General features: G+C 37.1%; 1 protein-coding gene and 1 pseudogene across 6 annotated transcripts; both read right to left on the reverse strand.

Moving 5' to 3' along the window:
• Positions 1–1676: 1676 nt before the first annotated feature.
• NYAP2 (neuronal tyrosine-phosphorylated phosphoinositide-3-kinase adaptor 2) lies at positions 1677–235197 on the reverse strand. 6 transcript variants are annotated; one of them, XM_016118879.2, is made up of 9 exons: positions 234754–235197; positions 233924–234412; positions 225691–225928; positions 137740–138041; positions 120378–120410; positions 98400–99494; positions 68249–68455; positions 45777–45880; positions 1677–6998 (listed from the first exon to the last, which is right to left on the reverse strand). In XM_016118879.2, the coding sequence occupies exons 3-9, from the start codon at positions 225909–225911 to the stop codon at positions 6771–6773; spliced, it is 2190 nt and encodes a 729-aa protein (XP_015974365.1). In that variant the 5' UTR covers positions 225912–225928; positions 233924–234412; positions 234754–235197; the 3' UTR covers positions 1677–6770. The 6 variants fall into 6 exon arrangements, with proteins under 6 accessions (XP_015974365.1, XP_015974364.1, XP_015974367.1 ...); XM_016118878.2 differs by lacking the exon at positions 234754–235197 and having other exon boundaries at positions 233924–234524; XM_016118881.2 differs by lacking the exons at positions 120378–120410; positions 234754–235197 and having other exon boundaries at positions 233924–234522.
• LOC118614025 lies at positions 220862–220977 on the reverse strand (annotated as a pseudogene).
• Positions 235198–243793: the final 8596 nt, after the last annotated feature.

The following is a 243793-nucleotide window of genomic DNA, read 5'->3' on the forward strand; positions in this document are numbered from 1 at the left end:
ATATAAACTAGATGCTTTTGTTCTGTTCATGCTACATGAATATAGAGTTTTCAAAGTGTTCAAAATATCTTTGAAAGTCTATATTTCATGAATAGCAAACTGACGAATATTAATTTAAATGAGAGGCTATGTTGCATTGCTTTTGTTTCAGAGTCAAATAAGCTTGGCTTGAGTTCCCAGGATCTATAACTATCATCTGAATAAGTTTGGGCAAGTTCTGTAAACTTCAACTACTTTACCTAGAAGATAAAGATAATCATAGAGCTGGGGTAAGAATTAAGTAATATATAGTTTTTAAAAGTACAGTATCACTGAGTAAGCAATAAAGAATATCAGTCATTATTATCGTTATTGGTGATGTTGTTGTGATGAATTATGAATCTATATTAATGATTACATAGTGTATTGTGGTATGCTTTTTGTGAACTAAAATCATCTAAGCTGGTTTTATCTCATGCATTAATCATTTCCCTCTTCTTCTTATAGTTCTCACACATTTCTAACATGTTATCATATATTTTATGCATTAATATAAACTGCTTTAAGTAGTTTCATAAGTAAAGTGGAGTTTCAATGAATGTGTAAATGGTTGAATATAAATACATAACTATGTGAAGATACATGGACATACAGTAATATTGGGCTGTAAATTATAAAATGTCACAAGATCTCACATAAATTTTGTTTTATGTCATCAAAGAGAGAAAATAGGAGATACAACCTCAAAAGAATAGGTAAATCAACTAGAATTTAAACTTTACCAGTGCACGATCTTTGGCCTATAACTGTCTAGAACAGTGCTTGCTATATAGGAAAACTTCAGTAAATATTAGTTGAATAAATACATAAATAAAGTCAATGAATATTATTTAATATTTTCATACAGGAGAGCAATGGGCCAGTCACTGTGGGGAATAAAAGATTTATAAAAGCAAACTTAACTCCTCTTTCTGGAATTTACCTTATAGTATTAGAAGACGAACTCCCAAGTAATAACTATTTTAAGGAAGATGGCATTGTAATAGAGACTCCAGCACAATACTCTGTGTGTGTGTGTGTGTGTGTGTGTGTGTGTGTGTGTGTGTATCTGAGGGTGTACGTCAATCCCAGCTGGGAAGAAATCTGACATAACCTTAATATTTATTACAGATGCACTTCTTTTATAAATATTTCAGGTGCTTGACAATGTTTTAGTTTTCGACACCTCAGTAACATGCTATTTTTTTTTTTTTGCTCTCTATTTAAACTATCTAAGTATAAATGAATAAATTAGCATGCTTGGTACCCTACAATAAATATCTTGTCTGCATCTGAAGGTCAAGGATTGCTAGATCTTTTTTTCTTTAACACTCCAGTACACTTTGTATATATGCCGAGTCATTTCATTGGAATTAGGTACATACAGAAGAAACAGCAATGTTAAACTTACTTTTATTTAGTGGATCACCTGTTTGAGGCAGAAATCAGGTAGAGATTGAGGACAACAGGGGGGGTCACATGAATAAATTGAATACCAGGCCCAGGCCCTCACTATTTACTCACACCCATCTTTCACAATACATGCGATCTCATGGACAACGTTAGAAGTTGGAAAATGTGTGTTTTTTTTTCCCCTTGAAAGAGTTTTCACTAATCTTGTTCCTTGATGAATAAAAACCAACAATGACAAAGTTAACTAATTTAAACTATTGCTTTTATTATAATTACACGGGAGCACAAATAAATAAGCACAAAAGTATTGTAAAATATTGCCAATGCACTAAAGAAAACAATTTATTTTCCAACAACATCTGGTTACTTCAGTAGTATCAAAGTACATTTATAATTACATGTTACCTAAAAAAATCAAGTACAAAAATGAAGAGAAATTAAAACATCAGTGTTTATATTATTATGTATATAGAAATGGCTAACAACACATGAGTAGAGAAACCTGTTAGCTAATGCTTATTTGCACAAATTTTCAGGCACATACCTGACATTTTTAATGAGTTATGAAAAATGCAATACAACATTCAGATTTTTAGATACGGTAAACATGTTATGTTGGAATGGATGGTATATGGTTTCTGTTAAAAACCCTGTCTTTTAAAAACATAGTGCCATTATTCACTAAAAAACATATTATTTTATATTATTTCCTCAATAGCTATTTGTTTCAATTTCTTAAAAAGAGCAAGAAAGTAAACATACAATTGCTAAATACGTAAACACATTTTTAGTGCAAGATAACAAGACCTGTGACTTTACTGTGCTTTGTTTTTATAATCACAGTGCACTTTACACAAATTGCTACACTACGAATGTCAACATAAAGAGTTCCAAACAAAAGAAGTGCATACTAAACATTTTCATATATATTATATACAGTATGTATACTGTATGTGGGTGTACACGTGTGTAAATGCAGATGCTTTTAGGGTGGGCAAACCCCGTCATATTTGGGAACAACTGAACACTTCAAAAAGATTTGCCTACATATTTGGTTGAGATAAATCCAAAAACATTTCTGTAAAGATGTTTCCCTTAAATTTGAATCTTGATGATATTAAAAGGGAAACATCCAGACATTATTTTTTCCAGATTACACACATTTTACGATATAATTGACCCAAATATCAAAGGGTTTTAAATGAATTCAAACCCCAAGCCATAGTGTTCAAGTCCAACATGGTAAAATGTGTTATCCTCTTACCAATTTACATAGACAGCAGTATATATCCTATGTGTACATATAGAGGCTTACACATATTTTATACTTAGACATTAAGTTTAATATGTTTTAGTATTTATTTTGACTGTACACTTGATCAAAAAAAAGAGAATACCATATATATAAAGACACAGGAGATGTCAAACATATGTGACATTGTATATCTTCTTAAAAACAATTGGCTTTGTTTTGAAAATATTAATGATTGCATAATTAAGGTTTTTAAAGGCAGGGACCACATCTTTTTGAATGTTTAATGCCAAAAGCTTCAGAATTTTTAAAAAATAACTGATATATAAGTTGGTCAATAGTGAACTGTTGAATAATGGATTTATAACAAATGGTCCACATTCTACAGTTAGTATCGATTTTTCCATGTAGGGAAGATGTAACGAGTTATCTTAAATACTATAGGTACCATTTTTCTTTCACTTCTTTTTAAGTTTGGGACACAGTGAATTATGAATTGCTATTCTAGCCTACTTCTATTCCTTTACAAGGGTGAATTAACGCTCAACTCAGATTACTTACTGTTCAAATCGAAGTCATTTTTTCTTAATTTCATAGGTAGCCACAATTAGCCTACAGGCTCTTTTCTATTTTAGGCAAATGACTCACCTTAAGATATAAATGTTATTAGAACTACATCATATGTACAGTTTTTTAATGTTTTATTTAACTGGTTAAAACTATATCCCAACAAGGTTGTTTAGTTTTCTTCTCTTGATCACTAAACTCGTTCAAGAGTCCAACCAAAATGTGTGTGAGGATGAGGTCTAAGCCAAAATGTAGCAAGAAAAATGTTTCTCTACTCTCCAGAAACATTAAAAAATAAACAAAAACTATTTGGAACTTCAGAGTCTCTGAGTCCCAGTATCACAATTTTGATAAGTGAAGTCTTATCTAGTTGCATCCAGACAATTGCTGTGTATTTGAAGGTGTATATTTCTTAAAACTGCAGATTTAACCTCTTAAATGTTTTGTTTTGCTTTCCCAGCTATTTTATATGGGTGGTCATTAACCTTCATTTACACAATTCAACAACTTTTCACTCCTAACTTGCTTCAATGTCATAAACACGGGGAAAAGGGTGGCAGCGTTTAAGTAAAGAACAACTGTTATACCTCAGAATATGCTGGCTCCTTGGATGGGGCAGAAATGCAGGATTTGATTTTTCCCTTCTATCAACTCTAAAGATATTTGTCTCTTCTGTGCTGAGAATTTTTTCAATATAAAAGCATCTTGCTGACAGCCAATAAAGTTCGGTTTCTATAAACTGCTGTGAAAAGACCATTTTTCATAGGTATGAGCTCTTTCAATCTGATAACCATGCCATGATAAAATTTCTTCTTTGGCACTGCTAAAAAATATGAACTGTGTCATTCCATAGTGTTCTGGCTGTAGGTGGAGTTTTTTCATCTGACAAAATTCGTAGATTGAAATGTCCTTGATTGATTGCTATCAGAGAGTAAGATTCTTTTTCTCTCTATTCTAATCACCCCCTTTCCTCCACATAATGAAACACTAGGCAAAGAGGATATTAATTACAGAATGGCTATTGCCGCATAGGCTGAGACACGATGGACAGTTGTACAGGCACATTAAAAGTTCTCGAGTCATAGATCAGTGAAGCCACTTATCCAGATATTTCAGTTATGGCCCATTAAAAGCAAGACTGGGAGAAGTTAAATGCAAACAGTTGCCTAAGGTCAGATTTTCAAACAAGTCACTTTTCTAGAAAAAAAACTTACTTAAAAAAGGGGTGTATGAAACCATGAGAATGGCTGAATCCAACACAAATCATTCTCGTACCTCTATTCCCTTCTTGACAATTGGCCAGCATTAAAAAACTATCTTCTGCCTAATTCAGAAAGATATCGAAAAGATTGGCATCTGAAAACACACTTGCATAAGTTACCTAAATGTAAATGTCATGGGCATTATCCAATCATTACTCTACTGAGCATAATATATGTATATTCTGAGAATATATAAAGACAATTTCATGTCTGTTTGGCTTGAGTGCATGAGATCATAACTCAAATTAGTACAGCAACTTGGGTCATAAACACATTTCATTTAATTCTGACTTTATCTTAACACATTTTTATCACTCTTAGATTTGTGCTCCTTTGATTCTTGGGTTTGAAACATAATCCATAACTGGTGAAACATGACAACAGGATTTATCTGAACTATTTAAGACCTCTCCATGATTTCTTGTACTTGTGATTCTGCGTTTGTTACCACCTCGGTTATACCAGCAAAACCTAAATCTTCAGAAAGCATTTTATGTATACGATTCTCCCACTGAGTCCTCATTCACACATACATGTGCACACACAACAGATACACATGCTCCCACTTACCTTTTTTCCTTATTCTTTCAGAATTCTAATTGGACATCAAAATATACATTAATTATAAAATATTAAAAAATTATCTTATAAGATTTCAAAGGCTTGAAAGGAACTATTACTGATAAAGCATTACTAGGCTTTTAGCAATATAGATTACAAAAATTCCCTAACTCCTGTTATATTTGGTTTTATTGAGCAACACTGTACTATTGCTGTCAAAACCTTTACAAGAAAAACCACTATGACAATAACTTCAAACACATACCTTTTCTCTCAGAAATATAATACTAAATTGATAAAGAAGAACCATACTGTCGGTTTTAGGAAGCATAAATAGTAATTTAAATATACAAAATATATGTGATAGTTTCCTTTTTATTCATCGTGGCAATATTTATATTCAACTAACAAGTTACTCTTAAAAGATATATATGATTTGTTTAACTTAAATTTCACCACCACATAAAATCGAATCCACCCCATCCCTAATCCCCTGCATTTCCTGTTTCTTCCTCGAAAGAAAATAAACAAGTGGTCATAATTCTTTGGTCATGGTGCCATAATCAGTAAAAATGGGTGTGATGGTCATACACAGAAGATCACGACCCCAAATGTGGTGACAGCTAGTTTGAAAAAATTAACGAGAAATACTATTCCATTAATGGACCTAAATTTAGAGAAAGATTGGCATTTAGTGTACTAACATATGTAAACTCATCTGCTTGAATGTTTCTTTCTCATTCCTTAGGGGAAACAAACATACACGTGAAAAGTTACTTTAAAATAGTGATTGCAGTGGTTTTAATGCCGCTGGCTCCACCTTCTTGAAAGTAGTCATGCTGTTTAGCTTTTGATTTCTTGTTCCTTCCATTGTCACAGTGAACCCTGGTCTCCTCCAATCAGATCAATGATGCAAGGACACATGTCCCTAAAGTTATTTCTGAAGGAAATGTTTTCTGCTGGGATGTCCAAATATATCCTAATAACTTTTCTCTGGAGTCTGACTAAACATTGCTTAGTATCAAGATGATATTGAAGAGAAATTCTTATAAAGCCAATGTAGCAAAAGTATTGGTGTTGATGTAACGTGGACATCCAAATTACGCATCACATTCGCATTCATTCCTGTCAAACCCTAAAAAACTTACGAAGCAACAGGTGTTCTTAATGAATATGATATTCAACTTCTACATTACTAGCACCAGATCATATATTATGTGATTGAACATGATTTATATCTGTGAGCCATAGAAGCCAAATGTGGGCAGGAAAAAACCAAAAAACATGTTAACTGCAAAAAACAATAGTAAAAGGCATCAAGGGATTACATATAAAAGAGATAACAAACCAGTTAATACCGAAATTATATCATATAGTAAAACTCTTGATATTTCTGTCATTTATATACGTATAATGTGTATTATTTCAGGTGTCACCCATAGACTAGTAAAATATTTACATCTTAATCTCTTCTGGATTCAAAATAATCCGTGATAAATAAGTACGCCTTAATTGCAAGGAAATATACATTTTATCTTGAACTTGCCATGAGTAGGCACAGCTTCCCGTAGGTTGTCCAGGGAAGCGCTGGCATTCCATTCCAACGGAGAAGCTATGTAACAGTTACTTATCACGTGACCAAGTCCACCTCCCTCTTCACGTGATGGAATGTGGAGCTCCGTCCATCCCGCACACCGTCATATGGCCGTATCCCAGAACACCGTTTGCTGTTTAGAATAGGGTGGAGGGCTGTACTTCTTTGCCCCCGCATTCTTCTTCCAGCTGGGCAGGATAGGCATGCTATCTTGTTTGCAAAGGCCCTTTTCCGTTTTCTGTCTAGCTTTTATTTCCTTGCACAAGCAACGCTTTTTCTCAATCATCTCAAGCATTGTATGGTCTCCATGAAACCACGGCATGCATGCCACCTAGCAAAAAAGAAAGAGTGAATACAGAGGAAAAAAATGGAATGAAAGCAGGTTTCTTTTTTTTTTTTTTTTTGGACTGTGCTAGTAGTTGTTTTGAAAAATGTCAGCTGTTTCTGTATCTTTGAAATTCTTACAAAGGAAAATTAAAGTATGAAGACTATTAAGTATAAGTTTCTACTTAAATTAGTAAACACTGTGATGTTATTAAACAGTAATTTAAGCATGAATATTTTTCCGATATGTTGTAAAAGTCCACAATACAGAAATAAAACCTTTTTTTTTTTTTACCATTTTAAAGTAATTTCCCAAATATTTTGCTATTACTTGTGTATTGACTCCATTGTCTTTTAGGTCCCAATATGTCTAAGTTCAATTATTGGAATTTCTTTTCTATAATGAATGTGATATCTTCTAAAGATTTTAAGCAACATTTATTTTCATTCTTGAAATAAAACATGGGCTAGTTTATAATTAGCATATAGAATTAAGACTTTTAATAACTCTGCTACCAAAATGACTTGCAGTGTGACTCTCATGCTTGAAATTTACATGCTTAAATAATTCTTCTGCAAAGAAGTTTTTGCTATACTTTTTGATGCTTCAGCAAATGTCTAATTTAGAATCATTAGCCTTTGCAATCATACTGGCTCAGACCCCGATTAGTTCTAGAAGTTGAAAGAACAGATTCATAAGGCCAGTTGGGTATCAAGAGAGGATTCAGTGCTGACCAATACACATACAGATATTTTTGGAAAGACAGACTGTGCTCTCAGGCCTAGTATGTGGCCTAGTCCGCCAGTCTTTAAGAGGTTGACCCCGTCACGCAAGGACTGTGATGCGATTAGGCCATAAATGTAGGATGGGGAGGCTTCCAGTAGTTTAAGCAAATCTACTCTATGATTTGAAAGGTTAAATAGTTCACGTGAAGGCTATGAATTTGATGTTACAACTTTAGAAAAATAATCAGAACAAAGACTTATCTAATACTTAACTATGCCAGATCTCATTCTAAGTACTTTGCATAGTTTTTAGTTCATTTATTCCTTACCAGGATGATTCTCTGAAGTAAATATTATTTATTAACCCACAGTGATGAGTAGAATGAGACTTAGAAAAATTTGGTAACCTGCCTAGGGTTACAGAACTGATGAATGGCAGTTGGGAGTTGAACCCAAGAGTTCATTTCCAACACCTGTGCCTTTAACAACTCCATTATACTGACTCTCGATGTCTGCAGAACTGGAAAGGTTTGGGGAGATGAATTAGTGCGATGCCCTCAGTGTACAGATGAGGATGTTAAGACTTCAAGAAATCATATCTTTCCCAAAGCCAGGCAAGTAGGTTTTGGTATAAACAAGGCAATATCAAATTCTCACAATTCTTAAACCTTAATGGAGAGAGAGGGGCCTAAAGCTAGAAGACAAGGACCCAGACCCTGAATGTGTCCGATTTCCCCTCATCACTCCACTTCTTGGCTTCTTTATCTAAATAACTGAATTGATAATATCTCAATTCCAGAAGCTGCTGTAAGGATTAAATTGGATAATGAAGCAAAGTCATTTTTAAAAACAGTAAAGGATTGCCCAAGAATTACCCTTCTAATACTGACAAATTCCTAGCAGTTTTCTACTCCTACTTTCTGCAAGCAGGGCAAACGGCTCCATATGTGTTACATTAAATTCTCCCAGATGCACTGAAAGTGAGGACTTACCTACATACTGCAAGTGAGAAAACTGACTCTTAGGAAGTTTAAGGTACTAGATCAAGATCACAGCTTATTAGCTGTGATGTAGACTTATACCAAACTCCAATGTGTTTGACTGCGAAGTGAATATTCTTTCTACTACAGCATGCTCAATTTCCTGGATATTATTTAGAAATTATAATAATGTTGTATAGCCTACTGTTTCCAGATGCTACTCAAAAATGCAAATATAATTATGGTTTTATGAGTCAATAAAAAGTGATTATCAAATGAAACAAAACCAAGGAGGTTGGAGTCCTGAAGATGATACTCTTAGATAAAATTCCTGTATGTGCCTAACTTGATATAAATATCCTTGAAAGGATGAGCTGTGTTCGATGCCTTTTGAAGTCCTCTATTCACTAGCCCAGGGCCTTGGCCATGGATGTACACATTTTAAATGAAATTCTAGGTGCTTTTTGGGTTAATCTAACCAACAGGTTTGTGTCCCAACAGGAGACTGCCAAAGTGGCTCAGAAAATTTCCAAAAGATTTATAATATTTTGTAAATTAATAATCTATGCAATAAAAATACAGTAACTCTAATTTGGTGGCAATACAAGCAAAATTTATTGAGTGACTATAAACTGTTATAAATGGAATTAATAACACAGAATTCCCAGAGGATAGGCTGCAAATCTCATCCATCTCAGTAGCCCCGACATGCAGAACAGTCATTAAGCTCTTGATAAAAGTTTTATGAATGAATAGAAAGCACCGTCATTGAACAGTTGTTTTTTTGTCTCTCAGAAAACTCTCCAGATCAGATATTTACAGCATTACTTCAATATTTGCATTGTATTTACTGGTCTACACAAATATTAAATCCTTTATTACTTAATATATTTTAATACCGTCGGTTGTGAATCAGTATATGTGATGGCAAAATAATAATTTCCTGGATTGGCTCTGACAACAGTGTCATCAATAGCTTTTATAATTGTCAATACATTTCACATGTATGCATAACTGCACTGTTTTATCTATAATAAGTATGCATTTTATGCTACGTAAGGATGTCGGTTTAAGAATAATCTAGTCTTTAAAAACCTTTAAAAATATAAATTTAAGCATAAAGATATAAAGCATAGTTGTTGATATTCTTTACATTTTTATTTCAGAATTGTTATGTGTCAACTTGATTGATCATTTAAAATGTTAATAGAAGAAAATTAACTCTTTTTTAAAAACTGACCCCATAATATGAACCTAGCTGTCTTTTTTTGGTGGCCAGATATCAATATAAATTCCATGAGAAAGCGTTGCCCAATATATGAAAGAGGGCTAGGTATTCTAAGAGAATATAAATAAATATAGGTTGTTAGAAAAAAGCCAATTAAGTTTTATTTTCAAATTTTAAATACTTTTTACAAATCTGTCAAGTGTGGTATAGAAGAATCCTCTCATGTAAAACCTATTAAACTTTTTTTCCTCATTTAAAATATTCAAGAAAATAATTACTATGCTACAATGAGATGAAAAATGTGATTAGTTGTTGGAAAGACAAATCTGTTTCTCATCTTTACTTTTCAATAGCATGTATTTTTTAATATTTCATTCTGGAGGATACACATTCTTTTCAATTCCTCAAGTCAAACCCTAATGATACTACTATGGCTGTGTACATGGCCCAATCTCCCTCCTTGAAAGTGTGTCTAAACATCATATTTTGTTCTGATAGTAAGATGTTATGCTTCAGTTCATTAGTTTAGACAAAATGAATAGCATATTTAGCAATTATATGAAGTGTGTTAAGGATGTCACCCATGAAAGATTTCACACTTCACTATTTTTTGTTTTATCATCAAATTCTTCATATCCAATTTAAATTTAGCTATAAAATCCCATTCCACTTTGCCTTTGAGTTGAAAAAACTCCAGGAGTCGATTTACAACTAATTTGAAACGAAGCCCAGTAAATAAACTCTTCTAGTTTAGCTGTTTAATCAAGTGGCTTTGTTTCTTGTCTTTAATCTAAATGTGTTTATTATATACACCATGAAGAAAAGAAAAAAGATGCACAGGCGAGTAAGTATACATAGAGAGACAATTGCAAACAGTCGATCAGTTAATACGAACACAATTACACCTTTTAACATGATTCTGTATAGGCAATATTCTTGATAAGTCCATGGACATAAAATCAAGTGAAGCTCTCCTACGGGGAGGTGAAACGTAAATCCCCACCCCTTACGTGTGGGCTACACACAGTGACTTCTTTCCGAAGAGACAGTATAGGGAGGGAGAGGAGAGTGATTTTACAGGTGGCGAATATCAAGTGTAGTACATCGGTTGACCAACACTGATAAGTGGTGTTGACAGAATGAACCCTTATTATGATGCGATAAGCAAGGCATGTTACTCTGCGGCCTTCCTCGCCAAAACTACGAGTCCAACCTAAGTCTAAGAAAAATACCAGACAAACCTAAACAGAAGGATAGTCTGCAAAATATCAGTCCTGTAATCCTCGAAACTCTCAAGGTCATACAAAATATGGAAAGTCTGGGAAGCTGTCATAGTCTAGAGAAAGAAAGGAGACATGATGATTAAAATGAATTAATGTGGTATCCTGAAAGAGATCCTAAAAAAAGACAGACAAAAACTAAGGAAACCTAAGTAAAGTACAACAGGCTTTAATAATAATGTATCAATATCGATCCATTGGTTGTGATGAATGCATCATGGTAGCATAAGATATTAACACTAGGGGAAACTAGCTGTGGGGTGTACAGAAACACTATGCGTTCTTTTTAGCCTTTTTTGTCAATCTAAAACTATTCTAAAATTCAAGAAAGTATAATTTCAAAAAGTCACATGACAGGACTCTATTCTTTCCAAAGAACAGGTTACTTTGTTTTTCATTCTTTATACAAAAGTAACATGGCATAATAGAATTAAGCGACCTAATTAAGATCCTAACTGTTGTGTGGCATTGAAGAGTCATGTCTCTCTCTGAACTTGTATTTACTTTCTATATATATTGTTTGTATATGTGTGTATGTATCTATAATATATATTATATATACATAGTATGTATACTTGAATATATTCCATATATATGTTTTCTGTATACTGTACATACTTTATATATACATTATGTATACTGGTCACAGCATACTCCACATGGCTGTTGGAGTCAGTGAGGTAAAGCATGCAAAGGGACGGGGAAACTATAAAGTCCCATATATCATTAATAATCTCATCCACCAATCCTTCAATGCATCAAGAATAACGTAAATGAGAAGGATTCTTTAAATCACTTCAATAATTACCTCCTTTAGAAAATAAACAATACATCCTGATATTGAGTATATTTTATCCAAAGAACAAAAGAATAGTAATACTGTCCAAACATCAATCTCTATAACATTTCTTTAAAATGTTCAATTTTCCAAAATATGTAAATCATAAAGAAAAAAATATTCTGAAACGAGGACTTGGGAGTATTTCAGTATTAAAAATGATACCATAATAAAACTGACACAAGCTCGCACGTCTCTGCCAGTTTTTCTTGTCGTGACTCGTGAGTTAGCATGTAGACAATTATTATCCACTAGAGATGTTAGAAGAGAGCACAATGTCAAGTGGTGACATGTTGGTCTTGGAAGTAAGTTCAGCTGTGAGCCTTGAGATTCGTGAATAAAATTTAATTTCTTAAACAATAGACACGACACCAGTACTAATTTTCAGATCTCTCAGGGGAAAAAACAAATCTGTCAGTTGATGTTGCCCTCTGTCAACTTCTCCCATGCAGATAGCCCATTTTAAGAGACCTCATCATTTCCTGTAAGCTTAGTCTGGCTTAAAAGGAAGCTGGAGTTAACAAACTTCTCTATATGTTCCCCTTGCCCTGCAGAAAACTTCTCCAGGAGAGCATGGGTGGTGCTTGTGAGGCAGCAAGGAAAAGTAGGCATGAAGTTGGAGTGACTCAAGAAGGAGAAGAAACTTCTGCAGGAATTAAAGGAGGTCACGAGTCCCCTGCATCTGCACCGTCCCTACTCTTAGGAGTCATGAGGAGGTGTCAGTCCTCTCACTAAAAATGTCCTTCCTTTCCCATTCACTGGGCAGAGAGATTGATTCTTCATTAATAAAAGGTACACAAAGAATAAATATGTAAGTAGCATGGCTTTGGATATAGCTCTCCAAGGTAATGGACAGTAGTTGGCGAACTACAACTCAATTCCCAAATCCAGCCCACTGATGTTTCCACACAGTCCATGAGTAAGAATTTATGTTTTATGTTTTTAATAAGTTGAAAAAAATATTTCACGACACATAAAAATTCTATGAAATTCAAATGTCAGTGTCTAAAGTTTTTACTAGTACAGACATGTCCATTTGTTGATTTTATTGTCTGTAGCTCTTTCATGCTATATAGTAGAGTTGAGTAGTTGGGACATAGACCATATGGCCCACAAAGCTTAAAATATTTACTGTCTGGCCCTTCACTAGAAAAGTTTGCTAGCCTACTGAGTAAATAACCGATTAACACTTACAATATGTATCTATTAAAACTGCCTGATTGAAGACCAAAAAATAACAATAATATCAATATTGGAGCTATTAAAAGGACTACAAAACAAAATCAAGAGCATTGATTTATACATGTTTATAATATGTCAAGTTTAGCCTATTAGCTAAACCATAAATGATGAGACTAGATTTTAAAGCAACTCTGACAGTTAGTTTAGAGAAATTATTTGGCACGTTGACTATATATTTTATAATGTCATCATTACATGGAAAAAGAGGGATGTTGGAATTAAAAAAATAAAATGAGGAACCTGATCTAAATTCTCTAGATGAGAGATTTAATACGAGGTTAGCCCCTTGCTTTAATTTCCTTGCAGTGGTTATTTGCTCATCTGTGATGTGTCACTGGTGAATCAACCTCAATACAAACATCGTTTTGAAAATATTTTTAAAAATAATTTTAGTAAATTAGTTTTCTTTTTTTCTAACAATATTTTGGAAAGATGAGGTCAACTTTACGTAGCATAGGCAATAAAATAGGTCCTCAAAAAATTGAAACTGATATACAGATGAAAGAGTTATTATTATCTGAAGTTGTCAGCAAATTCGCAAATAAATTTGCTTTATTATTTAGTTGTCAAATTGCAAGTGATCAAATTCATGTTACTTGATTCTTACACAGAAAAAAGAAGTCTTTAAATTTGAATGAGTAAGGCTTGCTCCATGTAGCTGTTATAAAATAATTGCTATTTTGAAAGCCTAAAGAGACAACTTAACATCGTAATATTTTCTATGATAAGTGTTTAAAAGGTAGTCAGATAATCTATATGATTATGTAATTATTATAAACATCATTTATTGAACATTAAAACATGTAAAGCCAAGGTCAGAAAAATGACTGGAGACTTAAAGATTTTTTCCTCTTTTTTTTTTTTAATGAATGCCATAAGGAAGCTATTTGAATAGATAACATAACGTGCGCGATAGCAAAAAAAAAAAAAAAAAAAGCAGAGACTTTTCAGTTTCATGCTCCTGAATTGAGTCTGGCTTTTAATCTTACTTTGGTGATGCTGTACGAGTTATTTATCTTGTTTTCTCGACTGAGATATTATGAGACTTAAAGAAATGAAACGTCCCTAGCTTTTAGACATTGATGATATTGTTTGAAATAATAACACCCTTGGTGTAACTTTAGCTTTTAGCATAGTTTTGGGTATATTTTGTTTTCATCTTTAAGTCTGATCTATTGATTGTTTTTTTTTTAATTATTCTCTTATAATCCTTGCTCATTTGTCAGCAATGTGACTCAGAACTTACATTTTATGAAAGAATTATTAGACAAGTTTACACTCGAGGCATGTACTGGAATTGTAGTGTTTATTTCTTATGTCTAAATTTAGTTTTGTGATACAGATAAATTGATGAAATGGGAACCACGTCTTGATTTCAGAGTTGCTTTTAAATGCAGCATCATGGGTATACATTAACTCCTGCCCTTCTTTTTCTAGGTCTTAAGATTCTCCTCAGTGTACAATCTCAGATCAATTACTAGACATGTAGTGAAAAACATCATATGTGGATATTTTAAGCCACATGTGCTGTTTGTTTTTACGCCTCTGTGATTGCATACATGATCGATTATGCAAAACTCACCCATCAAAAAGATATAAAAATTATAAGTTAGTGACTCTTTTCACTGTAGGGCTATAAAGACAAAATAGAGTTTCAAGTTCACATAGAGTGCTCGCTTCCTCTGCCTGCAAAATGAGGAAGATACCTAACTCTTAAGTTTTCTAATGATATCTTTTAATCAAGACTTAGGTCACAAATCCCTTTCAAGAACAGAGGTTGGTTTCAACTTCTGCGCTAAACTGTGACAATTACAGCTGATTCCAACTCCTCCAATATGTTGTGCATCCATCTTTAATAACAATTCTGTTTTTGTGGGCACGTTTGATTTCCTTGTTTCTTAAGAGACAGTATAGGTGGATAAAATAAATAACGTGACCTGGTTTTGCCACTTATTGGTTGTGAGATCTGGGACAAGTCACTTAACCTTCCTGAAACCTTGTTTCTTTATCTGTAAAATGAAAATCATAAGAGCTTAGAGTGGTTGGGAGAATTGGATGTAATAATTTAGCATCAACTACAAGTGGACACACAAAAATATAACTCCTCTATCCCATGTGGCTTGTGAGTTTTTTGAAGACAGGGCCTCTTGTCAATCCTCACTTCCTTAGCCTTTGGCACATGGAAGTATGGAATAAATATTCATGAAATGAATGAATGAATAAACAAACGGAAGATTAGAAGCGTAATGCTCTCCGGGTGTTTTCAGGAAAAAAGCTTTTGAAATTTTCGATTTAATGACTGATTTGTTTCTACTTTGACTCAATTGAATCTAAAAATATCCTAAATTGTACAAGGTTAAAAATATACATTTCCTGGAATTTTTGAACCCCGGGAAGCATATAACCTTAAACTCAGCCCTCAATGCCACGTGAGACATAATCTGGTTGTTTTACAGCTGAAACATCTGTCTCAGACTTTGAGGTCTTTGAGTCCTTGAGGTCTCAAGGTTTCAGATCCTTTGAATTTTAGGATGTCAGAATCCTCAGCCCTTTGGCTCAGGTTAAATGACAAAGCGATGCTCCCTGGACCTTAGTATTCATTCAGCCTCCCTTGGGAGTTTGCTAAAATGCAAATTCTTGGACACTATCCCTAGAGAACCTGACTCCAGGTTCTGGATAAAATGGATCTCAGACAACTGCATTCAAATGGTTCAAAAAGCAGCTAATTTCAGAAATGTTTCTCAAATCTGTCAGCATCCGGTACACTGCCAAGGTCATTTTCTTGGTTCAGCTGCAGGACTATCGAGACTGCCTCCATCTCAACATACCACTTCCAATCTGCCATCCATACTACTGCCCAAGTGCTCTCTGCGAAGCCCCCATAAAGTCATATTAATTCAATGGTTTTTCTTTGCCTAAAGAAAAAAATCATAGTAATGGTCTCTCACAACGAGTTTTCACACTGTCTTTTCTGGCAAATTTATTTTACTCCAGCCATTTACATCTCTCTACAGTCATAACTCTCCCAAAACTAGTCATTCTCATTTTTTAGCTCAAGTTGTTTCTTTCTAGAACTCTCTTCCTCCCCGCAGCCTTGTCTTTCACGTGAAATCCCACATATGCTTTTAAAGTTGAGTTAAATGCAGCAAGAATCCATTCTGCGATCCTCTGACTCAGAGAGCCATGCTTGCTTGTTGCTGACATAGCATTTTTTCACTCATTCATTACTTCCTGAAGTCAACAGACCTCTTACGCCATGCTATGCACGTTGTGTTTATTAGGGGTTTTGCACAAGATTCTGAACTTCTGGAAAGCAGAGATCTTGTTTCAATAATTTTTGTAGCCCTAGAATTCTAAGTTGCCACTCTCAAAGATGTCCCACAGTGTTTTAAATAGTTAAAACTTCACTGAAATAAAATTTCCGAGTGACTAGTTTGAGAGAGATTTTTTTCACATTTTTCTGATTATAAAAGCCATATATACCTATTCTATAAAACATAGATAATAGTAATATAATAAGTAAAAATTGCCTATGAACCCACCATACAGTGCAGTATATTGCCTTGCATAAAAATCACATATATATAGCATCTTATGTATATGTGCGTATATACACATAATTGTATCTTTTTTACTATTTGGAATTATACTATATATAAAATCCCATATTATCACATTTTTCTCATTATTATAGTTAGTCTTAACTTTTCTTAAGACATGATAATAAAAACAAATTTTAATTACAAGTCTATTTAGCCATTTTATAATTGCTCACATTAAGTTGACTTTTATTTATTTTTTTGACTTTTATTTTTTAAGTGCTATAAATATTATTTTAATATTTTGTTATTTATTTTCTCCAAAAAGCCACTCAAACGGTAATTGGTATGTAAAATGGGACAGAACGCTTTGAGGCTCTTGATGCAGATACAGTCCATTTGCCTTCCAGAAAAGTTAAACTATTTTCCATGCCCATAAGCAGTCGGGGAATGTCTTATCACATCTTTATTAGAACTGAGTGATGTTACCAAAAGAAACGACAAGCGAACAAACAACAACAACAACAAAAAACAACCAAACAACAACAACTTGTGTAAATCGTATGTGTCTAAAAGAATCCTTGGATCTCAACACTTAGTCTTACTATTGGTGAGTTGAATGTGTTTGAATATTTTGCCAATGTTTCATACAGGAAGAGTTGACCCATGGCCTTAATCTGTTTAATTTTGAATGAGTTCATAATTTTACTTGCTCATGAACAATTTTTATATAAATTTTGGATATTTGTATTTTGATTTAACAATAATTTTTAATGTTTGGCACATTTATAATTAGTCGTTTATGTTACTTATGTTAATTTTTATGTAATCAAATCAATTGATTTTTTCAACATTTCCCTGGTTTTATTCTTTAAAGTTCTTACATTTTTGATAACTTATTAATATAATTCTTTATATTTTTTAAGATTTAGGGGGTTTCAGATACTTTAATTCATATTTTGTTTATTTGTATATACTCTTCCTAAAAGTTATGTTGTAAGAAAAGGAAATATATTTAATAAGAAAAATGAGAAGTTAAAAGAATGAAAGGAAAATTTTTACCTTTTAATTCTTTATGAGGTGAGAATCTACTTTTAGTCATTTTAAATATTTAATCAATTGTTCAAGCACAAATTTATCAATCATTATAGTTGTCACATTTCAAATTCTATAATTATAGCATAATTATAATTACATATTTTTATTATTTTAATACAAAATTTCTAAAATAAGTTAGCAAGTTATATTCATATACGTGGTGAGATGATTGATAGTGTCTCTTGATTACAGTAATTTTGTGCTAGATTAAGTAAGGGTGGTATAGTTTGCTGCTGAAAAATGAAAAGATTAGAGGATTTATGAACTATCAAAACTTTGGTGGAGAGGTGAAACTTTGACCTTATTATTTCTTATATTTGTCATCACCACCAAACTCTCATCTTCATTTTTGTCAAGACCATGGGCACGACAATCGTAGCGTGTCCTCTCAGTGTGCAAGGCACTGTGTGAACACTCCACCTGCCTTTTGGCTTCATCATAGCCCTGTGACCACCATGTTCTAGATGAGAAAATCAAGTTGAGAAGTGATTAAAGATCATTTAGCAGCCTCTGGAGAGATTCCACATTGGGTGTGAGAGGGAATTATCAAGAGAGCAAAAACAGTTTCCTTCCCTCTATCAACAGTTCCAGTTCTTGGCTTCTAACCCACAAGAATTCATTCAGGAATCCCCCGAATATTTTCCCCCGATTATCTTCCATATCCCAGAGTTAAACTGCAAAGGTAATTCTGCACTTTGCCTTCTGCCTGGCTTCCTCCTTAAAGCAGTTATTAGTAAAGCGTTTAATGGATGGAGCATCCCGATAGAGGATGCGTCCAGGTTCCAAACAGTACCTTCGTTACAATGAAGACAATAATTTCTTTCTTGTTGTATAAGAATAGCTCTCTCTCATCCCACTTCCCTGCTTCTGCACTGGTTGCACCTCTACAGAACACACGTGCTGAGAATACATGGCCTGCCCTGCGCACTGCACCGAGAGGGGTCCCTCGGAAGGTACTTTCTTTTTTATTTCATTAACCACAACTGACATTCATTTCGATAAACACTTTTTTCCTGTTTCACGATAGCGAACAATGTAGCAATCCCCATACATACTGATGCTTCTCCAAGTATATTCACAAGTGGTAAGATGTTAGTGTCAGCTGATTTAATGAATTGCATTAGGAGAGAAAGCCCAAGAGAAAGGCTGTGTAAGGGAAAAGGTTAGGGATGGATTTTTGTTCCACCATGAAAGAAGATGCTAATTACATCAAGCCATCATTTTTACAAATTCCTCGCGGTAGCAGAACTTTAGGGAAGAGTAAAATTTCAACGTCTAGAAAAAGGAAGGTTTTAAACATATAAAATGAATCACATTTGCATATTACAAGATGACAACGAAATGCAAAAAAGCAAGTTGTCAAAATAAGATGTTAAGTCTGTATGGCTGGTGAATAAATGCAAATTGGCAATTGTATGAGATTTAGCACGTGTTCTCTGGTGAAAGCCTATGATCAAACATACAATGGAAACCTATCTCCCCAATCACACATCATCCATCCAGGTGTGAGTGACACGGTCCTTGCATCTTTACACATGTACACAAGCGCATATGTACAGATGTAATAGGATTCTTCTGTGTAAAGATCACAGAAAAACACAATGACTAAGAAATAATGACAACAATTTGCATGAGAAAGAGTTTGGTTCGTGATAGAATTCTCAAGTGTCTTAAATTGCATTAAAGTGTTGCTGCATTAAAATTTGTATGAAGTCGTGAAGGACATCTTAATATAAGCATAAATGATATGATATGATCTATGGCACTCATATATCGAAATACAACATGAGGCTTTTCAGAGGAAAGCTGTTTCATGTCCAAATATAAAAAACATTATCACAAAATATGTCCATGTCCATAGTCATGGCCATGTATAATCTTTAAAAAATTATATATGTGTATATATATAATTTTTGATTTAGCTTTGTACCATTTTATGATTATAAAGTGTTTGCCCTTAGGAAGTAAAAAGGCTATAGAAGAACGATGATACTTTTTTCCCCCAATAAAAAAGACATGACATATTTCTCAGCAATTAAACCTAATGACTACAGATAAAATTTCAGCTGTTAATTGATTAAGCTAATTGTTTGTAATAAAGAAAAAAAAATCTCTGAGCAGGTTTCAGAATTAATTTATGTTTTTAAATGAGCAAGAAGTTTATAAGTAGAATGTCTTAAAGAGACATTCCCTGAAGGAGCAAACAGTATTACAAGATAAAATTCAATTACAACACATGTATTGATGTTTTCCACTAAGTGTATTCTCTTAATCGTTTCCATTAGCATTAATTTAATTTCGAGTTTAATTTCATTATAAAATATTGGCTTTTAATGGTGCATATGGACTTGACCACAGATAAATTAGGAAGAGATACATTTCAGTAAACATTTGTTTTATCCAGCAAAAGAGAGGGAGATTTCTAGGCAAGCAGAATATGTTAATCCTCAAAGAACAGACTTTAATAATAATCTCTGGAACAGCTAACAATCATTTTTAACTTGGAATGGAGCTGGGAAAGTAAAGCGAATACATTTTTTCCTCCACTAGCACGCATTTTCCAATGTGAGCATCGTTTTGTTATGAAAGAGAAACACATTGGCAACCAGAATAATTCAGTTCCGAAGCCAGCTTTGATACTGACTTGCTCTGTGCAAGCATCTTCACTTATTTGGGCCTCAGGTTAGAAGGACCAGAAGGTACAAACTGTGACATGCAGGGCTGCTTCAGGACCACCGTTGTATTTTATATAAAATGCACAATATTTATGTAATAACTATGCGCGGTGCCAGGCGGGTACTAGACTAATCAGGGGATTGCTTTGTAAATTATGTAAATATCTAACCACTATGATGTACAGATGAAAATATTAAAATTAAAAAAAAAGACTGCACTATATTTAAATTTTTTGAGCCCATGTTGAGAGAGCAAATCAGTAAAGTAAATGGTGTGAGAAAGAAACAGAGACGGAGAGGAGAGAGAAAGAGGAGAGAGAAAGAAATGGAGGCGGGAGTGAGAGGAAGAAGCAAGAGCACGTAGACCTTGACTTTCCTTAAGAAATCAGAAAGGCACGGCAACCATTATCTGGAGCCGAGCTTTCTCTACCATCATTAAATAGGCTCGTCTTTTCGTTTGAACCTGGTCTCCATTGTAATTCATCACGGCGGCAAAGTGCCAGCTGCCATTTTTCATTTTGCTAGTAATGAAACTTTTCATACACTAGAAAAATACGTTCTGGACTGGGGATTCTACCAGAGTGAGAAAATACTCATTTCTAATGCCTCCTAGGCAGTGGCAGGCATTGGGGTCTGCGTCTCCATAATTGTACCATCTAAATAAATTTCCTTTCATTCTGTGATTCCAACTCGAGCCACATTGACCTCAAGCTTTCATCCTAACTCAAAACCAGCACTTACCCCACAGTAATCAAAATAATCCTTGCAAGGTTGACCAGAAATCAATTACACTTCTATTATAATTGCATTTTGTCAAAAGAAGTTGAACGTTTTCTTTTTAGATAAATTCATGCAGATTTTCATGGGGTCAGTAAAGAAAGCGGAAAGAAAATAAACATGTTGTATAAGAAACCCAAACTCAGCTCAAGAGCAGGCAGTTTCATTGTAGTCCATGACCTACCAAGTCAAGAGCTAACAGTCAGGCCCCTTACTGGATGTCTCATGTCTTCGACCATACGTGCTTCTCTCCTGCTTCCCAGGCTGTTTACTTACTGCCGAAGAAGTCATCCCTTAGAGCAGCAAAAAATGAGGTGCCACACGCTCAACTAAGTGTTGGCTGGGAGACACGGGCTCTGTATGAGAAGTCCTGTGCTCGACAGAGAAAAACCATGCAAAGCCTTTCATGCGAGTCTCACACGGAAAGTCACGAAATCTAATTTCCGGAATTAAAGGCTCTTATTTGCTGTTAACGCGCTTCTCATGAGGGCAATTTGACGCAGTTTGCTCAAGTTTAAAAACGAGAATGGATTTTTTTTATTAAATGATAATTAATGTTATAACCATGGAGGATGACAGCTACTTTAAAAACATGCTTTCTAAATCGATACTCACAAAGCTTCTGTAGTTAAGACAAGCAGACACTCTTTCAGCCTGAAAGTGATTAAGGTTATTACCTAAAAAACGGCTCTGCCATCTCGGCACCTACCTCCCCAAGAACGACCTATGGGCCACTCTACACGTAAGGACCAACTTATGCTCAGAAGGAGAATCAAAGATAAGACTTAAAGCTATAAAGTCCTTGCTCAAAATGATTCCAGAATTGTCCCCATGCCTCAGCCATATCCTGTGTCTCTAGTACACAAGTCACTGTATCATTTCCCATCATGATGACTTTCATTTGGGTGCCTCAGAGGGAGAGGGTCAGCAGAGGAATGACGAGGAAGAGCAGAAAGCAGGGAATGACTAGGACAACAAGACTTCTCTTCCTAGAGAACAGCTTTCATCATGTCATTTACCTGCCTAGTAATGTCAAAGCGCCCCTATTGTCAAGAGCATGCGACTACATAGCTTAGGTTGCTATGGAAACATGTGGACCTTATGGCCACGTTTGCTGTCATGATCTCATTGTCTAAAACTCCTTCATTAAAACCCCAACTCCCTCCAGCCTGTGGCAGCCCACTCCATTCCTGACTCAGATCCAAAGATGGTTTCTCTCGATCAAGAATGCAAGATGTCCAAAGATGGGACATGCCTATTACTTTTGAAGATTTGAGTGATCCTTTTCGATATGCTATTCTGGGCTCAGTTTCTAAGAGCCTGAAGCAGTAATCAACACAACTTGAGAAATCCATGCTTTCATAAAAACAATCACGACAAACTTTTTCTGCCCGCCCCCCGCCTCCAGCCCCACCAATTACCAAAATCAGACCGATAAACCACTTGGAAACAAAATATGAGTAAGAAATAAACGTCAAAAAGACAAGGGAGAAACAGGAGGATATGGATGTTTTGTACTAGTTTAGCTACTAGAAAGGTTCACATGAAATTGAGGTGGCCAAAAAAATCTTACTATTACCTTCATCTCTTCTTCCCATTTCAACTGCTTTTCCCATGGCTCTCCACGCTTGCCAGTAAAAAGATAATTCTAAATGTATTGGCTACATTCTAGTAGGATAATTCATACATTACTCATGAAAGACCTTACAGTTTTCCACGGCTATCCTCGGGGCAACAGTGGAAAATAATAAAGAGACTATATTTTTCAATATTCTATTTTTCTTGGACTATCTTCCTCAAGGCCAGTATTTCATGAACATTTGCTGATGACATCGACATAAATGTTTGTCTAAGTGGGTTCAGAAAGGAGACTTCTCACGCTCAAGGCCATACCTGCTATAAACGGATGGTTTGCCTCTTTCAACAAGCTTCCAGAGAACAAAGAGGAATAGAGGGGATGCTTCTGATGGTAATTGGGGTGCTAAAAATACTATTAACAATGACAGACATATATAGTGAATACATATAATGCTCAGGGCACTCTTCCAAAGTGTTGAGATATGCTAACTTCTTTCTTCCTCGTAGCAGTCTTGTAAGGTCAACAGTATGATGCCCATTGTATAGATGAACAACTGAGGCTCTGCAAGGAACATGCCCAGAGTCACTGAGCAAAGAAGTAGAGCCAACGTGAACCTGAACTCAGGTGAACTAACTCCATAGCCCCCATTTTTAAGTCTTATGCTAGGTGGCTCTCTGTTCTCGGGGAAGCGGTGTGAATGCAAGGAGATCCCAGATAGTTCATATTATGTATATGTTACTGTTCCTGAAAAATAGCAGGAGACCAAGAAATGTTCATTTTCCTTTTCAGACTATTTTACGAATTAAACCACTGAGGCTCAGAGGAATTAAATAACCGACCCAGAGACACAGTCCCTGGGGATGGAATAGCCACATCTAACCGCTGGGTCCACACTGTTGCACAGCTCATCTCCGAATGCAGTAAGCCATCGGCGAGTCCTAAGGTGTGGACAATTCAGAGGTCTTTTGCAATCTCACAGCTACCATGATTTATGCATTTATGTCTACAATAATCATTTATTGAGGACCTACTACTCTCCAGTTACACAGGGCTAAATTCGAACTGTGTCTCTCTCAGGACAGACAAAATCTTTCAGATGTGATGCTCTCTCTTTTCCCCCACCCCCCACTTGTCAGCCTGAGATAGCAGATTCAACAGAAAGCTCAGATGTTCTCAAGAATGACAGAGCCACAGGCTGGGAGGGGACCAGGAACAGCCATCACCTAGGAACACCCCTGTTAGAGCTGTGTGACTAAGAAACATTTTTTTAAGGGGAAAAAAAAACACTAAAATTTTGGGTTGTATCTATTACAGTAGCTCTGTTATACACTTAATATACAATCACAAATGTAAAAAGCAAATACAGGAAGTATACGGCTATTGGACAACCTATGTTTTAACTAATTTTTCTTTTGTCTAGAGCCAGACCTAGGATGGGGTGGATTAGAATATTTCCCAATAACTTACTTACATCTTATCTTTAAAAAGACGTCTATGGAGGGATACATATCTAATTATGGTTGCCACATGATGTCAGTGGTTAGATGATCTCTTTACATCATGTTATGAATATGTGGTTTCAGAATTACAAAACAAACCCAGCCTTCTAACAGCCACTAGTCCATTTCCAATTGTCAGGGAATATAACTGCAGTGGAAGGGACATCGGGGGAGTTATGGCTATTTCAGCATTTCATTTTATAAAATAGAAATACTAGTCTCTATCGAAATATGATCGTGTGACATTAATGACATATAGTATGTCCTTATAATAGTTATATAAATATAAGATGCTGTCTTTTTTAAAAATTTATGTTCACCGTAAAATTCCTTGAATTAAAAAAAAAAAAGAACTTCTTGAGAAAACTGAGTACGAAACTCTAGAAAAAAAGTGCAAATTATTGTCAGTAGAATTGTGTAAGAAACAATGCCATAGTCGACATGTATATTAAGGCGAAGGCTAAGAATTAATGGCGAACACTTCTTGCAGATGCGATGAAGCCCAAGCATGAACTCTACACTCATCTACTCGTATTGAACTCTCTTCCAAGGCAGGATCTAGACTTCCTTCCACAGACCAGGACTTGAGCAACACTTTATTCTCTGCCAGACATGTCTTTAGTTAACAAGGAAAAGACCTCTTGGGTCAGACTTCATCCAGACGACGTTTAAGAGGTTTCCACCGACATTCTGGCGGGAAGTGTCAGAGCACGCGAGGGGCTGCAGTGAGGAACCCAGACGCTCACTGCGTGTGCAGGGATTTGCACGAGGAGCGGGGAGGCCGAGGGCTGAACCGCACAGCGCGGTGCGTTAATACTGTCCTCACTACCCTACAAATCGTCTCGTCTCATGTCTCGGTTTATATTTATGAGGGTAGTTGCGAATGTGTCTATATTACAGGTGAGGAAACTGGGGCATCAGAGCCAGGCGGTGAAGGGACAGGAAGTTTGAAGCCAACGCTGGTTGATTTGACAACCTGCCATCTTCCATTTCGCCAAAGGATTCTCTCAAATTAGAAGATGAAAGTAAATAATAAAATTGATTTGGAAAAGACATTACAACCATTAAAAACCTCACTCTGAAAATGAAAATGTTACTAACAACGTGTTTGCATTATCTAAATATCGTTTGAAGTTATATTTATGGCAAATAGAATTACTTTCATTCAAAATAATTACCAAACTCTCCAATGAACATTGTAAACAAAACTGCAAGAAAACGCTAAGGCACTCTCTGTAACACATAACTAGCAAAAACATCTCACTTACCAGTTTTATTTTTTCTAAGATCATGATTTCAAATCATACAGTGTTATTCATATTTTCTTTTCCACCCTTTTTCCCCCTGAAATAAAGTGCTTGCTTTTTTAAAGCATTCCTCCAAAATGAGAACATGCCTCTTAAAGCAATTTGTAATTATGTCCATACTTGTTAAGCTACATTTTTTCCCTGAACATACTTGCCAAGTTTCTCATACAATATATTTAAGATCTTTCCCTTAGCTAGAATAGGAATAAAATAATTTATTCATTGTCCTTCGAGGATTGAAAAATGATAACAAAACTGACGATGTTGTCAAACCCATTTTATCATAAATTACCATTATCCTATACTCTTCAGGACTCTAATTACAGCTCATCTTAATTACTACTATTTTTCAGATAAGGCACCTGAGTCAGAGAGGTTAAATAATTTGTCCATGGAACTCAGCAGGGAGAGCTAGGACTGAACCCAGAGTTTCTGCACATCTGCACATCTCACCATGGTCACGAGTGATGCATTTCATAAATGAGTGTGCTCCCACTGGATTTCTCTGGGCCCCCCAAACTTACATCACACACCTTACCTTGCAAGTCAAAAAATATACTATTCTCTTAAAACAAATAGGCTTTATTTTTACCCTCTTTCATAAAATCCTACAAACCGAAGGAAAGGTTGCTTCTTTCCCATGAAATTTTAGAAAAAGTTCCAAAAGAACTTGGCCTTCGAAGATGGAAGCCATTAACTTGTTCTAAGTTCTTGAGAATTTATTAGTACAAGAAGAGCAACTGAAACCCTTTCATCATTAGTAAACAAGAGTAATGAAAATCATTAATGTAATCTATGGGGTTTTGAAAAAAATCGTACCTTATCAAATGATTTGAGAAGCTAGTAACAGATCATCATTTGTTTTACTGTAGAAATTAAGAATCTCATCATTTCTCTCCTTTTAATACTTAAGACTAGAGTTTCGCTCCTCACTTTGCTGAAACATAACCTACATACATAATCAGTATGTTATTAGAAATACAACTCCCAGATTATACCCCCTGTTCTTGTTCTCTGAACCCCAGTGAACCCGTGACCTTGGCAAACATCAAAAACTCTTCAGGGTACTCCCACTCGGACTAAATACCACCTCTGATTTTTCTCAACATATTGCTCCTGGGAGAATCCGCAAAGAGATCAGATTTGGAATACAGGAGACACCACCTGTTCCACTTTTTAACTGATGAAAATCCACTATGGAGGGATCACCTGACCTCAAATAAAGAAAGAAAATTCAACAGAGCAATGACAAGTCAGGTGTCACGGTCCCAGGACAGGGCTCCCGGACTGAGGGTGGCTTTCCATTCCACCCCTGTTCTGATTCACGCTGATGCACATCCCTAGTTTCTCCAAGAATCACGATCACATCTTAACTCACGGCGGCCCTCTGCATGCTCAGCAGTAACAGCCCCAAGGAGCCGACGTGAACACAGATAACTTTCTGCCAATTGCTACAAATGGACTAACCTTCTTCACCTTCCACCAAAGCTTTTAGATAAAGGAAAATAAATTTCTTGAGAGGTACTAATAAACTCTCAAGACTATTTTTGTGTTAACTTCACAAAGCATCTCATTTGCAAACACCAGAAAATATAGCCCTTCTTAACGCGACATGTCAGATGCTTTTTAAACTCCCAAATCCATACACCGCAACCTAATACATATTCAAAGCCCCAAACTCTGTGCAAGTTACACTTCCCTCAAGACACAGCTCCTCATCAAAGTCTTGCTAGGAAAGATGGAAGTTTTTTCATTTACTTTTATGTCTCTCTACCCAGGCGCTCTCAGAGCACAAAGCTCGATGCCGAAACTCTACTGGTCGCAATTCAGGAAAACTAAGACCCTGAGCTTTGCGGCTTCTCCCGACTTCCTCAGCCTTGAGCGGGCCCTCTACTCATCACACGGCAATGGGCGACTTTGTGCACTTCAGTTCAGTTCAGGAAGAGAGCTTCTGCTTTGTCATAATGTCCAAGATGAAGGGGGAAAGAGAGGATTGTGGGTAGTAAGTACTCACTACCCTGTCCTCTGTTTGGGGGACTGGAGATGGCTGGAGATTCCTTTGGCACTTTCACCCTCCCTGACAAGGAAAAATAAATAGGAGGTTATATTGCTGGTGTCCCAAACTGTCCTTGTCTCTCCATGTAGCATTTCTCAAAGGAAACTGAGCTTCCTAACTACCCTTCATGTCTACTAATTGCTCACAAGAACCAGAATTCTATTACCAAAAGGCTTACATGGCCATTGCATAAGACATTAATTTGATTCACAAATGCATCTATCTCCTATCAGTGCCTGGAGAAAAAGGAGTTTGCTATTGATTCGTAGCAGTAATCCAAAGCTCCTATTTATTTTTCTAAAGAAATGATTGTCAGTAGTGCAAATGCATTTTAGGAAAATTGACTTTTATCCAGATCTCTGCCATTCCAAAACATAGTCAAAAAATTTTTTGAATTATTATTTGCTGTTCCCAAAATGACTGCTGAAAGCCTATAGTAAGATTTTTAGAGAATACTGAAAAATACTGAATACTGAAAAATACTGAAAGCACTTTCCCAGGATGGGCTAAACTAAGTCGATAGCTCCCCCTAGTGGTAATAGGAGGCCTTACATACTACAGTTAAGACGATTAATTTATAAGGATCTTTTAAACAATTCCTATAGAACTATTTATAAAGACTTTTAAGACTCACCGACGGCCCTTCCCTGGCCTCAGGCAGAGCCACACTGATATCACCTCCCCAAATTTGGAAATCTACTGTGGTTTTAAAAGTCTCCAAAGGAAAGGTTTCATGACCCTCCCCAGTGAAGCATTCCAGGATTTCACTCTCAGGTCTAATAAAAATACCTTATAGAGCAGCGTGCACCCATTTCCTCCAGTGAAACCTGCCTCTTCCCCTGAGATGAGAACCAGATGGTCTCTAGCCTTTATTCCTTGGCGCCTGTGTACCTCAGTAAAGTCACAAAGAGGGAACGATAGCAAGATCAAATGAAATGGTTTTGGTCAGAAGAATCCATCATGGCCCATCCATAAATCTTTCCACAAATCTTTAGCCCACTGCTCAGAGCAAAGGCTGTGTTTAATGGGCCGAAGTGTGCAAAGCGAAGATGGTCATTCAAAGAATGCTTCAGCTTCGCCTCACGCAGGTGAATCCCTGCGCCCTTCGACCTCCGTACATTTTCACACTAGCCCAACCCTCCTCACAGATGATGCTCAAACTGGTTTTAACAAGAAGAGATTTTTTTTTTTTAATAATAGTGTCTAGTAATTTACCCTTTGCACGTCATCAGACTATGGGACAGAACTAAAGTTAATTTTTTATTTTTTATTTACATAACTACACTGACTCCCTGGTACATCCTGGATATCTGTTTTGGTAAGGTTGATGTGAGAAGTCTGTGAAGGTTGTGCTGTTTTTTGTTTGTTTGTTTGTTTGTTTTTAACTAAATATGGAATTTCCCCTAAATGAATAGTAGAATAATAATCAATCATACTGTTTTATTATTGTTGTTACTTTGGGTAATTAAGAATGTAGGCTTCTAATTATGTCTTTAGATGAGGTTTGCTTTTATATTCAGTTAGTGTAAAGGTTAACTTTTTTTTGCCCCATATTTTTGGGGGGGAGGAGTGAGGTTTTAAAGGATGAATTAAATGTAATGATATCATACTTGTGGTAGATAAATATGGAATAAGCAGAGACTTATTTGTGGAGCCTTAATTTTACAACAACATAGTACAATAAATGCCAAATTCACATCTCATAATGACTTTCAGTCTCTTCTCTAAAAAGGAAAAGAGATTCGTGGACAGTGGTAATAATTAACACCCATTCCATAAGTGCGTGTACCATGTTTTATGTTTGCAGGTAGATAATACATATTATAAACGAACAACCAACTGCATGTTCTTGCCTAAAACCTCACTATAAATTAAATAGGGACCATATACTCATTTGTGGTTTGTTGGTATTTATATTTGTCGATCTTATTCTATAATGTCTGCAGTCAGTGCATATTTAACCCATTTCTATTTAAATCTATAATTAACAAACAAAAGGGGGGCACTAGTTGGGACACAATGGCTTTTTATTTTCCCTTGTTCATTCATGGGTAAGCGTCACCCAGCATTGCACTTGGTAAACTGTCAGAAGATTTCTAGTTCTCTTCTCCCCTCTAGTGGTGATGAGCAGTATACACATTTGCAGTAGGTATTTGCCTTAAAATACCCAGAGGATTGCAGCTGACTTACACAGGAAAGGACATTGTATCTAGAGTGACTAGAGAAAAAGGGTTCAAGTCCCAGACACGCCACTTCTAACTTGAGACTTCACTTGACCTTTTTCAGTTTTCTCATCAAGAATAGAATAATGATTATAATTTGAAAGATTACAGGTCTCAAGAGAAAATGTCATGCCAAATCTATTTAGAAATTGATAAAACAAAATTAGATTTTTTTTTTTTTTTTTTTTTAAGGAAAATACAAGAGACATAATATGTTTACTGACTTGGTTTGATCCTGTGGTGGACAGACTTTAAGACAGCCCTCCCTCTCCATACAAAGAGTCCTTATAGTGGAGAAATAGCCTTTAGCAAGTGATCAAACATCATCCTCCAGGGGTAAAACAGACACTATGGACCATGTGAATTGAATTGAAAGCTTCTGCACATAATCTTCTTGCTCAAAATATTTAACTCGAATACAACCACAAAGGAACTGTCGGACAAATCAAACTAAGGGTTAATCTGAAAACAAACCCAGGTTGTTCTGGACTCTGAAAATTTCAGCATCCTGAAAAATCAATGAGGCTGAGAAATACATATGCTGGAAAGAGATTAAAACTGTAAGAACTAAATGTAATATATGGTCTTTAATCGAAGAGGCACTTGTTGAGATTTGTAGAGATTTGAAAATGGGCATTATAAGAGACAGTATTATTGGATCATTATAATTTGATTGGCTGCTTTTTGAGTGCAGTCGTTTAGAAGGATGCCCTTGGTCTTAGGAAGTACAGGTTTAAATATTTAGAGATGAAGTGCCATGATTAAAACATATTTGTCTGTGCACACACGCAGTTGTGCTAGATCTCCAACTTTCCTGTCATTGGAAAATTTTCAAAATAAAAAAAATCAAACAAGCAAATAGAAGCTCTTAGATATTCTACCAACTAAAGATTTATTCGGGATTATCTTTTTTTTTTTTTGTAATGCTAACTATCCAGGCCCCTCAGGTCAGTAATTCCCATTTTCACCTGAGGTTTAAATGAGATGACCCTGGGCAGGTAATTAGTGTTTGAATCATAAAGAAACAACTCCTCAGCCGATTCCTGCTGGATATTTCAGTTGGGTCAATTTTCCTATTTGTAAAATGGGGATAGCAATGATCATGGTCATGGTACCTAATTCTCCAGGAGCTCTACCATTTGCTTTGCATCCCCTTATGATTTTCTTTCAATTTTTCTAACCTCAACATTTGTTACTGCTACTGCAATGCTAAATTGCTTGCATTTCTGCCTAAATTGTATGGTTTCAGACTCCCTACTCCCTTGTAAGTCTTCTTACATCTTTCTCTGATGACCTTTCGCCCTCTCGTTAAAACATTGGTCAAATGTCGCTTCCTCTTCTATAAAATCCTGTTTGACCACCTTCAATGAAGTCCCTCAAAACTTACCAAGTTACTTTCTCTCTTCTGTGTACTCTCCTCTTAAATTACACTAACTGCAAGCGTGTGTGTGCTTCTGAGTGCATGTGTGTGTCCTTTACTAGGCTGAAATTTCTCTGTACTTAAGGAGTTTGTATAAAACATTGAGCATCTATCAGGAATCTGGTGCTTATCGGGGAGACATGGAGTTTGTCGAGTGCATATAAGAAGCAACTTGCAAACTCTGAAGTGCTAATGCTAAATACTGCAAAGTGTAGACAATGGTTGCACATGTTAGTTATTAGTATTTGGTTGGTGGTGCAAGAGGTGTTGATCTACACAGGGGCATGGGGAACAAAGGTTGGATAATTTTATGTGAGGCAAGTGATTTTACAGCAGAGAGGAAAAAGAAGGATACACTAAAATAGTCAAAATCCATTTTATCCACCCTATCTTTTTGCCAAGATTCTAGATGACTGTTTGCAGAGCTGTGGCATGCGAGGTTATCAAATCACCAATCAAAAGTTTGCACCTAGCCATATATTCCAGTGAATCGTATAGCCATATATTTCAATTTCCTCAGGTCTAGCCACACCAACCCGGAGTCCCAAGGAGCAGACAGCAGGGAGGGGAAAGATGATGGACAGGAAGAGGAGGAAAGAGAAGGCATGGTATGGTCTACTCCAGCCCAGACGATAACTTGGCCTGACTCCTCCCCCTTATTTCTTTCCATCTCCTTGATGAATATTGAACGATATGACTGCTGCTGAGATCTATATTACCTCTCCCTGCTTTTAAAGAAGGTGGGACAAGGTGAGACGCTGCCCTCACTGTCAGCTGTGGCAAATCTTCACTCATCATATAGTTGACGAGTTGTTTTAGAATAGTGTCCCTTCTGTAACTCATTTTGAGACCACAGGCAGCTTAGCGTGGAAGCACTTTCTTTAAATACAATATATTGTAGTAGCAAAAAGCTCTCTTTGTCACTGAGACTTTTCACACCTCTTTTTTTTTTTTAAATAATGTTTAGCTTTTCGCCTTTGCATTTAAATTTGGCTATAGGAATTGTTTTAGAAATCCTGTGGGTGTGTAACCAGTGCTGAGTTACCCAAGGGACAAGTTCTTCTGTGTTTGGGGGAACTGCCCAACAAATCTGGGACAAAACAGTTAAAAAAAAAAGAAAGAAAGAAAGAAAGAGAAAGCAAGAGAGAAAAATGAAGTGTTTCGTGTTCATAACCTTATGCAAAATTTTGTAAAGAGAAAATCTAAATGAAGTTAAGTAGAATACGTATAGACTGTGATATTACGATTTATAAGAAGAAAAATGTACTTGGTCCTCTTCACTTCTTGCACGGGGCCCCTAAAACCCTCAGAATTTTCTGTGAGGAAAGTTATAAAAAGTGTCTTTTGTTATGTTAATGAGCGACCCTTGGAAGGTGCCTAGGGGTGGGGCTGGTTGCCCAAGGAGCCAAGCAAGTGACCGGAAGGTTGAAACTTTCAGTCCCTCCCACCCTGACCTCAGGGGAGGGGAGGGGAGGGGCATTGAGTTTAGTCACCCAGAGCCAATAATCTGGTGGGTCCTGATTCTGTAGTGGAACCTCCATTGAAACCCGCTTCCTTCAGGGTGAACAGGTGGAGACCCTGGGAGAGTGGGTGCCTCGAGGGCAGGGCCCCAGGCCCCCCACCCACACCTCGCCCTGTGCAACTCTTCCATCGGGCTGCTCCTGAGTTACAACACACCCGTGGTCTAGGAGGTAAAACACTCTCAAGCTCCAGGAGCCTCCCTAGCAAATAACCGAACCCAAGGAAAGGCGAGTCCTGGGAACCACGGATGGGTAGGCATTTGGTCAGAAGCCCAGGTGACAGCCTGGACATTAGATTCTCATCTGAAGTGGGGACAGTCTCACGAATGGAGCCCCTAACCCGTGGGGTCTGTCGCGGGCTCCGGGAAGAGTGTGGGAACTGAGTGATGTGGTCGGACAGCCGGCTGGAGAATCGCTGGGGGGTGTGAGGCAAAACCCCACACAGGTCGGAATCCCAAACGATGAGCCCACACTAAGGCTGGCGTCCAGCGATGAGCGACTGGACGTCTTACATAAGCTCCACGTTATTTTTAAAGATGCAGTGAGATGTCGACCTGTTTATGGGGAGAGGGCTGCGTTGTCCTCTTCGGGACTGGAAAGGGCTTAGTTTCCTCCAGTCTCAGTTTACGTTTTGTCCTAAATATAGAACTGCATCATCAAAGTTTATCTTTCTAAAGTGGTCTCTCCATGATACCCTATTCCTCCTCCTTTTAATAAAGCTTTTCTTTTTCTTTTAAAAAAATCGATTATTATTATTATATTCATTCCTCTTTTTTATTAAACTCATTTCCCTTTCGGCGTGAATCATGAATCGCTGTCACTGTGTACCTTTCTCGGTGGCACCTGCATTTCAATTCTCTTAACATTTGCCTCTCACCTCTCCCCTCAGCTGGCAAAACTAGTTAATTAACTAGCTAGGTAGCATATGTGATGACTATGTGCAGAGCCACCTGTCAGGGGCCCAAAAGCTTCTGCAAATGATTATAACAGTTTTACAATGAGATGCTTATCTGTTTCCACCTTGAGCATTAATTAAATTATTCACTCAATCTGCACAAAGACGGCCAGAGATCTCCAAGGTGAAAATACACAACCCAGCCCTCAAAGAGCCGACGATCTGATGCAAACATTTATAGTGTGCACCGCTGAAGTCGAAAGAGACGCTCCTTGAAAGAATGAAAGAAGGAATTCTGTGGTCAAACACATTAGAGAAGCATGACATGTCACAGCCTCCTCTTTGCAATTTTCAATACACATCTGCAAATTAAAAACTCTGACGGTAAAGGAATTTATCTAACCTGACCTTTTCCCAGGCTGCGTTTCTGAATAACAGAAAACCAGGTCACATCCCTCAGATGATAATCTCCTTCGATACAAAAATAAGATTATTTACGGCTATGTTCAGGAAGTACAAAATGCAGAGGCGGTGGGCAGAAGGGAGACGTGCTCGGGAGGCTTGGGATGGCCTCGCCAATGGGGAGAACACCCTTGAACCCTGACTTGAAAGGTTAGTAAGAGTTTATCAGGGTCCCAGAGCCAGGAAGGTGTTCCAAGAAGAAGTGACTGTTACGGAAATTCTGGTGGCATCCCTGGGGGATTTGAATGAGGGAAAGAACCACAGAGGGTCTGTGGGTGCTCAGACGTGCAGTAGATGGGGTGCTGGATAGTAAAGCTGAGCGGGAAGGCCAGGCCAGCTCATGTGGCCTTGAAATCCGAGCGAAGCAGTCTCTTTCTCACCTGTATACTATGCACATACCCATGGGATTTTAAATGGAGGAGTCAACACTTAGCACTGTCCTGTTGGCATGGAGGATGACTGGGGGATGGAGTGGGAGGCTGTAGATTGGATTGGGAAAAGGGCGAGAGACTCTGAGCTTATCATAAAGCTTTATGCTCACCTTGCTAGACACATTTGGATCCAAGAGAAGCCATACCCTAAAGCTGCAGGAGTGTCCCTGGTGGCCCTCTCTTCTGCCCTCCTGTCCTGGGTTTGTTTTATGTCCTTGATGTACCTTGATTCTTAGAGGTGTGACACAGTGCCTTATTATACGTCCTTGCTCAAAACGTTTACACGTTAAATAAATAAATCACCGAAAAAAAAAGCATTTAAACATTCTATTTAAAATATGCTTTCATAGTCATGATCTCGTTTCATACGGATGTAGAAATCGAAATGCCTGGAAATGGCAGGAGGCCTGGGGAAGGGGACCATAAATGCAAGACTTCTCCACGGGGTCCCTGTTCATTCTTTAGGTTTTCATCAGACAAGTGACAGCTTGGTTTGGGTTCCTTCCTAGGTTGTATCCTGAATGATAAGTGACTTTGACCCTTTTGGCTTCTCTAGAAGCCTCTACCCCTTTCAATTGCAAAGTCGTCTGGTCTGGGTAAGATAACTCTCGACACTTTTTGGTCCTTCCAATAACTTTCTAATTTTCCGGGAAGAAAATAATTGAATGCACCATTCCAAAGTCCAAATGCCATCCCTGTCAAAGTCACTGACAACCAGAGATTATTAACTGGCTCTCATGCAGCATTTACTTTAGAAAACAAAGGTTTGGAAGTGACAGCATGGTTTTTTTTGTTTTTTGTTTTTTTCCTTTAGAGTTTCTGTTCATAGGGTTGCTGCGGATTCCCAGAAGTTGGATAAATCTTGGTGAATTCATTATTTGTGTTTCGTGTATCGTTGGTTAAATCTTCACCAGTCCTCTAGAGGCTGATATGAATGTGTGTGTGTGTGTGTGTGTGTGTGTGTGTGTGTGTGTGTGTGTGTGTAGGTGTAGGTGTCTTTTCTTTTCAGAACATGGAAGGAGTTAGATATGCTGAAATGTTTATGTTCTCACACATGTACACATACTCACGTGTATGTGCCTGTGTGCATGTGTGTGCGCGCACACACACACGGCTCCTTGGCTGACTTCTCACAACCCTAGAATGGTCCACAAGAGAATGACGCACCCAGCGAATGACATCTGCCTTCCTTCCAGGAGTTACCTTCCCAACCTCTCTCACCCTTGGAGAGTCTGATCTTAGGTGACACCTTGCTCAGCTGAAGTCTTAGCTGAACTTGACCCTCTGCTGTGTAGCTTTGAATCTAGAAAAGTTAAAAGGCAAGACCTAGAAAATCAAAGACTAGTAAAATGAATGGAGGAATGAAAGTGAAGGGAGGTGAATTCTATGGAGAAACCAAATTCAGAGATAGAGCTATTTCAGGTAGAAAATAAACCAGAGGTGGACAGGACGACGGGGCTTACACCTCACATCCAGAGAGCCACTTTCTAGTTATCAGACAAGTAACACACCCTCTGGCCTTAGTTTTCTCATCAGTGAAATTGGGGGAATATTCCTGCATATGTAGACTATGAGGAAAAAATAGATAACATAGAGTTCTAAACACTACGCCAAGCATATCATAACCCCTGGACAAAATCCATGTTAGAAATCTGCTTTATCTGAGGATGCTACTTTCAACCTGAAGACTAATGCTTACTTGCAACATGGAGTAGAGAGCAAGGATTTGTCCAGCAGGTAAGCTGGGTGGAGAAACTAAAGGTCTCTAGGACTTCTCGAGTAAGGCACTCACAGTGTCAATGTATTTTTTATTCTGAGGGGAGTGGAGTGTTACTCTGAGCCAATAATATACTGTAAGCGTTTCTTCCCGACCCACGTGTAACTGAAGCTGAGGGTAAATTTATCCACTAGTTAGGGGGACAGCTCTTTTCAGGAAAAAATCTTAAGTGATATGTTTCAAGCATGTTAACAGCAAACAAAAGCGATAAAGAAGGAAATTTTCCATTCAGCAGTCAAGGTTTCTCTGCTAGTTTTCTTTTCAGTCTGTAAAATAGGGATAATGGTCTCCTTTTCTGAAGGCTCAGGTTGGATTTAGGGAATCACAAGGCAGAGGAGATGTCATAAATCCTAAAGAAAATAGTTGTATCGAATCATAAATAATGCATAACCTTCCGAGATCACTGGCCGTGACTTATTTCCCCACTCCCCAAAGTATAGAAAGATATATTCAAAAGTTAGACAATCTAAAATTGCAAGAATAATAAAGTAATGAAAAAGATTCAAAACAAATGTTATAAAACACATTTTCCCTCGGTTTCTATAAGCATTATTCTTATTATCCCAAGCAGCATTCCTTTTCTGTCATAAAGCAGTTTTGTTAGATTTAATTATTTTGAAAATCCAAGTACAGATGGCAAAGTGCACTTCAGACACTAGATGGTGCTATGTGTCCGCCTAATGTTACGCTACCTTCCCCAAGTGAGAGTTCAGCATTGATTTCGATGGGCACAGCCTGTGATGGAGAAGGATTCATGGGCTTCCTCTGAGCAGAACAAGACCGTGGCATTCAACTCTCAAACGGTGTGATCACCTTTAATGCTTCCATAATAGGGATCCGGGTACCACTCAAACAAGATCTACAGCAATCGACTGATACCTTGACCTCTCGACTTCGAGGCGGAGCTTCATTCTCGACTATACTGACATCTGGAATGAATCCAGCTGCTAAATATTTCCACCGCCTCCCAAAGTCTCTATTTTCTAATCGTTTAATAAAAATCGACATGGAATTGGCAACTTTAAAGAATCTGCTAGAAAACACATGGAATAAACTGCGGCAGTAAGTGGAGTTCAAATCTGTAGCTTCTCTTTCCCAGAAGCATTTGTGTCATTGTTAGTTCAGTAAACTAGACTCCTCCTGGCATTTAAAGAGGACTAAATGAGGGCTCGGAAGATTTTTGAAAATATATGTTCCATTGACTGCGACTGCTTAAGACATACAAAGCAGCGCCAATTGATATCCATATATTGTCATGCATTCCCTCGGCAGACTTAATGTTGTTAAAATTCAGGCCTCGACTTTACATAACAATTTAGAATGCATTATCCTCAACGCCGTCTTTGTTAAAAGGAAAAAGAGAAATGAAAAACGAAACCAAAAAAGTTAAATCAATATGACGGGATATAAAGTTATCGTGGACGTGCTTGTGGGTTACGCGTGCATAATGGAATGCAAGGTATTTAAAATGGTGACTCGAGGAAGCTTGAGGTAAATGCTGAAGCTGTTAAAAACTTGCCCCGGGTCTCCCCCATCTTCTGCCCTGAGCATAGCAGGTAACAGCCTCCTGTGTAGCCTTAACGTTTTTGTTGTGTTTGTTCATACTCTGACTCAAATAGGAGAGTCAGCAGCGTTAGGCAGCAGGTGGCATTGTTGAAATGATACCCTTAGGTTATTTCTACTTGCTTTTCTTCCAAGCCACACATGAGCCCTACAAGGTAAGAACACGTGCCAGATACAGGATCCCTATTATATGGTAAATAACTGAGCAGTTAATTTCCTATTTGGAGAAGAAGAAAAATTATCATCATATCAAGGGCGCCAAGGAGGAGGGAACCAATCTCTCTCAGATGATGGAAATAAGGAGATGCACTGTCTAGAGAATTTTAAGTCAGTAATAAATGGACTGAAAATCTGTCTGCTTTTTATTCATACTGAACACTAACAGTTCCACATGAGGTCAGTGATACAGGGTGGGCGGGCCCACCCTACTGTGCCCAACCCCTTTGGGGCACCACTGAGTAAATGATTCTCCCATTCAGGATTTTCTAGCAAGTAGGAAAGATGAATTTTTGGAAGAAGGAAAAGCTAGAAAGGAAAGGAGAGGAAATTATGACTTTTCTAGCAGGTAAGGTCTATCTAGGACTTCAGGTACACAGGTGATCTCATTCGTCCTCAGTGACAACCATGTGAGGCAGATGACACCGCCCCCATTTTACAGATAGGAAAACAGACTCTGAAAATTGAACAGGGTATTCAAGGTCACACATCTACTAACTGGTGAAGCAAGCATTCTAATAGGCGGCTGACTCCCTCTGAATCTCAGGTTGGTATTGACCATTTAACAGGCACATGACTTGGACAAGGCACGTCACCCCATTTCAGAATCTTGAGTTGTAATGTGGGACAATGACAGGGCCCACAGGGCAGGACCGTAGAGGGTCCACCTGCAACGATGTAGGGAAGCTATCGGCAGGCCTGGCACACAGTCAACACATCAGAGGTGACAATAAATGGCACGTGGTTTTCACTGTGCAGACTTCACCTAAGACCACTTGAGAACACTTTATCCCTTCCATACGTTAAAGAACGTTAGAGTTCATACATGAGCCACGTCACACTTTCATCTGTGGCCCTGGCGGGTTGACAGCTCTGATGCTGAGGAAAGGGACACATACAGGTTTGGGGATGATGGCAAAGTCAGAGGGAGGACACCCTCATGAACCATGTGCCCCCATCCCCACTTTTACCCGTCAATTGTCCAAGACTTCTTAGAGAGCATCCTTCTGTTTATTACATTCTGCCACCTACTCTAAGGGGACAGATGGCAAGGTGATTGGGTGTGGGGCTGGAATGCGGGCCAAGGGGTGGGTTTGGTTAGCTTATTTCCACTCAGTGTTGGAGTTATTAATACTGGTGATGAGACAACTGGTCTTTAAAAGGTGACCACAAATATTCTGCCACTTGAAATATACAAAAGCTAATTAGCTCACGATGCCTAAATAATATGTCAACATTTCCCAGCCCATACTGTCGTCAGTTGTAAGAGGCCATTTGAGATTCTGAATTCTTTATATGAAAGTACAAATCAAATAATACCCACATTTCATTACACATATTGCTGGACTAAGCTGTTATTTAAAGGTAGTAACAAAATCTCATTTCTTCTTTAATTGTAACACTAATTATAGAGAGTCCCGCAAAGTACTAAAGCCTCAATGTTTTGCAAACCAGCCAGACAGGTCTGTTGAGCGCACACATAAGACAATGCTTCGTTTATTTGTTTTTTCTTTTTCTTTTTGGCACTTGCAATATTTTAATGGGACTATGCCATAATACATGGCAATAAATCAATATAACCACTGACATTCCTATTTGTAACATGAATTTATTCCATATGGCACAGGGCTACGTCCAATCTCTTTGGTAAATATTATTTTAACAAGCAACTATAATTGTATTTGTAACAATCTTCATTAACATACCACTTTATTTTACAACTTGAAGGTAGTACAGGCACACCCTTCTCCAATGCGACGCTGACATCGTTGTGAATTTAGTGGGGTTCTCCATGACCCCCTTTGGGGTTTTACCAACTTAGAAATATATGTCAGGCTTAACTCGTATACAGAACAAAACAAACAGCAGTCATTTTAACATCAACTGCCAAGCTCGGAGAAAGCTCTGTGGTGGTGGGAAGCTACGTTTCCACAAAGTGAGTTCAGCTTTTGCTGATTTGGCTGCATGCTCTGTTTCTGCTTTTTCCCCCTCATTCTCATCATATGATGCCACCCTGAGTATATGATGAAATTGCTGTGTGAAGGTACAAATGCCTTCTCTCGCTTCAGGTCTGAGAGGAGGACCTGAACTATCCCGGGGTCTCGACAGCAAGGAAAACTCAGCTCTGCACTTGAACACGGGCCCCTTTACCATGTGAAGTCAGGGCACAGCAAGCTCCCCTCCTTCCTCTTCCTAGCCCTGTGTTCTCCCTCCACCACACAACGTTAACTTCTGGATGGGAAGCATTCATACAATGAATCAGATGAAACCCCAGAATACCTATGGTTCTAGAGCTACAGGATTTAGGGCTGGGTGAGCATGCAGAGTCTTGGCTAAGCAGGTCGTACCTACATTAATGGCAGTGTGAGAAATCTAAGGAGAACATACTGTTGAAATTTTTGTATTCTTAGGATTTGTTTTTATTTTTCTACTTGACTTTATGCATTGGAGGTGAAATTAAGGTTACATTATTCAGAGATGTGGCAGGCACTGAGTGGATGCAATTAGAAATCCCATCCATGACCTCGTTTGAGTATTTCTGTTAATATAGGTAGTCTCCCACGGTCTCCAGCCTTCCTACCACTCTCCAGGCTCCTCCAGGCTTTATGCACAATCGTCCTGACTACCTGGGAAGTGAAATGAGAGCCTGGAGCTCACACGGCCCCTGAGAAAAAGCAGTGGCCTTGGTGCTCCTCTTAGTGAAGCTGTGGATAAATCAAATCATCTCTCTGCTTTAGTGAAGTCCCGGACTGCGCGAAAATAAACATTTTTTTCAAAGCTATATAGAGAGGGACATTTACTGAGAGAGATATTTAGTAAGTCAGCAAGAGATTGCTGGGTGTCACATACTGTGCTGGGCATTGGACGTGAGCCTCTGCACCAGCCATGGTCCTTATCACAGAATCCACCTAAGACCTGTCTTAGCCCTTTGCATGTACTGATCCCTAAGCTCTATTTTTGGATGCTTTCTTGCTTGCGCACGCGCGCGCTCTCTCTCTCTCTCTCTCTCTCTCTCTCTCTCTCTCTCTCTTTCTGTATCCAGAAAACAATTTGGGCATCCAGGCATGACCAGAAACACACTCCAGACATGTGTCAGGCCATGGACACCCTAATACATTCTCTCGTTATCTAGGAAAGCTGGCTGGCTGCGGGCATGTGGACACAGCCACGGAGCCTACAGGAAGAGAGGCCAAGTTCTAGTCAGCAGGCAGCACGGGCAAGCCCTCATCACACCCCAGCAGGGGCTCCAAGCTGAAGGAGATGTTAGGAGCTTAGAGAGAGTCCACAGAGCTGCCATCAAAAGACATAATCATGTGAGACATAACCTGAAGGGCAAGTTGAAGGAACGTGGTGTTTGCACCAGGATAACAGCATGTTGGGCCTGGAAGGGACCAGCCTGGGTGAGGCTCGTCCCAGGTAGTGAGGAGGCAGTTCTCATGGCACATGGGGAGCATGGGACAAGAGATACTGGTTTCCACAGCAACTTTAAGATTTCTAAGGAGAGTTGGGTCTGTCAGACTTCGGAATGTGTATATGTATGTCCAGAAGAAGTTACACATGGCCTTCTTCTACCCCTTCTCAAAAATCAAGGATAAACAGAGATGATCCCATTTCAAATGATAAGCCCTAATGGGAAGGTGAGGGAGGTTTGGGTCCAACACAAGTCACTGTTAGCTGTGGGATTCCCAGATTCGACATGGGGAGCTGTTATTTGAAAAATGTTAAGTGTGTATGAGTATGGTCATGAGCATGTGTGTGTGAGTATGTGAGTTTGTGTGTATGAGTGGGCATAAGCATATTGTGTGAGAGTTTATGAGTGTGTGTGTGTGAGAGCGAGAGAGAGAGAGAGTGTGCGTGTGTGTATAGTAGACTAGATGGCTCTCATCTCCTTCCTTCCCAGACAAACAAATATAAACATGTCTTGGCAACATTTCTCCACAGAGAGCTGGTGCTTCTCTGTGTAGACATAGGCTCTAGCTGCTCCATTCTCGAAGGAAAGGAAGCATGCCTTTCACAAGGCCACGTGCATCAGCCACCAGTCTATCACCTGGTGCAGTGGGACCACAGATGGCACCACCCCCGATGGAAAGGGGGGGCAATGCAGAGGTAAGGGCTGGGGAGTCATGTGACTACCACCTGCTGTCTATAAAAAGAGTTCGCACCTCTTTCTTTACTACAGAAGAAAAAAGAGAAAGTGACATGTGTTCCAAGTTCAATATATGACTTCCATACAGTTTTACTTTTATAACCAAGAAAAGAAAATAGCTTTCTTGTGGCAGGCATAGACATTTAGTCTAATTTCCAAAGATTTGAATTATGACAAATGCCAAAATATGCAGCTACACTGCAATAAAATTCCAAGGAAATGTCACTTTCCCCTAATTGGCCCATGTCTACTTTGTTCAGGAGAGAATTAATAAAGAAAAAAAAACTTTTCCATCTCTTTGAGGTTCAGACAGTATTATGACTGTGGGGAAATTCCCAAATGTTTTAGAACTCATACTACTTTCCCATTTTCTCTTACATATTATGAAGTTCTAGTCAGGTGAGATTATAGATTTCTACAAGTCTCGTGCCTGCCGTAGTTACTCAAAGCCAAGCAAACATCACCTTCATCTTTCCTTATACACAAATGGTGACGGCCAGGAGCCATGAGCCCTGGGACTGCTGTGAGGGTCAGTCAGTAACTATTGTCTCTAGATTCCTTGGAAGAAGTCAATTGTTGTTGGCCTGGGCTCTCAAGGGCTAGGGTCAGTCACTTTCGGTCCCCTCTGTGCATCCTTGCTGAAATAATGTCACATCCTACCATTTACTCATCTCAAAAGAGCCAAGCATGATGCAAAGTGGTAAGTAAATAGCTTGAAGTAAAAAGAAATGGGATGTGAACAACCTGAACAAAAGCACAGGTCCTTCTCTGCCAGCAGTCATAGGTGACTGCAATGGCACCGCCTCCCCAAAGCCGGATTCTGCAGTAGACAGGCGCCGCTTGAATTATTTTAGGAGTTAGTTTTTACTTTTGTTTGTTTTAAGTAGATCATATGCTTGACTAGTGAGAAATCTATTAATCTGTTATTAAGCATTCTGTTTTAATAGTTATGGGGAATCCTGGTGTTGGAAAAACTGCTTAAAACGTGACCGAGGTGACCACTTGCTCGTTTGTCAGATAACACAAGGTGTCTCATATCCTCGTTGGTGTATGAACATTCACTTAGATTCGACATGTTTAAATATCTTTCACCATTGCCTTGGGTTATTGGGGTAAGAGCAGGGCTATCTTAGTAGTAACTTGAAGAAGACATCTCAGATAGAAGCATGGGAATTAGATGAGAAAAGGATCTTCTCATTGACTTTTGTTCAATGAGAAGTCATAGGTAGAGCAAGGTTTTTCTGAACCGCGTTTACACTTTAGCTCCCAGATACAGGGCTACAAGAATACTACAACCCGTTACAAGCCACAGGAAAGAGACTCAGAGGCCAGACTTCTAATCTGTAACCCTGACAGCCTGTCCTTCATATTATTGTGTGCCAGAATTTCTGCTGTTCAGAGAGGAAACAAACAATGTACAAGCAACATGAGGTGCTTCCTCATGTTACTGGGATTTGAAGAAGGAGGAATATCCAATCAGGGAAAAGGAGAGTTGATAATGAAAAGGCACAGAGGTCTACCTTATTTCTGTTCCAAAGTTTAGCCCAGTAACCTGCTTTTACTGAGAGTTAAAGAGGCTTAAGATGAAACAACTATAAGGATAATTAAGAAAAACAAAACAAAACCAAGAACACAAAACCTCTCTGTGCTACTGAGGGTAACGTAATAACAATGCACATAAACTTGTAATCCTCTTCCAGTTCGATAAAAGTCTCTCGTTTCTGTATCCAATGTTTTAAACATTGAAAATTAGTAAATGTGATATTTTTAGTATAGCTTTAATCAACTAAGATGGCAGTTAATCTTAGCAATGTTATTATTAATTCATTGTCTTATTTATTAATCCATTGTCTTATTGTTTCTACTTCTTTTATACCTAAAAAGTGTTTGAACTAGACACGTTTAGTTATGAAGTCATATAACATTAATTAAGACGCAAAAAATTCTAAATGACAGTTGAGGAGACTCTCATCTCATCGCACATATTCATAAATCAAATCCTGTGCATTTTTAAGCCAGACCGAATTACTAAAAAGCACTGTTTCTCCCATTAGAAAAAAAAATGCAATTATTCTGCTGAGTTATGCTTTTAAAATAGCTTGACATTTTAAATAATTGATGAATATGTAATTTGCTAATCAGTAATGGACAGTTCCCGTGGAGGTCTCCTCACTAGTTTTACTAATTTACTATTTCAGAAGAGTTTTACGAATGCAAAGATTAAAGCTAGGAAGCAGAGAGAAACCACTCCAGTATGATATCATCCGACTTCACACCCATAATACTTAACAGTAATAACAATTAAGTGTCACAACCTAAGTCAAGGTATTGAATTCCTGTTGGGCTGAGTTACCGATAGACATTTATATGGAGTGATGTTTTCTCATACTGAATTCCCCATACACACCCATGTACCCAAATGAATGTCAGAGGAACATACTGTTCTGTGAAGGAGTAGATGATATTTTAGTTTATACCTTTATTTTTTGCCTCTTTTCTCCACGTGATAATAGAGATCTCATTTATCATGCATGAACACTTATATCCTCCTTCTGAGAACATTTCTAATGTTGTTGGTATAAGAGAGAAAAGTCATTTATTTGAAGATTGCCTTATTAATCTACAGTTTTTGATAAATATCTCGATGGTCTGGTTGGTCAATTTGTCTTTATGACCTAAGTAAGAAAGAAGCCTAGCTGCCAAGTTCAATCCAAATGGGCTGGTATATGAATATTCACAAGGACATCGATACCCACAGTGTCTTACAATCATGCTCCCAGCGAAACAAAAATAAAAGTCGAATGGCCACGGATGTTACAGTATAATAGGAAAAGGGCTAAAAGATATGTACAAATTCATTGACGACATCTGTGCAGGTGTCGTGGACAAAACATTCAAAAGGAAATCTACAGAAAACAAAGTAGATAAATTTATCAAATGTTGATAAATTTTCAGAGACAGTATAAAAGTACACAAAACATGGAAGAGAGAAAGAATTTTAAAAAGCAACCACTAAGCCAATACATACAGTACAGGTTTGCTACATTTATATTACAGAAGGATGGAAATCAGAGACACAAACAATTTGGTAACAGCAAAGAAAGTTTCACCAATCACAGAGAAGAAAGACTTTCCTTTTTGGATGAAAACACAGACTGCCACAACTCATTCCCCCGACCCATACACACATAGAAAAGTAAAAGCAAATGCAAAACTTGTCTACAGCAACACACGACAGACAGAGGTGGGAAGCGTTTGGCATGTTGCATCACAGGAAGTCAATCACGATTGGCTAACGATGGTGGTACCTGGCTCTGTTGCAGGTCACTGGCTTGCCTGAGAGGAGTAACTGACGGAGGGGGCACACCTGACGTGGATGCAGACCGGCCTAGCTTGCAGCTGACTTTCGGTTCTGTGGACAAAGGAAAGAGAAACTATTAGTTGAGCCAAGTCAGCAGTGATTACCGTTGCTTACTTGCTTACAAACTATCGTTTTGTGTTTCGCTATGCTCTTTCCATACACAAATACTTGTGATGTTTGCTAATCATTGGCAGGTGATGAAACAATTTTATAACAATTGACTCTAAAATGGGGCTTTATTTGAAGATGAGCTCCTGGCAATAAAATACAAATTGAGGAAACAAGAAGCTTTGTTCCCTTGCAAATTTTACCCTGTTTAGGATCAGTTTCTAGAGACCGATTATTTTAGCAGCCACACCCCATCAGGAGAAAAAGCAAGTACATGATGATTTTCAGTACTTTATTTTCAGCTCTGGTCCATAGAACTCCTATCCCTTAAAAGGCCTCTTTCACCCTCTCCAATTTTTTTCTTTCCTTCCTTCCTTCCTTCCTTCCTTCCTTCCTTCCTTCCTTCCTTCCTTCCTTCCTTCCTCCCTCCCTCCCTCCCTCCCTCCCTCCTTCCCTTTTCTTCCTTCCTTCCTTCTTTTGTTTCTCTGTTTCTTCCTTCCACCCTTCCTTCCTTTTTACTTTCCTCCTCTTTTATTCTTTCATTCTTTCTTTCTCTTTCTAATGTTGAAGTGTTTGTGCTTACTACACTTTTTATGTTTTCAATATAATATTTCTCTAACTTATCTCAAGTTGTTTTTAATTTTATGAACATCTTCTAAGACTTTTGCACTTTTATAATAATCACATTTTTCAAAATTAAAAAACATTCCCTTAACTCTTCCTCTTTTTAAAGAGCCCAAATGAGCTGCCTAAGCCACTGACAAGATAATTTGGAGATTAGAATTTGAGATGAAAAGAGTTTCGTTTATTCAGGAAGTATACAATTTATGGTATATAGAGAATGTTGATTTTCAGATATGTTTGAAGATATTTGATAAAGAAGAGAAAAATAAGGGGTAAAAAGAAAAACCAAATTCTCTGATTTTATCACAAACTTTTCTATTAGCTGTTAGATATTGAATGACTGGTATATTTATATATATATATATCTCCCAGCTTTTGTTTGAGCTACATTTAAATGGTCTCTAACCCTAAGGACATTCTTCAGAGATACAAAGTTAGATCTAAATGCTCCCAGTTTACAAATTAGAAACCTAGGGCTCCGCACAGTTAATATTTGTATCGCTTTTCAAACCTCCTCTTTATATATGTGTGTGTGTGTGTGTGTGTGTGTGTGTGTGTGTGTGTGTGTGAATTTGACTTAAAAATGTAACTCATCGAACGACTAGCTTCCCATGGCATCACATCACTAAGCTACCGGCAGGTGACAGACACCCCGATGCAGAGCGGGAACGTGCCCAGCGCCATTGGAAAAAGAGAGACTGTGCTGCACACGCTGAGTTTAAACACCCGTCTTTTTGCCATTTCTATACGAATTGCACTTGAGAGGAAAGCTTCGCTACCTCTGCCTTTCATGGGTTTTTTACTGCCAACTTCAGCCACATCGACTGCCTTGCAGCCAATCCTTCGCCACCCCTCACAGGCAGCAGACACACAAAATAAGACACACCGTGCCCATGCACACATGACCCTCAAACACGACGCGCCCACAGACGCACCTCGTCTCCTGAGCCTGCTTCCGCCTGCTCGACAACGATTCGAGATATATTTTAAGAAAACAGAGATAAATGAAATACTCTAGTATTCAGAATAGTGGAGATGAGCTGCTGGTGGGTAAAGGTGGGGCAGAGTTACCTGTGCTGTTCTGAGAAACTCAGCACATGCTCAACGCTTTAAGGGAACGTTGACTCTCACGTTGCCCCCCCAGCCCACCCCGGTCCCCTTCCCCCCCCCACACCCACACTCACACTCACAAGTGCACAGATGTGTGTGTGGTCACCCTCACCTGACTCCCCCTGCCCCATTTAAGGAAATCGAATTCACCATTCTCCTCCTGGGAAAAAAAATATCCTCCTCTTTTCCATCTCGTTCGCATTTTAATCTCTCTTCTTGTTCTTTGTTTCGTCTCTTTGTCTCTTGTTTGCCTTTTCCCTTTGCACATTCTCCCTCGGACCTGCGTTCTCGTTCTCCTGGCTTCTTGCGGCATCTTTCCCTCTTTAGTCACCCGGGGGATTCTACAGCTCCGTCCTCTCCCCGCGTTCCGGTGTGATTTTGAGCCCCACTGCTTTCCAGACACTGTGCCATCTCATTGCCTCATGATGACAACCGAATTAGAGCTTTTTCTCAATATCTTGGAATGTCTCCCTGATTTTCCTTTTTATAGCAGGAATATCACCACCGTTTTTCCTGGAGGGTTAGAATCCAAATCTCACATTTTTACATTCGACGCTTTCTTTTCTTCTCTATATAAAGTTAATCCTCTTGGCATTTTTTTATTATTATTATTATTCTTTACAATGGCTTCTGTATCTGGAACCACTGATGCTATCATAATTTTGGTCTTCAACAACTATATATTATACATATCAGAATATATAAGATGATATATAATTATATACATATGTGTATATATGTATATTTTTATTAGGAACCTCCTTGCTGACCCCTATAATCTCTCCACACAAAACTAACTTGGACATGATGCTGGCCTGAGTCACCTAGGTTACTTTTAGGCCACCTACCTTATTAAAAAATGTCCAAATATTTAATATTTCATATGATAAAACCTCACATACCATGCACACACTGGCAGCCACAAACCTATACACATCTGTGTGTGTATATAAACTGAGACACACACACACACTCCACAACATTGCTGAATAATGGTGTCACGTCATAGGGCCATTTTCTTAAATTATACAGTTTTGTTTATCTTTGTCACACTCATGTTGATTTTTATTCTGGTTTCACATGGTCTTTAACATAAATGCGTCTGGAATCTGTCAGAGTGTTTGTGGGACCAGGTTATTGAAACCAATTCTTATAATGTTGGATCCACTAAGGTATTTTTGGCTTAAAGAATTGTCTGAAAAAGTCCCAAAATCCTAGAAAAGAGCCTGATATACAAAAGCCTCTTAGAGGCCTTCCAGGGCTGTGACATCAAACTTAAATTGTCAGACTTACTTACTTTGGACAGACACTGTGCTTTGAGTCTTAAACCATGAGGCCTAGGAGACTTGGCACTGAAAATGGTAAATTTTCATCCTGAGTTTTGCTAATATGAAAATGTCTAAGGCTATTGTAGGTCTAAAACAATGAACATATGCCTCAAAAGAGATCTACAATAGAGCTTTCTTTCCCCAAGAAAAATTCATTCCATTAAAAAATTAGCTGGAAGATATCTGTTCTTCCAACACTCGAGGAAAACCCCCTCCCTTTGTAAACTATCAGTACCATCCTAGAAATAAACGTTGATGTTATCAGTGCAATTTCAGTAAAGATCAAGAGTAAAGAGAACAAAAAAGAAAAAAAAAGTAGATTAAGAAAGAAAGACAGAATGGAAAGGAGGAACAAAAGAAAGGAAGAAGGAAAGGACGGAGGGTGAGAAGGAAGAAAGGAAGGAAGGAAGGAAGGAAGGAAGGAAGGAAGGAAGAAGGAAGGAAGGAAGGAGGAAGGAAGGAAGGAAGGAGGAAGGAAGGAAGGAAGAAGGAAGGAAAGAAGGAGGAAGAAAGGAAGGTAGGAAGGAAGGAAGGAAGGAAAGAGGAAGGAAGGAAGGAGGAAGGAAGGAAGGTAGGAAGGAAGGAAGGAAGGAAGGAAGGAAGGAAGGAAGGAAGGAAGGAAGGAGTAAGTAAGGGAAGACAAGATGAGAAGATAGGTGGGAGGGGAGGGGAAGAGACAGGACAGGAGGAAAGGGGAAAAGGAAGAAAGACACTCATTTTAATTTTTTGAAATAAAGTTATCAAGATATCATCATTCAAATTTCCAGGGTAGTAACTCACCCTCATACTAAAGTTTTTATTAAGTTAAGTACCCATTGGACTGTGTTACTCAATAGTTCTTTCTCTTTATTCTTACTGGCTACAACCTTTCATTACTTTGTGTGCTTTTTTGTTTTTTTTTTTTTAAGATAGCCATTTCTCAATCGCGTCCCTGTAGGGTGAATTAGATTTCTGTTCATGATTCTGTCCCATGGTGCTGTCACAGGATAATCTCCAAGGTGTCTGCTGCTATAATTGTGAGTATCAGAAGAGTTCTCTTTGCTTTCAGAAAGCAAAGACAAATAACTGTTCCCAACCTCTGCATCTGTACAACAATAAGAGATTAGCATATCTTCAATGGAGAGGACACTTTCATCTAGCATCAAAGAAACAAAATTAGTCAAATTCTGAGGAAACATTTCTTCTCCGCATCTTTTCTTTCTTTCTTTTCAAAATACAATATTTTTCTGTACTAGCAGAAACATATCATGATTTTCCTAAGTCAGTCACACTGCTGAAAGGTCCTAATCAATGACTCAGAGCTCCATAGGAGTCACAGAGAGGCCTTTAAAAAAAAAAATACCAAGTATGCTCATTGCAAACTTTCATTTTTGGGGAAGACTTTTTCTTTTCTTTCCTTTTTTTTTTTTTGAAATAAAACATATGATACTTGAGGTAAATTTGTGTCTCAGTAACTAGGGGCAGTTTTGCCAGGACTATGTTAAAATTGTCATGGATTTCAAACATTCGGTTTTAAAGCTTCTATCACACATCAGAACAAACATATAAGATGCTCTGATGTCCCACATTAAATGCCATTTGTCCTGTATATACTTTGAATGAGTTTTTATGAATTTGCTTTAAAATTATTGGACTGTGAATAATCCAATTAATTCATTATCGACTATGATTTTAGACAGTAATAGTTCACACTCAGGAATTCTAAAAGGATTAGACAATCTAATCTATAAATTGTTTTCAATTGTAATGAAATTGTATTAATACTAAGTTTAACAAGTAATTAAGTTGACCTGCGATCATAATTTGTACTGATTTAATTAAACTAGCATATCAATGTTATTAATGTTAAAGCGGCAGTTTTTTAAAAAAAGTGGTACTATTTTAAAAATAATTTTTAATTTTTCAAATACAACAGTAGAACTGTTGATGTTGGAGCAATTGGTAATTCTTCTTAGGAATACTAGAATTCTAATGATGACCTAAAACCCAGAGAAAAATGAGGCGGCACCATGGTGAGTAGAGTTTATGATCTGATGATGGACGTAGAGAATTACAAGACCCGTTGTATAGAGGAGAAGAGAGTCAAGAAAGTCTGTTGTATTCCTTCTGAATAACTGAAGAGCTGGGATTTCCTTTGCCTTCCACTGCCTTATATAGAGCGAACATAAATCACACCACTTACACCTAGGGATACCCTAGATGTTGCCTTGCATGGCTGGTTTCTCACATAGCTACATAGCATAGTGTAGCATTGACAGTCTTTTTTTTTTAATTTTACATCTTATTTTATTGTCATATAATTTCTAAAATGCTCTTGGCATCTTCACCACTTTAGCTGAATATGAAAATGTGCTTCTGTTTTTTAAAAAAGTTTGTATTTCACATTAAAAGAAAATTATATGTGTGTAAAGTAACATATTTTTTCTATTTAATGAGTAATATATGCTCCTTAATTATCTTTACAATCATTATATAAAAATATTCATCCGTAAAGATATAAATCCAAAAAGGCTTATCTTGATTTATAAGGCTCAAATGGTATGTTACCACGGGAATAGACTTTCACTTTGCATTATGGCATCAAAAATAGAATGAACAAACAAACAACAACAACAAACAGAATAAAATCCTTTCTTCATTAGATATTAGGAATGAACACATGACAAAAAGCTACTTTTAAAATATGTTACATTTTGCTTCTAAATAACAAAATAAAAAGAAGAAATTGCCAGGCTAAGTTTTGTATACCACCCACCTGATTAATGTGAAACTCTATACCTAATAAACGAAAATCGAAAGTATTTCCTCTTTATACCATTAAGTTTTTTTGGTTTATTAAAGAACAAACATCTTGAGACAAAATGTGACATCATATATTATAATTTTAATGGTCTCTATAGATGTTCTGTTTTAATGTCCACGTTCCTTATGCTTCTGCTTTGAATTACTGTCCATTATAGATATAAACTAAGCAATATGTGTCTTGGAACAAGAGTAATAATGTAAGACTATGTTGAGTTCACCATAACAGGGGACTTCAATTTGATCTACAGTAATGGTCATGTTTGTTCACTTTATCGCAGAAGTTCTGGAAGGTTCTAAGACCCTTTGGGGAGGTAGAGACATGAGGTCACAACTATTTTAATAAAAATATAAGTTAAGATGTCATTTCTTTTTCTACAGTGTTGACAAATGCACTGAAAGTTGAAAAACAATGCTTGATATATCTGAAGTTATTTTAACATACCAAAGTACTAGCACCAAATTGTACTAGTAGTTATGTATTTTTCACTGACACATAGACTCCAAGTTCATGTCTATTTTCTGCCTTTCTCCTGGAAGCCCCTAGTGGGCAAAGCTCAGGGCTATGGTGAGAAGAGAGAATGCCAGAGAAGCAAGGAAGGGCCAGCCCCCATGGCAAGCAGTGAACTTACACCTTGCTGTAGTGGGAATGAGATCTAAGGTGGGGAATCTCGAAAGGAGGCTATTGCCTTATGGTCCTGGAAAGGGTTAGGTCTGACTCCTTTACTGGGCACACATAAACCATTCAGTCACCTGCACCCCACAAACACTATATAGAGGATATCCATGGGAAGCAAGAGACCCATGTTGTCAGAAGGAACGAGCAAAGAAACGGTTGGGACAGAGAGTCAGGGGAAGAAACTTCAAGCTCTAGCTGTTAATGAGGATCATCATTTTTTTCAGAAAAAGGAGCTGAGTCTATTACTTTCAGGAAGACGACTGACAGATTTGTTGACAATGATAAATTTGAGCTTTCAAGCAAGAATTGAAATTTTGAAAAACTTGCATCCACCATTGTGATCTTGACAGCATCCTAATATTTAGACTTTTTTTTTTTATGAGATCAGTGGTGGTATTAATTAATACACTGTATTGATCTTTATAATGAAATATGTCAGCATATGGAAGATTTGCATGACATGGTGAACTGTTATTTTCTAAAAGCATGATGTTATAAATCATGTCTGGGCAAACGATCCATTTAAATTTCAAAAGAGACCAGTGGATTTTAATGTAGCAGAGCATGATGAGTTTATTGATCTATAACTAACTTTTATATGTCGAATTGTGGAAGGATATTAAGGAGAATATCCACAATTATATGACAAGGTTATTAAAATATCCCTCCCTTTTCAACCATATATCCGTAAAAGGTCAGGTTCCCTTCATACATTTTACCCAAAGCAACATATCACAACAGATTGAATTAATATGAGAATTTACATTCTATTGAGTTAGATATTAAAGAGATTTGCAAAAATGTAAAACAATGTCAATCTGTTCACCATTCATTATAGTTTCAGAAAAAATAGTTATTTATATTAATATGAAATGATTTTATTATTTTTAATGAATAGATAATTTTGTAATTCTCCATTTTAATTTCTAATATGATAAATATTGTTAGGCTTAACTCACATAAAAGAAAGCTTTTTGAGATTAAATCAATAAATCTATATGGAAAAGCTCCCAGAACCAGTCTCAATAATTTTTAAGAACATAAGGGGATCTAAGACTGAAGAGTTTGAGAACTGTTGATTTTATATAGACTTGGAGTCCCCAGAGAGTTCTCGTAAGATAAATTTTTATACAATTAATTTGCCAGTGGAATATTTAAAACAAACAAAACAAAAAACAAAAAAGAAAAAAAAAGAAAAGAAAAAGAAACAAAAATACTACATTGAAGCACAATAAACATGAGAAAATCTTTGAAAATTCCAAGGAATTTGGGAACCACCATTTGGGAAATCCTCCCCTAGAAAAATCTCTAGGGCAATGTCCCAAATAAAGCTATTACATGCCTGTGAAACCTGAGGGAAGCAGTCCAGATTCTCAGAGCACTTTTTCAGCATTTACAATAAGAGGCAAGCACCAAGGTTCATTCGTTGATTCTTTGATGTTTATAAACCAAATCTGTTAGAATAATTGAAACGACATCGAAAATACTCTTGATTGATCATAAGCTAGTTTACTAAAGTCACTACCCTTACACTACTTTTTGGTCTGCTTTTGTGCTTTGATTTTGTAACAATGCTAATAGGACTGTACATAAATTAAGTTTCCTATTTGCTAAAAGTTTCTAAAATTGTTGATAATGTTTTAGTTATAAAAGGTTTAAAAATATAAAAAAAATTTTTAAATAACATTTAGGAGGGGTAATGGTTATCTTTCATTTTTGCCTGTTCAGAATCCATCTAGTCTCTTTCTAAAATAATAGTTTGAATTTCCTTTGAAAACAATATCACCAGTAATCTTAGTTCTTATGGTTCCATAATAGGGGCTAACTCCACCTCCAGTCCAGAAGTGACCATGTGACTAAGATCTGCCCGATCAATCATTCTATCCTCTTGGCCTCACAGATTGGCTCGAGAATGAGCATGTAACCTAAGTCAGTCAATGAGAGCCACCTTCACAGTTTTTCTGGAACTCTTGGGAAAGGGGTACATCTTTTCACGAGAGCTGCTAAATCCTTATCACTTACCAGCTGTTTGACAAAATGGATAATTCTGCTTGATCTCGCTAAGCTTCAGTTGGTTCATAGGTAAAATGGGGGGAAATACGAGTATTACTTCAAAAATTATTGTAATTAAATAAGATAATAAATATAAAGATTTTACCGCAGTGACCAGCATGTAATAAGATCTCAAGAAACGTTAGCTATTTTTATAATTTACAGGCAAATCTGATCTTTCGATGCTTCTCATAATGAAGTCTAAACTTCTTCCTCACGATAGTACACATGGCTCACTTCCGTAACCAGCCTCGTGTGTAGTCTCGTCCCTGCCACACAGCACCGCATTCTCTTAAAGCTCCAAGCTTTCTCTTACTATAGGATTTTAATCATGATGCTACACTCTGTCTGGTGTACATATTCGTTTCCTCTTCTTTCCCTCCTCCTCTTTACTAAACAGCATGTTCTGTAAGATCAGGAATCATGTCTATCCTGTTCCTCTATTTCCCCCAATAACATGATAACTGACCCCTGAGAAGATCTCAAAAGTATTTATTGAACGAATTGTTTTAAACCTTATTTGAAAGACTAAAGCCAGAGTTAAAGGTAAATTATTTGTACATTGACCAGTCTTCAATTGAATATAAAGTTAAAAAAAAAAAAAAAATCAGGGAGGGAAAAATTGCAGTGCCTGTCGTGGACAGTAGATGGCAGTGCAAATATTGTTTGCTATGTATTCCGGTTGGCTTACAAAGCTCCCAGAACTAGTCTCAGAAAAAGCTTAGCATAAGTCAGAAAGAATGTTCTTTTTTGGTAATGTCTTCTATGGCTTTTCACAGAGACAGAAATGGCGCTCTTTTTGAATACGGTTGGTGTGCCATACCCACGGGGCTTTTCCAGAGAAAGCCAACCCCTGTCAATTAGGAGCAATGTCAGGAGAGCCAGCACCGCAGTCAAAATTCCGGCCAGCATTGTCATCGTGGTTCTCAAGCGGGATTCATTTGTTGAAAGGCAAGTAAGGTGAAGGCACCTTCTGCATTATCTAAATTTTTATGCCTGGTTAATTATTCTCCCCCCCCCCCCAAAAAAATGAGAGAATAATTGAACATTCAGAATTTTTCTAATAAGAATGAAATTACTATCATGTTGTATTTTTTCCCCAACAGTTTAGGTATTCGTATAGTATATAATGTCATGGTCTGTGTATAGGTTTAGTAGATATCAAGTTTAAGGGAATATATATATATATATGTATACACACACACATATACTTATACATAGTCTACTACAATAAGTTAGCTGACTCTACAGATCTGATCACATGAGATCCAAATTTAAAACCCATAAATAGTTTCATTTGCACATACACACCAACATACACATAGACACATGCGCGCGCGCACACACACACACACACACACACACACCAGTTAATATCACCAAATTCCTTGCCTCCAGATCTCTCTCGTAACTTTAACCAACCATCTTCCTAGGGAAAAAATGGGAATAGGAATATACGTCGTTTAGAGAAAACTCAAGTACTGCACAAGAGAGTCCATTCCTGTCTTACTGCATAAGGCGCAATAATGTCCTCTTGCTGCATGAGAGCGAGAGCCATCACAGGCAGGTCTACACTTCTTGACGGCAGAGGTCATAGGCATCGCCTCTCAGCTGTTCAAACAGGAGTTCTCACAGGTGGGCTGAATGAGTAACTAACTGAACCCAAAACAAAATGCGTATATAATGTTGCTCTGTTTTAGGAAACATCCCGCCTGTGTGACATGTTTGCCCAGGGGCTCGAGAATTAATTTTTAAATATACCAAACAACCAGTTATGAACATCCCTCAGTTAGTTATAGGAACAGAGAAATTTCATGGCTAGAGAGAAGAAAAAATATTTCTTCTTTGAGTTCATGAGGCAGGTTATATGGGGTAGCATTTTACCTTCCTAATTCTGTTCCCCTGGGTTTAGGATAATAAGACATTAACTGACTTTGTAAATCTGATTCCTGAGTTTAAAATCTTGGGAGTTTAAAATTCATAAGTGACTTCCTGTAATTTTTAGGGAAGACCAGAATCACTGATGCAGTCAGCTTGGCCTGTCCCTTGTCAGGCTCTCGGTCCCCTCCCCAGCCACAGTCCCTTGCCCTCTGCCCCCCTTTCAGCCACTCTACCATGCACTTGTGTCACAGTCCCTTGATTGTCCTTTTGCTTAATTTACCCGAAATTTCGTTTCCCATGTCATCAAGAGGCCCTGTAACAAATCCAAGAGGGAGGGAGTACAGTGCCATGTTCCTTGGTGGCTTTCGCCACCAATGAAAATTATATTTTTAACTTTAGTGATTAATAGCAATCTTTCCCACTGGCACACGCTCAATACTTTATAAATCTATATTGAATAAAAACAGGTGAATAAATGAATAGATGAATAAACAAATGAGCTTTGAGCATGGAGGTGGAAATAGGGAAACCCAGCCTAGTTAAATTATAAGAGAGCTGTAGTAAGGGTCAGAAAACCAAAATCCATTTCTTGATTTGAATCTACTACTTTACACTGAGACTGGGTAATTTACTGGACTACTCTTGAACTTCTGTTTGGTCACCTAAATCGATCATAACACCAGACGATAGATATACAGGTTTTTGTAAAATCCAAATGAGATAGCACTTACAAAAGTATATTAAAAGTTAACACATAGTATGTAAGTATAAGGCAATATTATAAATGGCTCACAAATAATCCACAGAGGTCATAAACTTAAATTTTGTAATTCAGGTTAAATATCATTTTCAATAATCTTAGAGAAAATTTTGGAATTTTATCAGGTTCTGTTTCCTTTAAATATGTGTATTTCACTGTTAATTTGAACAAAGAGAACCTTAGATACAATCAGAAAACAATGTGATTCTTTTCTCCCCACAAACCGGCTCCAGCCTGCTCTGGCAAAGAGAAGGGCAGTTATTTCTTGTCCTTTAAAAAAACACTGGGCCAGGTCTCAGAATTTTCCTTTTCATGTCGATAATGAAAAATTCTTCGTTTTCAATGTCGAGAAGATGTGGAGAAAAAGGAACCCTTATACACTGCTGGTGGGGCTGCAAATTGGTATAGCCACTATAGAAAACAGTGTGGAGGTTCCTCAAAAAACTAAGAATTGATCTACCATATGATCCAGTAATCCCTTGACTGGGTATTTACCCCAAAGACTTGAAAACCCATATCCAAAAGCTATTTGCACACTGATGCTCATAGCAACATTATTCACAGTGGCCAGGATATGGAAGCAACCGAAGTGTCTTATGATAGATGACTGGATAAAGCAACTGTGGTACATATACACAATGGAATATTACTCAGCCATAAGAAGAGATGAAATACTGCCATTTGTGATGACATGGATGGACCTTGAGATAATCATACTAAGTGAAAAAAGCCTGACAGAAAAAGTCGAAAATCACATGATATCACTTATATGTGGGATATAAACCTAAAAGCAACGAATGAGCAGGACAAACAAACGGAGACTTGTAGACGTGGACTATAGACTAGTGGTTGCCAGAGGGCTGTGGATTAGTGGTTATTAGTGGTGGGGGAGGGGGATGAGAGGGGTGGTAGGCAGGGTAAAGGGGTCAAATATAGGGTTTAGGGGGAGGGTGAAGTAGGTAAAGGGGATCCAATATACGGTAGCTAAAGGAAACTGGACTTTGGATGGTAAACGCACAATAGAATATATAGATCTCAAATGATAATGTACACCTGAAAATTATATAATTGTATTGACCAATGTTACTCCAACAAATGTAATTAAAAATTAAAAAAATAAAAAAAATCCTTCAGTTTCTTCAAGTCACAAAAATAGTCTTATTGAAGTAATCATTATAATATCTCATTCTTTACATTAATTACAGTTTTTAATTTATTTCAAGGAAACACTTCTCTCCGGGCTCGTTTAGGCTTGCTCCTGGCACACGGAGAGATGGCCTCTCTCTCTGTCTCATCTCCATGTTCTTACCTCTCTGCCTCAAACTTGGTCCCCACCATGTCTGGCCTCACAAAGGCAGAGAGAGGAGGAAAACAAAAGATGAGAGGGCAGAAACGGTTTTCCTGTGACTGGCCAGCTCTCGCCTGAAGATTTCCTGGCTGTCTGCCCACTGGGCATCTTATAATGAGCCTTGAGGCATGTCCAGCAGAGTGCCTGATGCCCTGGGCAGTCACATGACCCACACCAACTCCAGGGTTTTTCCTTGTGACCTAAGCTGTTACAGGAAAACCAATTTACACTCACTTTTAACCCACCATCAGTATCTGGAGAGTCACTTGCCATGCAACTTTCTGTTCTGTGATCATAAGCCATTCAACTAACTTTTTGTACATTTTTTTTTCACTGTGTCCCCTCAATGGCTAGACACAAATATCTAGCTTTTTGAGTGGTCCCATTAAAGTGTCTCTCACTGGATTTTCCACTGGAGGAGACACTACTCACTTTTCACCCCTCCTCTGTAGGAGATGGAGACTCATTCTACACACACTTACACACACACACGTGCTCACACACAAAAGTCCATCTCAAAGTCTCTCTAATATCTCGTTTCTAGCCTCTCAGCCTCCTCCCTGGCCAGTCTCACTTTCCCAGGCTAGAGATGAGAGCTCATTTAAGGAAAACAAAATTCATTTTGGTCGCTTCCTTTGCTAGTTCTGCTTCTGTGGTTTAGCTTTGGCTGCTGAGTGTGAGAAGAGTTACTTTCTATTATTTCATAACGGTCTTTATAAAGACATACTTGGGCTATTTTAAATGGCTAGCTTACTCCAAGTTCTCCTTTTCTGATTGTTTCTCAAAGCCCTACCACCATTATCAGGAGAATATAAATAGAACTATATCTCCGGTGAAGACATCTTGTAGCAGGCAGAAGTCACAGTTTCCCACAGAGAAATGAAAGCAAGCCTGTTGGGATTATGACTTACATTACTCTCCAAAGACTCGCCAAGTGAGAACTCTGTCCTGTGGTTACTAGAATGCAAAAAGGGAGAGTTAAACTCTGGAGTGTGAAAACAGTGAGCAGAACCTAGCAACAGGATCTGGCCAATGTTCCCCGAGGAAATAACCAGGCACCCAGTTAGAACTGGGAAGTGGAGCAGAACTGTCTTTGGTGCCTGAGCAGACTGTGCTCCATGCCAGCCTTGAGGGCAGTCAGCATGAAAGTCCACTGCTGCAGGGGGTTGACATGGAGCCAAGGAGGAAGTTAGTCAATTTCCTACAGCGAAGTTCAAATTACAGTGGAAGCCTGAACTCTGCCAGTTTGGTTTGTTGTTCCTGTTGCATGAGAAAAATGAACGTAACAAAGAACTCGCAGTCCCCATCAATATACAGCCCCGAGTGGTGAAAACATGACCACTCAAAATGATGCTCTGAGAAGTGGGATGGCGGAACAAAGATGGGAGGGCGGATCTTCACTTTTTACTTTGACCTTTTGTTTTTCCATGAGTGTGCTCTACTCATACAATAATAAAATATTTCCATCGGAAAGAAAACCAGCAATATTCCAACAGACCATGCATGGTGCCTGTATCAGTTATTTCATACTACACCCAAACTCGGTGACTTAAAACAACACTCATTTAGCTTTGCTCATGAGTCTATGGGTCAGCTGGGTGGTGGCTCTGATCTTAGCCGGGCTCGCTCATGCATCCATGGTCAGCTGTGGGTCAAGTCTCTGACTCTGGTATTTGGTACTGCGCTTTCTCACTTGTTGGGGCAGCCAAATTCTGAGGACTCTTGGCTTTGCTCCATATGTATGGCATTCTCCAACGGGCTGCCTTAAGCCTGTTTATTTAAATAGTGGTGAAAAAGAGAAAGTGGAAGCATTCGTGGCCTTTTGAAGCTGAGGTTCAGAATAGACCAGACTCACTTCCATCTCATTCTATTGGTTGTTGCAAGACACAAAGCCGACACAGAGTCAAGGGATAGGAAACAGATCTTACTTCTTGAGAAGGGGTTATGTGCAAGCTCATTGCAAAAGGAGTGGATGCAAGGACAGGGGAGTGATTGGGGACATGACTGCAACCACAGCACCCAAAGGAGCCAGGCCATGTGAAGAAACGAAAGGAAAAGCAGAGGAGATATTTGGGAATTATGCGGCCATGTTGAAACCTTTAATACCAATCAGATTCTAGAAGCAAATCTTTTCCGTCCACACTTCTATGAATGAGCTGCAGGGAACACTCTGTCCCCTTGTATTTGCCTGTTTCCTATTCATCATGTTAGTATCTAATTTAATGGTACTTTCTCCAAGAAAGTATATTGATGGGGACTGCGAGATCTTTGTTATCTTCCTTTTAGCTAGAGAGTAAATTATGTGATTGTGTCCAACATTTTCCTTTCACCACACATAAGGATCTGTCATTTTCGCTTCTAGACTATGAGCTCTGGGTCTATTCTACCATATTTACCTTGCACCCCCCCTTTGCCCCCACACCTACCCCCTGCATAGAGCGGAGTAGATGCTAAATACATTTCTGTTAGAAAGTAAACACAAAGGGAAAACTGAATTAACAGATGAATGAATGTCAACTCGGATATTTATCAAAGAAAATGTGTACATTTGCAGATATCAATATTTTCTTGTGATTCCCACATCTTGCCAACATGAGTTTAAATCTCACTCATTGCTACTAAGCAAAACTGAAACACCGTGAGAGGTTAAGATTACTTTTTGGTAGCTGTGTATAATGAAGCAACCAAGTATTTAAAGCTTGTGCTTGATCTTGTCTCCAAATTTTATAGATGCAGACTCAAGGGAATCCAAAAATGGCTGTCACACTGGCCTAAAATCTTTGTTTAAAAATGCACAAGTAAGTTAAGCACAGGCTGTTGCACTAATAGTAGTCACACAGTCAGGGATGGCTAAAGAAAACCTCATATCATATTTCGATGAGTTGAGCTTTCCAAAGGAAACATGCGTTCTTGGTCTTAGAAAAAGATCAGAGACTTTTCCAGTAAAATGAAATGGAAACAGAATACACTTTGCTCTGCTAGTTATTATAAACCAGCTTTGTACTAGGCGTTTTTATGCATTTTTAAATTCAATCCTCATAATGACCTACACAGTAAGATTTCCTTTATCTTTTCTATAAAGATAGAGAAACTGGGGCACAGCAGTGTTTTATAATTTCAAGTCATAACCATCAAAGTATTAATTTATTAACATCATTAAAAAGCGTGATTTACTTGCACTAAAAACAACAACAACAACAACAACAAAAATTAGATGGATTTATTATGGTTTGCCGGGAATTATTGTCATAAATACTGCTCCACAATTCCCAGCCCTCCTGCCGAATTCTATGCTGCTCTCCTGTTTTTACTCCTCTAAACTTATGCATATGGGGCTCTTTGTCTATGAAGGGCTGACTCATAAATTTTGAGTTATGGCTGCCAGGAGGCTTATCAGCAAAGTTAGCCAGTCATTCCAGTGTTATCGTATCAAGTACAGTAAATATGTTTCAGAATTTTTAAGAGGAATGCATCTTTCTTATAAATCACGTGAAGAAATTCAGTTCTCAAAGACGACACTCGTAGATTCCACTGCAGTCCCCTTTCCTGAATCCCAGTTCTCAGTTGCTTATATTAAGTGGCCCCCATTCAGCTAGATCTCTTTCCCAAGTGTCTACTTACGCCTTTGGCTAAACCCCCTACATTTCTGTAATCTTCCCAATCTTCAAAGATGTGATTAGAATACGAATTAGAGCTGCACACGTCTTAAGAACCATGGTTTGGGGCACGCGTCTACTACGTGTCATGTTGGAGCTAGAGCCCCACCAACCCCAGCAACACGACCCACAACTTCTTTTGCCGCGCTTGTCTTAAAAGCTTCTCTGCTTCAATTACTCTCAGTCCAAGCCTCAGCTTGAATGTCACTACGTATAGAAAACTCTTCTTCATTGCCCTAGACCAGTGATTCTCTTGGCCCTGCTGCAAAGATATCTGCAAAGGTATTTGGAATCATGGTGATGATGTGTTTATTGAGTATTGTATTCTGTGTTATGTATGTCCAGATGTTACCTCATTTAATTCTTACCTTGCATTCTCAGTGGTATCTGCGAGTTAGGTACTATTATCATTCACGCTTTATGGATGAAGCTCAGAGAGGTGAAGGAATATACTCGATGTTATCAGTAATAAAAACCAGAATCCAGATTAAAATCCAGATCTGCTGGATGCTCAAACCTCAGTAATCAATCATTCGATACATACATTTATCGTAATATTTACTCTACAAATGTATATGCAAGAAATGGCACATTTCTTCTGTTTTCTTTAAATAAAATTAAATCCATATCTGTTTTTCACTTCTCTGAACTTGTGAACAAAGGATTCTTCTTGGATATGAAGGGCTAACCCATGAATTGTGGTGGGGAGGCTTTCCTAAAATGGGTCATAGAAAAGCCCAGAACTTCTGAGAGCATAATATACAAGATGGCCTTTCTAGTCTTCAGCTCATACTGTTTATCATAGGGGAGTTTGTTTTTCAAGCATAAAAGGGCCCTTGAAGTAGAGAAGTCCATATTTCAGAAGCTAGAACCAGAAAGCATAAAACTCAGCTTCACTGACAGCCCCATGCAAACTCTACCTCACCTGACCTCTGTCCCCATTCAAAGGCCGGGCCACTTTGCCAGGATGCTGTGAAGCATTATTCTGCTGCTGGTCCTTACCATTATTCGTGGAATGCCAGATCACTGCGCCTCTTTCAGAGTTAAGAAATCCCCCTTCCTTCTTCACCATCAAAGGCCCTGTGCCTCTCTCTAATCCCCACTTCTACCCTTAGCATAGCCTTCTACAGGAGCTGCAGCCTCAAGAATATGACAGCCAGGAGGGCAGATGTCTGCTGGCACCTGCTGCTTCTGCTACAGCTCAACCTCTTGTGCTTTAAGATCAAATTCGTGCCTCTGCGGAATGGTCGTCACTTGATTTCACAAACCAGAAATTGTGAATTGACAGCCTTTACGTCTCACATGGCCAGAGAAAGCAAATTATTAGAATCAATGTTGTTTTGAAAGTTGAGCCACATTTAAAAATTGGGAGTTTTCACATAATAGAAATTAAATCTTGGAATTTTTATCATTTCTCGTGGTGAGCATCAGCTGACACTGAGCAGCTTCTGCCCCCTAGAGATGTCCTGTGCCTTCCAGGTCATGGGCACTTCCATCGTTCAGCCTCATTGTTTGGCAGTTTGCAATAGATTTTCTTTGTAATGGAGAAATATATCTCTATGTCTATGCTTCTAACAAATGTTGGAATACATCACTTAGGCCACAAGGGCTTCAGATTTCAAGAAAAATGGGGGGAAAATTTTCTTTTGTGAAAGCAAAGGACATTCCTAGCACGTAATGCGTAAGCACAGCATGTCCGTTTTGAAGGAGCCACCTCTTTGAGTCCCCTGCCTCATGTTACCTGTCTGTCCTCCAGGCACCTTGTTCATATCCCACAAGGGGCTCCTCGGAGCAGCAGAAACACATAAGGGTGAGCAGCAGAAGCTCAGGTCTTTCAAGATCCTTCTATAGAGATTAAGTCAAGGTCTGTGAGTTCACTTCCAAAAATGTGTCTTCCTTCTTTATCCTATTCTCGGTGTATTTCTACTCATGTAATAACAATAATTGTTATTTTTAAAAATATCTGGTATAACCTTGGTTTAAGACTCGAAGTCTCCCACTAAGCCCTCTATCTTTTTTTTTAAGTCCACATTAATTTTCGGTTATTTGAATAATATTAAATGTATAGTAAACAGTATATATCTAACATAGTATGTGAGTAATTGAAAGAAAAAAAACATTTAATTCTAATCTAATTTGTATTCGATAGTTTTGTGTCACAGAGAAGCACAGTACCATGTTTTAGTTAGCCTATGGTATGTGTGGTGGGGGTCATGGGGTTCGTTCCCCCAAAACCATTGCAGAACTGGATATAAGCTGCTTGGAAATTATTCTCTGATTGAATCAGTGATTGAATTCCAATTTTTGGTTAATACCGTACTTGTACAATCTCTACTTTTCCTCATTATTTTCATGAGCATTTAGGTCCCAGTCCTCCACTGTCTTCAAGAATCACCCTCTAGGGAATGTCTGTTTTACTAAACAACAGTGACTTTAATAAAGTACCACAGCAACCGGTGGCCATGTTAATTAGAACTGAGATCTGACACATGCATTTGCTTTACTTCAGCAATTTCTCCACTCCTCAAAAGAGCTGTTAAGAACAACTATTTCAAGTAGCTAAACCACTTTAGGTAAAGCAATAGTCTGTGACTGGTAGCAGTGCGTGTGTGTATGTGTGTGTGTGTGTGTGTGTGTGTGTGTGTCTAGAAGGAGGAGGGAGAGAGAGAGAGAGCAAGCCAGAGGCTAGTGGACTATGACATATTCTAGAATAGTAGTGACACATTTTAGCCTCTTTCTTTTCAGAAAAATAAAAACTGCCAATTTAACAGGCATTTTTCCTATTGTACTTTTTCCCTCAACACTGGTGTAAGGGTTGACTCGATAGATATAACTGTAGTGCTATGTTTGGGAGGCATTGACTTTTAAAAGTGTAAGAAATTGTAATGCTCTTTTGAACATTCATGAGAACACGTAAGAGACCCTAACTTGTGCTGAAGTTATATAAGTGACTATACATTCGCCCCTACTTCTCATATTTCTTTTAATGTAGATACAAAAGCATCTTTATCAAAAATGTAACAAAAAGCTTTTTTCCCTTCATCTTTGTTTACCACCTTCACAATCTAACATGGGGAATGCGAGGGACTATGGATATGTATGTCATTTCTTCTGGTCAGTAGGCAATTTACTGCTCTACAAACAGAGCTGAAAGACTCAGGAGAGCAGATTTAAATGCCGTCAAGCAGAAGAGACGCTTCAGGAGTTTGCTGTGGAAGAAAGTCCAAGTACGTTCCAAATTCTGTTCACACTCTGAAAACATTGGAAGAGTCATGTCAAAGTGTCAAAGACATAAATAAATATGACCCAATTTATTCAACTTACTAAGTGATCAGTAAGAGTTAATTGTGGACTGCCTCATTGTTTTGTCTTCATTTATATCATATTCTTCTTCCCTCGCCCACATTTTGAAATGATTGGATTCCCCAGGGCCCAATCTCAGTTTCCTTCTCATCACAGTTTCCTGTTCTCTTCATTCAGAATCTTCTAGTTTTAACCATTCCAATGGTCTTTAGTCTCAAGCTCCACTAAATCTCTTCACCTCCAGACTTGTTATTCCGACTCTTCACTACTTTCTCAGTTAGATGTCTCAGAGCACTTCCAATTTAAGTCAGAATTTGAGTCCTGACTGTCCCATCCACATTGACTGCCTCCTAGTCAATGGCCTCCCAGTCACCTACGCTTGGAGCCATGGAGTCAACATTAGACCTTTCATGATGGAACTGAATTACATTTTACTTATCTTTAAAAATTCTTTAGATGACTATAAAACATCCACCACATAATGTTCAAAAACGAACCATGATGTGGAAGATACTGTCCATTGCTTATGTAATATCATCCCCCCTTACCCCTGCAAACAGTCTATTGATCTCATTTCCAGGTATAAGGCAGAGGCCCCTTGATTTAAGGGAAAGAAGGACCTTCTATAAGCTCCTAAAAATCTCATTTCTCTTCATTCAGTGACTGGTCCAGAAGACATGTTCTCCTATTCTGACCAACTAAATGCAGGGAGAGTCCACTGGCGTATGACATGCCCAGAACTGTCACAGTATGCTCGTGATTATGAAAAAAAAAAAATCATCAGGGTAAGCAGAAAAGAAGAGGTAGAAAGAGAAAAAATTCCTGGGTTTTTAATGACTTTAATGATTTTAATGACTCACTTAATGGTTGCAAAATCCCAACAGTGCCTACCTATCTTCAGACTGGCTGCTATATGAGCTAACATTACATAAGCCACTGCTAATTAGTACTTGGTGGCTAAAAGCATTTCTGTCTACTACATGAGGCTCTTCAGGGTTCCCACAATCTGTCCCCACCTTACTTTGTAGCTTCTTCAGTCCACCTTCCCCCACCCTTCGCACCAAACACGCCAGGCTCCATCCACAGCACTTCAGGTTTTCACTCAGAAGGCAGACTTCCTTCTTCTCTGTCTTCTTGTGAGCAGCCTTAATAGTTCAAGCTCTAGGTCAAGTATTGCACCCTCAAGTCATTATTTTTTTAGCTACCAAAAGCCCCTGATTATTTTTGCCAAAATCATACCTTCTCACAAAAAAAGTAATCGAATTTCTGTTTTGCATATTATTTGTGTATAATGCATTACATTTTAACGATCCATCTGTCTGTCTTGCACTTGACTTCGATCACCGAAATGTGAAGATGCCTTATTCATCATTGTGCTCCTAGATCCTAGAACAGTGGCTGTTACATAATAAATACTCAGGAAATGCTTTGGTTTTTATAAAATATATCTTTGGTCACCATAGGAACAGACATTGTTTATGTTTTTTAGTTAGGACCAGAATAGGTTTTGATAGTTTTTTTTTTTTTAATACAAATAATGAACCTAAAACTAATCGTAATTCTCAATTAAATGGTGGTATCAACCATCTTTGGGAATTTTTTTCCTATAAAATACTATTGGTTCTATATGTTTCTTTTTCTTTTTTGACAAAATGAACAGATATCTTCTTCTCATGCACTTACAGCTATTTATACTTTACTATCAAAAATAGATTTTAAATTTCTGCTATATTCACATAATGTTCCTTCTGTCAGATTTAAGCTCAGGTTATTAAATTGGTTATCCACATCACACATGATATGGCTGCATCACCAAAACTTTAAAGTAAATTTTTGAATGTGGGGAAGTTATTGCTCTGCCTCTGCCTGGGGACTAGTATAGAAACATCTCTTCCCAAATACAAAAATGATTCATCTTATTTTGATTTTAACTTGTGCATGCCTATCAGAGAGACCACAGGCTAAATTCCGTAAACTGCTTTCCAAGATGAGTATTAGTGTTGAAAAGAACATTAAAGGATTGGTCTTTTCTTCAGAGCCCTATGCTCTTAAGGGGTAGATTATTTGTCATTTGTTTCAATTGACAGCTCTCTGTGAGTCCATCCTGTAGATAAATCAATTCAAAGCAAATATATGCTACTTTAAAAAGAAGTTTAATAATATTTATTTATTAAAGATGCAAAATTGCATTGCAGATTTGAACTTAATTCAAATTTAAAGGTGCATTGGATTAGAATTTTCTAAATCTTTTGACTTAGATTTGGAAACTCAGTACCATGACAGTTCCTGTCTTCAGCTCACCTCTTCAGATGCCTCATACTATATCTATTTTCTTGACTGCCTCCAGATTGTTTTTGTTACATTTTTATCTTCAATTTTACTTCTGCTAATTTTTTTCCAGTTGCCTAAAATCTTTTCTGAAGCAAAGGAGGCATAAACTTTAAATCACTTAAACTTCATGAATTAAGAATGCTTTAGGTGAGGACTCTGGATATAGATGAAATTTGGTACTGGATGTTTCGAGTTGTCAGGGCTACCACATTGCATAGCTCCAAGAAGCATTACTCACTTCTCTATCGTTCACGTGAATAATACTCCCTAGGGTGGTCCAACATACTGTTACATCCCTTTGTGTGGAGGGCTACTTATGCTGTCCCTATGAGCGTACAGAGATATCCCTTGGCTATGGTTCTCCAAGTAATAATTGCACAAAAGCAGTTTCTAGAGACACAAGGAATTCCCATCTGCAAAAACATTATCGGTCTTACCTGAGCTGTGGTTTCCTGCTAACAAAGTGGGGCTCACAGAGCATCTTCCTAGTCTACTGGTGACCATGGGTGGTCCCGGTGTTCCATCCCATTCCTGAGCTTTGACAGGCTCTCTGGAAGATGCCCCATGATGCCCTCTCTCCTTGCTGTCCAGCTTTGGTAGAGGTTCCGTGCTGTGGCTTCGTATTTTCAGCTCCTCTGTCGATTCTGTGTATTAATTAAAATTACATTTCATTAAACAAAAGTCAAACCTTTCCCAGGTTTTATTTTTAAAATTAAAGAACAATTTTCTAAAATGCTTTCAATCGATTTTGGGGAATTTAGATGTGCGTTGGTCCTTACAACACTTAAATAAAACAGGGTCAGAGATCACACTTTTTTTTTTTTTTTTTTTTTGAGGAGTGTGAGTTAACATCATTGGGAAATAGTTTTCTCTTTGGAAAAGGAGAAGCTCAATGACTCTTGACTCTTCTTTGTTAACTCTTCTCTGTGCTCATCTTCAAGAAAACTTCTTAAAGAGTACTTTAGACTCACTCTCTACTATCTCATCTTTCCTTCGCTCCGCTACCTGCTGTGACACTACCAGCTACTCTACTAAAACTGCTTTTGCTAAGATCACCTAGTGCCTTCAAGATAGGAAATTCAGAAGACATTATTAAGCCATTTGACAACTCCTTGATTACTCTCTTATTTACATCTTTAATTCTCTAGGCTTCAGTGATGGTCCATCGTCCTGTGTTGTGTTCGATGTCTGACAGTTTCTTTATCATCTATAACTTCTCTTGCTTCATGGTTGTTAGCCACTGTTCTTCCCATGCTATCTTTCTGTGATTTTATCGTCCAGGAGTCAACTAGCAACTGAATGGGGTTGGTAGTGATTTCTAAATATTTTATCATAAGCCTGGACCATTCTCCACAGCTTTAGACTAAAAAAAAAAAATCCAACTGCCTACCGGATGAGTCTATCAAGATGCCCCATAGAAAATACAAATTTAACATTTCAGATACTGAGCCAACACCATATTTCACTAAACTAATGCTTCCTCCTGTTCAACCAACCATCAAACTAAAAGCTTCCTCTCCCTTTCTTTAACTACGACTCTTCAAATCCATTAGTCGGTAGGTTCTGCAGATTTTATTTCTGAATTTCTTGCTCTCCCTTCTGTTCCATTTTGTATCGTATCTACCTCAACTTCTCTGGTTCAACCTGTAATTAGCACTCTTAAATTATTGCAACTTGTCTCCTGTATTGTGTCCTTGTCTCCCCAAAGTACAAGCTCCAAAGCATATGCTGCCAAAGTGAACTACTTAAAATGCAAATATGATTGAAGAACTTCAGAGATGCAGTCAAGATGGCAGAGTAGAAATTAAAAAAAAAATAGGTTGGCTTGCAAATATTAAGTAATTTCAACATAAAAAATGCAAATATGATGAATTATTATTTTAAGGGATGGATATAATAGCCTTTGTGTAATGCATGTACAGAAGTGTTCGGAAACACATGAAATAAAGATGGTTTATAAGAGTATTATCTTCTCGCTGCCATGAGAACAGTGTTATTTCAGGAAATAGCCATCCCGTAATACACATAGAGAGGAGTTTAAATACAAAAATGAACAAACAAAATGTAATTTTACTCATAATGTACTCCTGACTAAAATTCTTCTAGAAGCATCCTGTTATCCACAGAAATGTCTATGTGTCTTGTTATGAACCGCAAGATTCTCCACCATCTCCCTCTTCTCTTGCTTTTGAAATTTTTCACTTCCTGCCTGAACAATATATTCAAGAAACATCATCAAGGTGGTTGTACCTTCCTTCTCTCTCCTCCAGCTCTAGCAAAAACAGTGCTGTTTTGGACAGCTACTACCTCTTACCTCGTCTGCTTTGAATAGACTTATAGCTTGTTTTTGCTCAGCTAATCTACTCGGTCCCAGGGTAGATGGTCATCTCTGCACTGAGGTTGTCTTACATTATTTTTCTTTATATTTTCTCTTCTCAAAAGGCTCTGAGTTCTTTCAAGGCAGGCTCTGAATTTTGCTTTTTGCTTCCCTTCCCCACCCCTCCCAGTTTGGCGCCTCCAGAACCCTTAGCATATTGCTCGATAGGTAATTAATGAACTAATTAATTAATTAATTAGGTCTCTCAACTCCGCTGGCATCTTTCTGGTGTGTGTAGGAAATACAACATTCCTAACAGAACAAGAGAATTGAATATTATAAATTATGAAAGGAGCACAGAGCTAATACTATTTTTAAAACTCCGGTTACTTTACAATCACGAGTTATAAAATTCACCAGATTGAAATTTTAATTCAAGTAAGGAATCTTTGAGAAAAACTGTAGTGAAAAAAGAATCACAGAAATGATTCGCTAAACCTGGATTTTGTTTTCTTTGAATGTAGGTTCAAATACTCATCATATTGCAGAATGACAATGCAAACGTCACACTTTATTTCTCTATTTCCTGCATCTGTGGGGCAGAGACAACAGTTTGAAATACCATAAGCAGCCCTGTGTGAAGGAAGGATCTGAGAGTTTCAGCTTTGCAGCCTTAGCATCGTCTTGGGGTGGTGACCTATGTCACTGAACACTTCGTTTCTCCTCTTGGAGTCTTATTTTCCTTAACTGCAAAATGTAGATAACGCCAGCCTTGCCTAACTCCCCATTTTAATTTGAAGGCTCTAATAATATTCGACACTTGAAGATATTTTGAAAACTAAAAAGTGTCACACATGTAAAAAGCAGTATTAACTTAAATAAATTCTAGCAATTTTTCCTTTGTGGATTTATTTTAATCTTTCTACATTGGGACTAGATAATGACCAAGAGACTGAATATACACATGGAAAATTTCCAGACCACATATAAAAACAGAACTCTAAACCTTTATCTAAACTAACCAGCGCAGGAAGCATACCTACCACCTTTAAGTCTGACTTCAGGAATTCAGACCAGTCTCTCTAGCAACCAATCTGGGAAGTCAAACAATAGCCTGTGTAACAAATGACCCTAAACAGCCAGGACTTTGGGCCCAAGTTCCAAAATAGGGCCAAACAGAGAAAGTAGACTATATACCCCAAATTAATGGCAGAGGCTGCTCCGCTTCTAGTTAGCCTGCCTTCAGCTTTCCTAGGCCGATAGCCTCTATTTGGGGCACGTCCCAAGCTTTTTCCACCATAAGCTTCTCCACTCTTCTCCCTGCCTTTGAGTCTCTGTCAGATGTAAGTGGTAGCGGCCTACGGCCTTGCTATATAGCAAGCTCTGAATTAACAGCCTGTGCCTGTTCTCATTTGTTTGGTTTTCGTTTACTTCTACATTACAATGGCCTCTTCCAGCTCCAAGATGCTCTGCAGTTGTGTAAACACATGTCATGAGCCTCCTCCTGTGAAACAGAACTTAAACCAGGAGGTTAAGTTCATAACAACCACCTCAGAAAGGTTCCTGGTCTTTAAATGGCCCAGGATATAAGCCTAAGTCCCAGTTACACTGAAATCAAATATAAGAAGTCAAATATTTTACAAGAAATATACTCCAGCATAATGACTACAGCAAAACAATTTAACCAACTCTTGCTTTTCAGTGCCCTAAGTCAAACGAGATAAAACAAGTGTCAGAAAAGAACATCTTAGATTATTTCCAAGCTGTTTATTTACAGTTTCAAAGAAAATGTGCTCTGGCTTCCAACTGTCTCAGCCTCGAATCCTAATGACCCATCTGTTTCACCTCACCTTCTCCTCCAGAGTTTAAACAAACCATTGGGATCCTCGCTTTATTACTGACTTCTCTATTTCTTTCCTTTACCATCATTAAACATTTATCTTTTTTTTTTTTTCCTACACACACACACACACACACGTTTTCTACCATTGGAAATAAAACTAACCAAACTAAAAAAATGCTCAAGCTTAACCTTGGGTCCAATATTTTTGCAGATCAGGACAACATTTTAAATATAAAAAGCTGAGGGTCTGTGTCAAGGCACCTCCACCAACATCAGTTTCTTTGTTCTCATTCAAATTACTCGCATACACAGACCAGAGAAGTGTCACTTCAGTCTCAAACCTCAACTAAATAAAAGCCCCATACAGCTCTGAAAACAAAAAAAAAGGAGTCTTTTCTCTCTTCCTTCTTTGTTTTCAAATCCCAGAGGTTAGTCTTAGGTAAATTTTGGCAGATATATTTAGAAATACTTGAACAAAAGAATTGAAGAAATCGTGCTGCTTGGACTGGTACCTTAACATCAGCCTCTTAAATAAAATTCAGAGCTGAAAAATCTTTAAGAAAATCATTAATATATTTATTGAGCATTTTATTTGAGAATAAATTTGGTTTCCCACACGTATTCAAGAAAAGCTTCCTACACAATGCATTTTCTAATTAAAATAAATGTGAAAATCTTTAAAACAGCTATTGAAAAGAAACAAATGGAAAGTGGACAATTAGATAAGAAATATATACAGTAAGATACATTTAAAGCTCAAAGACATCTATTCAAAGGTATAAGGACACGTTTATCCGTGTCCATATATTTCAATGTTTCCTTAAAGCCTGTTGAAAAAAAAATTGATATTAGTAACATAAATTTTTTCAAACAAGATCAATCCTAAATAACTGAGGTCAAGTTCTATGTGGGATCTAAGTTCTTTCAGTGTTCAGTTACAGGCCCAGTGTGTAGCCCAAGGGTCGACTACATAGAATGTGGTCATCCTCTATTCATAGAATAAATGACTGGATGTTAACTAGTTACCTAAAATCTGATTCATTTTGAAATCTGATCTTGAATGAAAATCTTGCTGTAAAAAAGTGCATGTATTATTGCGTTGCATTTGTCATTAATCTCGTGTGTTTTGCATATTATTGTCTTAAACTTTTACAGCATTTAAATTGAAGAAGGATAAATAAGAATAAGCAACCAGGAGGAATCCTTTCATGATCAAAATAGTCTCTTCAGAATTCCAATCTGTCATACCCCATGCTAATGCTGAAGTTCCTTCTCGAAGTTTTCCCCTCTTTTTTTTTTTTTTTTTTTTTTGCCTCTTCATGCTGTTTCTGTGTCTACATTTATTTCTCTGGCTTCTATCTCATCCTTCTCCTTCTCCATTCCTGTCCTGGACCCTGAGGCATCTATCACTACTTGGCTCCTCAGGTCTATGGTTTTCATCATCAGGCCTGCCCCAAACACTGAGTTTTCTCAGAGTCTCATTCATTCTGCTTCATCAACATTCCTTCCATCAGCAACAAAATGGTATTGAGGATTCTTATAAATTTTCACAACCTCAAAATCCCTCTCAAGCTCTAGAGACAACGAAAGCAATATAATACTAATGGGCCTTTATATATGACTGTCTGGGGGACCCCAACATGTTAAAACTGACAGCATTATCCTTTCTACAAACTTTCGTTCTGTCTGGAAAGGTCATGTAAGCGTTGATTTATATGTCTGGTTCCACCACCAGATTTTAAGCTTCTAATGACTGAAGACTTAGTACCTGATAGAGACTACAATGAAAATAGATGGGATGAAGGAACTCATGCATGCTTCACCCAGGAAAGTTAGCTATTATCTTATCTCACCCCATCTTTGCCCATGACTCACAGCCTCTCCTTCCACCTTGCCAGTCTCCCAGCACATGGGCTATGGCCTGAACCAATAACAGTCCCTGACAAACATGAGTTAGTTACTACGGCCAACGTTATGTTCTTTGTTAACCTATTCATGTTTCTAATCGACTTACTAATGATAGATTAGAAAACAACAGATTTGCCAGGGAAAATGAGTATTATTTGGAAATACGTCCATTAACACGTTTTCTTAGAGAAACAGAATCTCCTTTTCTTTTCTTATTTTGCAATATTTAAAAGAATCTGCCACAATGTTTCACTGTTTCTATGAACATCTAGATGATTCAGATGATTTAGACAAGAGGCTTTTGTATTTGTGGCCTGTGACGGCTGTTGTTCTTGAAATTTCACACTCATATTGGGATCGTCTGGTTATGAAATATGTACTCTAATTGTGCTTGGAAATACAGGGACCAAAGTTTATGTTGCTGATGAGCATTGGAGTTTCCTATGGACAAGAAGAATGCTTCAGAACTATCCCCTCTTATTGGCATAATCAGCAAGATCAACATCTATCCATTCTATTCCAACTGTTGAAAGTGAAAATAATGAAAGGTAATCAAAACAGATTAATTAGGCAGAGACAACAACACATTTGAAGTGCTAAAGGAGACAATGAACTAAATTGCATTATTAGATGGGTATTTGATTCAGTCATCAAATTTTAAAGCTGAAAGGGACCTTGGAAATTACAATCGCAACACAAAAAGCTAGGTGTATATATGTCTTTGCTGAGACGGTGTCCTAGCTTTGGAATAACAGCTCTAGGAAGGGGAGTTCCCACCTCATGGGTAAGTCTGACTGTAAACATTTTTAATTGCTAGAAAGCTCTCATACAGAGCTGAAGTCGGCTTCTCTCCAAGAAACAACATTTGTTGGTTGTTGATAGTCCTGTTCCTGGAGCAACTCAGAACTAATGTGTTTCTTTCTTTCTCTCTCTTTCTTTCTTTCTTTCTTTCTTTCTTTCTTTCTTTCTTTCTTTCTTTCTTTCCTTTTTTTTTTCTTTTAAGTAAACACCCTTTAGAATCCAGAGTGACAAAATCTCTCCTTGGTCACAACTCCTTCAGATACAAATCTAGAACTCTCGCTCTCCTGGTTATCCTGGCCTGGACACTCAGAGCATGTCATGGTATCTTTTAAAACTGTGGCATTTGGAGCTGATCAGAGCCAGACAGCTTGAATGGTTTACCCATGAGTCCAGGGGAGCACCTGAGTCCTCCTGCAATTCTCTTATCTCTAGAGTCTCCTGGGAAAAATAGGGCAAAGGCTCTATGTCTCCACAATTAAAGGGCACCAGGGAGCAGGAATAATATTTTTTTTATTGCCTCTCTCTCATGTGAACTCTGTTGTTTGGGCTAGTTATGTCAATTCCAACATCTAAGGGATGCCTTCCCTTCAAATATAAATAGAGAAAGCGTAATAGCTCAGAGGTCTGGAGATATCTCGGTTTTAAATAAAATTGGAAAGAAAGTCAATGTTCGTGTTAAGAAGGCACATAGGATAAATCCTGGGTTTTAATAAAATAAATGAGGCATATTATTTAATAAAAAATAAAATAGATGCGGCACATTGAAGTAGAATAGACTACGCAAAGAATCCTCATGATTTTACAGGTGCAAAAAATAGCCGAAAGCCTTTACACAAGTTTTTCGAGGTCACACAAATGGCAATTAGCAGAGACCTGATAAAGAGACAGGTTTTCCGGCCATGCCTACCTGTCACCATAAGTCACTGGAACTCACGCGCTGACATATTCAACATTTCTTTTTCATGGTTGCAAGGAATAACACCTTTTCAAAGCATGGAACAATCAGTAGAATGTCAATGACCATGATTAGTGTTTAAAAGCTCTCAAAAAAACATCCAGGTGATTTAATTATTCACTTAAAAAAAAATCATCAAGGTGTGTGAAGATTGTACAGATATTGCCAAATTACCTTTACCTACAAAACCTTAACTGAAGTCATCAGGCATCCTCAAATGTTGACCTACTTTAGTAACATTGTCTTTAGGGAATTCTAGTATTGTAGGGCAATGAGAGACAATTTGCTCAGAGATTGCAATCTATATTTTCGTTTGTTCTAGCAATGTGGAAGCTAAGATAACATGTGGGCAGAGACTAGAAAGAAGCTGAACAAATCTGTTTGTTTCCTCTCGGCATCTGGTTAAACCATACTTCTCAGCATTGTTTGCAGTTAGAGAAAGCTATATGACTGAAGTCTGGCCATGAGAATGTGGGTGGAAGCAGTGTATGCTATTTCCAGGTCTGGTCACACAACTTGTCACAAAATCCTCATCCTCTTGTATCCCCTCTGCTGCTGGCTGTGATTTTTTGAGGTCCATCTTTGTTGGAAGAGCCACTAGATAGAAATGTCCCAGTAACAATAGAGAGAATTGCTCATCTTATAGTGAACCCACTAATTGATTATCACATGCCTGTGATATATCGTGGCCTACGACATGAACAAGAGATACCATATTATATTAAGCCACTGAGGTTTGCTATAGCAAATCTGCTAATACAGATCTGAACAGATATTATTTTACATTTTCCCTCCTATAATATATGGTCTAAATGTAAAATCCTTGAGTTTTTAATGAGGACAATATTTTTGTTGGCATACTGACAGAAAAATAAAGGGCAGAGAGATTAGTTAAATTGCCAAATACGGTATAAGAATTCAGCAAGCAATGCTTCTCTCTTAACTCTAGTAGTACTAAAAATACTTTACAAGGCTAATAATGTATTTTCATTAAATATTTAATAAATATTTTGAATACTATGCTTCAATAAGTATGTGCTGAATGTGTGAGTGAATGAGCCTCTGAACGATCATTCGAAAATCTTATACATTTTGTTTATATTTATTTGAATGAAGATGATGCCCTCTAATTTTTTTCCAAATATTTTTTTTCATCTAAAAAAGTGGCAAAGAGCAAAACTCTAAGAAAAAGTTTTAAATAAGATTTTTGAAAAAAAATTTACAAAGGAAATATTGACTATTTTTTTTAATATAAAAATAATTTAGGTTTAAATAAGATATACTTGGGGGAAATAAAATAAAATAAAATCATTACTTCTTAGAAATATCAAAATAGCAAACCATTACAGAAGGGGGCTGAGAAAATCTGGGATCAATTCTCAGGTCAGTTCAATAAAATATCTCTTCCTGAACTTTAGTTTTCTCAGATAAAAATATAGATTTGAAGTAAATTATTTCTAAGTATCCTATGTCTAAAATTTTATATCTCTATGATAAAAAGTTCCTATAAAAAGCAAAGCAGCTCATAAAGTTTCAATAATATCATAATGTCTGTTCCAAACTATACTTCCACTTTATATTTCAGGATGTTTTACATCTGTAAGGTGACTTTTTGTAGTTTAATTTCCATTTCAGTCAAATCCCAATGAACTATAACATAAATTGAGAAAGTGCACTCTTAAAAAATAGTCATGATTTGTTTAGGATCATTGACAAACCCAGGATCTAACTTTTTTCCTGCCCCCTGATTAGGAGACATGAATTAAATAGGGGTCCTGGTTTAAATAATACTCTCAATGTTTTTTCCTGTCTGTAATAAAAAAGTAAATGTTTCCTAGTTACTGTTGGAAAAGCAGAAATCCAGCTCAAATAATGTCATCACATCAGCAGCAGCAGTGATTAGAGTTTTAATGGAATCAGTGGCTACTATGGGTCAGATGTTGCACTAGACTCTTTACAAATAATATTTCCAATCTTTATGTAGTCTTCCAGGCATATGTATTCAGAAAAAGTGGGGGGTCTTGTTGGTTAATGAGTTCCTAAGGCCAATCAGACATGGCTAAGTGGAGGAACCAGGATTTGAACTCACATCTGTCTGAACAAATAGCCGTACCAGTGAGGCTTCATTTCGTTTTGTTTTCTTTGGGTTATTTTAAGGATTATTTACCTTATTTTAAAAGAATGAAAAAAAATCCTTTAAAAAAATTGAAGATCGTATAAACAGGGGGATTAATACGATGAGATTTGGGAGAAATCAGCTGTCAGTCTGCACAGATTACATACACCTCACTCTATAACACACTGTAACACACAAGTTACAAGGAAGTCACAGTTGTTTTCAGATGGGATGGAGATTGGATTAATATTCTTGTAGTACACTGTGTAATCTAAACCAGAGTTATCAAGTGATATTTATCTGTAAGTGTGAAAGAAGTCAGAAAACAAAGAACGCTTATTTTCTATGCCTGCCTTTAGCAGTTAAATCTGACATATTTTTTGATTGCTTTATTAGAAAAGTCATGTAAAGAAAAATATGCATTTTTCTAAATTGTTATTATTTTCAATCCATGATGAAATATATAGGCCTTGCTCCATCTGTGCAGATGTTTTGTGTACCAGGCACTGTGACACTGAGAAAATAGGTCAGGGAACTAAGACACTGTGACCTCTGCCTGCATGGAGCTCCTCCTTTGAGAGAGAAAACAATTGCAGCCGTGGTCCTCAACTTTTTGGCATCAGGGACTGGTGCTCCTGTGAGAATCTAATTCTTAATGATCTGAGGTGATGCTAGTGCTGGGGAGAGGCTGCAAATACAGATGAAGCTTCACATTCACTTGCTTGCCCGCTGCGAACCTTCTGCTGTGTGGTCCAGTTCCTAACGAACAGGCCACGAAGTGGTACCAGTCTATGACCCAGGCTTGGGGACCCCTGAATTACAGAAATTAATACTATATTAGAGCTCTGCTAAGGGCAACGAGGGGAGATGGTTGAGCACAATGAAAGTAGAATAGATCATTTTTCCTAATTGTGAGACCAAGAAATCTTGACTAAATAGTGATTTGAGGACTGGCAAGGGGAAAGTAGGGGCACGTCAGATGAGTTTAGCAGCCAGGGAAACGAACTGTTCAACACACTTGACTCTTTCCTTGGATCCATCCTCCCAAAAGCTGATCCCGCCTGACAACGAGCTTCCAGCTTAGCAAAATGGCACACATAAACACATTCAAAAGAAGGGCAGAAGGGAACAATGGTTTAGGCTCCATAATAAGTTTAACCTGTCTAGAAGAAAAGGTTTATATTAGAAATGACTGGGTCTCGAATTTACATAAAAAAGGAAAAAACAAATTAAGGAGGGTTTTGAGTGACAGGCTATAGAGTTCGCAATTATTTTTAAGGAGCAGAGATGCCATCACTGTTAAAGAAAGACTCTCCCAGGAAAAGTGTGCAAGATGAACTAGGAGGAAGATGCGTGAGGCATCACTTTGGGTTAGAGGCTCATCACTAGTATCATCTCATCTCTGGGCACATGAAATCCACGGATTTCCAGATGCCATCATCTCAACACCACCATGTTGTCAACTTCTTAAACATCCTTTTTAATGAAGTGTACCAGCATAGAGACAAAGATACAGAAATACAAAATATTTTGTAGCATATCTTTCATAAATAATTTTTAGTGTTTGCATCCAATGAAGATAAACTCGTGACTACCTACAAGTTAAAGATCACTTTTTAGAATTGGAAAATCTATCCTCTGTTCAATGATGAGATAATCATGTTTTATTAACCAACCTCACTGTTTGGTCTTAATCTGATATCAAGATTTAGAGAAAAAAAAAATACCAGACAAGGTTATATTGAGAATTCATTAAATAACTACCCTGAACTCACAGTCAATTCTCTGCATATTAAAAATGGAACATAAGTAGGGAAAGTGTCCTTATTGTTCAACAATCCTTTTAACTTGAAAATAGTGTATGAAAATGCAAATGTGTTCCTATAATTTACTACATTAAATATGCATGCCCTCACCTCTCCTTGGCTCCTATAATGCCAACAGCAGCCCTTTACTTCTTTTCCATTTAGGACCTGACATTACTGAAACTCATTGTCCTCTATACCAAACTCTTCACATAGTTGACAGAGAAATTGCTGATAAAAATCTTGGGAAGGGACAAATAGAATTCTAAAATAGTTGATGAATAGTTTTAGGGCTATGAAACTTTTATAACCTGGGTCAGTCACATGTTTGACTTCGGATGTTTTAAGATATCTATATCTTTTGACAAACTCCAAAATCGTATGCCAGAAGTTATAGGAGACCTGACAATAGTCATTCTTAAGTAGGACACGAGGCGGCAAATTAACATAAAGCCAACAATCTAAAAAAGAATCGTCTTAAAGAAAGGAGGCCACAGGGACTCAGGCATATGTGCTTTTTACATTTTCCCTTCTCCCTACAGCTGTAGTCCCGGCAATGTTGGATAAAGACTGGCAAAGTACAAAGATCCCGGATTTAATTATTGGGGAAAGTTGACCCTGGTACCAGTTCTGCCATCATCTGAGTGACATTGGGTGTGTTCTTACTTTCCATGCTTCCATGTACTCATCTCTCAAACAGGGGATTTAGACAATAGTATTTCTCAGATGCCTCCTGGATTTGAAAGTTTTCAGGGGGAAAAAAAGAAGCAGCTAACTCTTAAAAGTGTATACTTCATTTCCTTAGATTAAAGTGAAAAGAGATTCGTGAGCACCTAAAAACATTACAGAAACTGTATTTGGTGAAAATGTCCCCTACGGAAGCCTGACGTTCCTAAAACTACCACCTTGGCCTGTTTTAAGGAGATTTTCAGACTAATTAATGATACTATAGGACAGAAGAGGGGTGGTTTTACATACAAAACATCCTTAGGTACCGCCAACAGCACGAACAATCGCAAAGCCGAAATACAGAAGAAAAGATGTCAAGTTCAAGGAGAAGTAACAATGGTATGAAGAGAATAAAGAAACCATGGCTATAATTTGAGTTGCTCTTTTGTGATATGCTCAAGAAGATTTGGCTTTCTGAGCAGAATCACTACTTACTAAAGCCGTAAGGAGAAAGTAACAAATTATCTATCAGATGCAAAGAATTAAAATTAACTTTTTCTTCTATAGAAAAAAAAAATGTGGAATTCTACGGATGCCTCGACAGTATTTCTGTTTTCCTCTCTTTTTTTTAAGTGGTGATGTCAGAAGAATCCTTCGAACAATAGGAGAGAAAGAGAATGACTAGAAATATCAAAGCAATATTCTGTTACTAGACATTTTATAAATTGAGAAGACTTCAATGTAGAACATTTCTATATATCCTCAAGATTGAGTTAATGTGCATAGGAAATGACTATTAGGCATTTGGGATCATAATTGAAGTTCCTGTTGCATGGCTTATTGCCACATTTTTATAGAAATGGCTTAGATGTCATTTGAGGACATAAAACTGGCTCTAATAATGCAGTGCATGGATTCATTCCATCGATTTAGAAACCAAGTGCAGAGGGTTCATACCTCTGAACGCCGTGATCTGGGAAGTCCCAACCACAGCATTGTACAGTGTAAATAGAGTTGTTTTAGGGGTAGTGAGACCCTGGGTACCAGTTCAGACTTAGCCCCTAATTAGCTGTGAGGCTTTGGGCAAATCACTTTCCTCTTCTGAGTCTTCATTTGCTTACCTTTAAACACAGCATCTGGACTCAACAATTCTCAAGTTTAGGATTTTATTAATAAATACCAGAATACATTCTATACTAGAGGTCCTCAGTCCCACTTGATTATGAGAAACAACTGGGGAATCATCAAAAACCACAATTAAATCACTGAGGGTGGAGTGTTGACATTGGTAATTTTGAAAACCTCCCCAAGAGTTTTTAAAGTAAAGCCAGGGTTTGCAGCCACTGTTCCATACTTAATGGATCATTTTAAGCAATGTTTAATATACTTTTCAATATTCTTTTAGTAGACTGGCTGAGTCCTTTATTTCCCTAGCTTTCACTGTATTAGCTGGAAGTATTCTAATTATCCTTCCTTACTCAAGAGAAAGGAAAAAGAGTTTTGAAAGGGAAGGAGCTAATCTATTTTCTATTTGTTAGAATTCTTTGGAAAAAAATTTTGTAGGTGAAGTAGAAAAATGTTTGATCGCATCAAATTTAAAGATGATCACCATTATTTATTTATTTATTTGAATTATGATTATCTCCTATCTTTATAAATAAGGAGAGATTAAACTGTCAAAGCTAAGAACACATGAAGGCAATCAGTTAGTGGGTGGCTGAAAAACTACTGTCGAATTTTGATTCTTTTACTTGGCTTGTTCAGCTAGGACGCCTTATAAACAACAAGGAAACCAGCAGCTTAGAAAAGATAACTGACTTTTTTATAATCATTAGAAGATAAAAAGTCATTGATCTAAGGATAGACCCCCCTCCAAAAAAAAAAAATCATACTTACTTTTCAGTGTTATCTGTTTTCTATGCCTATGAGTTTTTTTTTTTTTTTTAAGGTCATAGTTCCTACTTTTAATTTTTGAAGGAAAGACAAGCTTTTTCCCAATAGGTGGGAGGTGTGTGGGTAGTTGAATATATGCACAGGTGCAATCAACTTTAATTAAGATTCAAATCATTTTAACAGGCAGATGGAAAAATGCTTTAATCTTCTTTAAAAGAAACAGAGACATTCAGGCACTGAAAATATTAATGCATGGGAAGAAAAATATCATTTCCATTCTTCCTGAAAGATGTAATTCTGAAAATACATTCATAAATGTTTTTGAAGCAAACACTAAATTCTAAGAAGACTAATTTCTTCATCACAAAGGGTTATAAGAATATTTAATTTCTATCAAAGTAAATGTAAAACTTAGATTGTTGTAATCACAGTTACTAAAAGCCGTATTTTGGTGTTTAAAAAGTCACATCTACTATAGTTTTATAAGAAAAGCAAGGCAGGAATACTTCTAGAGGAAATATAACTGATCATTACAGAACTGAATATATACAATACTGTATTTCTTGCTTTTAATCCATCAGTTCTCTAGATAAATGAATAGAGAGAGAAATGATGTTTGGGAATCATTGTTGACCAATCTAAAATTTTTAATAATATTCTTGAGAAAAAATGTACATACAAATTTAAAGAGGGATGAAAAAACACTTGTTTGGGTAACATGTCCAATGAACCAGATTTTATTTTTTTTCCCTAAATGATATTTTAAATGGTTAATCAAGAAGATTCAGTAAGCCTATAGGCAAAATCAATAGCAATATATTTAAATGTTTATAACTTAATATGTAGAGGACATTCAGGAGAACTAGAACTTTTTTCAGATTGTGCTTCTACTTAACATTGTATTTTTGCTTAAGTAATTGAAGCTCTTTGGATCTCAGTTCATTAATATGAAGAAGTTAAACAGGACTATTTTATAAGGCCCTGAAAATATTTATTGAGCTGCTATTGTGTAACTTATGGTCTAAGGACAGAGAGTAGAGAGTTGATCATCTTTTTCTCCACTTGTTCTCTTTGGAGCCGAGGAAGGCAAGATGCAAGAGTTCTTCTCTTGGAAATTTTACATGGCAATATCATTCACCTCTTCCTTCTTTCCTTCCTTCCTTCCTTCCTTCCTTCCTTCCTTCCTTCCTTCCTTCCTTCCTTCCTTCTTTTTCTTTTGTTTTGACTTTTTTTCAGCTTCTTTTCAGGTTAGGTGCATGCTACCTGTCCCCTTGTTTCAACTCATGCATTCCTCTTTTCTTCACATGCTTTCACATGCACACATGTAAAATGCATATATGAACTGTTTAATCACAAAGTGCCTCAGGAATACAGATGTTTCTTTTTCGTGTGTGTGTGTGTGTGTGCGCGCGTGTGAATTAAATGAAAAAAAGAAAAAAGAAAATAGGACCTGGATTAGATGTTATTTCTTATTTCTGATAGTATGTATACTCTTTAGTACTTGTTTCATAAGTTATCTGGTAACATACTTTTTGTGGCAAAATCAATCTGAATGATAAATAAGGCCACAGAGAATTCCAATATTCACTGTTCTGTGTTAAGCTCATGGGTTAAAGACTAAGGAAAAAATCAGGAAAGAAAAATACAACAGATGGAAGACAAGAAGAGAGCAGTACTATTATATGATACGAGATTCTGCAGATGAGGCTATGATTGCACCTCAAACAAAAAACAGTCATCTCCAGACCCTGGGCACCAGACCTAGGCCACGGGAGTGAATCCCAGAAGCTCAGGCCTCGTGAGCTTCAGAACCTAAGAGAATGCTGTGACACAAGCCAGGAGAGCCAGAACGGCACAATGTAGAAATGAGGGAGAAAGAAACAGAACGCCTTTCTAAAGTGCTCAGTTCTAAATCTTCTTGTCTTCATATCTGGCTACTGTTCATGTCTTTATAACAATGTTTTTGACAGCCAAGTCTTTCCTCAGAAGGTGTCTCCTCCATTAATACATATATCTCCCATCTTTATTTGAATTATCAGATTTTATTGACTGACATTCAGATTCTGGCACCTGGAATGGTGAAATGGTGCTTGGCCCACAGTAGGTATTTTATCAACATTTACTGAATAAATGAAAGACTAAATGAATGCATATACATGGTTATAATGCTTAGGTATTAATAGCATCAAAAAGAATAAAATACTTAGAAATAAACTTATTGAAGGAAGTAAAAGATATATACACCGAACATTACTTCTTCCATTACTTTTTTAGGGTCACCCATTCTAACTTAGTATTCTAGAATTTAGCATGAGGCTGACCCTCTATTCCCATCAGGTGTCACGCAGACCCCTTATGTGGCTGCACAGTGACACTCGAAAGGAACTTACTTTTCTTTAATAGAAACTTGTCACCGGATTGAGACGCAGTGTGCTCTTCCATGCCCTGGTCACCATAGCTCCTCTGTCTAGCTGGTTTTGTTTGTGTTCCTATTTCAGGTCCTACAATTCAGGTATCTGATGTATGAGTCTTCCCAAAGGTTTGCCATATACTGCATGTTCTTACTTTCAAAAGCCTTGGAACTTGGTGTCTGAAAACCTTATTCTGATAGATTCCCTTTTGCTTCCTTGTGGATTCTATTCGAATGCAAGTGGGTGCCTTGTAGGCCTTTCTTTCCCTTTCCCAGCTTCAGACCTGGGGGTTTCTGTTAATTTGAAGCCACTACAAATGTAGCTGACACATGAGCTCACAAATCCCCAGGGGCATAAAACTCAGGTATGGCTTCCCTCTTCTGGCTGAATAACATCCAATCTTCTCTATTCTTAGGAGAACTTTTAAAATTCATGGAGAAAGAAAGAATGCTGAAGCCCAGGGAAACACACATTACAGACTAACACAGATTACGAACTGGCATCCTTAAATGTCAGCTGCTTGTGAGTCTGGGGAAGTCTTCCATTGATTTCACAGGGAAGTAGGTCAGAACAGCTTTTAACAAGAGAAGCCTCATGCTGCAGGTTTCATTTAACGATGAGGAGTGAATATTAAAAATTGATGCACAAAGCAAACCTCTGCTTAATTAGCATCCGGATAAAGACTTTAGTAAGAAAGCCACAGAAGTTAATAAAAAATGAGAAAATTGACAATGAAGTATTTCAACAGCTGTTTCCGTGACTATAGCCTTTCATTTATGAGAAATATTATGGATGGTCACTTCATACATTGCCTATTATTCTAGTTAATCCGTGTTTAGGAGGTTAGCATTCTTTCTGTATCTCTGTTGCATACATGTTTTTATACAAAATCGGAGTGTTTGTTGTTGTTGCTTTGTGAGGTTGAATTTTTCAAATGCTAACCTTAAAATATTTTTGCATGTTGACCAAACACTCAAAAAGAAAAAGAGATTCTATGTGAATCTGCTCAGAAACAAAACTTCACAAATCATCCTTTTAACTGTCTCATCTATAAATGAAATACTTTTTTATAGTAAGCACTTTGGGTCGTCTTAGTTTCCATCTAATTCCTTGGTTAAAACTTATACTTTTTTTTTTTTTTTTGGAAGCAAAGCTTTTATTTTAAAAGATAAATCATTTGTAACCAGAAAGTTAAAAAAATATATATCTTTCACATTTGAAAAATACATCAACGATCTAGTTATATTGAATTTTTTCTGATTGCTGATGAATCATCTTTCACAATCATGTTGTCATGTTGCCTGACCCTTTGTACAATGAAGGCGATCTCTCTGTTCTCAGAGCTGTTCTTTATAGGATAAGGGCAACTGTGCTCCATTAGAGTGATGTGCCCCCTCCTTCAAAGCTTAGACATCATTCAGCAAACTCGAAACACCTGCCTCCTGTGGGAATGGAGAGTAGCTTACATTCTCCCCAATGCTTTATGCTTCTCACGTCAGGTACTGGATGATCCACTTAAGATGTCAGATCCTTTACCCGAGCCTAACTGAAGAGAGTTGTTCAAACAGTACGGAATCTCTGAAAATTTCATTCATTTTTGACCTTACTTCGTTTTCAATAAAATATTTATTCTTCCCATACATACCTAAAGTCAATCGCCCCTTATAGTTGCATAGTAATTTACATTTGACAAGGTCTTTTCCTATACACAATTTTCTTTAATTTTTTACAACAGTCCTGTGAGATAAATATAAAAATAAAACTGATACTCAGAGAGTTTGCCTTGCCCTAAAAGCACAGTTGTTTGGAGGCAAATCCATATTTGGACCCAAGGTCATTTGCTTCCCGTGTCTTTTTCCATGCATATATCTTAAGTAACTCTCTAATCTACCTTCTATTATGACGAGATTATTTTTTTAAGCTGCACAAACACAGGAATTTTTTAAAACAAAGGTACAGAGATGAGGATATATTTTTATTCTTGTCATATTATGGAAATTAAACAGTGAGTAGGCTATACTCGCTACCATGCACAATCTGATAGTTTTTCTATGTCATGATATCTTAATATTGCTTCCAGAACCATCAAGTGAAATTCTATGCTATGCTGTTTTTCATGGATGCCACTTTAATTCATTGATAAAATATTTAGATTAGATTATAAGTATTTGCTTTCATTTTCTTTGCTGAGTGGTGTCTGGTTTATTCACTCAGTAATAGGACTGATTTCTCTTCTGACTATTTTATATAAAAATCATCTAAAGTTGAGTTTCCACATCAATATTCCTTAGAGCAGTTGCTTCTGAAATATCTTAACTAGTGTTGATCTTGGTATATTGTACAAAATGGATTATTTTTAGTATTTAGAAATCATGGTAGTTCTTGGTTTTTTAAAAAAGTTAGTTTTGGAAAAATCCATAAATCCACAAATATGAATTAATTTTGCAAAATAGTCATAGAGATTATAAGCACTTAATAAAATAAAGTCTTTACTTTCAAAAACTTACTATTTAATTGTGGAGTTTACACATTTATTCATTTTAGTCAGTCTTTGATCATTCCAGGAATACATATTTAGTGGACTTTGAGCCAGAAAATGTGCTAATTGTTGCCGTATTGTGTCCTGACAATTTAGTTTGAGATGCAAACATTTAAACACTAATCACAGGTCTGTGTCAGTCATGTCTTAGAAAATGTTTTTTGTTTTGTTTTGTTTTGTTTTGTTTTATAAATGAAAGAGTAGAGCTCCCAAAAAAGGAAGCAAAAGAGACAGAGCCCAAAAAAAGGATTATAAATGAAGATGTCATATTGCATGAGAACCAAGAAAAATGTGTTCAGATGGAGTAACCATCAACGTCAGATGTTCTGTGATGTTTAAGAGAATCAAGAGAGGGAAAAGACCAGAGCCAGAAACCAATTAGGAATCTCTAAGTGACTTGGAGTGAGCAGAAGAGCAAATTAGGTTATAGGAAATTAAGGATGAAATGGGGGACAAGAAATGGAAGCAAAAAATTCAGGACATTCACTTGAGTGGTTTGGTCATGGAAGGAAAATGGAGACTCATGGCCAGATATAGAATCAAACCGTTTTTGCTGGAACATCAATGGATAATTTTATTATAATTTATAGTAAATGATCTTTTACATAGCTTGGTTTAGAAGGCAAAGTGAATTCTGCAGGCTTTAAGTGAGATTATCCATCAAGCAAAGAAGGACCACCAAGAGGCAATCTGTTCTGATTTTTCAGATTGGACATTTCTCTTGGACCAAACTGACAAAAAGCTTTCATCATTTTGACATATCTCTCTTGTCATTAATCATTGGTAAGTGGTTCAAAGAATGCGACTACTTTGTAGATGTAGAGGTAACTTTGATATTCAGAATGTGATATCTTAAGGAAAGAATTGCTTCATTTCAGCTGTGATCATTCTGTTGGGAGCTGCTAATTTCTAAATCCTTTCCCAGCCTTCTAGATCTTGAGAACTCAGATTTCTTATTTGTTTTATGGGAACAAAGCCACACTAAAACTACCACCCATGGTATTGTTGGTGGATCTGGAGTTGGACAATATGTGGATGCCCCCAATCTTTACTTTCTGACTCTTTCTACCTATTGTTTTTTAATTTGTTTCTCTCTTAATTATATTATTTTCATCTTTAACAAGGGAATTGATGCAAAAAATATAAAAATGCTATCTGATTGAATGTAATTGAAACCTGACCAGCAGAAAATGTAGGGGAAGTTTTCTCTTCATCACCTATTGTCAAAAGACTATTATAGACTTCTGGATTTTAAAATGTTTTCTTTAAGTTCAGCTGTGCTGGGTATACCTAGCAAGACAGGATATGCAGCTTCAAAATCCATGTTCCTAACACTCCCTCCTCCCCTCATTACATTCTCCTTAGTATTTTTACCCCTTTCATTTGGGAATGGCAATAGCCCAGATTCTGCAGTTGATTGGTTATTCCACCAGGAGTGGAACATTTAATTAACCTGGCTCCCATCAGCTAACAACAATAATGAGTTTGCTTCAACAGAGAAACAACATGCACCACTGCAGACATTTCATTAAATCTGGAATTGCCACCCATTTACTAAATTCTGAAAAACTGATTTTTTTTTAAATTAAAAAAAAATCTTTTCAAATGTTATGTAACTTAAATTCATTTTTACCTGGAACACGTACATTTAAACCCACCAGTCACACAATAAAAGCTTTCTGAATTTATGCAATGCTTTTCCATCAAAAAGGTTAAGTGACTTAGTTGAATGTGTTTTCATTCTCTTTACTTTTTGAGTTCAGTAATGAATAATGTTAATCAGCTTGGAATGCCTTCTTAAAATGTTGATTTCCACCATTTTCTTTTATAAATGCATCTTTCTATTTCCAAACTTTGAGAAGTGACCAATTTTCATAGCTCAATCATTTGTAAAGAAACTGATGACAATTTGACATCTACAAAATGGTCTACATTTAAATGCTTTATAGCTGTATTCTTTATATCTTTCCCCTAATAAATCTGCCTGGAATGAAATGGGCATTTTTTAAAAATAGGACACTTAAGAGCAATGAATTCAGCCTTTAGCATAGCTCCTTTTTGGCTGAATGACTATATTGATTTCAGTGTGGAATTTTCTAAGTCATAGAATCTATTTTTTTTTTTTTCATTTAATGGTCAAACATTTCTCATGTGGCTTTTCCTCAAGTTCAGTAGTCCTCTCAAGTCACTATGCCTATTAATTCGACAAGTTCAATAAATATTAATCATGTATCAACCTTAAGAAATCTTGCATTGGGCCAGGTGCTACATGAAATAAAATGATAGAAAGGTATGGCCTTTGTCTTCCCTGGCCATTTGTCTTAATGGTGAATAAGACAGAAAACACTTTTTAAGACATATATCATTATAGCAGTACAAAGTACTCAGAACTTGAAGAGATTATTTGTAGACAGTAGCATACTGTCTATAACTCTATAAACTCTATAAAGCAGTAGCTAGACTCTAAGTGGGGATGTAAGCATTAGATTTCATTTTGCGGAATTACTGGGGAAGTCCATTCAGCAAGAGAGAACACCATCAGAAAACCTCTGAGGCAGGAAAGGGGTCATTTATTTGGGGATCTACAGATCATCCAGTAATCCATAGATACATCACATAACAGAGTCAGAAGAGACTCACAGTTTTAGCATATCCTGTCTAGATTGAAGAGATGAGCTAACTTATCCAGTTCCAAAGCTTTTTAGTGGTTGAATCAAGATGGAAACTACCTCCTCTGACATCCCGCTCCTGTCCTAGCCTTCTAGATTATATTTAGTTAGAATGCAGGATAAATGTAGGGGCGTATGATATGGCTGATAGGAACTCTCCTACTTATACTTAGTACTTAATTACTTATAGGTGTCAGGGTGGAAAACATATATTAAACACAAATCAGAAATAGAATTTTCTGTTTGAGGTAATTCAACAGGAGGGAAAAAAATCTGTCCTAGTATATTTCATGTGTGTAAAATCAAATACTACCAAGGAAATCTTGATTTTAAAAGAAATAGGCTGTCGTAGCTTTGTTTCAGAATTGAAAATGTTTCTGCATTTTATAAATCTAAAGTAGAGAGACTTCTTAATGGAGAGGATTTCTGATTAAATTGCTGACAAGCGATTGCACTTAAAGATTCAGCAGCCAGAGAATATAAACACAAGGGATAAACACGTCTGCCTGCATCAATCAAAGACAGCTGCAGTCTACCCCCAGAAAGGTGAGCAATTATTTATGAAATTATGTCTACTTCAGTGATTCTACATTTCAATCCTAGGAGAAACTGAATGAGAAAAACAGACAATGTCATGGTCCCAATTAACCAACAAGTCAGATGTACTTTCAAAATCAAGAGATTTTACTTATTGTCTATTTAACCTCATCATCTTGGGGGAAAAAATTATTTAGCTTTAAAAAATAATAATAGGCCAATATGTTCTCAAAGAACTGCATTTTAAAAAAATTTTAGATAAGTACCTGACTCCATCAACTATACATGAACACAAATCTAAGGAGAAAAATGCTGATGCTGGGAAGCATTTTGCATAGGGTTTTCTTAGATTGTTTATTTTACTAGATCAGTTTCTAGGTTAGGGATGCTAGGGTCTTCATTACCTAATTGGTTAGCAATGCTAGAGTCTTCATTACCTAATTGGCTGAGGGTTTTTCATCCATAGAATGTTTTCCCCCTTGGGGTAGCCACTGGCTGTCAAGCTACTACATAGTTATAAACAACATACTGGCAGTTGAGGACAAAAGGCCTCTTCCATCCCTTAAGGTGGAATCATCTAGTTGGTCGCTGAGTATTCAAATCTCGCAGACTAAGGAAATGTGCATATATATCCTAAAGCTATGCTTACAGACATTGAGATGAGCACTTTGTCACTTTGCACAGGTCACTTAGGTGATTCCAAAGTCCACTGGGCAAACCCCATGCCTGCCTTCAGGGGCAGCTCAAAAGTCTGGGGTACAAAAGAGCCCATGGCAGTGAGTAGGATATTCCAAAATGGATTTTGGAGGGTGATGAAAATGTTTTCCACCTCCTTTCTAATTGATGGCAACCATTAAGTAGCTCATGCCGTTAAGATACAGATTCAGCTTTCTCTTATTAAATGGATATTCTTGGGAATGATAATCCTATGAGCCATTAGAGCTTTGATGAAAAGGGGAAAGAAGTTGGGGAGATTGGCTAAGTGTAAATAAAATATCACTAAGACCAGACACATTGGAGCTAAATAAAGTGGATTCAAGTCCCAGATTTACTCCTTTGTGACTCTAAGTAAGTTGTGCCTAGGTTTCTTTTATTTTGAAACTGGCAGTGCTAATATCACCTGCCATGGAGTACTACTGTGAGGACTGAATGAATACATGTAAAAGGCTCAGCACAGTGTCTGAGATAGAGTAAATGGCATTAAAGTAAGTACGTGCTACTGTTACCATGGAAACATTAACAAGGAAAAGGTTGGATGCTGCACTTTCCCCAGGTTCTCACTATCAGTTTCATTGATGCATCCCACCTTGGGCTTAGTTGGTCTGAGACAAATCCATTTGAGGCAGAGGCATTGTCCAAGAATCTTATTGCTTTGTTCCCCCATTAGCATTGCCAGCTCTAACTCCTGAGGTCCTTGGCACAGTTATGATGTCTAGACCTCCTCATCGCTCCCATAACACTTTCCCTCCCTGTCTTTCCGGTATCCCACATGGAAGACTCCATTTCTCTTGTTGCATTTGAGTTACAGCCATTCTCTCTGCTCTCTTATATTGACAAGATCATGTCACTGGGTACCCTCTCTGGATAGCATACCCTTCTTCTGAGTCACAACCAAATCTGGGGGGCCCACCCTGCTCTGGCTGTTCCTCCCCTTTAAATGGCTTGGCCCCATCTAGACAGACCTCTGGGGTGAGGACAGCTACCAGCCTGAGTCTCAGGTTCCCTCACCTGCCTGACCAGCAGCACCAGCTCCTGTCTGAAACAGTGGTTCTTAAACTTAAGAGTTGAGGAATGCTCATATAGCAAATGGCACAGACCCGTATGACTAAGATGGAGGCTCTAAGAACAATAATGGACCTTATGCACAGATTGCCTTCGCTGCTAAACACTCAAGGTCTCTGGGAGAAACAGTAGGTAGTAAAATTGTTTTCCCTGTTGATCCATCCAGATGACCCTGATTGTCTTCTCTGCTAGCTACCAACTAATCAGTAGCTTACTTAAGGAAAATAACATTTACTCATTTCAACCTATCTGTATTTTGCTTTCTCCCCTCTCTCTTTCTCTTACATATATTCTATTTTTGACTTTATTAGATGAAAGCAATGCTATAGGTTTCTCTTGCATACAGGTAAATAGCATTGTTAATGTTTAGCCACATGCCCCTGAGTTATTGATGATAGGGGGCATAAATATCACTAGGGTTGTCATTTAATAGTCGACATCTCAGGCCTAATCCTCTGATTTTCACTAACTGCTCTGTAATAAGGCCCAGGAATCTGTATTGTTAACAGCATGTGTGTAGGAAGTATTTGAACCATTCACCTAAGCTTTTAATGTCCTTTGCCTACCATGCTTTGAATGACCCAAGAGCACTAGCTAGAGCATGGTCCTGATCTTGGAGTTTTATCCTAACCCAGGTCTTGGCTCCATGTTTTTCAGAGTGGTAAAAGGAGACTTGCTAAGGCAAAAACCAGTCTGAGACCACAGAGTGGGACTCTGAGGAGAGAGGCAATCAGCAGACATAAAGAGAAGGGTCTAACAAGGCTCACATCTTTACTGAACAGAGCCTATAGGCCTCTGTTTTACCAGGCCTTCTGGAATCCTTCTCCTGATATCTGTTGAGAGAACTTCAGGTATTCTGGGTGTAGCTCAAATCTCAAATGCCTTTGAAACACCCACAGTTCCAGAGGTTTCATATCCAGCCCCCATCTCTGGCCAGGTGGCTCCAACTTACTTTGCACACAGAAGTTCTGCCCAAAGTCAACTGCTTGCCAATGGGCAGTCATAGGCTGAGGGCTCACCCATTCTCCAAGGCAAATGAGAGATCTAGAGTTGTGGACTCTATTCTTTTCCTTTTTCTTTGGCTTCCAGATGCTGCTGGCCCTCTGTCCCATGGGTTTCCCATCCATGGATTCAAAAACATTAAAAAAAAAAAATGTTGACTTACTGCTGATGTTTACTAGGTAGATAGGCCTACCATGGTTGTTTCTATACGTAAAATATACAGACTGTTTTCTTGTCATTATTCCCTAAATAATATGATATAACAACTATTTACATAGCATTTACATTGTATTAGGCATTACAAGTAATTGAAAGATGATTTAAAGTATATAGGAGGATGTGCCTAGGTTATATATAAGTATTACACTATTTTGTAGAAGGGACTTGAGTATCCTTCAGTTTTGGTATCTGGGGTCCTGGAACCAATTCCCCATGGATAATGAGGGAGGACTAGATCTACGTTCATCCTACTCACCCTTTGTCAGCCCCTACTTTCACAGGAATGAAAAGGAGAGAAGATAAAGTCCTTAATTATTTTGTTTGCTGAATTTTACTGAAAAAGAAAATGAATATTTTAAATAGGCTAAACAAAATGTGTAGATCCTCATAAAATAAACCAACATTCATTACATGTTTCCCAAGACAGCTTAGTTCTTGGAAAGTTGATATTCCTGACCATCTCAGACATGGATCAGGAACGTCATCTAAAACTTAGTAAATGGGTTAAAAGTGGCCTTTGAAAGTAAAGGTCACTAAGTTCCTACATCAAAGGTCAAACACTTAAATTAGATGAGAATCTCCTCAGACAAGTTTGGGTATCTGGTTTCCTGGCCCACAACTGATACATGGTGTGATAATACAATGAGGGAAAGAATTACAGGCAACAAAGAGAGGGAGGGGAAGGGAGGGGAGGCCATACATGCCAACAAAACTAGCTGAAAAGAAGGGAGGAGGCAAGAAAACCACAAGGCACAGACGTTAAGAATTTAAGTGAATTTAAATGATACAGTATCAGAGAGCTAGTCAGCTATACCACCTCCAAAGCCCCTGGGGACTTCCTAGTATCGCATTAACTAAGCTATGGTTACTGTGTCACTGCTATTATAAATGACCAAGGACAATGAAGCCTCCCCTACGCAGATCACCTTGCTGGACACTTAATGTGCACTAGCGCATAGTAGGCATGCAAAAAAATAATGTCACAATAATGAGCCGGGATATACTAAGATGGATACATTAAGTTAGTATACTCTTCCTTTTTTCCTAAAAGTGGGATAATATATGAATACAGAAATATATTTTAAAAGATATTTTTTTTCCAGAACTATTCGTTCTGTTTTATACATTTAAAATTCTTTTAAAAATTTAATTAAAGTAAGAGTATGTTGGGTCAGCGGCTTCTCTAGCAACGCCTAATATTTTAGGCATCACTAGACTTTAAGTAATTTTAAAAAGGAGAAAGATGTGTGTGTGTGTGTGTGTGTGTGTGTGTGTGTGTGTGTGTGTGTGTCGTGGGGATATGGGGGTAGTGTTTTTGTTTTGTTTGTTTGCATGTTTGTTTTGGGTTGTTGTTTTTGTGTTGTTGCTGTTTTAAGAAGGGGAATGGAAAGGCAAAGGTTACCTCTGATTTTCAACTCTATTTCATCAGAGCTATAGGACCCATTTATAAATAGAAAAATATAACATCTAAGAGTAAACTGGAGTATTTAAAGGCTGAAAGATGATATTTAACAGGAGAAAACTGTATATCTCCATTACTATGGAATATTGTCAAAAAATGACAAAGCTCTCTGGCAATGCCAACCCACCATTTTTTGTTTTTTTGTTTTTTTTGTTTTGTTTTGTTTTGTTTTTTTAAAATAACACCACTGGATGAGTGGGCCTGCGTCTTCTTTTTTTTTCCTTTGCTTCTTCTTTAGTGCTATGTTGTCTCACGCCCCTTCTCTATATGGACCTTCACATGTGCTTCATATGTTGGTGTTCGTATTTGTTTACTGTTCCATCCCACTAGTGTGTACATTTCTTTTGCATCTTTCTTGGTGCCTTAGTTTCTTGATTAGTGTCTTCTCTTTTCTGTTTCATTTTTCTACTTTCCTTTAAATTTTTTTTTATTTATATCTCTCTACTTATACCTTTTCATCTTATTCTCTTCCTTGAGTATATTATAAAATTTAATTGTATTCTTCACTCTACATTGTGATTTTTCATAGGAATATCCGTTCATGCATCTATATTAAAAATATGCTAAACTTTTTTATTTAAAATATTTCTTTTTAAGAGAAAAAGAGGGTTTTTTCTTTTTCATACTTCTGGATATTACTGTCTATGATTCATGGCTTTTGAGTTATTAGAACAGAATTACCCATTCATGACTTAGGCATTGTAAAAATTCAAATTGAAGGATATATAATATAAGATAAAAAGAAAGATAAAAATGATAGGTAGAAAAATAACATTTAAGCCTCCAAATTTACCGTAAAACATATTTGTACTTCACCTACTTCTCATGCATATACAAAAATATACAGCAATAAAATACAAATTCATCACTGCTTACCTGCCTCATAGTCTCTATCTCTCTGTGCAACTTTAAAAAATATTAATAATAACTAAATCAAATAAAACTATTATAATTAGAGAGACTATTAAGTGTCCTCATATACAATTAAACAACGTGTATGCCCCATCAAATAGTAAAAACATGTTTTCCTAGAACAATTAATGTGAAGGCCATAGTTAGAAAATTGTAAAGCGAAATGAAATCAATTTGTAGTTTACCACTATTGTTTCATTTTATCTCTTTCGTATTGCCCAATCTTCCTCAAGAAGTGTCAGCCTTTAAGATATGAAAATATTAAAGTTGTATCTTTAATAGATTATTAAAAATAAGAGTTAAAGGCATAAATTTAATTTGACATAGATTTTTCAACTAAAACAAAGACTGTATGTGCTTTAAATTAAATACTAAAAAATTATCAAAACCGATATTTCCAGTAAAGCCAGAGGAGTATGAAGAATAGAAATACCAGTCTTACTTTTATCCCTGAAATGTACAAAAAACACCGTTCGAGACTCAGGAATCATGAATGTTATATTACTACTTCACACCACTTACTCCGTCCCTGTGGGATCAGCAGGCATCTACAAATCCTGCCTGGTGAGAAGGAAGGAGAGAGCTCTGTAACTCTGAGTGTACTGTAACAGTAATTATAGGTTAACTTTCAAATTACAATTTCAGATCTACTTTTAGAATTACAGAAAGATTCCGAAAGCCCATATGATTTTGTTAGCATCTCATAGTTTCTGTCTACTTTCTTCCACAGTCAAAAGTAAACAGCATTCGATTATTTATTTGTACTACCTGCATTTTTTCCTCCCTTCCATTTATGTAAAATAAAATATAGCAGTTAATGTAACTCAGGGTATGCCCTTTCTCTGAAGAATTGATGTATGGTTAATAACACATGGGCAAGAATTCAATCCTTGGATCCTTAAAAGTTATAAAGAGCCGGGATCACTTTTCCATGTACAAGCTTTGTTTTAGAAGCACACAAAGCTCATTTTGGAGTCGAATGGAGAAGTCTGTGACATATAGCACATAGACTGATTCTAACAGATGGATTTTTCTCGAAATAACTTCATTAGTTAATCATTTCGTCTACAGATACTTTTTCTAGCTAATTGGCATAGCTGTCGGCTGGAGCTGCTAAGGATCCTCCAAAAACTGGTAGGTAAGAAGAAATTCCAATAATTTCACTAATTCTAGGATGAAACTTCTATTAATTTCACCATTACATATTTGAAAGTGAAATATTTTTCCTTAAGATATTTTTTTCTCCAACCTATTTCAACAAGCTCACTTTCCCTGTGTCTAAACCAAATCAATCACCTAGAAAAAACTTTGAACTTTAACAAATATAGATTAGGGTTTTTCAAACTTGTCACTGTTGACACTGTGGGCCAGATAATCATTATTATTATTATCATTATTATTATTTTGTGCTGGGCTGTCCTGTGCACTATAAGCTATTAAGCGGCATCTCTGGTCTCTACCCACCTGATGTTAGCAGCGTCCCTCCCTGGGGACAAAATTGCCCCAACTGAGAACCACTATCCTAGACATATGCTGCTCTTAATTTTTAATTCAATTTTTAAAATAATTTAAAAAATAATTTAATGTATGCATGTATGTGTGTTTTTAAGTTCAGACATGTCTAATATATTACAAATTGTTGCCTTTTAGTCAGGTAAATGAAATGTTTTTTTCTTGGGGGGATGGGAATTATTTAAGCAGTTAACGCTTTCATAAATCTCTCTGGGTAAAGAAAAAGTAGACAAGATAAGTGTCTTATAACTACCAATGAATATTAATTATCTAAGGATGTCATCTTCATCATCAAAAGTATTAAGGATATCTTTTCCTTTAAAGGAAAGTCCTCAGTGTGACTGTATGAATAGATAAATAAGGAAATCCTGTGGTGGAATCGTTTGAGATGTAAATGATTAATTATCAGCTAAGGTGCCTAAGGCATTTTTTTAAAAAGGGAAAGCAGTGTAATTTAACGACATGGACATGGGGAACGCTGGGGTTTTGACTTTACTATATACTCATGGAATGATTTGGGGCTCACAAAAGGATTAGTCATTCAGATGCAGACATTTTCCAGTCTTTGAAATTTAGTTCTAAATATAATGTTCTCTACCTATTTATCACTTAGTGATTTCCCCCCCTAATTTATATATCAGCAAATCTAGGAAAAGTACCACAGGAATAAGAAGCTTTATTGTGGCTTTTTAAAGGGAAACAATGAGCCTATTCTAGCTTAGAGTGAATAAAACAACATAGAGTCGGCAGAGACTATCGTTCATTACGTTAAAAAAAAAAAAAGACTAAATTCCATCTGAACTGGTGTCTTTCTAGCAAAGGTTTTCTAATACAGGTTAGCTCAAGCAAGCTTTTCATGTAAGATGAAGATAAATTTTTAACATTTATCGATTTCATGTTTGAATGTATAATCCGCCCCTCCCCCCCATCAAGCTAGTTACCTAAAAATTTCGTAGCGATCTGTTTGCCTTTGTTAGATTTTCCAGAGCCTCTGTCAGAATTTAATTTTCCATTTTTTTTATTATTCTTTTTAAATAAAGAGGTTACCTGTTTACTTTGTGCTCTTTTCCAACACACCGTTTTCTCTAATATGGAAAAAGAAAAATACCACCTCGTGAGATTTTGACTCTAAGGACTAACAATCCTGCACTACACACGGGCCTCAAATGCAGGCGAGGAGCTCTGCTGAATTGCACGAGCTAAACCGCGTGGCTCGCCCGCCACCTGCACACTTACTCTCTGCAGGCTCCTTGGACCGGCGGCCGCTGGACGACTTCCTCAGCAGGCTCCGTCCCGAGGTAAAGAGGCTGGTGAGTTCTTCCAAAGGGCTCGTGGGCGTTCTGGACCGCGAGCCGCCGGGCGCCGACCCGTACGTGTTCACCGCGGCATTGACCATCTTGCCCCCATCCTGCGACACTGGCCTGGTGGTCGAATGAGGCACTGATGGAGAGCTCCTTGAGAGGCTGCCCGAATGCACGGCGTCGTAAGGGGGAGGCCTTTTGAGGCTGAGGGGCGTCAGGGACCGCCCCATGCTGACCGGCGACGGGGAGGCCGAGTGGCTTTTCGGGTAGCCGTGCGGGGACTGCGTTCGGTACAGCGTGGAAGGCGGGGGCGGGGACGAGGACAGCGCAGACGCCGCCGAAGCGGGGCCCAGCGCGCCGCTCTGGTCTTTCTCCAGTTTGGGGTGACCGGACGAGTGAGAGGGCAGCGAGGATGGCGAGGCTCCCGCCTGCTGTTTCATGTAAGACACGTTTTCCAGCACAGGAAGCTTCGTGACCTCCAGTGGGGTGAGCGGAGACTCGTCGGAGTTGGGGGAGCACTGCACGGGGGCTGGCGGGAACACCAGCAGCGGGGGTCTGTGCGAAAGCAGGTTGGGGAAGGGCGGCGGGATGTCACAAAGCAAACCCTTTGGAGTACATGGCACTGAGGACTTGGCGAAGTCCAAGTCAGGCACCGTGGGCGTAGCACACTGCGAAGAACAACTGTGATGGTCAAGGTCACATTTTGAGTCTTGGCCCAAGTCGTCAAAAATGGGGTATTTCATTTCCTCGTACACGGCCTCGCTCTGGTCGTCGTCCTCCTTCCTGAAGTCTCTGAGAATGTTCCCCACCATCTCGATGTACACCGGCTCCTCCTCCTCGGGGTCCCCCGCGGGGCTGCTGGCCTGCGAGAGGGAGGAGTCGCGCGTGAGCGACGTCCTCCGCGGCCCGTGCTTCTTGATGTACGTTTCATCGAAAGATGTGCTGAGCTGAGTGTTTGGATTCCGTTTTGGTTTGGGAGGAGGAATTTTCTTTGAATATTCGTCACTGTGGGGTCTCGGTTTGGTCGACACTAAAAGAAGAGGGAGGGAAAGTAAAACTGATGAGCGCAAGAGAAAAGTTTTTAAAAATAATTTGTACTTGGGTTTGCTGTTGTACACTTTTGATGGGAGACATAGTCTGCTTCAATTCTAGCTTGAGGCTCAGACTAAAAATCGAACAAAAGCAATCAAATATTTCCCATATTTAGAAAAATCAGATGACAGAACAAGAGTAAATTTATTGTCAGACTAATATTAATAATCCAATTAAGACCAGGACTATTCATGCTTCTGTCTTACAACTTCTAAGTAGAAATCTTCAGATGAAATGTGGTAGAAAAAAATCACAAATTTCATAAAAATTAATGTCTAAGAATTAAGCCAGAAACTCAAGGAAAACAATTTTTAGAGTTCTCGTTATCACAAGTGGTCACAAAAATACCATGGGAACTGAGCCTTTTTAATGATATGGCTATTGCATGATATCACATCTTGCTTTCATTTGGGATAAAAATGTCCGAGCCTGCTCAACTTCATCTCTGCCTTGGCTCAGATAAATAACTTTTATAGAGATAGGTCTGATACTTCAAGAGAAATTGAAATGAAAATCTTATGAGTCTAGACAAGTTAATCTCAAATCTCCAGGTACCGTTGATTACGGTGTATTTGTTTGTTTTTGTTCATAAGACCTCTTATGATATCCCAAATGCAGTCTTGGAATAAATTTAATAGATATGTTGCACTGACACATCAGACCCCCCTCGAGGGTTTACCAGAGAACAAACTAGAGGATGATGTGGAAGCTTCAAGAATAACTCTGGAAACTTGCAACAGATGTGTGTACCAGGGCATCCCACAGCCTGCTGAAAACCCCCTGGTGATGGAACATAAAACTCTGACACCATACAGTAGGTTGGGAACAGGCTGGCAACATGATTCTGACTGAAATCAATTGTTTAGCATGCAGGCAAGGTACTACAGTCTGGTTATTATCTCATTATCTCATTGTGTTGATATATGATTACAATGATTATCATTATTATCCAATGTGGCAAAATGCAGTTGCTTGTGGAAAATGGTAGCATATAATGTAAGTTGACAGAATAACTCACTGGTACACAACTATGAGAAAATAATAGGCTGCTCTATAATTTGCAGCCTTAAGGGAGGAGGGCCTCAATGCACAGATCAGGGAACACCTGGAATCACCTTTATTTTTATCAACCAGCATCCTTATGATACAGGCACAGGAACTTTTTTTTTTTTTTTTTGAAACTTACTAAAGGAAAGGCAAAGGTTAGTTAGACAGCTGCTCTTCAATCATGCCTTCAGAGAACGGGAACCAAATATTCTAGAAGTGGCTGTGTCTCTCACTTTTCTAGGCCGTTCCTACTTTCCAATATTCTGGTCCATTGTGCCCCTGATATTTGATTTTACTCACTACCATCAAACAGCTTTTTGAAGGGAAGATCCTTAGTGCATTTTCTTTTAACTCACATTAGGAAAAAAAAAAAAAAAAAACTAGCTGCTCTTTTCCAGTGCAGTATAGCAGCAGAGTCTTTTAGTGCCAAAAGCAAAAAGCCTAGAGACTCGACTGGGTAAAAAAATACCCAGACAATTCTTCAGGAGGGACCCAAAGTGACCAATAGCTTTTTTCTGTATCTCCTGCCCATTTAAATTTTACTGGTTTTGAAATCTACTGTGTGTTAATTTTCACAATTTAAATAGATCCTCAGATTACATACAAAAATCTGAGCCTGAATAAAGTAAAATTATACATCATTGAATAAAGTACTTAGTACTGAAGAGACTTTGAAAAGAGTCAGGACTTAGAAGAACAAAAGTCTACCTGGACCACTTTGATGCTTATTTCTTTCCATCCTCTACCTCAGCACATCATTCTAGGCTGCGTAACTTATTCTCTGAAAAAAATATTTGCCTCTGACTGTTGAGTTGTAGGGATTGAGTGGTGTGAGGTTGGGAAGATACTTAGAAGAGTCTGAATAGTGAGGTGCTCTGTAAATGGAGAGTTAACCTAAAGCTAGGAATTAATGTATGTTCATGCGATGGATAACATCATTATATGGAAACAATTATACTTAGAATGAGATTTTCATTTGTCCCCCTCCTTAATTATAATCTACTTTTGTTTTCTTCGACTCTTTACTAAAGGCAGATATTCCAAATTAGACTTGGGTAGTAGCATGGAGAGATAGATAGGACAGACAGATTTTGAAAATCTACTGACCCCAAGCCTACATAGTAGCACTGTATAGAGAAGAGACCATAGCACAGGTCCCCGGGCAGTGAAGGTCAATGGCAGAGCTGGGAGTAACATGAGACTCAGGGAAGCAACAGCCCCATGAACAACCCTGGAGCCAACATCCCTCTTCTCAAGTAGATTAGAAAGCACCCTTTGGAATGAGCAAGATCAATGCTTGCGTTGCATTCAAAATATAAGCAAATGACGCTCATTTTATTTGCCAAAAGAAACAGAAAAAAGTGAAATAAATCCCCTTGGTATCTATGAAATGACTGAGAAAAGAAAAGGCTCTATTCTAGAACACAACATAGATAGAATTAAGGTAGAACAATTATCCATTAAGAAAGAATTTAGAGAATCTATTTGTACTGTGGGGACAACTTCACCGCCAAAGCAAGTAGAGATATTGTCTGACAAGGGAAATGAAATACATGTGACTCTTATGGTGACATTGAGATCATGAAAACTGACTGTTGCTAGGGACTGAACTGAGTCCCTCCCAAATTCATATGTTGAAGTCTTAATCCCCAAGTGCAATGGTACTTGGAAATGGGGTTCTGAGGAGATCATTAGGTTTAGATGAGGTCATGAGGATTGGGTCCTCATAATGAATGAGATTAGTGCTCTAATAAGAGACACCAGGGAGTGTGCTGGCTCTCCACTCTCTCCACGGTGTGAGGACACAGTGAGAGGGCAGCCATGCAAAAGCCCAGAAGAGAGCTCTCACCAGAAACCAACCAGGATGCCACCTTGTCTTGAACTTTGGGCCTCAAAAACTATGTGAAAATAAATGTCTGTTGTTTAAGCCACCTAGTCTGTGGTATTGACATAGGTAACAGTCTATTTATGGAGCCCAGTGTACAGACCCCATCCATCTGAATGATCAGCACCCACTTTCATTTCTTCCATTGGCATTGGAGTACTTTTTAAATTAACTTTGTTATTTTAGGATTTAATAGAACTGTTTGTAATCGTTTAAATGTAGTTTTCATTTGTCCCTGCCCTATATCTTCTCAGCCCCTGAAACTATCACAGCATTTTATATACCCCTGGATAATAGGGGTATAATGATGTTCCCAGGTACCCACCCAGGGGCACCTTGAGACCACATGGTCCATTTTTATGGTTCTTCTTCTCAGTCTGACCCTCCAACCTCTGAAATGTGCCAAGGCATATCCCATTTGTTCCCAACCCATTTTCTGGGTGTTTTTTGTTTGCTGTTGTCACTTGCTTTGGCATATCAACTCCTTGTTTCACCCTGTCCTGCTGCCCACCAGCTGAAGCAGTTCTCCACCCGGCCTTGCCCAGAAAATCCTTCATTATGTGAGGAAGCTTCTTCCTGCTCCCTTTTCCTCTGTGGCGAAAAGAGCCTAATACAGGCTGACTCATATAATTCAATCGCATTTTGTTTCTGGTCCTCTTCTTTGTATTGATCCAAATTTGACATGAGAGTATTGAGGATTATTTAGAGAGTAAAATGTTAAATAAATTAGAGATGATCAGGATAAACAAACAGATTCATTCCTTCGATACTGGGAGACTTTTGTTTCCAGGTATTATCTGCTTTCCATTCTTTATCTTCCTATCGCTCTCTCTAGAAAACCAGAGGAGGAAACTATTTCTTTTCTAATGAACTGATTTTTCTCTCCATTTGCCATTTATCACCTGGTTTTACCTCAGTCCAAGTATTGACTAAATAATATATGGAGCAATAAAAATTTGTTTCAACTGTCATTTTTTTTTTAAGTTTACCCATATAAGGCAAAGCCTGAAATTTTAAGCAGCATTTGTCACTTAATTAATTATACTTTAATCTCACTATAGGGGATTAAGAATTAAAGAAAAATTTATCTTTCTAAAGTAATTTTTTAAAGTACTTATAGTCTCGATCTATATACATAGATGCTGAAATATTGCTAATAAAAGACAATGAAAATTGCACTGCAAATACAACCACGATAAAATCGTGATTTTTATTGCTTTTGAGTGAATTTTAAATTATTTCTAATAAGTCCAAATATAGAAGCAATAATTCCTGTTCAGCTCCAGAACACAACTTTTAATGCCTAAAAATAGTATAATGACAGTAGCATTGAATAAGCAGAAAGTGACATTTTTGAAATGAGATATCTGGGAACAAAGGTTATGCATGGCTTTCAGTCATGCCCAGATGATCTGTCTTTCACAGTTAATTCTGGAAAGCCACCGTGTCCCTTGTCAACCTATCTTTCTGAAATCATTTTTTTCTTACTTAAAAAAAAAAAAAGAAGTATAATTCACAGCTGAGCTTTATCTGTGGATGCTCTTGACCCGAGAGGTACAAAAAGAGACAGGACATAAGTCAGTGTCTCCTCTCGTAGAAAGTGTCTTTGGCCACCTAATTCTTGAAAAACTGAAAGGCTCTTGCCACTCTCTGGCCCCAATTTCATATGTCACCGAGGAGGAAATATACATCCTTTATCGACTATTTAAAAATATTTAAATCTCATAATTTAAATCCAAACTTTTATACCTTTTAAAACAAACAAAAGTAACAAAAGAAAGAAAAAGAAGCTGTGATTGCATTATTTTGATTTCGTTATATCGTGTATGGCATAAAGCGTCATTGAAAAAACTCTTCTCTGCCTATGCTATAATGGCCGAATCCTAACTTTTAGCTCTGGTTTTGGAGGTAAATTTAAAGAGGTAATTAAATAGGGAAATGAGAGTCCAATGAAGAGAAGTAAGGTCCACACTGTGTGATACTGGAACTGTCTGATTCTTGAAGGTGAGAGACACATTTCCCACTTTCAGCAGAATTGTGCCCACAATAACTCTCTTTTCGCAACTCACAATTCCAAGAGTTTGAGGGATATTTTTATTTTCACAGTCACAAGCTGCACGATACTATTGCAAAATTGTCTCTTTTTTTTTTCTTTTAAATTAAGGTGTTCGTAAAGGGATAGAAGTGGCAAATCTTTTTGATCTGTCACAGTACGACCAAGAAAGTGGGATGATGTACAAAACCAATTGGATTTGGAGTTGTAGGGCCCACATTACTGAATCTGGCAACAGTATATACTAAGAGCTCAGATCAAAGTTTGGCTGGAAACAATGTAAGACATGGAGCTGGCTCGACAATGTGGTTTGAAAGTTGAGTGGGACTGAGTCAGCTTAAGCTAAAAGACACGACTATGTCAACTTGCCTCAGTCAAACTGCATAACGCTGGCAAATTATTTTGGAGTGCATTTTTATTTATACTTACTTTTCCCATATAGATAGCAAAGGACTTTAATTGGAACCACTGTTATTGTTAATTACTCATCTCAACCCCATTTGTTATAAAATAAAATTGAAGTTTTGTAAGCAATGTTTTAAAAAGACGAATCAGAATAGTTTAGAAAACATGAGTGCATTTCATGTGATAAGGGTGAGCGTTGTTTCTCGAAACAATATTTATCGGTTTACAGGTATTTCTCAGGTCTCACTTATCTCTAGTCCAAGTTATGTTGAGAAACGTTTGAGCAATCCTAAGCAGAAAATCCCTGGCTGATAATCTTCAGCGAGGGCTCCATCAGTTCCTTCCCTCCCTGTCTGTGTATATTTTTCCATCCCTCACGAGGTGGAGTCCATTTCTTCTCCTCTTAAAGTTGGCACCTTTCACCTTCCTCCCAAAAAAGCCAGGTACCATGAAAGATGTCTCACTACTCTCAGATCACCACACTGTGAGGACCTGCCAGATAACCATGGGAAATGAACCCCCAAAATGCAATCGATAAGGAAAATAAAACCTTAGCCATATGATCACTGTAGAGCTAAAGCAGTCTCCCCCATCCCCACCCCAGCTGGGACAGCAGACACTTGTGATCAGTGACACATCATCCCTACTGTGCCTTGCTGAACTCTTGACCCACAGAATTGTGAGCAAATATGATCATGGCTCTTGCATCTCTAAATTTGGGGTAGTTTGTTAAGCACGCATACACATCTGAAACAGGTAACAGAAGTGTGGTTCTGCTGTAACAAAAATCTAAAACTTTTGCATCGGCTTTGGGCCTGGGTGGTAGAAACTATTGGGATGCTGAAAAGTTGTTGAGGAAATTGCTATTAGAGGCTGGAAGAACAGGAGAGCTATGTTAACTTGGTTTAAAAAAGAAAAAAGGCAAGACTATTGCCTGTGTAATGCAGATAATATATAATGTACCTAATAAAATCATGGAGCTAACCAAGAAGAATTCTAGAAGAATGTGAAAATGTCAGTTGACATGTTTTAGCCATGTATGATAAGAGATTGCAAGGGGGTGGGGACTGAGAAAGGAACTATTCAGTTCTCGGGGGAAAAAAAAAAAAATGGAAGGAAATAGCTTGAACACAAGACTTGCCATAAAGCCTGCTCTGAGCAGGAAAAGGTTTTCAAAATGAAAAATGGCCACACACAAAGGCCTTCGGGTAAAAATCAAATTAAAAGTGTGGTTATAAGAGACCTCATTGAGATACCTGAAAGATTTAAGGCAGCAAACCCAGGGCTTTTAAGAATCATAATTACAAGTGTTATTTCACAATACTCTGACCCTTATCCTAAAAGAAGGCAGGCCTAACTCAGTACAATTTATGTTTCTGTCTTTTGTCTAATAAAATAGAGTATAATTTGATTCAAAGGAAAACCACAAAGATTATAAAGGAGGTTTGCCAACTTTGACTAAAAGGGGCAGAAACAGTTCAAATTTAAATGTAAAAACGTTTTTGGGCCCCTGGACTTTTAAGGGCTGGAAGAGAGCTGAGCACACTATTCAGACGCAGCTCAGTACAGGTCGTTTCTTATGGACAAGAAAGACAACTCAGAGAGCGGATGTAAAAGCTCGAAAAGCAAAGTCAAGAGCCACAGAGAACCAAAAACAAGAAGCAGAACCGGGACTTAATAAATATTTTAAGTATTTTCTGCCCTTGGAATAGGAAGAATTGGCCACATGTGCACAGAAGAGCCAGTGACTTCTCTGTGCTTCTCCGACCTCCAGCCCCCACTGTTTTGAACAGGGCTGTACATTGCCATTTTCCCAGTCCTGATCCACCAGTCCCTGTAAGGTTTTATAGGACAGACAAATTATACTTTTATTTCAGCATCTTTCAATATGAGGCATTACTCCCAAGGAGCCTCATGGCACGTAGGCATGATTTAGATCACGAACTTCTGGATTTCAAGCAGATGTTGTAATGCAAAGGAACATTTTGGCAGTGGGGTGACAATATTTTGTCCATTGGGAATATTGCCACTAGCAGGCAAGTTGTGGTAGACAGTCTTTGAAGACAGCCACCTTCGATTCCTCCCCTCGTTGTGTGCATTCTACCTATTAATAAGTGAGGTCTATCTCCCCCTCCTCAGATCAGGCTGGCCTGTGACTTCCTTTGACCAACAGAATGGGGCAGGGGTGGTACTCTGAGCCTTGTAGTTAAAAGAACTGACAGCTTTTGCCTTCTCTATCTTGAGAGTCAATTGTCATGTAAGACCACAAAGAACAACGCGCTGTGGAGAAACTCAGTCTAGCCATGTGAAGAGGCCAAGGTGGTACAAGAAAATGGTCCAGACATGTGAGTGAAGACTTTTTTGGACTGTTTAACTCATCCCAACTACCAGATGAATATAGCCAAATAAGAGACCCCAACTGATATCGCTCAGAGTAGAAGAACCACCCACATAATCTAAGTCAACTCACAGAAAAATAAGAAATAACCGATTACTGCTGGTTTAAGCCATGGCATTTTGGGTTGGTTCATTTACACAATAAGTGATAACTGAAAAATATCCCAAAATTAATTTCCTATTTTTGTGGATAGCTCATAGAAAATGCCATTGTTATTTTCCTAGAACTCGAGGAAGCAGAAAGCATCCTTCCAGCATAGAGAAATTAAGGAGATAAGAGTGCCTCCCGAGAATTATAAAATCATCACAGGATAATTCAGAGAAGAGACACACAAAGAGAGTACATACTTTCTGGTCAAAAAGACTAGGCTGAAATCAGAGTGAAGATACTAATATATACAAGGCGAGAACAACCAGAGGGCAGCTTTCCAGCCTCAAGGAACATAAAATCAGGGGACCTGCACAGTAAAACATGGCGGCGCCCCACAGCAATGCCCAGGGGACAGGATCCTCAGTTATACCCCTGTTGTGGGGAGGGACCAGGATGCTAATAGAGACTGAAGCTTCTACATATGTGATTCTCACGAGTCCTTCATATTCTAACTTCAGATTCACCAAGAACCCTTTAATAATTTTGATTTCCAAACTTTATGCATATGTTTTTCATTAGAAACAAGCAAACCGGAATTTGGTTTTGTACTGCTGTGGTCTGACTGTTTGTGTCCTCCCCTGCAAATTCAGTGTTGGAATCCTAACGCCCACTGTGATAGTGAGAGAAGGTGGGGCTTTGGGGTAGTGATTATGTCACGAGGGTGGGGCCGTGGTGAGTGTGACTGATGCTCTTATAGAGGAGACACCACAAGCTCCCTCGCTCCTTCATCACACGAGGACACAGCGAGGTCTCAGCAATTTGCGACCTAGAAGAGGGCTCTCATCAGAACCCAGCTGTGCGGGCACACTGATCTTGGACTGCCAGCTCCCAACACTGTGAGAAGCCAATCTCTGCTGTTCATAAGTTCCCCATGATGTGGCAGGCTGCTGTTGTAACAGTGCAAACGGACTGAGACATACACTCATCTCCTCCAAGCCTGGTTACCACTACATCGTAGTTACTCCAGACTCCCGATGAGACAGAGTCTCGGAGCTTATAGATTGAAGGTCGGGTCTGTGCCAGGTCAGATTCTCCACAGAAACACCATCTCATGGGAATCTGTCCAGACAAGCAGCCAGCAGCCCCAGAGAGACACAACACTCGGTTCACCATGTTTATCTCAAATATCTCTTTTGATATCTCCATGCTAGGGTAGTATCTTGTTTCCAGATCGTTCCCCTCCTCCCCTGGTCATGGGATGCTCATTAGACACAGACCACCTATGTAAAGGACAGAAATGTGAACTATGCCATGGGAATTTCCTTGACTACACTGCTGAAGCCTCTAGGTTCCACCTGCCATTATGTGTTTTACGTAAGTCTAGAAAGTGTAGGGAAAAGAACTGAAGGCAAAATATCTATCGGGGAGAGGGGCTGCTGTGCAGGGGAGATCACAGTTAGACAATATGCTAAAACATTAGGTTCCATAACTGACAAAAATGATTTGCTCAACCAATAGGCATTTGTTTTATAATTACAATCTATAATTGTTCACTGAACACTAAACTACCAATGCACCACAATGTAAAATTTTCAGTTCTTTTTCATATGCATTCCTTCAGATTTTCCTCCTTCTTTCCTCCATTTTTAAATGAAAGCTGACCTTCTGAGAGTTTTTAGGAATACATAAAGACTGACTTTATTCAGGAAAGCAACCTAAATAAAATTATGTGTCTATAGTACTATAGGTTCTCCAAACCTATAACTCTTTTTTTTTTTTTGTACAAACTGCCTTCAGCCAGTAGTCAATCAAAGTAAAACAATATGCATATTTAAAACTTAGGCACAGCTGAGTTATTAAACTACTGGTTATAACTTTATCTTTTTGCCCAAATATTTTGAATCCATCAGCTTTACAACCACACAGTAGCTATCGCTCGTAGCATCGCCACCTGCAGAGAAAGGAAGTTACCAAATAAGCTCATTTCCTGAGTCTAGAGGGAAAAAAAATGTGACAACAGAAAAGCATCCATGGAAAAATACGTGATGCTGAGCGCCCAACAGAAGCTCAGTTAATTTGGATTCCACCCAGGAGGATATTATGTTAAGGGAGAGAAAGTTGGGAGAAAAATCTGATTAACCACTGGAACATTTCTCCTGTTCAGCTCTGCAGAAGCTGAGTCCCCACAGTGTGATAGAGCCAGTCTACTGGGGATTAGCCTTTGTAAGTCTGTCCTGGTGGAGTTATAAAGATAGAAATGTCTGTGATCTTTTAAAGTATTTGAGATCACAGAGGAAGCAGCAAGAAATTACAGAGCCATAAAACATTCCATTCAACTTCACTGACGTTGCGTTGATGTGCACTAGCTTCTCTAATGGAAATGGAAATATAGTAATAACAATAAAATAATAATAATAATAATAATAATAACTACCATGTATCAAATGCATTTTTTTTTTGTATCAGGCAATGTGCTTTTGGGAAATTATTTTATTCGGTCTTCACAACATCCCTATGAGTTAATACTATTAATTATAAACCCTATTTTACAGGCATTGAAATTACATTGTAGAGTAATCGAATTACTAGCCAAAATGTAGAAACTGGTTTTGAAACCAGGTAATGTGACTCTAGTTGCTATACTGTCATAGAATAATTTGCCTTTATAGATGATGGTGCTTTTATAAATATATAATCGAGGGTGTTTTAACCATTAAAAAAAAAAAACAATACCAACATTCTTCCACGTGTGAATTATATTCCAATTCCAATTTAGTAGTTGTGTAACCATGGGAAAGTTAATCCTTATCTTTTTAAACCTCGTTAAACTCAATTGTTAAATGGGTATAATGAAGCTTATTCACGGGATAGAGTGAGGATTTAAAAGACACTATACAGGAAGTATTTGCATTTTCCCTGGGCCATAGGAAAAGCTTAAAAAGTGAATCTGATCTCATTACCAATTATCAGCAGTCATAAAAAATCTATGTTAGAAGAAATGTAATGAGAGCAAATGCTTCCACACATACATCACATTTATTTAGCACTGAGCTATAAAAATGAATGGTGTCAATGGCAGAGATCCTACCAGTTCTGGGAAATTATCAATTGAGTGATTGCCTACATATATATAGATTTTACATTCATTGAACTATGAGATCAATATTTCAGCTTCTTTCCATATTAAGTTTATATCCTATGTACATCCACATAATAGAAGTGAATTTTGAAAGATGTATTTTTTCCTTTAAAATTATATGGGCTTCAGGATTTTCTGGACATGATCATTTCAGTGTTGCCATTCTTAATTTCTCACAGCTTAAGTTGAAAAGCAAAACAAAAGAAAAGATTTTCCTTGGGTGAGTTTTAATGTAAAAACTGCAATTAAAATCAAAACAAAAGAGAAAACGAAAACTGTAAGTCACAGCATATGGGTAGCAATGAAGAAAACTCAACAGATTCACACCTTCTACTCAAACTCACTTTTGTCCAAACCACAGATATACCCCTTAGGTTTTGCAAAATAGCATTTAGGGGTTGTTTTCTGTGCTTCTCAAATTTAGGCAACGTGTGACTAGATTCTCAAAAAAGAAAGGGAAAGAGAATATTTTCAAAAGATGCAACAGTTCATCTTTGAGGACATTCTAATGCTTTATGCTATGTGCACGCAATGGACATGTAGGTTTTTTATATTTATGTAATTCCATTTGGGATATTATAGAAACCCCATTATCCTTATACGGTGTACCCTCCTCTCTTGCCGAGTGAAGGTGGGAAAAGGAAAGAATTTCCTTTTGCATGTGCACAACTGGTCCTTAGCCCTGATTACCCTATGATTCTTCTTTCGTAGGCTCTTTATCTTTCATAAAAGAAGATCATTTATCTTTCTTTAGGCTTAGATGAGAAAAATGGTCCCATCCAGGCCAGGGTGATTTGACCAAGGTCAGAACCGCATTGACCACGAGGAAGAGACACTGGTCTTTTGTGGTTCTGCATTCTTAGGGACCAATGAAAACACAATGCAAACGGAAGCGGCATTGGACAATGGAAGAGCGCAAGCCTTGACTTGTGAACCACAGGCCACAGACCAGCTTAGTCCTTTTCTTCCTCATAATTCTTGGCAGTTCTGTACAACCCACAGTAATTTGAGAGAAGGGGTTCTGAACTGGCAAGCCACTGGTGGGCCACGTGAAGCAAGCCTTCCTTACCTTGGCCGAATACATGAGCTATTTGTACACCTAGCCTTTCATTGTTCAAATAGTTATGACAACTACGGGGGTTATTATTTGGCTTCAGTTTTAGACTTAGGTTTATTTTTTTCTTCTTTATAATAAAAGTGATAAGGACAATGTGAATTCTGAACATAAAATGTAAGAAAAAAGAGGGACTTACAGTCATGCAATCTGTACTGTTCTCAGATTTTTGCCCTCAGATTATGCCCCGTGAGCCTTTTCCTGTCTCAACTCATACCTCAAACATCTAACTCAACATCTGCTTGGAATCTTAACCTAAAAGTTAAACTTCAACTCATAGATATTTTGAGTAAAAATAATGGGAATTTAGATAAATTCTCTAAATCTAATCATGAAGTACATTTTCAAATTCAAATTTGAATTCCTATATGTGTACATATATACATACATGTAGTATGTGTGTATATGTGCACATATGGATGTATATATGCATGTATATACATATAAATGTATAGATAAATATATGTGTATCATGTATTCTACATACATTTATATGTCCATCTGTTTATTTCCTACACACTGAGACACACCCTGCTTTGTGATAATAAAAATGGTTAGTGTGCTAGATCAGACTCTTTATGTAGAGATTGTAATTACTATAATCGATTAACTCTGACCATGTCATAAACCTGCTCTTGCCATGTCTGCTCAGAAGTTAGCAATGCCTCCTCCTAATTATTAGGAAAAAAATAAGATCTTCATCATATGGCCCAATTCTCTTTCTCCAGCCACATCTTACACTCAGAGGCTCCCCACACTCAGAGGCTTTTCTTTCAGGGATTCAGAATTTTTTTTTTAAAGTGATTTTCCTACTTAGGGACCTCTTTCTTGGAAATTCAATGTAAAAAAGAGTCACCTCTGAAATCCTCCCCTGGTTTGTGTCACCATTCCTGGGTCCTTGTGTTATTGTTTGTGTTATTGATCATTTAATGTCCTTCTCTTCCCCTGGATTGGAAAATCATGTTTATCTTCTTCACCTCTGAAGTCCCAGCTCTAAGCACAGTACTTATCTTAGAATACAATTTTGCAGTTACAAATAAAAAGATGTAAATGTAAACTTTCACATTGCTCAGCTATTTTCAACACCTTCTTATTAATTCATTTCAGAAGTATTTTGCAATAAATGCATAGATACATATATGTGTACCAGGCATTCTACATACATTTATATGTCCATCTGTCTGTCTATTTCCTACACACTGAGACACGCCCTGCTTTGTGATAATAAAAATGGAAGTAGCTAAGTGTGTAGACCTAGTCTTACTATCGGAAGTCTTATCTGGGATCCATGAAGAAAACTCTCATCATAGTATGAGAAACAGCAAAAGCTTGTCACAGTTAAAATGGGAGAAAAGATGCAAAGTTCACCCAAGCTAAGCTGGTAGTTTTGAAAGGGACAAAGCAATGACAGAGAACCTTGGTTGTTAGAAATGTAGAATTAGGAAGATCACGGAGAGGAAGTTGATCTTAGCAGGAACAGGGTTTGGGGGTGTTCTCGGCACACAAGGTAAGTGGGAACAGTGAGTACTGCCTCTTCCATTGTCTCTGAACGTTCTCGAGTAAATTTGCTCCTACAATGCTTTCAAAAAGCAGAAAGACCCAAACAGGGCAAACAGACTGTTCTTTGTCAACAGGAATGTCAGTGTTACCTTGGAGATAAAGATCCTTTGCAGTCAAACCCATGTCCTAAAACCCTCAGATAATCACCCTGAAGTACACAGCACTTAGACCAGAAAATAAGAGCTTTCTAGTGAGCTACACCCGGCAAGCTGCTTGAAATAATAACCAAAATTCCTGAGTCAGGGAGATAATTGAGACATTGGGCACATCTGGTGAATGCCCTTAGAATGAGCAGGAAGCCACATGCCCTGGATTTCTCCATATTTTTTTTTCTATGTATTCCTGTGAACAGATTAGAATGAGAAGAATTGTTTTCCTCATTCATGTATCATTTGTCACACACCCACATAAAGCAATAGCAGAAACTGTTCTTTCCCTCAGTGAATTTACCATTTAAAGGAGAAACAAAATACATATAATTTCTAACTATTTACCACCAAATGAGACTCATAACTGACAAAACAAGTAGGAAAAACACACCAGTAACCTAAATTGCCACTCCCACTCCTTCCTGCCTCGCCCCGTCTCCCAGATTTTTAGTGAGCCTTTCATAACATTCTAATCCTTCAACTTAGGTCCAGTTAAGAACTTTTCAAAGGCAGGAAGCCAGACCTTAATTAAATTATTTCTTTTGCATCGCATGTTCACTGCCACAAATTTGGTGAAAGCGTGCCCCAGACACAGAACTAAATTGAAAACCGATGTACAGATGTGGCCCCCAGTTCCAGGACGTGAGCCACTGGGGCGAGCAGATGACTGAATGTTTCATTTCAAATCATATAATATATGCAAATGTAGAATGATATATGCAGGATACTAAAAAAAGATGTATTGTTTTATTAAAAACATCGTGATTTATATATTATAGGTATCTAGCTGAATTGTTATTGTGCACCAGCTAATGCCCGCCGCTGCTTTTATGATGACACAATCACAATAAACCATAATTGCCTCTATGTTTGTCTGTGTCCTTTCCAGAGTAGTCTCTCTGTGAGAACCTTGCCTGTCTCTGTCCTATAACCAGTGTCTAGCCAGGCTTCTGGGACATAGCAGGAGTCATAAGAGAGTTGTTCAATAGATGAGTGTAATGACTCAAAATTGGCGACATTGAGGAGTCTTTGTGTGTTTTTTCATGCTGTACATTAACTAACCCTCCTCTATCTCTCCCATTTCTCTTCCTACCCCTGTTCTTCTCACTTACTCTGTTCCAGCCATACTGGCTTCCTTCCTATCTTTAATTACCAAGCATTTTCTGATCTCAGGGACTTTAATTTGCTCTTCCCTATGTCTGGAATGTTCTTCCCCCAGACATCTGCATGGCTTGCTCCATGACTTTATTTCAATTCTGCTCAGAGGGCTTTCTCTGCTATCTGCCCGCCCTCCCCACCACTCACTCTCCATAGTTCTCATCACTACCTAACATCATAACACATTTAGGTCTACTTGTCTTATTGTCTGCCTTCTTGCCCTGGAATACAAATTTCATGGTGGAAGGCACTTGTTTTTAGGCACTGTTATTTATGCCCGAGCACTGCAGTAGTGCTTGATATCTAGTATTTATTCAATAAATATTTGTTGAGATAATAAATTTACAAGAAGCCATAAAAAAAAACACACGGTTTTTGGAAAGTACTTCTTTTGTTGCTTGCATCTCTACCATCTCAGACTTCTCTAGCAAATTCATTCACAGAAGCTGGGATGAAATGCGTGGACAGTTTTAAAAGGATTAAAAGTAAGAAAGAGAATTAGAATGGGTCAAACAAAAACCAACTTGAATGATAATCATTTTTCTGGCCCCCCATAGTTTTGCCTAGCCAAGGTACACATCTAAAATTCTGAACACATCATAAATCTCTTTCCAGTTCCTGCTTGCTCCAAAGAGTTTCTATTCCAATTGAACAATTACACCTTCTAAAAATATGCCCAATCGACTGGATACAAATGCAATATTTTATTGGTAGGAGAGATAGCACTCAATTACTCAGATCTTATTCAAATTTTGCTATGATTATGGCTTTTTGAAAGAGACCATGCTGTTTTGGTGGGCAATTTAGCATCATGTATCAAATGCCTTGTAAAATGCATTTTCTTTGCCTGGAAGATTGCACTTGTAAGCATGCTTCTCAAGGAAATATTCAGTCATAAATGAAAAAAATACAAGAATCTATAGTGTAGTGTTGTTTCTCTCAAAATAAGTTAAAAACATAATAAATATCTGCCAAAATATTGTATACCTAAATTATGAGACATTACAACTGCAAAACGTACTCTGTGAACATAAAAACAATGATAGGATGATATGCATATTGACATAGAAAGATAGTCTTATTTACAAAATTATATTTTTGTGTATATGGTGTGTGTGTGTGTGTGTGTGTGTGTGTGTGTGTGTTTATTTTTCTATGACTTGGGGAATATACCTGTTCTTTGTCATTGTTTTTGCATATTTATACATTATGATGTTTGTGTCACACTTAGTTTTCACTTTTACAATAAGTAATTATAATATTATGAAAATCAGGAGAGGGTAAAATAGTCCTTGAAGAATATATTGCAATAGGGCAATATATTCTTCAAGGAGATAAAAACTTGTTATTCGGGGAGGAACAAAATATCTTACTCTTTTTGTTTAGAAAGCACAGATATACATTCAGCACATCAACAGATAGACTGTATATTAGCTACAGTATTACATGTCATAGGAGGGTGATTAGAAAAAACATATCAAAAATGGCTCCTTATAGAGGGAATAAAAAAATGGTTGAGAAACCCCACTTCATTCCAATTCAAACATTTTAATCTTATGCTTATGTATCTTTTAGAAGATATTAAAGTTCCTTCCATTTATTTTGCACATAATTACTCCCTCTCACTTCTATTAAGTGTAGGTTGAAATCTAACTGTTGGCACTGAGGAGAGGTCCCTACATAAATTCATGAGGAGTTTCTGAAGAGAAGTAAAGGAATGAGGTTATTGGATCACTAAGGGCAAAGAACTTCACTTTAGGACAGAGTTAACTCCAACATCCAGTAAGCCACTTTAGGCATCTCAAAAGCAATCCTTAGAAATACTTCTGCTTTTTCTAATTGAGGTCAGACAATGGGAAGCTTTCACTAATCCCTAGACATAGCACTTTTTTTTCTTTTTTGGCATTTGTACAATGCCTTCATTTAAGACCTTCCTTAAAAGCATCCTCTCAGTGATAAATGAGGGATGGAGTTGGCAAGCCTTTTCCTACTGACACTCATATTTCAGGAAGTCAGGATTATGATTAGAGAGCACAGTATCAAAGACAAGGACCAAATCAGTCCCCAGAGCAAGAGTGGCTGAAATTAGAATTATCACCAGTCTTTTCCCTGGAACAATTTGGAATCCATCAAAAAGACAGTAGTGGATGATAACAGAACATAAACAATGAGGGGGAAAGAAAGGCAGCCTCCACCTCCCAATAGAACAAAAACAATTTCTAAGGGTTGTCATAGAACATTCTCAAGAGGCGACTCATATTTCCTTGCAAAACCCAAACAGGCTGCAGCAGTCCAGTAATATGTCATAAAGAGTACTCAGCCCTGAGATATACCAAGTTCTTGATCAGACGCTGAGTGATGTCAATGCTGAGAAAAGACTTTCATTCTCTTTACCCACCCCCACGAAGCAGGCTACTCTCATTCAGGAATGGCTCCATCTGGTGAGACTTCCCCCATTCTTGGAAGTTATAATCATCAATCAAAGGAAAACTATGGGTGGGAGAATTGTGGCAGACCCAAAGATGTCCATGTCCTAAAACCTGGAACCTGTGACTGCATGATATTATGTGACAAAGGGGACTTTGCAGATATGATTGATACTAAGGGTTTTAAGATGGAGAAATTAGCCTGGATATCCAGGTTAGTCCAAATTAATCTCATGAATCTTTAAAATAGTGGACCTGTCCCCAGGCTGTGAGCAGAGAAAGAGATATTATGATATTATGATGGAAGCAGGGCCAGAGAGATGTAGTGTGAGGACTTGACCAGCTACTGCTTTGGAGATGGAGGGAGGGGGTCATAAAGCATGGGTTATAAGGCCTCTAGAAGCTGGAAAAGTCAAGGAAAGTGATTCACCCTTATAGCCTCCAGAAAGGAATGCAGCCCTGCTGACACCCTGATTTTAGCCAAGAGACTCATGTCAAACAGAATAATCAGATAAAAAGTCTGTCTTGTTTTTACCACCAAGTCTATGGAACTTTGTTAAGCAGCAACTGGAAGCTAATATAAAGCCAAGGGTGGAAAACATAAGTTTGCATTTTATTACCTACATCACTGGTTCTTACTCATAATCCAAAAAATCTTGACTGTTGGTGTGGTGAGGTTAGTCCACCTTAGATACCCTCTTGGACAGTCAATCACACCAGGGGATCAACAAGTCAATTCCCAAAGCAATTCAAAGGCACAGAAGGAAAACGAAGGTAAGAAAGTGATATTTCTGAGGACCTTTGTTCATTTTTCTCTGAATCTTTTAAATTAGCACTGTAATCCATTAGGCAACATTATTCCTCCATATTTACTCAACTTGGTTTTTGTTAGAAAAATACAGACCCATCAAACAATGTAATTCCACCTAATTGTAAAATAACTCAACCAATTATAGACCCAAGCAATTAGCCTAGCCTATTCTACTTGGACATTTTTGTATTCCTCGACAACTTAAATATGATCAATGGATCCCAAGGGGAAAAAGGGAGAAGCTTTAGAGATTCTTCTGGTATGGGGATTCTGATTACAAATATATATTTAATGATAGTTGCATGGGCTATTTTGTTTCCATCATTTCGTTCTCAACTCAAATATTGAGAAATCTCTCCCTGACTCCCTATTTAATGTTTCTTATTCCCCTCGCCTAATCATATTTCTCTGTTTTCATTTATTCACAGTATTAACACTATCCAAAATCATATTTATATTTTGGCTCTTGAATCTAGGTTCTCTACTACAATATAAACTTCATGAAATTGAAGTTTTTTAAAATCTTATTCATGCTATATACTCATTTTGTCAAATAATTCTTGATATATACTAGGCAAGCATAAAATATTGTTGAAAGGATAGAAAGATGGATGGATGGACGGATGGATGGATGGACAGATGGATGGATGAAGCAGAAAAGAAAGAAGATAGTCAATGGCCAGGAGGTAAAGAAATTCTCAAAGAAATAGTGAGGTTTCATAAATCTTCAATGGGCGGCAATTAATTAGAGATATGGAGAGAAATGAGGATATAGATAGTAACTCTAACCAAAATTCAGAGAACAGAATGACCAGTATACAAAGAGCATAAAAACTAACCTGAAAAGACTGGAGCCCAAAGGCAGTGTTGGACAGAAGAAAAGTTGGGATTGTTACATATTAGGAATCAAAGAGCTTTGCTCAGGAAATGGGAATAAGTTAGAGAGAGGAAAATATGAAGTGGGCTCTGGGGTCTGGTATTTCAAAATTACCTGTGACCTCTGAATATTGAGTAATTCTCACTTCAGTGGCTTCTCTATTCTCATATAAAACCATTTGAGATACCATATTGAATTCTAGTTTTATGTTTGAATCTGTTCAATATAACCGTGTGGGGAATGTAATTTGTCATCATTCACTTGAGTCTCCATCATACCATGCCTGCCATGAGGCAAATAGTCTTCCTCACTTTGTTGAGCTTAGCCATGTGACTTGTACTGGCCAATGAAATTAGTGTAGAACTCATCTCCTAAGAAGAGGATTCAGATATGTTTGGTTTGACTTGGCCTCTTTCAGTCATGATAAGAAACTGCCCCACATTCTGCTGCTGGTGCTGAGCCGAGGACCCAGTATCCCAGACATTGAAAGTAGACTTGAAACTGACTTATGGTCTGAAGTTGAACACAGCCAATGACAAATTGTCCGCCATTATATTCTTCAAGTTATTATGCATTATTATGACAGTAAACCTCATTAATATAGCCTATCAATGGGAATGCTACAGGATAACTTGGTCCTGAAATGTAACAGAAAGAGTAAACAATTCATCAAAATTCATTTTTTCTCTACCATAGTGTAGAGCTGTCCCTAGGAGGTAGCTATCCGACCAGAGATGGCATTTTGTATTACACTCAGGTGGAGTTATGTGACAATTCTGATCAAAGGAATGGGATCACTAGAAGTGGCATGTGCCTCTTTAAGGCCAAGATGATTAAGAAGGCATCTCTTTCCTACTCAGCTAGTTAGACACTGATAACTGAGAAATTGCCAAACAGGAGAGCCATCATATTGAAGAAGTTTGGGTGCCTGAATTATCACATGGGGGAAGGCCACTCCAGACCATAAACACCCACATTTAGACAGTTATGTGAGCAAAAACAAAATTCCTATTTTGTTAAGCCACTAAAATTTAATTTTCAGCAGCTAGTGTTAGCCTATGCAATATGTTTGCATGTAATAAAATTATTGGTAGTATATAATTATTAAAGTATATGTCTAGGATTATTTCAGAATCAGAAAAAAATGTGTATGTTTGCTTAAGAGAATATTTCTCAAAAGAGAATTTTCACTTTTTAAAAGCTAGCTTTCCAATATCGTAACATCTTAAATTTATTCCCATGAACATACTTAACAAATCCTCAGGTGTTCTAGCTGATGAGGAAAAGATCAGTGAAATTATCCCTGTTTTCATAGGGCTTATATACTAGTAGGAGTCACACAATCAATAATCACAAATAATAAGCAAATTGTATACTATATTAGAAGGTAATACTGCTGATATAAACAAAGAGCAGGATAAGAACTGCTGGAGTGTAGTGTAATAATGTGTGTGTGTATAGCGTGTGTGTGTGTGTGTGCGTGCATGTGGTGGGGGAGGCACATGTTAACAAATATGTAGATGATCTCTGACTAGGGTGAATAGAAATGGAGAGAGGGAGGAACATCCTCAATCAATCTCTTTCATCTGTATCCCTTACCAGTCCCCAGGTTGATTACAGAAACTCCTAAGGCTCCTATTGTCCTCATATCAGCTATAAATGATTTTGACTGATGTCATTATTAGGCAGAGGAAGAGGAAGGTACTCACCAGGTTTAGACTGGTGTGTATGGCAGCGGTCCCCTGTGGATAGAATAAGAGGACACATCTACATTAAACAGCCAATGGTGGCATCCATTGGCACACATACCAAGCTTGTTAGCTACACCATTTACCACTGATAACCAGATGGATGGACCTTACGTCTAGAAATTCTAATGACCCCCGGAGACCAAATAAATATGTTATTATTAACCTAGGGCTTGACTAAAAGATTTTAACAACCAAGAATCTTTGGTTGTGATGGCAACACTAAAAAATAATCAGGCAAAGGAAAGGAAAAAGAGAGTTGTTTATTGATTAGCCCAAATTTGACCCTATTTTCTTCTACATATAATTTATAAAGAGGAAGATAAAGGGAATAAAATTAAACCCAACTTAGGTGCACAAAACGTATTTTTAAAACATAAAGAACAAAATGCTCATTTTTCCCCTCCCACCTTAGCCTAAATTTGTTTTGGCTGCTCACGTTTCCTTCCAAATGGCTGGTCAAAATACAATCCTTCTGGAATAAAGCTTGAACATGATTATTTCAGGCTACAAATTATCCCCGAAACATCATTCCAAAAGCATTAACATATCTCGTGTACAAAATAAATAAAGACAAAAAATTGTGAAAGAAAACTGGAAAATGCTCACAGTTTCTGTAAACTGCTGTAACATTGCATTTAGAAAGCATTTAAAGTAGTTATGTCACAAATGCTGCTCAAAATTCCATGACCTGTGCATTAGCTGTTATCAAGATAAATGTCTTCTGATGACAGTTTTATAGATGTTTTTGGATTGAGGAATTTTTCTCTACTAGAAATAGTTTATATTAAGGCCATAGGAGGTCACAAGAAAGAAAAAACTTGGATTGCTGTAGAAATATGCATTGCTTAGCTTATTGTTTTTATTACCAACTAAAAATAAAAGTTTTGGTACCAAAAAAAAAAAGATGGAAGCTAAAGAACAAGATTATTATAGGCTAATTAAATGCCTACTTTTTTTTCATTTTTAAGAAATAATTTTTTGGAAAAAAGTTTTTAACCTTTGATAAAGTTCGATCATTTTTTAACCTCATTACAAAGCCCAAAATGGAAGGTGTGTGTGTATGCATGTGTGTGTGTGTGTGTGCGTGTGTGTGTGTGTGTGTATTACATTGGACCCTTTCAAACCATGGTTTTATTCATGAAAATGAAAAGTGAAGAGAACTAGTATAATTCTTCTTGAAGCTGATACAATGACTTATTTCCAGTGCAAAGAATGAAGGCATATAAAGTCACCATCCGCTTTAAAATCCTTCCTCCAAGCTCCTGGGGTTTAATAACCTCTTCCCTTTGCTCCAAAAGAATGGTAACAGTTTCTTGCAATTTATACTCCTGGGTTATGTCTGGATCCTCTTTTTGTTCTTTGGTGCTTCCATATCTGTTGACTCTGTTCCTTATATCAAATTCTCTGGGTTTAAATAGCGAGCATAATTTCCATATTTGTGACTGAACACAAATATAAAGGAATTTTGGAGACATAAAGGAATTTTGGAGAATTTCCCAATGAAAGGACAAATGGGGTAAAATTGCATGGGAAGCGAATGAAAAGTAGGGAAGCAATAAATGCCTGTGTAATAGAAGGTAGGGTTCCGACTACTTGACAAATCTCTCAACCAAATAAATATATGTGTTGATGCCAAGGACAGCTTCTAATACCTTTCTTTTTTAACATCCAAGGATTTGACATTTTTTCCCTTGCATATCTAAATTTATTGTGATGAATTGATTAACTCTTAAAGGTGAAGAACAAGAAAGTCTAGAAAAGACAAAATGATAGATATTATGTACAGGGCCACTTTTCTACTGTCTACATACTTTCTGCCAGAATTAGACATCTGTAAATGACCTTGCCACTCTGTCTGCTCCTGTATGCACTAAAGAGCTGCTGGAGAATTTCACATGAAATCATAATAATAGGAGATTTATATTATTTTCTATTATGTTCATGAATACAGCTCACTCAGGTACTCATCACAGCCACAACATATTATTGTCTTTTCAATTCCAATTATGACAGTCTTACTTCTTGTATTTTTTCCCCAACCTACTTTTGAGAGGTAATGTTGTTTGTTTAAGAAAATAAAAGTGACCTATGATAGTTATTCTAGTAGCCCGCTGGTGAAATGTACCTCCTGTCCTGCATGACTTTAGATAGCCTCTTTCACATTGACTCTGGTTTTTACCTTGTGATTTGCTTAGCCACTACGATATTAGCAAGTATGGCATAGGATGTGTTTGGTAAATACTTGAATACCAGGTGTGTCCTCTTGAAAATGCATGCTCTTGGAAACCAGCTGCCATGCTGGAAAGACAGGCTGCTGAATCATCACGAACTCACCTAAAAAGAGACCCTGGAGATTGAACTACTGGCTTCCCAGCTGAGTCCAGTCAAACCCCAGAATAATGAGGAATTATAAATCATTGTTAAGTCACAGAGTTACGGGGTGGTTTGCTACATAACCATAGAAAACTAGATCACCACTAAAGAGAAGTTTCATTTTGTTCTCATGATCAAATTAAGACACCAACCAGAATTCATAGCAATTTCCTCATTTTCTCTTCTTTGAGCATGGAGGGGAAAGCCCTGATCCCATCAAAGGCCATGATGACCTTTGAATCTCCTCTGTCATCTCCTCTCTCTTTGTCATCAGTCTTTCCCTCGCTTTCGAATCTTTCTCATCGCCATTCTAACATGTTCTTGTTCCTCCCATGACTCGTACAAGTATGTATATATTCACCTTACCCTGACCCTTCATCTCCTTCCAGCTACCGCCCCATTTCTCTCCTTCTTCTCATAGCCAATCTTCTCAAAAAAATTACATGTGCCTTCTCTCCACTTCCTCAGTCCATTTTGTTTTTAATTTGTCTCGTACTTATACCAGTCCCCATATTGTTGTCCTGATCACCAATGACCTCTATATTGCTAGATAGATTGACACATTTCTGTCCTCCACCTAGCTAAGCTCTCAGTGACATGTCACCATCATCGCTGTATCTGTATACCTTCTTTTCTCTTGGCTTTTAAAGTACCTCATGTTTTCCTCCTAACTTACTGATTACTTTTTTTTCAATTTCCTTCCTTGACTTCTGTTCTTATACCTGACTGAATCTGAGTTACACATGGGTTGTTTCTAGACCCTGTGAACTTCTGCTTTCCCTCTTCAGGTGATTTGGTGGCTAAATGCCATCATTATTCTAATGGTAACCAAATCTATATCTCTAACTCATTCTCCAGAAGACTATATCCAACTATTTACTTATCTCTGCTTAAATATGTCAGGCATCTCAAGCATATCAATCCGAAACTCAGCTCTTGCCTAATCTTTCTTATCTCAATAAAGATACCATCAGATATTCACTTGCTCAATTTAGAATCACAGGAGTTATGCTTAATTCTCTTATTTATTTTTTGAACAAACATTGAGTTGAGCACTTACTAGCACCAAACATACATTAGATAATATTATTCTTATCCTACAAGGAGTCCACTGCTTAGAGTTGAAAACAGACACATGAATGTATAATCACAATACCAGTAGAAAAAACGTTATCGTAGAGACCAGATAAAATATGCCTATAAGCAAACAGATAGGATTCAAATACCATTTTAGAAAATGGAGAAAACTGTTTCAAATTGCCAAATTGCTTCCAGTACAGGAGTCATTCAGAATTTTATTTGGCCCATTACTTGAACATAACCAAACAAATTAACTCCCAATAATCCCTTAGGATGGAGAGTTCCCAGGTTTGAAATAAACATTTTCAGAAGCATTTCCTAATGTAGAAACCTTGTCAAGCTATGGATTCTCAGTGTAGCACTGGATTTGGATGATTCCCTTTCTTATTAGATGTCCTCAAGTTGTTTTCCCTTTAGTATTTCAACAGAACATGGCTATAAAACCCACTTTATTTCTTTCTCTCTGTATTCTTGTTTTGCTCCTCTTAGCATAATTTTAGAGTTGCAGGAAACTTGACATCCCCAATAAACCTCCTACTCTCCAGAGACACATGTGCATTATGTAACAGAATAGAGAGGCTCTTTGCTTGATACACAGACGTCTATATTTTAAGCACCTACATTTGGATTGCAACTTGAGTATTAAAAAAAGTATATGTATCTTTCACATAGCATATTTCACTCAGGAAGTTTTAGGAGAAGATTAAGGATCATAAACAATTTCACCTGTCTAATGTGATAGTCTCTGGAAGTGCAAGAGTTAAGGAAAAATAATTATGCTTCATTTGAAAAAAAAGGTATTAAGAAGTATTACTAAAGCACAATTTCTATTGTGCCTGGAGGGATGCAAAATGCCACAGGTAGTACTGTAAAGAATTTCTCACTAGTTCAATAAATCGTCCAGTGGAATAAGTAATTACTGGTAACAGACTTAAGTTGGTATATAATGGTGAAAAACAGTTTGTAAGAATTATCTCAACTATTATTAGACAGTATATCCCTAATGAGTAGATTTAACATTAATCTCTGTGGTTTTATTTCTAAATAAATAAAGGTCAACTTCAATATTAAGTGTAATATGCTTTAGGAAATTTAGTAGGGATATAAGGGAGAATGAGACCTTTAAGAATATACAGTTTAAAGAAGACAGCCTTACAGAAAACAAACAAACAAACAAACAAACAAAAAACAGCAATGCCAAGCATGGCAACATGCTATGGAAGGGAACACATGGAAAAGTATGCTTAATTCTAGAAAAATACAGTCTTGGGAAGAGTTGGGTAAATCACTGAGGAAGGTTTAAGGCAGGAATGTAAAGAAGGTGAGAAATTTTCCAAGAGCTAGGGAGAAGTAGGCCAGCATTTAGACCCAGGCAAGGAGCAGGGAGGGGTGCCCTTAGAGGATAGGAGGGACCATTGAGCCCCAGATCGTAGGTAGGCTGAGATGGAGAAGCAAGACTGGACAGGCCCAGGTCTACAGGGTGAGCCGGAAATAGCTTGAGGCTGCTACAAAGGGCAGCCTGTATTTCAGATGCCTTCTAAAGTAGATTTGTGTTTGGGAAACATGTAAGTTAAATATAACCATTCACATGTATTTACTTGATGAAAGAGCTGTGTCTGCTGTGTTTATAATTTAAGCATCTATAGATCTTTTTCTGAAACTCTTGGCTTACAACCTTCCAGACTGCAAGAAAAAAATGTAAATGTAATCAATAGCACCCATTTAATGAGTTTTAATCTATATAGAGTGCTAAGATCCTTTTCTAATAGAAAAGTTTTCACACATAGGACATATATATCTTAAATATTTCTATATGTCTACATCTATAACTACATCTATATATCTATAGCTATATCTATCATCTATTTATATCTATCCATCTATCATCTATCTATCTCTCTCTCTCTCTCTCTCTCTATCTATCTATCTATCTATCATCATCTAGTTAATCTATATCCCTAATAAGAAAATAACAAAGGTGGGATTATAATTAACTGTTCAAACAGAAATGGTGACATTTTTCTGACTGTTTCTCGCCAGTTCCACTTCTCCTACTGTGGTCTAAGCAACCTTGTTGTAAGTTATGTCTCACCTGTATTACTGCAATAGCCTCCTGACTGGTTCTCCCTGATTGTATATCTGATCCCTATGAGTCCATCCTCATAAACAGTCACCACAATGATTCTTTTTAAATATATGATGAATTCTTCTTCTCTACACCCCGCAGTGGCACCTCTGGATGCAAAACCCTAGAATGGTCCACCACAAAGATCCTATAGGTCTCACTTTTTGGTCCTCTGTGACCTCATTTCTTGCTCTTGTACTTTTTGCTCACAATCTCCCCCCCACCCCCACCCCCACCCCACACTGACCTCCTTGCTATTCTCTTCCTGCTTTGGGGTCTTTGAGTTGACTTTTTTCTCCACTTGTATCACTGTTCTTCAAGACATCCACCTAAATCACATCCTTCCCTCCTCACTGTCTGTGCAAGTTATCAATTGTTTGTCACTTCTAAACTAATCTTCTTTTCCTGCTTATGACAAGGGATTGAGGCCCTTTAATATTTTCTCTTGGGCCAGCTGGCACAATGGCAAGCTCTGTCAGTAGAGGATACTGGAGAGACATTTCAGCAGAAAGGGGTTTTACTTCCTGGTCCCAGTGGCTCACTAGCCACACTTCTGCTGTGCAGGTAGCATCCATGTCCAGCCCATGCAGAGCATAGGGCTTCTCTGGTGCTTGGCTCCTGAAACACCCAAAAGCCATCAGCCACCTGCAGCACTGCCTCCCTCACACCCCACCCCCACCTAGGGTGGTCTTGTAGTGGAAAAACTACTGTGAATAGTTTCCCCCATCACTCTGGAGAGTGGTTTCCCAGCAAGCTAAGATAGATAGATAGATAGATAGATAGATAGATAGATAGATAGATAGATAGATAGATAGATAAAATAAAAAACTGCAGTTGACATTCTGTAAAATTCACTGAGCTTTGGTGCAAGAAGAATAATTTTGGCACGCCTAAGCTCTTTTTCTTTCTTCTTAGTTTTCAGCTGTTTTCAGTAGATGAAGTTGTCAAAAGGCAGAGGTTCCCAAAGGGCGATGTTCTGCTCCAGATAATCAACTTCATTTAATACATATTAATAGCAAGAAAAATTAGAAAGAGCTTGTCTTAAATCACTGCCTTCCCACTTAACAAGAAAAATCACGGAAAGCAATACATATGATAAAAACTCACAGTACAGACATAGGACCATAAAATGAAAGTACTGTTCCTGCAATAAGCGTATGCTTCGTCAAGGTCAATTAAAGGCAAGATTTATGCACACATGCAATCACTCTGTCTTAAAAAATGGCTTTACACGGTCTTCATGAAGGTGGAGTGAATTGCTGCTCAGGAGCCGACTCCTGTAGAATGGCAAAACAGAAATAATCTGGAAGAAAATATCAGGCCTGTAGGACTATGACAGGAGTGGCTAAGGAAAATCCTAAAGTATATAAAAATAAGAAATATTAAAACTAACTTTCAAAAGTAACTTAAAGGAAGGAAATCTTAGCTCTCTATTATGTCTTAATTGAGAAACTTGCTTTTTTACAAATCATATCTGAATGGCTCAAGCTGAACATTCTTCGCTTTATATCATGAAGATAAACTAAAAGTTACATGGTGCCAATAACACATGAAAGCCTGTCAACAGTATTTTTTTTGCCACCACTTATAATTAATTTGTGTATCTACAAAGATTCAGAAATGTAAAACAATGGAGGAAATATAAAGGTTGTGCAAACCTTAGAGCAAGCAGACAACAATCTCAACTTTTAAATCATGCAGAGTGGTTACTATATTATAAACAAAGCTGGGACCAAATTGATAGATGGATGGCTGATGCATTTGCCTCTGAAGATCACAAATCACTGTACTTTGCCTCTAAGCTCTTCAAATGCCTGAACTTCTTTCTACATTAAAGATGCTTGAAAGTACATTAACTGTTTGTATCAATTAGCCTCCTAGAAGACTCATTTATGAAATAGCACATTATTCAAAATATGCCCCTTCAGCATGACCTATTAACTTGTACTCTGTGGTAGGCATTGAAGGCACAATGACAAAAGGACAAGGTTCACATCCTTAAGAAAAGCTTAGACTCATCGGGCTACAAATGTTGGCAAGTATTCAGAATAGAATATAATAACAGATATACTGGAATTATATACAGAGTACCATTCGATCATAGAAAAACTGTGATTATATTAGTTATCAAAGAGAAGGTCACAGTGGCTCTGGGGTCTTGAAGGATAAACGGAAATTTGCCAAAGAGACAAATTTAGAGAAGACATCCCAGAAAGAGGGCATTTCACATGCACAGAAAGGCACAGAGGCAGGAACAATCTGGGTTTGTTCAGAGAAAATTACGTAGTTTGGAAGTGCCGTGAGAGGCACGAATGGTGGGAGGTGCAACTCTGAGGGCCGACAGGGGTCAGATAATGAAGGTCATGCTAACGAGTCGTGCTTTTATTGGGTAAATGATGAACAGAATTGTAACGTGATCAGATGAAATCATGAGTAGAATAATGATACGAGTAGATATGCACATGAAGAAGTTATGGAAGTAGTCAGGAGGAGGGGTTTGAGAAGATGAGGCTACAAGACAGGAGACCCGTGAGGTGCCCATGCAGTTTTCCCAGTGAGAAATGACAATGGCAACAGCCTGAGATAGGACAGTAGACGTGCAAATGGAGGCAGAGGGTTTGAGGAGCAAAATTGGCTAGACTTGATAATTGGTTAGGTAGCAGGAGTAAGCTAAGGAGAGCCATCCGATAAGGCACTCCCATTTCCAATCTGGTTATCAAGAGGGGGAACATGGAGGAAGTGACTGGTCCACTGTGCATACAATGAGTTAGAAGACTCCACGATATCTACATAAAGATGTGGGTCTAGAGATTCAGTCAGATGTTTGGAGAGAATTTAGAATGTGTTACTTATTTATTCCACAGATATTAGAATAGAAGATAGGCGAGCCAAGGACAGAGTCTGAAGACATAGTCATTTAAAAGTTGGGTTAGAACAAAAGTCCCTTCAAAAGAGAGTTAGGGAACAGTCAGGGGAAGAAAATTAGCAGAGAGCCGTGCGTGAAAAACAAGGAGCAGTGGGTTTAGGAAATATGGGAATACCCAATAATCTAAACTGCTGAATGTAATGAAGGACACAGATAGAAGGGTGCCATTGAGATGGGAATCAAGAGTGGATTCAGTGGCACTGGAAGGCAGTCAGATAGCGGTAGGTTATGATCTGGAACGAATGAGGTTTGAGGCAGTAGAGCAAGCACACCCAAGAAGGCCTTTCCAAAGCCAGCTGAACGAGGAAAGAGAGGTGCAGGATGGGGGCTCGAGTGGGTCACTGGGTCAACAACATAGTTTGGAATGAGTAAATCCCATTTCCAATACACCTTGGGATAAGTCTCTTCATGAGGAAGATTCCTTCCCATTATGCTTGTATCTATAATGGATAGAGGATATAGGCATAAAAGAGATTATGCCAATTTCTTAAACAAAAGAAAACATTTCAGCTGTTTGGTAAAGTGCCCAATGCTTTATGTAAGCAAATGGAAGAAAATATTTTTATCAGAAATACTTTCAGAAAGGAACTGACTGGGGTTGAATGATCGAAACAGGAGGTCACCTCCCAGGGAACATGCTTATGTAAGTGCAAGGAGGTTCTGAAGTGCATTCTAGGAATGGCGTTCTCAATTGTCTTTAGGATTTAGGCGCCAGATTGTAGTCTAAAGAAATAGAGGAGAAGCAGAGGTTTTGCAGAGGAAGTGGAAAGGGTAGAGGTCATTTAAGGAAGATAGGCTATCATCTCCTTTCTTCCATTTTCCTCGCAAAATCTTAGTAATTAGTAATTTAATAATTTACTGCATTATTCTCTACTGCTTTAGTATTATTGCAAAGAAGAGATAAAATCCCTACCTAAATTTGAGGCTAGACAAAAACAGAGACCTTGGGGAAAGTTGCAGTGGGGGTTACATCAGTACCCTCTGCTTCATTCCAGAACATATGCTTCCTGATGCCCATTTACCCACAACTGGAAATTGATGCAGTGTTGCAATTCAGAAATTGCATAACTTGGAGACAGATAGCTTCATCATTATTTATCATCAAAATGCTACTCAACAGGTAGGCAGAAGTATTTACTATAAATTACCACCACCAATCCTTACAATCCTGGGGTTCTACAGAAATCCACAGGCCAAAGCACTGGGGAGCACTGTAGTTGTATCAACATTGCTGTACATTATCTGGCCCACAACCAGCTGGTATTTTAGGGGACAGTGCTGGGTCAAGCTAGCCCACCGGATCAACAAGAGACTCACCAACTAGGAAAATTGGCAGCAAGGCTCAGATGGGCAGACATGTATCACACTATAATTTTTAGTATTTGCACCATTTCAGTGTCAACATTTTACTTGGCTCTTATGTGATCGTTCTTTGGCGTGGGAGCTGCTGGACCGAGAAATGTATTTTCTTATGTCTCCCAGGTAAGGCTGAAGCCAAAAACATGAGATTTCCCCACTTTCAACTCAATGAAATAAACCAGGCATTTTGCAGCTGGGGTGACTTCTGTTATGTGTGTGTGGGGGGGGTGGGGTGGGGTGTAGAAAATAAAGGAAGAAATGAGAGGTGAGTTAAGTTTTGCACTATTTACTGATTATTTAGATTGTCTTGTGATATTGAATTATAAACTACTGAATTAGAGTTTACTTCATACATTGCTAATTATCTTTCCACAAGATGACATCTGAAGTATCCAACCACAGTGTTGGGTAGTTTCTAGGAAAGCCACATGGACATGTTGCCTTTTACATCACTCTGAGCAGGTGGCATTCTGGGCTGGTCCACAAGACACCTGCCCTCTGTGCCTTTACAATTCTCTCTCAAGCAGAACTGTGAATAGGGCAATATTTTTTTTCTCTCAAGAATAACTTACAGTATATGGAAAAAAGGTGAGGAATTTTCCAACTATAATTAACATTTTTAACTGTTGACTCAGTTCATCAACAGGAAGGCTATCCTGGGTGATCTATTCAAAGGAAGATCCAGGCTCCCTGAGTGGAGAGAATCCAAGTGAGTCTGTTTCTCCTGCTGTCCTTGAAGAAGTAAGCAAGCATGTGCTCCACAACCTCAGACGCATGAACTCTGCCAACAGCTGGGTGAGCACAGAAAGTCCCATGAGCCTCAGAGGAGACCCCGGCCCCAGCTGGCACCTGGACTGCAGCCTTGGACTACCCTGAGGAGACTCTTGCTCACAGAAACTGTGAGATAATAAAGGTGTTTAAACCACTAAACTGGTGTCAATTTGTTGCACAGCAATCGACCACCCTCCAAATCAATGCCCTGATCACAACAGACACTCAGGAACTTTGGGCTTTTTGGTTTCTCATGGGAGAATTCACCAAGGCAATGACATGGACAAAAGTCCTCTGAGACAAATGAGGTCAAACCCAGTCGCTTAATAGAAGCAAGATGGATGAGAACATTAAGGGTAGTTTTTCGACTAGACTCAATAACCATGGCAAAGTCTGGGAGGCGTGTTGCATGACGATGTGACTTACAAACTGTTTCATTCACGGGCCTCAGGATATGTTTAGGAAAAGATCCCACACTGCAGATGTACGACTATCTGCATCTGAGCAGTGCCTGGTTGGACAGATGGCTTTGACACTAGGAAGCCAAGCAACTCCTGATTCCATCAGCCTGGAAAGAGAAATCCAGGAATGTGGGCCTTCCATGGCAATCTCCCACATCTCAACCTGTAAAACAAGCACGAATACACACTAGAACGCTATCCAATGTCAAAACGATGAGGATTTTGAGAGTTTGTTTTCCACTTTCTCTGTGTTTTATCAGTGTCATGCTAAATGGGGCTCTGAGCACTTCTTGGGTGCCCACTGTGAAGTAAAAGTGGCACTTGTTAAGTGATAAAAGGCCCTAAACAGACGAGTTGTAGTCACCTAAATGAGCCATTCAAAACGCCACCGGAAAAGCCAACGCCGAGCCCTCTGAATGAACAAAAACTGTTGGGGAGAAAGGAAGGGCCCTCTCAGAAAAACACGCAAACAAATTCAGAAAGAGCTAAGCAGGTACTCAAGAGGCCTAATACATCAGCATTTTCTGAAGGTTCATCATCTTGTTTACTTTTAAAATCCAGCTTGGGAAATTTGGAAGGCCGCTGGTACTGGCTTAACCACCCTCCAGTCCCTGAGAATACAGCCTGGTGCTAAGAAGAGGGCAGCAAGGATCTGAGCATTTTCTGTTTGGCAGGCTCTAAGAGCTGTGTCTTTTGTTCAAGTATTTTACTTCACATATTCTGCCTAACAACTTGATAAAATAGATTCCTTTTCCATCGCTACTAGTGATCATAAACACAGCAGCTTAAACATCCATGTCCCTTCATGAGCTCATCGTTTTATAGATGAGAAGTCTAGGCATAACCAGAAGCCAGAAGGCTGGATTCTCTGCTCAGGGTCCCCCAGGCTGAAATCAAGGTGACATCCAAGCTGAGTCAGTTACAGGACTGAGGGCCCAGTTTCCTTGCTGGTACTATTCTCAATGCTTAGAGGACATCCACATATTTTTGCCACATGGCCCCCTCTATCTTCAAGCTATCAATGGTACATCAGTTCCAGGAAATATACAGGGTGGGTACACAGGGAGCGGGGAATCTTGGGTACCATCTTGAATACTATTCTGCCTACCACATAAAATCAGTATTGTTATTTCCACTCTACAAATGAGGAAACTGAGGCTGAAAGAAAATGATCCATGTTGGAAGTGCTACTACATCACCAAAGTCTGTCTGCTTCTAATTTTTTAAAAGATTATTCCTTCTATAACTCAGCATGACATATTTTTCTAATATGTCATGCTGAGTTATAGAAGGAATAATCTTTTAAAAAATCATGATCACCTGATAAGTATCAGAGATCTAGGCTAGTAACTGGGAAAGTAAAATCAATCCTATGGCTGGTTCTGACTGGTGCCAATTCAGATTTCCCAAACTGGAATTCTGACCTGAGAAACCCGCAAGCTCCACAAGTGAATAAGCACACTCGGCTCACTCCTCGGATATCTACAGGTTGCTTTTGAAGCTTTACATTGGTAGAAAATCAGATTCAGTCACCTTTAAATCATCGACACCAAACGGCAAATGAGCAACACATATTCTTTGTAGGAAAAACCAGAATTATTAAGATGTGTTAAACTATTTCTTCCAGAGCTAAACAACTAATTACAGGAAGGAAGCTCTCATGGTTGTCACGCTATATTTTCTGGTTTCTAGAAATGATCCCCGTAAATGAGTGCTTGTTCTGTGATGTGTAGAGAGGAAAACAGGCTGAGTCGAAAGTTGCAAACGAAATGGGTTGTAAGTAATGTGAGGAAAAGGACCACTTTTGTTCACCACTGGATCCCCAGTACAAGGCAGGCACTTAATCATTGGCTGAAGAAATGGGGGCATGAAAAACAACAATCTTAAAGGCTGAAACTTACTTTTTTTTAAATAACCTTTAAGCAGGAATTTGTTTTTGCTTTTAAGGCAGTGAACGTAGGCTTCCTCCCTTCGTTCTGGCTCAGTCACCTATTTCATGTTCTAAGGACAATCATGATTTCAAATACACCTGCAGGTATCCCCATTTTTGGTTCACAGATATGATTCTACAAAATATCTCTAGGACATAAAATCGGAAACCAGGGAAGCCATCCCGATTCGGAAATATTTCCTCACTGCTTACAAAGAGACAATCATGAAACAATATAATAAATTAAGGGTTGGAAATTATTTGAAAGAAGAGTTTCTAACAAAAGTTAAAAATACTTATTTTTTAAGGATCCTAAAATGTAGAGGTACTTGAAATTTAATAAAAAATATTCTTTATTATACTAAATATTATATTAATGTCATAATATTATGAAAAGATTATTATACCTGAGGAATACTTCCCTGTATATTTGGGTCAGCATATAAAAAATTTAAGTCTCTAACGTGTAGAGCATGTGTGCATATGGCCTTTCTTTTCTCTCCTCTTTGTTTTTAATATATATGCTTTATCAAACCAAGATTTCACAGTACTCAGGCCTAGTAACACTAATTCCTACATGTAGCAATTACACATTTAAAATAGTATCAACTTGTATTTATTCAGCAATTTCTTTTATCAGGCCCCATCACAGGCAGTAGCCCTACTGGGTCGTCATAGAGCTGTGAGGGAGGCAGGGCACAATCGATTTCTTTGTAATCATTTTAAAGGTAAAGAAACTGTCTCACTGGCTCACCTGCCTAAAGTCAACATTTGCATGTTGATCGTAAGCACAGTGCCTTTTGCCTGTGCCACAGAGCATCTCTAGCAACGACACCACTGAGGAATGGGACACGTGTTTACTTGAGCAGTGGGAATAGCAGGTGCAAAGTTGCACAATCCCTGCTTTTTAATGGATTGTACATGAGACACGATTTGAAGGGAATTTGATCCTTTCTAGTTAACTTCCTTTATTTTATCTAATATTTCCTCAAACTAAGCAGGTACCACACAAAGGCAATAGAAAAGGGCAATTATTACCACTGTCTTAATTTTTTAAAGATATTATTGTGCAAGATCCTAAAAGAGAATAGTAAAAGTATGCTTTTGATATGGCGGAGTTACAATTTTAAAAACTAAATTATACTTTTCTTGGTATGTGATCTTTTGTTTGTTTATGTTCATCGTTAAGCTAAATTTTTTCTACTATGAAAAGCTGTTTGCCACAAGTCCAGTTCTTTTTAACTTTTATCCACAGGGAAGTCATAATCCCTTGCTTAAATAGAGGCTGGTTACCATGGAAATCATTCTAATGCCACTGAATCAATATTTTGATTTTGCTGACATTTAATATAAAAAGAAAAGACAGACTAAGATTTATAAAAGTCATTTTTCATCTTTGTTATAATTTTGATAGCTAGAAAGATTATAAAGAAAACATATGTTCTGTAATGAACTCCAGTTAACTCACAATTATAAAGAACTGAGAATTCATAAAAGAACACTCTACATATTTATATAATTTTGGCTTTGAATATACACATAGAAAAGCATGCATTTGGAATCAAGACTTTTTCCCCATCTCTGAACTAAGCCATGATTTCCTCCTGTTGTTACAGTAGATATAACTTGGTAAGAGGAATTTGAATATTATCCAGTTTTGCAAATTGCCTTTTTATTAAGCATTTGGAAGAGAAGGTGAAATTTGCATTGCATCTTCTATAGAAGTCAACCATTTCCACACCAGATGCTAATAGTCCACTGGCGACCCTCAGACACACTACGGCTGAAGGCCTCTCAACCCATCCTTGGAGCATCCTTTGAGAAGAGTTGTTGAAACTGGACCTAGTGTTTAATAAACCAGACCACCCACCAAGTAGTTGTCTGAGGCAAACTTAAATCTCGACTGCTGTTGCAATTGTGTCACTGTCCCTCTTTCATCCTCAGAAGAAATAAAGATAATAGAGCTGCCGCCTTCTGTTTGATAACTAGCTGTTTGGAAATCTACATCTTCACATGGTGAAGGGAATCTGAAAGAATTAGAAGCTTCCTTACCCCAGGAAGCAGCTACCTAAAGCGCCCCAAGTGAATGGAAATCAGTTCTATTTGTAAGACAACGGAATCAAAGTTCTCTTCTTTGGGACAATCATCATGCCTTTTCACTGGTGTTCACTGTGAATACCCCAGAGGCCCCTCCCCTGAGGAGGCCTAAGCTGACAGTGTATTTGACAGGGCTTCCAGGATTCCAGGAATGTGTCCAGCAGCATTACAGGGCTTGATAACACATTTTTCACTGGCTGCTTCCCTTGTCTGTTTCATCTCTCTCCTCCTCTTTGGATGGATTTTTTATTCCCTTTTCTTCTTGTATCATTCTAGATTACTTTCAGGCCCTTTTCATTCAAGGACTGCTCTAAATCAGTAACCTTCTTTAGCAAACAACTTAATGTAATTGATTAGGTAGTTTTCCGGCAGTAAAAACAAGAGAGGGGTGACTTCTGGAAACAAGATCACAGAAAATAAAGAGAAATGAAAGGTATCATGTGTCAAATCAATAGCAGAGGAAACCTAAGAACAATATTTAAAATGTTCAAAAGGCAGATCTCCAGGGCCCTTTAGTGTATTAACAAGTAAATGAAACACCTAAAAGCGTCAATGTGTTACAAGTTGAAGGACATACTTGCGACCTTGAATCATGAGATAAAAATCAAATTTCTAATCTACTCTAACGTAGCAGAAAAAAATAGTTATGTAAATAGACACGCAGATACACAAGTTCATTGTGGTACTATTCGTTATAAAAAAAACCCAACTGGAACCAACTTAAGCATTCATCAAGGAGATAATGATTAAAGTACTGTGATGCATATTTCCCTCCTTAAACGTGATTTTTTTTAACGAACTGAACACAATGAAAAATAGTCACAAGAGAAGAAGTGAAAATGCAAAAACGCAACTCTATGCACTACAATTTCTATGTTGTAGGTACACATACACGTTATTCACATTTGTACTCACACACATACACACACTCGCAATGTATTTTTGCATACATGTATAATAGGTAAAAGCTCCATTAGTGAAGATTTTCCATGGGGACTGGATAGATTAGCTTCATCTCCAGGCATCTATCTTCCCTATGCACCGAAGCCTTTGTTTTTTGTTTTTTGTTTTTTGTTTTTTTGGCTACACAGGCACTTAAGGGCCAATGCAAGAACAACGAGAAATGAGGTTAGGAGAAGACGCAAGACATGCCTCACAGGCACCTCATCTCATGGACTAGGTTTACATTTCTGTGGCAAGATTAAACCAGAAGATGAGGGAGCTTTCATGAGGGACCAGGGAGCCCAGCGGACGACGGGACCTGCCCAGTTGAAGAAAGGACCACCTGGCTTCTCCTGCCTGCCGCGAACCACCGTGAAACCCAGAGCATCATGGGAGCAGGGAACCCTGCTGCGGAGAAAGTCAGGGACAGGCAGGGAGGAAAACAGGCCACGCGACCTGGCACAGCCATGCTCTTACGCGGGCCGCTGGCAACGTCTGGGAATCTTAAAGCATTTCCCACAATTGACATCCAAAACTCTAAATGGGCTTGGATCAAAGCACACTTGAGACTATTCTCCCATTAAGCGACTCTCAGGAAAAACTCAAGAAAGCTGAAACTTCTTCAAGTAAGGACTAAGGGACTGATGAGATCCGAGGTTAACCTGACCTAAGTTATATTCATAGACCAGCAGGGAGGAGGACATATATTTGATTTGTGTATTTCGTAGCTGAAGGAAAATATAGATTCAGGTAGAAATTAGAGATAGAGATTGAAGTAGAGACTGAAATATATACATATATATGAATATACATTATACACATATATACATGCATATTCATTCACTAGAAGGAAGTACACTACAATGTAAAAACAGTATATTTTTAAGATAGTTACAAGTTTTTTCTTTATATTTTCCTGCATTACAAGATTCCCCTAATAATCACATAACACTTCTATAATTATATAAGTAATACTTATGAAACGAGAAAATATACATTTTAGATATATTTCTAGGCAACCTAATTCCCTCATTATTCGAAGCTTTTAGGGGATAAAAAAATACATTGCCTTCCCTTTCTGATAAATGAAATACATTTTCTGGGTGTCTTTTGACCGCTTCCCAATAAACAACCTTCACCTTCACCTCAGAGAGCTAGAAGCAGGATTACGTGACCCAGGGCGGAAGGCAAATGCTGGTTGGTAAGATACTGTCTGAAATATTTTTTCTAGATGAAGTGGGCATGGGGTGTTTTACCTTCGGTCCGCTCGGGGGCTTTCCCGCTCTTACTGGTGGCTGTGCTGTTGACCGTCTCCGATGACGTGCTCAGCTTGGTGCTAGGGTCCCGCTTGGGCTTGGGTGGTGGTTGTCTCCGAGAGCCACAGCTGCCATCATCGTCTGTGCCCCCAACCGAGTGCAGAGACTGTGACCTCACGGAGAAGCCGCTGGAGCAAGGATGGGGAAGCCTGTCCTGAGGGGCGGGCATCGTCATGAATCCCATGCGGAAATGTTTGCCCACGTAACTTCCTTCGTGGCTGCGCCCTACTTCTCCTCCTATGCTGTAGAAGAAAGCAGATGGAAATCCATGGAGATGAATTGAACCGGCAAATGCAAGGTCATGGAGAGAAGTATATTTATAACAGGTGATAGTTCAAAATTTAACTTTAGACTGGCGAAGAAACATTTCCATGAGTGTGAAAGCATTCTGTCCTTTTGCACTATGACAGCAGATATAACTTGATTATAATCAGAAATCCTAGCACTTATTTCTAGATATCCTGGTATGCTCGTATCCAGATAGTCTCAAAACAGTATTCCAAAGAAAAATGATATGGCCGAGCACATTTCACCTTCAATCATGTTTTTTAATTTGAGGTAGGTAAATCTTAAAAAGTGGCTTAGAAAATAAGCAAGAATTCCATGATTATGACACATGGCTGAGGTCAAGTGAGCGGCAATGAAGACTCTTCTCCACTTCATTAGAATCATCCCGACTTTTATCTGGTTAGTATAGTGGGGAAAATAACAGTAACAACAAAAGGGGGGGTTTGTAACCAAATACAAGGGGAAGAGAGAGAGAGGAAGAGAGGAGAGGGAGGGGGAAGGAAGGAAGGAAGGAAGGAAGGAAGGAAGGAAGGAAGGAAGGAAGGAAGGGAGGAAGGGAGGAAGGAATAATGGGAAAATACTTGTTTAAATCAGAGAAGGAATCATCACACTCTTTTAGTTCTCTGGAATCCTTCAGTTACACTAGAAATTTAGTTCTATTAATAAGCTAGCCTCACAGAGTAAAATATCCACACCTAATAAAGAGGTGTAGTTAGAATAGCATCTGATTCTGGGCTAGTTCTAAACACCTCGTAAATATTCAGAATATGCAGTTTGCCAATGTAAGGTTCTTAAATTGTACATAGGAAAGTTTGAACAAAAGTGTAAAAACATAAGAAATCTCTCACTTTGAAGTTCGACTAATCATATAGGACTTTCTTGGGACTTTCTCTATGCCGCTAAGTAACAGTGACTCTTTGATGAAGAAAAAGGACATGGATGTCCAGTGAATTTTTAAAAGAAAAAATTTTCTAGAATTTTCCCCACTTATGGCCATTTGTCAATAGAAGAAACAAAAAGAGACATTATTAGAAATACTTGACTGATTTTCTTAAACGTGTATGAATGGTAAATTATATCTTTGAGTATATGAATTTTGGAGACCTGAGTCTACTTTTTAAAATTTATTTAGACCTTTTTTTTAAATCTGAATTTTGGCTGACTCTGCCTTTATAATTACAGATTTCAAGATAAAGTTAAAATTCTCTTTATTGTATGTTTGTCATAAATTTATCATTTCACTAGAAATAATAATGGGAGATGAGCACCCCCCTCCGACCTCCACATTTCATTGAGGACTTATGACAATTATATGACCACCATGGACTAATCCAGAAAGTATTCAACAAGAACATGTAATTCTAATGACGACTTGCCACTCGATCAAAAATATTTTTAAATTAATTCATTTTTTCTAATTACTTTAAGTTGATACTCAGACACTAGATATACCATCTTTGCAAATCAAAATAAAAGTGTCTGAAAACTGCACTAATTAGAGCAATGTTGACCCAGAAGCATGAATGAAGTCAAAGGGACAGCCAAGCGGAGGTTTTCACATCATAGTTGTAGCATCCTGTGTTTTCATGCATTTTATTTTCTGTGCTTTCAAGAACATCAATCAAAAAATAAACTAGAAACTTACTCAAATGAAATGGTTTGTGAAAAATCATTGAGAATTTTGTCATAACAGAGGTGGGAGAGGTGGGGAATGGGCGTGATGGATGGGAAGGTTTATCTTTGATTTGTGATGATTGTGCCCTCGATCTTTCTCATGGAAGACATTTGGTTTCATCTGAGTTTGACTTCAATCATTCTGCATATTCGTGTCTTTTCCTTATTTCTGTTGCCATATCACTGAGCAAAAGGTGCTTTAAGGATTTATTTAGACAGCCGTCTCATTCCCAGTTACATAGCCGCATGAGAGGATTAATGCATGTGGTAATGCACACAGGAATTTATGAGACAGTTACTAGGAATAATTGTATCGCCAATTTCTCTATTACTTTTGACCTAAATAGTGCCTGCACCTTTTCCCAAATAGATAATTAGTTCTGCTGCTTCATTTTAAAAGTACATTCTTTTAAGCATAAAAATTTTTTTTATCTAACTCTCTATGCTTTTGTTCATATATGTACACACACACACTAATACTTCTTCCAAAGAGTAAGTCAATATATGCTTCAAACAATAGCAGGTCTCAGGTGCCAGTTTAATTTGACTAGGCTGTGAATGCAGAATGAAGAAATGGGGCTATGTTGACTATAAAGGCAAGGCTAAGAGTAAGTAATAAAGATTATGGTGCACCTAGGGTCAAGAGACAATTAAAGACAATGAGTCTAAAGCAAATTGAAGACCATGGAACACAGCGTACGATTAATTCCTTAATATGCAGTTTCCTGGACTCATACTAAAGGTACTATTCAAATATATCTGTTGAATCAGAGTCTCTGATTCTGTAGCAAATTAGTTTGTTTTTTTAAAAAACTATATCCAGATGTTTCTGATGTAGCCGACCCAGAGACGCCCAGAAACATTAAGAGCAACAGACAGAGCCATTAATGAGCAGACATCTGTTGGTTAAAAACAGCTGAGACACAAATACCAGAAAGTAGGACAAAGGAAACTAGCCAGAGAGAGACCAGGCAAAATATCACAGATGAGAAAAGACACAATGTATTAGATTGTGTTAGGGTATGCTGTAGTAACAAACAATCACCAATTCTCAGTGATCTACAAACACAAAGGTTTATTTCTTGCTTGTATTAATTGAGTCGGCTGTGTATCAGCTGCAGCCCTGCTCCACGCATCTTCATTATTGTAGGATCTAGTCCCTACTGGGATATGTTCTCGTGGTAGAGACAGAAAGAGACTCATTTAACTACAGTGTCTCTTAAAGATTCTACTCAGTTGTAGCATATAATTTCACTCATAATCTATTGGCTAAAACCAGTCTCATGGCCAAGCTCAATGCCAATGAGTTGGGGATAAATTCTCCTTCAACAGAAAAGCACTGCAAGTTCCATGACAGCATGTGGGGATAAATAATCCTCTTACAGGCAAGGGGTCAAATATTGCTGTAGAAGCTGTGACCACCGAGATCTTCCTTCATGAGAGAACTCGACATGAGGAATGAAGTTCACTGACAACCAATGACCCTCTGGGGAACTTTGTACTTCCCATTCCCATAATTCTGAGCTCTACAGGGCTGGAGACCCTTGTCCTCAAATGGGGCAAACTCTTTCTAGAAGACAGAGCAAAAGCTCAATTGAACAACAAGTTATAGCTACCTCCTGGGCAATGTGAACTCCCTTGCATGGTGGCCAGCAGGCAAGATGAACCTTCAATTGTGGAAGAGATTATTGACCCAGATCAGCAGGAGGTGGCAAACTGCTGTCACATGATAGGGAAAAGATAAATTTGTGTAGAAACCCTCTTGATATTCTCTTGTCCAACTGTGACTTGAAAAGTCACATGCAGCAACCCTGGCTCAAGAAGGTTTTGGATACTAGGGGTTCCAATCTCTTCTGAAAGGGAAAGTAGTCTAACCACTAAGTAAGCTACTGAGACCAGCAGAGGTGTTAGCTGCTGGTGTGAGTGAGGTGACTTTGTAACGAATGGTGGAGAAGGGGAATGATGAGTATCATCCGCAGCCCCATATAAATTGCAGTGATGAGGGCTATAGCAGATTGTCACCTGGCAAGGTTCCCCTCAGGAAAATCCCTTAGTAGCAATGAAAGAGTTCTTCCCCAGACATGAACGAGAAGAGCATCTGCTCAGCTTAAGAGATGAATCATGGCAGCCATCAAGGTGTGTGACTCAGATCTCTAGCAGGAAAGAAACTTTTTTAAGGACAGAAGTTAGTTGACAGCCACAAGCTACAGAGTCTTTGAATCTGGAGCAGCATTGTAGTCAAGGCTCTCTGCTTCTGGAAAGCTCCTAGCCAATAGCCGAGCACGTTGACGTTAGGGGCCTGGCGTTTCTACCCAACGTGGGTACCCTTCATGGGCAACTTTTGTGCCTGAGTCCCCCTCTTGGGCTTGCTGAGACTCTCATAGCTATACCACAGTCGGGTCTAAGGGTCTTCCCATCCAACCATTTTTCCATCCTCCTCTCCTTTCACAACTGTCAAGTCAGTATCTGGACCAAAGGCTCATCCTTCCTCTTCCTGCTCTCAGACATCTTTCTCAATAGCTCTCTCACACTTTTAATACCATTTAGCTTGGTATCTCCTTTCTAGAGGGTGTGAACTGACATATTTGGGAACAATCATATAATCTATAACATTCTAAGACCAAAGAACAGGGGAGAGAAAGCCTAAAAATAAAGACACCCCAGAAAAATAAAATGGCTGTGAAAATAAGACATTCTCTTGCTTCAGACTGAGCATTTAAATGGTGGTTGGAGAGGGAGGAACCAACTCCACTGTAGGAATACTTGGCTTGAAATGAAAGTTACGTGGGCTGAAGAAAGCGGTCTTTTTGCAATTAGATTCTAACACTCAAGATAGATTAAGCCTGCCACATCTCATGTTATAAAAATAAAAATAAATTACATAATCCTGAATTTAAACAAGTATTTTTTTTCCCCTTCAGACAATGTAGGCAATACTCTGAGGCTAGTCGTGTTAATTTTTCTATTAGAAAACACAAAGCAATAATATATTGCTTATTCAAGAGGGATTATTTTCCCAGAAGTAATTAATAAAATATTTATCTATCTCCCCCAACAAGTATTAACTGAGGGGAAAACCTGGACAACTGAGGTCTGAAATCACTGAGCTGGGGGCTCCATTGCTAGTTCCATCATGCGGCAGCTGCAATTGGCTCTTGACCCCTAAGACCGTTTTCTTATTTGGCTTGAGAAACTCCACACGAAGCACTCAGCCCAGAGTCTAACATGTAACACGCAGTCAGTTATTCTAGCTTTAAAATTCCTCCTTTTAAATCCTTCCCTCCTGAATTTTGTTTATGAAATCATCATTTGCATTGCACGACCATGTCTCTGAAGAGTGGTACGTGGTACCGTGTCCCCTCAAAATATTGCACACAGAGTCAAAACAAAACCCCAGATTTAACTCAAAGTGCCGAGATAATCTAGGCAAATATAATTTCTTCAATACTTGGCTCAGGTTTCGAAGCACTTGGTGTTGGTCATAACCGACAAGGAAAGCTGTGAAGCAAGAACTTCAAAACCGTTTTGACAACTGCTCTGCAACAGAGATTATTATTTGTCTTGCTGTCTTCTTGAAATTCCATCAGCATGAATGTCGTGTGTCTCTTTCTGAGAACTATTGAGTTTTAGAGATAAAAACACAATTCTTGAGAAGGGAAAGTTACCAAGGTGAGATTTCATGTCTAAAAGTGACAAGGTTATAACTTCTGTGTGTGATTTTGAAGCAAACATGCCAATATTTCATAATAGAGTCTTTGAGAACCACTGGAAAACTCAGAATCCCATTCCATATATTTATCTTGTTCAAGCATATCTAGGAAGTTGAGACATAAATTGAGGGGTTCCTTAGAAGTTTACTAGCTTGGGTATTTTCTTTTCCTAAATCAATTCTATGAAGTTGAGTTGAAAAATTCAACTGTGACACTAAGATGTACTCTAGTGTGTTCTTATCTTTGCAAACTTCTCAACCACTTGTAATTTTTTCTGTTCATTTTTCGAGAAATGTATTTATATGGTATTAGGAAAAGGGAACATTTAATCATAAAATAAAAGGGGGGGGGGGCGGAAATCTGATAGTAAAATGGAGGCTGCAGCTGTAAAGAAGATAATGAGATTTGCCTGTGGGCAAGTTGACTGCTGTCATCTGCTAACTATTCACATCTTTCATATTGGGCATTTTACTATAAATAAATGGAAGGGAATCAACATTTAGGCTCTATTCAATAAAATTATGACTTTAAAAGTTTATATTTAATGCTGCCTCCCTCTTGCCAAACGCAGTAGCTCTGTCCTGGCCAGTGAGTCCCTTCCAGCTCAACTTCCAGAGGGACCCCTTTGCTAGAATGTGCCTTTTCTCCTTCAATATTAGCTTCTTCTAGGTATTATTTCCAACTAAAGCAACCCATGTCCTTAAGAAATTGTACATAGTAAGAGCCGAGAGATTAGTGTGTTCCACCTTTTCTAATTTTGACAGGCAATATACCTCAATCCGATGTCAGACTTTTAAGAGAGAGCCCCATGTTTGGCAGATAGAACTCGTCATAGAATTCATCAGATTTACACTCATCCCAGCACCCTGGGGCCTTTAGAAGTGCAAGTAGCTGTTCTCCTTGAGCTTCATGAAGGCAGGTATCCTGTCTTTTTGTTCCCTGCTGTCATCACTACTACATTTTAAGAAAGAAAAATGAAGAAAGGAAGTAATGCTACTTTGGAGATAGCCAGATAGAGAGGGCTTAGTTAGAGAATTCCATGGACATTAGACATTTGTGCTTCCCTGGGATTCATTCTTCCTACTGCTGGTAAGGAATGGAAATTTTTATGTGGGGACCGACCTTCTTTCTCTCAGTCCAGTGCATTCCTCAGGCCCAGCCAATCCACCACTAGACACAGTGGCCACCATGACTATTGTAGGGACTGGCAAATGCCTCAAGTCAGTCCAATCAGAGTTAATGCTGGCCACTGTGTGGAAGCCCAGACCCACCTCATCATATTTCTTGCCACCACGAAGGGACACTGGTGGGACCAGGTCTCTGTGGCATTGTAGAAGACCTGAATCGAGCTATTCCTGTGGGTAGGTCAATCCTAGGACCCTTCAGTTATGTCCTAAATGGCCCAGTATAATGCAGTGGTTATTAAGTAAATGCTATTGGCTAACTTGTGGCAGAAAGCGCAGCTGATATCAGAAAGAGACGAGGAATGATACTAAGCAGGAAATGAATGTGTCATAGTAATTATTGCTGGAAAATATCTTTTCTATTTAACATAATCAACTGCTCTGTACATTTGATGTGTGTGTGTGTGTGTGTGTGTGTGTGTGTGTGTGTAATCATGAGTATACTTTGATGTGGAAACTTGGCTTCAGTAAAATTAAACTATGCTCATATTTTCTTCTAAATTGTTCACTCACCATTACCCTTAATGGCTTCCCTGAGCCCCAATTGCTCATTCAAAGCCATAACCGGTAGATTTCTTTGCCTTAGGCTCAAACATTCATTTTTACCACTTCATATCCTCAATGATATCTATTTTCTACTTTTGTGCTTCTAATATCTTAAGTCTTCTAGATTTTTTTTTTTCAGATGTAAGTTTCCTGTGTATGGCTATTTATTGATGTTTCTTGTATCTTTAGGTCATGGTAAAAATGGAATCTTTATACAGCTTTTAGTAAATGCTGTGTTAAACTATTATGGAAAACAAAACAAACAAAACAAAGCAAAAACAACAAAATTATTTTTTAAACTATGCCAAAGAGAGGGACCCGATTTCCATTAGCTCCAGATCTTAAAATTTATATTCTTAAGCATTAAATATGTTATTTCTTCTTCCTAGGATATTTTAGCTCTGCTCCAAAATTTGGCATCTCAGAAAGAGATATGTAATCAACCATTGACTGGCTATGTAATTTTAGAGAGGAAGCACATACTTTCTGAGCCTCAATTACCTTCACAATGGGGAAAATACTTCCCAGAACTGTTACAAGAAATTAAAATAATATAAAAAATTTCAAAAGCACCTAGTAAAGTGGCCAGTAAAGCAGAGGTCAGACAAATATTACCTTCCCTTCCCTACCATCTTGATTTGCCAGGGAACTCCATATCAATTTTTATCTTTCTGTTCACAGCTATGAAAATCTGCATTTTAATATTTCCAACCTACAAAACCTTAAAGCAAAACACTCTAACAACATAAATGCATTTTGCTTATTTCTGTAAGACCGTGACAGCAATTATCAGGCTATATACTTTCAAACCCAAATTAGGGGCAGGGGGGAAGTCATGCTAGATAGTGAAGATAAAGAAACAAAAATAAATAATTTCTTTTTTCTGTCATAATTATTAGCTAGGTATAGTATAGAGTTAGGCAAATCGATTGAATAGATTTTATGGTTATTTCTGTCAAAACCCCATGATCATTTAAGATTTTTATGAATGTTAGGGCTCAGAGTAATCTTGAGTAGGGAATTATGATTAAAAAACAAATATGCCACTATTTATCACACAGAACTCATCACCCAGAGTTTGAGGTGGATATTGCTGCACAATAATTTGATGCTTAGTCATAATAATAAAATGGGGAGGTTAGAATGGGGAGTCGAGACATTTAACCTTTATCAAAATTTCTCATTCACTCCTGAAATTTGAAAGAGGCAGGACTGAAATATAATGCTTATTAATGCCAGAACAAATTCTATGGAACATTTTTAAGAGATTTATTTTTACTTGAAACATGACAAGTGCTTTTAAGATTAACATATGTTATTATCCATGGTTCTTTGGAGTCTAAAATTAAAACATCCCTTATTTCTATACATAAATAAGACTTGTCTACTTCTCGAAGTGTCATGGCTTGAAGAAAAGAGGGTATATGGAAAATTCAAAGTAAGTCATGATATTCGGATTCGACTTAGAACATAGTTTATAGAAGTTCACATCGTGGGAGATCATTTCCAAAAACTCAACCAAAGCAGGGGAGGTTCTGGAAACTATGTTTTATTTGTGTCTTCAAAACTGACATAAGCTTTGAATATGGTTTGAGAAGATGCCAAGTTTTTATAAATGAGTTTAGCTAACCATATGTGGCTCCTTTTTTCAACCTGGAAGTAGAAGCTAGAAATACAGAATGCTAACGTATAATGGCCTTGTACTTCCTGAGCAGAAGGGGCTGCCTTAATGCCAGCTTGAAGTATAATAATTGGGTTGTCTTTCTAAAAGTATAAATTTTTATGGCAAAAGAAACAACCCTCTGCATTGAGACATTTAATTCATTTATTCACTATGTATGTCAGCTTGTGACCAAAACAGAGTAATTGGTGTCCTCAGGCGATCACAGGCTATTGAACCAGCATGACCTCAGCCCTGCGTGGTCAGATGTTCACTCAGGAAGAACTGGGTAGGTGCAATGGGGCCCTAACCAGACTAAAGGGCTGGGAAGTCCCATGGGAGGAAGTGGCTTTTCAGCTGATGCAGAGCATGAGTAAGACTTAATCAGATAAGGGAGAGAAGTAGGGAGAAGAGAATTTGCGTGCTGACAGTTGAAATCTAGAGAAACTGAGACATTACAAAGGTGTTTGTTAGAATTTGAGTGGATTTCGATTGTCTTGGATTTCCAATGGCTGGAACAATGCTTAGCTCAAAGAAGACACCCAGTAATCATTTATTAATTTAATGAATGAAGAAATATATCATTGGAAATAGTTCAGGAACAGCTTTCTTAAGCATCAGATGAATGATTGTGATATTTAATGATACTCTGCTCCATTTTCCTTTTCCTTCAGTTATCATTTTCTTACTTTACGATGGAGAAAAGAAAATTCTGTGAATGCTCATACACTCTTAATTCTTTCTCATCCTTGTTATAAGAGTTAGTAATTTGAATGCAGGGATCAGCTCAATCCCCTCCTCTCTGTCTTCACTGGCCTGCTTCCGTTTAGGTACACATCAATTCTTGGCTAAATTAATGCAGTAGCCTCTTAGCTGATCTTTCCCACAGTGCTGTCAGATTTATTCTTGTAAATGCAGATTTTCTCATGTCACTCACTGAATTAAAACCCTTAGGTAGCTTCTTCATTTCTTCAGACTAAAAATCCAAACTTTTATGTGACACTCAAGGTTTTTTAATATTTGAATCCTATACCAAGTCTCATCTGTAATATGGTTCCTCTTTGGCCTTAAGATTCTTCTAATAGAATGTGTTTCTACCTTAACCTGGTTCCAGATCATTGATTCTAAAACAGAGTTCAAGACTGGCCCTATGCCAAGTGTGACCATGAGTCTCGAGTTCACAGACAGGATAAATCATGACTTCAGCCAGTAGTCATGCTGCTCTCTCTGCCTTAACTAAATCATTCCTTTAACAAAATCATGATGTAGGACTTAATTCAGATAAGATTTCTTTGGGGGAAGACTTCCATTATCAGCCAGGCTTTCTCAAAGCTGAACCCACTGCCACTCCTCTGGGCTCTCATAGGGCTCTGTGCTTCTCCATATTAGAATAACTCCTTTAGGGCACTCTACCATCGTCATCTGTAAGTTGATCTCTCCCGGTCAGGTCCCAGCAATATTTTGTGGTATACAGAGTTATGGGGGTGAAAGGAAAATTATACTTAATGAAGATCAGAAAATTCTAAACGTGCATTTATAGAGTCACTATAAAAAGTTCGGTATCAAGGAATAAAAATACACTGCTATTTCATCTTCCATATCAAACCAAAAATCATCCAATGTCTTTCTAAATATTTTAAAATCATCAGAATGCAACTTAAGTTTACTCTCCTTTAAAATGAAGACATTACTATACTTACAAATGATACAAATCTCATAATGACTGTTTCAAAGTTTTAGGACACCTTGTATTTGGCAATTGCATCCTTCAGCAGAGTACCTACAAGTCTTTTTCACTGAGAAGCTTGTTGCTCTCCAAAAAGAGGTCCTTTGTCTTTCTCCTGTCCAGCTTTGGGATGTTATTTTGACACATTATTACATATATTCTTTCTCTGTTTTTTTTTGTTTGTTTGTTTTTTGACTCAGTATCTCTCACCAGGATTTTTTGACGCACATTAATTCTTCCTCTTCATTCTCTATTGGTTTATTCTCATCAGCAATCCAAAATACTGAAAAGCATTCCAGGCTCCTCTTTCTTCAGGAACACTTGCCCTCAAATGCTTGCGAGCTCCTGCCCCATCTCTTTCATTCTTTCTCTCTTCCTTCCTTTCCCACTCCCTTCCTTCTTTCTTCCCCTTTATTCTTCCTTCTTTCCTTCCTTCCATCTCTCTCATTCATTTATTAACTCATTCATTTATCTTTAATTTATAAATATGCATTGAGCACACATTTTGTGCTCAAAACACTGTTAGCCATTTGAGAGTTTACCTATAAAGATGACATCGTTACCTATAAAGAAGACATTGTTCCTGGTCCATAAATCATACTCTCTCTTCATCTGTTGTACTCTGACTTCTACCACTAAAGAATCTACTAAAATGGTTTCGTTAAAAGTTACGTTTCCTTGTTAATTACATTATCTAGCAGGTTTGCTTTGTTCTCTGTCTAGATTCTTCTTGATCTCTTTAGAGTTATTTTCTCTCTTCTAGACTATGGCTTCTTTCTGGAATGTCCCATTTTCCTTGATTTCCTTGCTATCGTTCTTTCTTATTGCTCATCCTTTTTATTGTTCCTACTTGGTGTCTCTAGTGACTTCTCTTCTTGACCTTCCTGCTTCAGTAAAGCCAAGGTCGTTTCCATTATTCTCCTCTCTCTGTATTCATCCTAGGCAAATTTCAAACTTTAAGACTTCAGGGCCCTCCCAACAAAATGCTAGATATTTCTAAATGGATCTTTCTTTGGTAATCGAGGTTCATATGTTCCAAAACAAACTCAACATTATCTTCTGTTCCTTCTGTTGAAACTTTCTCTTCAGTTGCATCATCGCTTTCTCAACCACAGAGACCAAAAACCTCCAAATAATTTGACATTTATACTCTACCTATACACTCATTCAACTGGTTAGCAAATTCTTCCTCTTCTCCCTGGATCTCACATCTGTCTCCTATTTTCAGAACCATCTACAAGGCTTTTATTAACTTTTTCGTCTTGGCTACTAAATGATATCTTACTTGGATTCTCCAACTCAATATTCCCCTACACTAATCATTAATCTGAAAAAATAGTCCTGAAAAGGAAATAGAATTACTTCATTCCCCTTCTTTAGAGTCTTCAGAATTACCAAGGTAAGGCAGTTGAGACTTTGCATAATGTTGCCCAACCTCTTTTCCAGTCTTGTCATGTTACCCACTCACATAATTCTGTGCCACTGGGACAAACTCCCTCTTCAAACTACATCTCTATTAAAAAAAAATCATTTCAAGTTCACCAGGGCCTAAATTGAATGACACTTCCTCTCTGAACCTTTCATCAGTAAACTCTCCCTTGAATCTTGAATTTTTTTCTTTATTTGTTACTCTCTGCCTTATAACTATTATTTACAAATATGAGACTCTAGTATATTTTAGGATAGGGATCAAATTTTGTAAATTCCTTTATCTACCATGACATTAGGTATGCTTCTTTGAACATGAAAAGTAACACATTAATGTTTAGAAATTTAAATTTGGACATGAATTCAAAGGAATCCACAGTTAATTATTCTAATTCATTATTTCCAGGTATATATTAAATTCAAGGGTTATAACTGTCTAGAAATGTTGCTTCACTAAAATAAAACTGTCAGACAAACTTTTTTTAAAAATAGACATTTGGTCTGGAAGTAAAGAAATAAAGAGAAATATAGAGAATAAGATTTCTGTCATCCAGAAATCCCCAACCTCTAAAGAGAACTGAACTCAAGATCCAGAATTATATAACCAAGCCATTTTTTTTCCAGGAAGTACCTGCAAAGTGGAAAAAAATCTATAATCTGTGCATCTATAGCAAAAGGCCCTATAAATCTTATATATACACACACATACACACAATCTGCACACACATTTTTTACCCACCTCACTTAGGAGATCCTGTTTCTAGCGCTGCTCCTAGATCATTATGCAACCACTAGGGAATTCATTTCCAAATAGATTATTTTATTTATCAAATAGGATGGTAATACCTTACTTAGTGATCCCTCAGGATATTTGTGGGTTAAAATGAGAATGTAAAACAAGATTATAATCATGAGGTGTTTTTCCTGTTTAATAACATTTTAAAAAATTCATAAATCTTTCTATTGAACACGTTACCTAGGGAAACAGATAAAGCTAAGAACTACACCCCTTGGCATTTTTAAAATCTATTTAAAAAAAAATGCCTGCAATTCTAAAAACCATCTTTCCATCCCTCATCCATATAATCAGAGTGACATGTAAATGCGAATCGCTAGAGAAGCTACTTAAGAACCAAATACTCATTCATTGATGGTTTAGTTACTCTAAATGGAGCAGCCGATGTGCTGTCTTTACACACAACAGGCGGCACATCAGCTTAATGCACCCAAATGTAATAACATGATAGATTGAAATATGGATGTCACCGACTGCCTACACGGAGGCCAAAAGCCGGCCCCCTCTTTTTCTAGAATGACTTTCCCGGAACAACTCACTTTCCCTGATTGGTTTCCTTCAGAAAAAAAAAAATAATTGAATCTAATGCCCTGGGTCACTGCAACCACTTGGTTTGTTTGCTTTATGGCTTTGTGGTGCAGCCCTTAGGGCCTTCAGAGTCTGGTGTTAAAACTTGCCTTTGAGCAAACCTCATCCTCTCCTATGCATCTTTATTCATTACAAATTAGAAGCAATTATCACAACATAATAGCAATGGTTTCAATGCTCACGGTGCATCTCAAAATAAAAAAGAAACAATTTCCCCCATTATAATGAATGCAGTATCTTCGTTGGCCTCATTGTAATATTTATCATCTGTTATTCGTTGCATGTGACAGCACTGTGAGCCTGTGCTGTACAATAGTGAAAGATACACACCCCTCAGGGCTTACAGTTTAATGGAGAGCACATTTAAATTTAAGATCTACCCTATTAAAATAAACCATTCTATGCACATTGAAGGGGTCCAGGGAAATGTGACTTCGCAACTGCCTCACTGAAAAGAAAGTTTCTTACTTACTGAAGAATGGTCCAACTTAAGGAGGAGGACAATTAATGAATCTTCGGCAAAAATTTCTCCCCCCCCCCCCGCCATTTATAACTGTTATTTGTGGACATCTATTTCAATTTTCTCTTAAGGAAAACATAGGATTTGAATCCAGATCAGAATCACTGAAAGAGATTTTCATTGCAATTCATTTAGTTTAAAAAAGGGAAGATGACAAATTAAGTCTTAAACTAACTTAGGAATGCAAAGTCACAGTGTTTAATGTACATACATTTCCTGGTGACTCAACTTGAAATCTTGTCCTCAAAGATATCTCTTTTCTTCCTGTCTCAGCCACTGCAGTCATAGTCAGAACCTGGACCTTTTGATTATTGATAACTTCAACCCTCCATAACCTCAGTTTTAAGCATCTGTATCATTAACTAATGACATCTGTCTTTCTGGCTCACTGCCTCTGTTTTGTTTAACCTTAAGTCTCCTTGGACATGTTTTTGGGGTGTCCTATCTGCTGCTCCTACAGTCTTCTCTGCGTTTCTCCTCAGTTGCTGTAAATCTTGCCTTTCCATGTGCAGCTTAAGTTTTATGCTCAACCTTCGTTATCACTCCCTTCATACACCTTCAACACCCTTTGTCCTTGTTTGTAGTGGGAGTGTGATGAGCATGAATATGTCACATACGGAGGTCATGGTCAGTAAATTCCGGGTAATAGCAGGAGAGGGTGTCACCATCGCATGCATAGATGACCTCGAACAACAAAGCAGATTTGGTCTGCAGCCTTCTTGTCTCACCTTTCTGCCATAGCATCACTAGATGAGTCTACTGGAGATCCATTTAAGGAAATTCTTCCTTGTTCCAATGCATAAAACAGTATTCGGTTTTAAAATATTTTATAATGTGACAACACCATACATAGTCAATCATATTTTCTGCTCTTATACTTACCAACATTCAGTCTCTGCTGATGACCTCCATCAAAAACACAGATACTGATTAATTAATACATATCCAATGAATTAATTAAACCTGTAATTATTAAAGACCTATCTGTGCTAGATAGTATGTTTGGTCTTAGTCATTCAAGAGAGAACAAGGTATTTATCTTCCAAAAACTTAGAGACAAGCAGTGGAGACAGGTGATTAAGACTGATATAGTGAAGAAAATAGAGTAACGTGAAAGAGAGAAGCAGAGAGGACCTTCTTCAGATGAGGGGATGAGTGGTTACTAATCCTTTTTTAGAAAGTAGTCTTTCTGTTTCTTCAGACTGTGCTCTTACTTTAAAGCCCAGCATCGATTCACCCTCTAATGGAAATCAGTCTATGCTCACCGATGGCTGATTCCTCTAAACTTATCTACTTCCTAAACCTGCAGAAGTGCAAATAGACAGATTTTTTTTTCAAATGTATTTCACAAATTTAATTTTTTGGTCCCAAATAAAATAAAAGTTTCTGAAGTGGGGAGAGGATCAACACGGTTTCTTATGTGTTTTTAATCACCACAGTGCCTGGCATAGTCCTGAGCATCTAGAAGATAGTTTTCACAGAAAAACTGACCTACTAATATTTCCTTATCAAATATCAATGGTAAGCATATGTGTGAATTTATGCAATGGAGTTACATGAGCATCATTAGTTTAATTCTGCATAAGCAAATAAAGTAATTTGACCTTTTTTGGCCAAATTTTAAGAGGTTAGATGAAATTAATGCATTGTTTTCTGGTTATTGATTTTCATGAATAGCAATGTAAGAAACACAGACATAAGCAAGTTCCATAGTTTTCACTTGTTCTACTTGTAACATTTTTGTGAAATCCAGGCAAACAAGATCCTCCCGTAAGGATGGAGGCAAAAATGCAATTGCGTTATATATACAAGCTCTATGAGCAGAAATCAATCTAGTTCACTTTTTCTCAAACCCCAGATCATCATTAACAGAAATATAAATAACATTCCCCTAGACAATACAATCAACTCCGGAAAAAAACACAAAACAATTCATACCTTGACAAATACATGCGGAAGGCCTACTTGCAAACCATTTCTTTCCAACCTTTTTTACCCTCTGCAGGACTCAGTTTTCTGGAAGGAATGGAATTTCATATCTCGGTATCTGGTATCTTTCTTCAAAAGCCACAGGCAGGCTATGGAGCAGAAACAAATGGCTAATCGGGACAAACAAGGGAATCTAGCTGAACCGGCTGGCTACCTCAGAATAAAGCATTAGTGACTGAACCTACATGATGGACAAGGTTTAATGTGACTAAATGCATCATGGGAACTGATTCATTCTTGCCTTTTTAAGTCATCCTCAAACTCAAGCAAACAAGTACTTCCTATTTCCCTGCATAGATTCAGAGACTATTTACAGTAAGTCAGGTGACAGAAACTTTGGTTCATATCCAGTTTTGTGGGGAGACACAGTCATTGAGTAATTTGTCTAGCTCAATGAAGTTCAGTGATCTATGTGTCACATTCCCTCACATAAGGGGAACTGCCAGTGTTCCCACTAACCTGGATTAATGAAATATTTTTCTTGTTAAGAGTGCTGAATGCTGTCATCCATTTCATGTGATGTGTTCCCCCAAACGCATCTCCATTTTATGAATGAAATAACAGACTAATGAAGAGTGAAACTAGCCAGAAGAGAATAGAGTTGGAAATTGGATTAAAGAAAAATCTAGAAAAGTGGGCTTGATTCCTGGTCCTTGTATGGACCTTACTTTGAGCAGCTTGGGAAGTCATTGGAGAGTGTCTCAGTCATGTGCAGGACCTAGGTCGCATTGGCATGGCCAAGCCTCTTGGACAAACATCTTTACATCTCCAATGCTTAAAATTTGCCACAGCAGAAATATTTCCATGGGGTTTATCAGCAAATACCACAAACCAGGCTTTTCGTCTTTCTATATAAGAGCAATTGTTAAACTTTCTGCTGTTTTGAACAAAAGAGCAACATGGTGCGAGCCAAGCTCCCATTTAATGATGGGAGTTAGGGGGTGGGAATAGAGGGGGAGAGATCAGTTAGGAGGCGACTGCACCAACCAGATGAGAGCCCAGTGACTCGGCCTAGGGTGGTAACCATGGCGATAATGAGAAGAATTTCCTTGTAAATCTGTTGTCGGAAAAAAAAAAAAAAAAAAAAACCCAGCTCTACATGTTGTTCTGAGAAAGTATAAAGATCCACACATTTGTGCAAAATCTTCCATTATTTTTATGTTGGCACATGGCATGTGTTTATTGGATAGCTGATGAACATGGCTATCCCAGTTCATGACCTTGTGCCTTGATCCTGAGACCTGAAATGGTGACATTACTCTTTACCAATATATGTTTGAGGAATTAATTTTAAATCTACTTTTTAAAAGCTATAAAAGTTTCTATAACAATGTTCTCATTTCATTAGAATTTATTCTACTATGCTCCAAACAAACTGCCAGGATATATCATGGAAATAACCTCTAAACTATTGGAGCCTTTTACATTCACACAAAATACATTTATTCCTCAAATAATATGTTTGTCATCGTGTCCTTGTGAATATTCAATATAGTCTGATTATAGCCATTTTATGAATGAAGAAACATACCCTGACTGGTAAATAGATGGATAGAGTCAATTCCAGAATGTTCCACTTCTACAAGAATCTGCCTCTTTGTACCATGTGACATGGCTTACATTTGAACTGAGGACTGATAACCCCAGATACATCATTTTAATGAGTTGGCACAATGCATGTGTTAAATTACTCATAATAGCAATGATAGTGATAATAAAATTAGGTAGGTATACCTTGAAAACGTTGTTGATATAGGAATAAAGTGAGTCAAATGAATTTTTGTTTTCCCAGTACATATAAAAGTTATGATTACTCTGTACTGTCGTTTGTTAAGTATGCACTCAAATTATGTCAAAAAACATGTACATACATTAATTTAAAAAGTACTTTATTACTAAAAATTGCTAACCATCGACTGAGACTTCAGCAGTCATAATATTTTGCTGGCGAAGGATCTCGCCTCGATACTGATGGCTGCTAACTGATCATGGATCAACAGAACAAATATAATAACAACAAAAAAGTTTATGAGAATTACCAAAATGTAACACAGAGACACGAAGTGATCAAATGCTGCTGAAAAAAAAATGACACCTATAGACAATGCCACAAACCTTCAATTTGTAAAAAATTCAGTATCTGCAAAGCACAATAAGGTGAAGCACAGTTAAACAAGGGTGTGTCTTTTATCATGTATGTTTAAGGCACTAGCCTACATGTAAATAGTCTTCAAACTGCCTTATAAATTAGAGACTGCTATCGTCCCTGTTTTACAGATGAAAGGAAAGATGAATTGTAAGAACCCTAAGTAACTTGACCAAAGTCCCACAACTTGGGAACTAAGTTAGTTTTGTACCAGGTCTGCCTATCCCCAGAGCCTGTGCAGTCTTATGACTCAAGGGGATTTTTTTTAAGTATAGAAGCTTGACAAGATAGCTTGATGAAAATAGTGTTGACTCTGATGGCACTGATACAGATACTTCTAATCAACAAGCAAAAAGATAGTCACTATGACCTGTGGACATGTAAGAACTTGCCTCTTCCTATCACACACCAGTCTCGTGGACCAGGAAGCAGCCGACATGTGAGGGAGCACATGAATATTCTCCTGGCCTTTGATACTTGAGGACACAACTCTGCCCTTGACCTGCTCCACAAGATCTCAGACTCAGCCCACAGCCTTCGTTCCATATCAGCACCTCCTCCACTGTTTCTGTTCATCACCTCCTATACCAACACCAGAGAGAATATAGGTTTCCAACATTTTACTACCTGAAAATATATAGCCAATGAATAACAAAAGTAAAGTATATGGTTAAATCATGAGCTTTCCCAACCTGGAATATCTTTTACTGCTCTAAAGGAAGTGTCATAGAATCCATGACTTTTATAGAGAAGATGAGCCCTTCTGAGATCATATCCAGTCTGGAAATGTCCCCTACCAAGAGTCAGGGTGATAAGCATCTGTAATAAGTTCAAAAGCCCCAACTTCAGAGTAAAGATCTCCAGCCTAGACCATTGGCGAGACATCACCTGTAGTAGACAGCCTTGCTGCACATGTATTGAAGAGGGGGATATTTACTAAACTCTTTCCAAAGATAAATGATTGTCGTGCAAACCATCAAAATACATTTAATGATGATTCTATAGCTATGTCTGAATTTCAAAAGTTGCTGAGCTATTACAAATTCGCAGACACTTAAATTATCTGGTTTAAAGTGCATAATGAAATAAAAAAAAAACATTTCAACAGATGGGTGGGATGATAGTTTTCAACACAAAATATGATTTGTGCGTAATAAAGGATGGTAGGACCAAAATGCCTAAAGAAGCCGATAGGGCTGTAACCAGCAACGTTATATTTCTTTACACAACCTGACTAAGAAATTCACTAGCTCTTTAGAGAGCAAGTTGATCTGAGTTTGGTTCTTGAAAGGCAATTCATAAAATGTGTTATTTAATGCTTATATAATAATGCTACAGATAATAAACTATATGTAATACTCCTTCTGCTGTATGGCAATTTTACTGAAACTTTTATCTATCAATCTATGTATCTATCTATCTATCTATCTACCTACCTACCTACCTATCTATTTATTTACCTTTTAAAGTCCTATGCTAAGAATTCTTCATGCATCATTAGGAAGCAATATTGGATGAGCTATATGGCATTCAGATTAAGACTTGTCCATCTTGATCCTCATTCTTTTCCCAGAATCTAGTGAATTACATAAATCATGAACAAGAGTATAATGCTCCAGGTGGGCAAATCTGAAAATCAACACCTCTTCACAGTAACTAGTCATGCAACTCATTACACAAGGACCAGACATATTCAAGTTTGTCTGGGCTAATAGCATACTTTAGGGCAAAGTTTGGCAAATTCACATTCAAGAAAAGACAAAGGTATACTGAATTTTAATTCACATAATTAGTTATCTCTGTTTTATCAAGGTCCGAAGAGTCTAGAGAGCCTCTCAGATTTAGTCCTGCATAAACTCCCCTTTTAGTCTCTGGATTACAGATCCTGGTTTTGGATTACCTAATTCCTCAGTCTCCTAGACATTTCTGTCACCTCTAGACTTTACTATAGAACAGTAGATGCTACCTGCAAAATTTAATTTACAAAGAGAATCAGGGAGTCTTCTATTCTTTTTTAAAACTAGCCTTCCCCTTCATTTAACAACAAGCATCTTAGATCACTACACCAAAGCATTGTTCATGGAAATGACTTGAAAATTTCTCTACAAAGGATAATGATTATGAGTCTCAAGTGTTGCTGCTAAGGAAGTCGAAAGAGAGTCTTTATGTTGTAAGTAATCAGAGATGCCTTTGGGAAAACGTGGTGTGTTGAATGGTATAGCACAGAACAGAATGGAAATTGAATCTCAGAGCTAGAAGCTGCCCTAAATCCCTAGAGTATTTAGTTCAGTGTTCCCTGAAGTGCTCTGACAAATAGAAGCTTCTCTAATGGGTGGTATGTGAATTAAAAGTTTCGTAGTTGAGTCATTGAAAACAGCTAAATTAAAGGCCATTCAGTGGTCACAGGGATGAACATGCGCAAATGTGTATTGAGACCATTTAAGAAGCCTTCACAGTTCACAGAGTTCCCCAAACTGTTTTGCTGGGAATCTCACAGATCTGTGAGCATCCTTTGGGGAATGGACTTGTAGTTTGTATTTTCAATCCTGGCCACACATTGGATCGACCTGAGGAACTTTGAAAAATGCTAATGTTGGGATCCATCCTCAGAGAGATCTATTATTTGGTCCGGGTCAGCGTCCCAGGCTCTGCAGGGTCTTATAACAGGCACCAGAGTTGAGAAAACTTGCACTATATATGAGTTCAACCCCTGTGCTTCGGACATGAGATAGCCCTGCTTACTCACACACCCAGATCCTGGCTACACGGACCCATGTTGCTTTCATGATGCTCATGAATGCTGGATATTTCAGACATTGAAAATACTTGGTACTTGTTTTATCTCTTAAAAGGGCAATAAATTATTATACTTTTAAGAAGGAACAAAAACAGGAATTTGTTGACTTATTTTACAATTAATTACTGGCTATTGGGGGAGGAGATAATTCATATTTTAAATAAATAGGGGAACGTCTAATCTATGAGGGAAACAGGTCCAAAAAACATAAGTATGATGCAGACTTTGGAATAAAGGTGCAGCTGAGTGAGCGAAACCTTTTATTTCACTTGAAAGTTGATGTCACCAATCATCAAATAATTTTGCAGATGAAGGAGGAGCTGTTCTTCCCTCTGGATTCTTAGCAAAGCTATGCTGGATGGCATTCATTTCCTTACCTGAATGTTTTACTTCCTTTTTTACTAGGTGGTTTTGAGCAAGCTTGTTCCTTAAGGGAAGTTCTTGTTTCAATACTACTGATAAACTCACACTCAGCAACCATCATGGTGAATTAATTTCATGACAACTATCTCACTGGGTCCTCTAGGCCCTTATGGAAACTGGCTAAAATCTGCCTTAAAAGAGTGTCCTTTGTGAGAAGAACAAAGCAGGCAATGTGCCTACTCAGAAAATTTGGGAAATAAAACTCAAGTCAAATAGATAAAATAAAAAATTCCTTTAAGCTTCTATGATTGGCTTACAAAATGAGCAGTGCAATTTTTTTCTCAAATTAAATAAACAAAATCTGTTTATTACATTTTCAAAGGCCAAGGATTATCATTCTTTTCCTGGCACTTATGACTTCATTAGGCATATGCTACTAAGCATATTTGTCCTCCTTCAAGCTCCTTGGAAGAACAATTAAGATTTTTCTGTCATTCCTTTTTCTAAGTAGCAACAGGACCTTTGCCTGGCTCATCTTCCTTCAAAGAGACTCTTGGCATATTCTTTGCCATAATAAACTGTGGCCTGACCCTGGCTACGAATGTAAATTTGAGCAGGACAGGGGATAATTCACACACATGGACTCCTTCAGAGGTGCTGGACTTCAGACTCATGATGGTCCTCGCGGCTGACCTTGACCTCTGCTTTCGTCTAGAGTCTCTTTTCTATTTTCTCATTGGTAACTTTCAACTTGGCAAGATACAAATTCTGAATTAGCTTTGATAGACTAATTTAACCCACACTAAAAAGTAACTTACTGGTGGTACTGCTTATTCATGGGCATTGACAGTCATTCTTTCTTATTTTTCCAGCGCTCTCCTGAACACCTATACACACACTCATACCCACAGAAACAATTGTACAGGCAATATTTTTTAAAAATCCTCACTGTGAATATGCCAAGAGTCTCTTTGAAGGAAGATGAGCCAGGCAAAGGTCACTTGGCCCCCAGAAAGCATCCGAGTGGATAGAAGCCAGAGAAGACAGCACTGAGAGGCAGGCCTTAATAACCAGATGGCGACAGATGATTTTTGTCTGTGTGATTTCAGAAGTGCTGGTCCTGTGTTTCTGACCTCAGTGTTATTCTCTCAAATTATTGGCTAATGTTCCCTTAACCGGTAAGAACCTTTCCATCCAAATTTTCTAAATATGGAGATCTCTGGGGAAGAGCTGGAACGCAGATGTGCATGGATGGGAGAGGAGTCAGTGACTCTTGACAGATCCCTTTCCATGGGGAGGGGCCTAGAGAGATTGAACTGTGAAGAGAGGAGAGGGGAATGAGAAGCAAGAACATCATATCAGAGGCTGAAAAAGGGCAACATCTCCAGCCAACTCACCACCAAAGTGGGGCCTGATGCGGCTTCTTCTGTGTTTTAGAACAGCCACAGCTGCTTTGACTGAGGACAATGAATTTAGGTGAGCAGTGCCCAGAAATAAACCCAGAGGTTATTTTGAAGGTTATTTATGTGTAGCAAATGTCTCTGTGGAGGAAATCAGTGGCATTTGGAAGCAGAGATCACGTCTACCTAATACCATACGCCCAGCTCAGCAGCAGGCCAGGCTCAGTGCCTGCGCCTACTTGCTCCTCGGGCTTAACATGGTGCTGTTTGCACAGGCCTTTAGAGAATTCTCTGTAGCATCGAAGCTTGGAACATTTACCTCCTACAGAAACACTAATAGCTGGCAGTTTTCTTTTCAGCTCATCTACTTCTATAGCTCCCACCCTTGGCTGTTCTTTCAAAGTCAGCTGTTGCTGGGAGAACAGTGAATGCCTTCTTCACTTTACTGTCTACCACTCACTCCTGACTTATTTTCCACATGCAGCAACAAAGTTTCTCAAGAATCTGGTTCTCCTCCTTTTTACATCGGTCCTGGAATAAAAGCCAGGAGAAGGAAGGCTCGGAAAATAATGGCTACTCTGACCAGGGTACCATGCACTTTGCTCTAACTGGCCCTGTGAGATGAGGGCTAATGAGACAGGAAATGGCGTGAAGTACTAGCTCTCAATCAAAGTGGGGGGTATTTTGTTCCTCAAGGGTCATTTAACAATGTCTGGAAACATCTTTGATTGCCATAGCCGGGGCAGGGACAGCGACATTCTTGGCATCTAGAGGCCAGAGATGCTGCCGAACAGCCTACAGTGCACAGAACAGTTGCCTCGGCAAAGAGGCTTCTAGTCCCACAGGGCTATTGTGTCGCTAACGAGAAATCCTGATCTACTGGCTTCTTAGACATTGTGAGGTGGTGACTTGTCACTCACTCTCCTCTTATGCCTATCCTTTCCTCAATTCAGCAATTTGGAAAATATCCATCTTCTTCCCAGTTTTGCCCTGAATGTGGAGTGGTGGTTCAACGACAGGAAGCTAAGTCTGAACGTATTTCTATAGACTTTTCCTGGCTAGACGGGCACCTCATGAACTGACGCACCAATTCTTCCCTCCACCCTGCTGCTTTTAAATGATCCTCTGAAAAATATCATAAAGCCAGAGGGTAAAGAGAGTACATTTCTCTTAGAGACATCTTATTCTGCTTCTCTCTCCAGTGACCTTTGGGTCAATGCAAACATGAAGGTAACTCAGGAGACGGCTCTCAAATGGTTCAAGAATCAATGACGCACTGTTGTAAGCACATCAGTACTGGTGATCCTAAACTTCAGAGGGCCCCCAAATCATCTAGAGGGATTGTTAAAATCCAGATGAATGGGCTCTACCCTTAGGGGTTCTGATTGGCAGATCTGGCACAAGGCCCCGAAATCTTGGTTTCTAGCCAGCTCCTACATTGAGAGGCCACATGCTGACCAGTTTGATTCTGAAGCTCGTGTTCAAGCTGTAAGATTTACAAGTAGCTTTTAGAGCATGGGTTAACCTTAGAGATATCTCCTCCAATAAAGACATTCGACATTAAGCTAGACAGCATTACGCTCCAGAAGTTGAGCTAAATAGTCTTCAGGAAACCATTTAATTTCTGATTCTCAGCCCCTCATTGGTAATAGAAAATCCTTGCCTTACCTCCTGCTCAGTGTCATGGAAGGTAATAAATGAGATTTTAGACAATGATAAATGATATCTAAACAGTAGATACAAAGGGATATAAAAATACTTATTGTTCAGCAACTTGCCTCAAGCCACAGAAGCAAGTGGTCAAGCCCCGCGAAGGGCTCTGGGCTTAGCCCAGTGCTGCTGCTCATTTGAAATGGATAGACTAGGAAAATACATGCTGGAGCACAATCCTTTCTGTGGTCCTACGGTATGCATCCTCCTCACAGAGCTAAGACAAAAGAGCGACCGGGACAAAGACATGTGGTGGTTGTTTGCTTCCTGCAAACTATGGAAGAGCTTCTTAGAAAATGCGAGCACCCATACCTCGCACAACAAAGTGGAAGGCCTACGCACATAAGACGCCGTGTTGAAAAAATGAATCTTTGTAAATACTTAGCGACCACTTACTGGGGGGCAGGGGGTGAAGGCAGTACAGCGCTGCTTCTTGTGTCGAAAATTTCCGAGACCTTCAAATTTCCCTTCCAAATGACAACCCCCAAGCACACCTAAAAAGTATACTGCTTAAGAGAGTTATTTTCCTGTGCCTGATACAGAGAAATGACTGTAATATTTTTCCTCATTCAATAATTATGTTATCAAATGATCTCCATATAAACCTTTTTAGGGACTAAAACATAAATAAAATTATTTTAATTCCCCAAGTTAACTTAAAATTAACAAACATTTTGAGCAATAAATTAAATATTTACTTAGAGGCAATTTTCTTTTTAGGTATACTATTACTTTTACGATTTTAAATCATGTGTGTATGTGTTTGAATATGTGTACATTCATACTCTTTCTGTGAGTGGCTCTTGTTAAAATTACAAATTATCATAAAAAGTATTTTGACCAGAGCTTTCTACCCAGTGTTTACCAGTTCCATAAATAGCTCAGGAACTAAGCCTGAAACCAACACATTTTCTTTTTAAAACCTCTGCTCAAACCATGGCAGGGATTTGTGATAATAGTGGATTAACTTAATTTTTAAACAATTAAAACTAAATGATGAATTTTCACGTTACTCATCTGCACACAAATTACCAATGGGGAAAGTTCACGCAGGTGCACTATAGCAACACATTTGTTAGGTAAACATGAGCCAGTCTCTTCTCAGTAAAAAGATGGAATATTTACCAGCCGTCAGAAGAAGTCCTGGACAATCCATAGAATCCCCGAAATAACGAGTCCACAGGCTTCATCCTTCCTCTACACACCGTTTCATCCATTTCTCTCACCCTATTGTTCTTCCCGTTTGTGGCTAGACTGCACATTTGTTTACTAGAGTCATTTGCTCTGGGGTAGGGCTCCCTGGGGAAAAAAACCGCCTTAGGGATGCCAGCTAAGAGACCTGGGTGGAGGAAGGAACTTGAGTTTTAAAGAACAGATGATTCTAGAAAGAAGGAGGGAGACGGCAATAGGGGGAACAGGTGTGGTAATAGTGGATAAAGCAGCGAGTATGTGATATAATATTCTGGAAGGTTTGGCTTTCTGCTGCCACTGAGTAGTGAGGAAATGAGGAAGGGGTGTACAGGTGCGTTCAGGGAGCAGTCAGGTGACTCTGCAGCTTCTTTTCCTTGAAATGACTCATTTATCCATCACTAGGAGGGTCTCTTTCCTTTAAAATTCCCTTAAACTGTTGCTGATGTAGTGAAGCAGAAAAGAAGATACTAAATAGCCTCGTAGTTGATATGATACCTAATGACAGCAGCAAAGGCGGGGATGAGGAAAACACTGGAGAAGAGTCAGCAAACAGTGGGATGAGCAACTGCTCACTGAGCTGGCGGCCCACATTCTGCTTGCTGTCCTTTCCTTTCTCAGACCAGTCACCGTATACACATAAACCATTTAAGGGCAGCCTGATAAAACTGCCCCAAACTTTTATATACAAAAGCAGATAGCAAGATGTTTTTGTAATGAAAACAAATCTGTAATGGGTCTTTTTCTTTCAGATTGTAGAGACATTTAAAATGTTTTATAATCAATTTAGTAAGTCACTCCTAAAATTAATTTTAAAGGGATAGAATACAATGGAATAGGAATTGTTATTATTCTGTCCATGAAAGGGTGAGAGATTTTTTTTGTATACTCTTGCTTTATTTAATTTTACTCTCATTACGTTCTCTTATAATCCTGTGTATCATTACTTGTTATCAATTGCTGCAGTTGCTATGGTATGTCTGTGTGTGGTTTCGTGTTATTATTTTGATCCCTTTCTCTGACAACTAAATTACAAACAGCAGGGGCTCCATGTTGGTCTCATTCTTATCGCCAACACTTAGTATACAACGTTTGGCCAAACTAGGAATCAAAACCATTTATTGAGGAAATAATAAATGAATGCCTAAGACAGTGGATCTTTGCTTCCTGAAGGCCTACTCTGAACCAAAACATCACAACCTGTATCTATTTTACACATTTGATCTCCTATATGTGATATTTAGTAATTTTTAAAGTTTTGAAGAATATTGCTTTATATTATTGCTTAAGGGAAAGAAGCAGCTCACAACTAAACACTATTAATTTAAATCAGTCAGAGGAGTTAAAAATTAGTAAAATTAGAAACTGGTCCTAAACTTTGTTCTCCATGTTTCTGTTCTTAACCAATTCAATTCTTTTATTAGGACATCACAAAATTTTGCATACAAAAATTAACATTGCAGTTTAGAACAAAAGCATAAATGCAACAAAATGCGTTAATTTAACTACGCTTACAACTATTTTTATTCTAAAGCATTTGCTAATGAATAGTGGTCACTAGATGAATTGACAATAAGTTGGAGAAAAATGTTAAAATTATAATTTGCCAATTTAGTGAAGAGAGTTTAACCATTGATAAAAACATTGATAAAAACAAAGTTAGAAAAAGTACGTAGATAACCTGATTACTTCTTGAGGGAAGGTTACTTATGTAACACAATACTTTGAATTGACAAATATATTTGAAGAAAAGGCATTCTTAAGGAAAGAAAAACTTGAGATCAATAGTCATCATTCAATTTTCCTCTGATTTCTCCCTTTGAATTCACTGTACATAAATTAAGAATGATTCTTATCATAATTTGAATTTCAAAGAGATGTCAACTTAAGGAAGAAATAGGAAGAAAATGACAAGTCTCTGTTTGGGAGTCTCTTGTTGAATTTTAAGCCCTTACATCAAAGAAGCTGTAAATAAGTAGGTGGGTTGTTTATTCTAAATTTAAGATGGTTAATACTGAAACTTAATACCTGGACCATGCTATTGAGCTAAATTATAGTAACTTTTTAAAAACTTTTTTAATTTAAAAAACTAATAAATTATAGAAGAAAGAAAAGACAACTTGTCTTTTCATTCTTCTAATTGTACCAAACAAGCTTGAAGTCATCTCAAATACATCCCTGTTTATTTACTTCTCCTGCTTGAATATCTGTGGTGTGTCTAATTTGCCATTCTTGGTAGTCTTGCATTCAGGATTCTTGATATTACCTCTCCCCACTTTGCCATGTATAACTTCACAACCTATCCTATACATCAATCATAAAAACTATTTGCCCTTTTACAAACCTGCATTCTTATACCTCAATATTCCTTCACATTGTCTCCTTTCCTCTTCCCTGAAGTACCCTTTCTAATGAAAATAGACATTTTTAATGGCTAGCTCAAATGCCCTTTTATCAAAGAACTCACCTAGTTGACCTCCATCTTTCTACCCTCCATGTTTTCAGTATCTTCCCTATTGTATATTCATGCATCTTAGAGGAAAGATATCATTTTTAAAAAATTTCTGGAATTTATCTGCACCCACTTCTCCCAATAACTACCATAACTATCGCCACATGATAGACATTCAGCAACGTCTGTTGAATTGAAAAATAGTTTTAACATGGACATACCTTCTAGAAAATAATTTTCTAAAGTTTAAAAATGTCTCTGACTCACAGAATTGGTTTCCTAAGTTTGGAATTTACATCTTTATAGCAACAGGGATTTCCTTGGAAAGTAATACATATTTTGATTGCCTTAATTTTTGCCAAGGTTGCATGGTTGCTGGAGTCCAACACTGTCAGTTGACAGGTAAAGAACTAGATTTTCTTAATATAGGTTCACTTTTGGGAATGGTTCGAAATTGAAGAGAGAAACATGGAGATAGAATAATGTTTCCCATTAAGAAAGGTACTTCGTAGAAAACAGGACTAGGGAAAGAAATCACTTTGGGGGAAATGTGATGAAATTTAATAACATTCTAAAAATTTGATGTACTTTTCATATCCTAACAACATAGCTAAATTTGACCTCTGAATCTTCTCAAGTTTGCCCTTAAGGAAATGCTGATCATACTGCAAGATACGTAAAGTGACTGCATAGGCGAATGAACATTGATCATTGCCGGTGGATTCAAAAAACATTTTTTTAATGGCACTTTGAATTCTAACTGTTTTAATAGTGCATTGTAACAGATCCAAAAAAGCTGTTAGAGATTATTACTTTGGCTAGTCCACCAGAACCCAAGGAAAGTTGAGCATTTGTCATGCCCTGGTGTTTTATTCAGGAACCTTTGATATGCTTATAGAAAGAGGTCTTTTAATTGTCCCAGTGGGTCATTGAGAGTGGATCAAATTGTCTGGATTTTTTTAAGTACTCTTTCTGAGATTCACTTAATAAACAGATCACGTTGGTATACACTAATGGATTGAGGTAGAGTATTAATTTAGAACAACTTGTAATTTAAAATAAGAATAACTGACCTGATTTTTCAAAAATTAAAAATTCCCACGCAAATTATACTGAATTCAAAGGGACGGATTTGATGACAGTGGGTTTATTTAATGGAATTCCTCTTCTGGCTGGAAGATAAAGAAAAGTTTTATTTTTAGAAGACTTACCCCTTCCTCAACACACATCCCATTAATTCTTCCTTCTTAAGGCTTTCTGCTTTGGCTCCTCCTTACAACTGTCCTCTGAATAACCTATAAAGACATTTCTCTCCCTCAATCTTCAATCAGATTTGCTATTGTAATTTTAAAGCACATTGACATCCCATTGCTGGATCTCTAATTTCTTTTTTTAAACTAAGTTTATTGGGGTAACTTTGGTTAATACGATTATATAATTTTCAGGTGCACATTAATATTTGACATCTGTATATTCTATTGTGTGTTTACCACTCAGAATTCAGTTTTCTTCAGCTACCATGTATTTGCTACTGTTTACCCACTTTACCCACCTCCTGTCCCCCGACATTTGACGTCCTTTACTCCATCTACATCCCTCCTCTTCCCCCACCCTCTACCCTCTGGTAACCACTAGTCTATAGTCCATGTCCATGAGTCTCTGTTTGTTCACATCTCTAATTTCTTTACAATGATTGATTCCCTAATGGCTTCTTAAATTCAACGAGTCAAAGTATTTTACTCTTTCCTTCACTATTTAAACACTTTTTCCCCCTGAATTGTCCATAAAAAGTCATCTTCTATCTTTCTACCATTTCTGGACCCTGTTTTTGTACTAATAAATGGCAAAATAGATATTCTGAAATTTCCTGTAATATTGTTTGGAAAAATACTTTCTACATCAGGGTTTTAAAATATACTTTTCTTCTCCACCTTCCAATAAGGTTCTTGTTTGCATTTTCCTTAATTGCTCTAGTCTTGCCTCCCTAAACTTAGCTTTCAAGACTACTGCTTTTCATGAAAATTTATTATTACCTATTTTTATATCTAAATTACTCCTGAAAAAAAACTCAAGGTCAGATCACTAAGGATAAAAACAATATAAACAATGAAATAATTAGAAATAAACATTCCTGTCTCCAGGCTAAAGCTATAACTCATTGTTGAGTTTGGTTCTAGCAAATTTGTCTTGTAGTCATAAGGCAAAAAAAAAAAAAAATAGCATATATAAGATTTTTTATGAACTTGAAACAAAAGAAAAGAAAAGAAAAGAAAAGAAAAGAAAAGAAAAGAAAAGAAAAGAAAAGAAAAGAAAAAAGACTGGCTTTTTTTCTTCCCAGGACTTCTGCTTAATCAGTTGCCCTGTCTTGTTCCCATCACTGTGTTTTAGCAGCTCAGAATCTTTATCCTTCATATCCAAGACCCAGACTCTTTCTGGATTCTCCCACCCTCTAACACAGGTATTCATTACTTACACCTAGCTTATAACAAATGACTTCTCTGTATCAAATTTTCTTTGTCTCCAATTTGGGGAGCATCAGATTAAACTTCCTAAATAATTAGATAATAGCTGGATAGATAGATAGATAGATAGATAGATAGATAGATAGATAGATAGATAGATAGATTTATGTTCCTACGAATGTCTATAGGATTAATTTCAAATGTCCCTGGCTAAAATTCCAGGTTTTCGTATTCCCTCTCTGTTTTAACATCTCAGAGAATTTAAATTGATTTGGGATTTCTTAAACATTTACTTTTTTAATACAAGGATTGATAAGCCTTGACTTCAGGCATTTGAATTTGATTTCCTAATTCTTTCCTGAATATTTGTATATTTGTCCACTGTAGCAGTTCCTCCTTGTTCACTAGGCCATCCCAACTCTTCCAACTCTTATTTCTTCCTGTTTTCTCTACAGAATTATTTACTGTTCTGTTTTGAACAGATGGAGGGGCCTCTTTCATGTTATACACACATACATAGTATATGTTTATATCTCTTTCTATAAAAATATATCAAAAGACTGACTCTTGTATAGTAAGGTTCTAAGGAAATTAATCTGGGGCTTTGTTAGTTGCGATATGGTCCATGGATCAGAGCACCAGTAACATCTTAGAAATACAGAATCTCAGACCTAGAATCTACATTTTAACAAAATCCTCAGTGCTTTATACGAACATTTAAGTTTGAGAACCACTGCTTTATAAGTATACTACTAAAAGCACACATATATTATATATGCCCCACAAATAATGAATATGATGTGTACAACATATGATATAGAATTCATTGTGTAATTTTTTTCATGGTCCCTTTCCTCCAAAGACATAAGCAATGACGACTAAACCTGGTTCATACATAATTATTAAAACTATAGGAAGTTTCTGAGATAGTCATTAAATACAGCCATTTTTAAACATTAAATTATATAAACTCATGAATCATATTAGGAATAAAAGTAACAAACTCAAAACTCATCACTTTACAACTATTTTACTCATTTTACTATTATTTATATCTTGAAGTTACTTAGGTATGTTATATCTAATAATATAATACTTTATAATGATTTTTATATCTCTTTTCAAGCCTGCATTGAGTGACCTCAGGTTGATAGCTTGAAATCAGTCATGATGGTACTATATATACCATGGAATGCTACAAATCAGGGCTAGGTTTATTATTTTAACTGTCTGGATTTATGAAACCAATGGAGAAAATGTAATAATGCAAATTAAACTTAAAAGTGTCATAACATATACTGTTACATATATTGTCTTTTTCTAAGGAGCCTGCTAAGCATTTACCAGCACACTGCTGGTCAAAGGCACAAGAAATAGAATGTTTCTATGGTGAACAGAAATCTGGCATATTTTTGATGTAGAAATGTTTTCAGACATCTATTGAAACTCAGGTAACCTACCCAAAGGTTTTATTTAATTCATTGAGACTCTACTCAAAATTTTCTCTGAATCTGTGTGGAGCTCCCTAGCAGCACCAAATTATAAATTATTCCATTTAATATGTTCTGACCTCACGTGTTTATTGGAAAGTCACCTAACCTCTCCAGGTTTCTTTTCCTTTCACAGTAAAATGAGTTTATATTCCAGAAGGTGTCATGCTCTCCAGGACAATTAGAGCCAGAGAACATTCTAAACATGTAGTTTTCTAATAGAGTGGGATGACTGTCTTGATCAGTTTCTCATTGGGAAACCAGTTCAGTATTGTGAAAAATATATCCAAAAAACCGGACTAGGAGATCTAAATTATAAATGAAATATCAATTTGCTCTGTCTACTCAATGGCAAATAGCAAAATAAAATCTGAAAGGTTCATTATTGAGATATGTAACAATCATTTAAATGGTAACTCTCACATCTGAATGTCTAATTAAATGATTTCTCAATGTAGATTTTCGAGAATAACATAAACACAGGAAAATACCAAAATATTACTCTTGCTTTTCGGATTCGAGTAGAATTGTTTTTTTTTTTCCTTACTCCATATGGAATTTATGTTTATAAGGTGTAAATCAAATGGAAGTTAGTTTTATCTACTTCCTTCGGTTTTGTTTATGTTTTCAACATCAACACTACCATTAACTAGTATTACAAAGTTAACTTTAACTTTCACCAGGGAAGAGACAGAGAGAAGATGATTTGATTTGAGGAGACAGAATGAAGTTGATCAGTGCATTGCACTGTGAATGGTTTAATTTGGTTTAGTAAATCAGCAGGCTAGAACTTGGCCAGGTGGGAAAAAAACTGAAAAACTGTCAATTGGGTAGGCTTACATTTTTACAGTGACATATTTCAAAATGCAGATGTGAGAACATTTGTTTTGTTCTTTTATAGTTTAGTTTTCTTATGTTTTTGCTTTTTTTATAGGTTCATTTTCTATGCTTGCAAAAATTTCTACCATAAGCATGTATAAATGTAATATTTAGAAAAAATGGAAAAGATTTCTTCTAACAGTGGGAGTACTGGTCTACCAAGAACTGGAGTATTCAGTGAGGAAATAAATGCTTTGAAGGGAATAATTTTTACATTTGTGTTGACTCTCCCACCTGCTTATATATTCAGGAAATAAAATTATTTGGAAACAGGCGATGTTTTGAATAACAAAGGAGTAATAATACCACATTTATTTAATGTTACCAAGGAAAGATATATCCCATCTATTTTTTTTCCAGAGAACTTAAACTATTTATGAGACAAAATTTTAATTAAAAAATAACTATTTGGATATAAGTGTTTTAAAAAATCATAAACTTCTTAAGAATTTTAAACATTATTCACTGAACATATCCTGATAACTTGTTCTCTTTTTTTCTACTTGGGGTCAAAATTAAGAGCATCCATTTTGTACCAGGTTTGAAAATAGATTAATGTGTTTTAGAGACTATTTGATTTTAAAGGCCTCTTGCCATTATACCTAAGGCTCTCCAACTGTAGTACATTTATGCATGTCCCTCACAATCGGCCAATCACAATTACTTCTAGAGTCAGAGGGAGCCCCGTAGCAGATTACTGCATGACCCCTTCCTTTCCCTATACTCTTCTCTAATGGTCTTCTTCTCATTTGCTGCCAGTAGAAAATGCACAGCCAAACAGATGATAATGATCTCCAAGTGAATGTAAAGATCCGCCAAGTGAGAGCCTGAACAGCTGAGCGGACTGCATGCTTCTCAGAGGTGTGACATTAGACCTGACTGATTCTGAACAGATTTCTTCTTCTTGGAAGGCACTAAGATTCACAGGAGTCAGGTCCTCAAGATTTAAATTCTGGTTTTATGTTTTGCTAGACAAGTGACTTCAGGAAAGTCACTTCACCTCCTCCTTTATCCTTAGTTAATTCATTCGTAAAACAAAGGTGATATCAGAATCTCTTTCAAGAGGTGGTAGGAAAATCAAATAAAGTAATACCTACCCAACAGGGAATGTAACAACTACTAGTTAAATAGTGTTTCTCGTCACTATTTTTGACCTCTTGGTTAAGTTCCATATGTTAACCCTAGTAGCTGAGTGATCTCACGGGGCATTTGGTGGTGCCTTCTTGCATTTGAGTGGGTTCCATGGAGCATTTTTGCTGTCACATAGAGACAGCTGAATCTGACTCTGATGGCAAACAGAGCCAAGTCCAGTCTCGCCTTGCCGTTTTCTGTGCATGACTGTAACTTTCCTTCTCTCAGCTTGCTTTCTCCTATGTCGAAGGAGCCAATATTTTCCACAGGGGCTGCTTGGCAATTAAGTAAGATAATGCCTATGGTAAAGTCTTCACCAAAAGCCTAGAACCTAGTAAAAAACTGGCTACAGTTTCACCTAAATTAACTGTAGCCACGCGAGTATTTCAATGGGTGGTTGGCAGGGATATTACTATTAATGTGGTACTACTATATGTTTAGTTTAGAGACCCACTCCAAATAAAAATAAGCTAAATCATTCAAAAATATGTTTGAATACAACTATGCCTGATATTTTCTTACACATAGAGGATGAAAAAACTATTTGAGAGAAAATTACTTTAAAAAAATCTCAGATTCCCTTTTCTTAATCTATCACTTCAGCAATAGCTAAGAAGCAAGGTTGGAGAGGCAGGTTTTCTCAGCAGCCAAAACATTACCATTCATCCAAATTGCTCTGCTTCCCATTCATTCACAGACGTGGATACTCACACAACGAGGCATGAATAAGTTGTTCAGACCTGGCTTTTAAACTGACAGTTGCATCGTTTGGGGACATCCATGTTTATATCACATTCGACAGTATGGACGTGGCTTCTGGCAGACATTTTCTGCAGAGTAGCTGGAGTCTGTTTAATTTCCATGAACTATGGAGGTTTGTTTAAATCCCTTTACAGAGAATTGATGGTTGATCCTCAGCATTGCTTTAACATATTGTGAGAAAGTTTTCAACGCTTTGGATATACATTAATAAAATTCAGAATCCTTTTGTCATCCAAAAAGTAATCACGTTTCATGTAAGATTCATGCTAGATTATACATATATATATGTATGTATATAAATAAAATATATGTCAAGTATTTTTTACAGTCCTTACAGTCCAATGCTTTCAGATATACTAGGGTTTGCTTTTGTTCTCAATTTAAGTCCTAGTAAGAAAGGGTTGGCTATTAATATTTTAGCATGCAATTGGGAGAGAACATACAGTACCCTGTATTTTGTGGGAAAAGAGAATTTCTCAGCAAGCATCCCCTCCATGAGATGTTTTTATTTCAATTGCTTTTTACCCACCAGAAATGCTGAGTCCTCTTTTCCTCAAGCATGGTTCAAATATTATTAGCAAGACTCAAGAGAAACTCACAAGAGCCTGTATCATATATGCCAGATTGTATTCCTATCCTGAAATTTCGGGTTTCAAATTGTGCTAATGAATAGGCCAAAGAGAAACCTAATAGGATTTTCCTTTCATATTCAGTACTTGGGGGGATGGATGTACTTATGTTCGCATGTAATATAGGAATAAAGAGACATGAAGAAAATAGGGAACTGCAAATGTTTTGTATAGTAATTTCTCAAGAGAAAAATCTTATCAAATCGATTACTTTAGGCACACACAACAAAATAAGACACAAGTAACATTAGGAAAACATGAATTTTTTAAAATTGTGTGGGTTCTAGAAGGAAAATGTGCAATGCAATCACTTACTACTTCTACAGTGCCTTGCAAGGAAGAAAGCAGAAATATATTTCATTGTGACTACTTCAGAATTGCCTGTTAACTGTTGGTAGTGTTTTTTTTTTTTCTTGTTTTGGCCAACTGAAATCTGAGTTTTAAAGTGTCATCTGTCTGAGTGATAGAAATTCTCAATATCAAATTAAAATTTAAATACATTAAATAAACTGTTAAATTCGCAGGATGCATGATCACTCATTATCCCAATTAGAAGGAATCTCCTCATTTTGCTCAATTTATCTTCTTCCTGTCCTCAGTGGCTTACTCTTCTGTCTCACATTAGGCTGGTGGGTACTGTTCAGGAGTTCTCTAGAATGACTGGATTACTTAAGAGTCCATAGTCATTGCTGCTAGATCATCATCCCTCTACCATGCCTTTTTTCCTTAATGATTTTCTGTTGTCTAGGTCTAAGTTTCTTCATATCTTATTCAATCTCTTCCTTAATCTGAATGCCAACAGTTTCTAGACTATATTGCCCACTTGAATTGAACCTATGGTTTGAACAATCTTAGGTCTTTCCCCACTCATTGTATCTGTTTTGTTGTTCATCCTTCTGTCCTCACTGTCTGATCTGCGTTTCCTCATCTACATGTCCTAAGGCTTGTAGCATCACAAAGCATCACAAACTATGTGGCTTAGAATAATAGAAATGTATTCTCCTCAGTGCTGGAGGCTAGAAATCTGAAATCAAGAGGTTGGCAGGGCCATGCCCTCTCTGAGGCTCTAGAGGAGCATCTTTTCCATGTCTTTCTCTGAGCTTCTGGTGTTACCGGCAGCCCTTGGCATTTCTTGGCTTATATACACTTATGGACATCAGTTATGTTGGATGCAGACCAACCTAATTTAGTATGACCTCATTTTAATTTGATTACATCTGCAAAGACCATATTCCAATAAGGTCACAGTCACAGGTACCAGGGAATTAGGGCTTCAGTATATCTCTGATCTCTGGGAGGGACACAATTTAACCTTTAACAAAACACTCGGCTCTCAATGCTCAATGTATACCCCAACTTCATCAAGAAGCTTCTCATTTATTCAACTCATACTTTTCTGAACTTTCATAAAATGAATGATTACTTGAGGCATTACCTATAGCTGCTTTTTTTATCCCTGTATTTCAGAAGCCTGGTATAGTGGTTGTTTTATAGTAAGAACTCAATAAATATTCGATGAATAAATGACTATATTCAACAAATGAATCAATTTATTCTATATGATCTAGTTTTTGTGTGTGCGTGTGTGTACAATGGCACGGTTATTTGCTATCTTTAAATTAATTGTTCTTCTAAAAGACTTTGAAGGATGCCATGTTATCTCTGATTTGTCTCCCAGAGTCATGGAGTCTAGCATGAAATTCCCACATGAAAGATAATCTGATAAATGCTTTTCGAATTAATTGGTCTGGGAAAATCTGATTGAAAAGCAGGGAAACATCAATAGTCTGTTCAGAGGCATTTAAAAAAGCGAAGGCTATTTTAGGCCAGAAAAAGGTACTGAAAAAAAAAAGCAAAGACAGATTGGTGATTAATGTCTTGTTTAGACCAAACACAAATTCTCTGAATATTATAAAAGATTCCTGATATCTAGCCAATCAGAATTGTTTAGATCTCATGTGGACATGTCTTTCAGACTTCAAGTTTTGATTTTTTGGTGATATGTATAACTCTCTTCATTTGTATGTTTTAAAAGAAAAATTATATCTACATAGAATATATCTGTTTATAAAACCAGTTTACTGCTAAATAGCATTTTAAACTGGAAAATCATAAGAACAACTCTAGCAACCCCGACTGTTAACTTTGCATAACTCCTAATCAGTTTCACAATGGGGAGCAGAGTAAGGCTCACACCTGGGGTCTTAAATATGACAAAGACTACTTGAAATAAAAGAATTAAAATAACTTCTCTTCCTATTAACGTTTTTACTTAAGTAGTGCATTTATCCCTGAAGTAAGCCCAAATGCTCATTTTCTTAACCCTGAAGATAAAAAATCTGCAAATTTAATAGGCATCCATGCCACCCACAGAAAATAAGCAAAATAAAAGAAACTGTACGAATTTCTATAAATCACAGATGGGGATAGGGAGAACAGGGTTTGTCAAAATGGCATAAATATTCTCCAAGTGTTTGAAGGAAAAACGTTTTTAGGAAATGGTATATTCTGAAAACATGGAGTATGTTTGGGTTATTGGGTTTAGTTTGGTGTTGTATAATAGCACACACACATAGGGCGGGTTCTTCCATGTGTCAGAAGGCATGCCATTAAAGTGTCTGGTTAAAGCCACCAGCCTCATAGATGCAATGCAAATTAACAAACAACATGGTGCTTTCAAATGTAAGTGAACCTTAATAAGCCTGCTGATTGCTTCTGGAAAGCACAGTTATTTTGTGCTTAAGTAATAGCTAAATGGTTGGGAAACTCAGCATTCCACAAAAACCCCCACAATGGCAGAAGTGGGTGAGTATGGAAGGGAGGAGGAAGCACAGTGATCGTTATTGGGGGGAGAGTTCAGATTTTTGTTCACCGAAATGTATTCATAAAACAATAGGCATATTTTTCAAAGAAGTCCTGAAGGACCCAGAGGGTAGTTTTAGATGTATATTGGTCTAGGAAAACCTAACAATATATTATTTTTTTCCTGAGCCTAACCAGGAGGGACAATTTCAGCAGAAATGTATGTAGGAGCCAGAGGTTGAGAGATCATACAAACGGGTCTATCGGCATGAGGGCCAGGTTCACGCACACATAGAAACCTACTCTTAAATAGTGATCCTGAGGTTCAGGCAGAGGAGATCTCTTTTTTCCCATTAGTGAAGAAAACCAGACCTGAAAACTTCTTTTCCTTTTGCTTTTGAGCTTACAAAGAATCTAAGGAAATTTTCTATTCCCTTTTTATGTACTTAAAATGATATATATTTCATTGTTTCTGCATTTTGGATTCCTAATTTTGTATGCTATCCAAGGGTGAAATGCAAATAAAAACTCATAACTTTTGCCAGTAACTGGATTAAAAGTTTTAAATAGCTCATCCCATGCCGAGTTTACTGCACAAATGCCTTCCCAGAATGAGCTAGAGCATTTCAGGTAGCAAGCAGCAGAGAAGAAGCATGTATTACAAATGCAAATCAGACTGAATGGCTCAAGCAATGTTCACCTCCTCCTCTAGCAGAATGGGGGCATGTCTGCAACATCACCCAGGCTTCCACTATCCTCCCAAAATACCTACAGGATGGAAAAACGCTAGAACAGAAGACTAAAAGTGATCACTTTCTCGTAACCTGTAGAATACTTCATATTAATAAACTTTTGGTTTCTCCTTAATCTCAAAGAGTTGGCAACAATGGATCATATGGTTCTATCACAGAAATAGGCTAGATCTGAGCCTGGTGAGACCCCTTATGGGCGCATGCACTCCCCAGTTGACTATGGACAGCACCCTTCCCTACTGGATTAGAATCGAAATGCTTCCATTATGAATGCTACTTCCCTGGCCCCTCAGCATTTTTGTTTTGTTTTGTTTTGTTTCTAATGCAGAAAATGCCTACATATTTCCCTGCACCTTCACTCACTAAGCCAACATCAGGGAAGGAGGTAGAAGGAGTGAGAGCTGCAGAACTGGCAGAGGGAGAGGCCCCACAGCCTGTGATGCAGAGCTGGAAGCAGCCTTCACCTCCCCCAGGGAAACTGCGAAGGTCAAATGGCTGTCAGATTTGTCCCGAGTTTGGCATTGAGACCCCTGCCTCTAGCAGTTGCTGGATGTGGGCTGCCCCCTGCTGGCTGCACTTCCCAACGTCTGGGAAGACAAGTTGTCTCTTGAAAGGGCTCTGAGATGCCGGACAAGTCTGTTTCCATCACATCTGAGAAGCCAGTTTGCTCCCTCCTCATGCGCCCCAGTCCGTCCATCTGAAATGGCACTTATGGAGTCACTGATGGGTCCTTGACGCACACTGTGTCAGGACAACTGTTCCGACGACTCAAACCTATCTAGCCATCTCTCCTGTCTAGGGTCCCTGAACTGTGTCACCTGTGTGCTTTCTGAGTCTCCTGGAAAAGACCTGAAGAGGGTTTGTCTGGGCAGGTGTAAAGGAAAGGATGGCATGGTATGGGAGAAATGACTCCAAAATCTGATTGAAAACAATTTGTCCAAATGACACAATTTGTCCAAATGGCATAATTAAGCATTGGTTTAATTACTTGCTGGTAACTTCATAATACACGAGGGGCATCTTCCCTGCCCTGGAGTGTTTACTACTACAAATCAAGCAAAATAACACATTTTTAAAAGTAGAAAGAATTCTGAATAATAAACTTAATTATTCACAAGTAACATGCTAATCAAAGATACATCAAAGTTACAAATATGTAAAAAAGAGGAGTGATTGATCGACTGATTGATTGATGACCTATTAGTTAGACAACATTATTTCTGCAAATTTGTTTGCGTCTTCATAATCTGCTGCAAAATTACTCCAAATTCCAGAAGTGGAACTGGACTCCTCTTTCTCCCCCTCCCCAACGTTGGCAGAACTGCCCAAGGTTTTTGCCTTGTGACGACCATTAAATTCAAGTTCAAATTTGGAGAAGTACAGGTTTCAGCCTTCTTTTAGCAATGCTAATTTGGAATTTATAGGGCTGAAATGTATTACATACAGCTAGGGCTGAGAGACAGATGACAGACTTAAATAGGTCACCCACTCTAGACGACCAGTCTTCGCATCCTCGTTTCTTACCTGGCCTGCTTCATGATGTAAGTTACATATCTGGTTTGCATCTCCTACTATAGATTATTAGTAAATAAGAACCAGTTGATCACAACCATTTAAAAATATATCACTTGCTAAAATTGCCTGGATTAAACGATTTGAATCCACATTTTTAAATGCTCATGGTGTATACAGTAACATACTACTGGAACGTAAAATGGGTCATTGTTTTTTGAGGCACCAACTGAAGCTACTAGGGGGGGTTCTAAACAGTATTCTGATCTGACTAGAACTCAGTATTCCTGCTTCTACTGTCTTACATTCTGATTCAGGTCAGCTACAGTTACAAAGTCGGGGGTTTCAGTATGGTTTAGGGAAATCACATTTTTCTGGACCTGGCCTGGAAATATATGATCTAATAAGATCAAGAAGATAAATAGCAGACAGGTTTCTCCTCTGACCCATATACAACTTTATCAGAATTATAAAGCCATTCACTGGGATGGAAGAATTGGAAAAGAGCCTTCTAGTCTGGGTGGGCGCATTTGGTCAGGAAAACAGGTAAATCTTATCAAGATACACACGAAAGGTGAAGTCAGGTCTTTATGGAGTATGATAGGAACAAGGGAGAGGACAGGAAGAGATTGCATGGCAAGAGAATGAAAAATAAAAAGAAATTAGAGAAGTGCATGCTTACTTATCTAAATTCAAATGTTAGTTTTTATGACTTAAACCTTCAAACTTTTTTTTTTCAAATTTGGTAACAATCACTGCCATATATATTTATTTAGAAATCTCTAGAGAAATATGTGTAGAATGGCAAATTTAACTACTAAACCTACATATTAAATAAACTTATGGAAAATATAGAGTATATATACACAATATGCATTTATATGTTCAGGTTTATTTAACTAGATATTATATTTTTACATGACATACACGCAGACATCGGGGGAGAAATCACTTTCTAATTAGGATCAAGCATTTTGGAAATTTACATTTTCAACTAATCAATGTTGATGTTGAGACACCCACATTTAATTATACTGCAATCTGTGACAGAAAAAGATACATGTTTTGACTTCAATAAATTATAAAACAAAGGTACATAAATTATTGTCTTTCTTAAGTTACAGTAACACTCAAGCTTAAATTTTTTTACAGTTTATAATTATTACCATTAATAATTCAGAACCTTGTCAATCTTCACTAACAGCTCTACTTACTATGCTATAAACAAAAAATATGAAGACTTTCTTTTTGTCAATGAAACTTCTCCCATCTTCAATCCAGATAGAGTAGTGGAATTTTAAAATTATCCTTGGCAGATAGAAGGATCCTTGAATTTCCTTCCTTTTTATAATGGTCACCCAAATAAAACTAGGCAGAAGCTACAAAGCAAAAAGCAGGACAGATATCTGGGGACCAATGATGAAAGGTGAAGGGTGGAAGCTGTAAGGATCCATCTCTTTAAGCACAGGAAGAGACAAATTTATCTTTCAAATCCACTTAGCTTTCTACTCGCCAAAATTTATTTCAGGAACAGATTTTTCTCTACTGCTCCATTCTTACCATGTCTGAGTTGAGTTTTTTGATAATTGTTTTTTTGTCAAAGTAAATCACCATGAAAATAATTCACCACTAGTAATGCTAATAGAAAAGGTAATCTAAAATATATCAAATTGATTAATAAGACAATGCTGCTTTATTGATTATAGACTATCTGTAAGGGAGACTGGCATCCACTTGGAATCTCTTAAAAGTTAATATTGTGGGTGATCAATAATGTTTACACAAAAATAGTGTCAAGCGGTCGGTTAATTAACTGATTGATTAGTATCCACTTTGCAGCTAAAGAGGTGTGACTTAGAGACTTTGCCATCCTGGATGTTTTGAACCACCTCAATTGCTAACGCTAATTATAATCACCCACCTCAGAGTGAGTTTCCAGAGAACCAAAGTACAAACTTGAAAGAATTAAAAGAACTAAATTTAATTAACTAAAGCATGTGCTTTTCACTTTCAAATGTATCTATGTACTTAGTCATTCAATTTAAATTTCAATATATTAAAATAGTTAAATGGAAGTTAATGTTAGCCTGCAAACTCGATTCCTCCACTGGTGGAAACAGACACTCCTTTTAGTCTAACATACATTTGTTGTACCTAAAAAAAAAAACTCTGTGAGCATCTGGTGATGGAGGGGGTCGGGGTGGTGGTTACTACATCAGTCATTGTGGGATACAAATGTGAACATGGCACCTTAACTCTACTTTAACCCACACCCTAACCTCAACACGACGCTACACACAAATTTTGGTGAGGAAAAGAGAGATATGTACAAATAACAATAGCACAATGCAAAATTCAAATAAACATTTTAAAAATACAGAAAATATTCAGCACTCCAGAACTATAAGTTATGACTCTCACGTCCCATTGAGCCCACACTTGCTACCTTGGTTTGAAAGCCTGTCTGGGTCTTGTTTTGGTTAAAAGCTTTGCAATTTGCAACCATATATGGTGCTGTAAGGTGGTCTGGTGAAGTGTAATTAGGGAACATGATCATTTGCATTTCATAGATCTTCTGCATAAATGATTTATTTAAATTAAATAATTATTTAGGCTAAAAATATTGCCTTGTTATTATGAGAAGGAAACTAAACCCCCATAGGAATGCTTATAAATCCAGCATTGGAAATAAAAATTTTCAAATTAAAAAAAAAAACATCATAAATCTTAAAAAGTACACACAATTTAAAACCATTTCTACCGACAAGTTAAATTGTTCAGTTCTATTAGGCGAATATTTTTTTTTTTTTAGTAGGCATGATATGATAGAGCATAAACTATAAGTATTTCTCACTCTTCATGTGCTTAACTCACTTCTTAAAAATTTGAGCGAATATGGATCTTTCTGTTTTTAAAACAATAAAAAGAAACTGTAGACTAAATGTCAGGTTATGAAAGTGTAAGTAGAGATGACCAGTAGAAAATTTAATATGGAATTCAAATAAAGAGTGTATCTTTTATTTATATCCAAGAACTGGACTGCTATTTACCTTCACCATACAGTTACTGCATACAGGTTACTGCTAGCTTGTAACTTCTTGACTGATTAGTAAGAAGACATTAAATATTTGTATTTCAAAAAAACTAAATTTAAATTTACAGTGCTAAAGCTAGGACGCATTTAGTTAAAGCATTTAAGTGAGCACAAATGCACTGGAGCTTTGGCATAAATTATGTAGAAATTGTGAAATGACGCAGAGGCTTCCACTCTGTGCGAACATAGAATCTAGAAGACTTTTCTTCTCTAGTATAAATCAGAGGTCAGTGTTCTGTTCCCTCAGCACAAATCAGCATTACTTTATTTGGCATTCAGATAAATCTAAGCATTCTTTATGTTCTATTAAAAAATTAAAATGATCTTTTCTAAAGAAAAGGATTAAAGCTATACTAATATTGATTTGACCAAAAAATTACAATCAAATTTTACCTATAGGCTCTGACTTATTTTTCCAAATCTTAAAGCTGAAAAGAATGACTTAATCTAGGTACATTTTAAAAAATGATTTCTTATGAATCTCCTTTGTACTCTATGTTGTTTATTTTTTCTCATGTCAATGAAAATTAGTCAGTTGTAACATTTAATTAGGTAACTAAAGAAAAAGGAGAGAGAACTAAAGCCCAACAAATTAATTACCAGAAATACACCTTAGAAGTGATTCTGCATTATTTCTGCCTGATAAAACACTTTTGGTCTAGAAAACATCATATATGAACACGGTTGCCATTGTAAACTCATTCAGGCATTAAGACTGTCAATTTCCTCTCCTAATGTTTAATGCAGAAATGCAAATGTTTCATTAGGCACTATCGTTTTCCTACCTGCCTGTCCCTTGGACCTTTGGTCTTGATTAACATAATAATGAATTACGTTTTTCTCTGTGTATTCACAAATACTCTCTTGGGGACAATAAAATGGCATAGGGTATAATTGAGTCATCTGTTCAATCACAATTATTATTAGCTAAATACATTCAGCGTGGTGCAAGTTGACAAGAGTCTCTCTTGTTCTTCAGACTTGGGGTTAAGATGTTGCTCTTTTCCTTGCTTTAGGTTTAATTACATTTCGTATTTCCAATGTCCTTTATATTGTGTACATCAGAGGATTCTGGAGTACATTGTTAGAGTTTTGTGCCTTTATTTGATTCTCAAAGATAACCACAATAGGAATTAAGATAGGATCAGTTCAAAGTGAATTTCTTTATTTTATCAATAAATATGTGTGTTATCTAAGGACTGGTAGACTTTTCTTTCCTAATAAATACTAACATACCTTCTACCAATAAACCTGAAAGCATGCTTAAATGAATATTAATGATTTACATTAAATTTATGTAATAAAATACTGTCCATTAATTTCAGAGAGGAGAAGAGACCAACACATTAGAACAGAAAAAGCAAAGGATGTTGCCGAGTTCGCTCTGGACCATTGTTGGACTAGCTCATGGCACATCATACTGTATTGATAAAGGAAGAAGTGAATAATGAAAGGCAACAGCAGAGATAGAACTTCAGGCCAAAATCACATTCTTAGTCTAAAAGTAGATGCCAAGATGCAAAGCGGGCAAGTATCAGATCTTGGGCTATGAATCAGCCAATATGAGAAACTGTTAGTGACAAATGGTTCATTAGAAGATGTGATCTCATGAGGAAAGTCTGGGCAAGGGTGACACAAATCCATTGGGCCATATCTGGTTGGCCTAGAGTTTGTTTGTTGTTGTTTTTTAAAGGAGCAAAGCGAGCCCATTGCTAATTTAAAGGTAGACTCTTATGTAAATGTAAACTCTTATGCAAATGTAATATGTGGCAAATGTCTTTTGTGTGAGAACTCTACCAACAAAGTAATTAAAGTTATTATTTTGTGTATGATTGGATTGTAGGAGGCTAACCCGCCTGGTAAAAAAATATGTTGATTCCCATATGGAGCAGTGCTTATGAAAATCTCAGAACTATTCACATGATTCCTGATTAAGAGAGTAGGCCCATCATAAGACTCTTTAAAAATTATTTTCTAATGATAGGTCTATACATCATTTAATCAACACTCAAATGTTAAGAGCCTGTTGATAATCTTAAATAAGTTTAGTTAGCCTCTACCCAAAGTGTAGAGAAGGAAAAAAGTTTCCTTCAACTCTCTTAGGGTTCCTGGCTGCATCTGAAAATTAAACTGACAAAAACGGATTCACAGGAGAAAAGCACACAAATTTATTTAATGCAAATTTTACTTGACATGGGAGCCCTTATAAAGAAATGAAGACCTAAAGAAATGGGAAAATCTACTTGTTTTTATACTAGGTTGAAAAAAGAGAGGCAATTGTAGCAAAATGACTTTTTAGAGAGGCTAAAAGGAGATAAAATTATTTTAACAAGGTCTGCTGGTATAAAATTCTTTCAGTCTCAATTTCTTGTCCTTGAAGATAAGAGTGTATTTTTTCCTCCCAGTCCAGGAGGGCACCTTGCACATGGGAGTCGTGATCTACTGATTTAAGGAAGAAGAAAAGGTCAGAGTGTCCTTCTTGCACCTGGTGTTTTTCAAGTGCCTTAAACTCAAAGTAACCAATGTGCCAAAGTAGCATATTTAGGGATGACATGCTCTGAACTCTTCAAAAGCAATAAGCTTCTCAAACGCTTTCATTTCCACCAAATAATCTTAAAACTGGAGGAGTGTGAAATTATAATCCTGGAGAAATTATAATCCTAGAGGTGTGTGAGAAGCGCCCACAATTCACCAATTTTTTCTTTGTTTCTCGTTAAAAATCTATAGTAATGTTTCATCTTCTTTATAATGTATCCACTTATATATATGAAAACAATATAAAAACAACAAAATACTTTAACAAGATATGATGTACTTATTCTCACTTTATAAATCCCAGTCACATTTATGTGTAAAATCAGGACATTTATATCTCAGTTTCAGAGAAAGCTGTTGGCCATATCCTATTTGGCCCATTGCTGATAAAATTAGATGATTAATTAGGAGAAAAGAATCATTGGACTATCTATTAAAAGGGGTATGCCAGTCATTATTCCTCAGGCTTTGAGGCACTAAATGGTGTCTTACGTTGATAATGGATAGGTAAGAATATAAATATGGAGATGGATATAGGTCAGAGGTTCATGTTTTAAGATAATTGCTGCATGGTCAAATGTTAAAATAATCAGACACAGGTTTAAGTTTCCTATTGCTGCTATAACAAATGGCCACAAACTTAGTGACTTAAATGACACAAATTTATTTTCTTAATACTTTTGGAGTTCAGGAATCCAAACCAAGTCTCACTGGTTAAAATCAAAGTATCCGATAGGTATTTTCAGAAGTTCTACGGGGAGAATCTGTTTTCTTACCCTTTCTGACTTTTAGAGGCCGCCCCTATTCCTTGGTTTATGGCCCCCTCCTCAACCTTCAAAGCCAGCAAGGGGCAGTTGGAGACTTTCTCAGGTCCTATCACTCTGACTCTTCTGCCTCCCTCTTTATTTAAAGACCCTCGTGATTACATTGTCCTCAATCAAATCACACAGAATAATCTCCTCATTTTACAATCAGCTGTCAGCAACCTTCATTCCCTCTGTAACCTCAATTCCACTTTGCTACGTAACATATTCACAGGTTCCAGATATTCAGACATGGAAAGACATTATTCTGCTTAGTGCCCTAAAGCTTAAGCCAATATCACCATCAAGACTGAACACTTGAGACAATAGAGAAAATCTGATTTTATCAAAAATAACTATTATTGTGATTGATTGCTAAACATGTTTTAGTCAAATTTTAAAAGTTACATTACAGTCCAAAAACACTAATGTCTTTGTTTAAAGTATCAGTAGATCGACACTTTTTCTGGAAAGTGTCATATGTGACCTTAGATAAATTACATGCCGGAAATTTTAAAACCATAATTAAAAGTGATTTTATTGGTTGTCACGTTAAAATAATTCTCTTAGAATTATAACTCATTCTGTTTTTTACTGTGTATTTTTATTTTTATTCATGAATTGTCGCAAGCAAGATTTAATATTCCTGAAGACAGGAATCACCTAGAAGCTTGTTAGAAGAAAAGAGAATCTTAAGGCCCTCCTCACTGAATCAGAATCTGAATTTCTCTAAGATCTCCTGCTGATTTGTGAGTAGACAGAAGCATGAGAAGCTCCGATATAGCAGAGTCTCCTACTTAATGTAAACATTTATAGTAGCTGTCAATATGTTTTTCTGTTTATATAACTGTTTAAAGGGCCTTCATTAATGTTTTGTGCACAAAATTAACAACTTTCATAATCACAGTGGTATATGTATAATAAATAAACATTTACCCTTTTTAATCTATAAAGAAAGAAAAAGACACTCTGAGTTACATCAAGGATGCTCACCTATATTTGAAAGTGAAGATTCAGAGGTGATTACACTGGAAAGTTGGGTAACATTCTTTGTTCTATTACTGAGATGGGTGTGCTGACTGGATTTGAAATATCCATAATGGGTGATTACACAAATCTAGGAATTCTGGGAATTCCACTGAAACACACTCAGTCACACAGCCTTCCAAAGGTCAAGGCTAAAGCCACAGCTGCAGAGTGGATTCTGTGTTAACACTGAGGCTGAAACTGAACTCTGAGTGCATGTGTATTAGATTTTATTGCCCTTTTACATTGTCTTGGAAAGGACACAAATCATAATAAACAATAACAAAAGACTAATCAACATAACACCCCAGGCACTTAGCTTAGCTTAGACCAAATCAAATTCAATAGGAAACTTTAAACTTGTCTCTACAATTTTGAGAGGCTGTTAAATCAAAGGAGAGTGAGACATGTACAATGGAGACCTAAGGGGTAAAACTGAGACCTCTGTGAAGGAGTTGCAGGAAGGAGGATTTTATCTCTCATGAGAAATAATTTTCCGACCATTCAAGAGAGCTGTCCAAAGATAAAATAGGCTGCCTTGAAAGGGATGGATTCTCTACCGCCTCGGGTGGTTAGCTTTAGGCAGAATGACCTTTCGAAATGAGCACTGTGGGGGAGAGTCAAGTTTCATTCCCATGATTAATAATAATAGCTAATGCTGGTTGAGCCCTCCCTAAGAGTCAAGTGCAGATTGATGCAATTTACAACCTGAACTCATTTACTCACATCATGTTAAGGTGGGTGCTGCTACTTTCTCTGTTTTAAAAAGAGGAATGGAGAAGTTAAAGGAGTTAATCTAAATTAGGCAGATAGTGATCAACAGAGGCAGAATCTGATTCCAAGTCCATCAGATTATAGAGCTATCAGACACTTTGAATATAGCAGGTCAGATTTGGACCTATTATTTGTCCCCTCGACTGGAACAATGCTTTCCAGTGATTGTACTAAGAGGCATAGGATTACTCTAAGTTTTAAGAATGACACCTTACATCTTACTGCTTCCAACTTATTTGGCTGGGCTAAACCATTTAATATTTCTCAATATAATTAATGTGTACACAAAGAGAGAGAGGTCTACAGATGTAGATAAAAATATAAGAGGAGAAAGTGGGGGTGGCCCTATTAACTGCACAGTTACCAAGAGAATTAAACACATTATTGTAAAACCACTCCAGCATGTGGTTTAGAAGGAATTAAAGAAGTGTTTGTTGAATGAATGTACAAATGAATGAACTTTCCATTCTTAATAGCATATCATGTAACAGAGTTTTGATGGTAAGAATATCATTATTTGGTCCACTATTTTTACCTTACATTTATTAAATGCCACAGAAATCTGTACCTGAGTAAAACGAGACATATTAGCTGTGTGAAGTTTTGCAATCAATTTGAGCTAGAATTAACCCACGATTCCCATCATCTTTAAAGTGGTCCACCTGTTACTTTAAATTACAGTCTTGGTAATGGTTTCCGTGAAATATACATCATCTGTTAGATCTGGTAAATGCAATCCTCCTGCATTACATTAAAAAAAAAAAAAAAAGGCAGAGCAATAATTTCCAGTCTCTAAATTACACTTACAGATAGTGATGGAGTTTTGCCAGGTCGAAATCGTCTTATTAAAAAAAAAAAAAAAACTACTTGGTTTCATTTAACTGCAATGAAATAATCCTCTGTATAAAAATAAGTACCTTTTGAGTTTATACATATATAATTATTAAAACAAGGAACTATTATTATCAAAAGATCAAGAGCATTTAAAATCAAATAAAAACATTTCTAATTCACTGTGGACCAGAACAGATGGTGAGGAGAGTTGCAAATCGATCCCAGTGATTTCTTATCTTTCTGGTGCCTGGCGGCTGGAGTTGTATTTTCTGCCCCCGGTGTTTCCTCATTTTGTTCACTTATTGTCTCCGGTGGCGAAAATCAAGTCCTTCCAGAACTTGGCTCCAACTTTCCTTTATAATTTAATTAATATATTTTTATTATTTCTTTTAGGACTCACAGAAGTAACTTACTGTTTTTGCTACCTGATACTTAGTCATCCTTTAAGTAGCTGTGGCACCATGGTTTTGCTTTTTGGGAACCTCCCCTCCCTTTCTCTAAGTGGTATTTTTTCACCGATTCCAAGGATATTCCATACAGAGCATTTAGGCTTGATCATGGGACTTTTCTGGCTATAGTGATTCCCACCCTCTTTTCCCCCCTTTATTGAAATATCATAGTGATTTGTGTTTTGATGACCAGTCAGAGCCTTGCATTGAAGGAAGATGTACTATTTCTACTGGTCCTCAACTGGAGGGTATTATACACACTATGAATCCTGAGAGATAGCGAGATCTAGAGAGACTGGGTCCTAACAATTATAAGATTACACCTGTGTAGTATTTATAATGTGATAGTCACTGCTGTAAGCACCACACACATATTTACTGACTTTAAAACATTGGTTCGTTGGTTGCAACAAACATATTCCTGGTCTACTATTGAGAAACCGAGGCGCAATTTTTAAGAGGTGACAAAGTGTGGCTCCAGGAAGTATAACCTTAACTACCATCTTCTCCTGCCATCATCTTCGAGTGCCATCATTTGAGCTGAAGCCAATGGTATTGCCACGAATTTCATTTCATTGAGCTAAAACAATCCCACTAAGACATTTTGAGTCGAGTTTGCCATCTCTGCTACAAAAGCAGACCAGTCTCCTTGGAAACAAAAAACACATCTCATGAGTTTCAGTCTTCATATTTACTGACTTTAGAAATATTGCATGACATATACTCTATCCAGCTGAGTGTTTCCTACTGAAGGCACATTTCCAGCATGAAGCCTTCCTCACCCCACTCCGTGCGACAGGACTGTTCCCCACTCTACACCTACCAAAACCTATGCTGAAGTAGGTTATAGCATTGTCTTTGACAGTGTTGAATTCTTTGTTATTTCTAATATCTATGTTATCTTCTTCTCAAATGAAATATATGCTCTTAAAGAGGTAAAGGTCAAGACCATGCATTATCTTTCTCTGATCTCTCAGGATACACCCTACAAAACTGGTACCTAATAAATGTTCATAAGGTATCAAATTATCAGAACTAGTGCTTCTAATGGTGCATAGAAAAAATGGGAGTGTGCCTTAGGTGTTATGTATTGATACCGTATTTCCCTGGGTATGAGGTAGAAAAGGCTATTTCAAAATGAAAATGTAATTTATAAGAAAGTAGTCTAGGGTTATTTTGGACTTGCGTTATTTACACACATTGAATGATCTTGTAATATTGCTCATCACTACATAGTTTTTATGATATCAAGAATTAACTTTCATGTCCTTCTGTTGGACCGGGCCTATATTTACAGCATTGTAAAAGTTCTCCATATTTGCATAATAGTTTAGAGTTTACACTATGTAGAACATATATTGTTTCATATGACCATCATGACAAACTTGTGAAGTTAGTATTGTTGATTCTTTTATACAGTCAAGGAAAATTTGGTTCAGAGATAAATGGCTACTAATAAGTGGACAACTACCATTACAATGCAAACCTTTGATACCTACACCTGAACTCATTATACTCTTCAATTTTATTATTTTATGGCCAACAGACTATCTGCCACATAGCAAATACTCAATAAATATGTATTTGTTCGACTGCCTCTTATCTTTCTTCATTATTAAAAACTATTCATCTGTGTTTATTAGGGACATTGGCCAGCCTACCATTTCTTTTTATATACAATGGAATATATTACCTAACCATAAAAATGAATAAAATCTTGTCATTTGCAACAACATGGATGGAACTATGGGATATTAGTAGGCTAAGTGAAATCAGTCAGAGAAAGACAAATACCATACGATTTCACTTACATGTGGAATTTGAAAAACAAAATAAATGAACAAACAAAACAAATTCATAGATACAGGGAACAAATTGATGGTTGCCAGATTATAGGAGGGTTGGGAGGATGCATGAAAAAGACGAAGGGAATAATAAGTACAAATAGTACAAATTGGCAGTTACAAAATTATCATGGGGATGTAAAGTACAGCAAAGGGAATATAGTTGATAATATTATAATAACCGTGTACACTGTCAGGTGGGTACTAAACAGGGTGACCAGTCTGTAAATTATATAAATGTCTAGTCACTATGCTGTACACCTGAAACTAATATAATATTGTATGTCAACTACGATTAAAAAAGAAAAAAAATGGCAAAACCATGAAAAAGGTCCTATTATAACAACCTTCATAAGGCAATGCTAGTTTAGATCCATTGGCAATGGGCAAAAGAAATGTATCCGGATTGATCTCTGATGGACAAGGAAAATGTTTCTTTGACGGTCCCAGAACAGAAAGTATTACCGATTCATCTTTTACTGGTTAAACAGTATAAACAGGAATAGAGGATTAAAAAACTGGCACTTGAGTCTCTTATTAACAGTAACATAGTTGGTGGATGGCAGATATTATCTGCGGTAAGGAAGAATGAGTGAGCAAAAGTGGATTAGACTAGCATGTTTTATCTGCTGCTGGCTGACCTCTATGACTATGGATGGTTTTTGCGTAAATAAGTTCATTTATGTGAGTTCATATTTTGTTTAAACGTCAGTTTATGCTAAAATCGTTTTAAACCATACAATCTATATGCATGTGTGAATATATATAATATATATTTATTTATGTATATTTATTTATATATGTGTGCTTATATATACACATAATATGTGTATATATAGTCAATGTGCTATATTGAATACTACAAGATCCAATGAGGTGCTGTAACGAACAGATATTTTTATGTACCCAAGGAATTTGCCATGCAGGTCATTCAGAGATGCTCTATTGTAAGCACATATGTGTCCTTTTCCCTCAGCAGAATTGATGCAGATCTGAATGTATACCAACCACAAAGGCAATGAATGGAAACAAAGCTCACAGTTTGCAAACCGATTTGAAAATTAACAACCTAAACTTAGAACTTGCTCACTGAATCCCTGCTGGCTAATTTTGACTCGGAAGCATGACGAAGACAATGGCTTGTCACCATTCAGTGCTTCTAAATAGTGATGATAATCCGAAAGCTTGGAAGGTGTAGTTTAAAGAGTGAGCTCTCTGGGAAGAGAGGAGATAGGAATATTTAGACTTGGCTGCATCTGCGTGTATTCATAAGAAATACAACCACATCTATTAATTGAGTTGGAGGAGCTGATAATTCAGAAGCATTTGTGACCCATAACTTTAGTATATAGGTCAAGAAGTTTCTTTAAAAACAAATTTATTTACATACTATAAAAAATTAATAAGTAAAGAATAAGAGTATTACTAATTCAGGTATTTCATTAAACAGAGGTTATCCACTTTAACAATTTAGTATCCTTCTCCACTCCCACCCCATGAATATTTCAATTTAAATAAATCTCTCTGTTTCCTATAATTCCTCTTGTATCTTTCAGTGTGACCCTCCACAGTCACAGCCACACACTTTCTCTTGATCTTTAATGGTTATTGATGACTGTCACTGGATTACAGCTTGTGTCCTCAAAAGTAGGAGGTGGTGTGTTAATTGTCTGAAAAGATTCCAACTCCTCCACTCAGCCTGCTGTCTTTCTTTCTCTCTCTCGTTTTTTCCTCCCGCTAAAATGCTTTCTTTCCTCTGCTTCCATAGAGCTGGCTCTATCACTCACCAGCCATTGCTGTGTGCTTGTATTTTGCCAGCAAAGCTAAAAAGGCCATTCTCAGGCGGCCACAAACTGGGACAGCTTCTCAGGTTCATTTGCTTTTCCATCACAAGTTCAATCTTCCTAAATTCTACTTCAAATGGAATCCCTACCTGAGTTCTTTTTAAACTAAAGATCAGACCCAAGAACATCAAGAACAGTCACAGAAATTACGTTTGTTGGAGCAGCTGCTGGGACCTGCTCTCGCTATATTCAGAATCTCCTATAATCTCTTGGTCAGGCAGCTACAAATTCAAATTGCTAATATTGAATTAAGCAAAAATGATACAGTGGAATGTAGAAAACATTGATTTTACCATTCCCTGGTTATTTCCAAGTCCTTTCTAGATAAGTGCTCTATAGATTTATTGCATTTGATCTTTCAGCCTCTTTTATTTAATCATTTTGCCTGATTGTTTTCATCCATTCTGTATTAATGTAAAGACTTCATAGTAGATTTGAGATTCTAACCTCTAAGTTTGGAATATATGTTGCAATATTTTTATTTATATTTTGTTATTTATAGTGCCAATCAAGTGTTAGCATCTTACATCACATTCAGGGTTTGCAACTCTAATTACTTTAGTCATAGACCATTTAGATTGTCTTAATAGCAAACTCTCTAAGTCTGTATAATGGAGTTGTAGTTTATTTGATATTAGTATCAAATATGTTAAGATATTTCAAGATTAACAAGGTAATATATAAATAATTTTATAAGCAGTAAAAAGAAAAAAAAAAGTTTGTAACCAGACTAGAGGAAGGTCGAATGGTATGTAACAGGAATCAGAGAACCATGCGATCTAATCCAGGAACAGGTCTAACAGGTGCCCCGACGACCTTGCCTGTCTCTGTATTGGGTATGTGGGCAGGCTGCACCGCCATCTAACTGGAGGCTTGGTGTAACACTCTGCAGCTTCTGCCGCAGCCCGTGGAAGTACGCGGTCTGGTGTGTAGCTGCCATGGGCAGATTCTCCTAGATCTTGTTCCCTCCTCACCCTACCTTAGGACACAACTGCAGGATCCCGTGTTAGTCTGCAAAACTGCTTGGCTGTAGTTTAGTGTCAGCTACTCAGAGGAAGAAACACCGCTCGCACTGTCTCTCCTAGGGCCTCTCTTGTTCAGAGTTGTCCTGTGGGACCAGGGACATGGGAGCAGACACCATGCCCATCTAGTCTTTGCTGTCTGTGTAAGTAATAAACTTTCTGAATCCACTTGGGCTTCTGGTCTCCTTTCTAGCCAAATGTAAAAGCTGCAGTAGTAATACCCTGGCTCTGTACAGACTGCATTTAATGGGGGAAATATCAATTGCCTTGAAGTATACGCCATTTTTAATAAATCAATATTACGTATTGAATCTTACAATGAATTTCCAACCACTGATATCATTAACATTTGTAGACACCACAATATTGTGACTTCTCATTTCCAGCCCTTCTTCAATTAGTACTTCTTTCCTTTGTGCTTCTATGAAACTTCTTATTTTCTCATTTTAAATTTAATCAATAATGTAATTGTTATTTCATATCTTTGTCTACCCAGTGAAATTAGTTATTCACACTGGAGAGAATTATTTGTTTCAATATCCCTGATTCAGCAGAGTATAATTGATTCAATGAATAAATGAATGAATGAATAATAGTAGCAGCTAATATCCATTTAATACTTCCTAAGTCCCACAAACTTTCTAAGTTCTTTAATGACTTAATTATTACAATAATGCCATAAGTTTCAGCACTAATTTTATAGGTTAGGAAACTTAGCCAAAGAAGTTTAGTCTTACTTTATATAGCCCAAGGTAAGACTGAATATTATTACCAATAAGTAAATGATATTTTTACTAAAAAATACTAGTAAAAAATTGTTTGATTTGTGTTTATGTCTACATATTTCTTTAATTAAAATTCTCTATTCCTAATATCATCTTTCAATATTTTATAGAATACCGTTTTCTTAATTCATTTTTATTTTAACCCTGTATCAATTTGGGCTGCTCAGATTTAGTTTAAAATTGATAGATATAGATATAAATAAAGATATAGATATAGATGATAGAAGTAGATATATATATATAGATATATATTTAAATTTCATCTCGAAAGATATTTCAGGTCACAGAAATCACATGTTGGCTATTCGCAATAGAATTTAGTTAATGAAAATACCAGTATACACATGACTCAGTAGATTAAAATAGACATATATATACACACCCAGTGTAAAAATAATGGAAAAAGAGAGAAACATTGTCTTTTTCAGGCAGTACCCTGAAAACTTTGTTATTCTATAGCACTAAGATCTGCTTACGGACTTTATAAAAAATTCAAGTTTGAATGATGCATCATAAGTATCAATGAATGAGAGCCATTTTATATTCAATTGATACAATTTTTTGATATTCTTTAAAATACTAAAGAACCAGATTTTGATGCACAATCTGGTGAAGGTAGAATTTTAGAAAAATTGTGTATGGAAGAAAAATCAATATTTTCTAAAGTTGTTGAAACATCTTTAGATGTGATGAGTAAATCAAGCATATTTTAATGTTTTGCCACAGAAAATGTCAGTGGTGTACCTCTATAATATTGTTTTAATAAAATACGCCTTCTATAGATTAAGCTATGTGAATATAATTAAAGCGCAATGTGACATAGCTCACAACTAGGTCAACAACATAGAATAGAAAATAACTTTTCTTTTTTATTTCGTATGTTTTGTGCTATTAAATAGAGGAGGAAAATGTCGCAGATTTTCAGCATTTCTTTATGCAACTTTATGGAAGAAGCTGATGAATAACATAAACAAGTAGTATCAGCTTTTAATATGTCATTATATGTATTATTACCATTACTGATTAAGATTGGATAAATTTTTGTGTTTCTAAGGCTCCATATTATTTTCTCATGACATTATAAGTTTACAAACAAAGGTAATATCATTTCAGTAACACCTGGCCAATAATGACTGGAATAAACTCAGAAATCTACTTTCCCTTCCTCAACACAATATCAATTATAGAGTTCCTTTATTAATAAAATAAAGAATCATATTCTCAAAAAGTTTATTTCAAGTAAATTAATTTAACACATATTATTCTCTCAATTTTAATTCCTGCATTTTATATTACCACATCACTTTTATGTGTGTATTTGTGTATTAAGCCAATAAATCCAATAATTCAGGTGTATATAAGTTTCTCTTTAAATTTTTGAAAAGATATTTCTTTTTAGAAGCACTTCAGTCTACATAACAATTTTATATTCATATATGTTCATATCACTTTAAAATGTCACAGATGGCATGAAACACAGTTGGCATGTGTACTAAAAGAAAGAAACACTAAACTTGGGGTGGGTATAGTTGCTGATACACATAATTTCACTCATATCGATTCTGGCTATATTGGTATAGAATACATTAGATCACACATGATGAGATTCTATAGGAAGTTTGATGCCATGATAAAGAGAGGAAACAAATCGCTCTGGGAATCAATGTCCTTCACAGCAATTCCTCTGAGTAACTGGCTGCCATTTGAATATAGTTTGAGCATTTTAAAATAAGTCCAAGGTTATCTAAAAAATATGACATGAACAGATGATTACCAGTAAGTGTTTAACTCATTCAATATGGAACGACCCACTGAGATTATTTAAATCCAGCTAGCAGGTGCCATCTTGGCTTGGCTAAGACTAGGCAAAGGAATGTGTCAGATTTCTTGGGGGCTGGCAGATCACACAAGACCAAGAATGCAACTCTGCAAAAGCTCATTAATTCACTTGGATCTATGACCAGCGACTATTGCTTTTAAGTCTGAGCAGGCATCTCATAAAGGTCAGAGATGATCTCTGACATATCCTGTCTAGGTTTCTGATTAGGTCTGGCTATTTTCTCATCCTTGTATCCACTCTCTGATCTGCTTTAGTCTTACATTTCTTTCCTCCATCCCTCTCTCACTCCTTCCCTCTCTTCCTTTTATCCTTCCTTCTTTATTTCTTCCCTTTCTCCTTTCCTTCCTTCTCTCTCTCTCTCTCTCTCTCTCTCTCTCTTTCTTTCTGAATGACGACTGATATTTTCTGGGTGATTTTGCACACCAGACACTGTATTATACCTTTTGCGCATGTTATCTCATTTAACAGATAAAGGAATTGAGACCCGGAAATCAAATCAGTTGCTAACTGTTCTCTGGCTTAGCTTCGTTTTCTGATCCTAGCCCCCTGTCCTGTGATCAAAACTTTCCATCCTTCTAACTCTCTTTGTTACTCTTTCTCTTATTCATGTTCTACTCTATTATACTTTAACCTCCATGAAAATAAAACATTCAGACTTTCTATGTTCTCTTGAATTATGAGGCCAGTGGCTTAATGCTCTTAATATTTGAATTAGATTCCATGATCTATCTCTTTAACTATATTCTTTCCTCTATCTTCAACTCCCTTCTCCAAGTACATCCTTTAAATACAACTTCCAATAAAACAACTCATATAAATTTGAGGCATATTAAGCATATTTATGAAGCATATTAAGCATATGAAAGGACATATAAACTTATGTGCTTTATAGCCTATTCCAAGATCCAAAAACCCGCCACCAGTGGGGCAACTTATTGACATTTTATGTTCACAGTCTCCAACCTGTACGCAGCCCCCAGCAATGTTCGCACTCCCTTTGTTTCTTTGTTTAGCTCTCTCCTCCAGCCTGCACACCGGCAATGCCAGTCTTTACCCACAGTCCTCAAACCGTCAACTGTCTTCTCTCCACAAGTGTCATCTCCCCACCTCTGAAACTTCTCTGTCTACTTATTCAGACTCACACACAAATGCATATAACATCTAGCCCCTGCTTTCTTCCTTAGCACATCTCACTCACCCAGTACGTTTGTCTCTGGTTACACTGAACTTCTTTGAGTTTCATAAACTCATTATGCTTGGGTCTTCTGAGCATGTTTCTTCTTTTGTTCTAGAACAGTCTTTTCTGCAGTTTCATCCTGGGTAACTTCTACTCATCATATCAATCTTAGCTTACGAATCACTTTTCCCAGGAAGACTTACTTGATATTTTAATTCTGGCCTGAGTATACAACCTATGTACTTTCCAGACATGTAAGTCCTATATTATAATTTTTAGTGCCCCCCAAAATGATCAGTGTAAAATACATATGTGTTGAGTGAATGAGAAGATAAATAAACAAATCATCTAGATTATCTTCTTGTTTTATCCTTGAACTTATCATGACATTATTTTAAACATAGTTAACCATCTTTAATTCTTAATTCTTACATTTGGAAATAGAGAAGATATTGCGGGAGACAAGAGTTATTATCTACTGAAACATCTTAAAATGTTTATCTCTAGAACGTAAACCAATGCCAAGGTCTATATAAGAGCGTCGGACATTTGTCAATGATTTTGCAATACTTGCCGAACAAGGTCTTTGGATTATCAATCCAGATCTCAGTGGATGAGCCTGTCACTGCAATGCCATACATAGCAGAGGCAGTGCACTGTGAAGAATGGGGGCATGTGTCTATCTTTGATAAAGCTAGGGCACACACCAGAATCTTTTGTTCTATGATGAGACTCTTAAAACTACTGCAATAGCACTGTAAATATATCCAAATTTATCTATGATGTTGCCGAATGTGATAGATTTTAGTTAAAATTTATCTATACCAAATAAAACTCTTCTATATCCAGTGAAGTTGAATATTCACAATCAACCAATATACTGGGCTGGGTAGAGTAAAGAATCCAGGAGACATAAACTAAGATACAAGAGAGGCTTGCTTTAATAACATAGTCAAGACCTCAATAGGTATACATGAAATAGACCAATCATGTTGTTCTAAGCTGCTGAATTTCAACCATATATATGTTCAATATTAGTTCAAGGAGAGAGAGAAAAACCATTGCCATAGTTTTGTCTGTGACTATCTGAATTATTATTTTCGTTTATGAATTACTTATAGAAAGAAAGCAGGGATGATGCAATGGTTAAAAGCAGGCTTTGGAGTAAGATGGGTCTAGGTTCGATGTGATTTCTGAAACTTATTAGTTCTTCGGCATTGGGTACCTTACTTAACCTCTCTAAACCTCATCTGAAAGGTCGATTAAATCTGATGATATGAATGAAGCACATGACCCAGTGTGTGCATCCAATGAAGAAGACCTCATTTAGATTTGCAGCTATGTTGATTAGAGTTTATTTAGCATGGTGGAAAAGTTTTTCCTTTTCTGAGAAAAGTCCAAAGAATTATCATGCAATATTAATTTTATTCTGTTTAGCAAAACGATGACCAAAGGAAACAAGTGCGATCTACGTGCAATGCATTCTGAGAGTAGAGAACCAAACCTCCCCAGGTACTGGGACCAGATGTCATGGTTCTTACTGGTAGACACAGACAACCTGGCTGCCATTTACCTCACACTGACACTAGCCTATCCAAAAGCTCAGCCACACTAATGTTTCATACCACCTCTTATCTTTAGATGATTAGAGCACGAAGGAGCAGGAAATTCCCTTTACGCTTATCAAATACTGAGTTCTCCACAAACAAAACCAATTTTACTATCACCATTAAGCTATTCCAAGTGGCTTTGGAGGAGGTCGTGTGAAGTTCCCAGGCTCCAGCTCAGCATACCACCTTTTTAGAAGTCACAGATGCTTGCTTTTAGAAGCTAGACACCAAATAACAAGATTATTCTAATTTATATTCCTTGAGTGCAATACAGCTTGCTGAATTCTATTTTTCATTTCATAGCTCAGCTCACCTTTTCCTTTGCAGAGCCTGTTCCATGTCGATAATTCTTTAGGTTACCTTCCGTGGTTACTCAAGCCAGCTGTTGCCCCACAGGTATCTGCTCCTATCCCCAACAGTAGACCCTAGCTGAAGGGATAAGACCCCAATGCATCAGAATGGGGCAAGACAATGGTGTGAGAGGGAGAGGATGGAGAATGCATGAGAAGCAGGCAGCATTTGATCTGAGAACTGGAATATTAGAAAAGGAAACTCTGACATCTTTTGTGCTTATAAAAGGTATAGGCAGGAAAAGATTGTGTGTAGAGGCCAGCAAGCTTATTTTATTGATTTATTGATTTTTACTATATGGAGAGAAACCATCAGAGTTATGTTAGAAAGTTGGATTTGGACCAGGTTATGAATGATTTATAAATTAAGATGTACTCCCCACCACTATCAAAAAATTAAAAATTAGAAAAATAAATTAAGTGTTGCAGTCCTAACTCCCAGTATCTCAGAATATGACCTTATCTAGAAATAGAGTCATCACAGATGTAATCAGTTAAGATGCGGATATACTGGAGGAAGAAAGGTCCTACTCCAACGTTACTGGAGTCCTTATAAAAAGGGGATGTTTGGGCACAGACACATGCAGGGGAGAACACCATGCGAAGATGAAGACAAAGATTGGGGTGATACATCTACAAGTCAAGAAACACCAAAGGCTGCCAGCAAACCACAGGCTTTTTCTCGTAGCCCTCAGAAGAAATCACCCCAGCCCACACCTTAACCTCAGACTTCCAGCCTCCAGAACTGTGATGCAATACATTTCTGCTGTTTAAGCTGCCCTCAGTTTGTTGCACTTTGTTATGACAGCCCTAGCAAACAAATACATTTGGACCGTTGGACTAAGAATTGTTTGCCATTTATTTTATATGCAAAAGGAAAGCACAAAAGATGTCAAGGAAGAGACCTGATCTGACCAATTAATTTGACTGTTGCATGTTCAAGTGACTAAATGTTGTGTGTGGAGCTAGAGACAAGGGGTCCAGTAAGACGTCCACAGCATGGTTGCAAGTCACAGGGCCTAGCATCTAGTAAGAGATCAATAAATATACCTTACATTTATGAGTTTGTCATATCTGGCACATTGCATGCATCACCTTAGTGAATTCTTGCGATCATCCCATGAGGGAGGTGGTATCAGCATCTCTGTTTTACAAATAAGTAAGCCGATGCTCAAACACAGTAAGTAGTGGAGCCAAAAATTAAATCCAGATCTGTCTATTTCCAGGGTCCAAGTTATTTACCACTATGATATATTTAATAATTGAATAAGTGTGTGTGTGTGTGTGTGTGTGTGTGTGTGTGTGTTGTGTTGTGTGTGCTTGGGTTTGGATGCGTGTGCACAGTATGGCTGAGAAATGAGGCCAGACAGGGTAACTACATAATACAAATTCATCCCTGTAAGTTATTGAAGTAGGTACTTTACAAGGAAATTAATTAGTAAAAGGAATATTAACGTGTAGAAAATTCATAAGCATTTTAATGACTACCAATGATACACAATTTATTCTGCTAAAAGAAAACTCAATCAAGAAGCAAATTGTAGTTATGGGTGAAAGAGAATTTGAGACTCAACCATTTGACCAGTTAAGTCAAATTAAAAAATTAAGCCTATTTAACCTCCACATTTACTACTATTTTGAAGACTTTGACTAATATGTAACACATCATCTGACCCTCGGGAGTCTTCATTTTAATTTATCCTCATTTGTAGTTATAATACATGTACAGGTGACATATTTTGTATCTCTCTACATAGGTCACCTTCCCTTTCTTACCTAACCCTTTATTACTGAATACATGGATTAAAATAAAACAATATTTTCATTTTGTTATATTTTTCTGTAGTTTACTTTTAATGTTTATTTGATTGCTGAAGATATTTCAGGGAATATAATAACTCTCTGGGCTATTAATTTAGGAGAAGTGTCATCAAAAAGAGAAAACAAAAAAATTATATGTATAAAAGGTTAGTAAAAAAAGAAAGTCACAAATTATGGCACTGGGATGCAGGAAGAGCAGTATAGTGAGATAAAATAACCTTTTCATGTCCTGGGACACTTTTCAGCCTTGTCTCAGAAAGCATTTGCAGCCAGTTGTATGATAGCTCCTGAGAACAACAGTATTCTGCTGGAAGAGGGTCGATTCAGCGTTGATGTCTGGCACAGATAAGCAAGTCTGATTATATCGGAGGGGTTTCAAGTTGCTTTTAATCATACCAGTACCTGTTTTCTACAGGCGCGCACACACACACACACACACACACACACACACGCACTCATAAAACAGTGCTTTGATTTACTTAAACATATCAAAGTATATTAAATGATAACATATAACCTTGTGCTACCTACAACAGTGACACCATCCATATATTTCTCTATTAGGAAATAACATGGTGTATAGTCTTGAAAATTCATCATCAAGAAATCTTGGCTAGTTTTATAGAGCATCTCCAAGTTCATGCTATTCACCCCAATGCCTGTTACTAATGCAAGCATGGAACAGACAATCGATCAGTATCAGCTGAATGCATGCACACTTTCAAAATAAAGGAATTGCTTCTCTCATCATGAAAACTTAGAGTATTCTTTTTTTTTTTCAAATTTCTCCTTTTAATTGCAAAACTATCACACTTTCTAACACAAAGAACAACCTCCCACCCTTGTCCTTAAATTCTTAGAGTTCTGCTAGAATTGTAAGAAAAAATATAAGTTTATTCCCCTATTTTTTTTGTGGAAGGACTGGTGCTAACATGGCTGTTGGCTGATAGAAATGCCTAAACAGCTTTCAAATCCCGTAGGAAGCTGTTGTAGCAGAGGGCAGGATGGCAGCTGTCCCCGAGGCCACTCAAGCTGCTCCCAATCCCACCCCTTGCAGCATCCTCACTGGGTACTCAGTTGTCTTTATGCAGCATCCTTTACATCACAGGAGAAAGACCTTGTCATGTCCTCCCTGATTCTCCTGAAGGTAATGCAAAGAGCACATCCCTTCAAAATTCAATCCCTCCCTTACTACTGAACACGAGAAACTAGCAGGCAGTCAGATGACAGTCATCTTTTTATGAAAATATATTGATAATTATAGAGATACATGCTATCCCCATTCATTCTATTCACAGACAGTTCTACATCCCGTAAATACTGATCTTTACAAAATACAGCTTAATGAAACAGCTGACATTTTATGACTTAAATTGCTTGATTATAACAATTTTTTAAATCATTTATTCAGGACCATTTGAAAAAAAAACATTTGAAGGCTATTAAATCACTTAATTCTGGGACTTTCTTACTTGACTTTTACGGAACAAACTAAAATGTATACATATGCCATTTAATTCACATTTGCTATAAAATTTAAAAATATTTTTTAATTTGCTCTAAAAATATTTGGTTATACATTTCTTGTTTAATTTATAATTGACAATAATTTTTCAGCAAATGTGCATATTCTATAATTTTGGCAAAGGGAGGAAATCCAACACAAATATTGTTTAGAAAAGAAATGGCTTTTTATAAATACTGAATTAAAACGTTAATGAATTTGGTCTAATTACCGATCATAGATATGTTATTATATATACATTAAATTATATTTTGTATTTTTTAATATTTTGGAGTTAATAAACTTTTTCCATTTTCAAATATTCTGTAGACCTTGAGAAGCTTGCATGTCCCAAGCACTATGTCATACCTAAAAAATGACATTGGCAAAGATGTCAAGGCTCTCAAATTTCATTTTTTTTTTGACCATTTCGAACCAACATATTGCAATGTTCCTTGCAGCTAGGTGTAGTCATGTGACTAGGTCACAGCTGGGATGAGATGGAGCAGAGATGAATCTTAGATACCAAGAGAGAATACGCATGGAGAAGTCAGATGAGCAAACACGCAAAACCAATCAAGGAGTCTAGATTCAAAACACAGAGGAGATGCCATGTCAACCCTGGGCCGTTTCTGCTTGGACCATTGCAGAGGGAGTAAGTGAGGGAAAAAGCCTTTCGCCTTACTTAAATCAAGGTTATTTTGCCTTTTGTAACAAAAATTGAACTGGTATCCTAAGTAGGATATTATAAGATGCAGGACTGAAACAGAGCTGGCTTGGGCTCTTGAAAAGATGGCTTGGTGGAGAAGATACATAGAGATGTAGACATAGAGGTAGATATATAGATATTTTAACATACGTGGCAAGATGACTTTATTTATGTTACCTTTTTTTCCACTGCCTAAATTTGAATATATATGTATAACACCTTCAAGTGTTTATATAAGAGCAATGATCGGTCTCTGCAGTGAAGACCTTTAAAAAATATCATTATAAATTCTATGGCCTTACATATACATTTACAGTATATATCTTATGTCTGGCTCCTTCACCTTTCTGTCTTCACAGTAGATGCAACGTGGCCCTGCTTGTATTATAAGTGGACTTCTTAATGCATAAATGCATTTGCAAATGAGTTCCCAGAACATGCTAATGACATTTTGTTCTGGATCATTTCCAAAATGGTTGCAAGCAAACAAGCTCATTTAAGAGGGGGAAGGGAGAGGGAAGAGAGAGAGAGAGACAGAGAGAGAGACAGAGAGACAGAGAGACAGAGAGACAGAGTTTGGAAGCAGACAATTAACCAATGGCTGTTAACTAAAAACATTTGCAGGTAAAAATGATTACTTGGGAAATAGCATTGGAGTCCGATTGACTGGCATTGGAAATTAAAAATTGACTCCTTCAAGTTCAAAAGCTTTACCACAAATCACAAGGTTCATTAATTACCCTACAGAGGATCTTGGTAGTTGCCTTTCTGTAAGATGCTGCCTTTATATATCTGAGGCTTAACTAGAGAGACAGGGTCAAGAGTACAATGTCTGTTGATGTAATTTGGTTCTTCAATGGCAGTAGCATATGGAGAGCGTGTAACTATGATGTGTTCAATCCAAGCAGATTAAAATACCAGTCTGGGATTTGAAATAACTTTTGAAAAAGATGGAGCCATCTTATTTTTGTCACTACTTTCAAGAGATAGAAATGATATGTGTAACATGGCCTAAAATTTTTGTTTTGTTTTGTTTTGTTTTGTTTTGTATGCTTCATCTGTCTATTTGTGCCTGTATTGATCTTTGTTTGTGGTTTTAATCAAATAAATAAACTACTTTCTACTTACCAGATAATATTGATCCTATTAAAATAATGGCTAAGCAAATAATTAAATTGAAGAAGAAAATCTAAATAATTTGTGCACATTTTAATCATTTATCCTATAGAAATTTCTGATTTTTTGTCAGTCTTCAGAAAGGCTGCATGTTATTCATATTCTAAGACACTCAGAAAAATTAATAAGATACTGAACATTGCAAAACATTTATTTCCCAGTCATGGAGATTTCAATTAAAAAGATTATTTTGAAACAATCTAAGATGATAAATAAATCTTTAATTATTGAGAAAATGAAAGACAAAAGGAGAGAAAGTGGCGGGGAGAAAGACGAAGAGAGAAGATGAGTGAGCAGATCTAAAGAGAGCAGAGAATTGCAGGAGTCAGAATAACCCGGAGTTTATCAGTTTACGCTGACACATTTCCTTGGCAAAGGCTGCTGACTGTAGGCAAAGTCACATGGCTGAGAGGCTGGTGTGTGTCTGCTTAAGAGCCCGTGAAGCTTTTTGCCTCTAGACTAACATGTGCACCATGTGATGCTGGGGTTGCCATGGTAAGTACATAGTGTGCAACTGAGCTTTTTTTTTTCCTTTCTTCCTGATATGCTGCTCTAGTATAGATGCATCAGAATTCAAATTAATACTATAAGAAAATCACTGGAAGAAGAAGCTTTATGGGCTTTTCTTAAACATTTAGCACTTATGTTAGATTCTGTAAGCAAATGTGTTACATCCATTTATTTTTTCTCAAATTTAAAGTTTGTCTTAAAATCGTCAATAGATTGTCAGCATACAATTTAAAAATATATCGACCATAGTTTCATTGTTTCATCGTTTGCTATGTTGAAGCTTATAGAGAAGTTTATAGCTGTCTGATTTTTTTTTTTTTTAATCTCTGGAGAAAATGATTCTTTTTGTTGTTCTTCAAAATATCACAGGCATTGCAAAACATTCCAGAAGTGTCAAACTTTTTGAAAATCGAAAGACATCATAATGGATTTGACGTAAAAGCTTTCTTGAGAATTCTATCGTGGGATTGTAGCCTTCGTGGGACTTTCTGAGTGCTCAGAGGTCCTACAGTCTCGCAATGTGGAAAACAAGCTTAGCATTCCATTAGTAATTTGAAATCCTGCTGGGGCGGGCCAAGTGACCTGCCAGATCTACTTGACTCAAGCAACAGCAACTGATGGGTGAGCCATTCTCACCCCTAAATTCCACCCCCAAAGTAATGTTTTATTTCTCTCTCCTTATTCTCTTCTGGAGCAGAACTGTTCTTTGAAGTCAGATACACCTGAGCTCTACCACAACTCTGCCACTTGCTATGTGACCTTGGCAAACTTCTTAAAGTCTCTAAGACTCTGCTTCTCCACCTATGAAATAGAGCCAATGATAGACTCTACCCTGTGGAATTATCATCTTGATTAAATAGACAGAGGATGTAAAAATGCACAGGACCTGATATGAGATGCTCTTGTGATCTCTGTATAATTACTTACATCTTTCACATGTCAAACACATTCTTGAAAACTAGCTATCCTAGAACTTCAAAAATTCTCTCTAAATTCCCTGAAGTTTTATTTCTCATCTGGATTAATAACCCACCTAGAGCAGTTAAAAGCGAGTATCGTTTTAAAGCTCAATTTCCTAATGTTTTTTCAAATAACATGTTTCGGGAGCACAGATTATCAGTGAAATTCCCTGTAGAAGAAGTGGCCTTGATGGTGACAATTAGGTCAACAAAACCAACAGGTAGACTGGCCGGGCTTGGACAACTGTGGCCTGTAGGCCAAACCTGGTCCTCCACCAGTTGTAATGACGTTTATTGGAACGGTCATGCTCATTAGCTTAGGTATCGTGGAGGGTGATTTCACACTGCAACAGCAGAATTAAGTAGTCTCCACAAAGATTTTATTATCTGCAGAGCCTAAAATAATCACCATCTGAAAACATCTGCTAACCCCTGAACTTGAGGGTATTTGCATAGAAAGTACACATAGAGGGTGAAGGTTTTTAAAAAGCGGTGCTGTGAAATAATGCTCAGAACTCCAATTCCAGCCATGTTTTCAAACTCCAGCATGAAGGAACCCAGTCTAACAGGGAAGAGAGAGGAGTAGTCACTATGGTTGGGGAGAAAAAAAATCAAGATTTAAAACTATAAATGATCATGAACTTCACTTTCTTTACTTCTCAAGGAAGAAGAACACAGTTGCTAAGACAGCCCAGGGAGCTAATCTCTCCTGTGGAGTTCAGGTATTGCTCAAACACTGGAGGAGGGAAAATCAGCCTCTCTTGCCTCCCCAACACCCCCCACCCCTACAATCCAGAAAAGTTACCTTAATTTACACAATAAATAGTTTAGCCAGAGAGGGAAGGGGAGAGAAGAGACCTTGAGTTGCCCGGTATCGAATCTATTTGAAGTTTATAGATGGAAAAGAGAGTCTGTGCTGAGTTTTCTAAATGAAATGACCCTACGGCTGGCTACCCTTTAAGAGACTCCATCAAAGGTCTGAATCACGTTACAAAAATTCCAAGTTGTTAAACTCTCATTTGTTGGAATGAGATTCTTTGCCAGAGTCTGACCATTATTCGGCTCAGTTTTAATTTTACATATGGAAATCGCTACAGAAGATGCATTAAACACACATAATAGAATTACAGAGAGTGCTATGAGAGTAAATAATGTAGAATGACCACTAATGTCTGTGAAGACCAGAGAAGCTTTCAGAGAGATACTGTCTGATCTGAGTCCTGAAGGAATCACAGGGACCTGTCCAAGACTCAGGCTCACAAATGGTGGGAAGTGCACAAGTGTGAGCAGAGGCTGAACTTGTAGGAACCACACATTTTTTTATGGCTGGCGAGTAGTGACCCTTCTAGAAATATTTATATTCCATTTACCTTTCACAATCATCTGACGAGGTGGGCATATGACTGTGATTTTCATAGATGAGGAAATTGAGATTCTTTAGGGATAATACATTTAACTAAAAATACACAGTTTGATGGAGTCTTATTATTTGTATCTCATTTGGTATTGTATAAAAAATGACCCATTTGTCGACAATGTCCTAGACGTCAAATACTAAGTGGTGATTATCTGAGTAACACTCAAAATTAAGCCAATCTGAATGATCCTTAACATTCATCCAGCTGTTTAGAGTTTTATGAAGAAAATCTTAAGACGAAAGGCAATTGTTCTGTTCAGAGCGCTTTAGTAGGTTTTTTTTAACTTTTCATTTATCTTATCCAAAGTTTCCACATTTTATTGCCCAACAGTTTTTTATGTCCAACAAAAATCTAAACTAAATAAGATAATATAGGTCATTTATACCAGCAAACTAGTTTTATTTCTCTTTCTGAATTCAGCAACAATTGACTATATGACTTCAGGAAGCCCACTTTCTTTTTGGCTGATATTACACATTAATCTAAATCTTAGAAAAATGGTAAAATAGGGGTTTGTTACCAGCCCACTGCCAATCCTTTCAACTCACAATATCTTTGCATCTTATCTATCCTTTTAAAAGACTACAGCTCTTTCACCTATTAGGAATGGATTTAATAAATCATTGAGATTAAGGCAAAACTAATACCAATATAACAATACTAATATGCTGCCTCTTCATTTGCCTTATAAAGACTGAACCACTATGCAAGCAAAAAGAATAATTTTATACTTTTGAGATTTCTGACATTGGTTGTATCAAAGGAGATATTTTCACAGGGCGAGGGAGGGTTAATTTATAATCCCCTAAAATTATATGATATTACTAACTTTCTATTAATTTATGAATAAGATCTCACAATAACAATAAAAAATTATTCAATAAATCATTCAAATGTATTTATCGAGCATCTACTTTTCTAGGTGCTTTGATGCTGGCGGCGAGCAAAGCAAAGCCTCTGCCCTCATGGTGTGCACATTTCAGTGAACGAGTTAACACCCCGTGCTTTCTAGGTCTGTTTCAAGCCCTCAGTGCCCAATGTCATTGATTTCTTATAACATCCTAAGCTGTAGGTACTATTATTAACGCCACCACTTTATCATAGAGAAAACCACGACCCAGAGAGTTTGAGTAATTTCTTTATGATTGCACAGTCAGAAAGAGTTAAGGACAAAATATGGTCTGGAAGGAAGTCTGACACCATAGGTCACACTTGCTATGTAATACTATGGGTTCAGATAAAAATACTAAATACTTAGAGGGGGAAAAAAACAGAAAATAAAAGATAATTATAACAGGAAACTAAATTTCTGGAGGACGTTGCCATTTTCTTTTGATTTTAATTATTAAGAATTAATTTTGTCAGAAACTACATCTTTATCTTTTCTTTATCTGAATGTGACCCACTGTGACAAACTTAAACTTGAGTTTAGACTTCAGGATCCACCCCCATTCTATCATCCTCTCTCTCACACACATACATTAATAATTCTATTTTTTCCTAAACCAGTCATCAAACTGAAAATTAAACATGTATATAACCTGTATATTAAACTAGTCCAATTTTATTATTAAAAAAGATTTGCCAAGGAAATTATCTTTATTAAAGTGCCTGCTAAAATCTGTTATACTATGACTTACTGGTTATATAAAATCTAAAAGTAAAGCAAATCTAAAAATCCAAACACTTGTTTCTGTTTAAACTATTCTCCACACAACTGAGTAGGTGCCATCCTACAACAGGGCACAAGATGTGAATTCATAAATGTATTAGATAGATTTCTGTTTTTTAAAAAAGTCCATTTTCTCTGATCTCAGGAGCTAAGCAAGATCAGACCTGGTTAGTGCTTGAATGGGAGACCACCTAGGAAGACCAGGTGCTGTAGGCATTTAAAAAAAAAAAAAAAAAAAGTCCATTTTCAGACAGAAACTTGACAACAGAGAGCCCTCTTTAATTTTCTCCTTCACATTAAGTTTTCCATTCCAAGTATGTGTCAAGAATTTAATTGCAGAATGAAATTAACCAGTTATGAAATACTGTACTTGCGCCCTCGCTTTCTAAGGCAGAATGAACTACATAATTTGCTTAATGGCCTCTAACGTGAGGCCTCACTTTAATAACCAAAGTGCCCTGACTTGTTGGGTAAATTCCCCAGTGAGAAATGCTGTGTGTGTGTGTGTGTGTGTTTCATCAAAACATCAATGGATCAAACACATACACACACACACACACACACTCACACACACTAACACAAAAGGCAGATGACTTTAACTTTTGTATGGAAGCCTGTGCTGCCTTCTCCGGTAGCTGTGGCAGAGCCATCCCTCACTGATGACCCAGCGGGAGAGGACAAGGCCACTAAAGAGACACTAAGTTGCCAGCACCTGATAGGTGTTCTTTCGAAGTAATCGAACATCCTATTTGTATACTTTCTGTAAAAGCTCTTCAGCATTAATTTGTATTATTCAAATCTGTGGGCAAAGCAAATAGTTACACAAATAATAGAGTATATATATATATATATATATATATATTTAAATTAATCAAATCAAATTAATTTGATTAATTTAAACTTATAAAGGTTCTCTTTCTTAAAAAAGAAAAAATAATCTATTTCTATTGTTGAAGTTGCCAAAAGTTTGGCTTCTAGAAAAGCAATGTTACTGTAGCAAGTGCTAGTTGAGAAACACAACTTTTAGTATGATAGAGGTGGTTTCAAATTATTTTTTGGTTTATTTTGTAAAACTGCAAGGGTTCTCATGATTATTCCTAACAAGCATTTGGCAACTAACATACATTCAGAGCCTGAAGAAGAAACAAAGCCTGGCCTTTTAGTGACCTGGTTAAGATTTCCTTGACCTCTACTCTCCCTTTCAGTTTTCTCCTTATGTTATATCTAATTTATTTCCACTCAATGCTGTGGTTTTTGGAGAACTAAGTCCTGACCACATTAAAAAATCTGCAATACCATAAGTGCATTGGTCATCGATGCAATTATTTATATCTCTCAGTCTAAACTATAGAAGTAAAACCTAAGGGCTTTAGAATTCCGTCAAATTATAATTTCCTTGTTTTTTTTCCTGGCTTTATTTTGTATTTATTCTATTAAAACAATGGTAGGGTGTTACTCTGGGGTTCTAAATCTCAAAAAGCATTGTTCAATGATTCTAAAAATCCTTATGCTAATTTATAAGTCATATACAATGAAAGACTCTTCCTACAGTATATGTATAGAGCATATATATATATATATATATATATATATATATATATATATATATACACCCTATTATTTGTATAACTATTTGCTTTGACCACAGATTTGAATAATGCAAATTAATGCTGAAGTACTTTTATAGAAAGTATATAAAAAGGATGTTTGATTAATTTGAAGCAGTTACACCTGAGAAGAAAAATGTTTTAATGAAAACTCCCATTAATTCATTGTCCTACTATTATTCCTAATACAAAATAACATTTAATATAAAATAAAATCTTTTTAGATCATTTTTTTTTCAATCTATGTTAATGAATTTGAAAGGAGTGAGGGAAACTCCTTTTTTCTCTGAAGTTCAGACATGATTCTAAACAAAAATTAAAATACCGGCTTTGAGATATATCAGGTCTAATCTTAAATACATGACATCGAATTTCATCAAGTATCTTAGAAACTGTATTATTCCCATGAGGAATAAAATGTCTCCAAAACTTCACCTTAGATGGTTTTATAAAAAGATCATTCATTTCCATCATTGATAATATCCTCATGATTCATGTAGTAAAAAGACGAGTTTTTTATTAACTAAATTCATTGCTCTTGGAGTTGAAAGTACTGAGCGTTTCTACTACATCTTACTCCTTGTCTGCTAGAATAGGCTGCATCCTTATTAGAAACTACCAAGAGCTGCCAGTTGGCACATGGAGATAGTATTATTGCATCAAGCTGATCATTCTGAGCCTGTTCATTAAAACGAGGTTTTACCTGTGTGACATTACATGCATACATCATTAAAGCACATCTTTAAAAAACAAACATGCATATGTTTGTCTAGGAGAAGATTCAAGTCATGATATGAAGGATTTCTCCATTCCTCCACATGTTCACTGAGGCCATTTCATTTTGTTCCCAGGTTATTGTTCCTACAATAGTTCATACATGTCATCCAGCCTCTACTGAGCTTCTCATTCAACTCTGGGGTGACAGAGGTCATTCCGTTTTCATGTTAACTAAATCACGGTCTGTCTCAAACCAAGATTGTCAATTGTGTTAAATTAAAGATAGAGGTTCTTAGCTGAAGGCAACGCACACAGGGGAGTGTGTTGACACCGCTAAGCTGACTTCTTTTTAGAATTCTAAGTCACATTGAAATGGAAAGGCTTGGGCAGATAGGGTCACTGCATTAATGATAAACCCACATGCGGCATTCCCTCCTGATACCCAATACCATCCTAATCTTCCATTCCTCCACTTTAATGCAATCATAGAATAGCACAGGCTTAGTGTTTCTACCTCATTTCAAAATACTCTCTTACATGCACCGTATCTCCTCAGAGACTTTTAATCTCGTAAGAAGCGATAGAATACTTTCCCTTCTACTTTAGGTTCAAAAACGGGTGCTTTTATTTTCACGACATGTGTGACACCTATGGATTTCCTTCGAAAAATTACATGGTGTCAGCTCGAACCAAAGAGTTTCACAAAGGTATATATTATTATATCGTGACTTTTAAAAGTACACATTTGTAATAATGAACGCTTCTGACAGCTAGCCATGGGGAAGAATATCGATCATGGTATCCATCATTAAATAGAATGTTAATGGGTAGAAACCAGACTAAAACGCCGTAATTAAAATATTCACACAAGAATTTGTTACTCTGTTTCCCGTTCCTTTTTATCTCCCCTGTCTGGTGCCTATTTTCCTTGATAAATATCTCTACGCTACAGTGATGCTCTCATTTGGTTTTGTGAGTTCCGTGTTGATTACTTTTCTGGTTGTACTTTCAGCTGACACTTTAGACAATGGTGCTCACTCGAATTACTCCCTGCCAGTTTGTTTTTGGGAGATTAGTTCACAGCGTCCTGTCTATTACTTATTTCTCCAGTTATCTACCCTTTTTTGCTGTTCGTGGTGGTACTTATTCAAACAAACACCATTCCTCTCCTTTGCCTGTTGAGTCCAGTCTAACCCAGTGAAAAAAATTTGTCATGAGTCAGGGGAAATTCAGAATGGCATGTATTATTGGTATTGTGATTTGAGTGGCAGCCAACCAACACTTAGGGAACAATTTATCTACCTGAATTGGACTAGACATCACTAATGCACATGGCAGATTGATGGTACAGCTTTAGTGGACGTATTCCTTATTAATGAGATTCAGTATGATTTGCTAAAAAGGCTTTTACTGTGCAATCCTTTTCCAGGAGAAATTCCCCTCCCCCCATCTCTCTTTATACCATTTAATCTGTTGAACCATGTACCATGTTTTGAAAATGTGTTTCTATTCTCTATTTTTATTTGAAATACCTAGGCTTTTTAAATAATTGTGCACAAATTGAACAAAGCAAACACATGCGTGCGCGTGCGCGCGTGCGCGCGCGCACACACACACACACACACACACCCCAGATCGGAATTGAAGTGTGTCACAAAAGACAGAAACCAAAGAAAGGAATTAAAACTCTAAATTGTTAAGAAGAAAAAATAATAAAATTATATGGAAAAGAAGAAAGAATCTAAAAATAAAATTTTATATCTGAAAGAACTAATTTCTGGAAATGAACCTGTCTGCCTTGAGGCGGATTATAAAGCACATGGGATTTCTTCCTAAATGAGACATGTTATTTGTATTGATCTGCTGACAGTCAGGAGTGGCAGAGGTTTGAGGGCTTCAAACAAGACTCAGTAAAAATCTGGAGGAAAGTCACAAACTACCCATCTCTTAACCTTTTGTTTCATTATCTCGAGGCCTGAGGGCAGAGAAGAATAATTTGCATTAATTACAATGAGTTTTTCTGAAACACTCCGAAATAACTTAAGGGTAAATTATTTTAGATTCTAGTCTTTCCTTGATCAAATATTCCCTACTATATAATTTTTAAAAAATTTTATAAGAGTGTATTTGAGCCAAGTTGATAACATAGGCTGGGGAGCTAGGTATCAAATGCTCTCCTTCCTATATAATTTCATACCTGGTATGGGAGGAGGCGTCCCCATTCTCCTGAGAGAAAATCCACATGTACTCTAATGACTATAAAGATATTTCCTCATTTTCTTTGAATTTCTTCATTACTGTTTATTTTTGGTAAATCGCAAAACGTCATCTCTTCCTCAAATAAAATAAAATATTAGCTTTTCAAAGACTATTTTCTTTAAAAGTATCTCTACAATAAGTTGTTCGATGAGTGATTTCTAGTCACTTATCTCCAAAACAAGTACCGTTTCAATGGTAAATTATTACAGGCATCTGAGCAATTTTTAAACAAGCATCCTAGGAGGTCAAGAATCCCTCTAGGAAAACTCTCGAAGGCTCAAGTTTCTCTGCAATTCTTGCTCCCTTTGAAAAAGATCCGGATAGGGCAGAGTCACAATTACCGCATCAGGCGGTGTGCAAGAAAGAAGCACTTTTTACTGTGCAAAGGGCAGTCAGAATCTATCATGGGCCAAGCCAACCCCAGTATCTTCAAACCAATACAAAGCTGATACCTCTAAGTAGCATTTACACTGCCATGTCGAAAACACATTGCTCTCTAGAAGAGAAATCAAACCGCAAAGCATTTTTTCTTTAAAAACCCATTTTAGATTGTTAGTTCTTACAGATATAGTCATTTTATCTTCATGATTCATTATTTCTTTCTCTGTTTAGTTTTAGCTTAAACGTTATAGCAGTTTCACAGAAAGTATGCATTTCCACAAAAAGAGTCAAAATTTAGCAGCTCATATGCCAAGAGGGAAAACTTTCAGGGGAGTTCACTGACAATATCTGGAAATTCATTATTGAACTGCATTTGAAATATCACATGCTTTGCCAATTTATCTCCTTTTCCCTTGGGAAACCCAATGTCAGTGCACAGAGTGAGTTGATGCAATCTGACCTGACAAATGTTTCAAAACCTACTATGCACAAGAGACCATTTCTCTGCTCTTGGAAGCTGGTTTAATAATTAAGACTAAAACTACCAATAATTGCATCTATTCATATGCCAAAATTCTCTCAGCCCTCATGCAATTTTAACTATTTTATCTGAAATAACGAAAATATGTGTACATGGAGAAGATGAAACAAAATGATAAAGCAAGAAATACACACTTGGGGCGGATATGTGTCATTTGCAAATGCTCAAAGCAAACAATTCTGTTTCTTTCTCTGTGTTGGTTTCTACCCTAAGTGGAGGTAGAACCTTTTGGAACATGGTGCCCTACATCCACACTAATGTAACCATATCATGTGATAAAGAAGAAGGTAAAAATAGTGACAGTAAAAGAAATAATACAATAATACTAAGAGCAGCTACCAGTTCCGGGCAGCTACAATGTGTTTGTAAGTCCACTGGCTGCTCCACACGTGTTGTATAATTATTTCTCATAACGCAACAAAATAAACATTCTTTCCAATTAACGAAGGAGTAAACAACTTTAAGAATTAAGGAAAATCTCATGGGTCTCACAAAAACTAGGATGTCAAAGGAACCAATCCCCACTTTTGTCCAGGAACTAAGATTTTCCTACCTACTCGGTTATACTTCCCTGCCCCCACACCCAGTTACTGCAAATTTTGATTTTATTATTGAGTAATAACCCACGTGTTTCTTGGGATACCTAAGAACAGAAAAGATGTCAAACGTTCAGCAATTAAAAAACTAACTGCCGTCATTGCAAAAAGGCCTTAAGCGAATATTAGCAATGCTAAAATTGAATCTACCCATTGTCGGAGCATTTTTCCGTTTCAAAAATGTCAAGAGTTCTGCAGGCTTACTACATCTGCCTTTTATCTTGCTTCGTAGATTACAGGACTATGACTGTTACCTCTGCCCTAAAACAGAAAGCATCTGAGTGTACGGATCACATAGCTTTTAGAACCCAGATCACTGACTCCACTCGCTCTGCACAAAGCCAGAGACCCCCAGGCAACTGTTCATTTGCTCTGGTTAATCTACGTGCTCACTGTCCTCTGGATAAATGTTCAAACAATATCCTTCCTCAAACTTAAATGTGTGTACGTGTGTGTGTGTGTGTGTGTGTGTGTGTGTGTGTATGAGAGAGAGAGGCTTTTCAAGTCTTATAAAAGTATTTTACATTTCTATTAAAGTATTCAATCCCATACCTACAAATTATCCAATACAAAACAGGATGTTCTTGCAAATGTCAACAAATCACTAGAAGCCTAATAGACACTCAAACAAAATGTGCGTAACCTTTCCCACCCAAACACTTCTGCTGTCTTCCTCTTCCGTTAAGGGGAGTGCTATGTCTTTATCTTGCTCTTATACCCACAACCAAGCTATCACCAAATTCTGTCGACTCTACCTTCAAAATGTGTCTCAGGTTCCATTTCCGCCCCCTCCCGGTACTGCTGCTTCGGTCCATGCTGCCATCCTCCCTCCTGGTGACTGTTTCTTCCAGCCTCACAACTGATGTTCCTGTGTCTGCCCTTGCCACTCCACGCAGTGGCCAGAATGATTCTTTTACTTAAAGAAGTCACATTATGGCATCCTGCCTCTCAAAAACGGTAGAGTGACTTCTCAACTCATTTCAATCGAGCGAAAAGCCAAAGTGACCTCTGTGTCCTGACGAGATCTGACCTCATTACTTCTGAGCTGACCTTCTAACCCTTTCTATCTCACTTCTATGCTCCAGCCACCCTGACTCCCTTGGAGTTCCTCCAGCATGCCGGGAATGCTCCCTCTCAGGACCTCTTTTCTGAAAAGTCCTTCTTCCTGGAAATCTGTCACCTGGAGATCTGCATGGGTCTTCCCTCACTTACTTTAGGTTTTTACTCAAACAGGACATTCTCGCTGAGACTTTCCTGCACCAACCTATCTAAAATTGTGCTCTGCCCACACCCCTAACCCCCCCCCGTTCCTTAGTTCAGTTTTCTCCATAGAACCCATCACATTTTAACTTACATTATATTTTACTTCTTCGTTTATCATCCATCTCCAGCACCCCACCCTCAGCAGATTGTAAGCCCCTTGAGGGTAAGAGTTATTTACTCTTTTGTTGAGTGCTTTATACCAAGCACCTACAACAATGCCTGACATATAAATAAATGCTTAATGAAAATGTGGTACAGAAACAAAATAGCTATGCAACACATGTAAACCTCAGCCTAATAGAAAATTAAGAAATCTCCTTGGTAATGCTGGTCATCACTGATGAACCACTTAATTTCTTATTCAAACATCAGGATATGCTGAGTGGTACACTTAGCTCCAAATCAAAGACTAAAATGCAATTTACTAATTAAGGTAATGGATTTCAAATGCTGGTCTTTTTTTTTTTTTTTTAGTTTTAAAGCATCTTCTCTGTACCTCATATTGAAAGTACTTTTCCAAAAAAAGTTATTTTTTTTCCCCTCCGCTTCCTGGCATGCTAGTTACATTCATATTTCAGCATGGACATGAATATTCTGCTATGCATTTTAAAATATGAATGTTTTAGAGGATAACTTCTAACGTGAAGCATGTGTTTCGAGCAGAGATTTATTTTGGGAGGGGACTTGAGATTGTCCTTTTATCAATTCATGATTGAAATTAACTTTAAGGTGACTTATGAATTTATTATGAAGACATTTTCCTCAGGATACCTCAAAGTTAACAGAAAGCTTGAAGCTGTTTTATTAGCATGTTCGGTCTCTACTCCAGCAGCTTCATTCGTTGCGTTAGACATGTTCTCAAAGCCATACTGCATTTTTAGTAGTTAAAAAAAATCCCCTGACTCATAGCCTGGCTCTATAATAATTCCTTTTCCTTAGCTGGGTTTTTGGATATTTTATAAAAGCCATGTTTAGTTAAAGATTGAGAATATCCTCGGATAGCCTGAAGAGTATAAGAAATAAGCTTAGACTGCAATCTATTACCCAATCAATCTATAACCATCTCTAAATATTTAACACAACTTGAGAAAGAACGATTACCTTGATTTTTCCAATGGGTGTCGTTTCAATCATTCAGATCGCCATAGGTTTGGATGTTTGAAAGGTCCACTCTTGACTGCAATTTCCTCAGCATGAGAAGAGCTTAATTCTCCTGCTGACTGACAGCCCATATAGGATTATGTTCTGAAAAACCCCTCCCCTTGCCAACATCTGTCCATTTATTTCAACTATAAAACAGACACTGAGCTCCTTAAAACTAAGAGCCAATGCTAGGTCCAGAATGTGATTAAAGCCCAAACAACCAAAAGTATAAACAGCTCTCATAAAAGTATGTGAAAACAAGAAGGAGTCTTGCCTTAACACGAGCCATTAAAGGTCTCTCTATAGGTGGCCTCTAATCTGTCCTGGCAGGTGACCGAATGAAAAACCTGAGATCACTCCTAACAAAAATATAGATGTAATGAGGATTGTCAATGGATTAATGCTGAAGTTTGTGTTAATTATCTCATTACCATGGTGACCCTTACTGAAAATAGTAGACCAGCGGGACAGACTCCATTTTGGTTTAAAAAGCCAAAATGTACAAATGCCATGTCTTTAGGCTAAGTGTAGAAAGTTAACATTAATGAGCATAAGTGATGTCCTTAGATATATGCTCATTAATATTAACTTTCCCTACCAGCACTGGAAAAAAAAATTAGAACACTTTAAATAAATCAATTTATTTAGGATCAGCCTTGTAGCTTTGGCTTCTGGCTTAATAAAGAGTAGTCACTGAGGGATGGACAACATGAGTTATTGAATTCTCTCATCTAATCATGTGGCTCTATGAATAAAAATCTCCCCATGCATTTGGCCTTGTAACCAAAATTACTCCAATATCTAAATATCTCATTTAGTTTTGAGAAAAGAAAATTCGGATGCATGATTTTAACATAAAAACAAGCAAAGCAGCTTGAGGTCCTCTGAAATGATTAATAGAAAAGTGATTGGAATTAATCACAAACACAAGAGGAAGCTGAAATTAGAGAAGGTTATTAAGATACTCTCTGCTGTTTTAATCTTGCCCCTTTATCAACACATTAACCTTGTTTTCTCTGCCTGAGCGCTGAGCCTTACAGCAAAATTAGGTCAGAAATTCACATCAGATCAGATCAGCTGATTCATTCCAACACAACCCTGATATGCAGCAGATCTGAGTTTAATTCTAGGTAGTATGGCTGAGTGCTTTTGGGGTTTGTTTCCTATGCTCTCAGCATAGGAGCTATAGCTAACTGTAAGGATTTCTAAACATCCTAAGGCAAGCTGTAGAACAGTTCTGAAAGTTGACACAGTTATGTTTCTGTGCTGTGGTTCATTTAACTGTCTTCATTTCTCCTGAGTAATGGTACTTCAACATGTGTTTTGATATACAAATAGGGTATTTCATTTTTCTGCATGCCCCCGTTTAAAACAACATCCATCAGATCATTTATTTGTGACCAAATTATCTATTCACACAGCACTGAATGAGTATCATTCCCTAAAATGCACTTTATTTCTATAAAATCTTCTGCCATAAATCCTGACTATGATTCCAAAAGCCATTACTATCTGAAGAGAATTTGTGTAACCGTTAACATCTTTAATAAGATCTCTCTGTGTAACTTTGTCTTTTGGTGATCATTTAAAACATTAACCAATTGAAAACTTTGGTATGACAACCACTTTTTAGGTAGCAGTGAAAAAACAAACATATTCTATATTTTAATTTTTTTTCATTATAGTCCAAAGAACGGGCTTCAGTGGTCCTTTGTTTCTCCTTGGATAATGGAAATATTAAAACCTTCAAATATAAATAGCTTCAAAGTATACATACTAATATACAATTGCATGTATTTTTAAAGGAGCTGTAAGTAATCTAATTTCATTTCTGACTGTCACTTTTAAAGAGGAAGTATAACCTCATATAGATCCCTTGAGGGCATCTGCAGGGAACAGAGACAACCCTAATCATCCTAAGTGGTCCTTTGTGTCAGAACCACTTTGCTAAAGTCAAAAGCTCTCTTCCAGACTTGTAATGTTTGGGAAAATTTCACTAATGTAGCATTTGTTTCATTAAGGTGGGGAGAAAAAAAAAACAGCTCTTCTCTGTGATAGAAAACATACACGGAAAAACATGTACTGGGAACAAATTTTCTTGTTGCTTTTTATTTAAGAACTATTTCCTGTATTGTTTTTAAAACACTGTGGTGAATGATAAAATGAGACAGTACAGGGACTAGTTTCAGAATTCAGAAAGAAAAATTTACTTGAAAGGAAGCCTTAGACTTAAGCGTGTTTTTGGTATATCAGGTCATCTTTTGCTTGCCCATCCTCCTTAGTGAATCTCCTCACTTTGTATGCTAAACAGGGGTTTTGACTATGAACCTTCACAGCAGGCCTTCTGTTCACAGCTACACGCAGGTACCGCCTTACAAGTCTGTGGTCGGATGCTGTTCTCATTGGTCACTTGCCTCCTTCTGGTGCCTGGTGCCTATGTCAATGGTTCTATATACACGCATCATGCCTCTTAAAAGGCTCTTTCACCCCCTCACACACACATGACAAGACAGGGTTTTGTAACCCATCTCAAGTGAGCTCACTTGTTTGAAGCCGTAAGTTTTGTGTGTTTGTTTTCTTATAGGCTTTTTAATAAAAAGTAAATTTCATTTAACAGTGCCTGCACAAAACCATTAGGGTTTAAAATAGCAGAAATGATTAGCTACTAAAATAAGTTTTTATTCTCCATTAACTTTTCTTCTTTAAGTCTTTCTCTTTCTCGTCAAATATTTGGAGCTATTAAGAAAAGCACTAACAGCGTCTTTTTATTTCTTTAGAATTTTTCTCCCAACAAGTCTTTTTGGTAAAATCTCGTTTGAGAAATGGAAGTGAAGGAACAAGAAAGTTCGTAGTGACATGTGGCTCAAGTTAGTTTAAAAATAAGGAATTGGGCTCAGAAAGCCTAAGTGATAAAGTGGGGAGGATATTCTTTTCCGAAGAGCTCAGTGTTTTAAGCTTCCTAGCTTCGGCACAAAAGGCATTTCAGCCCATATGTGATCCAGAAGGTCAATCATAAGAAATCCTATTTCCATTTTTTAAGCAATCCTTGGCAGTCTGCACATTTCTGAAATTGTAACTGGCATATTTCACAGAGAATTATCATCAATGCCTTTTCAAGGTCAAACATGCTCCATCTTTAGATTTTCAGCATTTACTTCCTGTACATTAAACCTTACTATACATTAAAGAAGGCATTCGGCAGGTATGATATAGGATTTTAACTGATTAGACTATTTTCATCAACATCATGTTGAATTTTCTCTACAACTTGACATAAATTGCATGTTGAATATTATTAAAATATACATGGAATTTAGATGTGGGTATTCTGCTTCTATTGTCATTCCTGAAATCCCAATGTGCCTGTATGACCAGAATCTTACTATGGAGTTTTCAAAAATATTAAAATACATTTTCTATTAGGAATATTGAAACAATTTTTAAAATGTTCTTTGAGAATTTCTATAATTTACAAGATTATTATATTTTTAACTGTCAGAACCCCAGGATACTGGTCACCATATGAACAAAATGAAATTGAGTTTGAACATTACAATGGATACTGAGATGGGTTAACGAGATAGCCACAGCCAGTCCTGTCACAAAGTCATGCGAGGCCTTTAGTCTCATCGTCCTGTCCAACCATCATTTGCTTTGCTCCTTGCATTTTTCTCTCTCCGACGCCCCTCCCCCCTCAAAAATAGCCAGAGACTTCTAAGTCTTCACACTGTACGTGGGTCCTGCTCTTGAAAATGAAAGACATTTGAGAAGTCTCAACAATTTAGCAGCCTTTACTGGTGTATTTTCTCTTCCAAAAATATTTGTACTTTAAATTAGGGTTCCAGAAAGACATTTGAGGGGAGGGGTGTAAGAAACAGTGGGAAGAGTTATTGATAGCAAGACACATACTGCATCTTTCAATTCCTATCAATGTAACAACTACGGGTACATTAAAAAGATGGCATTTGGTGTGTAATGAAGCAGCTTTTGGGCCTTTTCATACAGGTTTAGTCATTCATTTACTAATCATTCTGTCATCCATATTTTGTGGCATCCTTTCTCTTATGATGGCCAAGTAGTCTGTGCTCCTCTCTAAGATAGTTAGATCCTATTCCTGCTCACCTGCTCCAGGCAGGGCATAATCACAGTAATTTCCCTTTCCATTGTGATTGTTCCGATCAGCATTTTATTGTTATTATTAATTATTATTATTAATGCCTACAGCACCTGGTCTTCCTAGGTAGTCTCCCATCCAAGTACTCACCAGGCCCGACCCTGCTTAGCTTCCGAGATCAGACATTGGGCTTGTTCAGGGTGGCATGGCCATAGACCATGGACTGTGGCTCCACTGGGGTGTGAACCCAGGACCTTCTGCATGTAAAGCAGACATGCCAACCACTATACTATGGAACCACATCCAATATCAGCATTTCAAATAAGCTGCTTTTCTCTTTTTAAAGGAAAAATACAGAAAAATTAACTTTCACCATAAACCCACTTCCCCCTTCAAGTACCCTTCATATTTTGAAGGTTTAACCCCAAAGTCCTCCAATTAGTTCTGTGTTTTGTTTCAATTCCGTTCTTCCCACTCTCACAGACACAATCCCAGTGGGTTTTTTCTCCAACCTTCCATCAAAATTGTTCTTTTCAACACCACCAATGTGGTAAAAGGCATTAGTCAATTATCAGGCTTCAACATATTTGATCTATTTGTAAAATCTCTTTCTCTCTCTTCTTTAGTCACTTTTATCCCTTAACTTGGAGGCATCGCCCTCCTTTGTGGTTCTTCTCCTCTCATTTGTGCTTTTACTGGATTCTTCTACTATTTCGATCACGCAAGCAATCAGGAGCTCTGACGAATAATCCTAATTGCTTTTGTCATCTCTATCTAATTTTGGGCCCTAGGTATTCTCAACTAGGCTCCTGACTGTAACATCTGTAGAATATGACTCATACACCACCAGCTTTGGTCTCTAACATGAGTCTCGGATAGACCTGCCTACCCAGAATTCTCCACTTGGATATCTGACAGGGCTTCCAGGATTGGCATGCCAGAGGTGAGCTCCTAATTCCCCACCATTTAACCTAAACTTACTCATCTTCCAGTTTTTATCATTTCACCAAGTGGAAACATCACTCTCTAGTTGTTCAGGCCAAAACACATCACAATGTAACAACGACATTTAAAAACAACAAAAAACCAAACTTGAGATCCATCTTCAATTCCTTTCTCTTACTCAACTTCTACATCAATTAGAAAATTCCAATGGTGTCCATGATTTGATCATTTTATGCCACCTTGACTGCTACCATTCTCGTTCACACCACCATCATTTCTCACCTGAGTTATTGCAAAAGCTTTCTCTCTGGATCCCTTGCATTCAGCTCTGCCCTATCCATATATTTGATACAGAGAAAACCGTAATCCTTATGAAATGTTCAGTTAGGGTGTGTCACATCCCTGCTCAAAAACCTTCAACAAACTTTTTTTCTCCATCGGAATAAGACATAAGAGCTTATAAGACTTTCCATTACCTGATGGCCCCCTACCATTCTGAACTTACACCCCTCAATCTTTGCCTTGATTATTACATGACACTTGTCCTCTTCTTGGAATGTGTCAAACTTGCTGTTCCTTCTGACTAAAATTCTTTTTCTGCAGGTAGTCATGTGACTCACATTGCTGGCAGCATGCTTCCAACATCTCACGTTTCTGCTCAAGTGTAGTTTAAGAAGCCTTCCCTGACCTCTGTTTCTAATCTCTTTTACCCTGTTTTGGTTTATAGTGTAAAAAATTATTTTTGCCTCTCACATATTTATATATACTTGTTTCCTGAGTGTCTTTACCACCCTTCTCTCAGAATGTAGTCTCCTTATAAAAAGAATGTCTTTCTGTTTCTTAGCATCTTACCATGGTCTAGAACACTGCCTGACACTTAGCAAAATTTCAATAAATATTTCTCCAATCAATGAATACATTTAATGGCAAGTGTTTAGTGAGCAATAAATAGGCTTTAGAATCTATTCAAAAACCGTAGGAAAAAACAGAGTCCTCCTTCTCATGAAACCTACATTATAGCTTAGATATCGGCAACCAGATGTTGGTGCCTTGTTTGCTCATTGCCTCTGGTCACCTTGAGCTCAGGTGAGAGATGCCCTATCTACTCGCTTGGCTCAGTGCCCTCCCTTGCTTCCAGGGTTAAAGTCTCTCTTCCTGATTCCTAATTTCAGAAGTGAGGTCTGAATTCAACTTGAACATAAGTCTGCTAGGATCCGTTCGTCTGCTTACCTCTAGTTGGTGTTCCCATGCCTGAGAAGTTGGTTTATTCTTCAACTGTACCCACACCTAGGGATAAATTTAGGATGACTTTATCATCTAAAATCCCACTGCCACTAGGTCACTCTGACATAAAATACAAACTTCTGTATCTCTCCTGTGGATAGCACCAACTACTATTGCAGCAACAGCCCTGCAAGCAACATAGTTATGGAATCTAAGAGTAACCTGGCTTCAGGTATGCATTTTTCCCATATGTTCTGCCATGGAAACAATGCAGAGTAAATGAATACCTATCTCATCAAATGCCAGACCCTAGACAACAGTCTTCAACTTTTTTGGTATCAGGGACCAGTGCTCCTATGAGAATCTAATGCCTGATGATCTGAGGTAGAGCTGAGGTGATGCTCATGCTGGGGAGGGGCTGCAAATACAGATGAAGCTTCACTCACTTGCCCGTCACTAATCTCTTGCTGTGTGACCCGGTTCCTAACAGGTCATGAACTGGTACTGGTCCACACCCCAGGTGGTGGGGACCCCTGTCCTAGAAGATTCTTGCTTATTCCTGCTATCAGTAGGGTCATTTTTCTCCTAATCTAATTATAGAAAGATAAACTGTCTATGAATTTTAAACTGACAAGTACCTTTTTTCTCCCCCACTTTGAGTTCTTACTCATTTGACGCAAGAAAGAACTCTCGCACTCAGAAGAACTGTTTTTAGTGGGTGACTTACTCCTGTCCTTTGCTCTATCCTCAAACAGGACTTGACTAAAGTTTTGTCTTGTGCTAAAGGGATGATGTGGGAACAAATGTCTCTAGATCATTTAGGACTTCTTTAATTTAATGTGTGAACTAAGCTACCTTTATTTTTATGCTAACGTAATTCTAAGAAAAATATATTGCTTCACTAATCTAGCAGGAACCAACTCAAAGTTCAAATAACTGAATTTCTTGGACCTCACTTAGGATGTAACGATAAGGTCGTGCTCTCTCCACTGCCTAAATTCCTACTTCTGTCTCTTGGACTTGAGAATTCTTTGGAATTGTGCCCCTTTGAACATTTGACAGTAAATTACCTAAAATGAGCCATTTTTGCTGTCTTACTATCTATGGATCTTTAAACAGAACCCTTCTGAGGGTCGTTAATGAAACATATAAGTTAATAGTACAGTGATAAGGACACTGTGGGTGCTTTGTAAAACTATTCAGCAAATAGTTTTACAAATAGTGAAACTATTCAGCAAATAACTCAGTTTATATGCTTATAGCAAAGATTGAATTTTTAAGGTTTAATGCTGGGATTGGGAAACTTTAGATTTTAGACCTAAAGTTATTTCAAGAATTATGTAGGCTATCCTTTTTTATTTTGAATTTTAAAAACTCGAACTCATAAAGGTAAAATAAATTGCTCACGTATTCATAGAACTCCATCAGATACATTTGACACACACAAAAAAATGTCCTAAGAAAGGGCATTTAGTGTATCCTAGAATGAAATCTGTGATACCAACTAAAATTAGGTAGAATTAAAAAAAAAAAAACATAGTTCAACAACAAATTAATTAAAGTAAAATATATGAATAGTGAACATGTTTATGCAGTATGAAATTTTACAAACATTCTTATACCAAGTAAAGCATAGATTTCTGTTTTAATAATCAAGAGGGGAAAAAAAACTTCTGTGAAATTTATTTCTATTTATTTTTCTATTTATTTTCCCCCTTCTTTTTTACCCTCTCGTAAAAAGTACTTTGCTATTAAATGAGAAGAGTAATGCATCCTTACCTAGCTTCTTTATAAGAATGACCAGTTCAACTTAAAATAATAATTTCTTTTTCTTAATATCACAATGTTCACAGAGAGTAAGCAAAAGTATTAATGCCAGATTTGATGAAAAATCTACCACCTATCAAAACAATTATTTTTATTCAATTATCCAGCTAATAGACATGGATTAAGTCCCTAAATTCTGCATCTTTGCACTTAGGAAATGGACTCCATTGAAGAAACAGGGTTCCATCAAACACAACATGTCTCTACTTGTACACCTTAAAACACACACACACACACACACACACACACACACACACACGCTCACACATGAAACATTGTAATATTCTTTTGCCTTAGGAAACTTAGCCTCAGTTTGGAAGCTGCGATCTAAAGCTTACTTGTAGCTGGTAGGTTTTGCAGCATAAAAGTCATTTCATTTGAACAAAACTGGAATACTTGGTACCACACGAGACCTGTAATAGCCATAAAATCATAAAATTCTACACAGCGAGCATACACTGAGGGTTCCATTTGCCTTCAGACGCTTATAAAATTCAAATTTTTGATGAGTCTTTTTATAATCTAGGGAGACGATGAACAGTATGATAAGGTAAGAACTACAAACAAAGACCATGAAAGGTGGGAATTTTCATCCCACGCTAGCCATTAAAGTGTTCGTGTACTCTTTTGGGACCTTTTATCAGGAGATGGTTCAGTATGAACTTTAATTTACAGGACACCGAATTATTTCCCCATCCCATCTGTGTCTCCACGTGTGTAACACACAAGTAAATCACTTTTGGTAACCGAGGCTTGAATCCTGTCAGTAGGATGGGTTGAGTTTTTGTTATAGTTAAGGTGCCATTTTCACCTTGCCTCATTGAGTCTACCTGTCACAGTCCCTTCCTTGACCAGTTGATAACATCACAGCTTTTGCAGAACTCACAGATTTCCTTGTGTGCACAAAACTCAGAACACTTTTATTCCTACTTACCGTTTTATTGCTTCTTCTTGTCTTCGGCGTTTTTCATTCTTCTCCTTCAAGTAGGCCAGGTTTGTTTCATTTCTCAAGCGATCATTCTCTCGAGCGATGTCTGATGCATTCTGAATAACCAAGCCATCGTAGGCCTTCATCCCCAAATCCTCAATATATTGGAGAAATGTGTCCAAAGGGTCTTTCTCAGGATTAGAACTCATCATCTTGGAGGAGAGCATGTAAAAAGGAACACTTCCTGTAGGATGAGAACACATTTTCCCTTCATCAAAGCTGAAGATAAAAGCATGGTGCTATTTATTTCCCCAAATATCTTGTCAGCCCCAAACTTCAACAATTATGATAGTATCTACCTGGAGACAATGTCTCTTTAGAAATTATAAACGATCAGAGTATTTGAAGAAATAGTAAATGGATGTTGCCTCAGTAGCAAACGCTCATCAAAGCAACAAAATTCGCATGACAAAGGCCAATGCTTTTGCATCAAAAGGTAACATTATGGTGTGAATACAGTGCAGTGCATGAAGATAAACATTTGGTTTAGTTAATTAGTCATGATTTTGTTTCTCAAAAATGTGTCCTTATGTCAACAAAACATATCAGCTCCAAGCTTCATTTATTTCTGATCACCATAAACACTTTTCTGTTCAATTTCAAATAAAATACTTATTTCAAACAAACTTTCTCGTCGTGTGTGTTTTTCTCACAATTTTAGATTAAGATTTATGAATCTGAACTATTCATGTAGGGTATAGCAGTCATCAAGAAAATAGACAGTTCTCATATAATTTGTCTTGGCAATAATCCCTTTTCGACCCACCATTATTTTTCAAAATGGTGCCCTATGATGGCTTGACATTATAACTCAAATATCACAGGTCATCAGGACCATATTAATACTGACCAGTCTGGTAATTCAAACAGTGACAGCTGTGATTATTATTGCTACATGAAGCTTTAAAAACCTCAGCCATGGAAAAGATTACTGAAAAACAAAATCAAATCAAAACAACAACATAGAACTTTAAACCAATGCATGTTACTCTCATCTATAAAGTGATGATAATAGTCTCTCTTATCTCCTGTTAAAGATTGAGAGAAATGATCACTGTAAAGAATTTAGCATAGAGTTCAATAGTAGTAACTATATAATAGTGTTAGCTAATATTTTTCTAATTAAATTGTAGAAGGAGGATGGAGAGCAATAGTAATGTCAAATGTGTATATGGGTATAGATGAATGGGTGGATGGATAACCAGCAGGCTATAAAAATCAGCATGCCTTGAAGTAGAGGTATTCAATGAATCATAGAAATCAATAAATCCAGGGGATAGAGAAACCGTGCTTTAATCAATCAAAAATAGAACCGAAGTTTAATTAATTACATACAAGATTAAGTATGTTACCCTTCTAGCTTAATAAGGGTTACTGTCCTCACATGCATATTCACTATAGTATAGGAAACTATATTATAGTATAACTTAGTGTAGTATAGTATAGTACAGTACAGTATAGTATAGTATAATTCAGGCAGATCAAAAAATTGAAAGCAAAATCAATTAACAAGGGGGAAAAATTGGTCATTTAAAAATTATAAATTAACTTTTTTCTCCAAAATTGCAATCATCTTTTTACATCTTTTTATTTTCTTCAAAGGCCCCGAAAGATATTTTTAAAATATTAGCTCAGCTATTTCATGTAGAAGTCATAGACTTTCATTTCTGCCATTACAAATCATTTTTATTCTGATTTTTTTACAAGTATAGTCATATTCAATAACCTGGATTGTAGCTATGGAAACTTCTCTTCTTCTCACAGTTTATTACCATGTTAGCTGCCAGTCAATCCATACATTATTTGAAACTCACTCTGAATTTAAGGTTATATTTATTTCCCAATATGCATGAAATAGTTGAAACTAGAGGATAAAAGTTATTTGTTGGCGCACAACTTTTTTTAAATTTTGTTTTATTATTTTTGGTCTGGTTTTAAGCCATAATGGGTTGGCAAATGAAATGGTCTTTTAATTCCAACTATCTAACATAATTGAATTGTATTTTAATATCAGTCCATCAGATTAGATGCTTAAGTGGTGGACACACAGAGGAATAGAAAATTACTATTACAAATGATTGCAATTTGGGGTAAAAAAAATACAAAAATATGCTAAAGCATTACCATTACTGAAAATTCACTTCTATCAAGGTTTTCATCACTGGGTGTGCATGGGTAAAAAAAGCTCTGCATAACTTTATGGCAATTAATTCTACCATAGCTAAGCAAACCAAGTCAGTATTACAAAGGCTCTAGAAGTCATGCCTCAGGGTGGGAGGTGATCACTCCCACTCTGCCCTAGAGCAAAACTGTATATTTTCCATTGTATTAGGCATCACCCAGAGGTTTTTATTTCTTGCCTTAAGTTTCTCTCCTATCCAACTGACACAAGAGATTCTTTCTGCAGTTTATATATTCCAAAGAGAAGTAAGGTTAATTGTGTACTTCTGAAAATTAACTGTTACTATGTGTTCTTTCAAGCTGGCCAGAGTTTACATTACATTTATTCTGAAAAAATATTAAATAATATTATAAAATTTATATTATGGAAAAGTGTATTATTAAAAGATATTTTTTTACTAAGATAAAAATTTGGAGACTGAAAATCAACCACAAAATCTAGTAAAACTTCAGAAAAATGAAAATCAAATCAATGTTTGTAAACATGCTTATGTCATCTAAATCTAGAGAAGTACTTGATTCCATGATCATTCTTTTATTCAACTATTTCTTGAGCACTAGTTATGAACCAGGCACTGATACAGGCAGAGTTGTGCTCCTCTAGATTTTCACACTACAGTATAAAAGTACAATGAATAAACAATTACAATACAGCGTAACAAGAGCATTGACACAGGCAGCAATGGTGACATTCACTAGTTTGTCATGGTTTATGGCCACCATTTTTGATAATGAACAAAAAAAATGTGTAAAATTATATCTAGACTTCAAAAATTAAGATTAAAATTAATCTTTGACCCTACCAATGTTTAAGCATCAAACTTTTCTTCCTCTTTGTGTAAATGTAAAGGCTGGTTTGTAATGTAGGACAGGGTTAGACAGTGAGGCAGAGCTGAAAAGTCGAACAATATGGCCTGAAAATCCCAACTAAATCATTCATAGATCTCTGACTTTGTGCAAGTGAATTAACCTCTGCAAAGTTTTGTTTCCACGTTTTAAGAATGGTGGTTGGAATAGTATTTACTTCCTTATGTTGTTTGAAAAAACAGTTTGGAAATGCACGTAAGTGTTCAAGAAGCGTTACCATTTTCTAATAACCAGTATCTAATAACATTTGTATTAGATACTTTTCATAATTCTTAACTATGATGAAAATTATGTTTAGTAATAACTCCTCAACAAACATATTCTTACTTTGGAACATAAGTGACTAGAATGTTTCGTGCATTTGAACTCTCTTAGTTACAAATGGAAGCTTTAAAAGGATTTAACAGATATGCCCACTAACCAAATGCATGTAGACAGACTACTTCCCAATTCTGCCCCATTTTCTACATCTAGAAAATAAGAGCTTTGGGACATATCAACCACAAAGTTCATCTAATCTCTCCAATATTCATACACCACCTTCCCAAACCAAAAGGTGTTTCCGAGGCAACTGAACAGTTAAGAAAAGTTATCCACACGTTAAGTGTCTACCTTATTATGACTGCTACCATTTCTAAGCAGTGAAAACCCACAGATAAGTATGGTAATAAATCTGTTTCTCTTTCAGAAATTTATATTTACAGCTAAAAGAGATATTGAAAAAGATATATATATTTTTTACCACCAAAAATTGGGCTGTGTTTTGACCATTGGATATGAAATCAAGTTCTTTTTTTCTGGTCCTTGAATAAAAATCCTGTATAAAAGCATTTTATGAGACTTGTCTGAGGCACCTTTAATTCCCAAAGTTTGCATCTTAGAAGAACATAGTTAAGAAGCATATGGGCCCCTTTCTTCAGATAGCGTCTTCAGATATATCACAATCAATTGGCCTCCCTCATTATTGCTTGGTGTGGTGATATTGAAACATTTCAACATTTAGCCCTTTTATATGAACCAGTATAAATCTGTAGCCATTTTTGCTCACAACAAATTAGACATTTTAACTTCCTACCCTATTCCCAAAGCTTGCCACCCCACTGCCATCCCCTGCCCCTAGAGCACTGGTTGGAGTTGGCATCTGTAGTCTTCATCCACAAGGTAGATATGGTTTCTTTGGAAGGCACAGCATTGATTAAAATAGTGTAGGAATTGTGTAAACGTGTTCTTTGTCTTAGAAGTTGTGGCCAATATTTAAAATTTATTTCAGGGACTCTCCTGGAAAACCACCTGAAGTGACTGACATCAGAATTCCCATACAGATCACAGGTAACTTCATGTCTTCACTTTACTCCTTTATTCCACTGCTGGATTCCACAGCACTTGTAGGAGATTCATTTTGTTTAATTTCTGGATTATTGTATTTAGAATCGTCCATTCTTATAAAAGCTACGGCTATTGACTTAAATACAACTGGATGGTTAATTGCTCAGCTTTATTTTATTTTATTCTTTTGCCTTTTAAACTTATTTTCTGTTAACCACACCCCTCCTAAAGATAAGTTTGTATAATATTGCGATACTTCCCAAAATTTGAAATTTTCCTCTACTCAACTAAAATGCACCAATTTATACTGAGGGGAATTTAGGTCATATTTAAAGCACTAAGCATTTATTGAATTAATCATTTCTTTATTTTCTTTGGTGTGAAACCATCACTATACCTTCCAGTGTTGAGCCTGGAACTGCAAGTAGCATTATATTTCTTTAAAATGTTTCCACTGAAATAAAATTATCTAGTACATATACATGTGGAACATAAAATATGCATAATGACATCAAAATAAAGCACATAGAAACATAAAAAATTCACTATTTCTTCTCTTTCTCTTGCCACTAATTGCATCCAAAGAACTCAAGAAGCTGAGATACTACAAGACTTTGTCAAAGCCAAAAAAAAAACAAAAAACAAAAAGAACAAAAAAAAAAACTGGAGCACGTTTTAAAGAAATAAGCAAATGCAAAAACTTAAAGATCATACATTTACATGGGTTATTCCTTTTGTAAATTTACAAATCAATTTCGTGTGGCGTCAATTTACCAAAGCAAATTTAATGGGGGCACTAACCAATGTCAAGATTGGGTTCCTCATAGATTAGAGTAGTTTTTAAATTAATTCTAGGCTTTTGTTGAAGAAAAGATATGCAAACAGGGTCAGATAAGTATTAAGCATGCATCTTTTCATACATGTTAAAGTTCTCTTTTCTCTTCTTAAAATTTCGAACAAATCCCTCCTTCAGTGTAATTTCATGCCTTGTGACATCAAACACTCCGGCTCCATAAGGATGGGCTCAGGTGGTTGGCCATGCACACACACTTCTCAGGCAGAATTATCTATGGCTCATTCACCACCATGTATTGAAAGAAGGGTTCTAGAATACCAGTATCATCTGTGAATTAGTCCACTGGCTCTCAGGGGTGTTGGTTCTTTTGTTCCTTTCTAACTCAGACTTTCTGAAATTTACTCAGACTTTCTGAAATGGAGCTGTCCCCCATCTAAAATTTCGGTTTTCCAAGTTGTAAAAATCTTCATTAATCCATTTGTTTTCCACATCTACTGAGTGGTAGAGGAAGAAAACCACTTGTTTGGGAGTGAATTCTTGAAGTTCTATGAGAAGCTTCTTAAATTTTTGGTCACGGCTAACCCTACAAGCTGTCCTTACAGTTCATAGAATAAGGTAAAATTTGCGTTATTATTATAATGTTATCTGTATTATCTGGGAAAAACAAAATATATACAGGGAATAAATCTCCTTGTGAAAGCCTAGACATTTTGCCTTCATTTCACATTTATGTATTTCATTTTATTTGCACATGAGAAAGTTTTCTAGTCTCCACCTCTTATTTATTTCTGAGGTTTTCAAACCACACCTATCTCAACACTGTGAGGAAGTTATTACAATTTGAGTTATTAAAATTTGATTTTCCCTCCCACTCCAATCATCACATCTTCTTTAAGACAGAGATTCTTATTTCACCCTGTAGTATTGATTCATCCAAATAAAAGTTTCCTGATGTAATTTTGACTATATTATTTTTTTCAACAGGAGAAAAAAAGATCTTCTACAATTTTTGCATGTACTCACACCAATTTAAAAACACATTGTGAAAATATAAGTATTTAAATAATCAGGATTCACATACATATGTAAATATGTATGCAAATTAATTTCTAAAATTTGCTGACTTCATATTGGACCAAATCAACAGACTAGATTGCCTGGTTATAATACATAACCCATGTAAACCATGTCAAATTGTTTTCCTGATAAAACCTCATAATCTGTCAAAATTCAGTCTTGTAATTTCACTTTGATTATCCTTGAAATCCTACTCGCAACCCCACAAACTGTCACGTTCATTTTCTCATTCTTGCTGTCATCAAAATGCAGCTGTTCTGCCCAAAATGGGAAATGTTAGAGTTAAAACCAAGAGAGCTTGTTGAAGTGACGACAAAGACACTGATTGCTTTTTTTCTCAGAAAGCAGATTACTTTGGAGTGAGTTTTTCTCCACTCTCTCCCTTCCCAAATGGGTAAAATGGGCATAGAGCATGTGAATGCAGCAGCATCAGAAATCAGAAATTCCTCCCCAACTTCCAGGTTGTCATGGTGCTATTTGCCCATGGTCTAAAGTGATTGTACATTTCTACTACTATAGGGGATTTGTGCAAAATGTCAATGACCAAGGTACTTTTTTGAGCCATTGGCCAGATGTTTCCAGATGCTTACAAGGCAGTATGCGCAAAGTCAGTATATAGTATAGTCAGTTTAATAAATTACTGACTGAAGCTACAATGCAAATTATAGTTGAATGAGGGGGGGGGGTCTATGACTTATTTGTTTTTTTTAAACAATAGCCAATCTTCCGGTGTCTAGGATTTTTACACTTTTCCCTCTAAACTTTACAGAATGCTTCAAGTCATTGGGCTTCTCTATAGTTCCTTGTAAAGTCATAATATTTTTTTCTTGGGTCTGTTTTTATTAATTTGCCAATTTCTTTTAGAGTCTCCTTCTTTGCTGAGTTGGCAATCATATGTTGCAGTTTCCATAGGAAAAAATAAAATAATTTCAGTACGTGTGGCTTACATTTTCTTATAGTAATTTGTTTACCACTTGGCAATATAGAAAATAATTTGAAGCATTATTTATAACATAAAGAAGTAAGAGAGGAGTTAATTTGCACTACAATCGTTATTTCACACTATTTGTTTTTATAAATTCTTGCATGTTTAAGGGGCCAAAACTATAGTGTGAACTCTTCAATTAAATTCCCTTACTTGGGAGCTATATTTAGGGGAAAAATCCAGTTCTCTGGAACCAAAACAACTTTAGGGTTTTCTAATGCAAATAAATACTATTTCATGTAATATTTCTTCCTTGTAGAGAGTGCCTACATTTCATGCATTTTAAATATTGCTGGTAGTTGGAAAAATTAGATTAGAGACACCGCCCCCCCCCCAAAATAAGTTTATGTCCCAAGTAAAACAAGTCCATCTGAAATTCTGTAGAAAATATTTATTGTGATGAGACTAAACAGCTATTAAAATACATGTTTCTCAAAAAGGTTTATGTCTAATCAGTTAGGAAGGAGCAGTTTCAGGTTTAGTGTCTGTCTGATAGTTTGTATTTTTTAGGGGAGTACTGTATTATTTTTGAGAACATAGAATTGGACTAACGCAAGTGTGCTAAGAGACTGCTGTAAAATATTTATGGTATGGAACAGCAGATAAATAGCTAGCATGCACTACGTGAATGCCAATTAATACCCTGGAAAATATTCTCAATGTTTTTAATAATTCAACATGGCTTATTTTACCAATGGAAATCTAGTTTAACCATTTCTGTGGTAATGTAACTAAGTGGGTAAGAGGATATAAAACAGTCTGAGGCTCATTAAAGCCCTGGATGCCTTCGCTGTGGCTTTATTTCCGTTCCTCCTAATAAGACATGCAAACTTCAGCATTAAGTATCCCCAGCTAAAATCCATTCCATTTCATAACCAGATTGCTTGATTTATTTAGTGCTGGATTCAATTAGCATGCTTAGAGAATCTGAAAAACGAGATACATACCAAAATTTAAGTCCCCAGGGAGAGCTAAGTGCAATAATCAGAAGGAGACTTGTGTCTGTCTGAGCCCTTTCTCGCGGTTGATCTCAGGGCAGTTCTGTAGGAGTAGTAATCCAGCACCATAAGGAATAGACTTGTAGTTCAGCTCAGTTTTTCTTCAGTTAAAGTGCATTGTATCTGGATGGGGAAAGTGTCCACTCCCAGATTCTTCATCACTAGAGATCAGAGAATTCTTGAGGTTCTTCCTATCAGATAAAATGGCCTTTAAAGTTTTCTAGGAAGATGCTGTGGCAGAAGACAGGTGCTTGCTTCCTTAAATCGACATTCAGAGAAAAGAGGGCATAGCTAATGGGTGGGGACGAACACACAGCCCCTCTCCTTCCAGGTCCAGCCGGGAAGAAATTCAATGATTTTACCCACTTTGCTACACAGATGATTACAAGACTCGAAACAATCACCCAGGCTTGCTAAGGTGCCTCATTTGATTATATTCTGTAAAGATAAAGATAAATGAAAACAAAAAATCAGCAACATCCTCTCTAAATGTCTCCTTTCAGCCAAAAAGATGCTCTTTCTCATTGCCACTTACATACAGAAGGTTTGGAGCAGCCTAGCTTGTGGCATGGTCCCTCCCCCGTAACAACCAGCTCGCGCTCTCTCTCTCTCTCTCTCTCTCTCTCTCTCTCTCTCTCTCTCTCTCTCTCTCTCTGTCTCCTCTCCCTCCCTCCCTCCCCCTGACTCCCTCCCTTCCTGCTTCTCTCTCTCCTCTCCAGCTGCTTTAGTCTGTTGATGCTGCTGCTGATTAATCAGGGATTCTGAAACAAAGAACCTACCTTCTGAAATAAGCAGTAATCTTTCTTCTCTTTCTGCAATCCGTCTGCATTGAGCGGCAAAGCTGCCAGCATTCTAGCACCTTGGATAGTTCCTGCTCACTAGGCCCATTGAAAAAGGGAGGCGAAGAAGCAACTGAAGAAATGACAAGAAACCCGAAAGCAGCATCGCTCTACTTCGGATTTCGGCTCCCTGGGGCCTCCCATCCTCATTAAAGGCCTTACATCTAGGCAACAGAACCTCTCTCTCTCTTTATGTATCTGAGCTGAAGTCTGATTAGTAAATAATAAAATGAAAAGAGGTTAAAGAAATCCCTTCATTTATATCCACTACAACACTAATTTAGTCCTTATGCAGAAGAAAAATACAAATCCATCAAAAAATAACTGTTTTCACTACGGAGGATTGTAAAGTTATAAGCTTCCACCCCTGGTGTGGCTAATGAAAATGAGCAACAACTTAAACGGAACATCCAGATCTCAGTTTGATACCCTTATTTGATATCAATTTTGCCTCCGCCCGCCCTGCACGGTCGAGCCAGGCACACAATTACTGCTGACGTACTTCAAGCTGCTGCTTGGGGAAAGAGGGGAGGAGCCTTTTAACCTCATCCAAACAGCTTCATGCCACCTGCTCTTATGGCATGAGAACAAAACTAGCCCACTTAAAAGCAACATGCACAGCGCACATGTATGTTGAATCAAGGTCTCGCTTGGAATACATGTTTTTTTTTTTTAATGAAAATAAGATGTGAATTAACTATGGCATCCCTGTCGCTAATTCCTATACTCACTGTTGAAATTATTTAAAGTCATTTCCTACATTTACTAAGGACTCTCCTGATTCCATTTTTAATATCCCCCTTAATATATACATATAGATCGTGTTATATAGTACGACATATATTATGCATAGATGTGTGTATATATGCATAAAAATATATGTGTGCATATGCACACACACATATATACATATATCAAGTCCTAAGTTTTTAATCTAACCTGTTTTTGCTCAGAGTAAAAAGTGTAATGAAGTATAATGTAGATATTTTAATATGTAGGCTGATATGATAAAAATAACAATAAGTGATTAAAATATCGATTTTGAGGGGAAAAATGAACTTGCTTATTCAATAGTGACCTGTAGGTATTTTTCTGTCACATTCTTTCCCAATAATTTTTATTGTAAATTATCTTCACTTGCAAACTGATTTTGCCCAGGGTTATCGTAAACACCTAAGTTCATAACCTGCTTCTTAGAAAAATATGTTCTAAATATAAAGTAATTTTTCATTCCTCAACACACCATAAAAAAATTATAAACTTAAGTTTACCTTCCTGAGTCTTAAATGGCATCTGTGACTGTACTATGATTTTGCAAAAAATTTTTTAACTTGTAAATATCTGGGGGAAAATGAAATCATCATGTTACATTACTGTAGCCTGGCTTTCAGTTTTTACATGTCCTAGAATACATTCCTAAAGTAAGTCATGTATGTCACTTATTTCCCGGTCTTCATGCATCTACTTTTTTGTTGAAACTAGATATTAGTTTAATGTACTCTAGGAGATTAGATAAATGAAAAGAAGGAGAGAAATCGGCTAAGAGAAGAGGCTACATCTCTCTATCTCTCTCCCCTACTCTCTCCTTCCCTTCTTCCCTCCCCTCGTACTCGCTCTCTCTCTCTCCTTCTCTGTCTCATAAAGATTCTAAAAACTTATCACATTACAGAAAAGAAAAGTGCCTCAAGTACCACTTATAAACTAGCAGCAGCCACCACACTGTGATCAAGAGGTTTAGTAATGTATCATTATTTTTGGTGGTGAAGTGTTCTCGTAGAAGTTGTCTTTCAGCACATGACTAAACGCAGAAAAGACTCTTTATAAGGAAATTATATGACAGACAGTTTGGGAGAAGAAATACTTTATCATAACTGATGATTCTATCAGGTTTGGGGTGCTGTATTTTTGAACTATGGAGAGCTCGAATAGACATGAGTCCAAAGCCTATTTCTACATATGAGAAAATTGATACCAAGATAAATACACTGACTTGCTTCAAGCCTCACACCCATCAGCTCATTGGATTCAAGGTCACCGGGCTGACTGTGCATCTCAATATCTTTGGCCAACACAGTGGATCTCAATGACCTTGTTTTCATGCACCTGGATAATTACAATCACTAAAGTGAGGAGACACTGACATGTGATTGCTAACTATAAAATGAAACCACCATTTTTATCACAAAATTTCCAAAAATAGGAATTTTTTATTCCAAAAGAGTAGGGGCAGCATATTTACAATAACCTGTGGACCTCTCAATTGAATATTTTCAGGAAAATTTATGATGAGTGTGTTTTCTTTCCTCCTCCATTTCTTTTTTTCCCCCTTCTTTTCCTAAAATAGAGCTTAGAAACCATCAGATTTTTCAACCTCGTCTTCTCAGTCCCACTCTGTCCTCATTCCAGACCACGCTGTCTATTGATCGAGCAATTTCTTCTCTGGAGACATATTTGTGTCCAGGGATTTATGGCACATTTGTGGGCTGGTGTCTGGAAGGTCCCCGGAACTAATTCTTTGGGTCTCGCTGAGTAAAACAAAAAAAGGATCTACATTTTTAAATAATCATAGAACCAAGTGTAAAATTCATTTTTACTTATATCAATAATACTCAGAGAAAAACGCAATGGACAGAAATAAGTTGAAAATACTTATATTAAGAGTAAAGATATAGAGAGGCCAATGAAGTTTAAATTATGGTTATGTGTTAGTTTATTTCTTGAGTATCTTCATAAAATACATAGATATTTCTTACGTCAATAGTAAATCAGTCATTAAAATGCTTCATAACATTCTTTTAAAGCTCTTAAGTCAGTGTAGAGTTTGACTCTTTCTTTTATAGTGTACTGACAAATTGTGTTGATGCTATTGGGGTTAAATATATCACTTCTATGAACTCAGACAGACAAGGAGAGTCGAGCCCTGAAAATGCTTTTTAGTCTATAAATCAGCCAGATGGTGGGGAGTGCTTTTTGTATAACAATGATGCAAATGAGAAAAGTGAGAATTAAGACTGATCAACCTACTTACCTTAATTTTAAGGGGTTTATTTAAAGAGATCAAGATGTGCTCTCTAAGTCATGTCATCATTTCTAATAAAGCCTTTCTAGTTTTTTCCATGATCTATAATCTTTCTATTATTCTTTCCACATTTAGCTTAGGGAGATGACACCTCTGTTATAATAAAATTATTCCACTAGGGAAAAAGCTGATCTTTTTCCCATCTAATCAGGATTTCTAAGCATCTTGGTAAGAGCATGAAATGAAAGACTTGGTAGAATGAGAACCATATATTCTTCATGATTTTTGCCTATACGACAACAGATGTCAACAGAAATTACACATATGATTTAGGAGTCATGGAGCAATAGATAATGATATGGTACTCTGGGATCTGGAATACTGAGTAAGGGGTGTGTGGGGGGTGAGATTTATTTTCTAATAACATACATATTGTCAAGGATGCCAGCTGGTAATAAATGGAATACCTCCATGGCAGAAAACATATGAATTGACCCAGACATCCCTCCTTTGATTTATCAGCAGATATTTTCCAGTAAAGATTTTAGAAGGGTTTACATTTATGATAAATTTATTTATCTCTACACTCAAAAATAACTTTAAATATTGCTATTTAAAAAAACCCTACATGTTCTAGCAAATCAGACACTCACTCCAAACAACCACTTCCATTTTTGAATGGATAATTTCTACTCAAGTTTCAAAAATCAGGTTTATCTTATTCTGGTCATCTTTCTTAACCACTGTCCGGACTTGCCACAGTCAAAACTTAAAGCTTGTTTTCTGTGTTATTAAATACTCCATCAATAAATACCCCATCAATTATTACTCATCAATAAAAAACAAGGGAAAGGCTAAAAGTGTTTTCTTTAAGATCAGGAACGAGATAAGGATGTCCACTTTCACCACTCCTGTTCATCATTATATTGGAAGTCTTTGCCACAGCAATAAGACAAGAAAGAGAAGTAAAAAGTATCCAAATTGGAAAGAAAGAATGAAAACTCTCACTATTTGCAGATGACATGATACTGTACATAAAGAACTCTAAAGTTTCCACCAAACAAACAGTTTTAACTGATCAGTGAATTCAGTAAAGCAGTAAGATACAAAATAAAAAACTAAGTCATGAGATTTTTTTACACTCCTCTAAATATGCCTATTATATTCTTCAAGTGTGCTAGTCCGAGATTCCTGAAAGAGTGGGACCCTTCCTTTCTATTCCCAAGGCTCCCACATATTGATTTCACCTGGCCACTGGCAGAGATTTGTTGGATAAATGCCTGACTCCAGATTTTAACTCATGGTATGGCCTAAATAAGTAGAAAATTCAAAAGAACTCATATACTGAACATAAAGTTCTCTTTCTAAAAATAAAAATTTAAAACCACATTTAAAAAAGAAATAACCACCTTAAAACTCAAATATTTAAGGAGGGAAAAATCTTTCCAAAGGGATTTCATATTTTTCCGCCTGAAAAATTTACCATAACCACTTTGAAACTGACTAGAAATTATGAGATAGTACCATAGGATGACCGACTAAATATAAAAACATAGGATTATATTTAGAGAAAATAAAATTTTTTCTGAGAGACTATCTTAATCAACTCAGGCTGCTATAACAGAATACCATAGACTTGGAGGCTGAAACAACAGACATATATTTCTCACAGTTCCAGAAGCTGGGAAGTTCAAGATCAAGGTGCTAGTAAACTAAAATCCTTCTTGCCGTGTCCTCATGGGGCAGAGAAAGTGAGAGTCCTTTTTCTCATAAGTAGCCTAAGCTCATCATGGGCCCTCACCCTCGTGAACTTATCTAAACTTAGTTACTTCCCAAGAGCCTCACTTCCAAACATAAAGGGTTAGAGTTGTAACATAAATTTGGGACAAGAGAAGGCACAAACATTCAGTCCATAAGAGAGACATAAAAGAAGGTGTGAGAAACAGAGAAATTCCTTCTGGAACAAAAAGAATCAATTTCATAAACAATTACTTCTTACTAAATTGATTTCAAAGTGAATGTAATTTTAATTTTAAACAATATATGATGTTTGGTGGAACTTGAAAAGCCATTGATAGATATTTTCTCGACTAAATATTAAAGCATTCTGCAATTCTACACTAATTTTTTTTGTGATATATGACAGGAATCGACTGTGAATCAGTAAAAGTCAGAAAGTGTAGGAAAAGCATAAATGGGTATTTAGCATGTGATAGATATGCCATTGAATGTCAGTTAGTAATATAATTAAATAAACAGAGACATGCGTACACACATAGGTAAAGAACTCTTACAATGCCTTGCATAAAAAATAAATCTAGACACTTGCTACTCAAAGTTTGATCCAAGGACCCGCAGCGATGGCATCATCTGGGGCCTTGTTAAATGTGTCAACCTCAGGTCTCCTCTCTGACCATCCGAGTCAGGAGCTGAATTATAACGCACACCTGGGTGAGTGGTGTCCGTACTCAAATCTGAAACATGCTGACAATACAAATGTCTACAATGGTGTCAATGCTCTATAGATGCACCATATTGAAAACGATAGCCACAGCTTCATGTGCTTACTGAACACTCTCAGTGCATTGAGGAACTAAATGTTAAATTTTACTTTAATTTAGTTAATTTCTATTTAAAATCTCCTTGTAGATAGTGGTTACCATGTTGAACAATACAGCTCTAGGCCTTCCTTTGAAATATTTGCAAATAAAAAGAAACATTTACCTAAGGAAACCTTAACATGATCTTGAGATGGAGATGGCCCATCTAAAGATAATGTCACAATTGAAAACAACTAAGTGGCAACCAAGGGAATGAATAAATAAAAATGCAAAATGTTTAAATGCTGAAAGATTAAAGTTATCATTTAAATGCAGAATTGGGAAATTATTTGCAACATATGTGAGGGGTAGGCAGTTATAAATTTTTTCTATATCAATAAAAAAAAAACAGAGAAAAACTTATTTAAAAAAGCAAGGAATAAATGCCACTGTACTGAACAAGAGCTAAGTGTGGAAATGGGTCATTCACAAGATAAGAATTTGAAATGGCAAATAAATACAGAAAGAGAAGTTTAACCTCAGTAATAATAAAATGCAAATTAAGTCACAAATAGGTCTTAATTTCTTATAATTTCCCATCCTGGTAAATGTGTGAAGAAATGATTAGGTATGTAAATTTATGTAACCAGAATGAAGGGAAATCTGATAGAGTTTTAATTTTTTTTTTTTAATGAACACACTCTGAAATAATAATTCTACTTTAAGGACTTGATAAGTATGTAAGACTATGTGTTTGAGGCCATTCATGGTTTGTAACAGAAGAAATTTGAAAACTTTCTACATATGTAACAATAAGAGATTGAAAATAAATTATTATGCAAGCATCAAAATTACGATCTACATTCATTTACATGAATGCGGGTATTGTAAGGAGGCGAGCGCACTAATTCTGGAAAGGGACTGTTGGGCTCGTGCACAGCCCGGCCCCATGTCCTACTTGTGTGACAATGGGCAAGCTGTATAACTAACCTCTTCTGCTTCAGTTTATTGATCTGAAAAATGACAATAAGAGTGGGGCCAAGTCAGAAAGTTTTGTGGATACTAAACTGGTTAACCCGTGTAAAAGTTAATGTAAAAGAAAATCTCTTTCTAGCATTTAATGTGACCAATAAATGCTAGCTGCTCTTAATGATAGATGTAATCACAGCAGCAATCAATACTACTTGGAAAGGTAACCAATACTATGTCTAGACCCCCTTATTGTATGTTGTCTAATTCAGTGGCTGTTTCTCTTCCTTTATCATCCCACCTGCATGGCATTGTACTATTTTATCTTACCTTCCGTGACACTGAATTCTTCTGTTTTCCCTCTTATATCAGTGACTCCTCCTTCCTCGTCTTTTTTGTTGGCTCTCTTCCGCTTGTGTTCTAAATGTCTAAATGCCTCAGACCTCAGGCCCAGCCTTCTCTCTCATTCAATTTATATTTTCTTCTTGATTCCCCAATCTAAAAAAGAAAATCAAACCAGTCACTCATTATCACGCCAACCAGATTGTTTTCACTGCAAATACTTATCACCATTTGATATGACCTTGTTTATGTGCGCGCATATATAGACCCACATACACACATATGCCTGATGTATTTTTACTACTGTTTTATCAGTTTCTCTGTACTAGGATATGAGCCTCATGAGAACAGGGGATCTCTGTGATCTCAGGATGATTGCTGTGACCCAGCAAATAGAGCAGTGGCTTATATAAAAGGGTCGCTGAACTAAAATTAATTGAATAGCTGTATCGCATAGGAAATAATGTAGTATGATGTATACACTGGTATAATAATAATATCACCCATAAACATAATATTCATCATAGCAAACATAAAATCATGTTTATTTTGTGCTTTACTTAAATCAACTAAATCATTCAATTACCACACTGATCTTATTGGATAGTTACCCTAATTCTCTTCATTTTATAAATTAGAACTCTGAAACAGAATTTAAGCGATTGGTCTAAGCCTTCACAACAATTACATGCAGAGGGAAATTTCTAGTGCAGAAAGAATAACACAATTGTGGTTCTATCCAGGTGGTGGTATTTATTTTACTTTTTTAAAAAAGTAGGTATATGTGTTGCATAGTTTTCTCGAATAAGCATATACTATTTTTATAATAATTTTATGGTAATATTGGGGAAAATGAAAAATTCTATCTTCGCAAAGACCCCCCTTAAAAAGAAGCCTGTGGGTTTCTATTTATTTTTAAAATGAGAAGCCTGGGTCAGGAGGATTTGTGAAATGGAAATGACGCTAACGCAGTATCTGCAACAAGGAGATAAAAATTCAGAAGCAGGTATGAGTAGTGTGCTGGCTAGACAGGGTTTGGGGAAGAGTTATTAAGAAAGAAGGGATCGAAGGTGGAAACACGACCCGTCTAATGAAAGTGTTTAAAACAGTGTTTTTGGAGAGTGTGTCTTTCAGGACTGGGGCAGGTTGGTTTTCTGTGACCGCCTTAGTTGACATCGAGCCAAGTCTTGCCCAGTTTTGCAACTTCTGCCACGTAAAATCCTGCAGCTTGTCTTGCCTGAATGGGGACATGGTAGTCTTATTTAAGCTCACACAGAGTTAATAAGTATTTGAAAATACCCATCGATAATTATGGAGGACAGTGGAAGATACGAATGAAAGCCGTAGCCTACAGTACATTCTCCTTCAGCTTATTTCCTTTCCTCATTTAGCTAATCCAAACATAGTTATTTGAGGAAATTTTAAGGCATATGAAGGAGGTTATGGAGAATTTATCACCGAAGCAAGGCATGAAGTACCAACACTTCCTCAAAATGCAATAATCAACAAAAATAATAAATTTGAAATAATCATTTCTAAACATCTGATTTTCTTCTAACTCGAGGTTGAATAAATTAAATTTAAGGTGCTCGTGGATAAAGTTTCTATTTAATTGTGCTGTAGTTCTCTTTCTGGGGAGCTGGCCATTATTCTATGGTCAAATTTAAATACAGAAACAGGATCTTGGAGATAATCCAGGTTAACCCCTCCATTAAACAGACCAGAAAATTGAAGGCAGAATGTTAAACAGCTTGTCTAAGAACACAGAGCTTCCTCTCTGGGTGTCCAGGACTAGTTAGTTCTCTTTTTAGTCCACAACACTTTATTTTCAGTCACAGATATTTTTTTTTAGCTCTTTTCCCAGGAAGTTAAGAAGAATAAAGTAGCAGGTTTCAAATGTAATCCAGGAATAAAAGCAACTTTGTACAAAGGTGAAATAGACAATGAAATATGCATACGGATCTGAGAAGTGCTAGGCAGGCCTTCTGTAAAATCACAAGCTGGTATCTCGGCAATTCCAGGAATCCCTTTGACTTTCCCCACCCCAGCTCCGCATGAGACCCTCTGCCAAATACCTGCCACACTCCCCCTGACTCCCAGAACCTACACT

Source organism: Rousettus aegyptiacus, unplaced genomic scaffold (assembly GCF_014176215.1).
Source record: "Rousettus aegyptiacus isolate mRouAeg1 unplaced genomic scaffold, mRouAeg1.p scaffold_m13_p_2, whole genome shotgun sequence".
NCBI classification, from domain to species: Eukaryota; Metazoa; Chordata; class Mammalia; order Chiroptera; family Pteropodidae; genus Rousettus; species Rousettus aegyptiacus.

Excerpts from the sequence above, each read along its gene's own strand:
- NYAP2 (XM_016118879.2), bottom strand. The coding sequence starts at position 225,911 with ATGCTCTCCTCCAAGATGATGAGTTCTAATCCTGAGAAAGACCCTTTG. Across the intron at positions 99,495-120,377 it reads TACACACCAGTCTAAACCTG|TGTCGACCAAACCGAGACCC; the intron begins GTGAGTACCTTC and ends CTCTTCTTTTAG. Across the intron at positions 45,881-68,248 it reads AGCAGGAAACCACAGCTCAG|AACCGAAAGTCAGCTGCAAG; the intron begins GTAAGACCGATA and ends CTTTGTCCACAG.